Source organism: Bos javanicus, chromosome 7 (genome assembly GCF_032452875.1).
Source record: "Bos javanicus breed banteng chromosome 7, ARS-OSU_banteng_1.0, whole genome shotgun sequence".
Taxonomy (NCBI): Eukaryota; Metazoa; Chordata; class Mammalia; order Artiodactyla; family Bovidae; genus Bos; species Bos javanicus.
The window spans coordinates 27,130,485-27,418,842 of NC_083874.1; the positions used below are offsets into that span (position 1 = coordinate 27,130,485).

The 288,358-nt window shown below is 38.9% G+C and overlaps 1 long non-coding RNA gene and 1 pseudogene across 2 annotated transcripts; one reads left to right on the top strand and one right to left on the bottom strand.

Annotated features, from left to right (window-relative positions):
* Positions 1-10,768: 10,768 nt before the first annotated feature.
* On the bottom strand, positions 10,769-11,158 carry LOC133251989 (large ribosomal subunit protein eL27-like; annotated as a pseudogene).
* Positions 11,159-52,131: 40,973 nt separating this feature from the next.
* LOC133250997 (uncharacterized) lies at positions 52,132-199,240 on the top strand. 2 transcript variants are annotated; one of them, XR_009737473.1, is made up of 5 exons: positions 52,132-52,314; positions 66,720-66,808; positions 69,146-69,198; positions 196,059-196,133; positions 198,912-199,240. It is a non-coding gene; the product is annotated as an uncharacterized LOC133250997 (long non-coding RNA). The 2 variants fall into 2 exon arrangements; XR_009737474.1 differs by lacking the exon at positions 52,132-52,314 and adding an exon at positions 57,836-58,216.
* Positions 199,241-288,358: the final 89,118 nt, after the last annotated feature.

The window sequence follows — 288,358 nt, forward strand, 5'->3', positions numbered from 1 at the left end:
AATATGACTGATTAGTTTCTAAATGGATGGCAGTTGACAGCTGTGCATTAATCTACACCTGCAGACACTCAGCTGCTGCCGTTTGACCCCTTTGGCTGTGTTTAGATGTGGCCTATACTCAAGGCACTTTTAGCCATTGCCACAACTTTCATTTTTATGTGGAAAAATGGAAATAAAGACCAGGTGACAGAGACACTGGCAAAAAAAAAAAAAAGTATGATCTATGATAACAACCAGAATACAATGAAAATAAAGATAGCAGAGACCTTTCATATCTTTCCATGGAAAGGGAGATTAATAAATAAAACTAAACAAGACAAAAACTGCCAACTAGAAGGCAGTTTTAAGTAAGACCACCGAGGACGGAAATACCTCATTTTTCTGATGCTTTCCAGTAAGCCACAGTGCTGTATTTTTATAAACAGAGATTATAAAAGGCAAAGTGGTTGACTGAGGAGGCTTTACGAATAGCTGAGGAAAGGCGAGAAGTGAAAAGCAAGAGAGAAAGGGAAAGAGGTACCCAACTGAATGCAGAGTTCAGAGAATAGGAAAGAGAGATAAGTCCTTCTTCAATGAACAATGCAAAGAAGTAAAAGAAAATAATAGGATGGGAAAGACTGGAGATCTCTTCAATAAAATTGGAGATATCAAGGGAACATTTCATGCAAAGATGGGTGCAATAAAGGACAGAAATGGTAAGGACATAACCAGAGGCAGAAAAGATTAAGAAGAGGTGGTAAGAATACACAGAATTGTACAAAAAAGGTCTTAATGACCCAGGTAACAATAATGGTGTGATCATTCAACTAAAGTCAGACATCATGGAGTGTGAAGTCAAGGGGGTCCTTAGGAAGCATTACTACAAACAAAGCTAGTGGAGATGATTGAATTCCAGCTCAGCTATTTCAAATCCTAAAAGATAATGCTGCACTCAATATGTCAGCAAATTTAGAAAACTCAGCAGTGGCCACAGAACTGGAAAAAGTCAGTTTTTTTCCCCAAAGAATGTTCTAACTACCAGACAATTGTGCTCATTTAGCGTGCTAGGAAGGTTATGCTAAAAATCCTTCAAGCTAGGCTTCAGCAGTATGTGAGCCAAGAACCTGCAGATGTAGAAGCTGGGTTTAGGAAAGGTAGAGGAATCAGAGATCAAATTACCAGTATTCATTGGATCATTGAGAAAGCAAGGGAATTCTAGAAAAACATCTTCTTCTGCTTCATGGACTACATGAAAGTCTGACTGTGTAGTTCACAACAAACTGAGAAAAATTCTTAAAAGGATGCGAGTATCAGACCACCTTACCTGTCTCCTGAGAAACCTGAATGTGGGTTAGAACAATGCAACTGAATGCAACAGAATGTTACATGGAACAACAGACTGGCTCAAAATTGGGAAAGGAGTATGTCAAGACTGTATATTGTCACCCTGTTTATTTAACTTATATGCAGAGTACATCATGTGAAATGCTGGACTGGATGAATTGCAAGTTGGAGTCAAGATTTCTGGGAGAAATAGCAACAACTTCATATATGCAGATGACACCACTCTAGTGGCAGAAAGTGAAGAGGAACTAAAGAATCTCTAGATGAGGGTGTAAGAGGAGAGTGAAAAAGCTGGCTTAAAACTCAACATTCAAAAAATAAAATTATGGCATCCAGTCCCATCAAATTCATGCCAAATAGAAGGGGAAAAGGTAGACACAGTGACAGATTTTATTTTCTTGGGCTCCAAAATCACTGCAGATGGTGACTGCAGCCATGAAATTAAGAGGCGCTTGCTCCTTGTGAGGAAAACTATGACAAATCTAGACAGCATATTAAAAAGCAAAGATCACTTTGATGACAAAGGTTCATATAGTCAAAGCTATGGTTTTTCCAGTTCAGTTCAGTTCATTTGCTTAGTTGTGTCCAACTCTTTGTGACCCCATGGACTGCAGCATGCCAGGCTTCCCTGTCCATCACCAACGCATGGAGCTTACTCAAACTCATGTCCATTGAGTTGATGCCATCCAACCATCTCATCCTCTGTCATCCCCTTCTCCTCCCGCCTTTTTTCCAGTAGTCATGTACAGATGTGAGAGCTGGACCATAAAGAAGGCTGAGTGCTGAAGAATTGATGCTTTCTAATTGTGGTGCTGGAAAAGACTCTTGAGAATCCCTTAGACATGAAGGAGATCAAACCAGTCAATCTTAAAGGAAATTAATCCTGAGTATTCCCTGGAAGGTCTGATGCTGAAACTGAAGCTCCAATATTTTGATCACCTGATATGAAGAGCCAACTCACTGGAAAAGCTTCTGATTGCTAAGAAAGATTAAAGGACAAGGAGAAGAGGGTGGGAGAGGATAAGATGGTTAGATGCATCACTGACTCAATGGACATGAATTTGAGCAAACTCTGGGAGAGTGAAGGACAGGCAAGCCTGGTGTGCTACAGTCCATGGGGTTGCGAAGAGTTGGACATGACTTAGTGATTGAACAACAATAACAACAATCATCTGATAAATTGTGTAGGAGTTACAGTATATTCTGTTTTGTTTGATTTTATACAAATTGGCAATATTAATAATTTCCAGAGAAATATTTATGAACAGTATATGATTTTTAATGTCCTCATAATGGATTTTTTGGGTATTATTATTTTATTTTATTTTTTATTTATTTATTTTTTTTAAATTTTATTTTATTTTTAAACTTTAAATAATTGTATTAGTTTTGCCAAATATCAAAATGAATCTGCCACAGGTATACATGTGTTCCCCATCCTGAACCCTCCTCCCTCCTCCCTCCCCATACCATCCCTCTGGGTCGGCCATACCACCCTGAACGCGCCCGATCTTGTCTGGGTATTATTTTTATTGTGGTTAAATAATGTGGTTCATAATATTTTACCATAAGGTTTATAAGACAAAATACATAAAATATAAAGAAAGTTTAAAAATCACCTATAATCCTCAGTTCCCAGGAATAATCTTAGTGAATATTTTAGCATTATCAAAATTATGTTTTTCTCTAGTTAAGTTCAGTCATTCAGTCGTGTCCGACTCTTTGCAACCCATTAACTGCAGCATGCCAGGCCTCCCTGTCCATCACCAATTCCTGGAGTCTACCCAAACTCATGTCCATTGAGTCAGTGATGCTATCCAGCCATCTCATCCTCTGTCATCCCCTTCTTCTCCTGCCCTCAAAATTTCCCAGCATCAGGGTCTTTTCAAATAAGTCAGCCCTTCACATCAGGTGGCCAGTGTATTGGAGTTTCAGCTTCAACATCAATCCTTCTAATGAACACCCAGGACTGATCTCCTTTAGGATGAACTGGTTGGATCTCCTTGCAGTCCAAGGGACTCTCAAGAGTCTTCAACACCACAGTTCAGAAGCATCAATTCTTCTGTGCTCAGCTTTCTTTATAGTCCAACTCTCACATCCATACATGACTACTGGAAAAACCATAGCCTTGACTAGACGGACCTTTGTTGACAAAGTAATGTCTCTGCTTTTGAATATGCTGTCTAGGTTGGTCATAACTTTCCTTCCAATGAGTAAGCATCTTTTAATTTCATGGCTGCAATCACCATCTGCAATGATTTTGGAGCCCCCCAAAATAAAGTTTGCCACTGTTTTCACTGTTTCCCCATCTACTTGCCATGTTTTACTCTAAAGGACTGTCAAATTGTTAATCCTGGAAAAATATTCAACATTTACTAAACAGATTTTTATTGTTTGTAAGGGGCCTTGCATTCAAAGTGAGGAATAAACAGATATATCTTTTCAGTCGTGCCCCCCCCCGCCCCCCCCAAATGGAGCATCTGGGGCCAGAGAAGTTGATGTAAAGCCAGAAAAGACATGTTTGGAGAATTTCATGAGACAGATTTGAGCAAGATTTGTTTGGGAGTAAGCACAACACTGGCCAAGATGTTTCTAGTCTAGGGACTAGATGGTAGATAATGAGATTTTAAAACAAAAAGGGACCTAAAGATATTTCACATTATAGATGTATCCAGAAGGGTTAGATGACTCACCCAAGATCATGTGAATAATTATATAGTAACAGAGGTGGGGCTGCCTCCTGGACTCTCTCTTCATTCCTGGTCTGGTAACCTGGCTCCTGTTCACACCATGAGGGTCTGCAGGATTCCTCCTCTTGTCACTCACAGGAGAATAACATATCAGGGAGCAGCAGCAGCTCACCTGTATTTGCTGTTGTCTTTATACATTTCACTTCTCACTGCTATTGTGTGAAGCAGCAGTTTTTCTTTTAGATATTAACTTTTTTAGGCTTTGTCATTAATCATAATGTTTAAAATTTTCTCCAGCTTTCTGAATTTCAGGGATTTTTCTCCCTATATTTTGCTATTGGATTCTAGGGCCAGTACACATTTTATTTAAAAACATCGACTCTAAAATTTAAAAAAAAAAAGAACTTAAAAAAAAAAAGAAATAATTTCTCCTATAACATTTATCTCAACAAAAGAGCTTTCCAATATGTGAGGCTTTTGAATAAACATTTAATGTAACAGTGAAAAAAAAATAAAAATAAAAACACTGACTCTCTGTGCTTGAATTCTTATGATGCAACTTATTAGCTTTAGTTTTCTAATCTGTGCAATGACTAGTAATAGTACTTACCTAATAGGTTTCTTAAAAGGACTTCCCTGGTGGCTCAGATGGTAAAGCGTCTGTCTACAATGCAGGAGACCTGGGTTCAATCCCTGGGTTGGGAAGATTCCCTGGAGAAGGAAATGGCAACCCACTCCAGTACTCTTGCCTAGAAAATCCAATGGACAGAGGAGCCTGGTGTCCATGGGGTCGCAAAGAGTCGGACACGACTGAGTGACTTCACGTTCACGTTCAGGTTTCTTGGGAAAGCAAATTAGTTAATACTTGCAAAAACTTTGAATATTGTCTGGCACATAAAGAGCACTCAGTAAGTTGCTATAATTATTACCAACTTTTATAATTATTTTTATCAACATTTATAAAAGTGGGAAAAGGCAACCCACTCCAACATTCTTGCCTGGAAAATTTATAATAAAATTATAGGGCCTTATGTACAGTAACTAACTGTTTTTCAAGGTTTTCAGAACAGCCTAATATATTATTTATATAACATAAACTCCACCTCTTTAAAGTGTATAACTTAGTGGTTTTTAGTTTATTTACAAAGTTACACAACCTCCACCATCGTCTAATTTTAGAACATTTTCCTCACTCCAAAAAGAAACCTTGTACCCTATGAGCAGTTACTCTGGATCCCCTCACAACCACCTTTCTCTGTCCTTAGCAACTGCTAATCTACTAATGTAACTGCCCTATATAAGAGAAAGTAAGTACATTATCTGAGTATTTTATATAAATGAGATCATACGTAAATGAAATCATACTATATGTGATCTTTTTTGACTGGCTTCTTTTACTTAGCATGTTCCACTGCCTTCTTTCACTTAACATGTGATTTCATCCACATTGTACCATGTATCAGCAATTTATTCCATTTTGTGAGCAAATAATATTCAACTCTGTGGATACTGGAGAGGGAAATGGCAACCCACTATAGTATTCTTGCCTGGAAAATTCCATAGACAGAGGAGATTGGTGGGCTACAGTCCATGGGATTGCAAAGAGTTGGACATGACTTAGCGACTAAACAACAACTACGGATATACCACATTTTATTTATCCATTCTTCAGGTGATGGGTATTTGAATTGTTTCCACTTTTTGGCTTTATGAATAATGCTGCTATGGAAATTTGAGTACAGGTTTTGTGTGGTCATATATTTTCAATTATCTTAGTTGTATACCTTAGAGTAAAACTGCTATGTTTAACTTTTTAATTCAGTCGCTCAGTGGTGTCCGACTTTTTGCAACCCCATGAATTGCAGAATGCCAGGCCACTCTGTCCATCACCAACTCCCGGAGTTCACTCAGACTCACGCCCATCGAGTCAGTGATGCCATCCAGCCATCTCATCCTCTGTCGTCCCCTTCTCCTCCTGCCCCCAATCCCTCCCAGCATCAGAGTCTTTTCCAATGAGTCAACTCTTCACATGAGGTGGGCAAAGCACTGGAGTTTCAGCTTTAGCATCATTCCTTCCAAAGAAATCCCAGGGCTGATCTCCTTCAGAATGGACTGGTTGGATCTCCTTGCAGTCCAAGGGACTCTCAAGAGTCTTCTACAACACCACAGTTCAAAAGCATCAGTTCTTTGGTGCTCAGCTTTCTTCACAGTCCATCTCTCACATCCATACATGACTACTGGAAAAACCATAGCCTTGACTAGACGGACCTTTGTTGGCAACGTAATGTCTCTGCTTTTCAATATGCTATCTAGGTTGGTCATAACTTATCTTCCAAGGAGTAAGCGTCTTTTAATTTCATGGCTGCAGTCACCATCTGCAGTGATTTTGGAGCCCAAGAGATAAACTCTGACACTGTTTCCACTGTTTCCCCATCTATTTCCCATGAAGTGACAGGACCAGATGCCATGATCTTCGTTTTCTGAATGTTGAGCTTTAAGCCAATTTTTTGACTCTCCTCTTTCACTTTCATCAAGAGGCTTTTTAGTTTCTCTTCACTTTCTGACATAAGGGGGGTGTCATCTGCATATCTGAGGTTATTGATATTTCTCCTAGCAATCTTGATTCCAGCTTGTGCTTCTTCCAGCCCAGCGTTTCTCATGATGTACTCTGCATAGAAGTTAAATAAGCAGTGTGACAATATACAGCCTTGACGTACTCCTTTTCCTATTTGGAACCAGTCTGTTGTTCCATGTCCAGTTCTAACTGTTGCTTCCTGACCTGCATATAGGTTTCTCAAGAGGCAGGTGTGGTGGTCTGGTATTCCCATCTCTTGAAGAATTTTCCACAGTTTATTGTGCTCCACACAGTCAAAGGCTTTGGCATAGTCAATAAAGCAGAAATAGATGTTTTTCTGGAACTCTCTTGCTTTTTCGATGATCCAGCAGATGTTGGCAATTTGATCTCTGGTTCCTTTGCCTTTTCTAAAACCAGCTTGAACACCTGGAAGTTCACGGTTCACATATTGCTGAAGCTTGGCCTGGAGAATTTTGAGCATTACTTTACTAGCGTGTGAGATGAGTGCAATTGTGCGGTAGTTTGAGCATTCTTTGGCATTACCTTTCTTTGGGATTGGAATGAAAACTGCCCTTTTCTAGTCCTGTGGCCACTGCTGAGTTTTCCAAATTTGCTGGCATATTGAGTGCAGCACTTTCATAGCATCATCTTTCAGGATTTGAAATAGCTGCACTGGAATTCCATCACCTCCACTAGGTTTGTTCATAGTGATGCTTTCTAAGGCCCACTTGACTTCACATTCCAGGATGTCTGGCTCTAGGTGAGTGATCACACCATTGTGATTATCTTGGTCATGAAGATCTCTCTCTTTTTTTTTTTTAATTTTATTTTATTTTTAAACTTTACATAATTGTATTAGTTTTGCCAAATATCAAAATGAATCCGCCACAGGTATACATGTGTTCCCCATTCTGAACCCTCCTCCCTCCTCCCTCCCCATAAGATCTCTTTTGTATAGTTCTTCTGTGTATTCTTGCCATCTCTTCTTAATATCTTCTGCTTCTTTTAGGTCCATACCATTTCTGTCCTTTATCGAGCCCATCTTTGCATGTAATGTTTCCTTGGTATCTCTAATTTTCTTGAAGAGATCTCTAATCTTTCCCATTCTGTTGTTTTCCTCTATTTCTTTGCATTAATCGGTGAGGAAGGCTTTCTTATCTCTTGCTATTCTTTGGAACTCTGCATTCAGAGGCTTATGTCTTTCCTTTTCTCCTTTGTTGTCACTTCTCTTCTTTTCACAGCTATTTGTAAGGCCTCCTCAGACAGCCATTTTGCTTTTTTGCATTTCTTTTCCATGGGGATGGTCTTGATCCCTGTCTCCTGTACAATGTCACGAACCTCCATCCATAGTTCATCAGGCACTTTATCTATCAGATCTAGGCCCTTAAATCTATTTCTCACTTCCACTGTATAATCATAAGGGATTTGATTTAGGTCATACCTGAATGATTTAGTGGTTTTCCCTACTTTCTTCAATTTAAGTCTGAATTTTGCAATAAGGAGTTCATGATCTGAGCCACAGTCAACTCCCAGTCTTGTTTTTGCTGACTGTATAGAGCTTCTCCATCTTTGGCTGCAAAGAATATAATCAATCTGATTTCGGTGTTGACCATCTGGTGATGTCTATGTGTAGAGTCTTCTCTTCTGTTGTTGGAAGAGGGTGTTTGCTATGACCAGTGCATTTTCTTGGCAAAACTCTATTAGTCTTTGCCCTGCTTAATTCCGTATTCCAAGGCCAAATTTGCCTGTTACTCCAGGTGTTTCTTGACTTCCTACTTTTGCATTCCAGTCCCCTATAATGAAAAGGACATCTTTTTTTGGTGTTAGTTCTAAAAAGTCTTGTAGGTCTTCATAGAACCTTTCAACTTCAGCTTCTTCAGCATTACTCGTTGGGGCATAGACTTGGATTACTGTGAAATTGAATGGTTTGCCTTGAAAACGAACAGAGATCATTCTGTCGTTTTTGAGATTGCATCCAAGTACTGCATTTTGGACTCTTTTGTTGACCATGATGGCTACTCCATTTCTTCTAAAGGATTCCTGCCCACAGTAGTAGATATAATGGTCATCTGAGTTAAATTCACCCATTCCAGTCCATTTGAGTTCACTGATTCCTAGAATGTCGACGTTCACTCTTGCCATATCCTGTTTGACCACTTCCAATTTGCTTTGATTCATGGACCTGACATTCCAGGTTCCTATGCAATATTGCTCTTTACAGCATTGGACCTTGCCTCTAATCACCAGTCACATCCACAACTGGGTATTGTTTTTGCTTTGGCTCCATCCCTTCATTCTTTCTGGAGTTATTTCTCCACTGATCTCCAGTAGCATATTAGGCACCTACTGACCTGGGGAGTTTCTCTTTCAGTATCCTATCTTTTTGCCTTTTCATACTGTTCATGGGGTTTCAAGGCAAGAATACTGAAGTGGTTTGCCATTCCCTTCTCCAGTGTACCACATTCTGTCAGACCTCTCCACCATGAGGTCTGGCCCCACGGGCATGGCTTAGTTTCATTGAGTTAGACAAGTATGTGGTCCTAGTGTGATTAGATTGACTAGTTTTCTGTGAGTATGGTTTCAGTGTGTCTGCCCTCTGGTGCCCTCTTGCAACACCTACTGTCTTACTTGGGTTTCTCTTACCTTGGTGGTGGGGTATCTCTTCACGGCTGCTCCAGCAAAGTGCAGCCACTGCTCCTTTCCTTGGACGAGGGGTGTCTCCTGACCTTGAACGTAAGCATCAAATTGCTTTCCAAAATGGCTTCACCATTTTATATTTCAACCAGCAATGGATGAAGGTTCCAATACCTCCATATGCCTGCCAATATTTATTATTTTTTTCTTTTTGATTGTAGACATTCTAGTGGATTTGAAATGGTATCTCATTATGGTTTTTATTTACATGTTCCTAATGACAAATGATGTTGAGCATTTTTCTGTGCTTATTGGCTATTATAGCTCTTATTTGGAGAGAAATCTGTTTAATCCTTTGCCCATTTTCAAATAGGGCTCTCTTTTTTATTATTGAGCTGTATCCTTCACATATTCTGGAAATAGGTACCTTTTCCAAGATGTGATTTGCAATACTTTCTCCCATTCTATAGGTTTCTCTTCACTTTCTTGATGGTGACCTTTGAAGCACAAAAGTTTTAATTTTGGTAACATCCGATTGATCAATTCTCTCTTTTATCACTTGTGCTTTTGGTGTTATACGTAAGAAATAATTGCCTAACCGAAGCTCATGAAAATTTACTCCTATGTTTCTTCTAAGAGTTTTATAATTTTAGCATTTACATTAGTGTAAGGTCTCTGATCCACTTTGAGTTGATTCTTAAAGGTATTATTTGTTAGGGGTCCAACTTCATTCTTTTGCATGTTGTCCCAGCACTTAACTCTTTGGCCAGTTTTCCTGACATTGTTGTTGAAAATTAATTGACCGTAAATGTTAGGTTTTATTTCTGGCTAACTATTTTAACAATATAATCAGAAATTTATTAACAATTGATTAATTTTATCAACACTGTTTCTTTTGAAGATGTGTGTTTTTATCTTTTTCATAAGATCTGGTCTACATAAGTCCAGGACCAGCATTTTTGGTATTTTCCCTTTATCCTTCTTGGTAATCCTAAAATCGTGTTTTTTAGGTGGTTGTTTATTTCACCTGTTTGTAACAGTGATATAACAAAGAACATTAATAGTAATGATTCTCTACAAAATCGTCAAGCATTTAGAAGGGAATGAACTAAGAGACCAGTCTTAAAGACCGGCAAAGAGAAAGAGATTCACTTACTAATATGTTTCTATTTACTGTTGATTACTTTTCTTCAATTTAGCATTCATCTTGTAACATTAAAAAAAAACAGTAACGAATGGTGAGGCTGGGCTGAATTTACAACAACTGACTGTGATGGCACTGTCTGTGACAGTTTAGTCTTAAAAAGTTATTTTATGGTATCTTTAAGATGTGAGTCAGAATAGAAGTGTGAAATTTATGGAAGAAGAAATATACATGGATAATAAATAAGTGAAAAATATTCTCTACTAATTATAAAAAATGCAGATGATGACCTAATGGGTAACAAATTAGCAGAGTTTTTTTAAAGATCACCAAATTTGTGGTGATGGTAGTAGGCTGTTTTTTTTTTTTTTTTGTATTTTAAATGACTGAAACAAGACAAACCTAAAACTGCAGCTTCTGGAAGAGCCATTTGTCCTTGTGGGTCTTATATTGCTCTTTGAATGTGACCTTGGTGTCTTGTTGAGAGTAGGATCTCTGAAGACGTTCTTATTGACAATGATTTTGTCCAAGGGAATATCCACAGAGTACCTTGTGGGGCATAAGGTGATTATAATTATAAACTTTCATGAAAGACTTGATCTTTGACCTCTTAACAATTTTCATCTTGTTAATGGTGGCTGTCCGTTTGTGGTCAATTCTAGCCCCAAGAGCATGGTTGTACGGTTGGCCTGAGGTGCTATTACCAATGTTCTTCATGATGACCACTTTGTGTCTAGAGTAGCATCTGGCCAAGATCAGATTCATAATATTGGATTTCATGAACTTGCCCATTTCAGCAGCACCACTTGAGACTACAGCTAGTGGTAGGCTTCTTAACATGTATGTGTTCAATGCTGGAAATATCCCATAAAGGAGTTCTCATCCTCATTTTGTGGAGGAGGAAGCTGAGGCTTGTGAGTTTCATGAACTCATCCCACATCTCACAGCTTGTGTGTGACCGAGCTGAGACTCAAACCTAGGTATAGATGCTGATCCCTTCCATAGCCACAGGGAGAGTTTAGCCCAGACTGGTCAGAGGTCATCGTGAGATTTCTGGTTAAACCAGAGTTTGAATTCTGCCCTATGTTTCTGTGCAAACTCTATAGAGTAAGGTGGGGTTTGGTGGTTGCCTGGACCATCGTGGGGCTGAGGAGAGAGACTATTTCTCTGAGAAACTGTGTTCCAGTGTTACTTGTTAGGTTTTCAGGGAGGGAAGATAAAGAGTAGAAGTGGATTTATTTGTTGTGTAATTTCTGTATTCCTGGCACTTTACATGTAGAAACTTATTTAACCTTCCTGTAATGCTAGGAAGCGGGTATATTTCTCATCATTTCAGAGATAAGGGAACCAAACTCAAGAAAAACAGCTTCTTTTGCTAGTTCACACATTCAGTTAAACAGCAGCAGAGCTGAAATTTAAATGCAGGCCTATAGAATCCAAAGTCTTTCCGCTATTATACAGTTTTTCTGAAAGGAAAATAAAACACATGGTTCCTGTTCCTGATTTCTTCAACATACTTATTATATCACATTTTATGTTCCCATGATGCCTCATGCAGTGTATGCCTTCACAGTATCTGTGTGTACCTATTGTGATGCCTTCAAATGTCATTCTGAGGCCTTCTATTAATTGCCCTGGGTCTAGGGGAGACTGATCACCTTCCCAGAAGAGAATCTTTTGCAGATAGGATTCTTTGAGGGATATTTAAGCAGTTGCATTCATAGTTGGACCTGTAGAGGAATTAAAATAAAATCCAACACCTTACCACATACATGGTGCCCTGCTAGTAGTTTTACAAACTTTGAACTAATAAACACAGTAAAAGTCAAAAAACCAAAAGCTTAATCTACAGTGTCTGCTTATAAGGAAGTCAAAGAATCTAACCTAAAACCTAATCTGTCTTTCTAAATTAAAAGGAACTTAAACCCAAAACTTGCAGAGTTGCACAGGAAGTTGCATGAGTAGCAGTGCAAGTATGTAATCATCCTCTTTCCCTTGTGTAGAACATAATGAGTTCTCCTGGACAAACTGTGTCCCAGATTGCAACCATACTTCCAAGTCCTTCCTAGAATTGTTCATGGTCTCCCTCTGCTTGAGTTCGCCCTCTTCAGCTTGAATGACATGAAGAACTTTAAACTCTGCCAGGTCTCCTTTGCAATCAACCTATAAGCAAAAGGCATTTGTATCAGAGATTCCTGAGCACCAGGGACCACCCTTGTTTGTGCTCAAATCCTTGATGATTAAACATAGAAACTTCCCCTGATAGGATCTCCTTCCTGTGGAGACTTTCTGTCCTAGAGATACCCAAAAGACCCTTAATGCAGCAAAGAGGCAACATTCTACACTTAACTACTTTTTCCAGGTCTGAGACCTGTCACAGTTTCAGGTCAGGATCCTTTGGCTTCGCTGCTTTCCCCTGGAGCCTACTCTTCCAGGGCATGAGCTGTGCTTGGAATGTCTGCTGGATGTTCCTCTTTGCTGCCACAGCCTGTTGTATTTTCCACACCTTCTAGAAGCTAACTAATCTTCAAGAAACTCTGAAGAGTGTCAGGAAGGAACTTTGAGTTTACTCCTGACGTGGCCAATAACAGGCCTTTCAGCCAAGTGGCCTGTTCTTCCCTCACAAATAGTATATAAAAGAGTTTCTCTTTCAGGGTCTGGTTAGAGGGACAGATCAGCCACATCTGAAACCCACATGTGAGAGTCAGCAATTGGCCACAGAGACTTTCTATGTGACTCCTAGGATAATGTTATCCTGTCACCTCAGGAGCTTCATCTTTTCTTGAGGCTGGTGTGGGGTTACTTTCATTGACCCCTTGTTCATGATGATCTTTGTCTTACACAAAATTTGATGTCTTTCCTCACTTTAGAAAACAGTAAGTGCCTGCTACCTCAGAGGTTCTACCCTAATTCTTCTTAAATGGTCTTCAGTTTACTCCCTGAAGTTCATGACGGTATATTATTTAAATTAAACATGCCCAGCATAACTTTCATATTTATTTCAATTAAACATAACAAATTTGATATTATCAAAATATTGATAAAACATCAATATTTTATCACTCATGTCTCATCTGTGCTTTCTATAATCAGAATATACCTTTTTTTTTTTTTGAAGAACATGTTTTATACTGTATTCATCATGGTTCTTTCCTTACTGTGGAGGCTCAGTAAAAACTTACTGGTGATAAACCTGCTATACTTAAGGCAAGATTTACTGGGAAATTGATCTTTTTTATTCTTCCTTCTTTTTAGCTGTTCTACCATGACACTAATACAGACACTTAAGTTGCTCATTAACTAGAAAAATAATAAAATGACATTAAAGTTCCTTTTTTGCTCTGTTTCAGACAAAAGTCTAATTGACTGAACTCAAATGTAAATATTTTAGAATATCTAATTCATTTTAATCTAAGACCATTGTACAACAAAATGTATGTGGGGAGATGATTTATTTGTATAGGAAATACTAAGGTGAAGGTTTACATAGAGCAGAAAGAGTACAATTTGCTTGAGTTCAAAACTAGATAATAGAACTAGAGACTTCCATGCATAAGATTGTAAAATGTACACATAAAATTATTCTCTATCATTTCTTTCCTACTCTTGCATGCAAAATTTGCCTTTCCATCCTGTGTTAGATTGAAGGCATTAATGATCTCAGTTAAATTAATGGCTTCTCTCTGTCCATACTATTTGTCTGATAACCTTGGAGTCCCTGATCCTCTAACTTGGGCTGTCTTTGTGACTTGCTTTGGCCATATAACATAGCAGGAATGATGTGGTGACAGGTCTGAGTCAAGAAGCCAAGTGTATTTCTGCTTCCTTTCTGCCTCTTCTGTGGGCACCATGGCAACATGCCTGAATTAGGGGCATGTTCCAGGTGAGACCCAGTGGAGCACGGATGAGTCATTCCAGCTTTCACAGACCACTCAGCTCCTGGTTGACCCGCTATTTGACACGTGACCAAGTCCAGCCAGAATCTAATTGGTCTAGATCAGTAGAACCACCTGCTAACATGTGGATTATAAACAATAAGTAGCTATTTTAAACCCATATGTCTTGAGATGGTTTGTTATACAGCAGTAGCCAACTTCTTCAGATTCTACATTCTTATCACTAATGGAGTAAGATGATAATAGCTCCTTTTAGGGGCACGTATATTTTACCTGTTGTGAACTGCTTGAGTTACATGAAAGTAACTTTGAGAGTGTCTTCAGTTTCACTAAGTGGACAGAGGGAACTTGGAGACTGTAGTGGAATCTTCCTGGGGGAATAGCTGAATATACTTCAGAAGACTTTTCTCATCAGAAATAAGGAAAGGTAGCTTTAAGGTAAGGTAGGGTAGAGGACATCTTTTAAAGACAAAGACCAGCACACTGTTGGGCTTCCCTGGTGGCTCAGATGGTAAAGAATCCACCTGCAATGTAGAAGACCTGGGTTTAACCCCTGGGTTGGGAAGATTCCCTGGAGAAGGGAATGGGTACCCACTCCAGTATTCTGTCCTGGAGAGTTCCATGGACTGTATAGTTCATGGGGTCGCAAAGAGTCAGACATGACTAAGCAACTTTCACTTTCAGCATGCTGTTACCACCACATCCCCCTCTTCCCCAGCCTCCCCTTCAGCCCTCCTACTCCCCATGAAAATCCTACAGCAGCACCTGCCGTTTACTCTTGTCAGGTCTGTTCTGGAAGTCCTTCTTCTTACCCCTGTCTTGACCATGTTCTATGTCTTTGCACTGAAGCTCTTGTGACTTCTTTGGTGTAAGACAAATTAGGCTTCCAATCCAGCTCATGTCTGATATGTGATGGGCCCTCAGGCATGCCAAGGTGTTTTTTTTTTTTTTTTAGTATTTATTTATTTATTTATTTTTGGCTGCACTGGGTCTTCGTTCTCTTTGCACGCGCTTTCTCTCATTGTGGCGAGTGGGAGCTACTCTTTGTTGCAGATCACAGGCTCTAGGCATGTGTGGACTTCAGTAGTTGAGGACACAGGCTCAGTAGTTGCGGCTGGAGGACTTTAGAGTGTGGGCTCAATAGTTATGTCCCACAGGCTTAGCTGCTCCGAGGCATGTGTGGTCTTCCTAGACCTGGGATGGAAACTGTGTTCTCTGCATTGGCAGGTGGGTTCTTAACCACTGTGCCACCAGGGAAGTCCACGCCAAGGGTTTGATGTCCTTGTGCTCCAGTCTTCTCTGCAAAATGTTGGTGAGAAAGTGCGCTCTGTGATGCACTATTCTTTTTCTCCATGGTGTAATCTTACAGTTAGGGAAAAATATTAGCTATTGCTTTAAAAAAGTTAGTTGAATGTTCTTTTGATCACTGGTAAAAGATACTTTCTACTGATTTAGAAACTTTGTGTTATGGGTCAAAGCTTTAGCAAATAGTAACTTAAATATTAATATATATCTTTTCTGGATTCTTTTTTACTATAGGTTATGAGATATTGACTATAGTGCCCTATGCTATACAGTAGGTCCTTGTTGTAAGAAATCTGTTGAACTTTAATAACTCAGGCTTGACAGAGATCCTGGACACTTGTGAACACCTTACAAAAACCTCATTTTGAAGATGTGGAGACAGATGATTCTTAAGATTTCCTTCAGTTGTAAAGACATCTGAGCTAATGGAAATATTTTAATTCTATTGGAATGTACTGCAGAATCCACTTTTACCAAGGAATGAAATAGGGGAAAAAAGTAATGTCTTGTTGATAGTCTACTCTGTCTGACATTTAGATATTTCATGTATTCATTTATTCCTTGCAATAACCATATAGAGTATTATTATTCTCACCTTAACTACATCATATTAGAAATAACCACTACAGTCTTATTGAGAGAGTATCAAGCACCAGTGTTCTTGCCTGGAGAATCCCAGGGACGGGGGAGCCTGGTGGGCTGCCATCTATGGGGTCGCACAGAGTCGGACACGACTGAAGTGACTTAGCAGCAGCAGCAGCAGCAGCAGCAGCAGGGCTTAAATTCTATTTACATGCTGATGACCATCAAATCTTATAATCTCCCCCTAACTTTTCCCATATTAAATAAACATCTCAAACTTACTCTTACCACACCAAAATGTTGAGGCCATAGCTCTCCTCCAAATATTTCCACTCAGAAAGGAAGATGCTAAGGGAAAAACAAGCCCTAAAACAGCCTTCCTTAAGCCCCACTCAGAGAAAGACTAAGACAACTGAAATAAGTTCAAGGAGAAAGATGCTGAGTTGTTTTGGTGTGTTATGCTCCTTTTCTAAAAGGTGGAGAGACCTGGAGGAGAGAGATAAAAGGGAAAATGAATATACTGTTTACTCAAAGGGAAATGTACATGAAAATTCCATCTTCAGAATCCTGGCACCATCTAGTGGTTAACACATCCTGTTTCAGAGACCAGTCATTTTTGTGGATGGTATTAACAGTTCTCAGACTTTCCTGGCCGGAGAAGGCAATGGCACCCCACTCCAGTACTCTTGCCTGGAAAATCCCACGGACAGAGGAGCCTGGTAGGCTGCAGTCCATGAGGTCGCGAAGAGTCGGACACGACGGAGCGACTTCACTTTCATTTTTCACTTTCATGCATTGGAGAAGGAAATGGCAACCCACTCCAGTGTTCTTGCCTGGAGAATCCCAGGGACAGGGGAGCCTGGTGGGCTGCGGTCTGTGGGATGGCACAGAGTCGGACACGACTGAAGCGACTTAGCAGCAGTAGCAGCAGTAGACTTTCCTGGTATGTCTCAGAATCCTGTGTGTTCAGTCCCTTCAATTGTGTCCGACTTTTTGGGACATCATGGACTATAGTCTGCCTGGCTTCACTTTTCATGGAATTTTCCAGGCAAGAATACTGGAGTGGGTTGCCATGCCCTCCTCCAGAGGATCTTCCCCACCCAGGGATTGAACTGGATCTTCTTTATTGCAGGCAGATTATTTATGGCTGAGCTACCAGGGGTGGGTTTGACATAGGGCTTAGGCATGAGAGTTTTGAAAAAACAAGTTACACAGGTGATTCTGCTTATAGCCTCTCATTTGTATGACTTTCCCTCTCCTTTCCTTCACCTCTTGTAAGAAGTATTTATAGAGGATATTTTATACAATAGGATCAAATTGAATTTTGAGAAATGCTATTTTGAAATTCTGAGGATTTTGTGACACATTCAAATCAAAACAGAGTTGAGAAGTTGTATGTGTATGAGGAGTGGTGTAGGGTGGCCCCAAACCAGTGTGGCCAATCATTGCTCTGGTCAGCCAATAGCCAATTAAATAGGACACAAGACATTTGTCATCTATTTTCAAGGTTCCTCTTAAATTTTCCATCGTCTTCTATCCTATTGATTTTAATACTTAAAACTTTTCACCCTTTTATTTTGAATGTTTAAGTCATCTCAAATTTACAAAATATTTCAAACATACCAAGAATTTTCATAACCTTTCATCCAGTTTCCTTAAGTGATAATACATTGCGAAACCACACCACAATTATCAAAATCAGCAAATTAGCATTGATACTATTATCTTACACATAGACTGTTTGTAAATTTTCTAATTTTTCCCCTAGTGCTCTTTTCTTGGTCTGCAATTCACTCCAGATTCTCATATTTTGTTTAATTAATGTCTCCTTAGCCTCCAGTCTGTGACACCCCTTAGTTTTTGCCTTTCAATAAACTTGATTTGACCCTTTAAAAGTACTGAACAATTAGTTTTGGAATATAATTAAATTTGTGTTTTTTAAAAATTTTATCTTATAAAGAATAGTTGATTCACAATATTATATATTAGTTCCAGGTGTACAACATAGTGATTCAAAATTTTTATAGATTATACTCCATGTTTCAGTTCAGTTCAGTTGCTCAGTTGTGTCCGACTCTTTGCGACCCCATGAATCACAGCATGCCAGGCCTCCCTGTCCACCACCATCTCTCAGAGTTCACTCAGACTCACGTCCATTGAGTCAGTGACGCCATCCAGCCATCTCATCCTCTGTCGTCCCCTTTTCCTCCTGCCCCCAATCCCTCCCAGTGTCAGAGTCTTTTCCAATGAGTCAACTCTTTGCATGAAACGGCCAAAGTAACTGGAGTTTCAGCTTTAGCATCATTCCCTCCAAAGAACACCCAGGGCTGATCTCCTTTAGAACGGATTGGTTGGATCTTCTTGTAGTCCAAAGGACTCTCAAGAGTCTTCTCCAACACCACAGTTCAAAAGCATCAATTCTTTGGCGCTCAGCTTTCTTCACAGTCCAACTCTCACATCCATACATGACCACTGGAAAAACCATAGCCTTGACTAGACGGACCTTTGTTGGCAATGTAATGTCTCTGCTTTTCAATATGCTATCTAGGTTGGTCATAACTTTTCTTCCAAGGAGTAAGTGTCTTTTAATTTCATGGCTGCAGTCACCATCTGCAGTGATTTTGGAGCCCCCCAAAATAAGTCTGACACTGTTTCCACTGTTCCCTATCTATATCCCATGAAGTGATGGGACCAGATGCCATGATCTTTGTTTTCTGAATATTGAGCTTTAAGCCAACTTTTTCACTCTCCTTTTTCATTTTCATCAAGAGGCTTTTGAGTTCCTCTTCACTTGCTGCCAAAAGGGTGGTGTCATCTGCATATCTGAGGTTATTGATATTTCTCCCAGCAATCTTGATTCCAGCTTGTGCTTTTCCAGCCCAGCGTTTCTCATGATGTACTCTGCATATAAGTTAAATAAGTAGGGTGACAATATACAGCCTTGACGTACTCCTTTTCCTATTTGGAACCAGTCTGTTGTTCCATGTCCAGTTCTAACTGTTGCTTCCTGACCTGCATACAGCTTTCTCAAGAGGCAGGTGTGGTGGTCTGGTATTCCCATCTCTTTCAGAATTTTCCACAGTTTATTGTGATCCACACAGTCAAAGGCTTTGGCATAGTCAATAAAGCAGAAATAGATGTTTTTCTGGAACTCTCTTGCTTTTTCCATGGCCCAGCGGATGTTGGCAATTTGATCTCTGGTTCCTTTGCCTTTTCTAAATCCAGCTTGATCATCTGGAAGTTCATGGTTCACGTATTGCTGAAGCCGGGCTTGGAGAATTTTGAGCATTACTTTACTAGCCTGTGAGATGAGTGCAATTGTGCAGTAGTTTGAGCATTCTTTGGCATTGCCTTCCTTTGGGATTGGAATGAAAACTGACCTTTTCCAGTCCTGTGGCCACTGCTGAGTTTTCCAAATTTGCTGACATATTGAGTGCAGCACTTTCACAGCATCATCTTTCAGGATTTGAAATAGCTCAACTGGAATGCCATCACCTCCACAGCTTTGTTCGTAGTGATGCTTTCTAAGGCCCACTTGACTTCACATCCAAGGATGTCTGGCTCTAGGTGAGTGATCATACCTTCGTGATTATCTTGGTCGTGAAGATCTTTTTTGTACAGTTCTTCTGTGTATTCTTGCCTACTCTTCTTCTTCCGCTTCTGTTATGTCTATACCATTTCTGTCCTTTATCGAGCCCATCTTTGCATGAAATGTTCCCTTGGTATCTCTAATTTTCTTGAAGAGATCTCTAGTCTTTCCCATTCTGTTGTTTTCCTCTATTTCTTTGCATTGATCGCTGAGGAAGGCTTTCTTATCTCTTCTTGCTATTCTTTGGAACTCTGCATTCAGATGCTTATATCTTTCCTTTTCACATTTGCTTTTCGCTTCTCTTCTTTTCACAGCTATTTGTAAGGCCTCCTCAGACAGCCATTTTGCTTTTTTGCATTTCTCCATGTTTAGTTATTATGAAATATTGGCTATATTCCCTGTGCTGTACAATATATCCTTATAGCTTATTTTATATATAGCTTGTGCCTCTTAATCTCCTGTCCATATATCTTGAAGATATACCACATCTTCTTTATCCATTTGTCTGCTGATGGACATTTAGGATGCATCTGTATTGTTGCAAATATAAATAATGCTGCTACGAACATTGGAGTGCAGCTCTTTGAGTAAGTGTTTTTGTTTTCTTCAAATATACACCCAGGAGTGAAATTGCTTGATCACATGGTAGTTCTATTTTTAGTTTTCTGAGGAAACTCCACATTGTTTTCCACAGAGGCTGCACCAATTTACATTCCCACCAACAGTGTAGGAAGGTTCCCTTTTCTACACATATTCTCTAACATTTGCTATTTATAATCTCTTTGATGATAGTCATTCTGATAAGTATGAGGCAGTTTTTCATACTGGTTTTGATTTGCATTTCTCTGATGATGAACAATGTTGAGCATATTTTCATGTAGCTGTTGGTCATCATCTGTATATCTTTTTCAGAAAAATGTCTATTCAGATATTCTACCTATTTTTAAATTGGGTTGTTTATTAATATTGAATTGTATCAGCTGCTTATATATTTTGAATATTAACCCCTTATTGATCATGTTACTTGCAAGTATTTTCTCCATTCAGAAGGCTGTCTTTTCATTTTGTCAGTAGTTTCCTTTGCTATGCGAAAGTTTTTAAGGTTAATTAGGTCCTGTTTATTTTTGCTTTTGCTGCCTCTTGGGTAAGTTCAGCATATCCATTTTTGCAAGAAGTGATGTTTGAGTTCTTCTCTGTACTGGATCAAGGAATGCATGATATCAGTTATCCCATTACTGACTCATGGGAACCCATGGTTTGTACAACCACCTTGGGAGCTCCTGGACTTTTCCAGGAGAACTTTGATATAAGGATCTTCAAGGAAACGGATCTTCAGATATGACCTTAGACATGGAACAGCAGCAACAATGGCTAGTTGATTCACATTTTGTTGGCTGCCCTGTGATTTCACTTGTGGTTATACTGGGCAGGTCCATGCAGGTTTCCACTAACTTGAAGGTGACATAGTCTCCTGTTAAGTCTTCACCTAATGCCCCAGTGTTTCCTTTGGTGTTACAGAGGTTGTGAGGAACTTTCTAGGCCATGGTATGTGCCTACCTTTGGGAGCAACCCTAGTTGGTGGATGCAGGTAGACCTGGGTTCAATCCCTGTGCCAGGAATATACTCTGGAGAAGGAAATGGTAACCCACTCCAGTACCTTTGCTGGGAAAATCCCATGGATGGAGAAGCCTGGTAGGGTACAGTCCATGGGGTCGCAAAGATTCGGACACAACTGAGCGACTTCACTTTCCCTTTCCCTAGTTGGTGGAATAAATGTTTTGAAAGGGAGGCTCAGAATTTTATCCCATAGACAGAAATGTTTAAATGGAAGAATAATAGCAGGGAGAATTTTAATTATGATCCTAGATAATTTGGTGGTGACTTGAAGATTAGACTGGTATAGGAAGTAAATGGGAGCAGGCACAAATGTCAGGACAACTAGAATTGTCCTGATTAGAAATACATTGGGCCTAAATTTGGCAGCAAAGTGCTGTAGAAATTTAAAGTTGGAGGTATGATAGTAAAATTCCAAATACATCAGCCAGTTTTCCTTACTCAGTTGTTATGTTACATAATAAAATGGGCTCTGGGTGTCTGTCCAAGGTATCTCTTGCTGTGAAATGAAACTTCGTCAAATTTGGTGGCTTACAGCAATCAGAGAAGAAAAAGAAATAGAAGGAATCCAGATTGGAAAAGAAGTAAAACTCTCACTGTTGGCAGATGACATGACCCTCTACATAGAAAACCCTAAAGACACCATCAGAAAATAACTAGAGCTAATCAATGAATATAGTAAATTTGCAGGATATAAAATCAATACATGGAAATCCCTTGCATTCCTATACACTAACAATAAGAAAACAGAAAGAGAAATTAAGGAAACAATCCCATTCACCATTGCAATGAAAAGAATAAAATACTTAGGAATAAATTTACCTAAAGAAACAAAAGACCTATATGTAGAAAACTATAAAACACTGATGAAAGAAATCAAACATGACACAAATAGATGAAAAAATATACCATGTTCTTGGATCAGAAGAATCAATATAGGGAAAATGAATATACTACCCAAATCAATCTATAGATTCAATGCAATCCCTGCTGCTGCTGCTGCCGCTAAGTCGCTTCAGTTGTGTCCGATTCTGTGTGACCCCTTAGATGGCAGCCCACCAGGCTCCCCCGTCCCTGGGATTCTCCAGGCAAGAACACTGGAGTGGGTTGCCATTTCCTTTTCCAATGCATGAAACTGAAAAGTGAAAGTGAAGTCGCTCAGTCGTGTCCGACTCTTCGCGACCCCATGGACTGCAGCCTACCAGGCTCCTCCACCCATGGGATTTTCCAGGCAAGAGTACTGGAGTGGGGTGCCATTGCCTTCTCCAGTGCATAAAAGTGAAAAGTACAAGTGAAGTCGCTGAGTCATGTCCAACTCCTAGCAACCCCATGGACTGCAGCCTACCAGGCTCCTCCACCCATGGGATTTTCCAGGCAAACATACTGGAATGGGTTGCCATTTCCTACTCCTGGGATCTTCCCAGCCCAGGGATTGAATCTGTGTCTCTTGTATCTCCTGCATTGGCAGGGGATTCTTTACCATTGTGCCGCCTGGGAAGCCCACATATAAGCATAGTAGAGCAGATTTATTATAGGAATTGTCTTACACTGTTATGGAGGCTGAGAAGTCCCACAATTTGCCATCTGTAGGCTGAAGAACCAGGCAAGCCTAAAGGGTGAGAATATGGAGCTCTGAGGACTGAGGACAGGAGAAGGTGGATGTCCCAGTTTAAAAACAGAAAGAATTCACCCTTTCTTTGCCTGTGTGTTCCAACGGATTGGATGATGCCCACCTGCATTGGTTAGCTCCGATTCTCTTAACTCAGTCTATTGAATCAAATGCTAATCTCTTCCAGAACTGCCCTTACAGATGCACTCAAAATAATGTTTTACCAGCTTTCTGAGCATCTCTTAGGCCAGGTGAGTTGACACATCTATTAATTATTGTTACCAAACGAGGTTTGTTTTGCCTGACACACAGCACACCAAAATGCTAAGACAGATTTGCAGCAAAAAGTGGGTTTATTCAAAGGCAGTCAACTAAGGAGACCAAACAAATCTTAAATATGCCTCCCCAGGTGAAGGGGCTGGGATATTCAGGGGTAAAGAAGTGGTATATTCATGGGCTGGATCTGAGGCATGGAGGGTGTGGGACTGTGGGGAAAGGTGATGGGGAAAAAGTGTGATCATGTTCTGCACAGGCATAATTCAGCTCCAGTCCTCTACTTGTGCAAATGGCACTGAGATGACTCTGAGCATGCTGAGTTGGAGGGTCAGAGGTTCTGTCCTGTCTTAACCAACTCAGCTGAAATAGACACAGCTGATTCCACTTTCTTGGACAATAACTTGAGCAAACAACTTTTTGCTTAGGTTATGTGTTACTTGAAGGACATGCAAATGTTTTTTTAAATTTGTTTTTTAGTTGTAGGAAAATTGCTTTACAGTGTATTTGTTTCTGCTGTACAACACCATGAATCAGCCATAATTATACCTATATTCCCTCCCTCTTGAGTCTCTCTCCCCTCCCCCCTCATCCCACCCCTCTAGGTTATTACAGAGCACTAACTAGGCTGGGTTCCCTGTGTTATATAGCAACTTCCCACTGGCTATCTATTTTACGCATGATAGTGTATAAATGTCAATGCTACTTTCTCCGTTCATCCCACCCTCTCCTTTCCCCGCTGACGGACATCTTAAAATGACCTTGATTAGTGAAGGCAGGAGAAATGGATTTCACTCGTCACCCATGGTTTCCCCATCACAGTCAAGGACTTCAGCTGAGAGGACTTGTCTTTACTCCACATGACATCCTCCTTCACAAGCTTTCTCTTGTGAAAGCAGCAAGTCCAGGAGGTGAGAGCAAAGTTTCAAGGCCTTTTTAAGGTCTGAGCTCAGAGTCACACGGTGTCACTTCTGCCTATGGGTCAGATCAGTCACAAGTTGACTCAGTCTGTCATTGTGAGGAAAGAGATTCTATCTTTTGAAGGAAGGAGCTAGATTCATTTATGACCATTTTTAATTTACTCTAGTATATTTTAGTAGCCAATGAAATGAATTTTGGGTGCTGTGTCCTCTTACTTGTGGATTTTGTTTTAAAGCAAGAATTCATATTACTCATGTGCTGACAATCATTTCTACTCTCTTCTACTAATACCCAGGTAAATATTTCAGTGTGTCTATTCTCATTCCTGATAACTATTTAAAGCCAGAACCCTTGAAATATGTGACAGGTTTAGGTAAACTTGTGTAAGGAGAAAGATGCAGGGGAAAGCTTAGATTCTCAGAATAAATATTTCCTGGACCACTGGAATCAATTACTATCTTCTTAAAATGATAGCAAATGAAATATTTCGAATGAATTATTTTTTAAATTAGCAAAAGGTTTTTATGTGTGAATTTTTTTAGGGAAGAAGAAAGGGATATTTTGTTTTCATAATATGGCATCAATATTTATGGGAACATTTTGATAATCACTCTAATAAACATCTTCATAGTAGAATAAAAATGTTTTAAATGAAGATAGTTTAAAGAAGCACTAGTAAAAATTTAATTATCTTAAATATCAGAATTAGCTGGCAATAATGCTTTAGTAATTTATAAGCTTTTATAAAGCAGTAGTTCGCCATAATGGTAATATCTAAGACTTACAAAGAAGTTTTTGATAACTTGTGTTTAAAAGAGGCAGAAATAGAATGCAGATGTCTTTTTATGCAAGGAATTGTTTGGTCAAATATTATACAATGTGTGGAAAAGATGTAGTAATCTGGTCCTTTATGGAGATCCTGCCTTCCCAACCACTGGGCTTTGGAGGCAGAACTCCACCGACAGAGAAAGATTTTGCTGAAGACATGAGGCAGAGACAACCTAAACCAAACCTTTCCAGAAGTCCACATTTTATTTTACTTTGAACCAAGATCCCTGGCTCAGTTCTGGGCATTTCTTCCCAAGCTTGCTCTTCTGGCTTATCTCACAGACTGCTTTTTACTATTCCACTTCTTTCTTCAGACAGCTGCTTCTTGACAATTGACTTGAAGCTGCTTCTAAAGGTCATCTCAGTCACTGTTTCCTCTTTTGACTGCAGCTTTTATATTTTAACACTGGGATCCCTGTGATTTCCTCAGAACACTTGTTTGTTTAGATGCTTCTGAAACAATAATGAAAAGGGGGTTATTCTATACAGCAGTGACAATGAACACACTGTTTCCATACGCAGAAACAAAGACGGATCTCACCAGGATGACTTGGAGTGAAAGAAACCAGACACAAAAGAATGGGCACTGTATGAATCCATTTATGTAAAATTCGAAAACAGGCTAAGTTCATCTGTAATTCGACCAGAAGAGGGGTTACATAGTGGGTTTTTGTGGTGCCGCACTAGGTACTGGTTATATTGATGGGCTTGGCTTGTGGAAATTTATTGAGTTGTGCACTTAAGATTTTTGCACTTTGCTGTTTCTTTGTTACAGTTTTTTAAAAAATAGAACAATAAAGGAAAAATGGTTCTCACTGACTCTCAAGGGAAACCTGAGATTGAGTATCATTAAGTTGGTACCATGTATTTATTTTTTCAGACCCGCTTTATTGCAATGCTGATTTTGATTTTATTGGGTTTTGGTTTCCATGTAAACCACACTTAAGAGGGCAAACATCCAATAAATCAGTGGCAATCAGAAGCAATGAAAACAATATAAAGCAAACAAACAAACAAACAAAAACATGTTTAGTATTGCAGTGCTGTAGGACTCTTATTTTACTGAAAAAAAAAATCACCATGCTCCACTAAATCTAGAATCTAAGAAGAAACTGAGAACTGAACACTGATATCACTGAAGCCAACGTTATCTAGACAGCTTCTCTCCTCGCCGCCACCCACCCCGAAAACACAATCTAAGACTAAAACTATGGCATTTGATATTTCTTGGTTGATTCTGTTCTGAGAGCTGTATATTCTTTCTTGGAAAGGAAAGGAAAAAGGAAGTCATGTATAATGATAAAACTAATAAAATACCTCACATTTGCCAAAACTCACATCTAAATGTTATTTAGACGCTGTTGTCAGGCTTGTGTTGTTTCCTAGAACAGTACTGACTTCTCCCACAGCGGGTGCCTCTTCCAGGATGTTTGTGGGTAGTAATAGAATGTTGGACATAGTGCCTGAACTCACCATTCCCTCCTACCAGTCGGAAGGGTTGAAATAATATCAATGACACTATCCTTAGGACTATTCCCTGCATATCTGAGGTGTTACCTTCGAGTTGAAACTGGAGAATGAAAAAGAGGTTAGCAGTTTCAATTGCTGTTGTATCACGGATACAACTGTGATGGGTGGAAATACAATTCCCCCTTGGGATTCAGAGGAGATTGAATATGTTGACTTAAAACTTAACATTCAGAAAACTAAGATCATGGCATCTTAGTCCCATCACTTCATGGCAAATAGATGGAGAAACAGTGGAAACAATGGCTGACTTTATTTTTCTGCCACAAGAGTGGTGTCATCTGGATATCTGAGGTTATTGATATTTCTCCTGGCAATCTTGATTCCAGCTTGTGCTTCATCCAGCCCAGAATTTCACAGGATGTACTCTGCATATAAGTTAAATAAGCAGGGTGACAATATACAGCCTTGACGTACTCCTTTCCCAATTTGGAACCAGTCTGTTGTTCCATGTCCAGTTCTAACTGTTACTTCCTGACCTGCATACAGATTTCTCAAGAGGCAGGTCAGGTGGTCTGGTATTCCCATCTCTTTCAGAATTTTCCACAGTTTATTGTGATCCACATAGTCAAAGGCTTTGGCATAGTCAATAAAGCAGAAATAGATGTTTTTCTGGAACTCTCTTGCCTTTTCCATGGTCCAGTGGATGTTGGCAATTTGATCTCTGGTTCCTCTGCCTTTTCTGAAACTAGTTTGAACATCTGGAAGTTCATGGTTCACGTATTGCTGAAGCCTGGCTTGGAGAATTTTGAGCATTACTTTACTAGCGTGTGAGATGAGTGCAATTGTGTGGTAGTTTGAGCATTCTTTGGCATTGCCTTCCTTTGAGATTGGAATGAAAACTGCCCTTTTCCAGTCCTGTGGCCACTGCTGAGTTTTCCAAATTTGCTGGCATATTGAGTGCAGCACTTTCACAGCATCATCTTTCAGGATTTGAAATAGCTCAACTGGAATTCCATCACCTCCACTAGCTTTGTTTGTAGTGATGCTTCCTAAGGCCCACTTGACTTCAGATTCCAGGATGTCTGGCTCTAGGTGAGGTGACATGGAGGCTATAAAGGAGGATCTTAAGAGGAGTGGGAATTTACCAGGTAGAAAAAGTGGGGAAGGACATTCTAGGTAGCAGGAAAAGCACAGAAGCTTGGATTTCCATGAAGTGATCAGGAAATGATGTTTGTTATGTTAGGGGCTGTGAGAAATGGGAGGCTGGGAATGGAGCAGGAAACCTAGGCTAGAGCCAGGTTTGAGAAGAGCTTGTATGCCCTGGAAGGAGTTTCGAGCAGTAGAGCAAAGAGCAGTAGAAGGATTATAAAAAGGGGAGAAGCATGGTCTTTCCTGTATTTTAGGAAGATAAGATCAGCAATTATAAGGATAGTGAGTTAAAGAGGGGAGAACAACTTCTTGGAAGGCAGAATTCATCCTTGATTTAAATGTTATTGCATACAGATGGTGAAATACTAGAAAAGTATGGCAACAACAGTGTTGATCTAGCTTAATGATATAGAAAGATGTCCGAAAGATATTGTTGAATAAAAAAGTTTTAAAAATGTAGTCAGTAAGATTCTGAACCTATCTATCCTTCTACATAGAAAAATTAGTGAGGGACTTCCCTAGTGGCCCAGTGGTTAAGAGTCTGCACTTCCACTGCAGGAGGTGGGTGTTCAAGCCCTGATTGAGAAAGTTCCACATGCCGAAAGGCACAGTCAAAAAGAAAAGAAAAACGAGTGAAAGAGTACACTAAGATGTTAACAATACTGTTTACTTGCTAGTAGGCGTCAAGTAATTTGGGAAAAAGCAACTCAGAGGCCCAGTTAAGAATTTAGTATGTAGAAGCTCAGAAAAATGTTGTTTTTTGTTGAAATCTAGTAGATGGTTTGACATTTCAAGATGAGAGAGGGATATGCAAAACCAAGAAGAGTATAAAGAAGGGTCAAAAGATAACAAATAGAAATAAAAAATAGAAATCATGAGGACAGAATATAGAAATGGAAACTGAGAAGAGAAGGCAGGGGAACAATTTTATTTAAAATGTGTGTTAAAGTTTCTCTGGATGCGTTTTAAACTGTTTCTTACTGTCAGGAGTGTAGGATGTTGCTCTTTGAAGATGGTGTTGGTGGTTTAGAATGGTCTCTTAAGGACCCTCTAGCTCTATAATCCTCATATCATCTGATTCCACTGTACCAGTGTATGGAGGGAACACATAGTTTAAAATGATCTCTTGTATTCTTGTAAATATTCTTTCCAGACATTTTCCATGAGACAGAATTGGCCACAGATGCAAGACTGAATTGATGCTTTTGGATAATATAAGTGAAAGTGAAGTCGCTCAGTTGTGTCCGACTCTTTGCGACCCCATGGACGGTAGCCTACCAGGCTCCACGATCCATGGGATTTTCCAGGCAAGAATACTGGAATGTGCTGCCATTTCCTTCTCCAGGGGATCTTCCCAACCCAGGGATCAAACCTGGGTCTCCTGCATTGCAGACAGATGCTTTACTGTCTGAACCACTAGGGAAGCCCATATTATATAATGTACATGCAATTGTGTGGGACCAAACTGGTTTTACTAGTTCAGAATAAAACCTCATGGAAGGGTTGGGATTTGAAGAGGTAGCCCAGGAAAGGAGAAGTTTAGAACTGAAAGAGAAGAAAAGGAAAAGAATCACTTAGGTTAATTTGTAGGAAGGTAAATGTATTTATGATGAAGGAGGTCAACAGTCATGGTACTGTTTGCTATTTCACCTATTTTAAGAAAATGAGGTTCAAAGGAAGAGGACCAATGTTAAGTCAATCAGCTAAGTCCCTCTTGGGTTTGTACTATGCCCTTATGAGGATCACCTCTTGAAAGTGCTCATCTTCCTGGGTCCTAGCACCATCCAAGCTCACCTTCTTTTCTTCTTTAAACCCCAAGCATTGATTGCTTGCTTTACATACTGATTTCTACCACTCATTCTTTCACCCATGCTTCTCTCTAGTTATTTAACTTCTTTTTGCTTCTTTTCCTTCTTCTTCTTCTTTTTTCTTTTACTGTGCCACTTGGCATGTGGGATCTTCCCCCGACCAGGACCAGGACTCAAACCTGCGCCCCCTACAGTGGGAGCTCAGAGTCTTAACCATTGGAATGCCACAGAAGTCCTCCTTCATTTTTAAAGGAATATAATTATCTTAGATTGTTGAAAATATTTAAAAACCATGAATGTCTTTGAGCAGATGCACTTGGAGCTTTTCTGGCTGAACTTGGGGTTGAAAGGCAGAGTCCCATCTGGCTCTTCTTACTCCCCCAGAACTCTCTAAAGAGGCATCACAGAGTCTGGTTTGAAAACCACTCGACCTAAATCTGTACTTCCCAGAGTCAGTAGAGATTACTCAGGCCTGGAATGTGCTGAAGACAATAAAGATTCTTGTTGAGATGGTAATTTACTTTTCCATGTAACATTTTCAACTGGGTTTCTTGAAAAGAGCTATTTGTATTACTGTGGTAATCTAACGGTTAGGCCTCCGGGATCAATATTTGTGTTAAGAGAAAATGAAATGTAGTTATCAGAATCGGGAAGATGTTTCCTTATCTGCCACTGTCTTGCTGAATGGCCTTTTGAAAATTGCTCGGGATTACCCTTCATGTCCCCCTCACTTTTCCATAAAGGTGCTGTGAAGACCTCTGACTGAGATGTGTTCACTAAGGTTCAGGGAGAAAAGAGGGAGCTGGTATAAGTCTTCCAAAGAAGTGCTGCCTTTGTACCTGATTGAGTGCAGGAGATTTGAACTCTTCTGGACCTTGATGTCTCAGAGTATTTCCTTGTCTGGTAGAAAACTCTTAGCCACTTCCCTTCTAAGGGCTTGAGTAAAGGGAATTGTTATTGCATCTTTTGTTGAAAGCATTTTCTGCTGCCATTTTGGTCTTCCCCTCTGAACATATTGAATGAAAGGAGTGTAGAAGCATCCTCCTTTGCAGGAAAAAAAAAAAAATCATCTCATTGTTCGGTTGCTGTCTCAGAGGTGAAAGTCATTTCCAACAGATGGCCCTTCCTTGACCCCCCAAGGCTGCTGGTTAGCACAGACTGCAGAGAGCTTGGAGGAACACTTTGAGGGATTGATTCAAGGCAGCAGAAACCTCTTATGTCTACAACCTAGCTGACCTTTCTTGGGATTCATGCTGTATCTGGGACTTCTATTTTATAGCTTTTGAAGTCATATATCTTCATTAGGACTTAGAAGTAAATATATATTTTTAAAGTTCTAAGAAGGAAGCAATTTGTCTTGAACACAGTGGGTTTGATCTTTAGAGAGAGGTGAACAGCTAAATTTTTTTCAACAGAAGCTAAGGATGATGAATGAATTGTGCAGTGCTAAGAAGACCTCTTCACAGCAGAGAGGGTTATCTTTGGAAGGATTTTAAATCAACACACATGTAGTTACCTGACTAAAGAGCCCTTGCTTGTCTCTGAGCAGTGACTTTCATAGGAGGTTTCAGAAGATGAAAACCTCAACATTGTGTCTTGCAAACCAGAAAGAGTTGGTATCCAGATTTTCAACGTAATATACCTTGCAAATGATAATTCCTTAGGGTCTTTGTCAAAAGGATAAGCCTTCCTTACCTGTCTGGTATACTCTATATAAAATACGTGAGTATTTTTCCCCCCTCTGGAGAGTACTGTTAAATGAAGGCACGTACAACTATAGTCTTTTCCTTCATATGGGTCTTTTAATATTTTATATCCTGGTATATATGGGCATTGCCATCTACTGAAAGTGAGTGTTGGTGACAAGATTTCTTATATGGAGTTTTACTTACCTCCAGAACTAGAGGTTTTGTTGGTGTATTTATATGGAACTTCAGTCACATTACTATTTTGATTAATTACAAAGGTTTACATCTTTGTAGTTAATTTTTGTTTCAGTGGAATTTTTCTGGCCTAGCCATTAGTCGTTTGATGCCAATCTTTGTACAAATGAACAAATAAACACAATCTCTTGCACCCAACCCAAGAAAGCTATACAGGTGTGTAGCACTTCTGTAAAATAATGTGAGAAAACATGATTCCCTTTAGAATGGCTTGATTTATAACTTGGTTTCATGGAAATGTTAAAAATGGTCTATATTTGTGTCTGCATACTTTTCTGTGTGTGATATACATTGCATCATTAAATCCTCTAAACAACTCTGTGTGATAGGTATTATTATTACTTTATTCTTCAGAAGAGGAAACGAAGTTAGGGAGAACACTAAGATTGTCTGTTAATCATGGCAGAGCTGGTGTTGAAACCCAGTCCTTGGAGGTCACAGCCCACACTCTGGACAGTGTACGCAGCCTCTGCCTTGTCGTTTAGTCGCTAAGTCGTGTCCCACTCTTTGTGACCCCATGGACTTCAGCATGCCAGACTTCCCTGTCCTTTACTATCTCCTGGAGTTTGCTCAAACTCATGTCCATTGAGTCAGTGATGCCATCCAATCATTTCATCCTTTTTCACCCTTTGCTCCTGCCCTCAATCTTTCCCAGCATCAGTGTCTTTTGCAATGAGATGGCTCTTTGCATCAGGTGGCCAAAGTATTGGAGCTTCAGCTTCAGCATCAGTCCTTCCAATGAGTATTCAGGGTTGACTTGCTTTAGGATGGGTTGGTTTGATCTCCTTGCAGTCCAAGGGACTCTCAAGAGTCTTTTCCAGCACCACAATTTGAAGGTATCAATTCTTCGGCACTCAACCTTCTTTATGGTATAACTCTCATATCCATATGTGACTACTGGAAAAACCATAGCCTTGACTAGACAGATCTTTAGTTGCAAGGGAATCATAGCAAGGCCCACAGTTATTGGACACCTACTGCAGTGTAGATTGACAGGGGAACAGAGGCACAAAAATGTCCTGCGAAGATCCTAGTGTTAGCCTTGAGATAATACATCATTTGGGAAGATGGCATACATACCAATGTGACTTAAAGCCAGATAAAGTACATGCTAAGTCTAAATTAATTTTACACCAGAGTGTATAATTTAGAACCATTCAAGCATAAAAAATATTGGAAGATTTCAGAGAGTTGAATAAAGATGAGTTGAAACTAACTTTTGGTACAAAAAGATCTAGGAAAAATACTTGGGTGAAGAAAACAATAGAAATGGGAATTCCCTGGTTGGTCCAGTGGGTAGGACTCTGCAGCAAGGCCCAAGGGCCCAAGTTCAGTCCCTGGAGGGGGAAGTGAGATCCCACAAGTGGTGTGGCCAAAGACAAAGCAAAACATGATAGATAACTAGTTGGCCTAGAGGAGCTATCCCACGTTGAAGGTCAGGAAGGGCGGCGGTGAGGAGATAACCCTCGTCCAAGGAAATGAGCAATGGCTGTGCTTTGCTGGAGCAGCCGTGAAGAGATACCCCACGCCCAAGGTAAGAGAAACCCAAGTAAGACGGTAGGTGTTGCAAGAGGGCATCAGAGGGCAAACACACTGAAACCATACTCACAGAAAACTAGTCAATCTAATCACACTAGGACCACAGCCTTGTCTAACTCAATGAAACTAAGCCATGCCCGTGGGGCAACCCAAGATGGGTGAGTCATAGTGGAGAGATCTGATAGAATGTGGTCCACTGGAGAAGGGATTGGCAAACCACTTCAGTATTCTTGCCTTGAGAACCCCATGAACAGTATGAAAAGGCAAAAAGATAGGATACTGAAAGAGGAACTCCCCAGGTCAGTAGGTGCCCAATATGCTACTGGAGATCAGTGGAGAAATAACTCCAGAAAGAATGCAGGGATGGAGCCAAAGCGAAAAAAAAAAAAAAATACCCAGCTGTGGATATGACTGGTGATAGAAGCAAGGTCCGATGCTGTAAAGAGCAATATTGCATAGGAACCTGCAATGTCAGGTCCATGAATCAAGGCAAATTGGAAGTGGTCAAACAGGAAATGGCAAGAGTGAACATAGACATTCTAGGAATCAGTGAACTGAAATGGACTGGAATGGGTGAATTTAACTCAGATGACCATTATATCTACTACTGCGGGCAGGAATCCCTCAGAAGAAATGGAGTGGCCATCAGGTCAACAAAAGAGTCCGAAATGCAGTACTTGGATGCAATCTCAAAAATGACAGAATGATCTCTGTTCATTTCCAAGGCAAACCATTCAATATCACAGTAATCCAAGTCTATGCCCCAACCAGTAACGCTGAAGAAGCTGAAGTTGAAAGGTTCTATGAAGACCTACAAGACCTTTTAGAACTAACACCCAAAAAGGATGTCCTTTTCATTATAGGGGACTGGAATGCAAAAGTAAAGAGTCAAGAAATACCTGGAGTAACAGGCAAATTTGGCCTTGGAATATGGAATGAAGCAGGGAAAAAACTAATAGAGTTTTGCCAAGAAAATGCACTGGTCATAACAAACACCCTCATCCAACAACACAAGAGAAGACTCTATACATGGACATCACCAGATGGTCAACACTGAAATCAGATTGATTATATTCTTTGCAGCCAAAGATGGAGAAGCTCTATAGAGTCAGCAAAAACAAGACCAGGAGCTGACTGTGGCTCAGATCATGAACTCCTTATTGCCAAATTCAGACTGAAAATGAAGAAAGTAGGGAAAACCACTAGACCATTCAGGTATGACCTAAATCAAATCCCTTATGATTACACAGTGAAAGTGAGAAATAGATTTAAGGGCCTAGATCTGATAGATAGAGTGCCTGATGAACTATGGAATGAGGTTCGTGACACTGTACAGGAGACAGGGATCAAGACTATCCCCATGGAAAAGAAATGCAAAAAAGCAAAATGGCTGTCTGGGGAGGCCTTACAAATAGCTGTGAAAAGAAGAGAAGTAAAAAGCAAAGGAGAAAAGGAAAGATATAAACATCTGAATGCAGAGTTCCAAAGAATAGCAAGAAGAGATAAGAAAGCCTTCTTCAGTGACCAATGCAAAGAAACAGAGGAAAACAACAGAATGGGAAAGACTAGAGGTCTCTTCAAGAAAACTACAGACCAAGGGAACATTTCATGCAAAGATGGGCTCGATAAAGGACAGAAATGGTATGGACCTAAAAGAAGCAGAAGATATTAAGAAGAGATGGCAAGAATACACAGAACTGTACAAAAAAGATCTTCAGGACCCAGATAATCACGATGGTGTGATCACTGACCTAGAGCCAGACATCCTGGAATGTGAAGTCAAGTGGGCCTTAGAAAGCATCACTACGAACAAAGCTAGTGAATGGAATTCCAGTGCAGCTATTCCAAATCATGAAAGATGATGCTGTGAAAGTGCTGCACTCAATATGCCAGCAAATTTGGAAAACTCAGCAGTGGCCACAGGACTGGAAAAGGGCAGTTTTCATTCCAATCCCAATGAAAGGCAATGCCAAAGAATGCTCAAACTATCACACAATTGCACTCATCTCACACACTAGTAAAGTAATGCTCAAAATTCTCCAAGCCAGGCTTCAGCAATATGTGAACCATGAACTTCCTGATGTTCAAGCTGGTTTTAGAAAAGGCAGAGGAACCAGAGATCAAATTGCCAACATCCGCTGGATCATGGAAAAAGCAAGAGAGTTCCAGAAAAGCATCTCTTTCTGCTTTATTGACTATGCCAAAGCCTTTGACTGTGTGGATCACAATAAATTGTGGAAAATTCTGAAAGAGATGGGAATACCAGACCACCTGACCTGCCTCTTGAGAAATTTGTATGCAGGTCAGGAAGCAACAGTTAGAACTGGACATGGAACAACAGACTGGTTCCAAATAGGAAAAGGAGTATGTCAAGGCTGTATATTGTCACCCTGCTTATTTAACTTATATGCAGAGTACATCATGAGAAACGCTGGACTGGAAGAAACACAAGCTGGAATCAAGATTTCTGGGAGAAATATCAATAACCTCAGATATGCAGATGACACCACCCTTATGGCAGAAAGTGAAGAGGAACTAAAAAGCCTCTTGATGAAAGTGAAAGGGAGAGTGAAAAAGTTGGCTTAAAGCTCAATATTCAGAAAACAAAGACCATGGCATCCGGTCCCATCACTTCATGGGAAATAGATGGGGAAACAGTGGAAACAGTGTCAGACTTTATTTTTCTGGGCTCCAAAATCACTGCAGATGATGACTGCAGCCATGAAATGAAAAGACGCTTACTCCTTGGAAGGAAAGTTATGACCAACCTAGATAGCATATTCAAAAGCAGAGACATTACTTTGCCAACAAAGGTTCGTCTAGTCAAGGCTATGGTTTTTCCTGTGGTCACGTATGGATGTGAGAGTTGGACTGTGAAGAAGGCTGAGCGCCGAAGAATTGATGCCTTTGATCTGTGGTGTTGTAGAAGACTCTTGAGAGTCCCTTGGACTGCAAGGAGATCCAACCAGTCCATTCTGAAGGAGATCAGCCCTGGGATTTCTTTGAAAGGTATGATGCTAAAGCTGAAACTCCAGTACTTTGGCCACCTCATGTGAAGAGTTGACTCATTGGAAAAGACTCTGATGCTGGGAGGGATTGGGGCCAGGAGGAGAAGGGGATGACAGAGGATGAGATGGTTGGATGGCATCACTGACTTGATGGACGTGAGTCTGAGTGAACTCCGGGAGTTGGTGATGGACAGGGAGGCCTGGTGTGCTGTGATTCATGGTGTCGCAAAGAGTTGGACACGACTGAGCGACTGATCTGTTGTGATCTGTGGAATCTATGGAATGGTTTTTTTTTTTTTTTCTGTCTAGGGTAGAGAGTCCCTCCCTCATGGAATTCATCAGACTTGGATAGACCAATTGATGTTTAGTCTGAGGGAACAATCACTGACACAAGGTCAGTGAACTTCTGCAAAGTTTGACTCACTTTCTTCGCCTTTAGGGGGTGGGTATCCTCTCAGCCCTGGGGCAGCTGGATGCAGCCTGGGGGATTCCTTCGTGATTGATGATACAAGAACCTCTCAAGGCCTGGCTTTCTTTTTTTTTTTTTTAAAGAGAAGATTTAAACAAAATTATTTATTTATTTTTAGTTTTGGCTGCAGTGAGTCTTAGGGCTTCCCTGATAGTTCAGTTGGTAAAGAATCCACTTGCAATGCAGGAGACCTTGATTCAATTCCTGGGTTGGGAAGATTAGCTGAATAAGGGATAGGCTACCCGCTCCAGTATTCTTGGGCTTCTCTGGTGGCTCAGCTGGTAAAGAATCTGCCTGCAATGTGTGAGACCTGGGTTTGATCCCTGGGTTGGGAAGATCCCCTGGAGAAGGGAAAGGCTACCCACTGCAATATTCTGGCCTGGAGAATTCCATGGACTGAATAGTCCATGGGGTCACAAAGAGTCGGTCACGACTGAGCGATGGGTCTTCATTGCTGTTGTGCAGGTTTTCTCTAATTGTGGCTAGCGGGGCTGCTCTTCATTGCAGTGTGCGGGCTTCTCACTGTGGTGGCTTCTCTTGAGCTCGGGCTCTAGGTGCTTGGGCTTCAGAAGCTGTGGGACACAGGCTCAGTAGTTGTACATGCGCTTAGTTGCTCTGTGCATGTGGTATCTTCCCAGACCAGGGATCAAACCATTTCTCCTGCATTGGCAGGTAGATTCTTACCCATTGTGCCACCAGGGAAGTCCCGAGGCCTTGGCTTTATATAAACTCCCCCAAACTTAGATACAACTAATTAAAAGGAAAGAATTCTAAATTAATAAGAACTGAATTTTTACCATTTTCACAAAATGGGAGCTCAAAATCAAATTACTATACCTATGACACTAAATTTTTGGTTCTAGCTAATGTTGTCACAAGGGGTAGTCTCTAAGTCAAGGAAATGAGGAATTTGTGTGTGTGTGTTTTTTTTTTAAAGAGTGTTATTGATGGGTTTGTGGATGGCTTCTGCAGAAATCCATGCTTTGGAGATTGAGTCTTAGAGCCCATTGTGAAAGGCAGACAAGACTAGAGACATGGATTATAGGATAAAAATCAATTGCGATTCACAAATCTAAAGGACCTATTCTGGGAATTTAATAAGTGTCTGAGTTAAAAGTGCTCAGACTTACAAAGGAACGGGTTCAAATGTTCTTATATGAAACAAAGCCCCTTTTTAAAAAATATCATTGACAGAGAAACTGGAACTTGCTATTAATCTTATTTATCAGGGAGAGTGTTGCATTCTCACTTCTACATATGGCAGTTTTCTCTGGACTTGGGCAGGGAATTGCATACAAAAATAAAAATTTTCTTTTCCCCAGGCTAAGAATTTGGGAGCCACTTTAAAGAAATTATTGATTTTTAATTGGAGGATAATTGCTTTACAGTATTGTGTTGGTTTTTGCCATATATCAACATGAATCAACCATAAATTTTCATATGTCACCTCCCCCTTGACCCTCCTTCCCACCTCCCACCCCATCTCACCCCTCTAGGTTGTTACAGAGCTCTCGTTTGAGTTCCTTCAGTCACACAGCAACTTCCCACTGGTTATCTATTTTTCATATGGTAATGTATATATTTCCATGCTATTCTTTCAATTCGTCCCACCCTGTCCTTTGGAAGCCACTTTTTATAAAGCTCTAGAAACTTGAATTTATTTCCTTATTCAGTCAGTTCAGTTCAGTCGCTCAGTTGTGTCTGACTCTTTGCGACCCCATGAATTGCAGCATGCCAGGCCTCCCTGTCCATCACCAACTCCTGGAGTTCACTCAGACTCATGTCCATCGAGTCAGTGATGCCATCCAGCCATCTCATCCTCTGTCGTCCCCTTCTCCTCCGGCCCCTGATCCCTCCCAGCATCAGAGTCTTTTCCAATGAGTCAACTCTTCACATGAGGTGGCCAAAGCATTGGAGTTTCAGCTTTAGCATCATTCCCTACAAAGAAATCCCAGGGCTGATCTCCTTCAGAATGGACTGGTTGGATTTCCTTGCAGTCCAAGGGACTGTCAAGAGTCTTCTGCAACACCACAGTTCAAAAGCATCAATTCTTCAGCGCTCAGCTTTCTTCACAGTCCAACTCTCCCATTCATACATGACCACAGGAAAAACCATAGCCTTGACTAGATGGACCTTTGTTGGCAAAGTAATTTCCTTATTAGCTTTATATAAAGAGAGTTTGTATATCAAGAATCACTTCAGGAGAAGGGAAAAAATAAGGGCATGGGTAGATGTCAACAGCACTGCACCTCTCTACCTGCAGCATCTCTGGTTCTTGACATGACCCATGCCTCTTGGGATTTCTCCTTCTTGGCCTGTACCTTGAAATCTTGCTGTGTTGGAGTAGAGTTTGCCTTGGTTTCAATCTCCATATTGATGCTTATGCTTGACAGGGGCCTGCCTCTCTTACTTTCCAAATTTCGTGTCTGTTTGGGCCTCTGACCTTAATAAGCAAGGATCCTCAGACTGTATTTATGTCTGGAACACACTTGTTAACTTTTTTTAGTATAAAACAATATTTATCTTTAGAAAAATACAGGTAAGAAGAAATAAGACTCAAAAGAAAAAAGGGACAACATAGAAAACCAACCATAATTCTATCATTTGGAGGCATCAATCATACATTCACCATTTTGTGTATATCATTTCAGGATATGTTTTCAAAATAGAATCATATAGCATAGACTGTTTTAGAATCTGCTTTTCCTACTTATTAATATAGCAAACCTATTTCAGTATTATCACTAACCTTTATCTAGTCAGTACAAAAGGCTGAATATTATTTTGTGTAATGGATGTACCATAGTTGGTTTAACATTTTCAACATTGTCCAACAGTTTATTTCTAATGACTACCCTTTGGGTACCATCACCTGCACAGTCACAATTATTTCCTTAGGATAAATTTCTAGAAGTAGGATTGCCAGGTCAAGGCATGTGCAGAATTTGAAGTCTCTTTGTAGGTTTCCAAACTGCCCAATTTATTCACCCACCAAAAAACTCTGAGAGTTTAGACCTTTGTCCTGGCTTTCTGACTTGCTTTCCTGAATGTGGTTTTATGTGTGGCTCTCAGTTACACTACAGCTCTCCCACAGGCTTTGTGTGGAAAAAATAGAACAATACAAAATAAAATGACAAGCAGATGACAAACAAATCCGCTAGCAACTGGGATTTAGGTTAAGGAGACAGATCTGTGTATGTGTATTGTCCTGTGTGTACAGCACAGCTCTCACAGGCCACAGAGGTTGAAAGTGCCATGGGTTCTGACACTGGGGCCAAGGGTATGTCCTCCATCCCTCAATCCTCAGAAAATATGTACTGTCTGCATTAGGGCATGTCAACTTTTTTTTGGTGCAGAGAGAGTTCATAACTTCCTTAAGGTTTTCTAAGGGGCTTGTAGGACTAGCATGAAATGAATGATTCAATGTGTTAGTTTCTTGCCTTGTAATATGAAAAGAGTAAAAGAAGAAGAGAGATATGGTTTTCCCTTTCTAGTTAAAATATTTCTCACTTGTATCAGGGTCCTTTTAGAGTTGACTATTATTTTTGACCTATGATTTCTGGAATCGGGGATAAAAACGGCTATTCTATAATTGCCAGGAATTTGCTTCTGTGCCTCCTCTAAGAACGGAGATGGGGCAGATTGATCTTTTGTTTTGGGAGGGGTCACTTTGGGAGTGAGCCCTCAGGGTCAAAGAGCCTAAGGCAACACCTGCTTCTGACATTGGCTCTGTTCCTCCCAGCAAAGGATTCCCAAGTTCAAATGTGAGACTTTAGCCAGATGTAATTGTACATGGAGAGGGACAGGAAGCATAAAAGGTATGCAAAAATTTTTTTTTTCTTTTTAAGAATTGAGGACATTTCAATAGAGGGAAACAATGGAAAATTAGAACACTTTCTGGATATTCGATGATATTAAGGAATTATTATTGTTAAGTAGAAAATGGCATAATGTATATCCATCTTTCTATTTACATGTGTGTGCTCAGTCGCTTCAGTTGTGTCTGACTCTCTGACACACTATGGACTGTAGCCCACCAGGCTCCTCTGTGCATGGGATTCTCCAGGCAAGAATACTGGAGTGGGATGCCATTCCCTCCTCAGGGGATCTTCCCCACCCAGAGAACGAACCTGTATCTCTTGTATCTCCTGCATTGGCAGGCAGATTCTTTTACCACTGAGTCATTTAGGAAATCCTTTTATTTACAAACCCATACACAATTTTTTTTTATTGTGGTAAAAATAAACGTTTTGTTTGAATTTAAGGCCGTTTCCAGTGGCAGACTGAAAACAAAGTGGAGGTTGTGTGGATGAAGGCAGGGAGGATGAGAGAGTCTCTGATTCTCAGTCATTGGGGAGCAGGTTTTAAGCATTATAGTTGATATCTGACTAAGGCTTCATTTCCAGAATACATGGAAGTGCAATTCTTGGATTTTAAAAGAGGTTCTTTGCTTATTATCTAGGCTATCTCCTAGACTGTATAGTACTGGGATTCAAGAACATGAATCTTAACCATCCAGACTTTCCCTTCCAAGATGCAACATTTATCAGTCCCAGACATCTATAAAACAAATAGATTAACAATAGGCATTGCTTAAAACAAATTCATTAAAAAAATTATCCTTTATGTGATTTTATACCATTTAACACCAAAGATGTTGGTAACTGAACCTTCCAAAAATCGAAGGCCTATTTCAGGTTAAAGGCTAAGTCACCATAATAATAAATTTCAAATAACAGTAATAACTTATTAAAACATAAATTCTAAATAAATTATCAGCTAAGAAGAGATCTAGAAGGCTGGAAGACTGATTTAAACGTGCCAAGACAAATGTTATCAATGTACCTCAATTGCAAGGTCTGAGTGTCTTTAATGATATAATGCTGCCACCTGGTGTTTATGTTCCTTTACTGCAGTAAGATTTGTGGAGTTGACACGTGAAGTACTGCTTCAGGGAAAGGTTAAATTTTTGAGAAGGTAATTATTTGAGCTTTTGTCAGAGAATGAGTTGACTGTATTTCCCGTAAAACACAAATTTAATGAATCAAATAAGAGTTGAATTCCCTTAATAGCATCACAAATGATAAATGAGAGATGGAGCATCTGCTGGTTATCATTGAGATATTACAACTTTATCCTCTATTCTGGTTATTAGAAACAAAGTTACCTTCACAATCAGAGCAGTGTCATGGCTTGATCTAACAATTGGTATTTTAACTTAAATTCTGTTTGAAACCTAGAAGAGAGGAATTTGGAAATTAACATTTAAACAGAGAACAATATGGGATTGTGGAGAAGAAATTCTGAAGTATGTGTGTGTATGGGGGCCAGGGGTCATGTGCTGGGATAGAGTTTGAGGGTTCCAGGTTTTTAGCTATGTCGCATCTTTCCCATGGATGAGATTTGTTTAGCTCACAGAAATTTTTCTTAAAAACAGTTTTAGACTCCAACAGTAAAGGATTTCTGGGGTCTTTTTGGAAACCAGAATCTCCAGATGATGGGCTAACATTCCCTGTTGCAAGACTCGCTGGGACATATGTTGTTCAATTTGCTCCAGATCTCATCACGCAAGTTTTACTCACTTACCAGCCTGAACCATGTCTTATAGCTTCTAGATTCTAGTGAGAGGAAAAGAGAAACTAAGCCTTTTAGTGTTGGAAAAGGAACCTGAACCCATCTAGTCTATGCCCTTTCCTTTCAAGAAAGAGAAAGCTGGCCTGCCCAGGGTCACATGCCTAGGGAAACCAAGAGAAAGAGAACTCAGAACTTCCTGCAGCTTTGTGTATTTATCTGGGATGGTTTTGGTTTTGGGTGACCTGATGCAAGTTGTTTAGCCACAAGATGCCTTTCTTGTCATATTTATACAGTAGGTTCCCAGAAAAACATTTAATTTGGCTTTTAATATTCCACATTCATGGTGCACGGGCACGTGACAGGACATAAAAGCCACATCCATTCAAAATAAACAGAACAAGAAATTTCTTGAAGATTATGTATCTATTCTGTACTGTCTAGTATGCTACCATACTACCCACATTTGGTTATTTAGATTTGTATTTAAATTAATTGAAATTAAATACAATTAATTTTCTCCATCTTACTAGTTATATGTTAAGTGGTCAATAGCCATATATGGCCAGTGGCTTGCATATTGGACAATCCGGATATACATTTCCATCATCACAGAAAATTCTCTTGGACAGCGTTGATGTGGTTGAAACGCCTTTTTTTTTGAGACCTTTCTTATAGCTCTATCTTGCTTTTCTTCATGATAAACAGAATTAATCAGAATTACTTCATGAGCAAGAGTGGAGAATGAAAGCCAGGCATAATGAAAGTTAGATACTGAAGTGAGAAATTTCTAAAAGGAATAAAATTCACCGAATGGGGGTGTTGGAGCAGAATGTGTTTTGCCATGAAATGAAAAGCAGTTTGACGGACTTGTGCTTTTAAGGGCTGACCCTGATAATGTTGTTTCTTTGAGTTTCACGCCATTGCTGTGTGTTAAATGTGTCATGAACAAATGTGTCCATTTACAGTTGTGGTGGATGGCCACTTGCGATGCCTGCCTGGCCTCCAGCACTGGGAACCTTCCTGTCTCACACTCCATGCAGTCTTCATGGGAATCTCAACCTGAGCAGAAGGGCTCAAGATAAAAAATATGATTCATCCTTCTGGCAGTTCTGAAGAGGCCGAACATTGTTTCCCGGCGTTACTCTGGGGTTTATCTGTCCTGAGATCTGGTTGCTCATTTCACCCTTCCATTTGATGTACTACCTATCTAATTTCCTTCCAAAAAGTGAAAAAATTTTTTTCTTTATTAAAGTTAGCCAAAACCTGCTTTGTTACATTCAGCCAGATAATCCAAGCCAATATGATGATATGATGCTGTTACTTGAATGTCATGGTGTATGGAAATGAGTCTGGCCCCTCTGTAAGTTTATGTATGTGTATGTTAATTACTCAGTTGTGTCCAACTCTCTGTAACCCCATGGACAGTAGCCTGCCAGGTTTCTCTGTCCATGGAATTCTCCAGGCCAGAACACTGGAGTGGGTAGCCATTCTTTTCTCCAGGGGATTTTCCAAACCTAGGGTTTGAACCCAGGTCTCCTGCCTTGCAGCCACCAGGGAAGCCCCAAGCCTACCTATATACGTGGTCAACCTATCAATCTCCCAGCATGTGGTTATAATTTTGAACCAAGTCCTCTTCTGTGTACTCTGGAAAACTCAGTGTTTATACTATAATGTGGAGCATTAGCCTCTGTCCATGGGATTTCCCAGGCAAGAATATTGGAGTGGGTTACCATTTCCTCCTCCAGCAGATCTTCCTGACCCAGGGATTGAACCTGTGTCTCTTGTGAGTCCTGCATTGGCAGGAGGATTCTTAACCATTGTGCAACCTGGGAAGCCCCATTAAGTGAAGCAGACAGTAAGAAAGTAGACCATGGTTTTAGAATTGAGGTAGATGAAAAGGGTGGCATCTGGGCCTGCAGATATAGAACTTAGGAAGCTCTGAACGAAGGCTCTGGATCTACTCATGGCCACTCCCACTTCTCGACTGGGAGTGTTTCATTTATCCTCCTGAAAGTCTTCATTGTCTCTTCCTGATTCCTTTAGCTCTCCGAGTTTTGCTGTGCTTCTGTTTACTGCCAGCATATTTTCTAATGAGGACAGAGGAGATCTGCAGCAGCCTTGGCTGTACATTTCCAGTAAGCAGTTGGTGGATAGAGCAGATGTTTCTGCATTTACACCAAGTGCAATTGAGTTTTGTATTAGGAGCACATAGAGAGGGGAAACCTTCCAATTCATATCACACCAGGGCCAGAGACGGACATTTATAGCATTTCAAGTAAATGCTATACACTCAAACTGCAGTGAGTTTTAGGGGGTGCTGAACAGTATGAATGCATTCATAAGTAATTTTTGTGGGTTAAAAATGTTGGGTTGTATACTGGAGTCTCATGTTTAGTGACCCTCCAATTTTTAATTAGTAGCCTTTTCCCCTCCATCAAGTACTAGCCAAAAAAAAAAAAAAAATTGGGACAGCATAAACCAAACAAAATTCCTGCAGATAAAGAGCCTCACCATTTGAACACCAATTTAAACAAACCATATTGCTATGCTTTTGTTGCCATATTCCTTTTAAATTGTTACTCTTTACTAATTTTTAGGTCTAAATCAATTCAATTCAGTTCAGTCACTCAGTCGTGTCCGAATTTTTGTGCAGCATGCCAGGCCTCCCTGTCCATCACCAACTCCCAGAGTTTACCCAAACTCATGTCCATTGGGAGAAGGCAATGGCACCCCACTCCAGTACTCTTGCCTGGAAAACCCCATGGATGGAGGAGCCTGATGGGCTGCAGTCCATAGGATCGCTAAAGAGTCAGACACGACTGAACAACTTCACTTTCACTTTTCACTTTCATGCATTGGAGAAGGAAATGGCAACCCACTCCAGTGTTTTGCCTGGAGAATCCCAGGGGCAGGGGAGCCTGGTGGGCTGCCGTCTATGGGGTCGCACAGAGTTGGACACGACTGAAGCGACTTAGCAGCAGCAGCAGCAGCATGTCCATTGAGTCAGTGATGCCATCCAACCATCTCATCCTCTGTCGTCCCCTTCTCCCATCCTCAATCTTTCCCAGCATCAGGGTCTTTTCAAATGTCAGCTCTTTACATCAGGTGGCCAAAGTATTGGAGTTTCAGCTTCAGCATCAGTCCTTCCAATGAACACCCAGGGCTGATCTCCTTTAGGATAGACTGGTTGGATCTCCTTGTAGTTCAAGGGATTCTCAAGAGTCTTCTCCAACACCACAGTTCAAAAGCATCAATTCTTCAGTGCTCAGCTTTTTTTTTTTCTTTTCTTTTTTTAATTTTTTTAAAATTTTATTTTTAAACTTTACAATATTGTATTAGTTTTGCCAAATATCGAAATGAATCTGCCACAGGTATACCCACGTTCCCCATCGTGAACCCTCCTCCCACCTCCCTCCCCATACCCTCCCTCTGGGTCGTCCCAGTGCACCAGCCCCAAGCATCCAGTACCGTGCATCGAACCTGGACTGGCGACTTGTTTCATACATGATATTATACATGTTTCAATGCTATTCTCCCAAATCTCCCCACCCTCTCCCTCTCCCACAGAATCCATAAGACTGATCTATACATCGGTGTCTCTTTTGCTGTCTCGTACACAGGGTTATTGTTACCATCTTTCTAAATTCCATATATATGCGTTAGTATACTGTATTGGTGTTTTTCTTTCTGGCTTACTTCACTCTGTATAATAGATTCCAGTTTCATCCATCTCATTAGAACTGATTCAAATGTATTCTTTTTAATGGCTGAGTAATACTCCATTGTGTATATGTACCATAGCTTTCTTATCCATTCATCTGCTGATGGGCATCTAGGCAGCTTTCTTTATAGTCTGACTCTCACATCCATTCATGACCACTGGAAAAACCATAGCCTTGACTAGACAGACCTTTGTTGACAAAGTAATGTCTCTGCTTTTTAATATGCTGTCTAGGTTGATCATAATTTTCCTTCCAAGGAGTAAGTGTCTTTTAATTTCATGGCTGCAATCACCATCTGCAGTGATTTTGGAGCCCCCCAAAATAAAGTCAGCCACTGTTTCCACTGTTTCCCTGTCTATTTGCCATGAAGTGATGGGACCGGATGCCATGATCTTAGTTTTCTGAATGTTGAGCTTTAAGCCCACTTTTTCACTCTCCACTTTCACTTTCATCAAGAGGCTCTTTAGTTCCTCTTCACTTTCTGCCATAAGGGTGGTGTCATCTGCATATCTGAGGTTATTGATATTTCTCCCAGCAAGCTTGATTCCAGCTTGTGCTTCATCCAGCCCTGTGTTTCTCATGATGTACTCTGCATATAAATTAAATAAGCAGGGTGACAATATACAGCCTTTATGTACTCCTTTTCCTATTTGGAACCAGTCTGTTTCATGTCCAGTTCTAACTGTTGCTTCCTGACCTGCATACAGGTTTCTCAAGAGGCAGGTCAGGTGGTCTGGTATTCCCATCTCTTTCAGAATTTTCCACAGTTTATTGTGATCCACACAGTCAAAGGTCTAAATCAGTCAAGTGTATTTTAATTTATGCCTTTTAAATTAACATCCAAACTCAAATCAAGGTCATGAACATCAGTAAATACATAAGCCAATAGAAATGGAAGGATTTATTTATGCAGGACCACTTTACAAGGAGGAAGAATTTCTCATCATTATTTGAGATTTCCAAAATGAGAGACTGCCCCCAAATAATCAACATGGTAATATATTATTTTGAAAGCTCAATATCAATATGCATGGTTCGGTTGTAATCACTACTTGAATAAAAGAGGAAACAAAAATGATAATCGTAATTTAGGGCAGAAGCCCTGATTCCATGCTAGAACCCTACCCCTTAAGACAGTATTGTTCATGACATCAGAAGGTGGCCATGGGCTTCCAATGCCCAAACCTTCACTTCTGGTAGGCAGTATTTCTTAGATGTCAAATCTGTGCCTGGAAGACAGCTGATCACAGACTGTAGTTATATGAATTCTTGGTGCTGAGATCATCTAATGGCATTGCACAAGGACAGCTGCAATATAATGTGATGTTGCTGTCCTCCATTTCATGCTGTACCTAATTTTTTTTTCTCTCCCTGTAACATTGATTGATTCGGTAGCGGAGAATGTTTGCTTTCCAGCTGGCAGATCTAATTGTAAATAAACAGCTGCTAGCTGCATTTAGACAGTGGATGATGTTGGCAGGTACAAGAGCAGGGTGTGCAGGATGATTTAAGGCCTGTGCAGTGGAGTGTGTGGAAGGCCGTGGGACCAGATGCAGGCAGGAGGCTTTCAGGTACAAAGTCCTCTGTGGCTCAGAGTAACCTCAAGGCAAAGTTTTTACATTTTAATATACAATAAGGGCTGGTGCATGGATGTGAGGGCCTGTGAAGGCCAAGGTTATGGACTAAATATGAGTAAAATATAGAAACTCTGTTTCCTAGGAGTCCTTTTTGTTTTTGAAGAGCGAAGTCATATATTAGATTAATTATCGAGAATAATTTCCCTGGACAAGGTAGATTTAAAATTCTGGAATGAAAACAGCAAGAAGATGAGTATGTGGAGGAGAATTCTTCCTGGTCTATGAGATGTTGTGAACAGTAACAGCAGCAATAACAAAAATGCCAGGATCTCAGTAGAGGTCATCACTGTAGTTATAGCCATGTCTTTGCCTAGATCAACCCCAGCATCTTCATGTATGGGACACTTAGCACAGGAAAGTCGAATTTTCCCCCAGACACTGAGTGTTTTAGACTATAAACAGCAATGCTTGTAAAGCTTAGGAAGGAACTTTTGCAGGTATCAGTCATTATCCTAGGTGTCAGCCAAAATTGTGGCATCACTGGTCACCTGAGCCTAAAATCTATAGTGATTATCCTCTTGTTTTCTCCAATGTGAGGACCTCACTTGGCCAGTGCCTTCCTCTCACTATTGTCATAAATCTGTGTTCCTTCCTTCTAGACTGGAGATGGCCCCTTCCATGGCTCAGAAGATCTTAAGCAGGCCTTGTTTTACCTACCCTTATACCTGGAGCCAGCGTAGGGTCCTGGACAGGTAAAAGATGGATGTTGGTGTGAAGGAAAATTCTCCAGAGCTAGCCTAGGAGGGACGAAGGAGAGACTGAATGGAGCCAGATCGAGGTATCCCTCTGACCCAGAACAGTGGCGGGCCACTCCACTCTTCCACATTACAGAACTAAGGATATAAAATGTGCTTCAAACAAGGAGAATCTCAACTGTGTGACTGGACCAGCAGCAAGAATGAGTGGAGAGGTGGGTAGGCGCAAATTATCTGGTGGCATCTGAAAGGTTACAGCATCTCCCAGTACTGACCCTCAGCTGCTCCCTAGCCCTGTGGAGTGAAGACAGGCTCTGGGCAGAACAACGGCACAGTCGTGGATAATGTGGAACTGTGACCTGGAGACTGGGAGGTGACCTAGTAGTGTTCCTATTTTCTTTATGGTTTCTCCTTGGTTTTTGTCGTAAGCTCTCCTTCTTTCTTGTACTTTGCGCCAGAATGTTCTGGATGTTTCATGTTCTTTTTTCTTGCCCCCTTCCCTCTACTGCATTTTCTATCTGTTTATTTTTTATTACAAGCAATGTTTAGGTCTTCACAACCTTTCTTCTAGTCTTTTTGTTTTTACGCCTCTCAACAGAGGTTGTTTCCTCCCTCAAGTCCAATTTCCTGTTCATTATCTGCTCTCAGGCATTCACAAAGCATTTTGGCATGTTAAAAATCAGTTGACAATTCTCCCTGGAGGGAAACTGTTTTCTTTCCTGAAACGCTTTATATGTGGGAAGGGAGGGTGAGGTAGCCCACTGGTGATCTCACCTCCCAGTCTCCAGGTCACAGTTCCACATTCATCAAAACCCCTCGTGGGGGCACTTACCTTTACCTGCATTTAATAGCAGGACTGTCTAGGCTGGGAGAGACTTAGTAACTTGCCAGAGGCTACAGAGCAAATCATGGAACAATCTGGATTGATTTTCATCTGTTGGGCTCCAAAGGCCACATTCACTCCACTATGCATGGGGGTGAGGTTTGGACACTCCAAGGGCAGAATGTCTTGTCACTTCCAGCCCTCTCAGGGTCCAGAGAAGTAGTATTCATCGGCATGGAGGAGGAAGACTTTAAGCTATACACCGTGCATCATAATCTAGTTTATGAAAGCCTGTTGGCCTGGCCTCAATTTATTCTCCTTCTGAAACAGCCTGATGATCTGTAATGATGAGAATTTGAATCCATAATCTGAATTTACTTAACAAGATAATTAAATATTTAAAGTCAGTTCATTTGGAGGCTAGAAGGGATTATAGATAGCACACACATAGATTTCCGTCCCTCTGTTAGTATGCACAGCAGCACATTCTTAATTTTGGTTATAGCTGTTTTGCAGTTCTCATATCTCTGCATTTTCCATGGCAATTAGGACTGGAGGGAGCTTGTGGTGTGCTTGGAACTGAGAGAGAAGTGAAGTTATGACACCAAATAATACAAAATGGGCCTAGTCCTCATTGCAGTAGAAACCACTCAGAAAAGTTAATTAAACTCAGGAAACAAGCTGCAAGATAATTAAGTTTTGGCCTAATTTTACACTGCAGGCATTCTATATTGTTTTTGCAAGGGTCCAAAGGAACACGGGATAGAAAATCGCCAGGTTGTGGGTTTGATTCATAAAGGATCATTATCTGTAGTTAAATGGAAAGATAAAATGGTAATGTGTGGGCAGCAAATTGTATTTTGTAAGGTTAAAGTGATCATTGTGCTACACATAGAAAATGTTTATAATTTCTTTTAATTATCAGTAGAAGTAAGACTTGTCAGTGTGTCTAGTGTAGGAAATGATAAATGTGTAAACCACAAATCCAAGAAACGTGACATTGTGTTTTCTAAAATAATGGTAAATAATCAACTTATTGTATTTTGTGAGCTTGAGTATATTTTAAACCCAAGGGCTGGAGGCAGCCTTGATCACTATCTTATTACCTCATGTATAAGAGAATAAAAAAAAGCCTGTCCCAAGTCAAGAGCCAGCTCCTTAGCCTGTCCTGTGGGAGGAGGGAGGAGGGGAGGAGGGGACGTTTGCTTTCTGACTGGACTTGCTTTTCACTTGCTTTTCTGCTGGGGGTTACTTAGTACCCTGTGGCCTTTGAGGGCATTGCCAGTTGATTACATTTTAAACTGTCTAGTATTTATCCTAGCTTTTTTTTTTTTTCCTTTTTAATGCCTGTTGTAAGCTCAGTGCTCCTTTTGGACAAAGTAGAACATTTATTTAAAAATTGACCTGGGATTTACCTTGTTCCTTCCCTATATATTTTTTTCTTTGCTTTAAAAAAAAAATTATCTTGTAAGACAGGAAGAAAATAAACCAAAATCTATCTGTTGGCTGCCAAAATAAATCAAGTCAACTTTATTTCTTATTTACTCTTTCTGGGAAGTTCTGAGTCAAGACAACTAGTCTTTGGTGAAATTTGATCAGTGGCCATTCTTAATGTTCAATGCTATGTTATTTCCCCTGCTGGCTGATTCCAAAAAGGATTCTCCAGGGTTCTTTCTTTCATTGTACAGTTTTACTGACATTTTGCAAGTGACTTGGGATTTCGGAATACATTGGAAGGTAAAGAAGTACGCAGTCTAGATGTACCATGGTGATCACTTTGTAATGTATAGAAATATCAAATCACTATGTTGTGTGTCTGGAACTAACATAGTGTTGTAGGTCAAGTATATTTCAATTAAAAAATATGTAGACATTGGGAGGAAGTGTATAAAAATGCTAATGATGGTTATCTCTAGAGGGTAAGGATTATGGATGTTTCTTATTTTTTACTTTATGCTTTTATGTATTTCTAGTTTCTATATTGAAGATATATTGCTTGTAAAATTATAAAGAAAATAAGAAATGTCATTAAAAAAAAGAAATCACCAGGGCAAAACAGATACAAATGTAACAGGATGTCAAATGAGATTTCTCCTACTATTTCATAGTTTTGATCTAAGAGCCCAAAGCTGAAGGCAGTTGGCCCTGATGTAGTCCAATGTTCCGCAGAGGGTGACAGAATGGCCAGAGTTCCACCACTATAATGAAGATCAGAATTGCATCTATTTGCATCATTTACATCATGAGCTATCCTATCCATCCAAACTGCTGATCTGGATGGGGCAAAGAGAGAGTCAGAGCAATGGCCAGATTTCTCCATGCTTAGAAAACCATCTCAAATGGAATTAGAGAAGTCATTAAGGAAGAGATCCATGGCTGTTGTAGCACACCTGGTTTATTGGGGTATATTAACGCTCCCTAAACCGACATACCTGCTGTCTACTTAAATAGGATCCACAAGATGGGGACCATATAATCTAATGCAAGAGACTTCATGGCCTTGGCTCCTTAGAATGTCGGTGTGATTTGGAACGCTGGTCTCATGGAATGGCTGCTGGACTTTTAAGAACCAAAATTAATATGATGGTAGCTGATTGTACTTAATGAATTTATTAGGTAGTTACTTTGTGCCAGGCACTGTTCCAAGCACTTTACATGTACAAACTTATTTAGTGCTCAGAAAGAATTCCGGATTTAAGTATTTTCCCCGCATTAACTGAGAAAATGATGACTCCACCAAGATTACACAACTGGCAGGCAGTTGAGTTTCTCACCTGGATGCCATTCTACCTCTTGTGTGAAGAGCATTCTGAGTGCCTCAACCGTACACTCTGCATCAGAGCGATGACCCAGTCCCTGGGTGCTGGACGCCACCTGACAAAAGGCCTACTGCCTCCTGTCATTGAGGAGCAATGACTTCAAGGTCACAGCTGTCTCTCCAGGGCCCCTGAGGTGGGGGAAGGGAATGAGAGTGCCTAAACTTCATAACTGAGAACAGGAGACCTGGCCCTTGCCCATCTTTGCTGGGATACTGGACTTCATAACCTTGCTTGCATCCACTGCTCATGGGACCATGTAGCATGCTCTCCTTTGGAAAATTACTAAACATAGGATTAGCAGCACCTGGAAATGTCAGGAAGGCCCGACAAAGTCTGAAGCAAATAAAAAATATTTTTATTTGCAGGTTCTCGGGTAAGGTGACAAGCCTAGGAAAATAGGTACTTTTAATTCCCCAAGTGGGAAAAACAGAGCCAGTTTTCTTGACATAATTACCTTTTCATCTGTTCAAGGTATGGAGAATGCCAACTACTGTCCCAGAATGGACCCGAGTAATTTAAACCAGTTGTGAGTGGAAATTCTAGAAGGGTAATACTAGAACTTACACGGCTTACCATTATTTAGGTGGTTGTCTGAAGAGTTCATGCAAAATAATATAGAGTGCTGGAGGTAATTGGAGAGACCCCTAATATCATTAAAGGTCTGAAAGATGCCAGGTAGGCAACTATTTTGCTTTTCAAATTTTCCTTGTGGTCATTTTAAATGATTTTGAGAGACTAACTACAAATTGCTGCTGATGTAATAAAACTGTTCCTGCCATTGTTAATACAGGACTTGAGATTGTTTCAATTCTGGAAAAGCTATCCAATATGCCCTGTAATATTAGCAACAGATTTGGCCAGTGCATTTATTTCTACATCTGTACATAAAAAAATCACCACTAGCAATTTGCATCTACCTGCGCAGGACAGTAATATATTTTCACTGTCTTGTCTCAAGGGTGTGTAAATTTTCTTGCTCTCTGTCACACTGTTGAAAGAAGGGATTTTAAATCACATGGAAACTTGAAAGCTTTTCTTTCACCTATTACAGAGATGATGTATTAATTAGGGGAAATAGGAGAGCTGTTTTCTGTATTTTCTCCTCCTTTATTGAGTTTATGACCTTCAGGGGATGGCTGAGTAAATACAAGAAGGCTCATGAGCCCTTGCCCGTAGTCCCCTCTGTGGGTATTCTACTCTTTCAAGCCTGGAGAGAAGCACCCATTTAGACTAAAACCAAACTCCTCTGGCTTAAACCTCCCTCTTATGATTATAAATTATTTTACAAGACTTTTATTGTTAGAGCTGGGCTTGGAAAGGGGCACACAGTAGGATTTTCCTGTTTCCTTATTAGGAATAGGTTTTATCCCCAGCCATTTCTGCAGCAAAGTGATTTGAATACTGTATAGCATTACCTCTTTATTGATTTGTAGCTGTTTCTGCTTGTTTTATATTCTGTTGATAGTGCCTGAAAATGTCTGTTATTGTGTTAGGGGTGCTGGAGTGGGATCAAGAAAGAGGTGTCAGTTCCCGAGCTCCCAGCAGTGACTGTCAGCAAGGGACAGAAGGTGAACGCAGTTTGTTAGGTGTATGGCAACAGCAAAGAAGCGGGCTTCCATGTAACCTGTTAGGGATGGGTAAGAAATGAATCTTGTGGTCTTAAATACATAGAAATATGACTGTTGGAAAAGGAAAGAGTTGAGGAGGCTAGACCATGTGATGACTTGGGTTAGGCACATAAACTATCTGACTTGGTTTTACATAAAGAGCTGATCCCCAAATGCTGGAGGAGTTGTGATCATACAGTTGACTTGGGTCACATAAAGGGTTTAGAGTTTGAAAGGAAACTTAGATATTTTCTTGTTCATTTTCTATACATAGAAATGAAGGCCAGGAGAATTTAAAGCGATGGCTGAGTCAGGCTGGAATCGACTCCTGATGGCCAGTCCAGCGCATTTCTGTTGACTCCTTTTGAATATCATCTGTAAAGTCTCTGAAGTAATGTCCCTGAAAAAATCAATTTTATGTTGATAATTATTGACTGTTATAAAGAGTGAAAAGTTACAACTGTGTCTTCTACCAAAATGTTGCTATAATCACCCTTTAGTGGTGAGAGGCAGCGTAACACCTGACCCAGACCTTCTGGGAGAATATTCCAGCCCCGCCTCTGATTACAGAGAAGTCTCAGCCTTCACGGGTCACAGTGTCCTCCTCTGAAAGCGAACTTTTCCCCTGCCCAGACAGTGTGTTTTCGAACTCTAGGATATTTGCTGATCTGATAAGTGAAAAGAGTTATCTCAGTGTAGTTTCGACATACATTTATTTATCATGAGTGAGATTGAACATTTAAAAAAATGTGAATTATATAAAATAATATGTAAAACAGTAGAGTGTCAAGCACAAGTGACTGTTGTTAGTCAAGACCATTCTTTACTATTTTATTTTAATGAACAATACATTAACATAGATCAAAGATCCAAAGGTGTAAAAGTATAGAGTGCGAAGTCGGCTTCCTCATTCTGTCAGCAATGCAGTCTGCTCCCTGGTAGCAGTTATTTTCATATAGCTCCTTCTAGTAATTTTATGTGTACATAAGTAGATATGTAAAGAGGTTTTTATTCACTTCAATAAGCTGTATCATACTATGTAGAATGGATTTACCATAATTCATTTTACTTGACATTTGTTAACATAAATTTAGGTTAATACCGATCTTTTGCTATTATTAATTATACTGTGACAGATTACCTTGGACATATTAAAAATGGGCAGAAGAACTGGATAGATATTTTTCTAAAGAGGAAATGAAGATGGCCAACAGGCATATGAAAAGAAGCTCAACTTCACTAATCATGAGAGAAATACAAATCAAAACCACAATAGGTGTCACCTCACATCTCCCAGCAGGGCTGTTATCAAAAAGAACACAAATAATAAATTTTGGTGAAGGTGTGGAGAAAAGAGAACCTTCCTGCACTGTTGATGAAACTGTAAATTGGTGTAGCCATTGTGGAAAATAGCATGGAGTTTCCTCAAAAAACTAAAAATAGAACTAGTGTATGATCTACCAATACCACTCCTGTTTATATATCTGAAGAAAACAAAAACATTAGTTTGAAAAGATACACCCCAATGTTCATAGCAGTATTATTCACAATAGCCGAGATATGGAAGCAACCTAAGTATCCATCAACATGCAAGGTGATAAAGAAGATGTGGTATATATAGAGAGAATGGACTACTACACAGTCAAAAAAGAGAATGAAAATTTGCCATTTGCATAACATGGATGGGCCCAGAGGGTATTATGCTTAATGAAATAAGTCAGAGAAATGAAAATACTATACAATATCACTTATATGTGGAATATAAAAAATACAACAAACTAGTGAATTTAACAAAAAGAAGCAGACTCATAGAGAAAGAATTAGTGGTTACCAGGGGAACGGAGAGGCTTCCCTAGTAGCTCAGCCTGCAGTGCAGGAGATTCCGGTTCAATTCCTGGGTAAGGAAGATCCCTTGGAGAAGGGATAGACTACCCACTCCAGTATTCTTGGGCTTCCCTGGTGGCCCAGATGGTAAAGAATCTGGTAAAGAACAGACTTTTGGAATATGTGGGAGAAGGCAAGGGTTGGACGATATGAGCGAATGGCATTGAAACATGTGTATTACCATATGTAAAATAGATGACCAGTGCAAATTTGATGCATGAAGCAGGGCACCCAAAGCTGGTTCTCTGGGACAACCCAGAGGGATGGGTTGGGAAGGGAGGTGGGAGGAGGGTTCAGGATGGTGGGACACATGTACACCCAAGGCTGATTCATGTTGATGTATGGCGAAAACCACCACAATATTGTAAAGTAACTAGCCTCCAATTGAAAGGAAGAAAGGAAGAAAGAAAGAAAGAGAAAGAGAGAAAGACAGAAAGAAAGAGAAATAGAGAAAAAGAAAGAGAAAGAAAGAGAAAGAAAGACTGCTACTCTCCAGTTGCACATGCGGGCTTCTCGTTTTGGTGGCTTTTCTCGTTGCGGAGCATGGGCTCTAGGGTACTCTGGCTTCAGTTGTTGCAGCTTGTGGGCTTAGTGGTTGCTGCTCTCGGGCTCTAGAGCACAGGCTCAATAATTGTGGTGCATGGGCTTACTTGCTTTGTGGCATGTTGGATCAGGGATTGAACCTCTGTCTCCTGCTTTGGCAGGCAGATTCTTTACTACAGAATGACCCAGGAAGCCCCCATGTGTAACTTTTGATTTCCTTCAAACTGAACTACTAATAGCCTACTGATGACCACAATCCTTACCAATAATATAAAAAAATTAACACATAATTATATGTTATATGTACTATGTACTGTATTCTTACAATAAATAAGCTAGAGAGAAGAAAATGTTATTAAGAAAATTGTAAGCAAGAGAAAATATATTTACAATACTATACTGTATTTATCAATACCATATGTTTACCTCGTCTGTTTATAAGATGGATCACCTGTCAGCACCTGTATCAATATTGTCTTATATGATACAAAACACTGTAGGTGTTATGTGTATTACTAATACTAGGCATCAAAAATGAAAAAGTAGTGTGAAAAAGAGACTCATATTTATATACAAGTAAAATGATTTGTACGTTGGTAATGAAGCTGCAGTGTGATTGCTTTATGGTAACTCAGTGTAATCAACAGGATTGCTTCATGATAGCCTAGCCTATTAAAGTAGTTTTCTGTATACGTTAACTTTTTACCAAATAGGTTACTAAATTTATTTATTTATTTAATTTATGGCTTCTGTAATTGTGACATGTTTGGAAAGGCCTTCTCCATTCCAGTACTATATTAAACCCCTGGATTTGTCTGGTACTTCTATTTTTTGTAAAATATGTAAATGTGTAATCCATTTGGAATTAGCTTAGAGTAAATAGTGAGGTCCGTGTCTAAGTTATCGGAGAAGGCAATGGCACCCCACTCCGGTACTCTTGCCTGGAAAATCCCATGGATGGAGGAGCCTAGTAGGCTGCAGTCCATGGGGTCACTGGGGGTCGGACACGACTGAGCAACTTCACTTTGACTTTCAAGCATTGGAGAAGGAAATGGCAACCCACTCCGGTGTTCTTGCCTGGAGAATCCCAGGGACGGGGGAGCCTGGTGGGCTGCCATCTATGGGGTCGCACAGAGTTGGACACGACTGAAGTGACTTAGCAGCAGCAGCATGTCTAAGTTATAATTTTCTTTTATCTTTTAAATGTTTAATATGTTGTCCTAATACTTTTTCTGGTCTAGCATTTTTTAATGAAAATGTCTCCTTCATTAGATGGTAAATGAATAATAATATTTCTATTGACTGAAAATTAGACACCATGAATAAAGTAAAATATTTGCTGGGCTTCTGAAAATGTAGAACAATATTTGAGCTAATAAAAGAAAAAGGGCCCTTTTCCCTTCCTTCCTTCCTCCTTTCCTCCTTCCCTGTGTTCCCCCTTCCTTCCTTTCCCAGGTGAAGTAGGATTTGGAATTAGGTAAATCATGAAAAAGTATACAGCTTTAAAAATGAAGAATTGAAGAATTATATTTAAGTTATGAATGTAATTATTTTCCTTTCAATATTTCTTTAAAGTGTGTTATTTCATTACAGGTGTTGTACATTATAGTGTACAGCAAGCTCTCTTTAAGTCCCTACTTGAACATTTGAGGTTGGTTACAACTCTTTCCTCTAATATGGATAAAATTCTAAAATGAAGAGGGTGCATTTACTATTTTTTTTGGGAGAAATCTTCATTTCTATACTTAATCAATGTGTGTTAAAAATGTCAAATGGGTCAGTATTCTGACACATGGTCAATGAAAACAATGAAAGAATGTGGTTTGATCTTTGTAAGTGGTTTCTATTATACTTGAGGAGTCCCTCAAATGATATATATGTGCATATGTTCACAAACCAAGACTTTTCCTCCTGTTTTCTTTATTTTCTTAAAAACATATAACTTTTCAAGGGGAAATAGACTAGATTCTAAGATGTATTTACAGTCCTCATAATATCTATTCAGAAAACTAATATTGAATCCTCTTTATATATTATGAATGACAGGAGAACTAATAAAAATAAAACAATACCTTTTTTTCTTTGTTCTGTTATTTTGTTCTATGATTTTAGGTAACTATATTCACCCTAGGAAATCTTTTTAATACTTTTACAATCTGAGATATATAATAAACCATTTATATCTTTCCGTGTTTCAGAACCCTGAAGCCTATATTTGAAATTTGAAGTAAACAATTTCCGCAACAGCAATGTTTCATTTTTTTTTCTTTTTTTCTGGACTAGTTATATTGAAAGCTGGCTTTTCTCTTTCCTCAGGAGTATTGCTACTAAACTTTATGAATTAAATTTAATACTACAAGCCAAAATATCTGTGTTTTTCCATTTTCTGCAACCATAAAAATATTACTGGTAGAATTACTTTGTGAGTCAAGCCTTAGGCTCTGAATGTCACTGGATTTCTCCTCTCTGGAGATTTTTCATTTTCAATTAGACTGAAGCACAGATTCAATCCAGGTGGAAGAACTTTTTCAAAAGTAAGAAATGTAAGTACAACCTTTTTCTTCAAGGTAGAAAACTGCTGAGCTCTTCTGTTAACAATGCTTTATATGAGAATTTGGGAAAAGGTCTTCATTTTTTCTGTTTTTCTTTGAAAAAAATTAGTTTACATTAAAATATGTCCTGTGTACTCAATGAGGCATTGATATCTCTGTGTACTGTTAGAGTGTCCCAACATATGAAGACAGTGTGCAGAAGCCTTGAGCTCCCTTTTGCTGTTTGTCTTATTGCCACTGGACATGTGATGTAGAAGTGGAAATTCATTTTACTCCTCCTACAGTCGAATCTGTTTTTTAAAATGAGAAGATTCATCCCAGGAAGCATTTCTCACCAAGAATGAACTTTGAATTCTTCTTACATATGATGATGCATGTGTAGGAATAGCAATTATCATTTCCTACATTTCATCATCAGGTAGTCTAGCCTTGAAATTAAGAATTTTAGTAAGTATGTGTGTGTGTGTGTGTGTGCGCACGCTCAGTTGTGCACTCTTTGTGACCCCACAGACTGTATCTGGCCAGGCTCCTCTCTCCATGGGATTTCCCAGGCAGGAATATTGCAGTCGGTTCCCATTCCCTTCTCCAGGGTATCTTCCCGATCCAAGGATTGAACCCACATCTTCTGTCCTGGCAGGTGGATTCTTTACCACTAGCACCTCCTGGGAAGCTTAGTAAGTTTAATAAGAAAGTAAGTTTAGTAAGAAGGCTGGGATGGAAGGACAGAGGTCAAGGTAGACTAAACAGTGGTTTTACATTTTAAGTCAGAGGACAGTAATGCTCATTGAGCCTTGAAGGCAATGGCACCCCACTCCAGTACTCTTCTTGCCTGGAGAATCCCATGGACGGAGGAGCCTGGTAGGCTGCAGTCCATGGGGTCGCTAGGAGTCGGACATGAGTGAGTGACTTCACTTTCACATTTCACTTTGATGCACTGGAGAAGGAAATGGCAACCCACTCCAGTGTTCTTGCCTGGAGAATCCCAGGGACGGGGAGCCTGGTGGCCTGCCGTCTATGGGGTTGCACAGAGTCGGACACGACTGAAGTGACTTAGCATAGCATAGCATAGCATAGTTAATTGAGAAAGTTTAGACTGTATCAAGTTAAGTTTTTTTCTTTTCTGGGGTTGTAACCTGATACCTACTGTCAGTCTGATTGTCATGCTTGGATAGACAATGCCTTTTCTTTTTGGAAGTTTTTAAGAATCTCTTTATTTTTGTTTTATGAACAATATATCTCAGCATGGATTTTTAAATAAATTTTTCATGTCTGGTACTCAATGGGCTTTTTAACCTGAGGTTTCATGTCCTTCTTTAGTTTTGTATAATTCTCTGCAATTATCTCATTGAACATAGCTTTTCCATTAGTTGCTTCTTACAGCATTCTTACCTGCGTGTTGGGACTTCTATATCTATCTTCTAAATGTCCATATCTTACCTCCTTATGTTGTGCTTTGGGAGATTTCCTCAATTCAATTTTCCATTTGGCAGTTTTCTCTTTGGCTGTGCCCAATATACTATATGCTTCCCAGATGACACAGTGGTAAAGAATCCGCCTGCCAGTGCAGGAGATGCGGGTTCGATCCCTGGGTTGGGAAGTTCCTCTGGAGAAGGAAATGACAACCCACTTCAGTATTCTTGTCTGGAAGATTCCATAGACAGAGGAGCCTGGCAGGCTACAGTCCATGGGATGGCAAAGAGTTGGACATGACTGAGCAACTGAACATACACTCACACACACACACAATATGCTATGTAGTCTACTTGTTGAATGTTTAAATTTCAATGATTACACTGTTCTTTTCTAGGTTTCCCTTGCTTCGTGACTCTTGCTTTTATTTTATGAACCATAATACTGATTTTATATCTTTAAAGTTCTTAAACACTTACAGTTCTTCTCAGCACATCACTAACTTTTATTGGGAGATCTTTGGTCAATTTTTTTTTTTTTCAGATGGGGAACGCATGTACACCAGTGGTGGATTCATGTCAATGTGTGGCAAAACCAATACAATATTGTAAAGTAATTAGCCTCCAATTAAAATAAATAAATTCATATTAAAATTTTTTTTCAAAGTGTTGAAGTCTATTAACCCTTCCTATTCAAATACAGTAGATGTAACAATTTGGTTGGTGTTAATTGCACTAAGATTTATATATACTTTTATCAGAAATAAAAATTTAAAATATTTCAACAGAATAAATGTGTAGTAACTTAGGAATTTCCAGTCAGAAATCTCTCTCTTGAAAAGCAGCTCTAGCTTGTTATTTAATTTTGATGCTAGAGGACAGAGAGAGTCGTGCTCCCTGAACATGCTTCACATGAGGTCATGGGTAACACTGAATTGTCACCTTTAATTGGAGAACCTGCTTTGAGTCACCCACATTGTGTGGAGTACACTTAAAAAAATATTTATTTATCTATTTAGGGCTGCATGGGTCTCTGTTGCTCTAGAGCATAGGCTGTATATTTGTGCCCCACAAGCCTAGTTACCCCATGGCACACGGAATCTTCCCAGACCTGGGGATTGAACCCATGTCCTCTGAATCATCAGGAAGACTCCCAACCATTGGACCACCAGGGAAGTCCCTAGGGTACATTTAAAAGCAATCCCATGAGACCATAGAGGCCTTAGTCTCAGTATTCCAAACTAGATCCAAGTTCTTTTGAGCTATGAGGCTTAAGCATCTGTTACTGAGTTCCCTTTTCTAACCCGCAGAGATTTTATTTTCTTGTCTTCAACTACAGATATATATGTTTAAATATCTCTCTATATATCCATTGTATTCAATATATTATTTTAAGTCTTAGCTGCTGGACTGGGGAGATTTTAACATGCTCTCAGCAAGCCATTTTCATCTGGATACTCGCTTTTAATACTGGCAAAATGAGTTCCATCTTTCTGTAGTGCAGTTTACTTGTTAGATTTTTTAAAAAGATGTTTCCTGGTACAAGGGAACTTCTTAGGAGAAATAGAATTTAAAATTTAGATAATAAATCCATTTTTATCTGGAGTGAGTCCTGTACCACATATTCTTTTAGTGTTAAAATTTTATTAGCTCTAACAGCTGACTTTCAGTAAATATTAGTGGCTGTTTTGGGATTTGGAGAAGGGAATGGCTACTCACTCCAGTGTTCTTGCCTGGAGAATTCCATGGACAGAGCAGCCATGGGGTCACAGAGAGTCAGACACGACTGAGCGGCTAGCACTTCTGAGAAACTATAGTGGTCTCCAAGCTTCCTGATGTGCGTGCGTATCACACAATGCTCAATCGAAAGGGATGAGCACTAGGACAGAATATATTTTTCATTACAGAGAATTCACTGGAAGTGGGACCAATTTACATTTTACCCAGTATGTAAACATAGAGTTTCATGTGGAAACAAGTTAATTGGCACCATATTTCTGATGTCTTCAGCAGAGTTTGAGGGTCCTTTATAGGTGGGGGTCCCAAGCAGCTGCCCTGTGACCTATCTTTTAAATCTGCCTCAAGTTACTTCTTCTGGTTTTAAGTCATTTTGCAAGGAAGTCTACATTAATTTCCTTTAATGAAAGGAAAATCACATCAGTAACTTTTGCCAAAATGGATGTGAAGTGTCTTTGAACTGCTGGACTGTCCTTGTCATGTTTTTTCCTGGGTAGCAGTTGGTGTGGTGCAATCTTTTCATTCTATTAATAATATGTTATGCATGGTCACATCCCTGGTTAATTAGACTTACAGTTTTCAATTAACAGCATTTTTGATGATACATTATTATCCTTATTAGTTAGGTCATAGACTATATTATAATAAAGGCTGAAGACTCTATTGTCAGCATAATCTTGAAAGAACCATTTAACTTTATGAAATGTATCTGGTGAAGAAACTTCATACTTTATTTGATGTCTAATTTGACCCCCATAAAGAACCAAATGATTCCCTTTTCCCTCCTCTTCTTTGAATAAAGTGTCCAGCACTTCAGATGGTATGAATATTTCTCTCAGTTAAGATGAATAACATTGTCAGAAAATGAAATCTAAATTTTAAAAAATTGAGTAGATGAGCAGTCAGATATTTTTTAAAGCAATTTATCATGTCTTTGGATGAAATTTATAGTTCTATGTGAAGCTGATTAACTCCATTAGATTTTAATTATTGTTCCAAAATCAATACTCTTACGAGCCTCCAGCAATTTCATTCACTCATCCAAATGAAGAGGGTGGATTTGGGGTGGACATATTCTTTTAGTTGACACTGAAACACTCTATTTGGTTTAGATTGTTGTAGCTCACTTTTTTCCTACTGTTCAAATACAAAGGGATCAGAGGAGATTTGTAATAGGTCTTTATCTAAACTTCCCAGCAGCTATGGAATGATTGATTTTGTCTCCTTTTGTCTTTTCAACTCAGGAGCCTATAGTGTAACCTGATGAGAGATTTGGCAGTGGCCTCTGTGATGTGCCGTGGAGGACTGAGTTGGGTGTGGGTACTTCTCTCCAGCCCTGCTCGCTTCATTCTCACTTTTAAATGAGACTGTCAAGTTTAGAGAGAGGGATCATTTGCACCATTGCTTTTCCAAGTTACTGTGCTGTGCTGTACTTAGTCGCTCAGTCATGTCCGACTCTTTGCGACCCCATGGACTGTAGCCTGCCAGGCTCCTCTGTCCATGGGGATTCTCTAGGCAAGAATATGGGAGTGGGTTGCCATGCCCTCTTTCAGGGGCTCTTCCTAACCCAGGGACTGAACCCATGTGCCCCTCATTGCAAGTGGATTCTTTACCATCTGAACCACCAGGGAAGCCCAAGAATACTGGAGTGGGTAGCCTATCCCTTCTCCAGGGGAACTTGCTGACCCAGGAATCAAACTGAGGTTTACTGCATTGCAGGCAGATTCTTTAACAGCTGAGCTACCAGGGAAACCCTTCCAAGTTATTTTGTTTCCCCAAACGTAAACAACATTCTGGCATCTATCACTGTTTCTCTCTGACTTATGTTAATTTTGTTTGTGTTTGAGCTTTATATAAAGTTACATAAATTGAATCATAACACGCATTCTTTTGTGTCTGGCTTTTACCCACCAGCATGATGTGTGTCAAGTTTGCCTTGCTATAATGATAAAGTAGTAGTAGTATTTCATTCTTTCTCATTGCTCTCATTCACTGCAGAGATTGACAAACTTCTGTATAGATCTAGACGTAGTAAGCATTTTTAGCCTCGTAGGCCATATGGTCTATGTTGCAACTCCTCAACTTGGTGAATGTGGTGCAAATACAGCTGTAGATCTGTAAATGAGCATAGCTGGGTTTGACCCACAGGCTATAGTTTGCTGACCCCTGCTGTATTATTGAAACACCATGCCACAATTTATTCGTTCTGTAGGTGTTTAGGTTATTTTTGTTTTGGGGAAATTATGCCTAAGGCTGTTATGAACATCCTTATGTATGTCTTTTGTGCTTATCTTAATGCTTTTCATGTGGTGGAATTGTTGGATTAAAAAGGATACATATGTTCAACTATGGCAGATATTGACAGCATGTTTTCTGAAGTGGTTTTACTGGCTCATACTCCTACTGATAATCTTCCAGATGATTTAAATTTGTACTAACACTAGATATTGTCATTAAAATTGGCCAATTTGGATTTTTATAGTATATTCAGGATTTTTTGTCCAATTTTTGAAAATTGGTTTCTCTGCTTTTTTCTTATGGATTTGTTATATTTCTTTATATATTATGGAAATGATCTATTTATTGGAAATATATATTGCAAATATTTTTTTCCTATTTGCTGACTTGCCTCTTTCACTTTTTTTTAAAAAATATTTTTTTATATTAATTTTATTTTTTCACTCCCATAGTGATATATTTTCACATAATAGACTTTCTCAAGTGTAATGAAATATGATTTATCAACATTTTTCTTTATGGTTAGCTCTTTCTGTGCCCTGTATAAGGAGAAGAAAATGGCAACCCACTCCAGTATTCTTGCCTGGAGAATCCCAGGGACGGAGGAGCCTGGTGGGCTACAGTTCACAGAGTCGCAAAGAAATTTATTTAAACTAAGGTCACAAATACAGTTTCTTATATTAACTTCTAGAAGCATAATTATTTGTCTTTCGTATTGATGTCTATCATCTAACTGAAACTGATTTTTTTGTGTGTGTATGTATGGTATAAGGTAGGGGTCAACAGGACCTTTTCCCTTATGGCTACCCAAATGATCCAACATCAGTTATCAATGATTTTTTTTGCTTGTTTAATTTTAGAATTTTACTGAATTCATCTATGGAATTCTTAAATTCAGTTATCAATCAATAAATCAATTAATTGATCATCTTCAGTGGGACTGGCAGTTCCCTTACTTTCAGTGTGGCTCTTTTTGTGTGTGTGTACCGTGAGTTAGAAAATGGTATGAGGACAAAAGTGGAGGCTGATGTCCAGACTACTTCCAGTGCACATGTGCATTTCGTTTTCTGTCTGGGATTTATTCCTTCAAGTTCTGCTGTTTGATTATTTGATCTTTTCTGACTCCAAATACCTGTTTCAAGTGTTTTATCCATCTTTTATAGTTGTTTTCCATTGAAGGTTAGTCTGATACAAATTACTCTGACATATAAACCATACAGCTTTAAAACAAAGTTTTTATTTCAACTTGTTATTGGATTTGGCCAATTCAACTGGTGGAATATAAACCAAATCCATGGATTGGAAGAATCAATATAGTGAAAATGAGTATACTACCCAAAGCAATTTATAGATTCAATGCAATCCCTATCAAGCTACCAACAGTATTCTTCACAGAGCTAGAACAAATAATTTCACAATTTGTATGGAAATACAAAAAACCTCAAAGAGCCAAAGCGATCTTGAGAAAGAAGAATGGAACTGGAGGAATCAACCTACCTGACTTCAGGCTCTACTACAAAGCCACAGTTATCAAGACAGTATGGTACTGGCACAAAGACAGAAATATACATCAATGGAACAAAATAGAAAGCCCAGAGATAAATCCACGCACATATGGACACCTTATCTTTGACAAAGGAGGCAAGAATATACAATGGATTAAAGACAATCTCTTTAACAAGTGGTGCTGGGAAATCTGGTCAACCACTTGTAAAAGAATGAAACTAGAACACTTTCTAACACCATACACAAAAATAAACTCAAAATGGATTAAAGATCTAAACATAAGACCAGAAACTATAAAACTCCTAGAGGAGAACATAGGCAAAACACTCTCTGACATACATCACAGCAGGATCCTCTATGACCCACCTCCCAGAATATTGGAAATAAAAGCAAAAATAAACAAATGGGACCTAATTAACCTTAAAAGCTTCTGCACATCAAAGGAAACTATCAGCAAGGTGAAAAGACAGCCTTCAGAATGGGAGAAAATAATAGCAAATGAAGCAACTGACAAACAACTAATCTCAAAAATATACAAGCAACTCCTACAGCTCAACTCCAGAAAAATAAATGACCCAATCAAAAAATGGGCCCAAGAACTAAATAGACATTTCTCCAAAGAAGACATACAGATGGCTAACAAACACATGAAAAGATGCTCAACATCACTCATTATCAGAGAAATGCAAATCAAGACCACTATGAGGTACCATTTCACACCAGTCAGAATGGCTGCGACCCAAAAGTCTACAAATAATAAATGTTGGAGAGGGTGTGGAGAAAAGGGAACCCTCTTACACTGTTGGTGGGAATGCAAACTAGTACAGCCACTATGGAGAACAGTGTGGAGATTCCTTAAAAAACTGGAAATAGAACTGCCTTATGATCCAGCAATCCCACTGCTGGGCATATACACTGAGGAAACCAGAAGGGAAAGAGACACGTGTACCCCAATGTTCATCGCAGCACTGTTTATAATAGCCAGGACATGGAAGCAACCTAGATGTCCATCAGCAGATGAATGGATAAGAAAGCTGTGGTACATATACACAATGGAGTATTACTCAGCCATTAAAAAGAATTCATTTGAATCAGTTCTAATGAGGTGGATGAAACTGGAGCCTATTATACAGAGTGAAGTAAGCCAGAAGGAAAAACACCAATACAGTATACTAACACATATATATGGAATTTAGAAAGATGATAACAATAACCCTGTGTACGAGACAGCAAAAGAGACACTGATGTATGGAACAGTCTTATGGACTCTGTGGGAGAGGGAGAGGGTGGGAAGATTTGGGAGAATGGCATTGAAACATGTAAAATATCATGTATGAAATGAGATGCCAGTCCAGGTTCAATGCACGATACTGGATGCTTGGGGCTAGTGCACTGGGACGACCCAGAGGGATGGTATGGGGAGGGAGGAGGGAGGAGGGTTCAGGATGGGGAGCACATGTATACCTGTGGCGAATTCATTTTGATATTTGGCAAAGCTAATACAATTATGTAAAGTTTAAAAATAAAATAAAATTAAAAAAAATAAACCAAATCCAATTTACCATATGTAAAAGAAATTTTCTTCTTTTTCCTTTCTGTTGTAGACATATACTAGGGGAAGACTTTCAGGTGGATAACATATTTTCCAGGTTTTGGCCTTGGCTTTCCTGATTGAGAAGATGCCTGTTTACAGGTGTGCAGCTTTCTCTTTTTATTTTCTACCCATTTTATGGATTCAAGTTCATACTTGGGGGTGACAATAACCACTATCATGCAGTGCTTATCATTTACAAACCACATTGTTACTCATTATATCATTAGTCCTCCCAACAAGACTATCCTGTGAAGGAAGTGTTGTTATTACCCCTCTGTAGCCATTAAGCAAACTCAGACTCAGACAGGTTATGGGATTTCCTCTCAATCATATTGTCAGTAGCTGGCATATTAACGGTGAAATCCCTGCCTTCCATAGCACCCTTTTCTCATTCTGATTTTACCCTAAGAATAACCTGGCAATTGGCTGGAAAATCTACAAATATAATTAAAGTAGTGTTTACTCTCAAGGACTTCCCAGTTTAGTGCATTATATTACACTGTTTCTTAGGAAGTAACATTGTTATTTTTCAAAAATGCCAAAGTTAAAATGTCCTCAAGCTTTAGCACAATCTGGAAAATAAAGATATGAGTAGACTAGAAAAGAATATTAAATTTGGAAAGTTTGGGGAAGGTAGAGCAAGGGCTTTTCTCTACTTACATTTTTATAGAATAATGATGCCTAGTTTGGGTTCAGGGGAAATAGGACTAGTATTTCACATGAGAATCTTCTTATGCACAACTCTTAGAAATTTTGGGAAACCTCTGTCACCTTAACATTTTTCAAATTCTTTAACGCTTATATGTCTTTTCCTTTAATTCATGTGCTTTGGGAAAAAATGTATTCAAGTGAGAATGAGTCTCTCAGTGCTTTCATCAGATGAGGTGCACCCCAGAAACAGACAAGGTTAGAAACAGACCCAGCCTTTGACCACAAGAAACTTCCTCATGTGCACCTGTAGAGTGACACAGGCTTGTCTGAGTCTCCTTGTCTCCCAGGGTATGCTTGGAAGCACGTGTGCCTGCTTTCAGTTGTCACAGAGACTGGATGGAGCTACTACTGACATTTAGTTCCTTGGGGCCTTGAAGTGGAGGGACTTAAATGCCATATTAAAGTGAAGTGAAGGCCGCTCAGTCATGTCCGACTCTTTGCGACCCCATGGACTGTACAGTCCATGGATTCTCCAGGCCAGAATACTGGAGTGGGTAGCCTTTCCCTTCTGCAGGGGAATCTTCCCGACCCAGGGATCGAACCCAGGTCTCCCGCATTGCGAGTGGATTCTTTACCAGTTGAGCCACAAGGGAAGCCCATTAAAGAAGCCATATTAAAAAAAAAAAAAAAAAAAAAAGAAGCCATATTAAAGAGTTTTGTATTTTACTGTGCCATCCACGGTGAGTAATTGGAAGCTGAAATTATTCTTGGAAAGATTAACCAGGTGGTGATTTAGGGTGATTTTCAGAGACAGAGGCTGGAGGCCAGGCACCAGGTTAAGACTTTGTAAAAATTGACACAAGCAGAAACTAGGAGTTACATTCGAATATGAGAATGAGGACGGAGGGTTTGTTACATCTTCAAATCCATCTTACAATAGTCATGAGAGAAAAGGGATGTACTCCATATTTTGGAGGTATGAAAGGGGAGAGGAGTGGGGCACTCAGACAGAAGAGAACTTAGGTTAACAGCAGCGTAGTGAAAAGGGAGGAAGGCTATACTCTAACCCGCACCTGGTTTGTCTGATGCTAATTAGGCTCTTGCTTTGTACATGAAAACGTTCTATTTAATCTGTGCCTAAAATTGATCCAAATATTATTTATATGCCTCCCTCCCTCAGGCCAAAGTAAGTCAAAAGTTGATCCTCAATGAAAGAGTGAAACTTATTAGTCACTTCTCTGTAGGCACAAGTGTAACAGAGCTACTCAGAGAAAACAAAAGGATGGTTCAGAATGCCTCGGGAACTAATTTGGAGTTCAGATATTTCAGGTTGAAATATAGAAACATTACTTTTGTTTTGGTTACACATATGACTCCTGTGTGAATTCTGGCAATTCAGTGAACAGTAGATGAGATGATTTCTTATTTCTTCTCTCAGAGATTTAGATTGATTAGTGAATAATTTTGCTTAGTTGTAAGAACAAGTCTAACAATATTTTCTAGATAGTCTGTTCTCTAGGTAGCAATTTCCTTTGCTCTGCTCTAAAAACACACACACAAAAACTGATACACTTTGCATATGAAACTTTAATACTCTAATCAACCAAAAGAAAAAGTCCAAAATGTACAAATGAAAAATTCAAACAATTGGCACAGGTTTAATATTAGCTACTCGTATATATAACTGTGTAAATTCAAAAGAGCTAACCTATGTGTATGTATAACAATTGTTTACATGTGTGCCTGTCCATAAGGATCAATTCATGCATTTCTTCGAAACCCTAGGTGCTGCCTCTGTGAAGACACTGGTACTCCATTCACATATCTTACCAGAAAAGGTAATCCTGTTTCCATGATTGAGGACACTGTGCATCCTGTATTTAGACAATGTAGTTTTCACCTTATTGGTTAAAATCCTTCATGATGATGATACGGGTATAGGCCATACTTGTACCTGTCAGGGGACACCTGTAGGTGTCCCCTGACTAACAGCTTCACACAGAGGGCTCCAAAAATAAGTTTGTAAACCACCTTGACATGAGAAAGCAGACTCCTTGCCAGGGTGCTAGCACAGGTCTAGGCTTAGGAGAGCCTGTGGGGTCTGCTCACTGTCAGTATTCCAACTCATTGATACTGATGATTTTGGTGGGCATAGAGGGCAGGGGCTGTGTAGCACATGTGTCAATCATTCTGTATTCTCTAGTGTCTATCCTTGTGCTTTTCTTGTAGTAGGTGCTCTATAAACATTTATTGATTGAATTGATGATACTTGGAAAAAATATCCAGAAGCAGTTATGGCATATAATATTTGCTATTTATGAGCTAATATGTTTCTCATTCAGCCACACAAAGACGTCTTCAGTTCAGTTCAGTTCAGTTGCTCGGTCGTGTCTGACTCTTTGTGACCCCATGAATCGCAGCACGCCAGACCTCCCTGTCCATCACCAACTCCCAGAGTTCACTCAGACTCATGTCCCTCGAGTCAGTGATGCCATCCAGCCATCTCATCCTCTGTCGTCCCCTTCTCCTCCTGCCCCCAATCCCTCCCAGCATCAGAATCTTTTCCAATGAGTCAACTCTTTGCATGAGGTGGCCAAAGTACTGGAGTTTCAGCTTTAGCATCATTCCTTCCAAAAAACACCCAGGACTGATCTCCTTCAGAATGGACTGGTTGGATCTCCTTGCAGTCCAAGGGACTCTCAAGAGTCTTCTCCAACACCACAGTTCAAAAGCATCAATTCTTCAGCACTCAGCTTTCTTCACAGTCCAACTCTCACATCCATACATGACCACTGGAAAAACCATAGCCTTGACTAGATGGACCTTTGTTGGCAAAGTAATGTCTCTGCTTTTGAATGTGCTATCTAGGTTGGCCATAACTTTCCTTCCAAGGAGTAAGCGTCTTTTAATTTCATGGCTGCGATCACCATCTGCAGTGATTTGGGAGCCCCCCAAAATAAAGTCTGACACTGTTTCCCCATCTATTTGCCATGAAGTGATGGGACCAGATGCCATGATCTTCGTTTTCTGAATGTTGAGCTTTAAGCCAACTTTTTCACTCTCCTCTTTCACTTTCATCAAGAGGCTTTTTAGTTCCTCTTCACTTTTTGCCATAAGGGTGGTATCATCTGCATATCTGAGGTTATTGATATTTCTCCCGGCAATCTTGATTCCAGCTTGTGCTTCTTCCAGCCCAGCATTTCTCATGATGTACTCTGCATGTAAGTTAAATAAGCAGGGTGACAGTATACAGCCTTGACGTACTCCTTTCCCAGTTTGGAACCAGTCTGTTGTTCCATGTCCAGTTCTAACTGTTGCTTCCTGACCTGCATACAGGTTTCTCAAGAGGCAGGTCAGGTGGTCTGGTATTCTCATCTCTTTCAGAATTTTCCATGGTTTATTGTGATCCACACAGTCAAAGGCTTTGGTGTAGTCAATAAAGCAGAAATAGATGTTTTTCTGGAACTCTCCTGCTTTTTCAATGATCCAGCAGATGTTGGCAATTTGATCTCTGGTTCCTCTGCCTTTTCTAAAACCAGCTTGAACATCTGGAAGTTCATGGTTCACGTATTGCTGAAGCCTGGCTTGGAGAATTTTGAACAAAAGAGTCCAAAATGCAGTACTTGGATGCAGTCTCAAAAATGACAAAATGATCTCTGTTGGTTTCCAAGGCAAACCATTCAATATCACAGTAATCCAATCACTGGTCTATGCCCCAACCAGTAATGCTGAAGAAGCTGAAGTTGAATGGTTCTATGAAGACCTACAAGACCTTTTAGAATTAACACCCAAAAAAGATGTCCTTTTCATTATAGGGGATGCAAAAGTAGGAAGTCAAGAAACACCTGGAGTAACAGGCAAATTTGGCCTTGGAATATGGAACGAAGCAGGGCAAAGGCTAATAGAGTTTTGCCAAGAGAATGCACTGGTCATAGCAAACACCCTCTTCCAACAACACAAGAGAAGAGTTTACACATGGACATCACCAGATGGTCAACACCGAAATCAGATTGATTATATTCTTTGCAGCCAAAGATGGAGAAGCTCTATACAGTTAGCAAAAACAAGACCAGGAGCTGACTGTGGCTCAGACCATGAACTCCTTATTGCCAAATTCAGACTTAAATTGAAGAAAGTAGGGAAAACCACTAGACCCATTCAGGTATGACCTAAATCAAATCCTTATGATTATACAGTGGAAGTGAGAAATAGATTTAAGGGACTAGATCTGATAGATAGAGTGCATGTTGAACTATGGACAGAGGTTTGTGACATTGTACAGGAGACAGGGATCAAGACCGTCCCCATGGAAAAGAAATGCAAAAAAGCAAAATGGCTGTCTGAGGAGGCCTTACAAATAGCTGTGAAAAGAAGAGAAGCGAAAAGGAAAGATATAAGCATCTGAATGCAGAATTACAAAGAATAGCAAGAAGAGATAAGAAAGCCTTCCTCAGCGATCAATGCAAAGAAATAGAGGAAAACAACAGAATGGGAAAGACTAGTGATCTCTTCAAGAAAATTAGAGATACCAAGAGAACATTTCATGCAAAGATGGGCTCGATAAAGGACGGAAATGGTATGGACCTAACAGAAGCAGAAGATATTAAGAAGAGGTGGCAAGAATACACAGAAGAACTGTACAAAAAAGAAATTCACGACCAAGATAATCACGATCACTGACCTAGAGCCAGACATCCTGGAATGTGAAGTCAAGTGAGCCTTAGAAAGCATCACTACGAACAAAGCTAGTGAAGGTGATGGAATTCCAGTTGAGCTATTTCAAATCCTGAAAGATGATGCTATGAAAGTGCTGCACTCAATATGCCAGCAAATTTGGAAAACTCAGCAGTGGCCACAGGACTGGAAAAGTCAGTTTTCATTCCAATCCCAAAGATCTCTTAGTTACATAAAATAATCTTTTATTTTAAGCTGGATTTTTTTGTTGTTTTAACTATGCTTTTAAAAAATCTGTTGCTTCAATAGGTGTGTTGGGGTGCCATTGCCTTCTCCAAGGTGTGTTTTAGCAGGGCACATTTTCTAGCAGTTTATATTACTACCATGTTCAGTATTTGTGTTAATGGAAATCTCAACATTCTGATGAAGGCTGAGACTCATAGTATTTGAGTTTTAAAATCTTTCTTAGAGAAATAGAATATATACAAATGCCTTGTGTATGTTCCAGTAGAGTGTGGGCAGAACTAGGATCATAGTCATGTGCAACAGAAGCCCTCTATTTGCATATTAATTGATTTCTAATAGTGAAGCTCTCTATTAGCTTAGTATACATAGGTGTATCTGGGTATACGGTAAGACATGTTTGTGTTTGTACAGGTAGTCAACATGGCTTAACAATAATTTTGGGGAATTTTTTAGTTCTATTAATATTATTAGCTTACAATATTTTCATCAATTCTTAATTGTGTTTTCAGTGACTACAATAGAAATTTAAAACACAAACTGAGTTTCAGTGCATTACAAAAAGCACAATTTTGGCTTTCTGTCAATTTTCCTTCCTTCTGGTTTACAGTTAAGATCTGGAGCAGAAAGTGCCTAGGCTGTAAAGAATCAGGATGCAGTGGTGAGGGTTGGGGGTGGGAACTCAGGTCCTATTCTGGGCTTAGTGTCATTGAGAGGTCAATGCACTTTGATGACACCTCTGAATGATTTTTGTTCCACAGAGGTGGATTTGCTTCTTAAGTTTCAACAGAGCTAATAAAAGCAGAGTTCTGCTTTAGCTTTGCATGGGTCTGCATAATTTTAGAGCATTGATTATTCAGCTCCTGGGACATGCATAGAGCATAGACTTTTAGAATTTAAGTCTTGACTCCACCAGTGAGGAGTCTGTGATACTGAGCTAGGTAAATAACCTCTTCAAGCCTTCATTTTTCTTACCTGTAAACATGGGGTTAACAATAGTAGATGCCAGAAGGTCCGATGATAGATTAAATGATTGGGCAAGTCTTACCTTAGCATCTGGCAGTTAGTAATTGCTCAATAAATGCTAGCTATTATTATTTCTAGTGAGTCTACTATCTCTTAGGTCATTTATCTCCATTGGCAGAGATGTCAGATACTTTCATAGATAGCATTTTCAAGAGATAAATTACACAGGGTTTGCTCAACTTTAGAAATGTTATATGAGACTTGAGTGATCTTCTTTATAAGCCAAGAATGAGTGCAAACAAAGCAGGTGACAGAGGAACACACAGGGTGTGTGAAGCTGCATTTCTCAATTAGAGTTTGAGGCCATTCTAAAGTGAGCAGCAGAGATAACCTGTGTGTGGATGAAGTGACATAGATTCAGCACAGGTCCGTGAACAGCTACTAAATGTAATCAGATCTTATGCAAATTGAACCTCTGTTGTTGCATTCTAATGACAACTCTCCTGTAAGTAACACTTATTTCAGGATTTTACTTATTCTCATTAAATAAGCCCAAGGTTGTTTGCATTCCTCAGAAAGGAAAACTCTCAGTAAGAAGTCTGAGTCATGATTCATACAACAGCTACACCTGTTTCTTTGATTTGATTGAATATATATATTTAAGGAACCTAAGAGATTTTGACTTTCAAATACTTGAGTTAATGGCTCAGGAAACTCAAAGAGGGGCTCTGTGTCAACCTCGAGGGGTGAGATGGGGAGGGAGATGGGAGGGAACTTCAGAAGGGAGGGCATATATGTATACCTATGATTTCATGTTGAGGTTTGACAGAAAATAGCAAAATTCTGTAAAGCAATTATCCTTCAATAAAAAATAAATCAATTAAAAAAATCACATTGGAATCATAGTTCAAACACATGCGTAGAGAGAGCTTTAGAAAAGGTCAAGGTGTTAGTGCTGATTTCTGTAGAGAACTTAAGATTTTCACTTGTGAATTTCTGTTTACAGCCTAAAGGAAAAAATATGCAACAGAATTGAAATCAAAAGTCCTTTGGCTTTGCTTTGAATATGTGGTGATGTAATAGTTTTCTTATGATTCTTGGAGAACTTTTAAAAAAGAAACCAACACAATATTGTAAAGCAATTATCCTCCAATTAAAATAAATAAATGTTATTTTTTCCTTCTTTTAAAAAAATTTATTTTTAATTAGGGGAAATTGCTTTACAATGTTGTGTTGATTTCTGCTGTACAACAGTGCAAATCAGCCATAATTATACATATATCCCCTGCCTCTTGAGCCTCCCTCCCCTTTTCCCAGCCTACTCCTCTAGGTCATCACAGAGCACTAGGCTGGACTCCCTATGTTATACAGCAACTTCTCACCAGCTCTCTGTTTTACACACTGTAATGTATATATGTCGATGATGCTTTTCCTGTTTGTCCCAGTCTCTCCTTCCACCACTGTGTCCACAAGTCCGTTCTCTGTATCTGAGTCTTCATTCCTTCCCTGCAAATAGGTTCATCAATACAATTTTTTCTTGATTTCATATATATGCATTAAAATATATTTGTAAAACATGTTTTTTTTAAATTATTTATTGAAGTATAGTTGATTTACAATACCATGTAAGTTTCAGGTGTACAGCACAGCCATTCAGTTATACATATATATATATATATATATATATTTATGCTGCTAAGTCGCGTCAGTCGTGTCCGACTCTGTGCGACCCCATAGACGGCAGTCCACCAGGCTCCGCCGTCCCTAGGATTCTCCAGGCAAGAACACTGGAGTGGGTTGCCATTTCCTTCTCCAATGCATGAAAGTGAAAAGTGAAAGTGAAGTCGCTCAGTCATGTCTGACTCTTAGTGACCCCATGGACTGCAGCCCACCAGGCTCCTCCATCCATGGGATTTTCCAGGCAAGAGTACTGGAGTGGGGTGCCACTGCCTTCTCTGATATATATATATTCTTTTTTGGATTCTTTCCCCTTATTATATAATATTGAGTATAGTTCCCTGTGCTGTACAGTAGGTCCTTGTTGGTTATCTATTTTATACATAGTAGTGTATATATGTTAATCCCAGACTCCTAATTTATCCCTCCTCCCATAAAACTTACAAGTTCTGATCTCTTTGTCTTATTTAGTGATGAGAGATTAGAATATATGGATGTAAATGTCTACACTTGAGGCAGAAAGCTTGAGAAGTTATTTACATTTTGTCTGTTTTAACTCAAGAAGATTACCACTTGCATTCTAAAGGAGATCAGTCCTGGGTGTTCTTTGGAAGGACTGATGCTAAAGCTGAAATTCCAAGACTTTGGCCACCTCATGCGAAGAGTTGACTCATTGGAAAAGACTCTGGTCCTGGGAGGGACTGGGGGCAGGAGGAGAAGGGGACAACAGAGGATGAGATGGCTGGATGGCAACACCGACTTGATGGACATGAATTTGAGTGAACTCCGGGAGTTGGTGATGGACAGGTAGGCCTGGCATGCTGCAATTCATGGGGTCGCAAAGAGTTGGACATGACCGAGCAACTGAACTGAACTGAAAAATGGAAATTTGAGTTGAACTTTATCTGAAGAGATATCAAGTACTGACTGTCTGGAGAGTCTCCTTGTGTAAACATACTCTTCCCTAGCTTGGAAAATCTGTATTATCGTTGGCCACTTGAAATAAAGCTAGTTATTTTGATCCAGAATTCTTAGATCTAAAGATTTATGCCTTGAGCACCCTTTATGATATTCTCTTTAATGAACTTAAAAATACTTCGTAAAATGCGGATTTTTCAGTGGGAGAAGATGAGTATTCTGATTCAGAAATCGTCATGCCCACTGCAGAAATAATGTATTTTAGTGAGAGAAAAATGAGTGACACTTTCCATTTCTTGTGTGAGATTAACCAAGGGTATGTGAACAATTGTTCTGAGAAGTATTTTCATGGGAGGCAGAACAACTTAGTTTCTGAATATTCAAGGTGATATGCTGCAAAGAAAAAAAAATCTACCATTTCAGAGGAAATGTGTGTGAGGTCATTCTTTTACCCTTGATGAACTCCAGCATATCAGGGGCAATGTAATAATTAAAAACTCATTTCACAGCAGCTGATTAAGCTTTGATTCACAATTACACTGTCTTTCAAAAGTCTTCTCTATCTGAGCATTTTGAAAATATGATGGCTTCATTATTTGTTATATTTCCAAAGTTAGGGCTTCAAAGGAGCTGCAAAAACTTTCTCAATCATCTAGAAAGACATGAATAAAACATGCATACCCAGAATTTTAAATTAATTAGGCCACATTAGAATCTTAAAAAAAAGATTTAACATCCATGTCAATGTAGAGAAAGATGCCCTTCATTAAATTATATCTTCATGTCCAACAATTTAAGCTCCTACTTTTAGTGTAACATTAGAAAAAATAATTACTTTGATTGAGATAATTTTAAAAAGTAAATGTTAGAAAATTCAGACCACAACAGTTTCAGAGTATCATTCCAATAGAAGTTTTTTTCCTATAGATTATTTTAAATTAGTAAAGCAATATTCTAAAATGTATACCAACTTTCTGGACCCAAAATAATGAGTGTAAGCAAGAGTCTGATACTTAACTGAAGACTGAATGGTTTTCCCATAGGCAGCAAGTAAGTATGGACTTCAAACTAGCACTTGTTAGATTGTGAGATAAAAATAATTAAGGATAGAGTGTTGAAACAGTATAGCTGTAAATAAGGTAGGAAGCTAAATTTGAGACCTCACGGTGCTCCTTCAAGAAACCTCCAAATTTAGGGAAAATGCTAGCAAACCAAGAAAGATCAAATTGGGTTCAGTGAAGGAAAATGGAGATAGGTAGAGAGGAAATTGTGCCATAAACATCACAGTCATGTTTCTATTTTAATTAAGCATCTTCCAGATATGTAGTCACTATATTAAATATTTCTTGCCCAGACTCTCTTCTTGGATCATTTCCCCATGGACAAGAGCCTAAATATGAGTCACCACCCAGGGCTTAGCAGTCCACGTGTAAAATGGAGATAGTAACATGGGTTGCTCTGACGATCAAATAACAACGTACGGAGAACTAACAGTTCCTGGAACAGTTCCCACTTAATGAAGGGCATTTTTAAAATTCCGTATAACAGACAGCTGAAGCAATGTAAAGCATATCTCATGACTTTATATAATAGAGTCAAATAAGAGACCTAGGAAACCTTACCAATATGGGAGGTTTAAGGATAAAAGAGGTGATATCCCTTTGAGAAGGCTATGGATGATGTATTATTTGGGAGGTATCTTCAAAGATGAGTAGAATCATGACAGGCAAAGAATGGAGGAAAGTGTTTCAGTTATAGAGGACAATAAGACACGATAGAGGCTGGGGAGCATGAACAGCGTCCAGGACTGTAGAAATCAGGTGGTTTGGCTGGAACACATGATCAAAGTGGGAAGTTTAATATCAAGCTGAAGGATTTCTGAATTTAGTACACAACTGAGAATTGTTTTTTGTTGTTGTTGTTTTGGTTTTCACTTTTAGCAGTAAAAGAATACAATAAGGGGGAAAAAAAAACACAGAAGGAATAACTCTGAAAGAATTTATAGGCATTTTCCTTCAAGTTAATACTGATTCCAAGAATAGGTGCCAAATGTTTTCCAAGTGATTTTCAAAGTAGAAAGAAATGCCCTTGAGAAGCTGTGTTATTAAATATGTGCTTACAAATATGGGAATCAAGGACACTCTATTCTTCTCTCTTTAGTAATCACTGGAAGGTCTTATGCTCCTAAAATAGCTATCAACTTGTGAGATGTCAGTCAATCATTTGAATGGTATTCATGCAATTTCAGCTATGTGCCCAGGAGCACATCATTCAGTGAAGACAGAAAACAATGCATAAAAGGCACATTTCTTGCCCACAAATAATCTAGTCCCGTTGGGGAGGAAAAATTGACCCACATGTACAAATTATCACGTGGATCCCAGCAGACCAGTGTGTGACCAATCAAGTGATTCACTTTCAGATCTTACAAAACCAGGTAAATTCTAGTACTAAGACCTATAATTACTCTGCTTTCTTCATTCCTCTGCCTCAGTTGTATACCTAGCATTTGACTAAGCACATATAATGGAATGCAAATTGCTCACAGAGTAAATACATCAGGATGCCTTTATTTTTGATTACAAATACATAAATCACAAGATACCTCTTAAAGTTCATCTTGAGGAACAATATAACACAGTCTGTGAGTAATTCAGAGTGATTCACAATCATCCTCTCATTTAAAGGCAGATCTACTCTAAGAGAGTAAAAAATAGCTTTTTGGGGGCAGGGGAATTGAAATGAGCTATTTGCTTTTTTAAAAATAACTAACTCAGGTGGTTAATTTGTAGTGTTGAAAGCTCGCTTCTTGCCAATCAACTTAAAAACGTTAAACAGGGATATAAAATTCAGTTTACTTAAAACTAATCTAAGAAAAGAGGGAATACACTTTTCATACTACTTTTTGAAATAATTTAATTCAGAGAAAGTTTTTAGAGCTTTTAAAAGCATTTAAAACCGAAATCTTTAGGAAAACATTTCTAATAGTTTCTAATAATTAGGAAAGTGAAGTCTGTGCAAAGTGCTTCAAGTCAATTATTGATAAATTTCATAGAGTCAGCCGAAGTATATGAATATGTATCTGCCCTCAAGAAGTTTTCAATAAAGTTGTGATGACTTATATGTATAAAAATTGAATATTAGGCAGCCTCTAGATAGTGCTCAATATTTGGGAAAGAAGTTAAAGGTGTTAAGAAAGCTTGTTAGTGTATGTCTTAATATTGAATTCAAATGGTACCTTAGATCTAACATACACGAGTCATAAGTTATCAAATTTCCATTTTTGGTAGAGTTAATGAAGACTAGCAGAGAAAGAAATCCTTTCATGGGTATAATGAATGTTAGGTATTTTTATTGAAAGAACTTGGATACATTTCAATTAGGAAAATGTTTCACTCCAAACAGAACTAAACTCTACTAGAGCCACATGAACAAAGAAAGATTGTGTGTGTGTGTGTGTGTGTGTGTGTGCATAAAAAGAGATCCAAAGACCAGTCCATGGTATCTACAATATTACCAATTACTCAAGCATCTTTATTGCCATTTTTTCTCATTTTTCGTGGTTAAAAATGGCTAGTGGATTCCCAGTCATCATATTCGAATACAAGAAAGCAGAAAGGAGAAGGGTGAAGGGCCAAGTGATGAAAAGGCCTGCCAGTTTGCCTCTTTTAAGAAGCTTTCTCCAAAGCCCCATCCAGTAGCATTTGCTTACATATCATTGGCGAGAACTGGGTCAGGGAGCAAGAGAAGGTGTTCTCCCTTTCCAACTGTTAAGCTGAGAAAGGGGCTGTGAATGGCTTTAGCCCTGTAACATTTTAATGTTAAGTTTGAGAGAACATATTCTTGTTGGCCTGAAACACGGTTTATCCGTAACATCCTTGTATTCCATCTAATTTAATATTTATACTGTTTTTATTTCCTAATTTAAAAGAGGAAACATTATTTTTTTATTGTTAGCCAGTCAGCTCAATCTCTCGGTCATGTCCGACTCTTTGTGACCCCATGGACTGCAGCACGCCAGGCTTCCCAGTCCATTACCAACTCCTGGAACCTACTCAAACTCATGTCCATCGAGTCAGTGATGCCATCCAACCATCTCATCCTCCGTCATCCCCCTCTCCTTCCGCCTTCATTCTTTCCCAGCATCAGAGTCTTTTCAAATGAGTCAGTTCTTTGCATGCATCAGGTGGCTAAAGTATTGGAGTTTCAGCTGCAGAATCAGTCCTTCCAATGAATACTCAGGACTGATATCCTTTAGGATGGACTGGTTGGATCTCCTTGCAGTCCAAGGGACTCTCAAGAGTTTTTTCTAATACCACAGTTCAAAAGCATCCATTATTCAGTGCTGAGCTTTCTTTATAGTCCAACTTTCACATCCATACGTGACTACTGGAAAAACCATAGCTTTGACTAGATGGACCTTTGTTGGCAAAGTAATGTCTCTGTCTTTAATATGTTGTCTAGGTTGGTCATAACTTTTCTTCCGAAGAGGAAGCGTCTTATAATTTCATGGCTGCAGTCATCATCGGCAGTGATTTTGGAGCCCCCAAAATAAAGTCTGTCACTGTTTCCATTGTTTCCCCACCTATTTGCCATGAACTGATGGGACCAGATGCCACGATCTTTGTTTTCTGAATGTTGAGTTTTAAGCCAACTTTTTCACTCTCTTTTTTCTCTTTCATCAAGAGGCTCTTTAGTTCTTCGCTTTCTACCATAAGTGTGGTGTCATCTGCATATCTGAGATTATTGATATTTCTCCCCTTAAAATAAGCTGGGAAGTGTTAAGCAGACCTCCATTTTGTGTTTCTAGATTCTTCTGTGGTCTTGTCTGGACATGTATGAGACCTATGATCAGTGTGCTGGCAACGTAACCAATGTCTCCTTTTTAAGGCCAATATGCAGGGTTCTCAGTGATAAAAATAGTGTCCTTGGTCACTGGTGATTAGGGACGGCTAGCTCCTTCCAGTCTTGAATAGTGACAGGAGAAATATTTTGGTGCTGTTGCCTCTCAGGTCTCTTGGTATACTAGCCAGTTACGTGTGGCCATTGCTTCCACCTGAAACACAGGAAGCGGCTAGTCTGCTCTCGATGGAATCAGTGGGATATTACAGGTTAGATCTTCCTGAAATGGGTATCAGAAATAGATGTGTACAGAGACAGTAGTCTGAATGTTCTTGAATAGTAATTTTATCATTCATTTTATGGTATAAATCTACAGATGTCTTAGTTTTGTTTTTTCTCAGAGGCGGAGTAGTTGTCCAACAAAGATGAGAGTAAATGTACTTTATTTGTGAGATGCAAGTAATATCTAGAGGGTAGTGGGGAAGGAAATCAGAGCAGTAAGGAGGCCAATAGAAGTGCAAAATTCTGTAAAGCAATTATCCTTCAATTAAAAAATAAAGAAAGGACAGCAAGATCTAAACAAACAAACAAACAGTGCAAAATTAAGCCATTTACTGCCACACATGACTGGAGCTTAATCCTGTGGAGACACTCTGGGAAATGGTATGAAACAAACAGTTCAGAATTATTTCACTGAAGGAGCACAATGTTAGGGTGTATTTCTGCATCTACTTTGGAGGGTTGTCAAGAATTTCTCTTGGGAGGTTATTGATTACTCAGAATTTCTGGATTTCTGTATAAAAAAGTAGCACAGCAGTCCCCAGTTCTGAGGGTGGGCTAGACGAAAGGAGCCCTTTGTCACAGAGATGCAGATACTCATGGGAATTTGGCTAGAAGACATGGAGAGGTTGGAGGGATATTCACAGGGTATTGACAATGTCTGCTGTAATAACTTTTATTAATTTGATAATACTTTAAGAAAAATTTCAGCAAACCTTTTAGTCAGTAATGAGCCAAGAGAATTGGAAGTACTTGCATAATAAAAATTAAGTACTAAAATTTTTCCTAAGAGGTTTGATAATAGATGAGTAACATTTACCATCCACCATGGGGGCTGTGATAGTACCACTGATCACATGAAAACCAAGAGGAAGAAACACTAAAACAACCATGAGATACCTCTAGAGCTTCGCAGGTGGCGCTAGTGGCAAAGAACCTGCCTGCCAATATAGGAGACTTAAGATAGGCAGGTTCGATCCCTGGATTGGGAAGATTCCCTGGAGGAGGGTATGGCAACCCACTCCATTATTCTTGCCTGGAGAATCCCACCGACACAGAAAGCTGGAGGGCTCCAGTCTATAGGGTCACAAAGAGTCAGACATGATTGAAGTGAGTTAGCACTCATGCGCATGTAGGATACCACTATACACTTTTAGAATGGCCAAAATCTAGAACATTGACAATACCAAATGCTGGAGTGAATTTGGAGCAACAGGAACTCTCATCCACTGCTAATAGGAATGCAGAATGCAATGACTTTGGAAGACAGTTTTTCAGTTTCTCATAAAACTAACCTAAACTTACTATACGATCCAACAGTCATACTCCTTAGTAATTACCCAAAGGAGATGAAAATGTATGTCCCCACAAAAAGCTACACATGGATAATTACAACAACTTTATTCACAATTTCCCAAACTCAGAAGCAACCAAGATATCTTTCAGTAAGTGAGTGGGTAAATAAATTGAGGTACATATAGACAATGAAATATTATTCAGCACAAGAAAGAAATGACTATTAAGTCATGAGAAGACATGGAGAAAATTTGAATGCATATTACTGAGCGAAAGAAGCCAATCTGAAAAGGCTACATACTATATGATTCCACTATATGACATTCTGGAAAACGTGTAACTATGAACACAGTAAAAGGGTCAGTGGTTGTCAGGGATGAATGCATGTGGCACAGAGAATTTGGGGGACACAGAGGATTTTTAAGGCAGTGAAACTACTCTGCATGAAACTGTAATAGTGGATATGTCATAACACATTTTTCAAAACCCATAGAATGGGTAACACCAAGAGTAAGCCCTAATGTCAACTATGGTCTTTGAATGACAATGATGTGTCCGTGGAGGTTCATTGTAACAAATATAATGTTAAGAAAAAAGTTAATGTGACATAAATAGATACGGCCTAAAAATTGAACAAAATGAATAATACTAAATGCTTAAATGTACCAACCCATACTTCACTTTCACAAATTTATTAACTTTTCTGCCTTTTTTCTTACCCCTATCTATGGTACATTTCTTTTCTTCTTGCTTTCCTACTAGAGATGAAATATTTAGTGGTTCTTTTCTCTCCTTGGAGGAGTTTGATACTCTTTGGGTTTTGGTTATATTAGTTTTATCCAAAAGTCCTAGCTCTTTGATGGACTCAAAACTTATTATTTGTATATTATTGTACTTACTATTTGTTCTCACTGTTTGCATGACAGTAACTTTCACTTGTGACTCTCTACATTGCTGCTGCTGCTGCTAAGTCGCTTCAGTCGTGTCCGACTCTGTGCGACCCCACAGACGGCAGCCCACCAGGCTCCCCCGTCCCTGGGATTCTCCAGGCAAGAACACTGGAGTGGGTTGCCATTTCCTTCTCCAATGCATGAAAGTGAAAAGTGAAAGTGAAGTCGCTCAGTCGTGTCTGACTCTTCGAGACCCCATGGACTGCAGCCCACCAGGCTCCTCCGTCCATGGGGTTTTCCCGGCAGGAGTACTGGAGTGGGGTGCCATCGCCTTCTCCGGACTCTCTACATTAGGTGTTGACAAACTGTGATTCAAGGTCCACTCCCTGCCCATCACCTGTTTCTGTGAATACAGTTTTACTGAAACATAGCCATGCCTATGTGGCTTATATAATTTCTGCAGCTACCCGCTGAGTTGTGACAGAGACCATATGTCTCATAAAGCATATGTCCCATATTTACTGTCTAGCCTTTTACAGAAAAAGTTTGTTAACCCTCATTCAACATATTAAAAAGAAACAGAAGTACCTTTGATGCTATTTAAATTTTGTTGTATCCTGGAATGAAACTCCAAACTTGAAGGAGACTTACTGTATTTCTTAGTTAGAAGTGAGAATGACTATTCTTTGTATTCCGCATTGCTAATTCTTTACCAGTTTACATGTTTTGTGTTGGATTAACCGTACTTTCAGATATGGATACTTGTTTGGCAAATGTTATGTTTTGCTTTTTAAAAATGCTATGTTTGTTTATGAAGATGATACTCTGAACTGAATTTTGAGTTGTTTTTCTAATGTTGTTTTGCATTAATCCTTTTATCTTTGTCCTCCTAGATCCCAAGGCCTTTATTATAAGCCCTCTGGTAGAGGTTATTGGATTATTGAAAAAGGTATGAAAAGGAAAAAAATTTACATGCAGTTAATAGATTACATGACTCTGCTATTTCTGTGGCTTTTTTAAAACTGGTTGTATTAGTCTGGTCCGTTAATAAATGTGAATTTGTAACTGTTTAGGTATCACTGCCAGGGAGATAAGAAATATAGGAGTCAATATATTCTCGAGTTTTAGTTTTTCTAATTATAAGCTCATTTGGAAATTAATCTGTAGGGGGAAGTACAAAAATAAGTTAATCTTGGCCATGTTTTAACACACTCATTTTATTTTCATCTAGTCCTTTTAAAATATAATTAATTGAATTCTGTAAAAAATGTTTTTGTATGCATTGAGATGATCATATGTTTTCATCTTTTGTTTTGTTAATGTGATATATCACATTGACTGATTTGCAGATGTTGAACCATCCCTGTATCCATGGAATAAATCCCACTCAATCATGGTGTTGTTGCTGATGTTGTTCAGTAGCTCAGTCATGTCCAACTCTTTGAGACCCTATGGACTGCAGGCCTCTAGGCTCTTCTGTCCATGGAATTTTCCAGGCAAGAATATGGGAGCAGGTTGCCATTTCCTGCTTCAGAAGATCTTCTCAACCCAGGGATCGAACCTGCGTCTCTCTTGCATCTTCTGCGTTGGCAGGTGGATTCTTTACCACTGAACCACCTGGGAAGCCCCATTGTCAGGGATATTGATCTGTAATTTTCTTTTCTTGTGGTGTCCTTGTCAGGTTTTGGTATCAGTGTAATGCTGGCCTTGTCAAATGAATTTGAAAACATTCCCTCCTCTTTGATTTTTTTGTAAGAGTTGAGAAGACTGACATTAATTCTGTTTTGAGTTTTTGGTGGGTTTCACCAGAGAAGCTATGTAGTCCTGGACTTTGTTGAGAGGTTTTTGGTTGCTGATTCAGTCTCCTTGTTAGTAATCAGTCTGTTCAGATTTTCCATGTCTTCATGATTCATTCTTGATAGGTTGTACATTTCTAGAAATGTATTCATTTTCCTCAGGTTGTTCAATCTATTGGTGTATAATTGTTCATAGTGTTCTCTTGCTGCTGCTGCTGCTGCTGCTAAGTCGTTTCAGTCGTGTCCGACTCTGTGCAACCCCATAGATGGCAGCCCACCAGGCTCCCCCATCCCTGGGATTCTCGAAGGCAAGAACACTGGAACGGGTTGCCATTTCCTTCTCCAATGCATGAAAGTGAAAAGTGAAAGTGAAGTCGCTCAGTCGTGCCCGACTCTTAGTGACCCCATGGACTGCAGCCTACCAGGCTCCTCCGTCCGTGGGATTTTCCAGGCAAAGAAGCCATTGCCTTCTCCAAGTGTTCTCTTATGATCCTTCATATTTTAGTGGTATCAGTTGTAATTTTTCCTCTTTCATTTCTGGTTTTATTTATTTGACTCCTCTCTCCTTTTTTCTTGGTTTGTCAATTTTGTTTATCTTTTCAAAGACTCAGCCTTTAGTTTCATTGATCTTTCCCAGTGTCTTTTTAGTCTCTATTTCATTTATTTCTCCTCTGATCTTTGTTGTTTCCTTCCGTCTACTAATTTTGGGCTTTGTTTATTCTTCTTTTTCTAGTTCTAGGTGAAAAGTAATGTGGTTTATTTGAAATCTTTCTTGATGTAGGCATCTGTCACTATGAACTTCTGACAATTATTCTTAAATTCAATGAATATGTGAACATAGAGGCTTTATGAAAATGTGGGTGTGCCTTTTGGTTTGTATGTGGGATGCCCTGCGTTGAGGGAATTTCCAGGAGCTAACTTTTTGCTTGGCAACCTTGGGGTTATAAGCAACTTCTGTTCCTATCTCAGCATTAGCTGGAAAGCCTAACATTTTTGCTAGCATCCCCACTCTCATCCCCACCCCCAACTCAGTCAGAGGGTTTGCGGCTGGGAAATTAGATGTTCGTTTGATGTCTTTGATGACAAAGAAACCATGATTTTGTTCTGTGAACTGTCCCTCCCTCCTTTCAAGTGTAAGATCATATTTTCAAGCAATTGGTTTTACATTCAACCTAGAAACTTGCCCAATTCTCTGTGAAGTTCCACTGCCAGCAGCTTGCATGAGGCAGAATGCTGATTTAGCTCATAGGATGCATTGAGCCACATTTCCATGGTAACCAGCAGACAAACCTGAGAGAAGCAAGAATGCAGAGGAACTGTAGCCATTGCCAAACAACAAATCAAAGGGAATTGTCTCAGGAGAGATTTCTAATTATCACTCATTTGTCCTTGCAGCCAAACCAGAGTAAGGGAAATGGCTCCATTGGCACTGGCATCTTTAGGTCACAAAATCACAGAAACTTTCCTGTGCTCCTCTAAGAATTCTTTAGAGCCTCCTGCTGCCTTAAAGTATATTGAAATAGATTCTTAGACTGACCTTTTCCTTAGTGTTATCACCAAGTCCTTAGCAGTGATAACTATAATGCTCTGTAGCTTAAGATATTTTAGAGGCAGCAAGGTAATTTAAAAAGTCTGAGCCTGATAGCTAATAACATCTGAGATTGTTCTCTGACATCTTGAAAAGATTGCCTCATTTCTTTCTTATTTCTTTTTTTCCCCCCTGCATCCTCTTTAATATAAGCAAACTTAATTTCAGTAAGCCTTAATGCAAATAGAGTACAAACCTATATGTTTATAAGCAAATATATGCAAATCATGTTACAGTAAGACAATCAGTGTTCCTAGAGTAACAATTGGTTTCATCTATGTTTGCTCATGTAAAAATTCCTCAAGGTTACAAAGCTATCACTAAAGATTTATAATTTGCTGGTGAAATAGTTGCAGAGATACTTTTCCTACTTTTAAATATGCTAAGATTGAGGCTATCCAATGCTTGAGACAGAGGAGAGGTGATAAATGAAGACACAGCATCATATGAATAAAATCGAGTTGCCCTTGTTAAAAGAGCGACTTCAGTGTTCATGCATTTTGCCAATCCGCAGAGGTGTCTGTGTTAGTAGCAGTCTTTAATGTCTCTGTTCTGCATTAATTCACATTTCTGACTGGCATATGCTGGAGGCTGGCCTGAATCACCTTTGTTTTATTAAAGGTGCATTTAAGGTCAACTACCACTAACTGCATTGTTAAATATTGATTTAGCCATTTGAATTAATGTAATTTTCAGTCCTTTCCCTACTTAATGTACACCAGCACCCCTGCGACCCAGTCGGACAGAAGATCAATATGTGGGCATTCGGCTTGTAGTGAAGCTGGACTGACTGCCTTCTGTGCTCACTTGTTTTCCTCTGGAAGCCAAAGTGTTCAGGGTAATGGGCTATTTGCTTATCTGCTGATCACCTGCAAAACTTATGAACACTTTCATTTCTTGCAAAATATCTCTGACCTACTTAATAGTCCATTCCTCAGGGTTCTGAGGGATAGGTTTCCCTTGTCCAGGAAAAAACAGTATCCAGAAAGCAAAAAAAAAAAAATCTGCAAAATTGTAACAGCAAGGTCAGCACTACATGGATTCATGACATTTCAGAACCCAAGACAAGCCTTAAAATTACTTTACTCAGCCACTGAGGTCATAGAATCCTAGACTTTCAAATTTTCTTCTTCATCAAATGACCTGTGTGTGTGTGTGTGTGTGCACGCGTGCTCAGTTGTGTCTGACTCTTTGTGATACCATGGACTGTAACCCTCCAGGGTCCTCTGTCCATGGAATTTTCCAGGCAAGAATCCTGGAGTAGGTTGCTATTTCCTACTCCTGGGGATCTTTCTGACCCAGGGATCAAACCCACATCCCTTTCATCTCCTGCATTGGCAGGCAGATTCTTTTACTACTGTTCCACCTGCAAAGCCCTAAAGCCCTCTAGACCATGTAATTTGTCTTTAAGCAAAATGCGGAAAAGTAAATGAATTTTGTGATCATATTGAGTCAGGTCAAAGAAAGCTTGGTATTCAAATAAAATATCTTGGCGCAGACCAAATGAAGACACTGTCCCTAAAGAGGCATGTGATAACATTGCCTCCTTTGCAAATTTTCAGCTTGGCTCTCGAGCAGCTGGACAGTACCAACTGGCTTCCCTTATTCTAGTTTAACATAAAACTAGAAGGAAAACTTTGATATTGATATCAAAATATGTAGTTGATGTATGTTCTTTTCCTGCCTAGACTCCATTTCAGTTTTGAGGTTCTAAGGGGCCATGTTTGCCTCCATATGTATAGTCATCGCCTAAGAATATAGCAAACATTTGAGGAAGCAGAACCAAGAAATAGAGAGAGAGCAAGCCCTGGTGATGTGGTGTCTGGATCCAGCCATGCCTGAAGATACTGATACCTCTGAAAATGTATATAAATCACTAAATTTGCTTAAATTGTGTTTTTTTTTTTTTTTGCTGACCACAACCAAGTGTCTCAACTTACTGACAAATATCTAAGCTGAGTTGGGTGTTTGAGAAATACCTGAACCTTGATAAGTGAAGTGGCCAAACTTCTAAGTCATTAAGATAGTTTCAAAGTAATTTCTTATAGCGTTTCTATGTGTGTTTTAAAATAAAAGGCTAGGGGACAAGTGTCTAGTAGACATTTATATCCAAGATCTCTCTCTCTCTCTCTTCAGTTTGGATCTAGATAAACACATTATCTGTAGTGTAAGCATTGTAAATTGACATTTTATTTTCAAAGTTCTAAATAATGCCACTCCTTTCTAGTGTTTAATAACATCTTAATAACTGCAGAGTATCTCTTTCATGTAAAAGCCATAATTAAAAAAGTTGTGTTTTTGGCTCAAACTTTTAGAAAGGCTAAAACTGAAATTGATTCTCTGTTAAGAAAGGAAAGCACTGAGATTGAAATTATAGACTTTTAGATCTAGAAAAATAACCTCGGAGATGGGTGCAGGACTCCCAATTTACAGGCAGCACCATGAGACAGAGGGTTTAGGTGATGTGGCCTCAGCTGCACAGCTCATTTAGCCGTGGAGCTGACACTGGTGCTTACGTTTCCAGCCATGCACTTCACCCTGCTCTGACTTTCACAGCCCAGTGGATTTACTAGTTCTCCCTTCTCTTACTTGACAGCATTCTGGGAGGTACTTTCTATTGCAGGGCTGTCTGGGGTCAAAAGCTTCCAAAGATTAGATGCTGTAGGACAGAGGCAGTATTTAAGGACAGCCATGGATGGATGTAATTTTGTAGTTTATGTCCACATTCTCTCAGTGCAAAGGTGCAGTAGTACTCCAGTCTCTGTGGAGATGAGGAATGTAATTAGAAAATAGAAGTTTAAAGGCAAGAAGAATTAAATTAACTGGAACAAACACAGTAAAGAGAATCAAATCTTTTGTCTCAGCACCTGGTTACACAATGAAGCACAGGGATTAATGATAAAGCCCACACAGATTTTTGGTGGCATCTCTACCTGGCTCAGTGGTTAAGAATCCACCTGCCAACGCAGGAGACACAGGAGACAAGGGTTCCATCGCTGGGTTGGGAAGATCCCCTGAAGAAGGAAATGGCAAACTGCTCCAGTACTCTTGCTGGGATAATCCCATGGACAGTAGAGCCTGGTGGGCTACGGTCCATGAGGTCTCAGAGTCACACATGGCTGAGCCACTGAGCATCTATGCACTACCTGCGGAAGGTGGCATTGGTAGCAGGTTTGATCATTTCATTTCTTTGGGTGATTTTTATTCTCATCACATAGACCTCCTCGCAAACACTCTGCAGTTATGTACAATTAAATGAACTCACTCATTGACGTAAAGGAGGTTTGAAATATAAAAAAATATTAGATATTGATGACTTTGCCTCTTTTTATGTGTTGGCTGTAGAGTACACAGTGTGAAAGTCTATAAGCACTAAAGCATCAAAATTATAAAACGTCTGGATGTGAAGTTCATAAAGCTGAAACTACTTTTTTCTTAAACAAAGGCAGATGCTTTGTGTAGATAGATATCTCTTTTCTGTGTTCTAGGCATTTACTTTCATTTTTGAAAGCCTTTTAAGTGCTTCATGAGGCACCTGGCCCTGGAGTGAAAAGAGATTAAAAACACCTTAGGGAATCTTAATTCCCTCTAAATCACTTTTTTGCCCCTTAAAAAAAAAAAGAGTTGGTCTCAAATGAAAGAAATATGGATCCTTACCTACCTTATGAATAATCTCTCTTTTCTCCTCTCCTCTTGCTCCTGAGTTCCAGGGCTTGCTGATAGATACGTGGTGATTAACAATTCTCATTGTGCCCGTGTGCCTTGTGCCCTCTCTTTGTTGTTCTGCAGTTGGGTATCAAAGCTGTGCTATCTATGTTCTTTGAAGACTAAGCAGGTTGGACGTGCGATTCAGATGAAAAACAATTACTCTGTGTTAGCTTGCTTTTGGCAAGAGTGTATTAAACCTCATCTCACTGATGGGAAACAAAAGCTGCACTTCATCTTCATGAATTTCAAATGAGAGGGAGACAAAAATAAGGAAGCAGTGAGTTTTCTGGCAGGAGCTTTTCTGCATAACCTTTCCCTGATGAGTTGGTTCCTTTCCTTTCTTGAGAGAATACCCTTAGCATTGGCTTGGATAATAATACATTTCTCTCCCATGCACAGATGGTGCAAATGATCATGCAGTTCTACTGGTGGGGAGGTTTTGAAACACAAAGAGAGAACTAAACAGCTGAAGTACATGCTGTGGCATTTTTGGGGAACTTATGAAAGGAAGAGAATTAATGGACACAGTGCACTGATACCTTTTTTTTATAAATGTGTTTGGTTTTGAGAAAATGCATACAAAGGACATACTTGTGAACCAGCTACGTTTTGAATTAGATTGGGCCTTAAGAACACCGTGTTGTCTTGAGGGGCTCAGTTTAAAACCCCTAGTTTGGAGAATTTCACTGGATCATCAACATCTGAGTAATGTGTCATTGCTTGGGATGTCAGAATAAAGTCTTGGCCTTGGTCACTGAAGGAGAGCCTATGGACCCAAATGGCCTGTTGCTGAGTGAGGAACTAACTAGTTCTTAGGGAACCCATAAGATATTTGATACTTTTCACAGTATCACTCAGTTCAAAAACACTAAAGAAACATCAAAGGCAGTATTGAAAGGGAATGAAATTACCTAAGCCTAGCAGACATCATGTGTGCTTAGATGGCTCCACGATTGACTTCATTCTCTGCTGTCACTCTCAAAATTTTTAGTCACTTTTGAATAAATTTTTAGTCACCCTTGCATTTTTACTTTGCGCTGGACCCCGCATATTTTAAAGCTGGTCTTGAGGAAATTTTATCAAGGAGGATTGAGAACGGAGAGCTGTTTCTGGCTCCCTGCTGTCTGAATTTTCCAGCTGGGATACAGCTTTCCTAGTGTAACCAGTGGAGCCAATTGCTCCTGACGGGCAGGAACAGGAATAGTCTTCTTTTGGAGAAGTCTCTGAATGAAAGGTAGTTGGCTTCAGGTAACTTCTTTGTCTTTCATATACTCACCTCAGCTTGTCACATTCCTAAGAGTCAAAAACTGTACTGTATCAGCACTAATGTTGCTTGAGTGGCTTCAAAGTAATGTGTGTTTTGTTGACTCATGGCTAACATGTGGAAAAAATTTTTTTTTCTAGAAAAGCAAGATTTAGGTTTCAGTTTTGGCTACGAACACATTTTTTATGTTTGTATGAAGTTTATGTTTAAAATTAAATTGCAGATTTTCCTTTTAGGCTGTTGTCAACCTCTAGTCCCTAACCTGGCTAATGTTGAAGGTTTGGTAAAATTCTGCTGATCTCTCAAGTTTAAACTTATCATATAGGTGAGAAAGTGGCTAGGGACTTGATGAGACATACTTCAGGGCAGCAGTCCCTAATCTTTTTTGGCACCAGGGATTGGTTTTGTGGAAGACAGTTTTTTCCACAGACTGGGGTGTATGGAGGGAAATGATTTCCAGATGATTACATTTACTATATACTTTATTTTTGTTATTATTATATCAGCTCCATCTCATATTGTCAGGCATTAAATCTTGGAGTTGGGGACCCCTGCCTTACGGGATTTTGAGACATGGTAGCGCCTAGAGCAAAGGCTTTGCACAGAGAGAACTGGGTCTGAGTTCCGGTTCTGCCATTAAGCTCTTAAGGAGCTGCTTTGCTTCTATGAAAGTCATTTCATTGTACTAAGACTCAGTGTCTTCAACGGTGAAATGGGGATAAGAGTGTTACCTTGCAGAAATATGTCAGTATTAAGTGAAATAATAAGTATAAAGTGGTTGAACAGTCCATAATACTTGGAGTTTTTTTTTTTTAATTAATAACTCTATACATTTAATTATTTAGAGTAACTGGCTGTAATTCTCTCTTCCTAATCTTAACCCTTTTATATGGACTAAGTTCACTATTTAAAACCCATGTTCAAATGAGATTTTCTGCATGCATTTAGGAAAGAAAAGAAAATAATCAAGAAAACCTGAACCAACTTTACTTAATTATATAGGATGTTTCTTAATAAAATATTTATAATTTTCCTATAGAATTTAGATGACTTCCTACCCAAAAGGCTTAGAGTTAGATCTATATAGAGTGAAGATCTAAGTGTTTCTTACTCTGAATCTGAATGTTTCCATTTATATTATAAAATTTCCCAAATGTCCAAACAGGTAGTATCCGTCCCTCACACAAATTACAAGAATATGTTATTACTTTAAAAGGTAATCTTAAAAAAAGGTCATCTAAAACCCATGACAACATAATACTATAAAATCGTTTCTTCTCATTAAGCAGTTTGTTGTTGTGTTTCATTAGTCGCTCAGTCGTGTCCGACTCTTTGTGATCCCATGGACTGGGGCCCGCCAGGCTTCTCCGTCCATGGGATTTTCCAGGCAAGAATACAGGAGTGCATTGCCATTTCCTTCTCCATATTAAGCACTTAGTTAAATCCTAAAAAGTAAGCCTGTCAGTTGTACTTCTCTGCCACGTGTCTCCCTTGAAGAAAACCCTGCTGCTGCTGCTGCTGCGTCGCTTCAGTCGTGTCCGACTCTGTGCGACCCCATAGACAGCAGCCCACCAGGCTCCCCCGTCCCTGGGATTCTCCAGGCAAGAACACTGGAGTGGGTTGCCATTTCCTTCTCCAATGCATGAAAGTGAAAAGGGAAAGTGAAGTCGCTCAGTCGTATCCTACTCTTAGCGACCCCGTGGACTGCAGCCTACCAGGCTCCTCCGTCCATGGGATTTTCCAGGCAAGAGTACTGGAGTGGGGTGCCATCGCCTTCTCCGAAGAAGGCCCTACTACATGGTCAAAATCACAGTTGTGAAATTGAAGCCTCTGGTTTCCATCCTACGGGTGAAATCCTCTGAGATGTTTGGTGGGGGTTCTACACATACAGGATGTTTATAAATTCCTTATGTTATTTTAAAGTTTGATACATTGTCCATCATAGAAGCAAACTGTAAACATCTCATGTAAACAGAACCCCATTCAAATATCTAGACTTCAGCACAAGCACCATCTTTAGGAATGCATTGTTCTTAAAAAAAAAATATTTATCTGGCTATACTGGGTCTTAATTGTGGCAAGTGGAGTCTTTTAGTTGCGGTGGGCAGGATCTTTAGTCACAGGATGCTAACTCTTTAGAATGTGAACTCTTAGTTGTGGTATGTGGGGTCTAGTTCCCCAACCAAGGGTTGAACCTGGCCCTGCCTGCATTGGGAGTACGGAGTCACAGCCACTGGACTACCAGGGAAGTCTTTGCATTGTTCATTTTGATTTGCCAAGCCTTTGAAAACATTCTCCATTTGGTGAGTCATTTCATGGATTACTTCTATGAGCACAATCCTTAAGATGAGGAGGCAGCTTATATAAATTCTGGGGAAAATACTCTGAAAGGAACAGGTAATAGAAGGTAGCTTTGAAATTCATCCAGGTCAGCTGATACGTTTTCTTAAAAGGACATTGTGGATGAACCATTGACTGTTTGAAATAAAATCATACAGGAAGAAAAGACAATGAAAAATAATGAAATTATCATAATTAGGTGAAAATTTTGTAACATATCAAAGTAATACCACATAAACCATGTATATATTTTATAAAATAAGGTCAATAACTCATACTTTCCTGAAAGCAGAATACTAAAAACTTTACAACATTAAAATTTTAAATCATATGTTTTATAATGATTTATTTTATTACCTTACGAGTACATCTACATACCCTCATCTCGCATGATTCACATTTCTGCATATATCTACTAAATGCATTTTTTTGTCTTCCAAGTCATTGTTGTTCAGTCACTAAGTCATATTTGACTCTTTGCTACCCCAAGGACTACAGCACACCAGGCTTCCCTGTCCTTTACTATCTCCTGGAGTTTGCTCAAAATCATGTCCATTGAGTGGGTATGCCATCCAACCATCTCATCCTCTGTCACCCACTTCTCCTCTTCCCTCAATCTTTCCCAGCATCAGGGTCTTTTCCAATGAGTCAATTCTTCACATTGGATGGCCAAAGTATTGGAGCTTCAGCTTCAGCATTAGTCCTTCCAATGAATATTCAGGGTTGATTTCCAGGCATATTCATTTTTAAATGAATAAATCATTTGTGATTCAAGTGATCGGTATGCTGACTGTATTAATAGAGGAGAACTTTCAACACTTTTAGGAAACATATAGCATCTCTTTCATACAGTTTACCTCTCTGTGGAAATTCCTGATTATGCTATGAGAAAGCAATCCAAAACAAATGAAAATTTTACTGAAATAGTTGTATTTTTAATATGATACTCGATGGGAAAGTAATTAGGATAATATTTTGCTTCTTGTTCCATAGTTCTTTGAAGTTGTTTGTTTTAATGACCATATTATTTTTACAAGGAATTTTAAGTTAGCTGTAATGTAATTTCATCACACCCTTTTGTGGCTTTTGAAAGTGAAGATGTAAGCTATATTGCTGCTGCTGCTGCTAAGTTGCTTCAGTCGTGTCCGACTCTGTCCGACCCCATAGACGGCAGCCCACCAGGCTTCCCCGTCCCTAGGATTCTCCAGGCAAGAACACTGGAATGGTTTGCCATTTCCTTCTCCAATGCATAAGAGTGGAAAGTGAAAAGTGAAAGTGAAGTTGCTCAGTTGTGTCTGACTCTTTGCGACCCCATGGACTGCAGCCTACCAGGCTCCTCCGTCCATGGGATTTTCCAGGCAAGAGTACTGGAGTGGGTTGCCATTGCCTTCTCCAAGCTATATTGAGTGACTTGCATTAGGATGGCTGCTGTTGATGAACTTTTGGAAGTAATATGATTTAGAAGGGAGAGATCAGATTCATGGCCAGAGAGATCTGGTTTTGGGGACTGTGAACATTCCTCAGCATCATGTGGTTCTGGGGAAAGTGTTTAAAATTCTTTGCCATAGTTTTATAATCTGAAAATTTGTCAAGATTAGAAGCGATATACAGAGTACCCAATATACTAGGTGGAATGACTCAGTAGATGGTAACTAATAATACTAATTACAGATAGGTTTGTGTTGAACTGACCAGACTTTATGAACACAGTTTGCATAAAGCCAGAGTACCCCAAAACTTACAAATTGCACTTAACTCCTCTCTACAAAGTCTACAATGTCTAAAAGTCTCTTGACCTTTCTTTGGTTTTTCTTATAACAGAAAATAATGTATTTTTCCCAGCTTTGGATTATAGCTTGATGCTAAAATTAGTAGTCTTCTTTACCAATATTTAGTGATGTGGCTAGTCTTTTAAAAAGAAGACTATACTATTGTCCTCTGAATTTCTTATGTTATATGTATGTAAAATGAGGTTATTTTTTATTACTTGAAAGTCAGACTTTGTTTAGCTTAAGGGATTGAACAGAACATGCAACACTGCTGTTCTTAAATATTAGGGTTCCTTTTTTCTTTTCTATTTTTTGACTGTGCTGCCCAGCTTGCAGGATCTTGGTTCCCTGACCAGGGATTGAACCCTGGTCCCTGGCAGTGAGAGTGCTGCAAAGTCCTAACCACTGGGCCTCCAGGGAAATCCCTATGGTTTCTTTTTGGTAGAGAATTTATAGAATTTTAAAAATATGTATAAATTAGAATTTAGTATGGTACTTTCCCCCTTGAAAGCTGTTCAGATATCTATTTCTGTTTTAGATTATCCCAAATTTCTACTTAAGAACTATGAATTGTAATAGAGATAAGACTTTTCCATATGTATCATTTTGTTGGCTATAATTGAACAAAACCCCTGAGTAAAACAAAATGCCTAGAGTTTTCCAGCTGAATATATGTTACAATAGATTGAAGAATAAAAAATTGTTGTCCAATGAAACAATACCAGTAAGTGACATCTGCATTTGCTCAGAACTTCATATGGTTCTGGCATGTATTATACATATTTTCTATAAATTTTGAGCATCAAAGAGACTGAAAATTCTTTTTGTATTGATTTTTTCCTGGTTGATTTTGTTTATAAAACTAATGTGCATTGTTGAGAATGAACATAAAAAGGGGCATTGGAAACATGTGGCATTTGTCTAATTTCCAGAACAATAGGCTAATACCTCTGAAAAGAAAATTGATACCGAATATGACATGGAACATATGCTAGGGTAAATCTTAAAGACTGAATTCATCTTGAGCATGAAATGTTAGAACCTCTTAGAGTATTCACTGGAAATCCAGAAACAGTGTCTGGTCCTGACACATTTCTTCTTTCAATAAAAACCAGATCCGGGCTGGTGCTAGTGTTAAGCCCCAGGGTAGCAACAATGAAGCCGACATCAGGTGAAATTCCACTATTTATCATAGCAGCTACGTGGGTAACTTAAATACTCCACCCCCAACATTCTGACACAATGCAATTATTTTGCTTTTGACAGACAGACGGCATTTGTTTGTTTGAAAAGGTTATTGCTTAAAGTACCATCTTCAGATAAATGTGCTCAGATTTGTATTTTAGATCTATTTCACAGCTGCACTTTTATAAATAGGTTGGAAAATAGCTAGACACCGATTTATGCTTGACAGCTAGTTTTACTGGTGTTCAGAATTTCTGCAAGGATACTTTGACTTGTTCCCTTGAGTCTTCACAGCTCATGAAAACTCCAAACAGCGTTAAAGACAAGAGGAAGAAAATTCTTTAATACAGTATGTTCAAACCTCAGTGGATTAGCTTGCTCCAGATTTTCCAAACAGTTTCAGTTTGGAACAGTTTTTTCCAATTGTTTTATTTGAACAATTATTGCAGTTGTTTCAATTTTTCAGTGTATAATAAAAGGCTTGCTCAGTGGTTAATTTAGACAAGAAAGTGCTCAGGTTGAAGCAGATAAACTTGTTTTATAAATGTGAATTTGTATGTATCTGTTTTTACTGTTGGGTAAGAACATGGATTCTGGAGTCAAACTGCTTGTCTTCCAAATAGGTTCTGCAGGAGATGTTGCACAATAACTAAATTTCTTTTGTTTCAATTTCCTTGTCTGTGTAAACACGGACGCTAATGTGAACTAAAGTTACGAGGATTAAATAAATTAGTGTGTTTAAAGAATTTAGAAATGCTTGGTTTATAGGGGATGGCTGATAAATATTAGCCTGTATTATAGGTGTATGTGTGTGTATATGTATGTTTATAGACTATGTACAAGAAATGGCAATCTGCTCCAATATTCTTGGCTGGGAAATCCCATGGACAGAGGAGCCTGGTGGGCTACCATCCATGGGGTCGTCAAAGAGTCAGACACGACTTAGTGACTAAACAATAACAACATATGTACACATGTATGTACATGTATGTGTATATGTATTCATTTGTGAATAAATAATACACTGTAGAAATAATATTGATAAAGCTAAAATATATTCAGTGTTCCTTCTTATGTCGTATCCCTGTTCCATCATTGGTTATATGAATGTTGCTGTATTACCAAATATGTTTTGAGTATTTTATAAAATACTATCAAACATAATGAAAAATATACTGAAAATGTATAATATAAAATATAATGACTATACATGTATCCAAATTCTTTAAAAATTGATTGTCTTTTTTGTCTCATTTCCCCTCAAATATCTTCAAATATGCTGTAAGTGTAAAGAGGATTTAAGTTGCTGGAATGACCCATCTAGAACCTTCCAGATGTGTTGATATAATTGATTGTGTGTGAACATTCTCATGTGCCAATTACACGTGGACATCAGGATGAGCCAAAGACATAATAAATGACATAGTTGTTTCTTTCGTTTATGGGGAAACTGTTGTTTTTTTAATACCTTATAACTTTAAAAAAATTTATTTATTTATTTTGTCTGCCCTGAGTGAGAATCATGCTTTCCAAATATATGATGGTGAAGGAAAAGAAGTGAATATAGTGGTAGCTGCAGAGGACTATATGCTTAAGAGAATAGACTATTACTATGATGGTTGTTGCTATTAGAATAAAGGCATGTGTTCTATTAGTGGGAAAGAACTGGAGGGAAGGGGCACCTAATTAAACAGCTAGGATAATAATCAGTGGAACAAGTCATTTAAGAACTGCTAGTTTAGCAAGATGGGTCTGGCAGTGGAATGCAGACTGGACTGAAGTTTGAAAGTGACCAGAGGGCAGGAGACCATATGGGGAGTTGTTGCAGCAGCAGGAAGATTGTCAGGGAACTGCAGATTGCACGGAAATGAAATAAAGAGGTAAAGATAGTTATCAGTGGGACCTCAGGAAAAGAAAGAACAAGATGTAATACTGAATTAAACACTGAGAAGTAAATAACATCCAAGGTATCCTCAAGTTTGGCTTGGGTGATCTATTGCACTTAACATACTGGGGCCATTTCTGCCTCACTCCCCAAGGCAGTTCAGGCTCACTATGACTTTGCTTGTCCAGGGTCTCTGACAGTGACACTAAAGAAACATCAGACCTTCAGTTTTTTTTTTCCTCTAAATTGTGTTCCTTTGTTATTAGGATCAGTGTTACGTGATCTTCCAAAACTAATAGCTCTGATTACTGTGCATGTCCTATGTCTTCTTTTGTCCCATGAATCTGCAGTTACTGAAAATAAGCTGAATCATTAGAAGAGACACAAAGGACATATCCACAGGGGCTAAATGATCTGTCAGGATGAGTCCTGAGCCACTGCGCAATGTACCTGTTTATATCATCATTTTGTTGTCAAAACTGCTTTTTTTGCTTTCTTTTTCTTGCTCCTGCTTCAAGCTTATTTTTGGAGCGTTTTTGTGACCTTGAATGGGAAATGAAATGGTGATGCCACTTCTAAAGGGAAATATGTTTAAGATGTGCTGGTTCATGAAAGAGAATCATCAGTCAGAGTTCCCCTCGGGCTTAACCTTCATCTGCTTTTCAAAGAGAAAATCTGCTTCCTTCCGCTCATGCAGAGAGCTTTGTCCACTTCCTTTCCCTGTCTTCTTCCTAGCTGTCCTGTATCAGTAGATTTTTAATCTTTGGAGTCTTGTTGAGGATGCACCATCTGTAGTTCAAAACTGTGACAACTTTCTCTTTCTTTTGTTTCAATTTTCTCTCTGTATCTCCCTGCCACTTCACTAATTTCTATTACTGTATTGTACTAATGATGGGCAAAGTATTAACATTGTGGACACAAAATGTGAATCCAACCGTTGCTTGTGAGTTTGCTGCATGTTTGGGAAATCTTCAGTTCTGTTCAGTTGCTCAGTCATGTCCGACTTTTTGCAACCCCCATAGACTTCAGCACCTCATGCTAAGAGTTGACTCATTAGAGAAGACCCTGATGCTGGGAGGGATTGGGGGCAGGAGGAGAAGGGGACGACAGAGGATGAGATGACTGGATGGCATCTCTGACTCTATGGACATGAGTTTGCGTAAACTCCGGGACTTGGTGATGGACAAGGAGGCCTGGGGTGCTGCGATTCATGGGGTCGCAGAGTTGGACACGACTGAGCGACTGAACTGAACTAAACTGAGACTTAAGCATGCCTGGCTTACCAGTCCATCACCAAATCTCAGAGCCTACTAAACCTCGTGTCCATCACATTGGTGATGCCATCCAACCATCTCATCCACTGTATCCCCTTCTCCTTCCATCTTCAATCTTTCCCAGCATCAGGGTCTTTTCAAATGTCAGTTCTTCGCATCAGGTGGCCAAAGTATTGGAGTTTCAGCTTAGCATCAGTCCTTCCAATGAATATTCAGGACTGATTTCACTTAGGATGGACTGGTTGGATCTCCTTGCAGTCCAACGGACTCTAAAGAGTCTTCTCCAACACAACAGTTCAAAAGCATCAATTCTTCAGCGCTCAGCTTTCTTTATAGTCCAACTGTCATATCCATACATGGCTACTGGAAAAACCGAAGCTTTGACTAGATGGACCTTTGTTGGTAAAGTAATGTCTGTGCTTTTTAATATGCTATCTAGATTGGTCATAGTTTTTCTTCCAGGGAGCAGGTATCTTTTAATTTCATGGTTGCAGTCACCATCTGCAGTCATTTTGGAGCTCCCAAAAATAAAGTCTGTCACTGTTTCCATTGTTTCCCCATCAATTTACCATGAAGTGATGGGACCAGATGTCATGATCTTGGTTTTCTGAATGTTGAGTTTCAAGTCAACTTTTTCACTCTCCTCTTTCACTTTCATCAAGAGGCTCTTTAGTTCTTCTTTGCTTTCTGCCATAAGGAAGGTGTCATCTGCATATCTGAGGTTATTGATATTTCTCCCAGCAATCTTGATTCCAGCTTGTGCTTCATCCAGCCCGGAATTTCCCAGGATGTACTCTGCATATAAGTTAAATAAGTAGGGTGACAATATACAGCCTTGACATACTCCTTTCCCTATTTGGAACCAGTCTGTTATTCTATGTCCAGTTCTAACTGTTGCTTCAACCTGTGTACAGATTTCTCAGGAGGCAAGTCTGGTGGCCTGGTAGTCCCATCTCTTTCAGAATTTTCCACAGTTTGTTGTGATCCACACAGTCAAAGGCTTTGGCATAGTCAATAAAGCAAAAGTAGATTTTTTTTCCTGGAACTCCCTTGCTTTTTTGATGAGCCAGTGGATGTTGGCAATTTGATCTTTGGTTCCTCTGCCTTTTCTAAAACTAGTTTGAACAACTATAAGTTCACGGTTCACATACTATTGAAGCCTGGCTTAGAGAATTTGGAGTGTTACTTTGGTAGCGTGTGAGATGAGTGCAATTGTGCGGTAGTTTGAGCATTCTTTGGCATTGCCTTATACCATTCAGGTCTTTCATTCAGGTCTTTTTTTGTATAGGTCTTCTGTGTATTCTTGCCACCTCTTCTTAATATCTTCTGCTTCTGTTATGTCCATACCATTTCTGTCCTTTATTGTGCCCATCTTCATAAGAAATGTCCCCTTGGTATCTCTAATTTTCTTGAAGCAATCTCTAGTCTTTCCCATTCTGTTGTTTTCCTCTATTTCTTTGCATTGGTCACTAAGGAAGGCTTTCTTATCTCTCCTTGCTATTCTTTGGAGCTCTGCATTTAAATGGGTATATCTTTCCTTTTCTTCTTTGCCTTTCGCTTCTCTTCTATTCACAGCTATTTGTAAGGCCTCCTCAGACAACCATTTTGCCTTTTTGCATTTCTTTTTCTTGGGGATGATCTTGATCAGTGCCTCCTGTCCATAGTTCATCAGGCACTCTGTCTATCAGATCTAGTCCCTTGAATCTACTTGTCACGTCCACTGTATAATCGTAAGGGATTTGATTTAGACCATACCTGAATGGTCTAGTGGTTTTCCATACTTTCTTAAGTGTGAATTTGGCAATAAGGAGTTCATGATCTGAGCCACAGTCATCTCCTGGTCTTGTTTTTGCCAACTATATAAAGCTTCTCCATCTTTGGCTGCAAAGAATATAATCAATCTGATTTTGGTGTTGACCATCTGGTGATGTCCATGTGTAGAGTCTTCTCTTGTGTTGTTGGAAGAGAGTGTTTGTTATGACCAGTGTGTTCTCTTGGCAAAACTCTATTAGTCTTTGCCCTGGTTCATTCTGTACTCCAAGGCCAAATTCGCCTGTTATTCCAGGTGTTTCTTGACTTCCTACTTTTGCATTCCAGTCCCCTATAATGAAAAGGACATCTTTTTTGGGTGTTATTTCTAGAAGATCTTGAAGGACTTAATAGAACCATTCAACTTCAGCTTCTTCAGCATTACTGGTTGGGGCATAGGCTTGGATTACTGTGATATTGAACGGTTTGCCTTGGAAAAGAACAGAGATCATTCTGTCGTTTTTGAGATTGCATCCAAGTACTGCATATCCAACTCTTGTTGACGATGATGGCTACTCAATTTCTTCTAAGGGATTACTGCCCACAGTAGTAGATATAATGGTCATCTGAGTTAAATTCACCCATTCCAGTCCATTTTAGCTCACTGATTCCTAGAATGTCTGTTCACTCTTGGCATCTCCTGTTTGACCACTTCCAATTTGCCTTGATTCATGGACCTGACATTCCAGGTTCCTATGCAATATTGCTCTTTACAGCATCAGACCTTGCTTCTATCACCAGTCACATCCACAACTGGGTATTATTTTTGTTTTGTCTCCATCCCTTCATTCTTTCTGGAGTTATTTCTCCACTGATCTCCAGTAACATATTGGGCACCTACTGACCCGGGGAGTTCCTCTTTCAGTATCCTATCATTTTGCCTTTTCATACTGTTCATGGGGTTCTCAAGGCAAGAATACTGAAGTGGTTTGCCATTCCCTTCTCCAGTGGACCACATTCTGTCAGCCCTCTCCACCATCACCCACCCATCTTGGGTGACTCCACACGGAATGGCTTAGTTTCATTGAGTTAGACAAGGCTGTGGTCCATGTGATCAGATTGGCTAGTTTTCTGTGATTATGGTTTCAGTGTGTCTGCCCTCTGATGCCCTCTCGCAACACCTACCATCTTACTTGGGTTTCTCTTACCTTGGATGTTGGGTATCTCTTTACGGCTGCTCCATCAACGTGCAGCTGCTGCTCCTTACCTTGGATGAGGGGTATCTCCTCATGGCCGCCCCTCCTGACCTTGAACGTGGAGTAGCTCCTCTCGGCCCTCCGGCGCCCATGCAGTGTCTGCTCCTCGGGTGTGGGTTAGCTCCTCTCAGCTGCCACTCCTCTCCTTGGACATGGGGTAACTCATCTCAGCCGCCGCCCCTGACCTTGGGCGTGGGTTAGCTCTTCTTGGCCGCTCCTGTACTGAGGAAAGATATACCGAGGAAAGATATACTGAGGAAAGAGTTCCAAAGAATAACAAGGAGATAAGAAAGCCTTCCTCAGCGATCAATGCAAAGAAATAGAGGAAAATAACAGAATAGGAAAGACTAGAGATCTCTTCAAGAAAATTAGAGATACCAAGGGAACATTTCATGCAAAGATGGGTCGATAAAGGACAGAAATGGTATGGACCTAACAGAAGCAGAAGATATTAAGAAGAGGTGGCAAGAATACACAGAAGAACTGTACAAAAAAGATCTTCATGACCCAGATAATCATGATGGTGTGATCACTCACCTAGAGCCAAACAGCCTGGAATGTGAAGTCAAGTGGGCCTTAGAAAGCATCACTACGAACAAAGCTAGTGGCGGTGATGGAATTCCAGTTGAGCTATTTCAAATCCTGAAAGATGATGCTGTGAAAGTGCTGCACTCAATATGCCAGCAAATTTGGAAAACTCAGCAGTGGCCACAGGACTGGAAAAGGGCAGTTTTCATTCCAATCCCAAAGAAAGGCAATGCCAAAGAGTACTCAAACTACTGCACATTTGCACTCATCTCACATGCTAGTAAAGTAATGCTCAAAATTCTCCATGCCAGGCTTCAGCAATATGTGAACCGTGAACTTCCTGATGTTCAAGCTGGTTTTAGAAAAGGAAGAAGAACCAGAGATCAAATTGCCAACATCCACTGGCTCATCAAAAAAGCAAGGGAGTTCCAGAAAAAAACATCTATTTCTGCTTTATTGACTATGCCAAAGCTTTTGACTGTGTGGATCACAGTAAACTGTGGAAAATTCTGAAAGAGATGGGAATACCAGACCACCTGACCGGCCTCTTGAGAAACCTATATGCAGGTCAGGAAGCAACAGTTAGAACTGGACATGGAACAACAGACTGGTTCCAAATAGGAAAAGAAGTACGTCAAAGCTGTATATTGTCACCTTGCTTATTTAACTTATATGTAGAGTACATCATGAGAAACGCTGGGCTGGAAGAAGCACAAACTCGAATCAAGATTGCTGGGAGAAATATCCATGACCTCAGATATGCAGATGACACCACCCTTATGGCAGAAAGTGAAGAGGAACTAAAAAGCCTCTTGATGGAAGTAAAAGTGGAGAGTGAAAAAGTTGGCTTAAGGTTCAGCATTCAGAAAATGAAGATCATGGCATCTGGTTCCATCACTTCATGGGAAATAGATGGGTAAACAGTGGAAACAGTGTCAGACTTTATATTTTTGGGCTCCAAAATCACTGCAGATGGTGACTGCAGCCATGAAATTAAAAGATGCTTACTCCTTGGAAGGAAAGTTATGACCAACCTAGATAGTATATTGAAAAGCAGAGATATTAGTTTGCCAACAAAGGTCCGTCTAGTCAAGGCTATGGTTTTTCCAGTGGTCACACATGGATGTGAGAGTCGGGCTGTGAAGAAAGCTGAGCGCCGAAGAATTGATGCTTTTGAACTGTGATGTTGGAGAAGACTCTTGAGAGTCCCTTGGACTGCAAGGAGATCCAACCAGTCCATCCTAAAGGAGATCAGTCCTTGGTGTTCATTGGAAGGACTGATGCTAAAGGTGAAACTCCAATGGTTTGGCCACCTCATGCGAAGAGTTGACTCTTTGGAAAAGACTCTGATGCTGGGAGGGACTGAGAACAGGAGGAGAAGGGGACGACAGAGGATGAGATGGCTGGATGGCATCACCGACTCGATGGACATGAGTTTGAGTGAACTCCAGGAGTTGGTGATGGACAGGGAGGCCTGGCTTGCTGTGATTCATGAGGTCGCATATAGTCGGACATGACTGAGCGACTGAACTGAACTGAACTGAAACTATGGTAAGAGTCGGGCATGACTGAGCGACTTCATTTTCACTTTTTACTTTCATGCATTGGAGAAAGAAATGGCTACCCACTCCATTATTCTTGCCTGGAGAATCCCAGGGAGAGAGGAGCCTAGTGGTCTGCCATCTATGGGTAGCACAGAGTTGGACATGACTGAATCGATTTAGCAGCAGCAGCAGCAAACTATGGTGGAGGTAATGAAGATAATGGCTACCTCCTTCAAAAGGTTCCATGCAGGCAATGCTGCACTCACTGCCTCCAACCCATTTATATATATATATATATATATATATATATATATATGTATATAAATAATCTCATAAGAATATATATGATAAAAATAACAAAGTATTCAAACAACACAACCTAAAGGAACACTAGCAAAATGTGTTAATTTATGTTGCCAGCATGATGGTAATGGAGTTGCTATGATTGTCAGTTATTGTGATATCTGTACATTTATTACCTGTGGAATGTTTCCTGTTGTTGTTCAGTCACTAAGTTGTGTCCGACTCTTTGTGACCCCATGGACTGAAGCACACCAGCCTTCACTGTCCTTTTTTATCTCCCGGAGTTTGCTCAAACTCATGCCCATTGAGTTTGTGATACCATCCAACCATCTCATTCTCTGTCACCACCTTCTCCTCCTGCCTTCAATCTTTCCCAGCATCAGGGTCTTTTCAAATGAGTTGGCTCTTCGGATCAGGTGGCTGAATTATTGGAGCTTCAGCATCAGTCCTTCCAGTGAATATCAGTGTTGTTTCCCTTTAGCATTGACTGGCTTGATCTCCTTGCAGTCCAAGGGACTGTCAAGAGTCTTCTCCAGCACTACCATTTGAAAGCATCAATTTTTCGGCACTCAGTCTTCTTTATGGTCCAACTCTCACATCCATACCTGACTACTGGAAAAACCATAGCTTTGACTGTATGGATCTTTTAGCTAGATTTAGTATGAACTGTCCTGTATAGTCCAGAGAAGGCAATGGCACCCCTCTCCAGTACTCTTGCCTGGAAAATCCCATGGATGGAGGAGCCTGGTAGGCTGCAGTCCATGGGGTCACTAAGAGTCGGACACGACTGAGCGACTTCACTTTCACTTTTCACTTTCATGCACTGGAGAAGGAAATGGCAACCCACTCCTGGGTTCTTGCCTGGAGAATCCTAGGGATGGGAGAGCCTTGGTGGGCTTCCGTTTATGGGGCCGCACAGAGTCGGACACGACTGAAATGACTTAGCAGCAGCAGCAGCAGTCCTGTATAGTCAGATTATCAAGGCCGTAGTTGGTGGGCTTAATCAATGGCCTCAACATTTCCTCTGCTAAAGTGATATAAATGTAAGGGATGATGTTACACTTATAGTTCCTTGAATAAAGTAAGTTCAAATTCCACAACTGCAAGGAAAGGCAATTTAAGGCCAACTGTCTAGGATAGAAGTGCAGGAAGTATTCAGAGGCTTGAGGAATTAGGGACTGTGCAGGAAGGCAGATAGTCATTATGGAAACATTTGCTTCTATCAGCAATGGATCTCATAGTTCTTGTGTATTTCTCTGGGATGTTGATGTTTTATTGCCTTATTTCTAATCAACTTGAAATCTTAGAGTCTTAAAGTATTAAAAGGATTGTATTCACTACACAAATCTAGTAGTGTATTGTTGTCTATGTTAGTCACTCAGTCATGTCCTTCTCTTTGTGAACCAATGGAAGCCCTTCAGCTTCTCTGTCCATGGAATTCGCCAGGCAAGAATCCTGGAGTGGGTAGCCATTTTATTCCCCAGGGATCTTCCTGATGCAGGGATTGAATCTGGGTCTCCTACATTGCAGGCAGATTCTTTAGCATCTGAGCCACCCGGGAGGCGCAATAGTGTATTGTTAGTCCTACATGTATTACAAATTAAAATGATTTTTTGTTGACATATACACACTGCTATGTATAAAACAGACAAATAACAAGGACTTACTGTATAGCTCGGGAAACTATATTCAGTATCTTGTAATAACCTATAGTGAAAACCTCTCTATATATAACTGAACCACTTTGCTGTACACAGGAGACGAACACAACATTGTAAATTAGTAAAACTTCAATAAAAAAATGGTCAAAAGTTATTTTATTGTAATCTTGAGGTGGCATGATGGAAAGGAATAAACTTTGGGCTTGGAGTCAGATGATATAATTTCCAGACCCAACATTGCCACTGTAGACTCTCTGGAGTGGGGCAAATCATCTAGCCTCTGTATGCCTTGTGGTGCTAATGGTAAAGAACCCACCTGCCAAAGCAGGAGACGTAAGAGATGCAAGTTCGATTTCTGGGTCAGGAAGAGTCCCTGGAGAAGGGCATGGCAACTCGCTCCAGTATTCTTGCCTGGAGAATCCCATGGACAGAGAAGCCTGGTGGGCTACAGTCCATAGAGTCACAAAGAGTCAGACACAATGAAGTGATTTAGCATGCACGCAAATGGCAAATACCTTCTCCAGGGGAGGCTATGAGAATCAAAGAATTGCTGTACTTGAGAGAGTTTTGTAACAGTAACAATGATAAACAAAAGGACAATTTCTCTCCTCCCATTTTCTGGCATTATTTTGTTTCTGGTCCTTTCACCCTTTTTTAAAAATAATTTTGATGATTGATTCTGATGATGTGTCATTTGATGAAGATGTGTCATTGATCTAAGCTGTCTTAAGTCCTTTTTGGAAGTATAAATAATACTTTTTAAAATGAACTACTATTATTATCTGCCTCTTAGAAGTTCTACAGTTATTATTTTAGCTCCTAGAAATGTTTGCAAGAAAATATTTCTTTACTTGGTGATTTCATAACATTAGGGCTGTTCAGTTTACATATTAATAGCTTATATTTTGCTCCTAAACTTTAAAAGTGTGGCTTCCCTCGTGGCTCAGTGGTAAAGAATCCACCTGCCAATGTAGGAGATACAGGTTTGATCCCTGGGTCAGGAAGATCCTTTGGAGAAGGAAATGGCAACTCACTCCAGCATTTTTGCCTGGGAGATTCTATGGACAGAGGACCCTGGTGGGCTACAGTCCATGGGATCACAAAGTAGTTGGATATGATTTAGCATCTAAACAATAACAAATTTTAAAAATATTTAATTTATATACCCTATATATACTATTATGAGGATAAGAAAAAAATGGTGTCATTGGTGGTTCGCTCAGGAATGGTGAACATATACATTTTGCTATTGTTTCCTTCTCCTCTGTACTACTCTGGTGGCTGAAGCACTAAGAATTTGACCTGGAGCATGTTAAGGTAACATAATTTTAAAACTTTGTCTAGTACTTTTGTTAGTAGGAATGGAAATTCAGGATAAACAGCTGAGCTATTTAGAAAAACATGACAGTAGCTTTTTTAGGTTATGAAACTGACCCTTGACCATCATCACTTTCCCAACCTCAGGAAGAGGCTTGATAGCAAAGGATGAAACTGCTATGTCACATTTTAGTGTTCTTCTTTTGGCATATGTGACCCCAGAACATGTGGGTATCCCCACATGAACTGGTAAGGTATGTGGGGTCCCTGGGAGATGAGAGAAACAGAGATGGGATAGAGGTCACCAGTGAAGGTAGCAAGGAGGGGCCAGGAACAGAGCACGTAGATGAGATCTCTAGAGCAAAGAAGCCAGGGAGAGAGAGTCCCCTGAATGCAGAGAGCCCAGTAAACTTTAAGAATGGTAAGATGTTATTTTATGCTGTGTTGTCATTTCCTCTTTATCCCCAAAGCCTTGGGAGGGAATCTGTTAAATCTACAGCCTTCTGTTTGTGGTGTTTTAGGGAGTGAAGAATGGGGAATTGTTAATTGTATCTGAACATATACATTTAAGTTAAGTGTTCCTATGGTTTACCGGTCAGGTCTTGGATATTAAATTGGATATTACAGAATAAAGTAAACCCAAAGGAGTGGACTAGGGGACACCCAGATTATACTAATTTTAGGGCAAAAATTTTTTTAAAAGATTGTAGGTTTTTATTTCAAAGACTGAGTTCATAACAAAATCTAGTTCTATTCTCAAGGCATATGTAGAACTATCTGTTTTGTAGGCAGATTCAAATGCAATTACTCCAACCTTTTCCATACTAAAAAAATACTGTGAGCTTTCATTGAACATTTGCAATGAAAGCTGAGAGGACAGCTATTTACTTCTTTTGGAAGATCCTGTGTTTTGTCAGCAAAGTTAATTATGTATGTCCTGTACAATATCTGTACTTTATGATGAAGCAGTGTAATGAGCCATTAAACTCAACATAGTATGTCTGGGTATCATGTCAGATCCTGAAAACCATGACTTCAAGGGGAATTTGCATGTGCCAGTGATTTAGAAGAACCAGGTAAGGGGAAGAAGTGGGTTGTTAGAGCACTTGGTGATTACCTATAATTCAGTGAGGGAGATACCCTCAGCCCAACTTGGCTGATAAAAATCCTGTGAAATATTTATAAATGGGCACAAAGATTCCTGGATGATGTAGAAGTTTGATGTTTGTGGTAAAGTGAACGGTCCCTGTTCAGTGTGATGCGAATAAATTTTGTCAGGTGGGTGGCAATGTAATTGATACCCCTCAAAGATGACTCCAAAAACTATGTTTTGTTGCCGTTGAATATTGATCATTTTTGCATCTATTAGCAAATTCATATCAGCAATGCTCATGTATCATGAGTCCTCTGAATACTCATTTGAATTTTGTTGATATCTTACTGATTCTCTTATTAATGAATGAGTTATAAATAAAATCTTGACATGTATTCAGTTTGTTTTTGTATGAGAAGCATACATTTACTTTTAAAAAGTTTTTTTGATACATATTGCCACATTGCTGATATGATCACACTGATCCTTCAAGTGACTAAATTACTTCAAGTACTAAATTTTTTTTTAGTACCTCATTTCTCTGCTTGTAGGAGACATTGAATGATTTCTACCTGTAGCCCTCAACTTGTGAATTAATGCTCACTGAATATATCCTCACTCTCTTGACCTCAGACAGAAAGGCTAAAGGAATAAAGATTAGCCTCCCATAGCTCTGCTCTGAGAGGTGGTGTGCTGAGAAAAAGATTAGTGCAACCAAGTGTAGGACTAAACACAGATTTCCACTCACTTACTCTATTTTAGGAAGTTATTGTATGTGGGCAATGATATAGGCTGAATTATTAAAATTATAAATGAATTATACTATACAGTAACTATTATGATCATAACTGATATAAATTTCAATCAGTAATAAAGTTAAGTGGTTAAAAGAATAGAGGTTTCAGGAAGATAGCATGAAATTGACAAGTTTGTGGAACCGTGGAGATTTCTCTTGCATTCACAAAGAATTTCCTATCAGAAATATTGTCTTTTCCTACTTTCAACTGTTTGATTTTATGCTAAGTTATCCAGAGTCAGAGGAATTTGGAACATGTAATTTCCTTCCAGAGGGAGGTGAGAGGTCAGATTCTATGATTGTTGTTTCACAGGAATGTTAATTTCTTGTTCAGATGAATGGACTCTTGTCTTTACATGGCTAGTATAATAATACTTCCTGTCCTCCATTTGTGAATTATAAAGAAATTGATTTATAAAATGCTTTTCAGAAAATGCTGGATTCCCCAGTACATATGTTTAACAATTTCAAATATAACCATAAGACTTTTCTAGTATGACTTTTATGAATCCATACCTATTTCCCAGTCTTAATTTTCATCCAGACCTTTTCAATTTTTCTTTCTATTAATTTCACTATTAAGATATGTCTGTTCCATGATTTCCATCTCAGATAATATAGACTCTGGCTTGTTATTTTTATAACTGGAGTAACTTTGTTTTTTTTAATCATCAAAACAATATGTCAAAAGCAATATAATTCCTGTGACAAATAGCAACTATAGGTAACAAAGAATTAATTCTCCCTCCTGACTCCATCTGTCAAAAATAAAGACTATTAATGCCTCTAAAGTACCTTTCAGATATTTTTCTATAGATAAATGTGGGTATAATATATTTTATGCACATATACATCTTTAAAAATATATAATCTTGCTGTTTAAAAATCTTTTTTTCACCAAAAGTAATGAAATGAAATTCTCCTATGTTCATAATACATTTTCTAGAACCTATGTTCTAAATCATGAACTCTGGAGTTGGACTGGTTCAGATCCTGGTTGTGTGACCTTGAGAAGTTACTTAACCTTACTAAGCCTCAGTTATTCTATCTGTAAAATGAATTTAATATTAACTACCTCCCTGGTGGCTCAGATGGTCAAGAATCTGTGGAAATGCAGGAGACATGGGTTCAATCCCTGGGTTGGGAAGATCCTCTGGAGAAGAGAATGGCAACCCACTTCAGTATTCTCGCATGGAGAATTCCAAGGACAGAGGAGTCTGGTGGGCTACAGTCCATGGGTTCATAAAGAGTCAGACACAACTGAGCGACTAATGCTTTTACTTTTCACCTACATTATAGCTATGCTGCCATGTTTAAACAAAATAATACTTGTAAAGTATCCAACACATAAAAGCATTATATGTGTGTTAGATATTATAATTTCCCTGACAATAAATATGACTGTTTTAAATTCAATCTGTAATCTTAAAAACTGAACTGAGGTTGAGGTAGCGGGGGTTGGGGAGAGATTTATTGTTTTTCTTTCATTGCCTTTAGAGATAATCAATGCATTTGATAATCTGATGTTATAACCAAAAAATTGTGAGGAGTTTTCTTGATGCTGTTTCCTTCCTCAGTGAGCTCTGTAGGGTTAAGAGTTGCCCTCTCTGAGTAATTGTTTATAGCTGAAGGTGAATTACATTGTTCATTATTGAATCAGACTCTGGCTATAGCATTCTGGAGACAACTGAACTTTTGTGGTTGGCAGCTGTGGAAATTTAATTTTTGTGGAATGGGGCCATTAATAACTAACAAAAGAACTATATGCTTGAGTTCATCTTAACAACTAAGCTCCTGTTGGGTTTCTGGAGATGCAAAGTGAAAGTAAAAATTGCTCAGTCATTTCCAACTCTTTGTGACTGCATAGACTATATAGTCCAAAGAATTCTCTAGGCCAGAAGACTGGAGTGGGTAGCCTTTCCCTTCTCCACAGGATTTTCCCAACCCAGAGATCGAACCCAGGTCTCCCGCATTGCAGGCAGATTCTTTATCAGCTGAGTCACTACGGAAGCCCAAGAATACTGGAGTGGGTAGCCTACCCCTTCTCCAGCAGATCTTTCTGACTCAGGAATTGAACCAGGGTCTCCTGCATTGCAGGTGGATTCTTTACCAACTGAGCTATCAGGGAAGCCTGGAGATGCAAAAGTCATGACAAATTGCATCACCCCATAGTTCTTTAGGCACTCTATCAGATCTAATCCCTTGAATCTATTTGTCACTTCCACTGCATAATCACAAGGGATTTGATTTAGGTCATACCTGAATGGTCTAGTGGTTTTCCCTACTTTCCTCAATTTAAGTCTGAATTTGGCAATAAGAAGTTCATGATCTGAGCCACAGTCAGCTCCTGGTCTTGTTTTTGCTGACTGTATAGAGCTTCTCGATCTTTGGCTACAAAGAATATAATCAATCTGATTTCGGTGTTGACCATCTGGTGACGTCCATGTGTAGAGTCTCCTCTTGTGTTGTTGGAAGAGAGTGTTTGTTATGACCAGTGCGTTCTCTTGGCAAAACTCTGTTAGCCTTTGCCCTGCTTCATTCTGTACTCCAAGGCCAAATTCGCCTGTTACTCCAGGTGTTTCTTGACTTCCTACTTTTGCATTCCAGTCCCCTATAATGAAAAGGACATCTTTTTTGGGTGTTAGTTCTAAAAGGTCTTGTAGGTCTTCATAGAACTGTTCAACTTTAGCTTCTTCAGCATTACTGGTCAGGGCATAGACTTGGATTACTGTGATATTGAATGGTTTGCCTTGGAAACAAGCAGAGATCATTCTGTCATTTTTGAGATTGCATCGAAGTACTGAATTTTGGACTCTTTTGTTGACCGTAATGGCTACTCCATTTCTTCTAAGGGATTCCTGCCCACAGTAGTAGATATAATGGTCATCTGAGTTAAATTCACCCATTCCAGTCCATTTTAGTTCACTGATTCCTAGAATGTCAACGTTCACTCTTGCCATCTCCTGTTTGACCATTTCCAATTTGCCTTGATTCATGCACCTAACATTCCAGGTTCTCATGCAATATTGCTCTTTACAGCATCGGACTTTGCTTCTATCACCAGTCACATCCACAACTGGGTGTTGTTTTTGCTTTGGCTCTGTCTCTTCATTCTTTCTGGAGTTATTTCTCCACTGATCTCCAGTAGCATACTGGGCACCTATTGACCCGGGGAGTTCATCTTTCAGTGTCCTATCTTTTTTCTTTTTCATACTGTTCATGGAGTTCTCAAGGCAAGAATCACTTCATGTCAAATATATGGGGAAACAATGGAAACAGTGACAGACTTTATTTTTTAGGGCTCCAAAATCTTTGCAGATGGTGACTACAGCCATGAAATTAAAAGATGCTTCCTCTTCAGAAGAAAATCTATGACAAACCCAGAGAGCATATTAAAAAGCAGAGACATTACTTTACCAACAAAGGTCCATCTAGTCAAAGCTATGGTTTTTCCAGTAGTCATGTATGGATGTGAGAGTTGGACTACAAAGAAAGCTGAGCGCTGAAGAATTGATGCTTTTGAACTGTGGTGTTGGAGAAGACTCTTGAGAGTCCCTTGGACTGCAAGGAGATCCAACCAGTCCATCCTAAGTGGAAGGACTGATGCTAAGCTGAAACTCCAATACTTTGGCCAACTGATGGGAAGAACTGACTCCTTGGAAAAGACCCTGATGCTGGGAAAGATTGAAGGCAGGAGGAGAAGGGGACGACAGTGGATGAGATGGTTGGATGGCATCACCAACTCGATGGACATGAGTTTGAGCCAGCTTCAGGAACTGATGAAGGACAGGGAAGCCTGGCATGCTACAGTCCATGGGGTCACAAAGAGTCAAACATGACAGAGTGAGTGAACTGATAATGAAACAGACATTGAGTGAGTGAGGTAGTCAAATTCACATTCAACACAATAATGGTTTTTAGAAGTTGGTAGATGGAGATATCATGTTGGGACTTTTATATAGAGAACAGGAATTTTTTAACTGTTAACTCATTTACATATTGCTTCATAGCATTGTGGGAAGTTAGTAGGAGCTAATTACAGTTACAGCTAGTATTTATTATGTCCTGGGTACTGTGATGGATACTCTAAATCTCTAAGTGCTTGCCTAACTTGGGAGTTGGAGGTGGCAGGTGGGATGTTTAGCCTTGTTCTCTCTCTCATTCATGGGACCTCATATTCAGACTTCTGATATTATCTCTAAATTAGGTAATACTTGCAAGCACAGTGACACAGTGAGAAATGCTAAGAATGTACTCATTGTACAATTTTAAATGTTTGGCCCATTAACAGTCCATGCTGTCTGTAGTGGTATTTGAAGGAATTTAAAAAATACATACTAAAATTTCACATGAATAATACAATTATATAAATGTATTATGCATGTTCATATGTATCCAAATATATACATATGACAATATATACAAATGCATATACATATTTTGTAGGTGTCTATCAAACACCTCATTACTATTGAAATTGCTTTTTCACATTTCCCTCTTTTTAGTGTACTTAGAGCCTCAGAAACTAGCAGTGATCTGAGCTTTTCTTGATCTTAGAGGGACTCTCCAAACCACAAGTCTTTAAGGTGCCATATTCCAGGGACAAATGAGGGGGAATTTCTCACCAGATCAGCTCAGAGTCTGCTTCAGTGGGCCTGGGCAGACGGATTTTTAATACCCTGTCAGATGATCATGATGCAAGTGAAAGTTTGGGAACCATTGGCCAAGGAGAATTAACAGAGAGCTTGAGGGCTCCACAGTAAAGAGTTTTGGGTGTCCCCCACTGTCTAATTTCAGAGTCATTCCCTCTGAGAAACAGTGATGCACGCAGCTGTGTCCTCCCTACAAAGGTTTCACATATGGAAAATATCAGAACAGTGGAAGTCTGTTGACTGGGTTAGCAAGGCAGAGAGCTAGTGATGTTCAGATAGCAACTTTAAAATGTAGTTTCCAGTGCTGTGTCTCCTGCCTGAGCAAACAACTGTGTAGCTCATGCTCATTTAGCACAAAAAGGGACTGTTCTTTCATTTTTCTAAAAGAAAAAATGTATGCAAAATGATCAAAGGAACTGAAGATACTAGACAACATCTGAATTAAAGCAGCAATAATGTCCCTCATAATAGGGCAGTTGAAACCGAAAAGAGAATGAAAGGTCCTTGCTCAGGCAACGCAGGTCATCTTAGCAAGGCAAGTGACATGAGATGCTGGGCTGCCAGCTGTTGTCATTGTTTCAATATGGTGACCCTTCAACAGTAATTGTGGAATCTTGATTGTCCTGGAAATCAAGAAGACTCAGGAAAATTCTTAGAGCAATGTCATTGACCCTATTAATAGTCAGTATAACAAGAAAGTTGGGCACAACAGAAGCTGCGCTGTACTTAGCGACTCAGTCGTGTCCAACTCTTTGTGATCCCATAGACTGTAGCCCACCAGGGTCCTCTGTCCATGGGATTCTCCAGGCAAGAATATTGGAGTAGGTTACCATTTCCTTCTCCAGGGGATGTTCTCACCCCAGGGATTAAACCTGGGTCTCCTGCATTGTAGGTGAATTCTTTACTGCTGAGCCATCAGGGAAGGTACAGAAGCTAATCTTTTTTTAAGTCTGACAGCTTTAAGTACACACAAAAAATAGTCTAATAGAAATTAAAATTTTCTTTCCTTTAAAATAAATTTTGTTACATGTTTTTAGGAATGTTCTAGGTTTATGTTAGACATAGTTAACATTTGCTATGATTTCACAGAGCAGTCATAATGAAGAGTGAGTTTTTTAGCAAATATTTACTTGGGGATTGTAGTGATTTGTTAACTGTGGGCTCTTCTTTGTTCCCCTTTCCTTGCTTTCCACCTTTACCCATTCATCATTATTCAACTCTTTGCACTTTTCTTTCCCACTGAGATGCTTTACTAAAAATTCTAGTGTGTGGGAGTTAAAAAAAATTATTTATGTAATGATAAGGATAATCTTTCCTTGGAAATACTTTTCCATTTTTTACCCCACAGAGTCTTGTAGCTGTAATTTTAGTCTTTGTTTTACATTTATCTATTTTCCTTTTCTTGCTTTCCATCTTTAGAGAGTACTGATCCCATTTTTTCCTTTTAATACAGATAACATTAAAAAATTACATGTTCACTGTAGAAAGATTAAATTTATAGAAAATTTATATAAGCTAAAAGAAGGAGGATAAAATGTATAATTTATATCACCTGATAAGTGCTATTACATATTTGGTGTATCTTATAGAATATTAATAAATAACTGTATATACCACATATGCAAAATGGATTATATTGAACTCCTCTACCTCTGTTTTTATACAACTTTTCATGTTAAGAAATACACCTCCAATATCAGTTTTAGTGCCTGAAGCACATTTCATTGTATGGGTAGGCTGTAATTTACTCAACTAGTCCCTTACTTTCAGGTACCTAGTTTGTTTCCAGATTAAAAAAAATAATAATACTAAAACACCCCTACAGCTAACTTTTGCCATAAACCAGCCTCAGTTTTTGGATCCTTCATAAACATCTACTGCTTTTATAGTACTCATTTTATTTTATTTTATTCATTTATTTTTTAAATTTTATTTTATTTTTAAACTTTACAATATTGTACTAGTTTTGCCAAATATCGAAATGAATCCACCACAGGTATACATGTGTTCCCCATCCTGAACACTCCTCCCTCCTCCCTCCCCATACCATCCCTCTGGGTCGTCCCAGTGCACCAGCCCCGAGCATCCAGTATCGTGCATCGAACCTGGGCTGGTGACTCGTTTCATACATGATATTATACATGTTTCAATGCCATTCTCCCAAATCTTCCCACCCTCTCCCTCTCCCACAGAGTCCATAAGACTGTTCTATACATCAGTGTCTCTTTTGCTGTCTTGTACACAGGGTTATTGTTACCATCTTTCTAATTTTAAATTTGTTGATGTTTTCAAGTAGTTCATAAATTTTGAGATTCAACATATATTTGTACCATAAGCAAGTGTTTTAGCTTTCCTTGCAAAGAGAACACTCAGGGCATACTTAGTCTTGATTAAACCCCCTGGGTATCCTGGACCTGAGTAGTAATGCTTTATATATAAAAGAAGATATTCAGACACCTGTGTTCTTTATTGCTTGAACCCACCAGTTCTAACTAATGGCCCTCTATAATGGTATAGGAGGTTTCAGCACAACTCATGACACATTTTACCTGTATCTACTGCAGGTAAAGGAAAATGAGAGAGAAAGCGGGACTAGTTAGTAGTGGGCTCCGCTGCTTCCAGCTTGAGAGATCTGAGCCTCTCATAGGTGGTCAGTTCAGTTCAGTTGCTCAGTTGTGTCTGACTGTCTGTGATCCCGTGGACTGCTGTACACCAGGCTTCCCTGTCCATCACCAACTCCTGAAGCTGGCTTGAACTCATGTCCATTGAGTCAGTGAGCCATTCAACCATTTCATCCTCTGTCATCCCCTTCTCTTCCTGCCTTCAATCTTTCTCAGCATCAGAGTCTTTCCCAAGGAGTCAGTTCTTCGCGTCAGGTGGCCAAAGTATTAGAGTTTCAGCTTAGCATCAGCCCTCTCAATGAATATTCAGGACTGAGTTCCTTTAGGATGAACTGGTTTGATCTCCTTGCAGTCCAAGGGACTTTCAAGAGTCTTCTCGAACACCACAGTTCAAAAGCATCAATTCTTCGGTGCTCAGTTTTCCTTATAGTCCAACTCTCACATCCATACATGACTATTGGAAAAACCATAGCTTTGACTAGATGGATCTTTTTAATAATGTTGTGTAGGTTGGTCCCATCTTTTCTTGCAAGGAGCAAGCATCTTTTAATTTCATGGCTGCAGTCACAATCTGCAGTGATTTTGGAGCCCCGAAAATAAAGTCTGTCACTGTTTCCATTGTTTCCCCACCTATTTGCCAGGAAGTGATGGGACCAGTGCCATGATCTTAGTTTTCTGAATGTTGAATTTTAAGCCAACTTTTTCACTCTCCTCTTTCACTTTCATCCACGGGTGGTAGCTCTCCAGTAATGGTCAAGGCTCCTGTGACTCCCTCCAAGTGTCTGCCCTTATCTGTTATGATAAAGAAGCTTCTCTTATGACAGCACAGGGCTTTGGCTAATAATTAGGAAAGATGTTCTTGGTGTTTTTTTTTTTTTTTTAATTTAATGCATGTATATGGAAATGGCAGCCCACTCCAGTATTCTTTCCTGGGAAATCCCAGCAATCCCATGACAGAGGAACCTGGTGGGCTACAGTCCAAAGGGTTGCAAAGAGTTGGACATGACTGAGCAACTAAGCACACAAGCACATATTCAATGTATACAATACCAAGCCCTCAAAACTTTAAATTTTCCTAGCCTGTGTCAGGGAGGAAAAACTTTCTTCTATCCCTTTAGGTGCTGTGTATAAGCCTGCGAATTAAACTCACAGAAGACAGACTAATGGGAGAAAAGCAGACATGAATGCAAAAGTCCTCTTAAGGAGAATGAAGACCCGAAGAAACAAGTAGGCCCAAGAGCTTACATATTTGGTTTCTGAAATAAAGAACTGATAAATGTGTGAGAAAATGACAAGGCAGAGGGATGGGATAGTAAGCTGTGTAAGCTAGTTAAGCTAAAGGAAAATAAGGGTTAGTTTAGTAGGTTGTTTGAATGGATTCATTTTGGCATCAACTCTCAGTTTCAGGTTATAAGAATGTTCTTCTCCTCCTGGTACCAGGAGGGCCCCTTCTCCAGGGAAATTTAATGAGATGCTTTTAAGAAGAAAAGGGGGAGGCTAGAGAGCCCTTTCTGAATCTGCTGTTTCTTAAGTGCTTTTAGCTCAAAATAATCAGAACTATGGATGGAGGTTCATGACATTGTACAGGAGGCAGGGATCAAGACCATTCCCAAGATAAAGAAATGCAAAAAGGCCAAATGGTTGTCTGAGGATGCCTTACAAATAGCTATGAATACAATGCAATCCCTATCAAGCTACCGATGGTATTTTTCAGAGAACTAAAACAAATAATTTCACAATTTGTATGGAAATACAAAAAACCTCGAATAGCTAAAGCAATCCTGAGAAAGAAGAATGGAACTTGGAGGAATCAACCTGCTTGACTTCAGACTATGCTACAAAGCTACAGTCATCAAGACAGTATGGTACTGGCACAAAGAAATATAGATCAATGGAACAAAATAGAAAGCCCAGAGATAAATCCATGCACCTATGGACACCTTATCTTTGACAAAGGAGGCAAGAATATACAATGGATTAAAGACAATCTCTTTAACAAGTGCTGCTGGGAAAATTGGTCAACCACTTGTAAAAGAATGAAACTAGAACACTTTCTAATACCATACACAAAAATAAACTCAAAATGGATTAAAGATCTAAACGTAAGACCAGAAACTATAAGACTCCTAGAGATGCCTTATGATCCAGCAATCCCACTGCTGGGCATACACACTGAGGAAACCAGAAGGGAAAGAGACACGTGTACCCCAATGTTCATTGCAGCACTGTTTATAATAGCCAGGACATGGAAGCAACCTAGATGTCCATCAGCAGATGAATGGATAAGAAAGCTGTGGTACATATACACAATGGAGTATTACTCAGCCATTAAAAACTCAGTTTTTATGACTCAGTTCTAATGAGGTGGATGAAACTGGAGCCTATTATACAGAGTGAAGTAAGCCAGAAGGAAAAACACCAATACAGTATACTAACGCATATATATGGAATTTAGAGAGATGTTAACGATAACCCTGTATACGAGACAGCAAAAGAGACACTGATGTATAGAACAGTCTTATGGACTCTGTGGGAGAGGGAGAGGGTGGGAAGATTTGGGAGAACGGCATTGAAACATGTGAAACATCATGTATGAAACGAGATGCCAGTCCAGGTTCAATGCACGATGCTGGATGCTTGGGGCTGGTGCACTGGGACGACCCAGAGGGATGGTGTGGAGAGGGAGGAGGGAGGAGGGTTCAGGATGGGGAACACATGTATACTAATTAAATAATTTTCTATTAAAGAAAAAAAAAAGAAAATATTAAAAAAAAGAAAATATAAAAAAAAATAAATAAATAAAATAAAATTGACCTCAGAACAACAACAACAAAAACCCCATCTATTTTTGTGTGTGTGGCATTTGGAAAAATACTGACAGAGTAAATTGAACTTCATGATCACCTGGGCCTCTCCCCTATGTCCAGGAGAATTTGGTTTGAAATGAACACATAGAATAACCCTGAATTAGAAATGTGAAAGGTGGAAGTATGTGAAAAAAGGAGAAACAGTATAAGGAGAGACCTTTAGCTTAGCCTATAGCAAGGGGAGAAATGAGAACTCTACATTTGAAGGTTATTACCAAGTTTCACAGATATCTGAACAAGGGTTATAGCTGTACTGTGGTTTTGAGGAATATAGTCAACTCACTTACCTAAAAAAAAAAAAAAAGACTCCTAGAGAAAAACATAGGCAGAACACTCTCTGACATAAATCATAGCAGGATCCTCTATGACCCACCTCCCAGAGAAATGGAAATAAAAGCAAAAATAAACAAATGGGACCTAATTAAACTTAAAATCTTTTGCACAATGAAGGGAACTATAAGCAAGGTGAAAAGACAGCCTTCAGAATGGGAGAAAATAATAGCAAACGAAGCAACTGACAAAGAATTAATCCTCCAAATATACAAGTAGCTCCTGCAGCTCAATTCCAGAAAAATAAACGACCCAATAAAAAAATGGGCCAAAGACCTAAACAGACATTACTCCAAAGAAGACATACAAATGGGTAACAAACACATGAAAAGATGCTCAATATCACTCATTATCAGAGAAATGCAAATCAAAACCACAATGAGGTACCATCTCACACCGGTCAGAATGGCTGCTATCAAAAAGTCTACAAACATTAAATGCTGAAGAGGATGCGGAGAAAAGGAAAGACTCTTACACTGTTGGTGGGAATGCAAACTCGTATAGCCACTATGGAGAACAGTGTGGAGATTCCTTTAAAAACTGGAAATAGAACTGCCATACGACCAAGCAATTCCACACACTGAGGAAACCAGAATTGAAAGAGACACGTGTACCCCAGTGACCATCGCATCACTGTTTACAATAGCTAGGACATAGAAGCAACCTAGATGTCCATTTGCAGACGAATGGATAAGAAAGCTGTGGTACATATACACAATGAAATATTACTCACCTATTAAAAAGAATGCATTTGAATCAGTTCTAATGAGGTGGATGAAACTGGACCCTATTATACAGAGAGAAGTAAGTCAGAAAGAAAAACACCAATACAACATATTAATGCATATATATGGAATTTAGAAAGATGGTAATGATGACCCTATATGTGAGACAGCAAAAGAGACACAGATGTAAAGAACAGACTTTTGGACTCTGTGGGAGAAGGCGAGGGTGGGATGATTTGAGAGAATAGCATTGAAACATGTATATTACGATATGTGAAATAAATCGCCAGTTAAGGTTCAATGCATGAGACAAGGTGCTCAGGGCCAGTGCACTGGGATGACCCTGAGGGATGGGATGGGGAGGGATGTGGAGGGGGGTTCAGGATGGGGAACACATATACATCCATGGCTGATTCATGTCAATGTATGGCAAAAACCACTACGGTATTGTACAGTAATTAACCTCCAATTAAAATAAATAAATCAATTCAAAACAAAACAAATAGCTGTGAATAGAAGAGAAGCGAAAGGCAAAGGAGAAAAGAAAATATATACCCATTTGAATGCAGAGTTCCAACGAATAGCAGGGAGAGATAAGAAAGCTTTCCTCAGTGATCAATGCAAAGAAATAGAGGAAAACAATAGAATGTGAAAGTCTAGAGATCTCTTCAAGAAAATTAGAGATATCAAGAGAACATTTCATGAAAAAATGGGTACAATAAAGGACAGAAATGGTATGGACCTAACAGAAGCAGAAGATATTAAGAAGAGGTGGCAAGAATACACAGAAGAACTGTACAAAAAAGGTCTTCACGACCCAGATAATCACGATGGTCTGATCACTGACCTAGAGCCAGACATCCTGGAATGTGAAGTCAAGTGGGCCTTAGGAAGCATCACTATGAACAAAGCTAGTGGAGGTGATGGAATTCCAGTGGAGCTATTTCAAATCCTGAAAGATGATGCTGTGAAAGTGCTGCACTCCATATGCCAGCAAATTTGGAAAACTCAGCAGTGGCCATAGGACTGGAAAAGGTCAGTTTTCATTCTAATCCCAAAGAAAGGCAATGCCAAATAATGCTCAAACCAGTGCACAATTGCACTCATCTCAAATGCTAGTAAAGTAATGCTCAAAATTCTCTAAACCAGGCTTCAACTGTACGTAAACTATGATCTTCCAGGTGTTCAAGCTGATGTTAGAAAAGGCAAAGGAACCAGAGATCAAATTGCCAACATCTGCTGGATCATCAAAAAAGCAAGAGAGTTCCAGAAAAACATCTACTTCTGCTTTATTGACTATGCCAAAGCCTTTGACTGTGTGGATCACAATAAACTGTGGAAAATTCTGAAAGAGATGGGAATACCAGACCACCTGACCTACCTCTTGAGAAATTTGTATGCAAGTCAGGAAGCAACAGTTAGAACTGTACGTGGAAGAACAGACTAGTTCAAAATTGGGAAATGAGTATATCAAGGGTGTATTTCTCACCCTGCTTATTTAACTTATATGCACAGTACATCCTGCGAAATTACAGGGTGGATGAAGCACAAGCTGCTTGGGAGATTGCTGGGAGAAATATCAATAACCTCAGATACGCAGATGACACCACCGTTATGGCAGAAAGCAAAGAAGAACTAAAGAGCCTCTTGATGAAAGTGAAAGAGGAAAGTGAAAAAGTTGGCTTAAAACTCAATATTCAGAAAACTAAGGTCATGGCATCTGGTCCAATAACTTCATGGTAAATAGATGGGGAAACAGTGGAAATAGTGACAGACTTTATTTTCTTGGGCTCCAAATGACTGCAGATGGTGACTGCAGCCATGAAATTAAAAGACGCTTGCTCCTTGGAAGAAAAGCTGTGACCAACCTAGACAGCATATTAAAAAGCAGAGACATTACTTTGTCAACAATGGTCCATCTAGTCAAAGCTATGGTTTTTCCAGTGGTCATGTATGGATGTGAGAGTTGAGCTATAAGGAAAGCTGGGCACTGAAGAATTGATGCTTTTGAACTGTTGTGTTGGAGAAGACTCTTGAGAGTCCTTTGGACTACAAGGAGATCCAACCAGTGAATCCTAAGCGAAATCAGTCCTGAATATTCATTAGAAGGACTGATGCTAAGCTGAAACTCCAGTACTTTAGCCACCTGATGTGAAGAACTGACTCATTTGAAAAGACCTTGATGATGGGAAAGATTGAAGGCAGGAGGAAAAGGGGACGACAGAGGCTGAGATGGTTGGATGGCATCAACGACTCAATGAACATGAGTTTGAGCCAGCTTTGGGAGTTGGTGATGGACAGGGAGGCCTGGTATGCTGCAGTCCATGGGGTTGCAAAGAGTCAGACATGACTGAGTGACTGAACTGAATCAGTAGGCCAAAATGGCACATTTTGGGGTGGCATATCCTGAATCCCGTTTGCTTGTTTGCAGTATGAACTTTTTCCTTGCCTTCAAAAATCATATGCTATTAGAAGCCACTGAAATAAATGACCTAAAAATTCAGTTTTGGTCAACTGACAGTTTAATTCCCCACCCCTAGCCCCAAGTTTGTTTATAATTTAGAACCCTAAAAAACACTTCTTAAAACTAATCACTTAGAGAATCCTTTTGGTCAGTAAAGTATGGTCCTTTTAGGGAGTTTCCAGTATAAGCTGGTGTTTCAAAGCAGTGTACTTAAGTTTTTCAAGTGGGTAAGGCACTTATTCTTAAAGATCTCATGATAAGAGGAAGGTTATCTTTGGAGCATAAATAATTATACTACCAAGCAAATACAAAGGCTTAAGAGAGGTCAAGAGAGAGAAAATTTGATTCATTTCGGAAATCAGAAAAACTTCCTTGGGGAGACATTTGTACTGTACTTGACAACAGCAATAAAATTTCACTAGACTGGAGTGAATAAGAAGAATGTACGTATGGGTTTGTGTGAGACCAAAAGCACAGAAATAGGGTACTACCAGATGTGTTTAAATCACTCAGTTCTTCAGAGGGCAATGGCATCATGTCCTTGAGGGTAAAGCTGAAGCTTATGCATTTGATATTTGAGGCAATGGGAAGGAGGATTGATGTTGTTGGCCTATGTTTGAAGAAGACAGTGGTACCTAGAATGGACTAGAGTGAGGAGGCAGGTCACAGTGGTCCAGGAGTTAGTCTTAAGAAGAGCCTGAATGCAAACTTTGGCAGTAGGACTCTTTCCTGAAGAGAATCAATGGCATTGATTAGATGAATGCCTGGGAGTGACAGCTTTCAAACCTGGGGACCAGGAGAATGACAGGGATAGTGAGGTCAGAAGGAGAGGCTGGACTAGGAAGGAAGGTAATCATCATGAAGAAAAGCAAAAAAGGGAGATAGGACGGAGAAGGGGAGAGCAAAAGTTGAGGAAGTGAGAGTTGGAAGAAAACAAGGGAAAACATATTTATCAAATAATCCCAGTTATTTAAATGTAAACCCTGGACAAGTGCTGTGAAGGAGAAGTACATGTGGCTGTGATAGAGTGTGACAAGAGAACTCATCTAGTCTCAGTCATGATGTCAAAGGCATCGGTGAAGAAATGAGCTGAGATCTGAAATGAAAATAAGTGAGGGCTGCTGGGAGAAGGCCGGAGGGAAGCACAGAACAGTGTCAAGAGCCCTGAGGGAGGGGTTGGCAGGAAGCGGGGCATGGATGAACACACACCAGCTGTTGCAGGAGCCAAAAAGATTCCACGGTAGAGGGGAGGTGTTCCTTTTTTCTATCCTGGGGTAGGTTAAAAAGACAGGTTGTGGGTGTCAATGGTAGGGAGCAGCTGGTGCATGCGAAAGAAAATTGAAGATTTCAGAAATTGTCTTGCTTTATGCCAGGTTAATAGTATAAGCTAGTGATTATTAACTCTAAAGACTGTTTTTTTCTTTCCTATTTTTTTAAACCGAAGAGTCTGAAATATATATTTCCTGGGGACTAATATTCAGACCTGCAGTTTTCAGTAGGTCTGCCTTGTTTTAGGGAGCAAATGTATTTCTGAAGAATTGTGGCTAATTTACATTTTGGTAAATTGACTAATTTTAAACACAGCAGGGAGTATGCTTTTTAAAGGAAACCTATGGTGCATCCTTTCATAAAGTACAGAATCTTTTTGGAAAACAAATGTGTTTTGTAAATCTCTGCTTTAGTAGATGGGGTGAGGGTACAACTATGCTAAGAAACACTTATGTTTATATATTCTGAGGATTTGACAATAAGCAAATAAGGTCTTTTGAAAACAAGGGCAACTTCTCTTCAAATTCTTTGGCCTGTAAATATTTTAGTAGGAAGGCCCACCTTCTCTGTCATTGGTTTTATTTTTTGAAAATTTGTTGCTATAAACAATCTCTGGTTTATTAAAAAATTTTTTATTGAAGTATAGTTGAATTACAATGTTGTGTTGATTACTGCTGTACAGCAAAGTGACTCAGTTACACATACACACATGCACACACACATACACACACATACATATATTCCTTTTTGGTTTCATTTTAATTGGGCATCACAACTTCTTGACAATTCTAGGGAAGTATTTTCAGAAGAATGGTGCAGGTGTCTATATTTTTCAAGATACATACTTTTCTTTCTTCATGTTCTTCTTGAGTCACTGCTCAGAAAAAGAAATGCTGTGTCTGTGGAAAGAGCCAGCACTGATCTCCTTGATCACTTATTCTCGGAGAGTTGATGTAACAGTGTTACCACAGTGTGTTTCTGATGTTGTGGGGTTGTGTTGTTGGAGATTCCAGGGTGACACTTTGCAGACATTACCCTGGGGATTGATTATGCTGTTATTTTCTTCCTTTAGTGTTGGCCTCTAGGTTTACTTGATATAGAATTAAAGAAGAGAAAATGTCTCCAATTGCTTGCCATCCTCTTGAGAATCACAGATTTCTAAGATCGTATGTCTAGTCTAGGGTTTGGTATGACAGATATTTATGTTTGATACAGAATAAAATACAAAATACACTTAACCTTTATTCAGTCGGCATTATAAATATATTTTACATGCTTTCACCCACAGTAAATTATACTAATAACCTGTTATTGTAAAAATGTGGAGTGTTTTCTGTCTCTTTGAATGATTATTTATTTGCTAAACATATAGGATTTATTTTAACACTCTTGACAGAAGAAGAAAAATACCTTTTAGTGAAGTGTTACTTTTCAAGCAATTTTTTTTATATCCGTCCAAAAAATAGCTATAGAGATTACACAGGAAAAATGTCTAAATAGTATAAATGATCTGGAATTGCCCCTACCCCTGTTTGATTGTAGAAAGAATATGTATACTGTAATATTTACTTATAGTTGCACTAATACATTGATTTCATTGTCTGTAAGCAGGTTTTTCATTAAAGAACAAATGAAATGTTCTATGCATTTCTGGAAAGAAAAATACCCCCTTAATTTCTTCTCCATCCAGACCCATATTAGAATACATTTTCCCTGAAAACAATATAGTAAAACACTAGCTTAGAGCTTCTGGGACATTCTAATTGATTCTTGACCTGGATGTGAAAGCTCTGAAGAATTAACATGAGAAGTTGCATTTATATTTCGGTTTAACATGCTGGCAAACTTGTACGAGCCTCTGCTCATCATCCAGTGTTCTAGATATAAGTATTTAGAATAATCTTTGGTTTTTTTCTTATAGGAGGTTGAATATTGTACAGGTATTTAATTTTAATATTAAAAAATCACACCATTTATTCCTAATATTAGGAAGCCAGGATCTGAATGACTACATCTCTCTGAATCTACTTTTTTTAAAAAAATTATTTTTAATTGGAGGATAATTGCTTTACAAGGTTGTGTTGGTTTCTGCCATACATCAACGTGAATCAGCCATAGGTGTACACATGTCCCTAATGTTGAAGCTGAAGCCCCAGTACAGATGGTTAGATAGCATCACTGACTCAATGGACGTGAATTTGAGCAAACTCCAGGAGACAGTGTAGGACAGGGAAGCCCAACGTGCTACAGTCCATGGGGTTGCAAAAAGTCGGACAGGGCTTAGTGGCTGAACAGCAACATACACATGTCACCTCCCTCAGTAACTGCCCTCTCACCTCCCACGCTATCCCACCCCAGTGTGTTGTCACAGAGCACTAGGCTGAGTTCCCTGCACTATACTGGAACTTCCCACTAGCTGTTTTACACATGGTAATGTATATGTTTCTGGAGAAGGAAAAGGCAGCCCACTCCAGTGTTCTTGGCTGGAGAATCCCAGGGACAAGGGAGCCTGGTGGGCTGCCATCTATGGGGTCGCACAGAGTCAGACACCACTGAAGCGACTTAGCAGCAGCAGCAGCAGCAATGTATATATTTCAGTGCTGCTCTCTGAGTCTACTTTTTAATTTAAACCCATTCCTTTCCAGCCTTCCCTGTTTAGTGTTGCCAGATTCCTATTTCTAAACAGCAATTTGTTCATTCTTTTCTCAAGAACTCACATTTGGTGTCCATTGGCTATGGACTGTGGAGTACTCATTTCAATCCTGCTTTCATAGTTTCTGTGACCTCACTTTTTTTAAAAGTTTGTTTATTTAGATATTTGGTTTCACTGGGCCTTTTCGTTGTGGCATTCAGGGTCTAGTTCCCTGACCAGGGATTGAACCTGGGCCCCCCTGCATTGGGAGCACGGTAGCCATTGGCCTTCCGGGGAACTCCTGATCTCACTTTGTTTTGGTATTCCAAGTGATCTCCATTTATTCAAGAAAGAATCCCTCGACCAGTTGGGAAGTTGTTGGCCCACTAGTGCCCTCTGCCCATATGCCTTTCATGCATTTCTGAGTTCCTATCTTTGCCTCTTCTGTCCTTTTACTTTTCCTGTAATGCTGACCACTTGTGTCCATCTACCTTCTCCTCCCAGTGGTCACACACCTCCCACTGGCTGTGCTTGAATGACTCTCCCCACGATGAGATCGTGGTGTTGGTTTCTTAGCTATGTTACATCAAATGCTGTTGGATTGTATCAGAGTATATTTAAAAATCAGAACAGTTATCCTCAAATCCAAATAGAAAAATGATTGAAAGGGAAACCAAATATAAGAGCTTAAATAAAACTGAAGAAAGACAAGTAGTTTTTAGAGAGGTGGTTTCTTTAGAAAGGAGGGGATGGAAGCCACCTTTTCCCATATGTTAGGGCTGATTAAGGTCTATGGTTCCCTGTTATGAAGGAGTCCCAGGAAAAGCTCACCTGAGGGTGGCAACGGAGAGGTGTAAGACATCTGTGAGTATTCATATTGGTCTTCAGTGATTCACCTTCCCTTAGTATAATGTCAGGGGCCCAGTCTACTTGCTGCATTAGAGAGAACTGAAATATGCAGATGTATCTAGAGCTGCTGGCTGGATTATATAAGGGGAAGTAGAGGGAGGCAGTGTGTTGGGGGTGGGGACGGTCATTGCATCTAAGCTTTGATTCCAAGTTTTTGCATCCAGAAGCTTCATCCAACAAAATATCCAGAGCAGACAGTTTTCCATCTACCAACTCACACTATCCAAACCTGCAAGAGACAGATGTGCAAATCACGGCATCAGCTTGTTCATCGACAGTGATGGGTATTCCTTTCCAGGGAATCTGAAGGAGGGACTGGGGATTGCCTCATGAGCATGCTATCAGGACAAAGGGCAGTAGGTCATTTAAGGAATACTCCCCTTTGTCTAGAGAAAAGTCTGTGAACTCTCCTACTCTATGAAAGAGAAGTGAATAATATTAACATGAAGAGATGAACTGAAACATGTGCTCCCTCCCCTACAAGAATCAATGAAAAGCAGTCTGGCTTATAGAAGGCTGAATGATGAAATTTAGTGAATTGGTCAATTTCAGTTCAGTTCAGTTTAATTGCTCAGTTGTGTCCGACTCTTTGTCACCGTAGGGACTGCAGCAGGCCAGGCTACCCTGTCCATCACCAATTCCCCGAGCTTGCTCAAACTCATGTCCATTGAGTTGGTGATGCCATCCAACCATCTCATCCTCTGTCGTCCCCTTCTCCTCCTGCCTTCAATCTTTCCCAGCATCAGGGTCTTTTCCAAGGAGTCAGTTCTTCACATCAGGTGGCCAAAGTATTGGAGTTTCAGCTTCAGCATCAGTCCTTCCAGTGAATATTCAGGACTGATTTCCTTTAGGATTGACTGGTTGTATCTCCTTATAGTCCAAGGAACTCTCAAGAGTCTTTTCCAACACCACAGTTCAAAAGCATCAATTCTTCAGTGCTCAGCTTTCTTTATTGTTCAACTCTCACATACATGTATGATTACTGGAAAAACCATAGCTTTGACTGGACAGGCTTTTGTCAGTAAAGTAATGCCTCTGCTTTTCAATACACTGTTTAGGTTGGTCATAGCTTTTCTTCCAAGAAACAAGCATCTTTTAATTTCATGGCTGCAGTCACCATCTGCAGTGATTTTGGAGCCCCAGAAAATAAAGTCTGTCATCAATTCCATTGTTTCCCAATCTGTTTGCCATGAAGTTATGGTACCAGATGCCGTGATCTTCATTTTTTGAATGTTGAGTTTTAAGCCAACTTTTTCACTCTCCTCTTTCACTTTCATCAAGAAGTTCTTTAGTTCTTCTTCGCTTTCTGCCATAAGGGTGGTGTCATGTCCATATATGAGGTTATTGATATTTCTCCTGGCAATCTTGATTCCAGCTTATGCTTCATCCAGCCCAGAATTTTGCATGATGTACTCTGCATATAAGTTAAATAAGCAGGGTGACAATTTACGGCCTTGATGTACTCCTTTCCCACTTTCCCAAAGTGGTCAAGGTAATAATAAAGCCCTAAAGTATTAATTCCAAAGAATGAAGTACAGCTTATGATGTAGAAGTAACTGGAATTTCCAGTGGAAACATGTTTTTTTTCTAGTGGAAATTATGTTTTTAAAAATCATTGTTTTGTGGTGTTAAAAAGGTGTTGATTTTAGATCCTCTGGGAGAAGCAGCTGCAGTTTCCCCTTTCAGAGGAGACCAAGCTAGATATTCCCTACTTTCTGTTGAGTTTAGCTAACTCAACAAGGCAACAAAAGCTGCTGACATTCAAAACCTGAAGAAGGCAGAGGAGGACACTCACCCAAAGAGCAGTGGTGGGTCCCGAGGGAAGGAGGGTGGGGTGAACACTTCTGGTGATAGCATTGGGAGAGACAGGTGAGAGGCTGTGGGATGTAAAGGAGTAAGAGGAGGGGTAGAGGATGAGGAAGGCACAAGTACAATGTCTTTGAATGATTCAGAGAGCATCTGTGTGGGATGGAGAAGCTGAGTCCTGGAGGTCTGCCCTGATTGGTAATAAGATGAAGAGAGTTGCTAATGCTTCCCTGCTGGCTCAGATGCTAAGGAGTCTGCCTGCAATGCGGGAGACCCGGGTTCATTCCCTGGATTGGAAAAGATCCCCTGGAGAAGAAAATGGCAACCCACTTCAGTATTCTGGCTTGGAAAATCCCATTGACAAAGGAGTCTGACAGGCTACAGTCCATGGTGTTGCAAAGAGTTGGACATGAGTGAGCGACTTCACTTTTTCACTTTCCCCCTTTCTCCCTACAACTGTAGCCATCCCTCCTTCAACCCAGAGACCTTCATATGACTTTAGAGTGGTCACTGAAATTCTTTCCTATAGGAAACTTTTAATCTTTCATCCAAGTCTAGACCATGTTTGCTATAGTGAAAATTTGATAAGACTGTACCTAAACAGAAGATCTTTCTCAGCTAGAAGCTTCTATTCAAAATGACTTAAATAAAAAGGGAGTGTATTGACTTATATAATATAAATATCCACTGGCATCAAGTGTGACCTTGTTGCTGCTGCTGCTGCTCCTAAGTCGCTTTAGTCGTGTCCGACTCTGACCCCAAAGATGGCAGCACACCAGGCTCCCTCATCCCTGGAATTCTCCAGGCAAGAACACTGGCATGGGTTGTCATGCCCTTCTTCAGAGGATCTTCCTGACCCAGAGATCAAATGCACACCTGCCTCCATTTCCTGCACTGTGGCAGATTCTTTACCCACTGAGCCACCTCGGAAGCCCCACCTGGTCACCATGCTTACCCCTAAATAATCACACATTAGGCTTTTGAATTGGACTTGCTTCACTGGTAACAAGTGGGCTGAGTGTGGGCTTCCCCAAGCAAAGATCAGATAAGGAGTGGATGCAGGATAGGAAGAAACATCAGGCCCACTGCACTGCTCGCCAGAGACATGGACGCTTAGTAGCCTCAGCCTCAGTGTGGATTACATGCCACAAAGCTCTTGTAGCTGCAGAATAGCCAGAACTGGAGTCAGTGAAGTCTAGCTCCCCAACTTCCTCCACCCCACAGGTATATGGAAACAAATTCTTTGGGGCGGGAAAAAGTTTATGTAGAGACTTTAACTATAGTTGAGCAACTACTTTGTGTCAGGTACTATATTAGTGTTTTATATTATCTAACTTAATTCTTCTAATAATATTATGTTTTAGTACTCAGTTTAGAGATAAGAAAATTAAAGATGAAACTAAAATGATCTAAGGTAATCAGACTGATAATATTCTTTGCAGCCAAAGCTGGAGACGCTCTATACAGTCAGCAAAAACAAGACCAGGGGCTGACTGTGGCTCAGATCATGAACTCTCCTTATTGCCAAATTCAGACTTAAATTGAAGAAAGTAGGGAAAACCACTAGACCATTCAGGTATGACCTAAAGCAAATCCCTTATGATTATACAGTGGAAGTGACAAATAGATTCAAAGGATTAGAGCTGATAGAGTGCCTGAAGAACTATGGATGGAGGTTTGTGACATTGTACAGGAGGCAGTGATAAAGACCATTCCCAAGAAAAAGAAAGGCAAAAAGGCAAAATGGTTGTCCGAAGAGGCCTTACAAATAGCTGAGAAAAGAAAAGATGCGAAAGGCAAAGGAAAAAAGGAAAGATACTCATTTGAATGCAAAATTCTAAAGAATAGCAAGGAGAGATAAGAAAGATTTCCTCAGTAATCAATGCAAAGAAATAGAGGAAAACAATACAATGGGAAAGACTAGAGATCTCTTCAGGAAAATTAGAGATACCAAGGGAACATTTCATGCAAAGATGGGTTCAATAAAGGACAGAAATGGTATGGACCTAACAGAAGCAGAGGATATTAAGAAGAGGTGGCAATAATACATGGAAGATGTATACAAAAAAAGATCTCCATGACCATGATCTTCATGATAACCATGACGGTGTGATCACTCACCTACCCCAGACATTCTGGGATGCGAAGTCAACTGGGCCTTAGGAAGCATCATGATGAACAAAGCTAGTGGAGGTGATGGAATTCCAGTTGAGCTCTTTCAAATACTAAAAGATGATGCTGTGAAAGTGCTGCACTCAATATGCCAGCAAATTTGGAAAACTCAGCAGTGGCCACAGGACTGGAAAAGGTCAGTTTTCATTCTAATCCCAAAGAAAGGCAATGCCAAAGAATGCTCAAACTACCACACAATTGCACTCATCTCACACGCTAGCAAAGTAATGCTCAAGATTCTCCAAGCCAGACTTTAATAGTATGTGAACCGTGAACTTCCAGATGTTCAAGCTAGTTTTAGAAAAGGCAGAGGAACCAAGGATCAAATTGTCAGCATCCGTTGGATCATTGAAAAAGCAAGAGAGTTCCAGAAAAACATCTACTTCTGCTTTATTGACTATGCCAAAGCCTCTGTGTGGGTCACAATGAACTGTGGAAAATTCTTAAAGAGATAGGAATACCAGACCACCTGACCTGCCTCTTGAGAAACCTGTATGCAGGTCAGGAAGCAACAGTTAGAACTGCACATGGAATAACAGACTGGTTCCAAATAGGAAAAGGAGTACATCAAGGCTATATATTGTCATATATGTATATAAATATACTGCTTATTTAAGCTAAATGTAGAGTACATCATGAGATATGCTGAGCTGGTTGAAGCACAAGCTGGAATCAAGATTGCTGGGAGAAATATCAATAATTTCAGATATGCAAATGACACCACACTTATGGCAGAAAGCAAAGAAGAACTAAAGAGCCTCTTGATGAAAGTGAAAGAGGAAAGTGAAAAAGTTGGCTTAAAACTCAACATTTAGAAAACTAAGATCATAACATCTGGTCCCATCACTTCATGGTAAATAGATGGGGAAACAGTGGAAACAGTGACAGACTTTATTTTTGGGGGCTCCAAAATGACCACAGATGGTGACTGTAGCCATGAAGTTAAAAGACGTTTGCTTCTTGGAAGAAAAATTATGACCAACCTGGAAAGCATATTAAAAAGCAGAGACATTACTTTACTGACAAACGTTCTTATAGTCAAAGTTATGGTTTTTCCAGTAGTCATGAATGGATGTGAAAGTTGGACTAGGAAAGCTGAGTGCTGAAGAATTGATGCTTTTGAACTGTAGTGTTGGAGATGACTCTTGAGAGTCCCTAGGACTGCATGAAGATCCAACCAGTCCATCCTAAAGGAAATCAGTCCTGAATATTCATTGGAAGGAGTGATGCTTAAGCTGAAACTCCAATACTTTGGCCACCTGATATGAAGAACTGACTCATTAGAAAAGACTCTGATGCTGGGAAATATTGAAGGCAGGAAGGGAAGGGGATGACAGAGGATAAGATGGTTGAATGGCATCACCGACTCGATGAACATTAGTTTGAATAAGCCCCTGGTGTTGCTGATGGACAGGGAAGCCTGGCATGCTGCAGTCCATGGGGTGGCAAAGAGTTGGACATGACTGAGTGACTGAACGGAATACAACTGGGAAATGTCTTTATTTTTCTGCAGCACACTATACAGTAATCTGTATTTATTTACTTGTGTGCTGTCTGTGTCTTTCACTAGATGTATGCTCCACGAAGGGAAGGATCTTGTCTATCTTCTTTACCACTGAGTTCCTAGTGCCGCAAGCAGTGGCTAGAAAATAATAGGTGCTTAATAAATGCTTCTATAGTGGCTTCTATCCAAAAACCTCAGAAAATAAGTGAAAACCAAATACATTAGACCTTTGTAGTTTTTATTGCTTATTTCCCAGTTTCAAAACATCCTTGAGCTTTACATTTTCTCTGAGTCTTATCCCAACTCTACTCAGCAGCCTATAGTGCAGGCTCTCTGCTCAAGCCAAGCAAACTTGCACTCCTGTTGCTAAACATACATATGTCTCTCTGCCTGTCCATGACTGGCCTGGAAATGTCTATCCTCAATGATCTGACTGTACCCTGATAAAGAAGCACACTTTGATAAGTCTCTTAATATTAAAATAAGATTCTGTTTCTTTACAAACATCCTTGAGGGTGTCCAAGATGGGCTGCCTTTTGAAATGCTCAGAAAAGTTTTCTCTATGCTGGTAACAGCAAAACTTTGAAGTATTCTTAACCAGTCTTTTTAGAGTTTTGATGGAGCAGATAACTGCAATTAGATGTTTAAAGAGCTGAAAGGAAGGCAAGGGATTAGATACTTGTGTGACTTCAAAGGGCAGAATCAAAAACTATTGGGAAGCAATATTCAAAACAACTTTCAAACAATTAGAACTTTGTAAATGGAACAGATTATGAGTAGAGTGAATTCATCATCAATGGAGGCATTTGAGCATGACGCGGAGAGGATTCAATCATCCAGTGAAGGACTGAGCCAAATGATCACATACTCATAATCTGTGAGTTTATAGTTCCTCTCTGTAACTGGTCATTCCTGGATTGTGGAGACTTTGGAAAGGGTTAAAAATTGATATCGTATGTGTTTATTTTATGTAATATTAAAGTTGAGAAACTATAGTTAAGAGCAAATATGTGCATGAGAAAGCTTATAAAAGCCAGAGTGAGAAAAGGAGCATGGGAGGGGGAACCGAAGGAGGGTGGAGAGAGATGGAGATGCAGGCTGTCTGTAAGAAGCAGAGGAACATGCACTTCAGCATCCAGCTTTTGATTCTCATTCATAAAAGATGTACATTCTTTGTATCCACTTTGGCACCATTTTCACAGCTATTGTGGGAAGATATTATTTTCCCTAAGTATGGGAAGTAAAACCTAATTTCTAGAGTTTTTCTTTGCAGTCAGTAACACCTGGGAGAGTGACATGATTTGTGATAAGAGCAGTTCAGAGCCCATGTCAGCTGTGTAGGCCAGATTCTAGCTTGTGTTGCATCTTGTAATATTTAATACTCAGCTCCAGAGCACTTTGTAATCATTACCAGATCTTTGTGGCATCCCTGACAGGTAAGTGGTACCATTCCCAATCTGAAGATGAAACAATGGAAATGATTTAAAACCCTAGGAGTGAGTTTCAGGGTTACCAACAGAAGCTTAAATGCTTTGACTGTCAGTTTTACGCTTAAGTTCCTGTGATTGATACTTTTCAGCCAGCGATTCTTGAACTGGCATTGATACACAGATGTGCTTTCTGCCAGCCTGGGCAGTCTGGCATTGCATTGAAACTGCTGATACCATCCTGGCAGCTGGAGTACTCCCCAACATCTTGTGACCAAGGTCACAAGAGCTGCCATCTCTTGCTCTGTTCAAACGTCAGTTGCTCATTAAGAATGTTTAATCTTGTAGTTTCTGGTCCTTGATTCTTTTCCTTAGAATTCTTCTCTAAGCCTGAGTATGTCTGTGGGTGTATGTGTCTGTATATGTGTCTGTATGTCAGTGTATTTGAGTATGTGTGTGTATATGTGCCTGTATCTGTGTGTATGTATATGTCTGTTTGACTGTGTGTATATGTGTGTGCATATGTGCTTTATGTGTGTGTGTATGTATATGTGTCTTTATGTGTGTTTGACCATGTGGTGTGTGTATGTGGCTCTATGTACATGTGTATATTATACTATCCTTACTTTACCTCTCCTTGTGCTTCATTGCTTTGCTACTTTCAAAAACAGACTGAACTTTTTTCATTATATCATTCTGCTATCAGCCTTCTGAATACTAATAAGAGAAATTATTTTTCCTGGGAAAAATATTGCTGTGCATCCTGACATTTTTGGCAAGTCGTTTTCTCCTCATAATGGGAAGTTTTGATAAAGTGAATTATCTTTTGTGCAGAGTTGTTTTCCTTTGTCTTTCTCTGTGCCTACCATTCGCTCAGTTTTCTATTAAATTATTATTTTCTCTGTATTACTCTACAAGTTGTAATTGCTTTGTTATCAGAGAGAGGTGGGTTGATTTTTATCCTTTTATCACCTCGTGTCTTGCTGAATGAATTGTAGCACTCCTCATTACCATAGCTTTGTTCTGCTCAGTTTTTAATGATAATTGCCCTTGTCATTTCTTGTAATGTAAGCTATAGAAATCTTCTAGTTAAAGAAGAGAGAGATTAACAAGTCAGGATATATTTTTGAAATGAATTGATAAATTTTGTGTTTCATTTAAAAGCATTAATTAAATGACATGGAGCTTATGAAGTGAAATAAACAGAAGATGGACAAATTACACTGTCATAGAAAGCCCGGGAAAGAAGCATATAAGCGTGTGGTTAATTGAGATGGAACACTATCTTTGTGGATCTGGTTGTTCGTTCTACCACCCCTCAATTTGTAATCCTTTTGAATTTTTTTTTAACTTTATTTTTTTATTCAGGTACCCCCCAGATTTCTCTCCTTTAAATGCCAAATTTCTTACTGATTTTTTTTACTTTTTGATGAGAAAACACAAATTTATTTGTTTACATTCAGAGTTGTCACTCAGCCTTAACAAGGGCTGAACTTGTACTGGCCAAAAGCTCCACACTGCCCTCTTCTGTCGAGTAGGGATATTGCCTGCCAAAAAAAAAAAAAAGTTGCTCAGTCCAACTCTTTGCAACCTTACACATTATAACCCGCCAGGCTCCTTAGTCCGCGTAATTCTCCAGGCAAGAATACTGGAGTGGGTAGCCTTTCCCTTCTCCAGTGGATTTTCTCGACCCAGCTATTGGATCCAATGGTCGAACCTAGGTTTCCTGCATTACAGGCAGATTCTTTACCATCTGAGCCACCAGGGAAGCCCCATTTGCTGCCAAAGTGAAAGTGAAAATCCCTCAATGTTGTCCTGCTCTTTGCGACCCATGGACTACACAGTCCATGGAATTCTCCAGGCCGGAATACTAGAGTGGGTAGCCATTCGCTTCTCCAGCGGATCTTCCCAACCCAGGGACTGAAACCAGGTCTCCTGCATTGCAGGCAGATTCTTTACTATAGCTGAACCACTAGGGAAGTCCAAGAATACTGGAGTGAATAGTCCCTTTTCCAGTGGATCTTCCTGACCCAGGAATCGAACTGGGTTTTCCTCATTGCTGGTGGACTCTTTATCTGTTGAGCTACCAGGGAATCCCTTTTCTGCCAAACCAATAATCAAATAAGGTGAAATCTACGGAAGTACTTCATAAAGTATGTGACAATTATGTATTAATAACTGTGTGGTAGAATTGCCCAGTAGAATGGATAAAGAGATCAATGAGCAGTAGAGAAAGGATTTTCTTGCTCAAGATAATCATAGGGTAAATTTCAAAGAAAACTGTGTACTTTGAAAGCAGTTCTACTTTATTCCTCTTTGATTTAAATCATCTGTCTACTTAAGCTTTGCCACTCTAACCAGATTCTGAGCTAATCCAATTACAGGAAAGAAGTAGAAACCGTCATTCCATGTTCTGCCTACTTGCAGATGAGACCTGGCAATCCTGCTTCTAGCCTGAATAGATCTATATTTTAATTACTTCCATATTCTAAATCCTATCTAGGGTCTCTTGCCAGGACCCTAGATCTTTTCATAAAGGAAAGTTTTGTTAAAGTTAATTCTCTTTTGTACATTTGTTTTCTTTTGTGTTTCTCTGGGCGCACCACTCTTGTGCATGCTCAGCCACTCAGTTGTGTCTAACTCTTTGCGACTCTATGGACTGTGGCCTGCCAGGATCCTCTGTCCATGGGATTGGCAAGAATATTGGAGTGGGTTGCCATTTCCTTCTCCAGGGGTTCTTCCCGACGCAGGGATTGAACCTGTGTCTCCTGTGGTTCGTGCATAGGCAGGTGGATTCTTTTACCACTGAACCACCTAGGAAGCCCACCACTCTCTCAGTTTTGTATTATTACTTTCTGTATATTACTTTACATTTTGCAATTGCTTTGTTCATAATTGCTTTCTACTAGAAATTGCTTCTTTCTTTTCTCCCAAGGTGTGGGTAAATACATCAGCTGCTTCTGAGTCAGAAAGATATTTTCACGTTGACTCCTAAAGATTCTTCTCCTGAGCCCTAGCTCGTTACATGTAAAGAGCTCTTGCTAAGTAACTCAGTATTTTACAAATAACTTACCAGGTAAGTTACTTCAACAGTCTGAAGGCATTTCTTTTCTATTTCTCCTTTCTTTGGGGAGTGGTTATGGGAGCAGAATTCATTTGCAAAATACTGAGTTACTTAGACTACTTAATTTGTAGAACATCATTTTCATTGGGCTGTGCAAGGCTCATTTAATTACTTTTGTTTCAGAAACCCACCCCCAGTTCCTGCCTGTCCAGTCAGCTCTGACTTGAATGTGTTTGCTAGATGTTTTCACATATGCATCCTTGTAAATGATATACAGTTGTTCTGTGTGACTTTGGGTTTGGTCATGTGGCTGTTTTTAACCAATAAAATGGAGGAGTGACAGTGTACCAGATTCAAGACTAGGATTTGGAGGAGGATGCGAATGGTTCCATTTGCTTTCTTGTGCCGTTGCTGTCACCAAGAGAAAAGTATCCTGGTGGTCTCAGTAAGAGGTGATTACTGTTTTCAGATGGTTGAGTATAAAACTCTTCTCTTATTTATGAAGATATTTTGCTTGTTGCCATGATGTTAGACATAAATAAACAAAAAATGGTGTGGAAGCAGGGATTCTGTGCAAATACCATCATGAGAATCATTTAGGGAATCTACTAAAAGTGCAGATCCTTTGAATTGTCCAGAGATTCTCAATCAGAAATTCTGTGATGGGGCAGAGGAATATGTATTTTAAAATACGTAGCTAGTGATTGAGATGTGGGTGCTTCTTGGATAATATTTTGAGAAATGTTCTGTTCTCTGTAATATAATGTGATAAATATATAGGGATGTGAAGTTTATCATCTTCATTTATCATTTTTCATTAACTATCTATATATCATGCATATATGTCTCAAGCACATTAACTTTTAAACATTTAATGAATATGTTTTAGAGAGCAGGAATATACAGCCTCATGGAGACTTAAAAATGAGACTTGAACTGACACTTCATAAGAGATGGCTTGCTTAAAGATGTCAGTTCACCAATGATCTCAAGCATTCTCTCTACACATTGGGGTTTTGTCTGCTTCAGATTTTTCTCTATCAAGAAGATGGCTCATCTCTGACCTTTCATTATGAGCTCTGAAGTCACTAAACAATGTCCACGTTTTCTGATTAGCCCTCTCAAATGGACGTTGCTGGTCTATATGCAGGTAAAATAGAAAGCTGACTAAATGATGTGATTCCACAGATGCTTAAGACCCTTTTACCCTGAACTACTTGTCTTATCTCCTCAGTCATGGGACCCAGAATTCCCACTAGCTCACAGCATTGAAGGTTTCTGATAAAATGCATTTATTATTTGGGAAGAGCTAACTCAACTCTCTCTTTTGGAAGTATATTTATCAAACTCTTCACAGCTGTGGGCAGAATGGAGCGATTATTGGAGAATAATGGGGAAGGGATTTTTCTACCTTACATCTTTATTATTTTAACATTTTGCTCCAGTACTTTTTGGGCTTCTCTGGTGGCTCAGACAGTAAAGAATCTGCCTGCAATGCAGGAGAGCTGATTTGATCTCTGGGTCGGGAAGATTCCCTGGAAAAGGGAATGGCTACCCACTCCAGTATTCTTGCCCAGAAAATTCCATGGACAGAGGAGCCTGGAGGGCTACAGTCCATGGGTTCCTAAGGAGTCAGACACTGAGTGACTAACACACACACACACAGTACTTATATGGAAACATTTTATTTTTGTTGCTTTAATTTAATTTTATTTTGGAGTGTAGTTGATTCACAACATTGTAACACACTCTCCTTTAGTGGTCTTTGATACCTTTGGTTGAAATAGTATTGCAGATTTTTAGCCAGTCACCTAATTAAGACTTAGGTAACCGGCAGTTTCGATCACAAAATAGGGGAAAAGAAATAGCAGGAATATGGATCATTTTGTAGGACAGACCTAGCAGTATGCGTATTTGGACAAACTGGCCAAAGGCACAATTGACGGAAAAGGAACAGGATGATCCTTTAAAATACTTCTGCTTTGCTTTTTTTTTTTCCCTAAGAAAATAAGTTTTTGTTTATAATGATTTTCCTATTTCTTGTAATGAATGCTTGTGTTCAGCGAAATAGTGCTTTACAGTTTTTAAATGCTGGCAGTTTTGGGGTTAAGGAATAGTTTTTAGATGCTGTTGCTGCTGCTGCTAAGTCACTTCAGTTGTGTCTGACTCTGTGCGACCCCATAGACGGCAGCCCACCAGGCTCCCCTGTCCCTGGGATTCTCCAGGCAAGAACACTGGAGTGGGTTGCCATTTCCTTCTCCAATGCATGAAAGTGAAAAGTGAAAGAAATGGAGTGGGGTGCCATTATTTTAATGCTAAAATTAAATAACCAATAATGTTGCAGGGAAGCATGCTTCATTTGCATGTTTATTAATAAGTGTCTGTGAAGATTGAAGCAAGGGTTGAACAAATAAACTTTGCATATAGATTGTATATATATTTTCTGGTTAGAATTGGGAAATATCCTTTGCCTGGGAAGGATGTGGAGTGGCTAAAGGAAGAATGGCTCACTTATAAAGATCTTAGTGAATATCAAAAAGCCTTCTGTAGCTGTGCTTGTGTGCGTGCTGGTGTGTAACCCAGCTGTGAATTTACTGGGTAGGTGCATGAGTTTTCTTTTTCTCTATAAAGTTGAAAAAACAAAACACCCTTTCCCCAGAACTGTCTTTTATTGTTGTACAACATTCATTTTTGTTAGATTTAAATTCTTGGTACACATGCCAGGGGTTATTATTGTCAATCTACTTCAATCTTGGCTATACTGTGGTTTGTAAGATATGGTTTTTTTTCCCCCTTTCACCTGGGTGTTGGATTTATAATCATGTCATATCTAGTAAAAATTGCCCAAGTCAGTCCCAAGGATTTCTTTGTGTGGTTGGAAGATATCCTTTGTTATTCTTCTTTTTTTTTTTCTTTTGGTCATGTATCAAATGCTTTTCCTTGTCACTTATGATTTTTCATCCTTTTTAGCCATACTACCAGTACTATTTACAGTTTTATTTATCCTATTTTGCTCACAGCCATCACAAATATCATTAGGATTTTGATGTGGAAGCTGATTTGATTTTTGAATCTTGCTTTTTATCCACACTGCCAATTCATCGAAAAAAAAAAATCTTAGGAGGGTGTTCAGTTAGGCCTCAGGAGCATGAAGTTGCTTAATAAATATGATTCGATAGTGATTAAGGTGACATTTTTCAGCAAGCCATCAATGTCCTTGCCAAGTGTTAATCTTTATGTTTATATGATGTCGCCTGTTTGAAGCACACAAAATGCTTTAAGGGCCCTCTCCAAAAGCAGTGTGTCAGTGTCAACTGCTATTGAGAGTTTGTTCCTTGGCATTGTTTTCAAAATGCAACAAAAGAGTATATAGTTAAGCCATTGGAGATTTATTTTTGATGGAGAAATAGGAGATCAAATATGTTAGCTATCTATAATAAAATTGGCCCTTACCAGGGATCGCTGATTTGATCATTATGTTCATCTTATTATTGTCTGTATAATGAGCAGGAAAGAGGAATAGAATGGATATGTTCTAGCTCTTATTTAACTAGATCTTATTCAAAAGGCATTTGAACATCAGGAATTATATACAGCAGTAATTTATTTTGGCCATCTCATGCGAAGAGTTGACTCATTGGAAAAGACTCTGATGCTGGGAGGGATTGGGGGCAGGAGGAGAAGGGGACAACAGAGGATGAGATGGCTGGATGGCATCACTGACTCGATGGACTTGAGTCTGGGTGAACTCCAGGAGTTGGTGATGGACAGGGAGGCCTGGTGTGCTGCGATTCATGGGGTTGCAAAGAGTCGGACACGACTGAGCGACTGACCTGATCTGATCTGATATGAATTTATAGATTAATATTTGATATTAGAATATTAGTACAAGTAATTTAAGTTATGGAGTATGTACTGCCTTTTTAATACTTGGAAAATGTCTTAATGTGCTTGATCCTTTAGTTCAGGAGTGGGCAAACTACAGCCCATGGGCCAAAGAGTGCTCACATCTTGTTTTGTAAATAAGTTTTATTGGAACACAGACATTCCTGTTCATTTGTGTGTTTTTATTGTTAGCATTCTTGCTGCAACGGCAGAGTTGAGCACTATCTGCAAACCTGTACTATGTAGCTCGTTAAGAGAAAGTCTGCCAATCCAAGCTTTGGTTGAATAAAGTGTTCTGGTGGTGCATCCTTGTTGGGGTATTTGGTTATTTTGATAATGTGATTTGAGAAATCTGATAAAAGGATGTTTACCATTTGTTCCACATTATGTTTCTTTGAACATACAGTTTATTTCTAGAATGAATCTATTTTAATACAAGGATTTATTATTTGATTACAGGAAAAAGGAGTCATTACTTTATCTGTGTTGTGTGTCAGTATTTGCAGAGGAACAGTCATATGTGCAAATTCTGTGGGATGTATGTATGTCTGTGTATGTGTGAGAAAAATGCAAGATCTTTCTTTTGTTTGGTTTCCTGTATGTTTCTTATGTGTTACTTATCGAGGATGTTTTGCTCTTCAGTCCATTTCTTAATAGGTTAAAATCTTCTTTCCACACCTGGCTGTAGCCTTGACTTCCATCAGCATTTAGAAAATGAAGTTGGCATTAATATTTAACTTTTGGTGAACTTATTCTTCTTTGTTTATGCCCAAGTAATACATGACCAAGGTAATAAACCAGGAATACAAAGAGTGCATGGTAAGAAATGAAACACTTCAGCCCTACCCCTCACTCACCCAGGCTCATTTCCACCAGCATCTCTTTTCATCATTACAAAAATATTTCTGGTATTTATCTGAATAAAATTTGTCATCCACTGTTTCTTGATTTAATGATCTTGGACAATTTCTACTTACTAAGTACTGTAAAAGATGAGGATTTGGCCCACTCACTGCCCACCCCCATCTCCTCCTAAACTTTGATAATTACATCATTATTTTTAGTTTTACTTTTAGTTCTTTTCATAACCTTAGAAAACATATCAGTAATTCTTTTTCTGGTTCCTTTCCTTTAGTCAACTGACTTGATTTTGATCTAAGATGAAAATATTGGTGCTTTTTTTTTTAAACCCTTTTCTCTGCCTCTTCTTTCTGTTTTTCTTTTCTCACCTTCCTCATTTTAATTTTGCTTTTATATTGTCAAGACTGATAACATTTACATTCTGCTCCGCAATTGCAACCATACTTTCTGTGCTTTCTGCCTATGTTTGTTGCCTTTGAGGCTAAAAATAATCAATCTTTTATATTACTCTAAGTACATGGTTATTTTTTTTACTGCTGAGACATGCAGTATGCTGTGACTCCTTTTCTTCTGGATTCTATTACTTGCCTGCAGGCCACTCATCAGGGTAAAATGGAATCTTTTCTTTTGTGCCTCTATTTTCCTTTTATAGGATTTCTATTAAATCAGATGATGGCCAAGCTGGACTGATTTTATATGCCTCTTACCTTTTTGTTCATATTTTCAGCTTCTTTGTCCTTTCTACTCTATTATCAGAAAGCTGTCTCAGCTTTATTTTCTGTCCATTTTATTGCATTTAAAATTTTTGGCAATTCATTCTCCTGATCCTTTAACTTGCTCTTCCTGGAGAATTCCATGAACTTTCTGCCTCAGCCCTCTCTTCTGATCGTGGGCTGAGTAATGGCTTGCTCTGCTTTCATGTATACATAGTACTGTCTTATTCCCTACTCTGTCACCCAGAAATCTGCAAAAATATCTGGTCCATTCATGTCCCATATGTTCTCACCACATTTTGAATATATATACTTCCTTGTGTCTTTAAACTGCTGTTTTAATGAGTTTCAGAGGAGAAGAGGCAAAGGAATTTGCAATCTACCATCTTGAATTTTATTACTTTAAATTCATATCTCTGTGGTTTTTCTTTTTTTTTTTTTAAGAAGCCAGACTCTTTCACAGTTTATAATAAATAACCAACACATGTGTCTAGTATATTTAAATTCAAGTCAACAAATTTTTGTCAAAAATTCGGTTATAACTCAGGCTGTTATAAATATAATAAATGCACATTTTTATTTTCCCTTCGTATACTTTCTCTTTTTTCAAGTCAGTTTTACTTTATATTTTTCAAACTCAAAGTTTTAAAGTTTAAGATTCTACCTGACATGATTTTTAACATGGCATTTATATTAAAATCTATTTCCCACCATAAATCCACCATAGACTTTATATGCATTCAATTATTTATGTAATTTTTTATGAACACGATAGGCTCAAGGTCACTTTTTTGGTTCCCTGTTTTCCTCATCGTGATTTGCTTTTCTAATGAATCTCCCACCCTCCACACTGATGCATTTTTATGCTTACATGTAATAATTTATATATCTGAATTCTTTCCTCAGATAATCATTGAGTACAAAGTTATATACTTTTTTCTCGTCTTTAAGATATTTTGTGTGTGGGTAGAGATTGTTTTATATTTTTTCTTATTAGACACCTTCCCAAATACTGTGTGCTCCCAGAATCCTTATGCTGAAGCCCCAACCCTCAGTGTGATTGTATTTGGAGATAGGGCCTTCAGTTCAGTTCAGTTCAGTTGTTCACTTGTGTCCGACTCTTTGCGACTCCATGAATCGCAGCACACCAGGCCTCTCTGTCCATCACCATCTCCTGGAGTTCACTCAAACTCATGTCCATCGCATCGGTGATGCCATCCAGGCATCTCATCCTCTGTCTTCCCCTCTTCCTCCTGCCTCCAATCCCTCCCAGCATCAGAGTCTTTTCCAATGAGTCAACTCTTCCCATGAGGTGGCCAAAGTACTAGAGTTTCAGCTTTAGCATCATTCCTTCCAAAGAACACCCAGGACTGATCTCCTTTAGCATGGACTGGTTGGATCTCCTTGCAGTCCAAGGGACTCTCAAGAGTCTTCTCCAACACCACAGTTCAAAAGCATCAATTAGAATTGTAATTAAGTTTAGATGAGGTCATAACTCTTGGGCCCTTGATCCAATGGGATTAGTGCCCATATAAGAAGGGATACCTTTCCACCATGTGAGCACACAGTAAGAAGGTGGCCATTTGCAAGCCAGGAAATGAGTCTTCACCAGTAACTGAATTGGCTGGCACCTTGATCGTGGAATTCCTAGTGTCTAGAAATGTGAGTAATAAATTTCCGTTGTTTAGGCCATCCAGTCTATGGTATTTTATTATGGCAGCACAAACTGAGCGACACAATACCTACAAAGATTTTGAATTTTTTTCCACTTCCACTGTATACTCTTCTGTCACAAAGATGCTGACCTGTTGGCCCTCTGTATCTGTGGGTTCTGCATCTGTGGATTCAACCAACTGTAGATGGAAAATATTTGAAAAAAAGAAATTCCAGAAAGTTCCATAAAGCAAAAGTTGAATTTGCTGTGCCCCAGGAACTGTTTACATAGCATTTACATTGCATTAGGTTGTAAGTAATCCAGAGATGACTTAAAGTATATGAGAGGATCAGTTCAGTTCAGTTGCTCAGTCATGTCTGACTCTTTGCAAACCCATGGTCTGCAGCATGCCAGGCTTCCCTGTCCATCAGCAACTATCAGAGCTGGCTCAAACTCATGTCCATCTAGCCGGTGATGCCACCCAACCATCTCATCCTCTGCCATACCCTTCTCTTCCTGCCTTCAATCTTCCCCGCATCAGGGTCTTTTCCAAGGAGTCAGTTCTTCGCATCAGGTGGCCAAAGTACTGGAGTTTCAGCTTCAACATCAGTCCTTCCAATGAATATTCAGGACTAATTTCCTTTAGGATTGACTAGTTGGATCCCCTTGCAGTCCAAGGGACTCTCAATTTTCTCCAACACCACAGTTCAAAAGCATCAATTATTTGGTGCTCAGCTTTCTTTATGGGCCAACTCTCACATCCATACATGACTACTGGAAAAGCCGTAGCTTTGACTATAAGAACCTTTGTTGATAAAGTAATGTCTACTTTTTAATATGCTATCTAGTTTGGTCATAACTTTTTTTTCCAAGGAGCAAGCATCTTTTAATTTCATGGCTGCAGTCACCATCTGCAGTGATTTTGGAGCCCCCCAAAATAAAGTCTCTCACTGTTTCCATTGTTTCCCCATCTATTTGCCATGAAGTGATCAGACCAGATGCCATGATCTTAGTTTTCTGAATGTTGAGCTTTAAGCCAACTTTTTCACTCTCCTCTTTCACTTTCATCAAGAGGCTCTTCAGTTCCTCTTCACTTTCTGCCATTAGGGCGGTATCATCTGGATATCTGAGGTTATTGATATTCCAGCAATCTTGATTCCAGCCTGTGCTTCATTCAGCCTGGCGTTTTGCATGATGTACTCTGCATATAATTTGAATAAACAGGGTCACAATATATTGCCTTGACATACTCCTTTCCAATTTGGAACCAGTTTGTTGTTCCGTATCTAGTTCTAACTGTTGCTTCTTGACCTGCATGCAGATTTCTCAGGAAGCAGCTAAGGTGGTCTGGTATTTCCATCACTTGAAGAATTTTCCACAGTTTGTTGTGATCCACACAGTCAAATGCTTTAGCATAGTCAAAGAAGCAGAAGTAGATGTTTTTCTGGAATTCTCTGAAATATATGGGAGGATATGTATAGGTTATATGTAAATACTATGCCATTTTATATAAAGGACCTGAGCATCTGTGGATTTTGGTATTTGTGGTGGTGGTGAGAGGTTTTGGATCCAATCTGTATTGGACACAGAGAGACAAGATAATTAGTTTACTGAATGCGCTAAACTGGTTCAATCAGAAAGGGCTCTCTTTCACTCTTATATTGTTTTAGAGCAAGTTCTGCTTTACTCTTTCTGGACTCTATATGTATATGTTTCTTTTTAAGCTATAAATTAGTCTAAAAATAAAGTTGTTTTAAAAAACTAACGTAATTCAATGTCAAACCTCAAATTTTCATCCAGTTAAAGATTCAGATGACCTTTCTTGCTCAGTCTGTAGCTACCACAACAAAACCCAGAACAGGAAGTTGATTTGGTCTCTTTGTATTCCTTGCTTTCCAAGCCGCTCCTATTTGTTTTGCTCTTGGCTCCCTCAGAGTGAGTGATGTAGGGAGGGTGGATTTAGAGCAAGGACATAGACTGATGAGAGCAGTGCTCCTACGACTTGGCTGTTGATGTCCACTGTTATAACCAGGGTACAGACAGTAGCTCCCTCTCCACTCTCCCTCCCTCTACTCTTCCCTCTTACAGGGTAATGAACACTGAGATCCTTCCATATATATCCTTGACCCCCACCATGAATCCATAGATCTCCCATTTGACTGGGAGCATGTTCCTATAGTCAGTTTCCTTAGCTGAGGTCCTTTCAGGTTCATGCCTTGTCCATTTCCAAAGTATCCCTTGACTATAGAAACTTCAAATGTATTTCCACTGCATCTAAGCAAATGCTGTGCTCCCCTCTTGCCACGTGATTATTGTTTCTGTCCTTGTTGTTTGCCTTAGATGACTTCCTATTTTTATGTTTGTATAGGTATGAGGTTGCTTCTAATCTTTGCTTCCTGAATCCTCCCCTTCCCAATTCTAGGAATTTGTGTTAACTTCTCCCCCAAATTTTCTTGCAGCACCAGCATGCAACTCGCCTCTGATACACTCATCAATGTACTCTGTACTAATGAGAAATCATTTCCCTTCCTACAGAAACTCCCAATACTTCTGATTGATTCTCTTGAGAAACTTCCTTGCTTGACTTGCAGGTGGAGCACCTTCGGGAGGCAGAGGCCAGTGCTCTGCCATCACCTTTCTGCTTCTGTAAATTCCCTTTAAATGAGCTCCCTAATCTCTAGCCTTCTCTTATGTGGACTGGAGGTAGGAGATGGTCACTGATAGGCTAGGATTCTAATAAGGATACCCTAACATTTCTATGCAGAATACATCATGAGAAATGCAGGGCTGGAAGAAGCACAAGCTGAAATGAAGATTGCTGGGAGAAATATCAATAACCTCAGATATGCAGATGACACCACTCTTATGGCAGAAAGTGAAGAGGAACTAAAAAGCCTCCTAATGAAAGTGAAAGAGGAGAGTGAAAAAGTTGGCTTAAAGCTCAACATTCAGAAAGCTAAGATCATGGCATCTGGTCCCATCACTTCATGGGAAATAGATTGGGAAGCAGTGGAAACAGTGTCAGACTATTTTTGGGGGCTCCAAAATCACTGTGGATGGTGATTGCAGCCATGAAATTAAAAGACGCTTACTCCTTGGAAGGAAAGTTATGACCAACCTAGATAGCATATTCAAAAGCAGAGATATTACTTTGCCAACAAAGGTCCATCTAGTCAAGGCTGTGGTTTTTCCAGTGGTCCTGTATGGATTTGAGAGTCGGACTGTGAAGAAGGCTGAGCGCCGAAGAATTGACGCTTTTGAACTGTGGTATTGGAGAAGACTCTTGAGAGTCCCTTGGACTGCAAGGAGATCCAACCAGTCCATCCTGAAGGAGATCAGTCCTGGGTGTTCTTTGGAAGGACTGATGTTAAAGCTGAAACTCCAATACTTTGGCCACCTCATGCGAAGAGTTGACTTGTTGGAAAAGACCATAATGCTGGGAGGGATTGGGAGCAGGAGGAGAAGGGGACGATAGAGGATGAGATGGCTGGATGGCATCACTGACTCGATGGAGGTGAGTCTGAGTGAACTCCGGGAATTGGTGATGGACAGGGAGGCCTGGCGTGCTGCGATTCATGGTGTCACAAAGAGTCGGACACGACTGAGCGACTGAACTGAACTGAACATTTCTTCTCAGAAAGAGCTATGTCTCCTCATCTGTTGTTCTCAGTGCCACAATTGTAGGAAAAGTCCTGTTTAACATCTTGTTACAGATATTATTTGGTAATTAATATTTATTTTCATCAATCCTTGTCCTTCTTTCTCAGTCAAACACAAGTATTGAATTGAAGGGGGAAAAGAGAGTTTCCTTTCTGTAGAAATTCTAACTCAAGCTGAGTTAATTCATTTATGTAGGGAGAAAATGAACACTCGCCTCGTGTGCTTGGTGCTCTCCTCTGAACATAGCTCTTGCCCTCAGCAGTCTGTTCCTGTGTGTTTCTTCCCTCCTAGCCAGTGACGACGCTTGACTCACATCCATGTTCCCAGCACATAGCAAAGCATAAAAACTAGAACTGGAACTCTATAAATGTTGATTGAATGATTAACTGTGAGCTGATTGGTTCATTGTGAAAAGGAAATGGATATGAAATGGTCATTCAAATCACAATGACTGGAATTGAAGATGAAGTTGTAGAAAGAACAAAGTTGTATTGAATTCAGGTACTGTGAAGAGAAAGGTTATGTCTGAAGGGGCAGAGAGGAATTTAAAAAGATAATCCATCATCTCCTGCCTCAGATAGCTTCCCCAAATATTCTAAATTTAGAATAATCCTAAAGTCACTTGAACAATTGTGCTAATCCTGAAAGAAACAGTTTACGAGTAGTGAGGGTCAGAAAAAAATCTTTACTTCCCTACCAATACTTTGGAGAATCACTTAACCTATTAAAGACAAAAGTCATTGGTATTACATGCTTAAAGATCTGAAATCGTGTTCTTTAGGTGGGAAAACTTTTCCATTTAAGGGCTATGTGCATTCTGCTGATGCAGAAACGACAAGGTTGGCAGTCTCTTTTGATGAATGTATAGCGGAATATTATTTTCCATAGTAACAGATTTTTTCCTAGCACCAGTATGGGGTTGACTCTGCTGTGGGTTCAAGCAGAAGTACATGTTGACTCTCAGGAAATAAGTTGTTACCTAAATTCAACTATTTGGACCAGATACAAACCCAGCAGAGAAAATTGCCTTCTGTATTGGGCATTGATGTATTTCAATTTGCTCCAGCTGAAAAAGTCTCGATGTAGAAAAACCAAATTCCAACAATCTGATGGGAAAAAGGATCAAAGAAAGAATAAGTGGCAGCGGGAGGATAGTCAGAGGGTCTCTGCCAGCAGGGCTTGTGGGGAGGGCGCTGGACTGAAAAGCCTCTGCTTCATAATGTTGAAGAAAACTGACGTTATTTGGTGATTCCACCCCTTCCCTCACCATCTCAAAAGGACAGCAGCATAGCAATCTGCTGTTTACATAGATGAAAAAGTGTCAGTCGAGGAAAGTCGTGTACTCAGCACACTCTGAAAACATCTGTTCTAGTAAAACTCTTGAAAATAATCACACGCCAACAGGAGAAAAACAGCTGTGCCTCAGTCGATAGGCTCCACCGTACGCAGGCCTGGACTAGATGGACAATAAAATCTTCAGGAATGGGTCCCTGGGATATTTGGGTCAGTGGACAGACTATTGATTATGTGTAATTTCACTGTGAATGGTTGTTATTTAGCTGTGTGGAAGATTCTGGGCCTGGAGTCCAAGGGAAATCTTCTACTCAGGGACCTGTTTGTTAAAGCCTTCTACACCAACTCTTTCAAAGAAGTATATAAGCAAACCCTCCAGGGGAGTTTTTGAAGCATTGAGAGGTGACATGTACGTAACTAAGCAGAGTCGTGGAGGGTGAGGTTCCCTTTGCATGAAATTGTAGCCCAAGGTTTGATCCTATTCTTCATCTCTTTCTGTTATCAACTCCCTCCAATAGGATCAGATTTTCTTATTTGTTGAGATAGAGTGGTTACCTGGGTTCCAAAGATATAGCTCATGTGCATCTTAGCACTACTCTTTGCTCATCCTGTCCTGGGAAGACCGTTGGAGTAAAGCGTGTACAAATGTTTCTTTCCCCAGGCTGTAGGAAATGTGATGTAAAGAAAGGATAAACTCTACCTGTTCTTTCCTCACTGTATATTTAAAATTTTTGTTTCTGGAAATGCTTACTATGCAAATGAATTTGTTTCCAAGTTAGTAACTCATTGTTTAAATGCATAATTACAGTCAAAACCTCAGAAGTCATTTGAAGTTAAAATGTATGTGGGTCAACTTTCATCCTCCAGATGTTGGTGATTCCTAAAACAGTCTGGGAAATGCTTTCTAGTTTTTCTCTCTTTGTGGCCAGTGGTGGCAAGCATTAGTTTCTAGGGTTCTCTCATAAGGTACAAAGCACTACAGTACAGTCTTCCATTTTGATGCTATTTTTCTTGTGTTGAAGGAGCATTTGAAAGTTTATCAGCCTTTACTGGATCCAATCAGTCAGCCACGCTGAGCTGCTCAAGGCAGAGTTGTGCCTTTCACCACTGACGTGTGGAAGAGCAATCAGATGCTAAATTACATGGCTGGCTTTCTTTGTCTTCATCTGTTTAGAGTTCTCACCAAGCCCAGTGAAATACAAGTGCTGTGTGTAAAACCCCTCGGAAAATCTCATTCATCGTCAAATTTGTAGGGAAACCTGAACAAATAGCTGAAGGGCTGACTTCACAAAAGGCCAGAACAGACAATGTTTTGATGTTTTCAGAGATCATGCTGTGAACATGATTTTGCCTCTCCCTGCCCTATTCCCATCTTCCCAATCTTAAACATCTGGACCATTAGACTTCAGTCCAAAGACAGAGCGTGACCTACTGAAAGTTGCTTAGTGTGGCAGCTATTAAAATAATAGTGATTCCAGACCTGATTATTTACTTTGAGAGCTCCAGATATATTATTAAAAGCAATTTATGCATCTCTATGTGTCAAGGACTATGCTAGCAGCAAGGCCAACGGAAATCATCTAGGTCAAGACGGAAGGGACGGATGCACTGGACCTTCCCGAGGATGGATCACATGTTGGCTTAGAGCTGATCTCTCCTGAGGGGGATGAACTGATCTGTAGGTTATTGTTAGTGGTGTAAACTTTAAGTTTGGCTTTCTCTGGAACATAGCATGATTCTAGCTTACACCCAAGTCTCCTCATTCAGTGTTTGGGCTTAGGGCTTGTAAAGAAATGTTAATGTTTGCTAAAGCCAAATAGGATTAATACTTTAGTTTGGTTTCAGAAAGGTAATGCATTGTAAAATCAAGGATGTATCATTTTCAGATTATTTATAGTTTGGATAATCCATACAATGGATCCTCTACAGTGTGGATAATTTGGAGTCATTTTAAAGTGAAATGAACTGTCCGTTCAGCTTTGTTTTGGGAGAGAGGTCATTAAAATGGATTTTCTTAGGTAGACACGACTAAATACCTCTACTTAGGGAAGGGATAGAATTTCTAGAGGGTCTGAGGATGAAATATGTGGCCATCCATACATATGCTCCCTGTTTTGGTTTTGCAAGCCACTTGATTTGGAATATGTGTGTATGAGTGTGTGGACGTGTGCATGCGTGTGTGCACACTGAGCACACTTTGGTGGGTGGGTGGAGCACTTTCGTGAAGTCTGCATTTCTGGATGGTGGTAAATTTTATTTCAACTTGGGTCTTAACAAAAAAATGGAGCTACTTGTCAGTGCTTGATTAGCATGAAAGACTTTCCATTTTTATATCATCTGGAAAATGAAAAATATAAAATTATAGGGTATAGATGAGTTAGAGCACAGAATGCCCAGGTTAGTGAAGCCATTCTAGTGAAGGTAGATAGTGTATCAGTGTTAGGCTTTTTGCAGTGTGTTGGAGGGAGGCAAATCTCTTGAAGAATACTGTGGAATAACAGCATACTACAAAGTATTTCAGCACTTAGTGGGTTTAAAGAAGGACTGTTTATTTAAAAAAATGATGAGTCTGATATATGAGGGCCACATGAAGCCAAGATAGCATGGGACAAAAATGCTTTCACATACGGATGAACATCAGCAACGCTGAGACAATTCAAGAAGAAAAATATTTCAAATTGATTCAAAAGACAGACTAAGCTATATACTGTCGCAACCCATTAAAAAAAAAGTCAGAAGCGGACACATCTGAACACAATGCAACAAACTATTTGCTATTCATGGTTGTGTTGAAGTTACTTGTATATGTGAATAGTTCTCATTCTATACCATGAGTTCAATTCTTTTCAACAAATCCTTTTGTTTTCTTCATACAGTTCAAGGTTGAAAATATCCTAACTATATCTATGTGTGAACTGGGCTCCATTAAAATTCTAAGGTCCTCGGCTGTAATCCTAGCTAAGCAGAACCTCTCAGAAGGATGCAGCTTTAATTAAGTGTATTTTCCCCAAGGAGCATCATAACATAAGCTTACTCTCCATATCATCATCCGGGCCTCTGAATCCTTGACCTTTTCCTGAATTTCTCATCATGATCTGTTTCTAAACATTAACAAATTATCAGATCACCGAATACAAATAGTTCAAATAGAATCCTAAAATAATCTTTCCTAGAACAAAACAAAAAACAAAAGCAATCTGTGACAAAAGTAACACCCTAGACATTCGACACTGCCAGCGTTGTGTGATGGAAAAGACATTGAACTGAAAGTCATTCTAGTCCTTAGTTTGCTCCATTAGATGGTTGCCTCTTGGTATATATATTCTGGCTGATTTAGGCAGAAAAGGAATTTAATAAAATATTGGCTAGGTCACAGAATCAATAGGAGGGCTTAAAAACCAGTTTAGGGGTCTGCAGCTGGAACAAAATGCCTGGGGTGGTGTCACGGAACAGACCTGGTGAGAAAACCTGCCGCTGCCACCTCTGAAGTAGACCTGCAGCTTGTTCTGCTGCCACTGCTGGCTAGGAGCTGGGCCCTCAGCCCTCAGCCCCTCTGCCAGTGAAGGTCCCCTAGAGCTCCTTCGTCTTGAAAGGCTGGGGTCAGGGCATGTACTCACACCCTAGCTACTGGAGAAATCCCAGCAGTGAGTATCTGGAAATTTTCGCATCTATCTGAAATTCAGTCCTGTCTCCTGCTGGGACTTATTATGTGGGAAATTCCCCAAAATGTAAACGAGCCTTCTGAAAAATGACTAGCTTCCACTATATCATCTTTACCCAGTTTAGCAGAAAAATATTCTGTTCTGTGATGGAGAATTTCTTTATTGCAATGCTTGACATCAGCCTATCTCAGATTAAAGCTCACTCAGTGGTCTGTGTGACTCTTAATACTGCCTTCTTCCTTTCAAGGTGATTAAAGCCATTTTTCTTTGCTCACCTCCAATTTCTAAACAATATTTCTCTCTTTTTTTTCTTCCTTCTCTGTCCATCTTTTCCTCTATGTCTTTCTTTTCTTTTTCTTGTTATTCTTTGGAATTAACAGGATGAGAATGTTGTTTCTTTTTGGGTATTAATTGCCTTATAACATTTAAGCTTAATTATTAAAATGCTGTTTATACAGTATATGCATAAAAAAGTACTCAGGCATCTGCAGTGGTTTAGAAAATTTGTTATTGCTTCTTATAGTACAAAGACAACTTGGATACGATTTGGAGGTAGAAATGAAATGTGTAGACAAGGGGATATTTGAAAAATTGCCCAGATGTATACTGGGTAATGTTGGGACATGTGATTGATCATGGGGACTAGGAGGTACGTTCGGGTAACCCCTTGAGAGGAAGCTCTTTCAAAAAGAAGGCAGATTCAGTTCTGATTCCTAAGGCTCTGAGATTTTTGCTGTAACACTTCAGGGTGATGTTGGGTCCTATAATGCATGAATCCATGAGAAATTGTTGTTATACTTTGTGTGAAATCTTAGAGTACTTATACAAAAAAAAATGCAGGGTTTTGGCTCAATTTGAAAAACACTATGTGGTTGGATGGCATCACTGACTCGATAGACATGAGTTTGAAGAAGCTCCGGGAGCTGGTGATGGATAGGGAAGCCTGGTGTGCTGCACTCCATGGGGTTGCAAAGAGTTGGACACGCCTGAGCAACTGAACTGAACTGACCCGAACTGATGAAGATATAATAAAACAAAATATAAACCACCCACTATAAGACTGAAGAACAGTAATAAGTGAAAGTGACTGTTACTAGCATACTGTCAGTGATATAATGTTGCTGCCCTTTTGATGTCAAAACTGGACCTTTTCTGAATTTATTGTAACACTCAGAGGGAAATGCATGTTCATTACTAGCGCTTAGAGCATCTGGTAAGGTAACCTCTAATTCTGCTTAAATGGAAATCGACAAAGCAGATACATGTTATCCTGGTTTTTGAGAATTAGTCCCCCAGGATGACTCTTCTGATTCAGCATTCCTGAATTATGTGCCATCCTCAGAATAAAGGATGAACCTTAAATGATATTCAATGGCTCAATCTGTATAAATAAATCTAAGCCATATGAATCTGACACAAATTGCTTCATTCGATGAATTGAGTGATTGCAAAGGACTGCTATGGTGTGAACACTGCTTTTTATATTGACTTTATAGATCTAAATCCCGTGCCTATATGCAAGGAGCTAAAACTTAGTAAAAGTTCATAGTTATCAGAGGTCTAGATTACATTTTGAATAGGTAATATCATCTGATTGGATTACAAACCTTGACAGAATATGAAAGCTTAAACAGGAAAGAATTCCTTTCTTTAAATCAATAGTTACTACACAGGCACACAGTCCTGTGCCTTAGTATCTTGGGGAAGAGGGGTTATTTTGTAAGGAATATTTCATATGTACAACAGCTAGACTCTTATGAAAATTATTTTCTCTTTCCATCAGCCAAGGTATCAGGGAAACGTCATAAAAATAAGCTAAATTATTTTATTTCTTTGCATCCTATTTCCTTCATCTATGGTAATTTCTGTATAATACTGAAGGAATAACCTTAAGGTGGACCCAGTGTTGTTAAAACTTGTTCAGATTGCTGATAGCAAGTCAGCTGTGTTCAGGAGCTGAACTTTAAAAGGATTTAGATGGAAGCAAGTCCCAGAATAGTTCCACCTTTGTTGAGTCCCAGGTTCATTTGAAGCTCTCAATTTATCACTGTGTAAGCTCTGAAGGAATATCTCAGTTGCTAATGATGAAAGTTAACGGGTCGACTGGGAGGAGATGAAGTGGAAAGAGGGAACGAATGAAAATTGTTTTATGCCAATAACATGATAATGAAACAAAGGATAAATGAACAAAAGGCAAGTAGCAGTGGGTAAGTGGAATTACTGAGGGTTCAAATGCAATGTCACAAGCAATCCCACATCCGATCAGTAGAGAGAAGTTAGGAATTTTAGAATCTATATGGGAAAGGAAGTAGAGGTGTGACGGGGAGAGGTTGAGATTAGTCCGTTCTTCCTGGTGGGGACTTTTAGACCATGGGAGGGGAGCGGATTTCAGATGCTGGCTTGATATGCTTCTGCTATTACTATTGCTATTGCTATCATCAGCTCTTATTTGTGGAGCATTTAATCTTGTCAGGTATCATGCTAAAGCACTGGTATGTATTATCTCATTTACCAGTTCCAAAGGTTTCTTCAAAATATAGGTGGATGGTAAAAGTTGCATAACCTAGAGACCAGGAGACCTTTTTCCTACTTTAATACTATGATCAGCCATCTACCAGAAGCAATTCATATAACTTTCTAACTGTATGATGACAATAACAAGACTCCATTCATGGATTTGCTGTTAAGAAAGAAACGAAATAACTCCAATACAGTGATGCTCCTCATGTCTAGCACACTGTCACGTCGTTACTTTTTTTCCCTTTCTAGTTAAACTAGTTTTTATACCCATGATAATTAAATTCTAAAAAGTTTCTTTCAGCCAGAATATTTAATATAGATTTTGCACTTACTTGAATTATATGTTTAGAATTCTTCAACAGAAGTTGTTTGATTTATTACCGTAGTGTTATTATTTATAGTGTCTAATGTAATACCTTGCACATAGTGAATGCTCAGAACTTTTATTGGATTAATGATGGAATTTATTTACTTTATATACATTTCCTCATTGGAAATGAATGTTTCAGATTGGAAAATTTTCAATGAGACAAAATATTACAGGCAACAAAACCAGTACAAATGAAATATTTCAAAGCCATAGCTTCTCAGGGGAAAAAATTGGCCCAGGAAATATATAGCTAAAGGCAGTTTTATTACCAGGAGTGTTCTCAAGTCTGATAATAAGTTTCTTTTTTGGAGCAGAGAGGATAAGTTTGGCTTTTTCTCAGAACATCACAAAGATCTCAGTGATAGTCTATGGGCAATACTTAATCCAAAAGAATTCAACTTACCTAACTTATCCAGAGCAAATACATGCTCAACCTGTGTATTACTTCTCTAAGATGGACTGAAACACGCATGGATCGAAATGAGCGATCTCTTTTTCTTTCTTCTCAAAGTAATACTTTCTTAGAAATAATGTTTTCAAATAATTCACAGCACAATTTTTCTGTTGCACCTTTTATATCTGGGTTCAGTAGGCATGTAAGATTTCCAAGGAATAAGATGAAATCTGAGTGGACCAAGAGGTAAAGAAGATAGAGTTTTGTCTTTTTGTCTTTAATATTTTTCACACTTTTGAGAGGAGGTCTGAAATTGATGTTCCATTCTAGTATATACTGCTGGTAATTGAAAGCTAAGCTGGAGGTGGATAATTTGGAATACCACAGCCCACTTCATCAAAGTTGTCAGTTATTATAAAAATTGGCTACCATCTAGAGCTAGTAATCACTAGCTCTAGATTACATTTGTACAAGTAGATGAGGAAGGAAAAAAATAAAGAAACAACAAAAAATAAATAGTACCACTCTGGAGCTAGACCCCTTAAATGTGGATCTGGTTTCTGTATTTACTACATATGATCCTATGTAAATTATTTCATCTTTGTCTCTTTATCAGTAAAATAGGGAAAATAGTAGGAACTATCTTATTGGACTTTGTGAAGATTAAATGAATAAATATACGTAAAGCACCTGGAAGAGGGTCAGGACAATAAGTCAATAAGTGACATAGTATTAGTGGTATTATTTCTCCATGTTAATATTAAGTTTTAGTTTCTAGTCCTGTAACTTTCTTCTTCATTATATAAGGACATGGGTCCAGAAATTGGGGAATTTATGAGTGCATGTGCATGCATGTATAATTTTTTTCTAGGACTGAGCAGGTTTTTTTTTTTTTTTTTTTTTTCAGAAAGTTAAAGTCACTAAATAACATGTGCTGCTTTCCTGAAGATCTGGCTTTGGTTCATGACTCTGTCACTTACTATTGATAGGGCCACGGGCAAGTTAGTTCGAGCTTGCTAAATTCCAATTTTGTTATTTGTTAAGTGGTGAGATCAAAAAAGCAAAGTGTGTGGAAGAATGCAATATTAAAAGGGATGGATGTTTGGGAAGCAGGAGGCATTCAACAAATGTTAGCCACTATTATTATAGGTCTGACCACTCCCCAAGAGACCTTCAGTATTTCTCTCATTTCTACCTATTTTACATTTCAAAGCCTACAAAAATAAATTAAGCTCATCAAAAAGAGGAAGTAAGAATATCACTGAATAATCTTTAAAAGCTTTTCTAGCTAATTTACAATGTTGTGTGTTTCTGGTGTATAGCAAAATAATTCACAAATGTATAATCATATATATATGTGCATATATATATATACTCTTTTTAATTTTCTCTACCATTATTGTTTATTATAGTATATTGAATATAGTTTCCTGTTGGCTCAGACAGTTAAGAATCTGCCTGCAATGCAGGGGACCTGGGTTCAATTCCTAGGTTGGGAAGATCCCGTGGAGGAGGGCATGGCAACCCATTCTGGTATTCTTGCCTGGAGAATCCCCAAGGACAGAGGAGCCTGATGGGCTGCAGTCCATGTGGTTGCAAAGATTTGGACACGACTGAGTGACTAAGTACAGCACAGTGTTACATGGTAGGATGTTGTCATTTATCTGTTTTGTATATAGTAGTTTGTATCTGCTAATCAAACTCCTGACTTATTTCTTCCCCACCCTCTTTCCCCTTTGGTAACCATAAGTTTTTTTTTTCTATGTTTGTAAGTCTGTTTCTGTTTCTTAGATAAGTAATTTTGTCATAGTTTGGATTCCACATATAAGTGAAATCATATAGTACTTGTCTTTCTCTTTCTGACTTACTTAACTAGTATGATAATCTTTAGGTCATCCATGTTGCTATAAATGCCATTATTTCATTCTTTTTTATGGCTGAGTAATATTCTGTTGTGTCTGTATACCACATCTTTATCCATTCATCTATCAGTGAGTATTTAAGTTGCTTCCAGACCTGTGTGGCTCAGAAGGTATAAGGAATCCACCTACCAATGCAGGAGACACAGGTTTGTTCTATCCTTGGAGAAGGGAATGGCAACCACTCCAGTATTCTTGCCTGGGAAATCCCATAAACAGAGGAAGCTGGCAGGCTATAGTCCAGGGCATCACAGAGTCGGACACAACTGAAAGACTAACACTTTCACTATCATATCTGGCTATTGTATATTGTTATCAGTCAGATCAGATCAGATCAGATCAGTTGCTCAGTCATGTCCGACTCTTTGCAACCCCATGAATTGCAGCACGCCAGGCCTCCCTGTCCATCACCAACTCCCGGAGTTCACTCAGACTCACGTCCATTGAGTCAGTGATGCCATCCAGGCATCTCATCCTCTGTCGTCCCCTTCCCCTCCTCCCCCCAATCCCTCCCAGCATCAGAGTCTTTTCCAATGAGTCAACTCTTCGCATGAGGTGGCCAAAGTACTGGAGTTTCAGCTTTAGCATCATTCCTTCCAAAGAAATCCCAGGGCTGATCTCCTTCAGAATGGACTGATTGGATCTTCTTGCAGTCTGATCTGTATCACTATAAGGAACTGTGAGAGTGTGAAAAAGAGAAAGGATAAATTTATTTTTGAGATTTCCATACTCCTATCCCTCTGTATATTCTTGAATAGTTTTGACTATGATATTTGCCTAAAAGGTAAACAAATTGTAAAAAGGAGTACTCACTCGTTGGTACTTAGAAAGATGGATAGTTAGCAGCAGGTATTTATTTATCCTCGCATATATTCATATATTCATCAGTTTCTTAATAACTATGCATTAAAAAAAAACATTTTAATTTGCTATAGATGTTTCATGAAAATCATTATTAGAATAAAGACAAAATGTATTTGGAAGCAATTGTACAAAGGTTTAATTTTTATTTCTAAGGGAAAGTGTGTGCAGGCAGTAAAAGTAATAAAGGAAAGCTGAATTTCTCTTGAGGTATCTGATGCTGAGTAAAATCTGCTACATTATCCTTCAATCAGTCACTTAAAAATTTTAATTGTGTAGACTCTTAATCACAAGGAAACTAACCTTTTCCTGAGCTCTCCTTTGTAGAAGGGAGTGGGGGAGGGCCACCATTCTTTTTCAGCTCCTTTGGAAAAATCCTCTCTTTTTTCAGCATTTCTGTACAGCTCCTGTGCTCCTCTAGGCTCTACCATTGACTTTCTGGCTCATTATGCTGTACAACTTAGGAAAAAGATCACAGTAATGAACAGGCTGTAAAGAAGCAGGTACTTAGTTACTGTAAAATGCCTCCAAGCTAGACCCACTCCAAATCCCTGTGGTGTGTACAGCCCAGTCCCAGAATACTTCCTGTTCAACAGCCCCTGACTCAGCAGACCTAACCCTGTGCAACTCCCTCTGTGTGGCTCATTCTCTTAAGTGTCAGTGATACAGCATATGCCATTTTGGAAATGCAGGGCAAATTGATATGAGATAAAGATCTGTTTTACTTTTTACACATTAGATGATAATCAAGGGAGCTGTATAGTGTGATAACAATAGATAGATTTTATGATTCTTAAATTTTGACTTTTTACATATCTCATAAAGTAACATAATTAAGATTCATATGGTTTTCTAGCTTTGGGATTAACTAGGAACCAAGATGATCATGAGAAACAATGAAGTCAAGCAAGGGACAAAGCAAATTACCCAGATAAAGCATCTTTTGGAACACTTTTCTTTAGCATCAATACTATTGCTCTATGCCATTAGGCTTTTATAGCTCTGTGGTTTCCCAGGTAGCTCAGTGGTAAAGAATCCACCTGCCAATGCAAGAGACACAGGTTCAGTCTCTGGGTTGGGAAGATCCCTTGGAGAAGGACATGGCAACCCACTCCAGTATTCTTGTGTGGGAGACCCCATGGACAGAGGAGCCTGGCGGGCTACAGTCCACTGGGTCACAGAGAGTTGGACAGCACTTAAGCAACTAAATAAACCTCGCTCTGCAGGGTGAAGTTTGATACTGAAGTGTCATGTATTTAGTGTTCCTGTCAATATGTGTTGGAAAGTCCCCAGGCACCAGCCACTTCAGAACAGGTTTATGTCTTCTGTCTGATATCCTCCAAAGACAAAGGGAAATAGAAAGAGCATGGTGTAGGGATCTGCCTGCCAATGCAGGAGATGCAGGTTTGATCCCTGGGTCGGGAAGATCCCCTGGAGAAGGAGATGGCAACCTACTCCAATATTCTTGCCTAGAAAAATCCCATGAACAGAGGAGCCTGGTGAACTACAGTCCATGGGACTGCAAAGAGTTGGACATGACTGGGTGACTGAGCACACGTAGAATAGGAAACATTTCGTGCCAATTTTTTCTTATTTTTAAGAAACAGCTTTTTGAGGTAAAATAGGCATAAAGTAAACCATTTGCATTATAGTGCACAATTTGATGATTGATATATGAATATACCTATGAAACTCCCACCATAATAAAGATAATGAACACACTGGTCCTTTTCAAAACTTTCTTTATGCCCTTTGTAATCCTCTCATTCACAAGCAATACCTCATTTACTTTTGGTCAGTATACATTAGTCAGGATTTCCCAGAATTTTATATAAATGGAATTACCCAGTATATACCTTTTTCTTGATTGGCTTCGTCTATGCAGTATATGGCACCCGCTCCCATCATTTCATGCCATATAGATGAGGAAACAATGGAAACAGTGAGAGACTTTATTTTCTTGGGCTCCAAAATCACTGTAGACAGTGACTGCAGCCATTAAATCAAAAGACACTTGCTCCTTAGAAGAAAAGCTGTGACCAACCTAGACAGCATATTAAAAAGCAGAGACATTACTTTGTTGACAAAGGTCCATGTAGTCAAAGCTATAGTTTTTCCAGTAGTCATGTATGGATGTGACAGTTGGACCATTAAGAAGACTGAGCACCAAAGAATTAATGGTTTTGAACTATGGTGTTGGAGAAAACTCTTGAGAGTCCCTTGGATGGCAAGAAGATCAAACCAGTCAATCCTAAAGGAAATCAACCCTGAATTTTCTTTGGAATGACTGATGCTGAAGCTGAAGCTCCAATACTTTGGCCACCTGATGCGAAGAGCTGACTCATTAGAAAAGACCCTGATGCTGGGAAAGATGAAAGGCAGGAGGAGAATGGGATGACAGAGGATGAGATAGTGGGATGACAGAGGATGAGATAGTGGGATGACAGAGGATGAGATAGTTGGATGGCATCACCGACTCAATGGACATGAATTTGAGCAAGCTTCCGGAGTTGGTGATGGACAGGGAAGCCTTGCATGCAGCAGTCCATGGGGTCCGACAAAGAGTTGGTCACAGCCTAGCAACTGAACAAGAAGTGTGATTACTAGGCATAGCAAACCACTTTCTGTGGTATCTTGAAGAAACTTACTGCTTTTCTGTTTATGATCAATTTGAACTCTATCCTGGTCAAATGAATTGAGTAAAATCGAGGGTGTAAATCCCCTGCTATCCTACTTCTTTTCCTTTTTCCCTCCCATTTTGTCTTCTTGCTTCCTGCAGAACAATAACAGGTGCACACTTCCAATGTCTGTCTCCTCCTTACCTGTTTCATGTTTTTGTAAAATGTGGTAAATAATTGTACCTATTTTACAACACTACTGTGAGGACTGAGATAATGCATAATAAAGTGCTTAGTAAAGTGCCTGACTTAATAAATGTCAGGTTTTAAAACATTACTATCATTATTGTTACTGTTTACTTGTAACATTTACCTAGATTTTCCTTCATTTGTGTTTGGCTTCTACACACTCAGCACCAAGTAGAACTTCTAAGAGCAGGTTAACACTCTGAGGCTGAAATATGTGACTTACAGGTGTCATTAAAATTTGTGAACACACTGGAAGTGATCTTACGTTGAATCTGGGCAAGGATTATTGGCAAAATAATCCCTGAAGTCTGAATTTAGCAATTCATTTCATCAGCCATGAGAAATGTTAGAATTATTTGGTCCTTGGTATCAACAAAAGATGAAGCAATTGTTAATAAATTGAGAGAGCACACACCAACGTCTTTGCTAAGAAATGCCCAGCTGTGTGTTGATAGGAGCCTTAGCAAGAGGGAGAGTGATGGTTTGGGATGGCATACCTTTCCTTGATAGCGTTTCCACAGCTGGCAGTCAGTCCTATTGTAAGCTTTGGTGACAGGCAGTAATCTAATCTGGTATCCTGTTGGTTCTTCCCTTCTCAATATAGTACCAGCTTCCTTTTGGTTCAGCATTTTGACATTTGTAATTAGTACATCACATTCCATCTTGCTGACCTTTTTGGCCTTGTAATAAATAAGGTTGTGAATCTTCACAATGAGTTTGTGGCGTATTTGTCTATCTACTCATAATCTCAGTCAGCAAGTGTTTAGTGTCCTCCTACACCCACCTCTCAGAGTCCCTTGAAGGTAATAGTTTCTTCTGTATATGTCAGGGAAACTGATTCTTTGGTTGGTTTCCCAGTATTTATGACAGCATTCACAAGTTCTAAGGGATTATTGGGAATAGAATGTGCCAAACTTCCCAGTGTTTTCTTGATGTCTAGTCTTTAAGTAATGAGAAAGAGAGATTATTCTAAACAAATAACCAGTGGGGTCTTTTCATAAAAAAATCTCCTTCTGACACACTGTTTAGTCTGTCTTTCCCCACCCTAGAGGATAAGCTCCATGGAGGCAAAAACTCTAGCCCTTTCATTTACTACTGCAGCTCAGTGCTTGGAGCACTTTCTTCTAAGACCTTAGTAAACCCTTGTTGAATGAATAAATGAAATCACTCAGTAGATTCTTTGAGTATTGGCTAAGAAATAACATTGTGCTTTGACTTAGAAATATTAATTAACTTCAAAGACATTGTTTTACTGGATCACATATACCAGTTAGGGGATGAGACACAGTAAAACAAAATAATTACAGATTGGGATTATAGATGACGATTCCTAGGTGTCTCAGTATTTAAGAATCCACCTGCCAAGCAGGAGATGGGGGTTCGATCCCTGGGTGAGGAAGATCCCTGGAGGTGAAGAAATGGCAATCCACTCCAGTATTCTTGCCTGGGAAATCCTATGGACAGAGGAGCCTGGTGAGCTGCAGTTCATGGGGTTGCAGAGTTGGACACAACTTAGCACCTAACAGCAGCACACAGTTAAATGATGAAAGATTGGAGAGAACGGGAAAAGCCAGTCTGAGGAGATCTAAATGATGAGAATAAGCTAACCACATGAAAATCTTGAGGTGGATCAGTCCACAAAGTGCAAAATTACAGCTATGGAGAAAGAGCTTGGTATATCAGAAGACCAGAGGAGTGGACAATATGGCTGAAAGGGAGCAAGGAAGGAGTGAGAGGAAGTTGGGAAGGTAAAGATGAACTGCTTCATGAGACCTGGTTGACCTGGTTAAGATGAAGTATTATGGTAAACTATTGGAGAGTTTTGAGTAGGAAAGTGACATCTGATTTCAGGTTTTAAAAGTTACATGAAAATTATATCATGAAGGATTAAGTGGAAGCAGGGGAATCAGAATTTCAGGATACAGTGATTTGACTAAAGTGGCAGCATTGGAGGTGGAGAGAAATTGACTTATTTGAAATACGCTGGAAGGAAGTACTAACTCAGTGTGATGATGAATTTAATGCATGGGAAAGGGTGGATAAAAGCTGAATGACATTTTGAGGGTTCTGCAAGTATGTAGGTATATTTTCTAACTGGCACAGTTGTTCAGTGGCTAAGTGGTGGTACATTGACTGAACTGGTGATGACTTGAGGTGAGTTCTTCAGAGAAGCAGATAGCTATATATCTTTATATCTATCAATCTAGACAGAGATGCACAGAGAGACAGATATAAGGCTCATTTAACTATGGAGGCTGGGTAGTGTTTTGCAGTTAGCAAGCTGGAGACCCAGGAGAATCACCAGTGGTATATGTTGCATCCAAGTCCAAGAACTGAGAACCAGGAGAACTGATAGTATAAATTCTAGTCTGAGGACAGGAGAAGACTGATGTCCCAGCTCAAACATCAGGTAGCCAGAAATCCTTCTCACTCAGAAGGATCTCAGAGATCCTTCCTTTTTGTTCTACTGAGATCTTTAATTGATTGGACAGGACCCACCCACACTAGGGAGGACAGTCTGCTTAATTTAGTCTACCAATTCAAATTTAAATCTACAAATACTTTCACAGACACACCCAGAATAATGTTTGACCAGATGTCTGGATACCCTGTTAACTATCATGGGGGAACAGATTGAATGTAAGATAACTGGTTTTGTTTTGCGCATATTCAGTTTGAGATGTCTATAGTCTACAAATATGGAGAATTTAAGTAACACGTTTGATATATGACTCAAGAGATCAGAGGAGAGGTCTGAGCTGGAGACATTCATTTGAGAGTATAGCAGAGGTGACTGGTTTTCCTACCTAATGCCAATCTTCCTTTCAATCTTACAGATATGATTCTTACTTGCTTTGTTAGTGGAAGTAGGTCCAAATTATAAAAATAATATTTCCCAGCTTCCCTTAAGCATAGGATGGTCACATGATATAGCTCTTGCCAATAAAATGAATGTAGCATTTTGTATGAAGTACTTCATATGTACTTTGTGGAAAACTAAAAGAGTGGTGGTTTGATGGTTTAACTACCCAGACTGTAGCCTGCCAGGTGCCTCTGTCCATGGGATTTCCCAGGCAAGAATACTGGAGTGGATTGCCATTTCCTTCTCCAGGGGAACTCTCAGACCCAAGGATCAAACCCAGTGTCCTGTATTGCAGGCAGTCTTCTGCATTGCAGGTGGATGCTTTACTGACTGAGCCACTAGGGAATCCTATCTAAAAGGGTGGCATTGACCTTTTGTTATTTGCCTTTTCTTTCCTTCCTTTCTGTTTCTGAAAATAAGGTGACAAGTGTATGTTGAAGAAGTCTGAACAAAATGATAGAAGAAATCTGTGTCTATCTGGGACTATCCATTTCCAGATGCCATATTTCATGAGAAAAGTGAATTCTCTAATGTATTTAAGTCACTGTCATTGAGGTTTCTGTTCCTTGCAGCTGACTGCAATTCCGAACTGATACTAGTTGTCATTAGTATAGAGATATATTTTATTAGCCAGGGTGTTTTGGCTATAAGATACGAATCTGACTTAAACAATGATGTCTTTAATCTTGCATAACTGGAAATCCAGAGGAAGTACAGACTCCAGGATTTGTTATTCTGGGGCTCACCAAGGATATTGGTACTGATGTACTTTCCCTATTTCTACTCTATCATCCTCTGTGTTGATTTCATCTTATTGACTCTCTATTCAAGTTTCCACCAGAAATTTAACGTAAATTCTAATTTTCACTTTGATGGAGACAGTATCATATAAATCCTTGCCTTCATTTTGATGGAGACAATTTAGATCACCTCCTCATCCCTATACCAAGGGAAAGACAATTTAGGTCACCTACTTATACCAGGGGCTTCCCTGGTAGCTCAGCTGGTAAAGAATCCGCCTGTAATGCAGGAGACCTGGGTTTGATGCCTGGGTTGGGATGATCCCTCCAGTATTCTGGCCTGGAGAATTCCATGGACTGTATAGTCCATGGGGTCTCAAAGAGACGGACATGACTGAGTGACTTTCACTTTCACTTATCCCTATATGAGTCATTGGTGTAAGAGGAATTTGCTGATTGATTTGACCCTGGATTTTGAACTAATCACCAGCAAGGGAGAAGAGATTATACTCATTGGCTTGACAATTCAGGAAGTATTCTTGAAAAAGTATTCAAACTCTATTGCTATTACAAAATGGGGAAAGTTTGGGGTAGATGTTGAGGATTTATCCAGCTGTTAAATATAGTCTTCCCTTTAACTGCTCAACATCCAAACTTAGCTCTTTCACAAATAAATATGCACCCTTAAAATGCTCTCATCGGCATTTACTCTTCCACAAATGGGACAGCTCAGTATCTCTACTGTCTTGATTCCAAGTCTCTGGTTGAGTTACTTTTCCTCCCATCACATCTAAATGTAGCTTTTCATTGTATCAACTCTGAAACACTATTATTATTTACTTCCAACATACTTTAACCTCATGGAGAAAAGAACAAGATAAGCACAATGAAAATTTCATTTGGAAAAGTACAGTGCACACTTGGCTCCCTGGTACGTAGCATACAGCATAGTCCGGTGGCTGGAAATAGAACTCTCTCACCTAGTCGTGTAGTGACTTTTGTGTTACATATGGTGGTGGTTTAGTCGCTAAGTCGTGTCCAACCCTTGTGACCCCCATGGACTGTAGCCCGCAGGCTCCTCTGTCCATGGGATTTTCTAGGCAAGAATACTGGAGTGGGTTGCCATTTTCTTCTCCAGTTTCTTGTGTTACGTATTGGCAGGATCTAATTCTGCTCTCTGGGATAAATTCACTTGTCGGTCCTTCTCTTTCACCCTGTATCCTCCAGCCTGGGAAGGTCACTTTTCTCCATTTTTTTTCAAAGGAGATGGGCATTGGGTATGATGTCCTTTCTGGAGCTCCATAGCTTTAGTGTCTCACTTCCTGGGGAGTGTGTCAAAGAGATTTAAGATTTAAGTCATAGCTCTTTATGATCAAGCCCAGTCCATATGTACTTATAATTTTCACTGTGTGATACAATGTCAAGAGATTTTAATGTAGTCATGTCTTTTGAGTTTAAGACTTTGGTCTCCTAGAAACAAGACTCTGTTTCCTAGAATCTTAGATTAATGGCCTTGATCTATTTTTGGCCTATCCTTGGAAAAGATTTGAAACAATAGCTATGGGTTGGTGAACATCAACATGTCTGCCTTTTTCAGGTAGAGAATCATTAATAGGACTTGACTGAGTCTCATGTTTTTCTTGTACCTCAGTCTTATATTCTTCCAAATTAGCTACCTCCCAATCTGGTCCAGCGTCAGTATTTGTTCAGGCAGACCATTCAATTTTTCTAACTACAAAATCCTGTCTTTTTGGATTATAGAAATGACCTTCTTAACGAGGCTTTCTACTTTCCTCTGTGTTTACAGTGCACCATCAAGTCCCCAAACACTATAGCCTCAGTGGCACATTGACTGAGTTTTAGCATAAAAGAAATGTATCTTGAAAATAAATTATAAGATTTCCAGAAAGAAATATAGAGGAAATTATAAGGTCCTCTCTGTTCTGTATCCTTTATCTTCTATAAAACCAGTATTTTTTTTTTTTTCTGTTGTGCCTGATTTCCTGGTATCAAAACCTGTATTAGTTAAAATGTACTCATATGAAAATAACAGAAAATTTGCAGTGGGAGAGAAATTCACAATTCAGTCAGAGTTGAGTGTGGGCCTCAGGCTGCAATGATTCAGGGCTGTATATGTCAGCCAAAATAGTCCAGTCAGAGATCATCCTGGGAGATTATGATCATGGAGCTGTCAGGGGCCATAATGTGAAGCCAGAGAAAGAAGCCAACTCTGTGGAAAAGAGCCAAGAGCTGGACAGAAACCAAGTGCTGATGATATCATTGAATCTCTGAATCCAATCATGTATGGAGCCAGGATTATTTCTGGCCTTCTCAATTAAGTGAATCAATAATTTTCTTTTTCTTCTTAAGGTCATTTGAATGAAATTTCTATCCAATTCTACAGTTTAGGCTACTGGGTTTATCTTAACAACTGGACTTAGAGAAGTCACTCAATTTCATCTAGTTATATAATTTTAGAAATGAAAGGAACATTTAAGATAATTTAATCCAGTTGCTTCATTTTTATGATACGAACTCACATGTTCTGGTCATATCTAGCTGCAGATGGAGCACAACCCGCATTTCAGTCTGGTTGTATTTTGGGGGTTCCAACCTGGTGCCATGCTGAGATCTCAGGACACAAAATGAGACAAACAAGAAGCCAATAGCTGTCGCTGGGATAGAAAAGATCAATAACCAGTGGATCTGGATTTAGAAAGGAAAAGACAGTGTGAAATTTTAGCTTCCTTGCTTGACCAGGTTACAAACAGTGATCTGAGAAGGCTGACTTTGGTAAGAATCCTCACTCTTCACCAGTTTCTGCCTGTTTTTCCAGGATCCCCTCCGTAGGGTCCTGAACAAGTAGGGTTTAGAGTGGAGAGTGTAGTTCCAGTATCTACCAGAAGTTCCTTAATGAAAAGAATTTGCTTTTCATAAGTTTAATTTTAGTTTCCCCTTGATTGTTTATGGGAGTAACTGGTGGTAGTTTATTGGGGAATCCTCCAGAGTCTCATCAACCCTGGGAGGGGCTCTATGAGGGTCCCTTTTATGGTAGGTATGGGGGTGTCTCTGAGATCACTAGCCGTAGACTTCTGTTTATGGTCTTGTAACTCTTCAGAGTGAAAAGACAATTTAGGTAGAGAATTGGTACACTGTGCAGACTCAGGGAAAGTTAGAGGAGGGGGTAGGAGTCACATCAGTCTTTGGTTTTAGGTATATCTTGTGTGTTTAATTTTTTGTTCCCTGATAGCTCAGTTGGTAAAGAATCTGCCTGCAGTGCAGGAGACCTGGGTTTGATCCCTGGGTTGGGAAGATCCCTTGGAGAAGGGAATGGCTACCCACTCCAGTATTCTGGCCTGGAGAATTCCATGGACTATATAGTCCATGGGTCTCAAAGAGATGGACACCACTGAGTGACTTTCACTTCCACTTTACGCAATGAATCTTTCAATGAGGCTATTTTGGAATCTTAAAGTCTTTTGGAATCTTCTGCACACCAATTAAAATAGGTGTGCTATTCTGTTTATTTGATTTAGGAACCCTCACTTTCAGGTGAGAGGCTTCCCAGGTGGCTCAGTGGTAGAGAATCCACCTGCCAATGCAGGAGATGTGGGTTTGATACATGGGTTGGGAAGATCCCCTGGAGAAGGAAATGGCAACCCATTTCAGAATTCTTGCCTGGGAAATCCCATGGACAGAGGAGCCTGGTGGGGTTGCAAAAGAGTCGGACAAGACTTAGTGACTAAACAACAACTTTCAAGTGAACTTTAAAGGATGAATGATCTTGTATTTTAGAACATTTCACATATAGCCACTGTAATTCTAGGTTGTCTTAGAAAGGTTTTGTAATTTTGTGGCTATCTATAGATTCCAAAACCACAGTTCTTGGACATAAAATAAGATGTTCTTGGAGGTGGCATGGTCAGTTCTTTGAAACTTGAGGATCTTTTTACTCTAGCTAAGCTTTGGGTCTCTCAGAGGGAAGAGGAAAGTGGTGCTGGTGGCTCAGATGATAAAGAATCTGCCTGCAATGTGGGAGACCAGGTTTGATCCCTGGGTCTGGATCTCCTGGAGAAGGGCATGGCAACCCAGTCTAGTATTCTAGAGAATTCTAGAGAATTCCATAGACAGAGCAGCCTGGTGGGCTATAGTTCATGGGGTCACAAAGATTCAGACACAACTGAGCGACTAACACTTTCACTTTCACAGTGTACCTCGTTGCACAGAGAATTTCTTGAGGTTGACTGGTGACCTAGTGTCAATCTAACTTGTTCCATGACCAATTTATTCTAGCACAGGAGTCTTAGCGTTAAGTGGTGAGCACTCAAACAACTCTTAAGTGCTCAATTCATGCCCACCAATTTTGAAGCTTTGGTTTATGAAATTTTCATAATCAATAAACCTGTTATTCTTTTCACAAGAAGTTTTCTTTACAGTGGATGGTTCTCTCATGGCTTTTAATAGTTTCAAGTAGATTTTGATGTGCCACTGGTCAAAAGAACCCACATTTCTTGTCTTAATTTATTTCCCTAAGTCCCCAAAGCAGTTTGTTCTGTGGACTTAGCTCAAGGCTTTGTGAGTCTCCTAATGGTTGCTATCCATCTTGCTTCTTAGATTGAGGAGTACCCATTATTTTTCCTTGTTGAAAGAGTCTTCCCTAATTCAATCAGACTTATTGTTTCTGGTTGCCAGAGCATAGCTCCTGAGACCTGTTGGGACCTCCTGAAGGGGGTTACCTTGAGATGAGGTAAAACAAGCGCAAATACAGTGACCCTCTAAGTCTCATTCAGAAAAATGTGAAGTCTTTCAGGCCTTGATTCTCCACCTGGACGGATTAGGCAGAAAAACGTGAAGAACTCAGAATGCAAAATAAGTAGAATTTGATCAGAGAGAAGCTTCTTAGACATCCCAGGGAGCAGCTGAAGAGGCAGCCAAACAAACTGGCTCTGTGGTTACCTTCTCTTGGTCTCAGAGCCATCCCAGGGATCTTCAGGAGCTGTTTTAATGTCCTATCTGGCTCGCCAGAAGTGTCAAATGACAAAACTAAAACAATTTAGTGGTGATTTTGATCTCCTTTATTCAAGGGAAAACAGTCCATGGATTGGTAGAGTACAGTGCCTCACAAGCAGTGGTGAGCTCTTCCTGAGGGATTTTAGGCAAGAGTGAGTTTTAGGGAATGTTAGGAGAGGAAACATAAACGGCCAGAAGGATGGGAGCTTTCTGACAGGGCTGGCAGGTTCTGTTTTCTACGGTAAGGTAAGATACTTAAAGCTGAGATATGTGAAAGTTTAGGACAACTGCACTGGCGGCCCTCAACAAGAGTCTGTTATCACTGAAGCTCAGAAACATTAAGTAAGAGGTAACAGCTGTCAGTGCCCTGTGTGGACGTGCAAGGAGTCAGATCTCCAGGGTCAACAGACATAGCAGGAGATAATATTCCAAATGTTACAAGCCCTTTTGTCAACCCTTGACCAGGAAAGAATGTTTTAGAAGTAAAACAAGTCCTCTTTTCCTTCTGGCTGATAGGAACAAATGTTGAAGTCACTCAATCTCAGTCAATATCAAATCAATCCCTATTAATAGAAAAATCCAACTCAGCACTGCAGTTTCATTGGCTTGAAAAAATGATGTCCAGAACAATCTGGCTAAAATTTGAGTTCTGCTTCTTTGCTGTCTCTAAGTTGAACAACTGTTAGTCTTGTGGTGTCAAGCAATTTTATAAATAAAGCACTAAAATGGTTAATCTACACCTAAAAAAAAAAAAAAAAGCTGAGATAAGGATTGTTATTGGTTTATGTTAGATTTCCTTCTCAGTTATTTTTCATAAGCCCAGGCTGATTTAGGTTTGATTTGTGAGATGGGCTGGGCCACTGGGGAAGCATCCATTTTGTGGGTCTGGATATATGAATTAACTTTATCACTTCTACTTTTCTGTTTTCCTCTTAGTTATTTCTCTTTGCCGTTTTGCTTACATTCAGGAAGGAGGTTTCATATGTGTATCGCCTTTTGTTTTCATAAATTCTTTTTTTGTTAAAGAGTTTTTTTTTTTTTTTTCTGATGTGGACCATTTTCAAAGGCTTTATTGAATTTGTTACTTTTTGTTTGTTTGTTTGCTTCTGTTTTATGTTTTTTTTTTTTTTTTTTGCCACAAGACATGTGGAATCTTAGCTTCCTGACCAAGAATTGAACCTGCATCCCCTTCATTGGAAGGCAAAGTCCCAGCCACTAAACTGCCAGGGAAGTGCCTTTCACGAATTCTAAATCTTGAGAGACTAAAATTCCCATGGGTTGGTTGGGTGTGCTTCACTGCAGGGTGGTGGTATGGCCAGCCAGGATGCTAAAATGTATTTTTTGTAGTTCTTTCTCCAATAGGATAAACTTTCTCCAGATGAAAATCCTTCAATATCCAATCTTCTCATTAGGCTTTTTATCTGCTTCTGTAAAACAATATTTTACCAAAAGACACACTAAATTTTTGGTCAGGTGCTATACAAATCCCAGAGTCAGAGAGGCCCCAGATGACTGAAGGGCTTTATAAAAATTATTTTTAATGTAAAATTCTTTTGAATATGTCTTAAGAAATAAAAATCCTTTAATAAATATTCAGAATTAGGGCCTTTAGAGATTTGAAAAGCCAAATACTACTTCCAAAAGGATAAAACTCCAATACAATAAGGATACTAGTAACTTCATCAAGTAAGAAATAGTGAAATTGGGAAAATACTCTCATGTCATATTATTAATAGCAAATTTGAAAGAAACTTACTATTTTATATATAAACATAAGGGAAGGAAAATAATGTGAAACCAACATAAAATGTTAACTAAACCTTAAGGGGGGTTATATTAGTCTGTCTAATTGCTTTTAAATGATTCCTATAAAATAGGAGGTTAGTAATCCTTGGTAGGGACTTGGTGGTGGAGGTGTTTGGGTTGTTTTTTTTTTTTTTTGCACTACTCAGAAAAGCCCTAAACTGATGTATAGTGTTAAATCAGTTGACTGTGTGTTTTCTCTATAGTTGCCCGGGTCAGGCTCAGTACAGCATTAAATAATGCTACAACTCTTCTATCATAACCTCTCTTTCTGTTTTTATAATCTGTTATTGGATGGAAAATTAAAAGTGTAGCCATCACCTGCATTATCCAAGTAAGCAAGGTACAGACTAGTAAATAAAGGATTATTCTTACTATTTTTACTGATGTTTTAATGCCCCTTGAATACTGAACCAAGCTATTATTTCCTTGGTATATATCCTTGGTATATATAAGGTAAGGTGTCAGTAAATGTTCCATTTGTTTCCTTCATTAGTTTAGCTGTTTGTTTCTCTGTGAACTGCTGTGGTGAATTGGGGAAAATAAGAGCTTGTGCAGGAAGACAATTGCCTTTACTTAGCATACAAATGTTTATGGTACTTTGGATTAGTTGTGAATTTCTTTGAATTTCAGTGATTTGAAAGAGCTTGGAATTCAGTTCTCACAAATTCAATGAAACTGTAAATAAATAATTTAGACATATGTAAAAATTTTTTCTTAATTAATACACTTCATGATTACACGTATTATCTAGAATTCCAAATTGATTATACATATTCCAGAAGTGAAAGCTTGAGTATTGGATTGACAACTTTCTGTAAAAGTTGGGGACTGGAATATGTAAGTGCAATAAATCAATTGTTACATGATAGCAGGTTGGAAAACACCATGAAAAATTTTCATAAGGTAAAGCAGAAATCAAGAGAATCCAGTTGGCTGCTTATTTCACCTACTATGAGCCCATACATGAAGTAATTGCTCAACTTGAAAAGTGTTTCTGCTTTCACAAGCCTCCAACTTAAAAATCCCTGAGGATTGTTATGTGTCTCCTTAATCTGAAATTGTCTAAAAGTAACATTTAATTTAAAAAATCTAAATATTAATTTAAAATTTTACATTGGGGTTTTATTTATTGATTTAATTAATTTTATTTTATTTTTAAACTTTACATAATTGTATTAGTTTTGCCAAATATCAAAATGAATCCGCCAAGGTATAAACCCACCTCTAGGTATGCAATAAGTGCTGTTGAAATAATAAGCATTAAGAAATCAACCAAACAAGAAGCAGAACCATTCAAGTCTTGAGAGTGTTGCAGCAGGAATTAAGCTATGGTTCTTTCTATTTTTTATTTTTTTTTTTAATTTTTTTCCTAATTTTATTTTATTTTTAAACTTTACATAATTGTATTAGTTTTGCCAAATATCAAAATGAATCCGCCACAGGTATACATGTGCTCCCCATCCTGAACCCTCCTCCCTCCTCCCTCCCCATACCATCCCTCTGGGTCGTCCCAGTGCACTAGCCCCAAGCATCCAGTATCGTGCATCGAACCTGGACTGGCATCTCATTTCATACATGATATTTTACATGTTTCAATGCCATTCTCCCAAATCTTCCCACCCTCTCCCTCTCCTACAGAGTCCAAAAGACTGTTCCATACATCAGTGTCTCTTTTGCTGTCTCGTACACAGGGTTATTGTTATCATCTTTCTAAATTCCATATATATGTGTTAGTATACTGTATTGGTGTTTTTCCTTCTGGCTTACTTCACTCTGTATAATAGGCTCCAGTTTCATCCACCTCATTAGAACTAATTCAAATGAGTTCTTTTTAATGGCTGAGTAATACTCCATTGTGTAAATGTACCACAGCTTTCTTATCCATTCATCTGCTGATGGACATCTAGGTTGCTTCCATGTCCTGGCTATTATAAACAGTGCTGCAGTGAACATTGGGGTACACGTATCTCTTTCAATTCTGGTTTCCTCAGTGTGTATGCCCAGCAGTGGGATTGCTGGATCATAAGGCAGTTCTATTTCCAGTTTTTTAAGGAATCTCCACACTGTTTTCCATAGTGGCTGTACTAGTTTGCATTCCCACCAACAGTGTAAGAGGGTTCCCTTTTCTCCACACCCTCTCCAGCATTTATTGCTTGTAGACTTTTGGATCGCAGCCATTCTGACTGGTGTGAAATGGTACCTCATAGTGGTTTTGATTTGCATTTCTCTGATAATGAGTGATGTTGAGCATCTTTTCATGTGTTTGTTAGCCATCTGTATGTCTTCCTTGGAGAAATGTCTATTTAGTTCTTGGGCCCATTTTTTGATTGGGTCATTTATTTTTCTGGAGTTGAGCTGTAGGAGTTGCTTGTATATTTTTGAGATTAGTTGTTTGTCAGTTGCTTCATTTGCTATTATTTTCTCCCATTCTGAAGGCTGTCTTTTCACCTTGCTGATAGTTTCCTTTGATGTGGAGAAGCATTTAAGGTTAATTAGGTCCCATTTGTTTATTTTTGCTTTGATTTCCAATATTCTGGGAGGTGGGTCATAGAGGATCCTGCTGTGATGTATGTCAGAGAGCGTTTTGCCTATGTTTTCCTCTAGGAGTTTTATAGTTTCTGGTCTTACGTTGAGATCTTTAATCCATTTTGAGTTTATTTTTGTGTATGGTGTTAGAAAGTGTTCTAGTTTCATTCTTTTACAAGTGGTTGACCAGATTTCCCAGCACCACTTGTTAAAGAGATTGTCTTTAATCCATTGTATATTCTTGCTTCCTTTGTCAAAGATTAGGTGTCCATATGTGCGTGGATTTATCTCTGGGCTTTCTATTTTGTTCCATTGATCTATATTTCTGTCTTTGTGCCAGTACCATACTGTCTTGATAACTGTGGCTTTGTAGTAGAGCCTGAAGTTAGGTAGGTTGATTCCTCCAGTTCCATTCTTCTTTCTCAAGATCGCTTTGGCTCTTTGAGGTTTTTTGTATTTCCATACAAATTGTGAAATTATTTGTTCTAGCTCTGTGAAGAATACTGTTGGTAGCTTGATAGGGATTGCATTGAATCTATAAATTGCTTTGGGTAGTATACTCATTTTCACTATATATAAGCTATGGTTCTTGTTTCTTGTCCATTTTCTGGCCATGAGCAATGATAAAAAAGAAGCAGCTGACTGTGAAGAACACAGTGGCTCTACAAGCTCATAAAATTAGTATCTCACACAGATAACAATAAGTTCTTTTCCCCACGCTGCCCCACCCCAAAATCATATCACCTAAGGTAAAGGAGCTCTGGATCATATCACCATCTAAGGAGCGGTGGCTGTGCAGGCACAGGAGGGCTGAAAGGATCTACTCCACGATCAAGATTAGGAGGGGCAGTGGTGAGGAAATACCCTTCATCCATGGTAAGGAGCAGCGGCTGTGCTTTGCTGGAGCAGCTGTGAAGAGATACCCAAGTTAAGAGAAACCCAAGAAAGACGGTAGGTGTTGTGAGAGGGCATCAAAGGGCAGACACACTGAAACCATAATCACAGAAAACTAGTCAATCTAATCACACAGACCACAGCCTTGTCTAACTCAATGAAACTAAGTCATGTGTGTGGGGCTACCCAAGACGGGCAGGTCATGGTGGAGAGGTCTGACAGAATGTGGTCCACTGGAGAAGGGAATGGCAAACCACTTCAGTATTCTTGCCTTGAGAACCCCATGAACAGTATGAAAAGGCAAAATGACAGGATACTGAAAGAGAAACTCCCCAGGTCAGTAGGTGCCCAATATGCTACTGGAGATCAGTGGAGAAATAACTCCAGAAAGAATGAAGGAATGGAGCCAAAGCAAAAACAATACCCAGTTGTGGATGTGACTGGTGATACAAGCAAGGTCCGATGCTGTAAAGAGCAATATTGCATAGGAACCTGGAATGTCAGGTCCATGAAACAAGGCAAATTGGAAGTGGTCAAACAGGAAATGGCAAGAGTGAACATCGACATTCTAGGAATCAGCGAACTTAAATGGACTGGAATGGGTGAATTTAACTCAGATGACCATTATATCTACTACTGTGGGCAGGAATCCCTTAGAAGAAATGGAGTAGCCATCATGGTCAACAAAAGAGTCCGAAATGCAGTACTTGGATGCAATCTCAAAAACGACAGAATGATCTCTGTTCGTTTCCAAGGCAAACCATTCAATATCACGGTAATCCAAGCCTATGCCCCAACCAATAATGCTGAAGAAGCTGAAGTTGAACGGTTTTATGAAGACCTACAAGACCTTTTAGAACTAACACCCCAAAAAGATGTCCTTTTCATTATAGGGGACTGGAATGCAAATGTAGGAAGTCAAGAAAACCTGGAATAACAGGCAAATTTGGCCTTGGAATACGGAATGAAGCAGGGCAAAGGCTAATAGAGTTTTGCCAAGAGAACACACTGGTCATAACAAACACTCTCTTCCAACAACACAAGAGGAGACTCTACACATGGACATCACCAGATGGTCAACACTGAAATCAGATTGATTATATTCTTTGCAGCCAAAGATGGAGAAGCTCTATACAGTCAGCAAAAACAAGACTGGGAGCTGACTGTGGCTCAGATCATGAACTCCTTATTGCCAAATTCAGATTTAAATTGAAGAAAGTGGTGAAAACCACTAGACCATTCAGGTATGACCTAAATCAAATCCCTTATGATTATACAGTGGAAGTGAGAAATAGATTTAAGGGACTAGATCTGATAGATCATAGTGCCTGATGAACTAGGTATGGAGGTTTGTGACATTGTACAGGAGACAGGGATCAAGACCATCCCCATGGAAAAGAAATGCAAAAAAGAAAAATGGCTGTCTGAGGAGGCCTTACAAATAGAAGAGAAGTGAAAAGCAAAGGAGAAAAGGAAAGATATAAGCATCTGAATGCAGAGTTCCAAAGAATAGCAAGGAGGGATAAGAAAGCCTTCCTCAGCGATCAATGCAAAGAAATAGAGGAAAACAACAGAATGGGAAAGACTAGAGATCTCTTCAAGAAAATTAGAGACACCAAGGGAACATTTCATGCAAAGATGGGCTCGATAAGGACAGAAATGGTATGGACCTAACAGAAGCAGAAGATATTAAGAAGAGGTGGCAAGAATACACAGAAGAACTGTACAAAAAAGATGTTAATGACCAAGATAATCAGGATGGTGTGATTACTCACCGAAAGGCAGACATCCTGGAATGTGAAGTCAGGTGGACCTTAGAAAGCATCACTATGAACAAAGCTAGTGGAGGTGATGGAATTCCAGTTGAGCTATTTCAAATCCTGAAAGATGATGCTGTGAAAGTGCTGCACTACATATGCCAGCAAATTTGGAAAACTCAGCAGTGGCCACAGGACTGGAAAAGGTCAGTTTTCATTCCAATCCCAAAGAAAGGCAATGCCAAAGAATGCTCAAACTATTGCACAATTGCACTCATCTCACACGCTAGTAAAGTAATGCTCAAAATTCTCCAAGCCAGGCTTCAACAGTACATGAACCATGAACTTCCAGATGTTCAAGCTGGTTTTAGAAAAGGCAGAGGAACCAGAGATCAAATTGCCAACATCCGCTGGATCATTGAAAAAGCAAGAGAGTTCCAGAAAAACATCTACTTCTGCCTTATTGACTATGCCAAAGCCTTTGACTGTGTGGATCACAATAAACTGTGGAAAATTCTGAAAGAGATGGGAATACCAGACCATCTGACCTGCCTCTTGAGAAACCTATATGCAGGTCAGGAAGCAACAGTTAGAACTGGACATGGAACAACAGACTGTTTCCAAATAGGAAAAGGAGTATGTCAAGGCTGTATATTGTCACCCTGTTTATTTAACTTATATGCAGAGTACATCATGAGAAATGCTGGCCTGGAAGAAGCACAAGCTGGAATCAAGATTGCCAGGAGAAATATCCATGACCTCAGATATGCAGATGACAGCACTCTTATGGCAGAAAGTGAAGAGGAACTCAAAAGCCTCTTGATGAAAGTGAAAGAGGAGAGTGAAAAAGTTGGCTTAAAGCTCAACATTCAGAAAACTAAGATCATGGCATCCAGTCCCATCCCTTCATGGGAAATAAATGGGGAAACAGTGGAAACAGTGTCAGACTTTATTTTTCTGGGCTCCAAATTCACTGCAGATGGTGACTGCAGCCATGAAATTAAAAGACGCTTACTCCTTGGAAGGAAAGTTATGACCAACCTAGATAGCATATTCAAAAGCATAGACATTACTTTGCCAACAAAGGTCTGTCTAGTCAAGCCTATGGTTTTTCCAGCAGTCATGTATGGATGTGAGAGTTGGACTGTGAAGAAAGCTGAGCGCCAAAGAATTGATGCTTTTGAACTGTGGTGTTGGAGAAGACTCTTGAGAGTCCCTTGGACTGGAAGGAGATCCAACCAGTCCATTCTGAAGGCGATCAGCCCTGGGATTTCTTTGGAAGGAATGATGCTAAAGCTGAAACTCCAGTACTTTGGCCGCCTCATGTGAAGAGTTGACTCATTGGAAAAGACTCTGATGCTGGGAGGGATTGGGGGCAGGAGGAGAAGGGGACAACAGAGGATGAGATGGCTGGATGGCATCACCAACACGATGGATGTGAGTTTGAGTGAACTCCGGGAGTTGGTGATGGACAGGGAGGCCTGGCGTGCTGCAATTCATGGGGTTGCAAAGAGTCGGACACGACTGAGTGACTGAACTGAACTGAACTGAAAGGAGCTAGGTCCATCTTTCCTCTAGTTTCTTCAGGCTGATGTGAAGTACATTTTAATCTGTTTGATAAATAGTATCCTTAGTGAGAGTGGAGACAGAGATTACCATTTGCCCTAGATTTTCCATGTTTCCTATATCAATTGTTTTTGATATGTTGTTGATGGAGCCCCTAAATTGAAAGCAGTGGGAGTTCTGGTAAAAATATAATTTTTTTTTTAATAGCACCTCTCTAAATTACTGAAATGAAACTCCTTGGACTGATTCCTGAAAAGTATTAGTCTCTCAGTTGTATCTCTTTGTGACCCCATGGGCTATAGTTTGCCAGGCTCCTCTGTCAATGGAATTCTCCAGCAAGAATACTGGAGTGGGTTGCCATTTCCTTCTCAAGAGGATCTTCCTGACCCAGGGATAAAACCTGAGTTTCCTGCATTGCAGGCACATTCTTTATAGTCTGAACCACCAGGGTTGGCCCCTGCTGCTGCTGCTGCTGTGTCGCTTCAGTCGTGTCGGACTCTGTGCAACCCCACAGACGGCAGCCCACCAGGCTTCCCCGTCCCTGGGATTCTCCAGGCAAGAACACTGGAGTGGGTTGCTATTTCCTTCTCCAATGCATGAAAGCGAAAAGTGAAAGTGAAGTCGCTCAGTCGTGTCCGACTCTAGCGACCCCATGGTCTGCAGCCTACCAGGCTCCTCCGTCCATGGGATTTTCTAGGCAAAAGTACTGGAGTGGGGTGCCATTGCCTTCTCCGAGGGTTGGCCCCTAGATAGCTTCATTTTAAACAAGTTTCTCAGGTGATTGTGATGTACCCTTGAGTGAGAATCACTGTCCTATGTGTGACCACTGCTTTTAGGTATTTATTAACTTATCTCATGTACACAACTTATGGCCCTTTTCTACAATAAATTTATGATGTAGTAGAAACAATAACAAATAGGGAAAAAGTAATATGTTAGTGGTAAGAGGAAGGGATGTAGCGAAATGGAAAAGCTGAGCCTTGCAGTCACTCATTCATTCATTCGTTTGCTCATTCTGCAACTTATGTCCCAGAAACTGTTAGGTGTTTCATAAGTATTTGGCAAATACTTAGTTCTACTATTCCTTCATCTATAGACCCTAACTACCTTATTTATGTCTAATATGTTTCAGAAGGTTCTTGCTTTTATATTTAGTTTCATTTTTCTTCCTTGTCTTACTCTCCTTAGTAGAACTGAATATCCCTAAATAATACAGCAAACACATATGGCAATATTGGAGGCATTCCTAAATACCATTAACAGAAAAAAGGTGAGCAATCAATAATCTCATTATGATTAGATTAGGATAGTACTCTTGATGGTCAAATAAGAGGTTCTTAAAGTGGGATCTGAATAATCTTAGGATCATATGAGCCTATAACCTTTGAAACTAAATACAAAATTGTTTGCATGGGTGCCTTTCTGGAGATCTATGGCTTTTATTAGAGTTTCTGGAAAAACTTTTAAACTGATAGTCTGGATGCCATAAACCCAGTACTTACAACAGCCAGGCATGTAGAATAAATGAGACAGTACTCAGGGTAAGAAGCCATGCTGGTAAGTAGAAGGTAGATGCCTCATCTAAAGGAAGCATTTCCCTCTGCCTCAAGACTATTGTTGCTCTGTAAGAACTCAGACCTGATGGCCAAGTATTCTCGTTTTTCAAGTGAAACCAAATATATGATTTTAATTTTTATTTTGGTAAAACTCTCAGTATATTTTTACTGGATGTAGGATTCTGGGTTGATAGTTTTTTTTTTTTTTTAATTTCACCCCTTGAAAAATGTTGGCTACTTCTTTCTAGCTTTTATTGTTTCTGCTTAGAAATACTTCAGTATTCAAATTGTTCCTTCCTTACAGTTAATATATTACTGTTCTTTGGCTGCTTTCGAATTTTTTAATCTATTTTTTTGGGTTGTTTTTAGAACTTGATTAGGATATTCATTAGAATCATATATTAGGATATATTCTGATATCAGGATATGTATTTATTTGTATTTATCCTGTTTATGCTTGTTCCTCTTTTTTTCCTGTAGATTTATGTCCTCTGTCAAATTGGGGAATATTTCAGCCACTGATTCTTCAAGTATTGTTTTAGCCCCAACCTCTTTCTCATTCCCTTCTGGGGACTTCGGTGACACAAATGGTAGATCTTTTGCCCTACATTGCTGAGGATCTTTGGCTATTTTCAAATCTATTTTTTATTTGCTGTCCAGATTGGGTAGTTTCTATTGATCTTTATGTTCCCTGTTATCTCCATTCTGCACTGAGTCCATCCAGGGAGTTTTTTGATTTCATTTATTTTATTTTTAGTTTTAAAATTTTTATTTGATTTTTTTTTTTTTTAGTTTCTTCTATTTCTTGGACTTTCTATATTTCCATTTATTTCAAGAGTGTAATTTCTTGTTGGAACATTTTTTATGATAACTGCTTTAAAATTCTAGTCAGAGAATTCTAACATTTGGATAAACTCAGTGTTGCCACTGTTGCTTATCTTTCCTCATTTGAATTGAGAATTTACTGGTTCTTGTATGACACATATTTTGGATTGCATTTTTTTTTTTTTTTAAGTATTTGGTTATGAGACTCTGGTTGCTGTGTAAATCTGTTTCAGTGAGCAATAGACCTGTTTAGGTTCAGAAAACCTGACCTAGTTCCCTTTTGCAGGCTTTAGTTCCAATGTTGATTTAGTTTTCAAACTTTTGCAGCATTATTCTACATTATTCTACTCTGCTTATTAATACTGAAGTAAGTTTGAAACCTGAGTGGTATTCTGTGCAATAGTTCAGTTTTTAAAGTTTTTGCTTTATTGATTCTAGTCAGTTTCACATGGAGTGCTTGGGTGTGCTTGTGATTTTATTCTCAGATATAAAGAATCCCTTTTTTCAGGTCCCTACTCTCCTTAGTCTAAGCTCACAATGCCCACCATTTAGTTGGGAGAGGGTGGAGTGCTCCTCTTTGCAGATATTCCCTTAGTGCAGGGCAGGTGTTGTAGGCAGGGCTTCTTTTACAGTCTTCACAGTGCCTGATGGGGAAGAAGGAGGGATGCTGCCTCTGTTTATGTTCACGTAGAGCATGATGGGCTTCTGGATGGGGTGAGGAAAGAGGCTCTGCCTCTGTAGCTATTGCAGAGTGGGACTGGTTGACAGGACACTACCCAGTTGCTCACGTTTACTCGCTGAGCCGTGTCGGACGCTTTGCAGCCCCATGGACTGCAGCACACCAGGCTTCCCTGTCCTTCGCTATTTCCCAAAGTCTGCTTGGACTCATATCCATTGATTTGGTGATGCCATCTAATCATCTCATCCTCTGTCTTCCCCTTCTCCTCTTGCCTTCAATCTTTCCCAGCATCAGGGTCTTTCCTAATGAGTCAGCTCTTTGCATCAGGTGGCCAAACTATTGGAGCTTCAGCTTCAGCATCAATCCTTCCAATGGAATATTCAGGGTTGATTTCCTTTAGGATGGACTGGGTGGGTCTCCTTGCAGTCCAAGGGACTCTCAAGAATCTTCTCTAGCACCAGAGTTCAAAAGCATCAATTCTTTGGCACTCAGCTTTCTTTATGGTTCAATTCTCACATCCATATGTGACTACTGGCAAAACCATAGCTTTGACTTGACGGACCGTTGTTGGCAAAGTGATATTTCTGCTTTTTATTATGCTGCCTAGGTTTGTCATAGCTTTTCTTCCAAGGAGCAAATGAAAACCCAGTAGTATCATAGTATCGGCAGCACCCAGGGAAGAGGGAGCGTGGGAGACTCTGGAGGCTTTGCTTGCTTGGTGCAGTGTGTGAATGTTTGACTTGGCTCTTTTCCACAGTTGCTGTGATACGTAATGTGAAGGGAAAGAGGCAGGTTTTTTTCTTTTCTCTTTTTTGTGTGTGGTGTTGGCCTGGAGAAGGAGAGATGTTGTCAAAGGGTTCTGTCCCCCACGACCGTCTTCCTCACTGTGCTTTGGATAGCAAAAGCAGTCTTTTGTTGTTTATATCTCTTACCCCTTTGTGGTGCAGGGTTATAGCCTGCTGTAGTGTGAAGGCCAAGACAGATAAGGGATAAAAATCAAACCAAACCAAAGAACTCATCACCACATTGTTCCCTGAGTTCATGGATCCTTAGCCAGCCTTTTTCTCTGCCATTCATAATCTTCTGACATATAGTTGTTCTATATATTTTGTTTGGGCTTCCCTAGTGGCTCAGACGGTAAATAATCTGTCTGCACTGAGAGAGATCAGGGTTTGATCCCTGGCTAGAGAAGATCCCCTTGGAGAAGGTAGTGACTACCCATTCCAGTATTCTTGCCTGGAGAATTCCAAGGACAGAGGAGCCTGGCAGGCTACAGTCCATGGGATTGCAGAGTCGGACATGACTGAGTGACATTCATTTTCACTTTCATATATTTTGTTTAGTGAGATGAATACTGTGGGATGTGCTTACTCCATCTTTCCTAGCAGCCTTGGTTCCTTTCTGGTGGCATTGTAATATCAAAGAACGAGTAGGACGTGAGGTTCTAACCTAACCATCTTTATTTTTTTTGTTGAATTTTAGATTAATCACCATAAGTGGAAATGACCTATCATGTCAAACACTTAGTAAAAATAAATTCATTGTAAATATAATGTTACATGTGCTGTTAAATAATCGCAGTCTACTGAGTTTGTTGCTCAAAATTTTAATGCAATATTTTAGACACGTGGAGAGATATAGAAAGAGCAACATTTTCCCCCTTCTCTTCCCTTCCCTTTCTTTTCATTTCCTTGAATTACGAGGTATCTAGCATGCCTCGCCTTTCATAAGTAAGGAGTAGGCATAGGATCAAAGCTTGGCCAATTGTGTGCTGTCCCAGGATTCAATTCATGAGCAAAGGAACAAAAATGACTGAATGGATTTGAAATTCATTCACTCTGGCAGCTATGGGGCCCTGTAGGAGAAGGCAGTGGCAACCCACTCCAGTACTCTTGCCTGGCAAATCCCATGGATGGAGGAGCCTGGTGGGCTGCAGTCCATGGGGTCACTAGGAGCTGGACGTGACTGAGCGACTTCACTTTCACTTTTCACTTTCATGCATTGGAGAAGGAAATGGCAACCTACTCCAGTGTTCTTGCCTGGAGAATCCAGGGACGGAGGATCCTGGTGGGCTGCCATCTATGGGGTCGCACAGAGTTGGACTGAAATGACTTAGCAGCAGGTAACTTTTACTTTAGTTGCCATTCCCTAAAAGAGTAGCGCCTAGTACAGGGCTTATGGGCAGGTCATGTGTTTTGAGAAGTAGTTCCAAGCAGCAGTTGTAGAGGACAGGGAGGATGAAACAGGTAAGAGGGAGAGCCCAGTCAGAGCTGCACTATTCAAGGCAAGCTGATCACTACTCTTGGCAAGTGAGGCTTAATCATGCTGGGGACTATATGTGGAAACACGTAGAAAGCAGTGCAAAATTATCCAGGTGGGGATGGAGGAGGGTAACGTTTTCCAGGAGCACATGCCCCGTTGCTTGCCACATGAATTGCTCCCTCCTTCACATCTCTATATTTTGTTTTTGTGCCAGAATAGCTAAGTGGGCTGTTACAAGCAACCTATGTGGCAGAGAAATCCCTATACAGACGCGACTGTCACACTGTACCCGTGTAACTGCTTTCTGCAGCAACGATCGGAAGAAAAAGTTCACCTAAGAGGATGTGAAGTGGGGCCAAGCAGAATCCCACACATATTTATGTTAGTTTTTAGAATTCCACAGATGCCTTATTGTCCTTCCTCAGCTTAATACAGTGAGCAATTCCCCAATCAGTTTGTAACAAATTCTTTTTTTTTTTTTCACATATGTTAGCTAGAATGAGTTTCTATTGACTGTAACCAAAGAACCCTAACTGACACTTTCATTAATCTGTTCTCTTTCGCTGGGAGACAGTTTCATCTGTGGTGAAAGTCTATCTCCTTAGTTGAATCTTGGCATGTCCATCAAAATGCTTAAGCTGTGCTTCAGGGACCATATGGGTGTTAGAATCTTCTGGCCCCAGAAGCTGAAGTATCCCAGTTAGCTTCTGATCCTTCACAATCAGGCCTAACTTATTTACATAGTATTTAATGACATGAGATGCTTCAGTTTTGAATAGATGTAAAGAGGCAGCAAATTGAAAAGGCAAGCTAAAGAGATACAGGTGGATGTTATCACATAAATAGTATTTGGTTTTCTGAAATTACAATTATGACACTCCTGAATGATCTCTGATCCCTCTGTATTACAATGTGACAGATGTTATATTGCTGTGATTTCTCTAGTGATGCTTGCTGTTGCTTCCTTGTCATCTTCAATAACAAAGCAACTGGACAGATTAAATTGAAATGATTTATTCTCTGTGAATGCCATAGTCAAAGCATGCTGTCATAGTAACAGGTTAAAGCTTTTCCACTAGGAGTTTATTATGCACAATGTGGTGGTACAGCTAGCAACTTCCCCACATTCCATTGTATCGATGACACAGTATATGCACTTCTAGGTAGAAATTGATAGAGAGGGCTTTCGTGATTATCAGGAACAAAAATGTTAAATGCAAATTATGTTGAAGTACCACATATTAAAATAAAAGTCCATATCATTAGTGTACTTTAAATTTCCCAAAGTAAACATAATAGCTCAGTGGGACCCAGATCAAGACATAGAATGTTATCAGTACTACAGAGGCTGCCTCATATCTGTCAAGTCACAGTTCCATGTCTTGTATAACCAGTCTTGCGTTTTGCCACTTTAGATTAATTTTGCCTGACTTATTCATTTTTTGTGTATTCTATTTAAAATTTTATTGATGTATGTCTACATGTAGTGAAATAAGCCTTAAATGGTTCAGTTCAATGAATTTTGAGAAATGTGTGCGTATAACCAATAGCTCTATCAAAATATAGAACATTCTCCTCACCCCAGATTGCCTTGTGCCCTTCCTCAGCCAATTTGCCATCTGTGGAAAGCAACCACTTTCCTGAAATCTTTTGCTATAATTAGTTTAGCTTGTTCCTGAAATTCACATAAATAGAATGATAGAATATATACTCTTATATCAGGCTTTACTTTGCTCATTTAAAGTTTTTGAGATTCTAGAAGTGTTGCATGTGTAATTAATTTGACTTTTCTATTTATGAGTAGTATTCCATAGTATAGACTACAGTTTGTTCATTCAGTCCTTTGATGTGGGATAATGGACTAGTTTCCAGTTCTTGCCTTAGTGAATGTGCTTCTACAAACCTTCTTGGACAAATCTTTTTGTAAAAATAGGATTTTACTTGTCTTTGATGGAATTTTTGGATCATAGGTAGGTGTATGTTTAACTATGTAAGAACTTTTCAAACCATTTTCCAAAAGGGTGTATAATTTTGTACTGTCAAAAACAATGTGTGAAAGTTTTTGTTACTTGAAAATTTTGTCATTATTTGGTGGTCATGTTTTTTTTTTTTTAATTTTTGCCATTCCTGTCAGTGTGTTTGGTATCCCATTGGTGGTTTTCATTTATAATTACTAATGATTTCTCATCATTGATGAACATCGATTTATCAATATTTTCTTTGAAGGTTAGTGTTTTTTGTGTTCTAAAGGATCTTTACTTATCCTAGGGTCATAAAGACATTCTCCTTTGCTTTAGAATATGTGGCTGTTAGGGTTGGCCTTTAATCCATATTACACTAACTTTTGTGTATGATTTCAGGAGTGGTATGTAAGAATTTCCAGTTGTTTCAGCTCTTTATGTTGAAAAGACTCTCCCTTTTCATCTGTTGATTTATTTGTTCATTGTTAAGTCAGCACCACTATTTCTTGATTACTGTAGCTTTAGAATAAATCTTGAAATCAGAAATAATGAGTTGTCCAAATTTTTCCCCCTTTTGTAGGACTATTTTGGCTATTCTAGATCTTTTTTTTATTTCAATAGTTATTTTTAGAATCAGTGTATCAAATTTTATGGTGAAAAGTCTGCTGAGATTCTGGTTGAGATTGCATGGGAAAGAATGGACAATTTAATAACCTTAAATCTTTAGTTGCATAACATGATATATCTTTAGGTATATACTTAGGCATTTAAAAAATATCTCTCAGTAGTATTTTATAGTTCGCAATTGAGAAGTCTCCATACATCCTTTGTTAAATTTACGACTAAGTATTTAATGTTTTTTGAGGCTGTTGTATGATAATAATCTTTAGAAATTTTATTCTCAAGTTTTTCATTGGTGGTATATAGATATATAAGTATATATTGACTTTAACTCTCATGGCCTTGATATCTACAATATATGCTTCTACCAGGTTTTCATAGGTTCATAGGATTTTCTGCATTCTTAATTGTGCTGCATTTGAATAAAGTATAGTTTTGCTTCTTCTTTTCTAATCTTTGTAACTTTCATTTAAGTTTCTTTCATTAATTATTGGCTAGGACCTCCAGTACAATGCTGCATAGACATCTTAAAAGTCAACATCTTGGACTTATCCATGATAGAAGGAGAGAGAACTTACTCTTTCAGCATTGTGTGATGACAGCTGTAGATATTTTTAAAGAAATAGGTGCTCTTTTCAGATTATGGCAGTTCCCTTCTATTCCTAGTTTGATAAAAAACTTTTTTTGCCAAAAGCTTTCCTTCATATATTGAACTGCACATGTCATTTCCCTTCATAGTTAATATGGTAAATGATATTGATTCATACAAATGGTTAATTTTGCATCCCTAAGATAAATCCCAGTTGATCATATTACTTTGTGTTTTAATATATTTCCAGATATAATTTGCTAGCATTTCATTGAGAATTTTTGCATTTATGTTCATGAGAGACATTGGCCTGGGATTATAGTTTGTAATATCTTTGTCAGGTTTGGTGTCAGCATTATGGTAAACTCAGACAAAAGTTAGGAATATCTTCTTATATTTTTAAAAAGTGTGCATAATAATGCACTGAGGAAACCAGAATTGAAAGAGACACGTGTACCCCAATGTTCATTGCAGCACTGTTTATAATAGCCAGGACGTGGAAGCAACCTAGATGTCCATCAGCAGATGAATGGATAAGAAAGCTGTGGTACATATACACAATGGAGTATTACTCAGCCATTAAAAAGAATACATTTGAATCAGTTCTAATGAGGTGGATGAAACTGGAGCCTATTATACAGAGTGAAGTAAGCCAGAAAGAAAAACACCAATACAGTATACTAACGCATATATATGGAATTTAGAAAGATGGTAACAATAACCCTGACAGCAAAAGAGACAGCAAAAGAGACACTGATGTATAGAACAGTCTTTTGGACTCTGTGGGAGAGGGAGAGAGTGGAATGATTTGGGAGAATGGCATTGAAACATGTATAATATCATATATGATATTATATATATATGATGATATGATAATATCATATATGATATGATATATATAATATCATATATGAAACAAGTTGCCAGTCCAGGTTTGATGCACGATACTGGATGCTTGGGGCCGGTACACTGGGACGACCCAGAGGGATGGTACGGGGAGGGAGGAGGGAGGAGGGTTCAGGATGGGGAACACATGTATACCTGTGGTGGATTCATTTTGATATACGGCAAAACCAATACAATATTGTAAAGTTAAAAAAAAAAAAAATAAATAAGATGCTTGAGGAACCAAGAGAAGGTCAATGAAACAAAGATACTAGTGTTTGCCTTAAAAAGTGTGCATAATAATGAATTATTTTTCTCAAATGTTTGACAGAATTCACTAGAGAAACTAAATTATTTCCTTCTCCTTTAATATTTAAAAGAATTCACAAATAAAATTGTCTTGACCTGGGAAAGTTTTGAGTAAAACTCAATTTTTAAGATACATGGCTATTTAAAATTTCTTTTTCTACTTGAATTAGTTTGGTAGTTGTGTATTTTGAGGATTTGTCCATTTTATCTTGGTTATCAGTTTTATTGATATAGAGGTACTTTTTAACATTTTTAGAAGATATGGAAATTTCCCCTCCTTTATTCTTGATATTGTCAATTTGAAGTTTTATCTTTTTTCTTTCTCAATCTTGCTTGATATTATTTTATTAAATTTTTTTTCAAAGAACCAATATTTGGCTTTATTAAGTTTTTCTATAGTATCTTTTTTGATCAAGCTTTTCATTTGTTATCTTTGTTATTTACTTCCTTCTACTTATTTTAAGTTTAATTTACTCTTGTTTTTCTATCAAAATTAAAAGTTGATTAAAAAGTGATTAATAAAGATTTAACATCCCTAGAGAGATTAATCAAGGAAAAACATTTTAAAAAGGACACCACACAAATTACCACCATCAGGAACTACAAAGGGGACATCAACAGATACACATACTATAGATTTAAAAATAAAAACAATAAGAATTTATGAACAATTGTATACTTTAGCCACCTGATGCAAAGAGCCAATTCATTAGAAAAGACCCTGTGGTGGGAAAGATTGAAGGCAGGAGAAGGGGACGACAGAAGACAAGATGGTTGAATGGCATCACTGACTCAATGGATATGAGTTTGAGCAAGCTCTGGGAGATGGTGAAGGACAGGGAAGCCTGGAGTGCTGTAGTCCATGGGGTTGCAAACATCAGACTCGACCAAGTGACTGAACAACAATATACCAATAAATTCTGCAGTTTGGATGAATGGGCAAATTCCTTGAAAGACATTAACCATAATTAACACAGAAATAAATAGAACATGTATACAGTGCCATATTTACTGAAGAAGTTGAATTCTTGATGATTGATTATATTCTCTCCCCCAGTTCAGTTTAGTTCAGTCGCTCAGTCGTGTCCGACTCTTTGCGACCCCATGAATGCCTCTAATTTTAATGTTTTTACCCCAGGTTTCTACTAAGTATTTTAAAGAGATAAAGTTGCAATTCTGTACAGACTTTCAGAAAAGCATGATAAAGGGAAAGTTTCACAACTCTTTTTATTGTTTTGTTTTTTGAAACAATAAAATATATCTTTCAAAGATAAAATAAGAGTAAAATTTCAGGCCAATATGCTTTATGAATATAGACATACAATTTTCTAAAAAATTTAGCAAATCAAATCTAGTAACATGTAAACAGTATAATACAACATGGGCAATGAGTTTATCCCAGGAATGTGAGGTTAATTTTCCATTTGAATATCAATTAAGATAATTCATCTCATCAACAGAATAAAATATAAAATCCATATAGTCTTCCTATTAGTTGTATAAAAGCATGCAACAAAATTTGATGCCCCTCATGATATTACCTCTTATCAAATAAGAATAGAATGGAAATACCTAAATCTGATAAAAGGAATCTATAAGAAATCTACGGTAATTAATGTTGAAAGCTATGTAAGACCTCTACACCTCTATATGGAAAATTACAAAACAGCTGAGAGGAATTATAGAAATCTTAAATAAATGTATGATATCATATCATGGACTGAAAAAATCGTATTGTTCAGTTTTCCATCCTACCTAAACTCATCTATAGATCCAATTCCTACCAAAATCTCAGCAGGCTATTTTGAAGAAATACACAGCTGATTCAAAAATGTGTATGAAAATGCAATCAAGCTAGATCAGCCCAAACAATTTCAAAAAAGAACAAAGAGGACGTATAAAACTTGGTTTCAAGACTTACTATAAGTCTGCAGAAGATAAAACAATGTGTCATTACTATCTGTGCCAAATAATAGATTAACAAAAGAGATTAGAGAGCGTATGGGGAATTCTCCATAGTGTTTTCCCTTGGGCCATAGAAAGGGACCCAAAGGTCACACTGACAATGTGTAGGGCTGTGCATTGGTTATAGTTTCATTGCGGGGTTTTCTTATTGTATAAAATAGGGCATAGAGTCTTAGAGTAGAACTCTTATATCTGGTAATTAAGCAAGGTGACCAAAAAAGAGGCTTGATCAGTGTTTCCTGAGTACCTGCTATGTGTCTGGTCCTGTGTTGGAAGTTGGGAGTATCACTATAGGCAAAATGGTCTAGTGCAGATTATAATCAATCGATGACATAAACAATGTGATTTCAAAGTATAAGAAGTACTATGAAGGGAAGTCAAAGGAGCTCACCTCTGAAGTAAGCAAACACTGCTCTGAGCAGTTTTAGTTATCTCTAAAGATAATTTGGTACTAATTCTTTCATTTGTCCTTTCTCTCTCCCTTTTTCCTCTCTTTTCTTGCTTTCTTTCCTTGTTCCTTCCTTCCCTCCCTCCTTCTCTCTCTCTTACTTTCTTTTTCCCCAGTTGTGTTCTAGACACTGTGCTAGCAGCTGGAAAAAAATGTAATAAAAATATTCTTGGTGTCTTCATGGAATTTATGATCTAGCTTTTTAAGTGATTAAATGTTTTAAAGTAAAGAAATGAAATTAAAATATTTTCACTTCTCTTGCAAAGTCACAAATAAGGGGAAAAAAGAAAGCCAGACAGATTACCTGCATCAAATTAAACCACACAGGTATTATTAGTGAAGTAAATTATGCACTGACCTTTGTGACAACACATGAATAAACTTTCTGTTTATTGTCAGTGTTTGAGGGAGAAAAAAGAGATTCCATTGACATTATTAAATAATGACCTTGATTATTGAAAACTAAGATGCAGAGAAGAACATCAACAGAATCTCCTGATTGCATTACAATTTTCTAGCAAGCAGGAGACTGTTTCTGGCTAGAAGACTTATCCTTTGTCTTCCGTTTCTAAAATTAATTCTATTTGCTTAAATACTCACAAAACATATAATTCTTACTTTGTCTGTAGTAAATAGAAATTATTGATAGATTTTAAAATGAGATCTCAAATTTAATAATATAGTTTTATAAGTGATTATTTAAAATTCCTTTTATTAAGGCCTAATTACTGTCTCTTCTATATAATGAGTCAATTGCATACCTAGTAAATGCTTCTAATAATCACATGAAATTTTAATGAATATACAATAATGGTCTTATTAATTTTAAATTAAATGTACTTGTTCACTTTTGAAAATAAATTGAAAATGCCACTATAAATAACTAAGGAAAGTGAATTCATTTTTACACAAGAGGAACTATTACTTTGGATATTTATAACTGTAAATATTCTTGTTCTTTTCAAAAAAAGAACTGATAGAATGTGACTGTTTTTCTGTGTACCATGAACATATAGGGATGATTTGATGTACTTTACATGGATTGTTTAATTTTTATGCAATAGTAAGGCAGGCCTTGTATTATGTTCAGTTTAAAGTGAAAGTGAAGTCGCTCAGTGGTGTCCGACTCTGCGACCCCATGGACTGTAGCCTACCAGGGTCCTTCATCCATGGGATTTTCCAGGCAAGAATACTGGAGTGGGTTGCCATTTCCTTCTCCAGGAGATCTTCCCAAGCCAGGGATTGAACCCAGGTCTCCCGCATTGTAGGCAGACGCTTTACCGTCTGAGCCACCAGGGAAAAGGTCAACTGAAGATGTTCAGTTTAGAGATATGGAAAAGGTTATAGAGCTTAAGAGTCAAGCTCAAAATCATGTCTCCTAAGAGTTGATAACAGGATTTAAATCTGAACATCTAAAACCCCAGGGAATTAAGCATTGTTTTTAGTGGAGTAATATCATTGACTTCATTTCTGATTTCCAGTTAGATTATAGTTAATTAGGTGCTTCATCAGAGTTGGCCATTTTCTTGGCAAATATATCATTTAAAAAACTTGGACTTTGTCAGTAACAATAGGCAAGTTGATAGCAATGAAAGCTGAATACTTTGGTCTGAAAAGGAGGAAAGTGTGGTGTGCTGCAGTGGCTCCCATTGACCCACCGAAAGTGAAAAGTGAAAGTGAAAGTGTTAGTCCCTCAGCTGTGTCTGACTTTGCAAACCCATGGACTGTAGCTGGCCAGGTTCCCCTGTCCATGGGATTTCCCAGGCAAGATTACTAGAGTGGGTAGCCATTCTCTTCTCTAGGGAATCTTCCTCACCTAAGGATCGAATCCCAGTCTCCCACATTGCAGGCCAGTTATTAAACATTAACTAGCACACCACCAAGTATAACTGTAAGCAACAAAGTCAAACATTCAAATACATGTTAAGGAAATAGGTCCCTAATGTCCTGTTCTATCTGCTTCAAGTAATCATAATAGTTTTTGATTGTTCACATATTAATAAAATTAATGAAAATTTAACCTTTGAGAGACATTTACAAGCTCTTTGTACTTCTATGTTCAGTGTAATGGAAACCCATAGGCAAATGCCCTATCAACTTCCCCCCTACTGCATTTCTACAATTATTTTATGTTTATATACACATATATTCCCTTTTCTTTTATACCTTATGCCATAAAGTATACTCTAGCAGAGTATCATCTAAGCCAGTTAATGCTGGTATAAACCAACATATTTCATGTTTTATTTTACATTCACTTATTCCTTCTTCAAGTTTCCTCCTCACTTTATGTATATCTGAGTTTCTGACCTATGTTATTTTCCTCCTCTCTTAAGAACCTGTTTTTTTTTTTTTTTTTTTTTTTTAGCATTTCTTGTAAGACAGCTCTACTAGCAACACATTCTCTCAGTTTTGTTTGACTCTAGTCTTTATTTCTCCTTCATTTTTGAAGGATAATTTTTCAGGGTGCAGAATTCTAGCTTAGTGGTTTCTCTCTCTCAACACTAAATGTCTCATGTCACTCTTTTGCTTGCATATCTTCTGTTGTTCTTCAGTCACTAAGTTGTGTCCATCTATTTGTGACCCCATGGACTGCAGCACACCAGGGTTCCCTGTCCTTCACCATCTCCAGGAGTTTGCTCACACTTATTTCTATTGAGTCCATGATGCCATCCGACCATCTCATCCTCTGTCACCCCTTTCTCCTCCTGCCTTCAGTCTTTCCCAGCATCAGAGTCTTTCCCAATGAGGGTCATGTTTTCTGCTGCTGCTGCTGCTAAGTCACGTCAGTCGTGTCCGACTGTGCGACACCATAGACGGCCGCCCAACCCGTTCCTCCATCCATGGGATTCTCCAGGCAACAGTACTGGAGTGGGCATGTTTTCTGAGGAGGAGTTACATGTAATTCTTACCTTTGTTCCTCTGTAGGTAAGGTGCTTTTCCCCCTCTGGCTTCTGTCAAGATTTTTTTTCTTTATTGTTAATTTTCTATAGTTTTGCACAGGTTTTAAAAAGTTGTCAGAAAAGATATTTATATATGCTGCTGCTGCTAAGTCACTTCAGTTGTGTCCGACTCTGTGCGACCCCATAGACGGCAGTCCGCCAGGTTCCCTGTCCCTGGGATTCTCCAGGCAAGAACACTGGAGTGAGTGGGTTGCCATTTCCTTCTCCAATGCATGAAAGTGAAAAGTGAAAGTGAAGTCGCTCAGTCGTGTCCGACTCCTAGGGACCCCATGGACTGCAGCCTACCAGGCTCCTCCGTCCATAGGATTTTCCAGGCAAGAGTACTGGAGTGGGGTGCCATTGCCTTCTCCGATATTTATATATACCTGTATATATATATCACTTAAATCAATTCTAAAATTCTCATCTCAAATTCAGCAGCAGGACAGATAACTTCTTTGGGATATTATTATTTTTGCTTCTTCTTCTTCTTCACTTCTTTTCCTCCTCCTATTTTTTCCTGTCATCTGCCTCCTTTTTGTTTTTTTTCAGAGTCTGTGAGGCCAGAGCAAAACTTCACTGTTCTGTGTGGTGGACTGTCCTGGGTTTTACTAATTTGTTAAACCTGTAAGTACAAAAGTATTTTCAAATGAATAAATGGCACTATTTACATGAATTTATTTAGAAAGAGTGTGGTTGAGGAGGAAAAGTCAGATGCATAGTTTCTATAGGAAAAACAATTCTCCACATGCTTAAGTTGTTTTGATTAAAAAACACAACTCTGGAGGGCAGAGTTTTATTATGTAAAACTGTGTCTTCTTAGATGATTTGTTCATTGCTTGATTAAAGCCATATCTAAGAATTGTCATTTGAAAAGATTCTTTTCTGAAATTTGTACGATTGAAAACTCAGAAACATTGATTGTATTAATGTTGCTATTATGTGGAACACTAGCCAAAAGTGACCATTCAAAATGCATTGTCAGGATGAGGACTATTTTATAAACAGACAGCTTTTCAACTAACAAATACAACTCTGAACCTTGGTCTAGTAAAGCTGAATATCATGAGAGTTCATCTCTTCAAAGAAATGTAAAGTTTTGGGCAGGTGTTTAGAATCACAGAGTCTGTGAGTGCTTGGTGCTTAATTCTTAGAGCAAATTGCCTTTTCCTTTGTAAACTCATTTTGTCTCTACAGCATCTTAAATTTCACGGTTAGTCTCCTATGGCTTTGGGGCAGGGGCATCACAGAGAATCTCCTAGTACTGAGTTTGCTTTTTAAAACTCGTGTTACTTAATTTCATAATAATAATTGATGGTCAATGCTATTTAAAATAATTAAAGAGGCTTTTCTACCCTCTTGAAAACCTGTTCCACTGTTTGGAATCATTACTGCTGTGAAATGTTCCTTTGTCCACCAAAACAACAACAACAACAAAATCCCTTCTTTTTCCTTAAATATTATCTTGGTATTTCCTTTCATCTTTTTTTTTTTTCCCTATGAAGATGGGAAATTGGCTACTGACTTACACATCGTGAGAACTTGCATAATTATAGACAATTGAATTGCATATTAACTCCTCTCTTCTAGACTTATATAAATCTAATTTTATAAGACTAATTGTCTTAGTTGGTTTACAGATTGGCATATTTTCCTCCTCTATGTTGGTTATTTTAGTCCTCATTGAGGCTCAACTTTCAAAATGCTTTGATATATTCTGCTGTTTCATTTTACACAAGAGTGGAAAGTCAGTGAAGAAGTTCCTTAAAGTTCTCTGTTTCACATTTATGGAAATGAAATCCTCATCCTCAAAGTGACAGAGGTGGTGAAACTCAAACTAGATTTTCTAAACTACCTGAGTGTTATTTCCTCATTCCTTTAGATTTCCTTCTATTGTACGTGTTTTGAGACAGAAAGTGTTCTTTTATGTTCAGTATGTCTAGTCAAAACTGTAGCCAATTTCAGCATACATTTGTTTGGTACTGAATAAGCAGTAGATATGTATTTCCAGGTGGTGCAGAGGTAAAGAATCTGCCTGCCAATGCAGGAGATGCAAGAGATGCAGGTTTGATCTCTGGGTTGGGACGATCCCCTGGAAGAAGAAATGTCAACTCACTCCAGTATTCTTGCCTAGGAAATAGCGTGGACAGAGAAGCCTGGTGGGCTACAGTCTATGGGGTCGCAAAGAGTCGGATACGACTGAGCGCACGCACTAGATACTGACCAGATGCTGAGTTCTGAGCATAAATAAACCCTTGAGATGCTTATTAGGGAACATCTTAAGATCTGTAGCACAGTCTCAGTTCTTGAAGGAGTGAATAAAGTAATGCTTTGTCACAGAATTTATTCAGTTCTCCAAGTGGCAGACACAGGAAATTTTGTAAAGGTCGACTATCTAGATGTTTCCTATTTATTTTTTTGAGCACATTCTTATTCTCATTTCCTGTTCTTCCAAGTTTTTTTTCCCTGCTTTTTTTTCCCTTAAAGTTTCCATTTCTATACTCTGTTACATTTCCCACAATCTTTGTGATTAATTTAGAGTCTTTCAAATTGAATTCTTGGTGACAAATTATTCTGAAATCAACTTTAAATTGACACATTCCGAGCTCACTTTTTTAAGGGAAGGATGTTGCTACCCTTTGACTCTCATTGCCATTGTTACCTCCTGTCAGCTTTACTCATTCTACCTTCTCCAACATGCTTTGTATGTTACAATCAATCCAGTGCTGTTCCTTGTTCACGGCTCATCTTCCTTACACCTACATTCGTCCTTCACTGTTGAAATAGTTCTTATTCTTCAAGGACTTGTTCAAATAATACCCCCTTCATTTGACTTTGCTCCACAATAGTTTATTTGAAATCACATTATATTTTGGCTCAGAAAAATAAGTAGGACCACTCCTCCTCTTTCTAACATCTTCAACTAAGAGTCCCAGAGAAAAATGCTTTCCTTCCTGATAGCAGTGTATCACAGTTTGGTTGATGTTTGGGAGCTGATATATTAAGATTAACCCAGAAAACTGTCTCTACTTTAGAGTAATACTTGTGAAAATGAGTAGGCATTAGGCTTTCTTTGGTATTGAACAGCACATGCTCTTAAAACTATGTTCTTCAAGAACCTATTTTAGTTAAGAAGAAAAAAATCTGTTTAAATCTGGATCTACTAATAATCACTGTATTAAAAACATAACTAGACAATCTTGCATTTTATTTCTCTGGGGCTCAGGCTTTACTTGTGGTTAGTCATGTGCAAAGCAGAATGAAAACTTCCACTGTCAATTTATGTTGATTCCCATCTGCCGTGAATGGTAACCCATGATCTCTTTTCCATTGGGTATTTTTGTTGTGTTCTTGTTTCTATTTTACAAAGAATCTGCAATCACTTATTCTGTGTGCCTCCCTCAGCTCTTGAAGAGAGACAACACTTGAAAACATAATGGCCAGATGATCTCAGGATGCAAGAATCCTTCAGATGTTTGCTGAGAACTATTGAAAGATGCTTCAGTCTGACAAAAGCAGGAAATGTTAATTTTCAGTTCTTTTATAAATAGAGGGATGATCTGTAAAGGGAAACTGTTGTCACAGCAAATATACACTTGAGTGATTCAAACCTAATTAGTGGTTTTATGATTCACTTTGAATATATTTACTGTAATAACTGATAAACTGCTTTTCAAATTCAGCTGTTGAATAGATTCTATTTTTTAAAAAAATAAAACAGCTCTGAAAATTCATTTTCCTTTTTTTATTATCAAATATACACCTTTGTCCTCCATATATGTGCTATATCTAACCAATAATTAGCTGCTTCCCTCTCCTTTCTCTTCCCATTTTACCTCTCTTTGCAAAATTCCCAAAATATTTACTAGAAGAAAATATATTAGTGTTATCTGCTTATTTTTAGCAGCAGAAGTATGTGTTAAAAATGTATAGAAGTAGAGGATTATGAAAAATAAAGTCATATTCCTTAAAAGACTCTCTTGAACAAGACATTTGAAACAATTGATGTATGCTACCTTTTTGCTATGTGTTCTCATTTTGTTAAATACTTGACTAGGTACAACCAAGAAAAGATAAATTCAAGCAGAGTGGTGATTTAGTGACTCTAACTAGAAGTAGTCTGCAATAAAATTAAAAGAAATCTTTCTATAAAGCAGACATAATTTATATTTTGCATATGCCACAAATTTATTTTGAAGGAATCATTTTGAAAACCAAATACTCTAAAATTCAAATAATGTATGCTTTAAACCAGCTGTAATAGGAAGGAAATCCTTCCACTCTAATTCATATACTTTCAAAACATTTGATTATAAAAATAGCAAGTCTGTGGTAGATATTTTAAAAATGTAGAAGCATATAAGGGAAAAGAAGAAAAAGAAACATAATTCCATTACTTACAATGTTTAGAAGTATTTTATTTCTCAACTGTTTCACTGTCTCTGCATGTGGGATTAAAAAGAAATAAGGAGTCATATTATCTTCACACTTTAGTAACTTCTTTGAGAAAAGTTCTTTTCCAAATGCCTACTTGGATTTTCATATGCCTCACTGGGTTCTTTGAAAACCTGATTCCTCATTCCAGAGATAGACATGGATCCACAGGGAATGCAACTGTATCATAGATATGTCAACATGCATTTTCCTAGAATTGCAAGATGCCTCTTGAAAATAGTAGCTTTGGCCAATTGATTTATGAAGGTTTGAATAGTATTAAAAGTAAACACAAAATTTAATGCATATTTTAGGAGAGGTAGTTGAGGGAAGGAAAGTTTCTAGATGTTTCTGCCTTTATTAGATAGGGAGGGCAGAGTCCTTGAGAGATGGCTTAATGCCACAGTTATCGAGGTAGTGAGGAGGACCAAATTAGATGACTGGAAGGATTTCACTTCATCTCTGTGGAGAAGAACAGAACTGTTACTTTAGCAGGTGATCATGCTTAGGAACTACGAGAGTTTGTTGACTCTCTCAGCTGGGTTTAAGTATAGTGTGAATGGGGCTTCTCAGGTGGTTCACTGGTAAAGAATCTGCCTGCAATGCAGGAGACGGAGATTTAATCCCTAGACCAGTAAGGTCCGCTGGAGGAGGGCATGGCAGCCCACTCCAGTATCTTGCCTGGAGAATCCCATGGACAGAGGAGTCTGGCAGGCTACAGTCAATGGGGTCACAAAGAGTTGGACATGATTGAAGCTACTTAGCATGCACACACAGTGTGAACAGGGTAAGCTCTTGATTTTTGGTATCCATTTGGGTCAGTTAGCTTTATACAGAAAAACAAATGAGACAAAACGAGACCCCTATGCTTCGGCTGCAAATAAGTCTACCCTGATGAGGTCAGTCACATCACTTAATTTTCTTTTGTAAGTGTAGTTAAAGAAATGAAAAAAGGATCACACTGACAACAAAAAAAAATTGCTTTACATAGTGGGTGGATAATGTGCTGTGAGGTCAGATTCTTAACTACTGTGGTTGGAATCATTTTCTCAAAAAAACTTTTTTGTAGGGCTGAATGATTTTATTACCACTAATAACCTTTGTGGCTCTGAATGCTGCAATAATCTGGATAATCAAAATTTATGCTTTAGGATGAAAAGTGCTTATCTGCAGATGAGTGGAAGGAAATTCCTTTCTCCAACCCTCTCTGCCAACTGCACTGTGAGTGAATAATCGCATGGAGGTTTTGACTAACATTCTGTGGAGGAAGTGGGGAGTCCCTTTCAAAGGGACATTTCACATTTTGGTGGCTGGAGACTGAATGAGGCAAGTGACTGAATAATCCCAAACTCTTCACTCAGGAAAATAGACTTCATGGAGATACCACAAAGAAAGGGAAGGTTGATCTCAAAATGTTTGCTTCCCTCATGAGGAGTCTGTTCTTCAAGCTGTTGAATTTAATTTTTTAATAAATTTATTTTAAACTAAAAAAATTGTTTATGATGAACATTGTATTTATTCCACTGTACAAGGGTCCTACCATTTTTAGGAGTCCCCCTTCCCCATGTTCAGCAGTATGGCTGGTTTGGGGTATTTTAAATGGGGAGTTGGGAAGAATAGAATTAAAAATTTGCTGGGTTTAATCAGATTTATGAAAGGACTTTTTATTATCATGCAGATATGTTGCTGCTGCTGCAGATATGAATAGATTCTATTTGTGGATTTCTGATAAATGGTTAAAGGAAAATTATTCAGAACAGAGATAACTGATGAAAGTATGTGAATTTCCTCCATAACTTTTGGTGGAAGAAACACAGGTTATTTATTTTGTTTTTCTAAATCTCTTAATCACCCTACACAAGAATGTGGCGAGAAACCTAAACTCATTCGATTACTACTCATCCTTCCCAAAATGGACTTGCCTTTCTATGGTCTTACACAGCTTAAGAAAAATAACCTCTAAAAAATTTGTACATATAGTATTCTATTAATATATTTATTATAAAACATATATAAAAAACAAAAAGAGGTAAATAATTATTCTAAAAGTATTTTAATTTTAACATTAGTAGAATACATCTTAGTCATTATTATTGTTTATTAGTGAATAAAACTTGAGTGTGCATTACAGTTTTGAAAATCTTCATTGTATCAGTGGTTCAAATGCTTGATCATGAGTCTATATATTTTCACATTTGGTTTTAATGAAAACTAAGCAGAAAAGGAACCTAATAAAGATAAGTAGATTCAGAGGGATGAAGTGCAAACTTGACTCCATTGGTGGAATTATAACCTTTTTTTCATATCCAATAATAGAAAGGTTTTGTTGAAATTAATCTGGAACATTTCCATTTTCCATGATGTCAGTGAATTAATGGTCTTAACATTAACACAAAGATGTTCTTTATTACATCTTTACTAAAGGGTTCAAATCTCATGAAACTCTGTAGATGATTTTAAAACAGCCTAGAAAATTATCTTTCTGAGTTTTTAAAGTATAAAGTATGAAGTGGTTTTTTAAATAGATAATATGCTTGTTTAATTTTGGCAGCAAAGTCACATGTTTCCATTTCCAAACATCTGTTTTCAAAATGGTCTCTCTATTGCTCGAAATTCTTTCAGAATGTGGTAATTTTTTTCACCACTTTTAAGATGTCGCCTTTACCTTGAAGAAGCAAGAAAGAATTTTGTGTGTGTGTGTGTGTGTGTCTTCTAGCTTAGTACTGTCATTCACTTATCACAGGGAAGGTAAACAAATCTGAAACACATGTCTTTTTGTAGGAAAAAGTAATCATTTAATAAGGACCATCTTTCAATTTGATGGTTCTGTTCAATACTTTGCATTTAGATAACTTTAAGTGAAAGATGGTCACACCCCTTCTCACTCCACTACACTGAAAGCTTCTTTACTGGAGAGCATATAATCCCATAAACTGAGGTATGGAAATTGCAGTACCTAGCAATACACAGGAAGCTGGTGAGAGCCTGCGCAAGTGCAAGTGTCATGTGGCCTCTGGGTCTTAGACATGCCACTTTGTGCTCACGTTAGCTAATACTCTTCCCCAGGTAAGAGGGGCTGACAGATCGACTGTGTTTAAGTACTTACTTTTCAAAAAATAATAAAGTTGCACCTAAAAATACAAATTTAACCCTTAGTTATAGCTATAAATTTGTATCTCAGAAATGACTGGTATACACTCTTTAGAGGCATATCCTCTGACCTTTGACCCACACTGACATCAAGGAGCACTGTTCAGCCCTTGAGGCTGTCCTGCTTCTGTGCCTGTCTAGAAGCTGGGAAGATTTCCTGAGGCTGGATCTTGGCCACCCAGTGTCCAGCCTCCATACAGGCAGCTACTCATGTTTGAGGTCCAGCTATCTCAGTGCTGTTCTACAAGGAAATGGGGTAATTGTTTACTGGACCCATGAAACGTTCCACCAGGGAGTTGTCTGTGTTTGCCACCAACTTGAAGCTCTTACTGCAATTTCAGGCAATTCACCATGCGGTTCTAGAGCCTTGACTTACTACTGATGAGGACTTTTTGATGTCTTGCATATGTTCATTAAATCTACGTTCGTTGTGGGGGAGGGATGTGAAGAGGGGGCAAGTTTGTGCAGTAGATTTAAAGATCCAAGGAAGGCTCACCTGTCTCACAACCATCTCCACCAGGAAGCCTGCTGTTTAGTTAGTCAGATTTGTGTTTGAATCGTAGATCTATTGCTTACTAGATGAATGACCTTAACAGAAAGATTAATCTGCTTGAAACTCAGTTTCCTCTTCCATAAATAGGCGTAAAAGTCTTACCTTTTAGAGCTGGTGTGAGGATTAAAGATAATTTATGTAAAGTGCTTAGCACGCTACCAAGATGTTCAAGAGAGTAGTTTTTAACTAATTTTTCTCCTACTATTCCTCTTTTTCTGTGTGGATTGAATCTACGTATTTGGAAAGGATAAGGAGAGTATTTTTATTTTTTGATACTTGAGCATTTTTATTAGGAGGAGAGGTCAGTGAGGGGAAGGTTGAAGATGCTGCAAAAAGGGGAACGATGGATAGGTTAGATCTGGAGGAGCCATGGTGGGACCGGTGTCTTTTGAGACTGGAGAATTATTAGAGTCACTTCTTCTTCCCTTAGAATCCTCCCTACTCTTCTTCCTCATGCAGGACCCAGAGCAACAGGTTACAGAAAGCTCATCTGAGCCTTCACATGTGTGCTGTTTTCTGCCTGAGGCTAATACCTGGCCAGCCTGGGCCAGCAGAGATGAATGGTGGGAGTGCAAAAGCCCACACCCACCTCTCAGCTTCTAGTTGGAATTGAGTAGACTAAAGAAATAACTCTTTGTGCTGGTTTAGATCTCAATTTGTTTCTTCAGTTCTGAAATCTCCCATTTCACTCAATTCTGTTTACTATTTCATCTCAACTATGGGGGTCTCATTTTGTGGATTCCTTCTTTATTAAGTACTTTTATAAGTCAACATGTTTGTGAAGGCTATCATTCTACATTTCAGGTGATGCTTTCTTTCAGAATATATACTTTTCTGCAAGGAGAATATTATAGACTATATGTTTGTATCCTTGAAATTCATGTAATGAAGCATCAATATCCCCAGTATTGAGAGGTGAGACCTTTAGGTGGTGATTACAGTTAGTTTAGGTCATGAAGATGGGGCCGTCATGATGGTATCAATGCCTTTTATAAAAAGAGGGAGAGACACGGAATCTCTCTCCTCTACCCACATTTCCTCTTCTCTGTCTCATTATCAGAAGTGTGATGTTATTACTCAAGGGATTTTATACCATGTGCAAAAGATACTCTTCCTGGTCTTGAGGATTTTATGACCAGAAACAGGTATTTCTTAGCTTAAGGGATGATGCTTAAAGCAATAAGGATGTCATCCTGAGGTGTGCTGTCTGTACTTACTGGCAAAATACGCGTGTGTTTCTGAATTTTTTTTTTTTTTTAATCACTACCTCCTGTGTCAGTGTGCTTCTATAGCTTACTTGCATTCAGCATACTTTTTCCAACATAAAATCTTCCTTGTATACATCCGGTCCCTCACTTCATGGTAAATAGATGGGGAAATAGTGGCTGACTTTATTTTGGGGGGCTCTAAAATCACTGCACATGGTGATTGCAGCCATGAAATTAAAAGACGCTTACTCCTTGGAAGGAAAGTTATGACCAACCTAGACAGCATATTAAAAAGCAGAGACATTATTTTGCCAACAAAGGTCCATCTGGTCAAGGCTATGGTTTTTCCAGTGGTCATGTATGGATGAGCGAGTTGGACTATAAAGAAAGCTGAGTGCCGAAGAATTGATGCTTTTGAACTGTGGTGTTGGAGAAGACTCGTGAGAGTCCCTTGGACTGCAAGGAGATCCAACCAGTCCATCCTAAAAGAGATCAGTCCTGGGTGTTCATGGAAGGACTGATGTTGAAGCTGAAACTCCAATACTTTGGCCACCTTATTTGAAGGGACCCTGATGCTGGGAAAGATTGAGGGCAGGAGGAGAAGGGGATGACAGAGGATGAGATGGTTGGATGGCATCATCAACTCAGTGGACATAGGTTTGGGTGATGGACAGGGAAGCCTGGCATGCTGTGGTTCATGGGGTCACAAAGAGTCAGACATGACTGAGTGGCTGAACTGAACTGATAGTTGTTTTACAATGTTGTGTTAGTGCTTTTTTTTTTCATTTGACAGTCTTAAGTTTGCTATTAGCAGGATGTCAAATAATCTGGAAATGGAATTTATTCTTGAGATTATCATATATTACTTATTTCATCAAATAAAAATGAAAAATTCAAATGCCAAGATAAACAGTTATTTTAGGGTTTGTCCCCACAAAGTTCTTTTCAATCCTCATGTTTTCAAAATAACAAATGAATAGAAAAAGAGAGAAAGGAAAACACATTGGATGTTTTCTTACTTAAAATTCTAGATCTTGGTTACAAAATACAGTAATTAGGTACATTCTTGACATAGTGATATTTTCTGCTAATGATTGCAAAATAAATCAGTGCTGAATTTATAATTCAAACATTTTAATATAGCTCTTTTATGTGTACATTTTCTTAAAGTGAGAATGCTTATTCAACTTATTCTGTCTAAGGGTATTTAATCCCTTATAAATGTTCTCCCTAGGAACAGACTGAATCCAGTCAACTTAAATTTCAGATTCATGAAATTTATGAAAGTGTTATGTTAGCAATTACAAGATGTATTCCTCGTGGGTCCCAGGCCTTTATCACACAAAACACAAAATGCATAATTTGAAAAGACCTTCTCCTTTCTTTTTTTAGTTTTGTTGCAGCAGGGAGGAATAAAAAGTCTAGGATTCTATTGAGAATGGCAAAGAGACTGGATTATTTTACATAGTATTATACCTATTGTTTCTGCATTGGGTAACATATTTCCTCCTAAAAAAATCCAAGCTTTAAAATTACATTTATCTCTTAATATTAAAGAGAAAAAATGCTTATAGTTGTAGTAAAAGAAAATATCTTTAAGATTCTAAAAAATTCCTAAACTGAAAGAAATGTATCCATTGAGAGGCAGACATTATGCTATTACCCAAGGGATCTTTCAGAAACAGAAAAGACATTGTTCTTGTTCTCAAGGAATTTATGACCTAAAGAGAAATTAAGACAAGGTGTGGCTGTCACTGGAGCGTTAAACTGCACTTTCCTATAGTGTTTCCTCTTTTCTGGAAAGAAGGGTATTACGTGTGAGTAATAATTATTTTTAAAGTTCATCTCTGAGGGAGAATTAACATTAATGAAAATACCAAAATATTGCTTCAGAGATGAGCAGTGACGTACAGGACAAGGAAGAGTTCTGACCATGCCTATTTTTAGGAAAAGGGGAAAGAGTAGGTAACTGAAAATATACAGGAGGGTAGGTTCACTCTATGCAGCATAGAGGGTTAATATTTGTTTCAAAATCAAGTCTCTTTGTACACTTCTCCTGAGTCAGAATCATTATTATCACCGCAGGATTGAGTCCTTTTTTTTTTTAAAAGACTTTTTTTTTTTTTTGATATGGACCATTTTTAAAGGCTTTATTGAGTTTGTTACAATATTACTTCAGTTTTATGTTTTGGTTTTATGGTCACAGGGCATGTGGGATCTTAGCTCCCCAACCAGGGATCGAACCCATACCCCCCTCTGCGCTACAAGGTGAAGTCTTAACCATTGGACCACCAACGAACTACCCAGGATTGAATCTTGATTATCCAGTGCCAATATTCCTCCCAAAGTGACCAGTTCCTTCATCTCCAGGGGTGTTGTTTAACAAACATTCCTTAACAGGGCAAACTGTAAATATTTAACAGCTAGTAAATTTTATATGTGTTTATCAGTAAGCTAGTGGAGGTGATGGAGTTCCAGTTGAGCTATTGCAAATCCTGAAAGATGATGCTTTGAAAGTGCTGCACTCAATATGCCAGCAAATTTGGAAAACTCAGCAGTGGCCACAGGACTGGAAAAGGTCAGTTTTCATTCCAATCCCAAAGAAAGGCAATGCCAAAGAATGCTCAAACTACCGTACAGTTGCACTCATCTCACATGCTAGTAAAGTAATGCTCAAAATTCTCCAATCAGGCTTCAGCAATATGTGAACCGTGAAATTCCAGATGTTCAGGCTGGTTTTAGAAAAGGCAGAGGAACCAGAGATCAAATTGCCAACATCTGCTGGATCATCGAAAAAGCAAGAGAGTTCCAGAAAAACATCTATTTCTGCTTTATTGACTATGCCAAAGTCTTTGACTGTGTGGATCACAATAAACTGTGGAAATTCTGAAAGAGTTGGGAATACCAGACCACCTGACCTGCCTCTTGAGAAATCTATATGCAGGAAGGAACAGTTATAACTAGACATGGAACAACAGACAGGTTCCAAATAGGAAAAGGAGTACATCAAGGCTGTATACTGTCACCCTGCTTATTTAACTTATATGCAGAGTACATCATGAGAAATGCTGGGCTGGAAGAAGCACAAGCTGGAATCAAGATTGCCGGGAGAAATATCAATAACCTCAGATATGCAGATGACACCACGCTTATGGTAGAAAGTGAAGAGGAACTAAAAAGCCTCTTGATGAAGGTGAAAGACGAGAGTGAAAAAGTTGGCTTAAAGCTCAACATTCAGAAAATGAAGATCATGGCATCTGGTCCCGTCACTTCATGGGAAATAGATGGGAAACAGGGGAAACAGTGTCAGACTTTATTTTTCTGGGCTCCAAAATCACTGCATATGGTGATTGCAGCCATAAAATTAAAAGATGCTTACTCCTTGGAAGGAAAGTTATGACCAACCTAGATAGCCTATTGAAAAGCAGAGACATTACTTTACCAACAAAGGTCCGTCTAGTCAAGGCTATGGTTTTTCCAGTGGTCATGTATGGATGTGAAAGTTGGACTGTGAAGAAAGCTGAATGCCAAAGAATTGATGCTTTTGAACTGTAGTGTTGGAGAAGACTCTTGAGAGTCCCTTGAACTGCAAGGAGATCCAACCAATCCATTCTGAAGGAGATCAGCCCTGGGATTTCTTTGGAAGGAATGATGCTAAAGCTGAAACTCCAGTACTTTGGCCACCTCATGCGAACAGTTGACTCCTTGGAAAAGACTCTGATGCTGGGAGGGATTGGGGGCAGGAGGAGAAGGGGACGACAGAGGATGAGATGGCTGGATGGCATCACTGACTCGATGGACGTGAGTCTGAGTGAACTCTGGGAGTTGGTGATGGACAGGGAGGCCTGGCGTGCTGCGATTCATGGGGTTGCAAAGAGTCAGACACGACTGAGTGACTGAACTGAAGTGAACTGAACTGATCAGTAAGTTTGTCTAGATATTGCCTCATTCATGTATAAACTAAAATTGCAAAAAAACAGAGCTGAGAAGTAAAGCAGAATCTGTTATATTAATCTTTTTCTCATCTTGTTTTGAAATGATCCATGAAAAAATTGAAAGATTGGGTGAAAGTAAAAGTTTTGAAAGCATATTTAGAAGTTAAAAAGTTGAACGACATAATAGAAGAGAAGAGTGGAAAATAAGAAATAACATTTTCTCTCTTTCAAACACTATTCTCCAACACTTCACTAAGGAGTATAAAATTCCTTGAGAAATATTTTAGAATCTTCTTTTTCCTATGTGACCTTATTATGTAATCAGTGTAAATACAAATAAGATCCTTTAAATTGTTTACCAACATATATAGTTTTATATTTTAACTAAGATCTCAATAACATTGATGTTGAAATGAATTTCAGTAAGGCTGGAATGGTATAAAAAGGGAGTGTTTTGGAAATCCTAGAATCACTGAATGTTAGGATTAATTGTTATTCTACCTTCTATTTAATGATGGATTCCAGAAAAGAAAATGGCACAGGGATGCTCTTTTTTCCCCCCTTATATCTTTAAGAAGATATAATTGACATATAACATTGTATAAGCTTAAGGTATACCTACACTTAGATATTACAGTATGATTACCACTGTAGCATTAGATAACACCTTCATCATATCACATATCACCATTTCTTTTTTATAGTGAGAACATTTAATATTTTTTATTTTAACAATTTTCAAGTATACAATAAATACTGTTAATTATAGTCACAGTACTATGCATTAAACCCTCAAAACTTATTCATTTTCTAACTGCAAGTTTGTATCCTTTGATCAGTATCTACCTAAACCCTCCTTTTCCCCACCCCATGATGCCCCCCTGGTAACTACAATTCTTCTCTTTATTCCTATGAGTTTACCATTTTAGACTGCATATGTGAGTGATATTACATAGTATTTGTCTTTCTCTGACTTATTTCACTTGGCATCATGTCCTCAAGGTTCATTCATGTTGTCACAAATGGCAGGATTCCCTTTCTTTTTCGTGGCTCAATAATATTCTACTATATATGTATATATCTTATATCTTTTTTATCCATTTTTACATTGATGGGCATTTAGGTTTTTTTCTCTATTTTGGCTATTGTGAATAGTGCTACAATGGACATGGGAGTGCATCTGTTTCCTTTGTATATATACTTAGAAGTGGCATTGTATATATACTCAGAATTATTGGATCATATGATAGTTCTGTTTTTAATATTTTGAGGAACCTCCATACTGTTTTCCATAGAGCCTATACTAATTTACATTTTCACTAATAGCGCACAAAGTTTGGCAAAAGATATTCTTATCAGATAACCTCTTCTTCAATCTGAACTAACAGAAATTTGTCTCATTTCCTGCTCTTGGCAGGACAGTTGTAATGAAAATCTTAGATCTTCTTTGCCTCTACGTTATGGAAATCTGAAACCTAGAATATTGCTTAAGTGGCCAGTTTGCTCCTTCTGGACTGGTCTCTCTAGCTCTCCACTGTCAAAAGTAGCATTCTAGTGTTTGTGTGTCTGTGAAGCGCTGGTATTGGAAAGGGGGTGGTTGACATGCCAGTAAGGAGACAGTAAGAGGGTCAGTAAGAGAATATAAAACAAGAAATACAGATTTTCAGAGTCCAAAGTCTAACTGCACCGTGCCCCGACCATAGCTCCATTGTACTTCATCATGCAGTGTTTTTTATGGTCTGAAAAACTGTTCAAGTTTTTAGTGGAACGTCCCCTTATAATGTGATTCTGAGGCATGGACTAAGTATGTCTAGACTGATTACTGTTACTGGGCTTTTGTAGTTTTGATGTTACAACAGGAAGAATTATCATCTTCTATTTACCCATATTTTTATTTCCATTCTATATAATGATGCCAGGATAATAGCAATTATGATGAACTTCCCAAGGGATGTTTTAATAATTAAAGTGAAAAAATTCAAAGAAATAATATAGATACAAAGCAAAATGAGTAAAGTAAGATGTATTTAATGAATAATTTAATACAGCAGATTCCATTGTCTTTGCAACACAAAATTAATAAGATGCAATGAACTTCAATTTTTTTTTAATTTGTTTCTCTTGAAAGTCACCAGAGTATTATTGTCAACAAAATACATTAAAGTTAGGTAGCATTCTCTGTCCCTAGTGTATGATTCTCCCTTTTGCTTTAGGACTCACAAAATTATATTTCACTATGGTATTCAAATGATAGACTAATTTTTTTTTAAATGATGTTACTGAATAAGGAAGTTGTGATGCCATTTTGTGGGCAGAATATTTTTCCTGAGACCATTTCCTATTAAAAAAAATTCCAATTGTGAAGTAGGCATTTTTTTTCTGTTAAGAGTGGATGTTATTTTATGTGTGCATAAGCACGTATGTACACATGTGGCACATGCATGTGTGTAAAATGTAGGCGTGTTCTGCCCATGTATTCTCCACACCTCTAGTATGCTGAAAAACTTTGTCCTTGGAACCTAAGTAATCCTGATTCCAACTCTCATCTAAATGGTGGAAGACCCAGCACCTGTAGGCATTTGGAGTGCAGACTCGTCTCTGGTTGTGAGTCTTGCTTTTACTGATGCAAGAGCTGCACTACCTGATTTGCCTCTGTGCAGAGCCCTGCCGGCCATCTTTTCAATTGTTTCCCTCTATACTGTGTCACCAACTCAAGCATATAGTATAGCCAGACTTTATTGAAGATTTTCGGGTATTTTAGTCAGAATATAGGTTTGGGAATGTGTAAGAGAGACCCACATTAACAGCGTCCTAAATGTCATAAAAGTTCATTTCTCTTGCTTTGTAACAATCTGGAGGCTGATGTTCTGAGTCTGGCATGTTGGCTCCACTTCAAAAAATCATCCAGGGAACCCAACTTCCTTCTATTAATTTAATGTGACTTCATCATCTGTAATGTGTTAGCTTTGTTGTTGTAGTCCAAGATAAGTTATTGTATCCACATTCTGGGCATCAGGATAGAAAGTAGGAGGATAAAATACCTTCCTTCCCTTTCAAATTATACCCAGAAGTTACACATTTTACTTCCTTTCAAATTCTACTGGCTCAAACGTAGGCCCATGGCCATATGTAGCTGCAAGAAAGACTGGGAAATATTTCTTCTGGGTGGCTATGTATTAAGTTTAAAACTAAGAATTCCGTTTCCTCTAAGAGTAGCAGAATACATATTTATCTCAAGCACAAATAGAACATTCTCCAGGATAGACTATATGTTAAGCAATAAAACAAGGGTTAACACATTTAAAAAGGTGGAAATCACAGCAATTTTCCAACCACAATGGTATGAATCTAGAGTTCAACAACAGAAGACAAACTGAAAAATTCACAAATATGCACACATTATACAACATACTTATGAAGAACTAAAGAATTGAAAAAGTCTAAAGGAAAATTAAAATACCTTTAAACAAATGAGAATGGAAATACAACCTACCAGAACTTATATAATACAGCAAAAGCAATTGAAATAAAGAAGTTTTTAGTGATAAATGCCTACATTTAAAAAAAGATCTTAAACAGACAACCTAAGTTTACCCCTCAAGGAATGATAAAAAGAACAAATGAAGACCAAAGTTAGCAGAAAGAAAGTGATAACAAAGATCTAGTTGAAATAAATGAAACAGAAAATAAAAATAATAGAAAAGATCAACAAAGCTAAGAGTTGGTTTTTGAACAGATAAATAAAGTTGACAAATTTTTAGTTAGACTTACTGAGGAAAAAGAAAAGTGGACCTGAATACATAAAATTATAAATGAAAGAAGAGATGCTGCAACTAATACCACAGAAATACAAAGGATTATGAGAGTACTGCGAGCAATTATACACCAGCAAATGGGACAACTTAGAAAAAAAGTGGATAAATTTCTAGACACCCTAACTGACCAAGATGGAATCATGAAGAAATAGAAAATTACCCACTCCGGTATTCTTGCTTGGAGAATTCCATGGACAGAGGAGCTTGGTGGGCTATGGTTCACGGGGTTGCAAAGAGTCAGACACGAGTGAGTGACTAACAAACAGACCAAAAAGGAGTAAGTATGGAATCGAGGTGGCGCTAGTGGTAAAGAACCCGCCTGCCAATGCAGGAGACACATGGCAGTATTCTTGCCTGGAGAATCCCATGGACAGAGGAGCCTGGTGGGTTATGGTCCATAGCGTCACAGAGAGCCAGACACGACTGAAGCAACTAGCATGCACACATTGAATCGATGATCAGATTCCTCCCAGATAAGGAAAAACAGGACCAGATGGCTTCCCAGATGAATTCTGTTAAACATTTAAAGAATTAACAGCAATCCTTCTCAGACTCTTTAAAGAAATTGAAGAGAGGGGAACATTCCCAAACTCATTGTAAGAAGCCAATGTTACTCTGATATTAAAGCCAGATAAAAGTTTCATAGTCCCATAGTACAAAGGTGCTCACTCTTACCATTCTTATTCAACATACTACTGGAAGTCATAGCCAGAGCAGTTAGGCAAGAAAAAAAGAAAAACACTAAATAAAAGGCATCCAAATAGAAAAATAAGAAGCAAAATTGTCTCTATTTTCAGATGACATGATATTATACATAGTAAACTCCTAAGGACTATCCCCCACCCACAAAAAAACAAAGACAAAAAAACTGATGGTACTAAGAACTGAATTTCTTAGTTTCAGGATACAAAATCAATATACAAAAATCAGTTGTGTTTCTATACACTAATAATTAAGTATCAGAAAGAGAAATTAAGGAAATAATTCTATTCACAGCAGCATCAAATCAATAAAATGCTTAAAAATTAAGAAAATTAAGACATTGATGAATTATCAGACATTGATGAAAGAAATGGAAGGAGTCATAAGTAAATGGAAAGATATCCTGTGATCTTGGATTGTAAGAGTTAATGTTGTTTAAGTGTTCATACTACTGAAAGTCTGTGTAATCCCTATCAAAATTTCAGTGCTATTTTTCACATAAATATGACAATCTACATTCATATGGAACCACAAGAGACCTTGAATAGCCAAAGCAATCTTGATAATAAGCAAGACATCATACTTACCAATTTCAAACTATTTTACAAAGCTATAATAATCAAGACAATGTGGTATTGACCTAAAAACAGATATGTAAAGCAATGAAACAGAAAAGAGAGCCCAGGAAAAAAGCCTTCGTATGTATGGTCAACTAATACTTGACAAGGGAGCCAAGAATACTCAACAAGTAGAGGACTGTTTCTTCAGTAAGTGATGTGAAAACTAGATATTCAGATGCAGAAAAATGAAATTGAACCGTGCTATCTTACCCCACTAATAAAAATTAACTAAAGATAGATTAAGGGCTTAAGCATAAGACCTGGAGTCATAAAACTCTTAGAGGAAAACATATGGGAAAAAACTCCTTGTTATTGGTCTTGGCAATGATTTTTTGCACATGATACCAGAAGTATAAGCAACAAAAACAAAAATCAACTTCCTCCAACTAAAAATTTATGCATAGCAAAAGTACAACAGGAATAGGCAACTTATGAAAAGGGAGACAGTATTTATAAACCATATCACTGATAAAGGACTAATATCCAAAATATATAGTGAACTCATGATACTCAATAGAAGAAAACATGATGACAAGATGGGTAAAAGGACCTGAACAAACATCTTTCCAAAGAAGACATATAAGTGACCAACAGATACATGAAAAAGTGCTCAACATCACTAATCACCAGGGAAATGCAAATTAAAACCAGGAAGAGATATCACCTCACACCTATTAGAAAAGCTGTGCTACAAATATCAAAAGATAACAGGTGTTATTGAGAATGTGGAGAAAAGAGAACCCTTTGTGCACTGTTGGTGGGAATGTAAGTTGGTGCAACCAGTATGGAAAGCAGTGTGGAGGTTCCTAAAAAGTTTGAAAAAGAACTACCATTTGATACAGCAATACCTTTTCTGGGTGTGTGTCCTAAGGAAATGAAAGTTATGTTGCCTTCCTTTAAGTGTTAGCAAGTAACCCATATTTTTTCTAAACAATGCGACAGCAGACGATGTACTTCTGCTGGCTGCTGTGGGCAAGTTTTTCACGAAACTGGCTTTAGAACACCCACGAATTGCCTGTGGGGAGTCAGCCTCAAAACTTTTCAGTTTGGACATTCTATTAATGGAGGTTGTCATCCTCTTCCCAGAGATATGGTAATGGCCTGATTCTGCAAAATAATTGATACTAATAGTTTCCTAAGAGTTTTGCACATATTTGCTTATTAACCTTTAGTAGGAACTCCTGATATTCGGCAGACTTAACATTATCTTTAAAATGAGGAAACTGAGGTTCAGAAGGTTTTAATTCCTATAATCAATATTACAATAAAAATGAGGTGAAGATAAATCAAGGATCCCTATCTTCTGATACCTTGCTCAGAGCACTTCCTATTTACTTCAGGCTTTTGAGAACTGAATAGTTTAAATATATAATACATTGTGAAATCTCAGCACTCAGGCTTCAAGAAGTACTTGAAATCATTAAAAACTCATTTCGGTTTCCTGAGAAGTAAACATTATTGTGCTGTTTTATAAAAAGAAGAAAGAGATTCAGGCTCAATCATCATGGGAATGTTGTCAGTTCTAAATTATATTTTTCTTGTCTTTGTATTTCCCAGTTTGATACTCCACTGACTAGGATTTTGTAAGTTCATTGTTATTCTCTTCTGTGATTCTAGATGTAGCATCTTTCTTAACATGAGAAATCATTTTAAACACACAGTGAGTGCCTAGTGCATAGTAACAATTATCAATGAACCGGAGAAGAGAAATTAAAACTCTTCACTTGTGATAAGTATGAAACGAATGCATGATCTATAACAAATAATGTGAATATTCATAAGAATTTTAAAATAAAATTAATGCATGCATATGGTAAGAAGTAAACAAATAAAAGAAAGGGATGTAGAAGAGATATCTTAGTCTGTGTATACCTTGTCAGTTGATTCTGAGAAAAGGGCCTCTGGGAAGGTAGTTTATTTGAGAGGTGATTGTGCAGAGAGAGTGGGAAAAATTAAAAAGGAAAGACAAATTACTGTAAAGGAGTGTTATTGAGTTGGTCCCCACGGGGGCAACTGCAGCTCAGTTACACAAAGATTTTTAAAGTGTGTAGAATGTTTCTCAGGATTATCTGCCCAAGAATGGCTTGGAGAAGCATTTGACCATTGAATTCCAAACTCTATAGGCTGTACACTGATGCATGGGAGGGCTTCCCACTGACATGCTGCTCTTCGTCCACATCAAAGATTCACTAGAATATAAAGAAAAAGCCATTAGAGGCAGTAGGTGGCTCAGACGGTCAAGAATCTGCGTTCAATGCGGGAGAGGGGAGACCTGGGTTCGATCCCTGGGTTGGGAAGATCCCCTGAAGGAGGACATGGCAACCCACTCCAGTATTGTTGCCTGGAGAATCCCATGGACGGAGGAGCCTGGAAGGCTACAGTCCTTGGGTTACAAAGAGTCAGACACGACTGAGCGACTAAGCACAGCACACAGCACTTACTTAAGGGGCAATCAGAGTGTTATGAACTGAGACCTGTACAAAATAATTACCGTGGGCATGACTGGAAATAAAGTAAGGCTAAGAATCTGTTAGGCTGTGTACAAGAGGGATCTGATGCAGTAGCTTGAAAATAAGAGCAATAATACCCCATTTGGCTATTTGGTCTTTAGTCTTAAGGTGGTGGAATATTGTATGCATGTGTGCTCAGTTGTATCCTAATTTTTGTGACCTCCATGGGCTGTAGCCCACCAGATTCCTCTGTCTATGGAATTTTCCAGGCAAGAATACTGGATCAGGTTGCCATTTCCTGCTCCAGGGAATCTTCCCCACCCAAGGATTCAACCCAAGTTGCTTGTGTCTCCTGCTTTGGCAGGTGGGGTCTTTACCACTGTGCCACCTGGGAAGCTGGTAGAATATCATATAACTCTAAATAATAAAAATATTTCACTTTTTCTTAGTTTGTTAATTTTATGCACTATTTCCAGTCCTTACTCTAAGTTATTATTTTCACTTTATTGATTATGCTGTAGTTTTAAATAATATACTCAAAGAACGATTTATTGTTTTATTAAATTTCAAGTTTGACTTCTTAGTAAGTTGGGATTTTTTCCCCTCTACTATTGTCTTCACCTATCTCATCCAATTTCCTTCTAGCAGTTGACAGCTGTAGTTTTTTCTTTTTATGGTATGAGGGATAATAGCCTTTACATTCTGTTTTCTATCCTTAATTGTGTGTGCTTTCTCTATAGTTTGATTCTAAGAGTTGATAATAAATGGCATTTAACTATTTTCCTGTGTAAATGTTATTCTGCGCAAAGCTGAATGATAGGCTGCTGCTGCTAAGTCACTTCAGTTGTGTCCGACTCTGTGCGACCCCAGAGATGGCAGCCCACCAGGCTCCCCCGTCCCTGGGATTCTCCAGGCAAGAACATTGGAGTGGGTTGCCATTTCCTTCTCCAATGAAGGAAAGTGAAAAGTGAAAGGGAAGTCGCTCAGTCGTGTCTGACTCTTTGTGACTCCATGGACTGCAGCCCACCAGGCTCCTTCGTCCATGGGATTTTCCAGGCAAGAGTACTGGAGTGGGGTGCCATCGCCTTCTCTGGAATGATAGGCTAGGATTATATTTTTCTCATTGATCCAAAATTATGACCCTTGTACAACCTGGAAAACAATGTTTCTAGCATTATGGTGCAAACGAGGTGTCTTTTTACACACCATCAGAACCTGAGAATCATGCCACATATATTTTACTCTGTGTGTGTGTCTGCGCATGCTTGCATGTGAGCTTCCCTGGAGTTTCTAATTGTCTTTCATTTCTTCTTGTTGAAGGAAAAATAATGCCTATTCACCATATCACTTCCAGTCTCTTAATCATTCTATTGTCAGAATGGTATTTATACCATGAGTTTTCTTTTTGAAGATTTTTTTTTTTTTGGTGCTATTTTCTTGGTATTCTTGACTATTGTGTTTTGTATTTTTATTCCACTTTGAAGACTGGGAGATTATGATTATATTCATTGCAGTTCTACATAAGTTCTAGCATTTTTTGGATCTCACATATTCCCTTTCTTGATTTTGACTGAGTTTGCTTGTTTCAATATGTTCTCAAGTAACTCAGAAGCAGTCTTGGCAAGAATACTTATAAGCCTTCAGGCGTGTGACAATGCCTTTGCTCTCAGATTTGATTGATAGTATAACTGGTCTGAAAACCTGGTTCAAAATAATTTTCCTTGGATCTTTGAAAGTACTGCCCCATTGTCTTTTGCATAAAGTTTTCTGGATAAGGAATCTAATACCACCCTAAGTATTGGTTTGGTTGGTTGTTTGTTTTGTATACAATCTCTTCTCCCAAATTCTACCTTGGAAACTTTTAAGATCTCTTATTTCTTTACCTTTGAATTTTGACTTTTAAAACAAAACATCTAATTCATTGCCTAAGATTGTTTATAATTGGATAATTGTCATGAAACTATTTTTTTTTTTATCTTTGCTTGAAAACTTACTTTTATATGAGCTAGAATTCATTATGGCCAGGATCCTATGTGCTCTGGATTTAAATTCCATCTTACAAACGACAGAGCTAAGGGAATTTCTGGACTTGGTGCTGTGAACTCAGCGTAGTCCTTGTCAGGCTATTGAAATGGCTTTGTCAGTTGAAGACTGGATAATTTTTATCCTTAAATTAGTTCTTTTTTGGGTACTTTCACACAACATATGGATATTACAGTGCAACATCAGAGAAGGCAAGCATGGCATTGTGCTGTCAATGTGCAGAATGAACCTTCAATTTGACTCAGGCTGCAAGAGCCAGAATCAGTGGCTATCCATAATTAGGTGTATAGTCAGGCCTCAAATGTATCATAATTTTATTTATTCTTCTCAAACTTGGAATAAATTTTAGTTTTCAATCATCTAGAAGTAAAAGGTATGTGTCTGTCTTCGCTGAATCTGCTTGGTACTCAGAAGGCCCCTTTTGTCTAAAGATTTATGCTATGCAAGGGTTCTGGAACATTTTCTTCTTTTTCATAAAAATATGATGCAGAATCAACACTCAAACTCAAAGTCTTAATTTTTCTAGTCAATTTATTCAAGCTGTTTAAAGAAGATTTCTCTGATATATTTGCTTGGATTGCAAATTACCACCATGGGTTGCTGTCACTCTGCACATGGTGGGAAAAGGAAAATGGTGTGGGTTTTTCCTTTTTAGCCCACATATTTTAATATCTGCTTCTCACTCCCCCTTCTGAGCTTGGGGACCCTAGAGAAAAGAAAGGAGACTAAATCCTACTCTTATTGCAGCCTCCACCTAGACATATTCCTAACTTTATTATCTTTTCAGCAGTTAACATCCTTTTCTTCAATTTCTATTTTCCAGAAATCTGTTGAACTCTCCAGAATATTATGGCTTCTCCTCCAAGGTAATCTCCTCTTGCTTTGGTTTGAGTCCTTTGAGGTTATTTTTATGGCCTCTTCTAAGAAAGCTTAAATGATATATAATTTTATTTTTGTTTAAATTTCTTAATATAAAGTGAATGCCATTTTTCCCTGCACTTAATTTTATCCTGGAAAACACTGATTTCATATGAGTTTTCACTGTAGTCTTGATAATGGAGATATTGGTATTCACTCCTGAGAGAGATATAGATGCTATGCTTATGAAAATAACCAGTACCTAATTGCTTCTTTTTTATGCAATTAGTAACAAAATACTTATACCTCCTTCAAAAGTTTTGATATCCTTTTAATGCATAGGAATATTTTAAATTTATGAGCTCGGCATAAAAGGAGAGAAAAATGTAAAATTGTAATGTTTTACAAAAGTTATTGTTATATGCTAAGCCTGTTTTTCTGTTGGTTGGGAGTACTGTGTAGATAATAAATCCCCATCAGTGATTTAGCATGTATAAAGCACATCAATCTTTTTTATTATAATTTTTTGAACCTTGACATTTATGATAATTTCCTTATATCTACTTAAACCTCTTTCTCTTATGATTGCATTATAAAGTGGATTTTTTGCCCTTGTTGGCTTATCTCATTAGCATATGTTTATCATATATTTTGAAGGTAATCATCATTTTGGAATTTGCATGCCACATTGAATGGATTCCCTAGTCTTAAAAGGTGTGAAGATAAAGGCAACAGTGTCATCCCTCCCCAGTCTAATCTTTAACACCTTGAAAGGCTACAAAAGACATTTTGTCACTTGGGTCAATTGTCAAGGATAACATGCCCCCCTCACGTGTCCACAGTTAGTCCAGGAAGGGAGAAGAAATGACGGGAACAGATTTTTAGAGGCCCCTCATTTTCAGTGCCTCTGTTTGTTGTCCATCCATCTGTGTCCTGACTTCTAGACTTAAGAAAGCGTAGTATCCTAATTGATATTTATAACTGGAAAATCTAGTGTTTTACCATTCTCTCTTAGAATGACAGCTTGATGTGAAAAAATAATTTAAAAGGAATCATTTTTGAGATTCTAATTATTAAGTAAATTGATAAGGGAGACTCATGTTTGGTTAGTGTCCAAGTAATTAAAGTGGCTGCCTCCTTCTTCATTCATAAACTTATACATATGAAGCAGGAGCTAATACTCTTGCTATCATTAAAGATGAATGTGAATCTCCAGAAGATGTTGACACGACTTCTGCATTCTCAAAAAATTGCTAATGAACAGGTACCATTTATTTGTGTTGTAGAGTACTACACTATTTGCTGTCCTTTGTCAATTTTCAGTATGCTCAGAATTTATTAGTTTACAGAATGTAACAAATCGGAAGTAAATTGTAATGCATTTTATTTGTTTCTTCTACACAGTGTTTTTGCTGTTAGTGGTTTTTGTTGTTCCATTGGAAATCTTGGATTAGTTTATTAAGGAACACAATATAGAAAATAATTTTGACACATTACATATATTTGAACTATAATCCTATTAAAGTATTTGAAGAATAGGATGTAAAAAAAATAATGATCCATATGCTGCATAAGGATGAGAATAACTCCAATTTAAGATATTAGCCATACTGGTTTGATAATGTTTAATAATTATTTTCATCATGATATTTCTAATTCTTGTAAAAGTCGCAGCATATGTAAAACTTTCTAATTTGCTAGTCTTAAAAGCAAGACAGGAAGAGTGAGAGAGTCAGACAAAGTGGTCATTGAACACATTTCTACTGAAGGCTATTCTGTTCTAGGCACTCTGTTAGGTACTGGAAATATAATGGCAAAAACTGTATCTTGCTTCCAAAAACTTACAGTTCAGTGGAGCCGGCAGATGAAATAAAAGCAGGAAAAGAAATAAGAATAATCACAAAACTGTAAATGAAATAAAGAAACCAACAATGGTTAATGGTTACCAAAGTAGTGATGGTTCAAACTGATTTTAAATAGACTCTTTGGGGAAAGACTGTCTAAAGAAATTACATTAATGCTGAGACACGAAGACTGAGAAGGAGTTAACCATGCCAGTGGCATGTGTAGAGACTGGGAGGTAGGGCTGAGTTTGAAATGTCAGTGGACTTATCAGAAGCTGTTTTGGCCAATATCCATGAGCAAAGGAAGAGAGGAGGACATAGAACCATAGCAGAGGGCAGGGAATTCATGAAAAGGCTGAATATTCAATGGCCAGATCATAAATAAAAATAAACTTTGACCTCAAAACCTGCAGCAATCTACCCAGAAAACCAACCCCTTATCTATAATAAACAACCCAGGAAGCCAGCCTGGTATAAATCAGACTTGTAGGAAGCCAGATTGCTATCTCCAGTGACAGTCCAGGAAGCTAAATGACGGCTCCTGTAATAATAGGCTCCAAATGGCCAGGACTTGATTAATAACTTAATAACTGATAGGTTTCTTTCTAATCCCCCCTTCCAATTAAGCACCAAGCAGAGAAAGCCAAATATGCATCCATAACCAATTGCATGGGATGCTTCTCTTTTAGTAAGACTGCCTGTAGCTTTCCCATTCTCACAGCCTTCATCAAAGACTTCCCTTTTTTCATTATAAAACCTTTCCACTATCCTTCCTGTTTGAGTCTCTGCCCAAATGCAAGTGATGGCAGCTGACTTACTTGCTATAGCATGTTCAGAATAAATAGCCTTATTTGTCTCATAAGAGATGACATTATTTAAGGTAACTCTGTCTGGAGTAAGATGCTAGAGAGAAATTATGTAAGGTGGGTAGGGAAGACCTAGCTAAGAAGGTGAATATAGTTGTATCCACAACACAGAATAACTCAGCTACTGAAAATATGTTTATAGGACACTAAAAGAAGTTAACATCATTACTCTTCAGTGAAATGCAAATCAAAAATAGAATGAGATACCATTTCACATCCAAAAGAATGGATAATGGATAAAACAAAAAATTCTGAAAATGATGGTGAGGACCTGAGAATAATTGGAACTAACCCACTCTGTTGGTGAGGATGTAAGATGCTATAACCACTTTGAAAAACTGGTGATTTCTATAAAGGTAAATGTGTTTACACTCAGTGACTCAGTAATGAAAACGTATGTCCACAATATGGCTTGTACAAGAGTGTTCATATAGCATCCTTAAAAGCTGGAAACTACTGCATGTTCATCAATAGGAGAAAGTGCAAATTAGCTATAGTATATTCTCTTTGCAATGCCATGGACTGTAGTCTACCAGGCCCATCTGTCCATGGAATTCTCCAGGCAACAATACTGGAGTGGGTAGCCATTCCCTTCTCCAGAGGATCTTTCCAACCCAGGGATTTAATACAGGTCTCCCACACTGCAGGCAAATTCTTTACTGTCTGAGCCACCAGGGAAGCCCCATACAATAGAATACTACTCATTAATGAAAAGGAACAAACTACCATATCCAACACCATGATCAAATCTTAAAAATGTTAGATTGAACTAAAGAAGCCAGACTCAAAAGAATCCGTGTGGTATAATAAATATTCCATTTATATGAAATTCAAGTCCAGCCAAAAGCATTCTACAGTAATAAAAATCAGCAAGTTGATACCTCTGAAGTGGTGGTGGTTATAATTGTCTAGAGAGAAGGATGAGAGAAATTTCTAGGGATGCTGATGGTTATGTTTTATATTTTGATTTAAGCTTTTGGTATGTGGATGTATAAACATGGCAAGTCATTGAGCTGTGCATTTTTATTGTATATGAGATAGACTTATACTAATAGGACACTATAAACTAAAAGTTAATTTGGAAAAGAAAAACAATGATTTTTATAGGGGGAAATGTTTGCTATAAACTTGTCAGTAAATGAGAGAGCTACAAACTTGGATGTACAGTATGAACTAATCTTTTACTGTGCTGTGCTTAGTTGCTCAGTCGTGTTGGACTCTTTGCGACCCTGTGGGCTGCAGCCTGCCAAGCTCCTTTGTCCATAGGGTTCTCTAGGCAAGAATACTGGAGTGGGTTGCCATGCTCTCCTCCAGGGGATCTTCCCAACCCAGGGATCAAACCCAAGTCTCCTGCATTGCATTCAGATTCTTTACCGTCTGAGCCACCAGGGAAGCCTAAGAATACTGAAGTGGGTAGCCCATCCCTTTTCCAGGGGATTTTCCCAACCCAGGAATCTAACTGGGATCTCCTGCATTGCAGGCAGATTCTTATCAGTTTAGCTACCAGGGAAGCCCCATGACCTAATCCTAATCCATGTGGAATGAATGGAAAGAACAGGATTTGAGGAAATGTGCTGTGATGCTAATTGTAATTAACATTGTTGCTGGTAGGATTATTGGTGATTTTTATTAAACACGATTATTTTAGGTAGCTGATCAACTATTAATAATTTAAAGGAGAGAATCAAAGAAAAAATACATGTACTAAATATTACATTTTATTTAAACTTTCAACCTATAAATATTTATTTATTTCCTAGATTTTTCTTGAAAGGTACAGCTTTTTTTTTTTTTTTTAAAGTTCTGCTAATAGGAGGGTTTTTTTTTTTTTTTCTTGTCATAAAAACTATTTTGCTTTGGCTTCTTTAGTAAGGATTTAAAGAGGTTTGGAAACAATCAGTACAGATTATTATGATTAAAAAAGTGATTATACCCACACTTAACTCAATAGCAAATTTTAATTACTTGTCTTTATCAAGTCTTTCCAAAGAATTCAAATTATTTTTATAGACTCAATAGCTCTCCTTTCATACTCATATTTTCTTGGTTTATGTGACATGTAATTATACTCCATAAACACATTAATAGGTACAACTGGCATAAATGAGTTTGTGAATAAATAACCTTATTCTGGTGAGCATACAAATCAACCAGTGAGAGGAGACATTGCAAATATGTCAGAGAAAGGTTTGCCAGCCACGAGCAAGCTCAGTATCCTCTGGCTTTAGTCAGTATGCTTTACAGAGGAAATGAAGAGTGCTGATTAATCCAGCAAGTCTGTTAAGGGTATCAGTTAAGAAAACTTCTATTTCCAGCAATGATCATAATTTTCTAATCAGGAAAAGCAGGCATTTACATTATTTAAAGCTTACATTATTAGTGTCAAAGTTATTAATACAAGCAAAAACCATTTAAAAATGATTATTTGAATCAACTCTGTAAATTCTGAAACTTTGTGACACTACTGCATGTTCTTAGGACCCATTTGACATATGTTTACCTCTGAATTTTGGGGAAGGGGGACACATAAAGGACATTGGTAAATTCTTTAGATCATGAGTTGAAATTCTTCAAGGACAGAATGTTGAGGATCTACACTGAAGAAAGCTTTGGGATGATGGCTTTTAGGAAATATGACAATATATCCTTAGCCCAGGGATAGTGTGTGAACTTATGCCTGGCTTGGACCGTAGCAGAAGGATGTGTTGGAAGTGAGGAATAATTCATGCTAAAAAGTGTATGGCTTTGGGACCAGCCAGGTGGGGCTTGCACTCCTAGGTTTTCCAGTTTGCTTTGTCATGCACTTTGGGAACTTCACTTTATGAGCCTAAATCCTGACCTGTAAAATTTCAAGTATAATTATCCAAATTAGAGTTGCTAGTGTAAGGCTAAAATGAGATAATTTATCTAAAAGTTAAGAGAAGTGTTCAGTGCACTGAAAATGCTTAAAAAATCATTCTCATCCCCCCAACCCTACTCCATCCTAAATGTCCTTCAAAAGTGTTGAGGCAAATGAGTGGCCTTATACCTTTTTTGTGAGGTTTTATTTGTACCTCTTAAGTGGTCAGTGCAAAGAAATAGAGGAAAACAATAGAATGGGAAAGAATAGAGATCTCTTCAAGAAAATGAGATACCAAGAGAACATTTCATGCAAAGATGGGCTAAATAAAGGACAGATATGGTATGGACGGAACAGAAGCAGAAGATATTAAGAGGTGGCAAGAATACATAGGACAACTGTACAAAAAAGATCTTCACGACCCAGATAATCATGATGGTGTGATCACTCTCCTAGAGCCAGACATCCTGGAATGTGAAGTCAAGTGGGCCTCAGGAAGCATCACTATGAACAAAGCTAGAGGAGGTGATGGAATTCCAGTTGAGCTATTCCAAATCCTGAAAGATGATGCTGTGAAAGTGCTGCACTCAATCTGCCAGCAAATTTGGAAAACTCAGCAGTGGCCACAGGACTGGAAAAGGTCAGTTTCATTCCAATCCCTAAGAAAGGCAATGCCAAAGAATGCTCAAACCAGTGTACAATTTCACTCATCTCAAATGCTAATAAAGTAATGCTCAATATTCTCCAAGACAGACTTCAACAATATGTGAAACATGAACTTCCAGATGTTCGAGCTGCTTTTAGAAAAGACAGAGAAACCAGAGATCAAATTGCCAACATCACTGGATCATCAAAAAAGCAAGAGAGTTCCAGAAAAACATCTATTTCTGCTTTATTGACTATGCCAAAGCCTTTGACTGTGTGGATCACAATAAACTGTGGAACATTCTTAAAGGGATAGGAATACCAGACCACCTGACCTGCCTCTTGAGAAATCTGTATGCAGGTCAAGAAGCAACAGTTAGAACTGGACACAGAACAACAGACTGGTTCCAAATAGGAAACGGAGTACATCAAGGCTGTATATTGTCACCCTCTTATTTAACTTATATGCAGAGTACATCATGAGAAACGCTGGGCCGGATGAAGCACAAGCTGGAATCAAAATTGCTGGGAGAAATATCAGTAACCTCAGATATGCAGATGACACCACCCTTATGGCAGAAAGTGAAGAGGAACAAAAGCCTCTTGATGAAAGTGAAAGTGGAGAGTGAAAAAGTTGGCTTAAAGCTCAACATTCAGAAAACTAAGATCATGGCATCCAGTCCCATCAATTCATGGCAAATAGAGAAACAGTGGAAACAGTGACAGACTATTTTTTTGGGCTCCAAAATCACTGCAGATGGTGACTTCAGTCATGAAATTAAAAGATGCTTACTCCTTGGAAGGAAACTTATGACCGACCTAGAAAGCATATTAAAAAGCAGAGACATTACTTTACCAACAAAGGTCCATCTAGTCAAGGCTATGGTTTTCCCAATAGTCATGTATGGCTATGAGAGTTGGACTATAAAGACAGTTGAGAGCTGAAGAATTGATGCTTTTGAACTGTGGTATTGGAGAAGACTCTTGAGCGTCCCTTGGACTGCAAGGAGATCCAACCAGTCCATCCTAAAGGAAATCAGTTCTGAATATTTATTGAAAGGAATGATGTTGAAGCTGAAACTCCAATACTTTGGCCACCTGATGCGAAGAACTGACTCATCTGAAAAGACCCTGATGCTGGGAAAGATTGAGGGTGGGAAGAGAAGGGGATGACAGAGGATGAGATGGTTGGATGGCATTACCGACTCAACGGACATGAGTTTGGGTACGCTCTGGGAGTTCATGATAGACAGGGATGCCTGGCGTGCTGCAGTCCATGGGGTAGCAAAGAATCAGACATGACTGAGCAACTGAACTGAACTGATGTGAGGCTATCCTCCATGTGTTCCTGAGAAATACAGGTAAATTTTCTCATTGGTTTAACTTATGAAACAAAGATTTTTCAGGGTGAGAGAAACCAGACAGTATGCACACCTGTTTGTTTTCTCTCCTTCTGTTTACTGATCAACTCAGGGTACTGCTGAGCTTTGTGCCTCCCCCATGCCCTAGAACCCTTCACCCAAGTAGCATTTATTGGTTTCCTATGAATAACTCCTGTGGACACTTTTAGTGCTTATTTTCCTCTAAGGATATTTGAGACTTTATCTTCTTGACACTTCCTGTTGTTTGGCTTCCATAACAAGTCTTCTGCTTTACTTCCTGCCCTCTTGTGGTTAAATTTTAATCTCTGTTTATTGACAATGCTTTCTTGACTCATTTCATTATTACTGTTATTTGCCAAGCTACTTTTCCAATTCTGACATGTCATTTTCCTGAATGATCTTACAGATTCCCATAGGTTGTACCCAAAACTTGGTGTGAACTAGAGATTATTTAGAATTTAAGATCCTTATATTTCCCTGCCTACTGAAATCAACAACATCAGATCAGATCAGTCGCTCAGTCGTGTCCGACTCTTTGCGACCCCATGAATCGCAGCACGCCAGGCCTCCCTGTCCATCACCAACTCCCAGAGTTCACTCAGACTCACATCCATCGAGTCAGTGATGCCATCCAGCCATCTCATCCTCTGTCGTCCCCTTCTCCTCCTGCCCCCAATCCCTCCCAGCATCAGAGTCTTTTCCAAGGAGTCAACTCTTCGCATGAGGTGGCCAAAGTACTGGAGTTTCAGCTTTAGCATCATTCCTTCCAAAGAAATCCCAGGGCTGATCTCCTTCAGAATGGACTGGTTGGATCTCCTTGCAGTCCAAGGGACTCTCAAGAGTCTTCTCCAACACCACAGTTCAAAAGCATCAATTCTTCAGCGCTCAGCCTTCTTCACAGTCCAACTCTCACATCCATACATGACCACAGGAAAAACCATAGCCTTGACTAGACGGACCTTTGTTGGCAAAGTAATGTCTCTGCTTTTGAATACGCTATCTAGGTTGGTCATAACTTTCCTTCCAAGGAGTAAGCGTCTTTTAATTTCATGGCTGCAGTCACCATCTGCAGTGATTTTGGAGCCCAGAAAAATAAAGTCTGACACTGTTTCCACTGTTTCCCCATCTATTTCCCATGAAGTGATGGGACCGGATGCCATGATCTTTGTTTTCTGAATGTTGAGCTTTAAGCCAACTTTTTCACTCTTCTCTTTCACCTTCATCAAGAGGCTTTTGAGTTCCTCTTCACTTTCTGCCATAAGGGTGGTGTCATCTGCATATCTGAGGTTATTGATATTTCTCCCAGCAATCTTGATTCCAGCTTGTGTTTCTTACAGCCCAGCGTTTCTCATGATGTACTCTGCATATAAGTTAAATAAACAGGGTGACAATATACAGCCTTGACGTACTCCTTTTCCTATTTGGAACTAGTCTATTTTTCTATGTGCAGTTCTAACTATTGCTTCCTGACCTGCATACAATTTTCTCAAGAGGCAGATCAGGAGGTCTGGTATTCCCATCTCTTTCAGAATTTTCCACAGTTTGTTGTGATCCACGCAGTCAATAAACTGAAACACATTCTTGTTTCTCAGCTCTGTCTTTATTTACCCATTTTAGGAAAATAGTACTTCCTGTATTTCCTATTTTGTTGAATGATAAATCAACAAATTGTTAGGGGAAGCACACTGACTGAAACCGCGCACCTTGGCCAGGCATCATAGTAACCATTTGCATGAATTGTTTTGTAACTGGAGGTCCTGGTAAGGAACACAGAACTAATAAGCCACCACCAGCCGGAAGAGTTCAAGAAAGATCGAAAGAAGACACCACATGTTCGACCACCTCCCAGAATCCTCACTGGCATCCATCTTGGCTGAACAAGGCATGAACCACTGGGAAGGACTCTGGGTCAGGTAAACTAATTCCATCACCATAAAACCTGAGGGTGCCAGCCACATGGCAGAGCAGTTCTCCTGGATTCCATTACCCTACTGCTCTCAGCCTAGGGACCCTTTCCCAATAAAATCTCTTGCTTTTTCAGCACATATGTCTCCTTGAACAATTTATTTCTGAATATTAGACAAGAGCCCAGTTTTGGGCCCTGGAAGGGGTCCATCTTCCTGCAACAAATGGTAACTCTGGCAGGGAGTCTTCTTTGCTGCGACTGACATCCTGACCACTCGGGGTACTCAGGGACCAGCTTGCCCACCAACGGACCAGACCCAGCAGCCACACCTGTGACCCTTTCGTCCCTGGTCTCCTCCTGATGTGGGCAACTGCCAGAGTACCCTGACTCTGTAAGGAACAAGAGACTCTATTGACCTCTCTCCCCTTCCTTCTCTTTTCCCTCTCCTTAACCCTTCCTATCCTTCCCCTTTTTTCTAGTCCCCTGGTCCCAGATGCAGGAATCTGGTCGAAGGGCCTTATCCTGAGCTGAGGATTGGAGACTGGTCATCTCCTCTTGGCAGAGAAACTGAATTCTTGTTCTGTTTTGGTCTGGTTTCTGGTGGGGCCAAGTTCCAGTCCTCCCTTCTCTGGAGGCCCAGGGTAAAGTCTCATAATGCCTGGGTATCTGCAGGTGGCAGGAGATGTCAGTAAGCCCACCCTTTTTGCCCTCTTCTCCTGCCTCCTCCCCCCTCTTCTTTCAACCTGGCTTCCTTTTCTCACTTTGAAATCTTTGAAGACTTAAGGTATTTTCATTTACTCTGTTAGATATGAAGTTCTGTGTCTCTAGGAGGTTTTCTGAGAGACTGTAATCTTGTATTTAAGGGAGGGTCTGATTAGGACTGCCAAGTCTATGTGTGTGTTTTATACTCTGTGTTCCTTCTTGCGATTTGTGGTGGCCATTTTGCTTTGTCCGGCCACTGTTTGGTTTAGACCTGCCGCCGTTTTCTTAGAACTTGATTTTCTTTCCCTGTGCCTTGAGACCAGGGCTCTCAGGAACACTTATCTAGACCATCTCTAACTCCTGAGACTGAGGAAAAATGGGAAAAAGCCTTTAAAAAATTTATTTATTCAACTGCTATTTATAAACTAGTAACTTTTGTATTGTAATATCTAATTCATGACTAAGCTCAGAAAATGAAGCTAGATCTTGCTTGTGTCTGTCTGAATATGTCTCAGTATGTCTTTGTCTCTGGATAATATTTTTGAGTTAATTTGTAAATGAGCTCTATTTAATTGGCTTAAAGAAAAGTAAGCACTTGCAAATCAAATAATTCTAAATTAAACAATGAATTCCAGGTTCATGTGAACTGGGAAATATTCAGTATTAAATACCTACTATTAATAATGTTTGTTTGTTGATCTAACTAATATAGACATGTCTTAGAGTAATTAACATTAAGTAGAATTTTTTCATTGTACCTAAGTTTAATATAAGTTAAATATTATTATATCTGTTATAAATTTGTCAACAAGGAAATTACCTCGAGTGAAGAAACTTCTAAAAAATGTAAATGCGATATGAGCTTTTAGATAAACTCTACTAAGAATAATTATGCTTTAGAAATGTCTGTCTAAAATAGTCTCTCTGGATTGGGGTAACTTGAATTTCTAAGGGTTGTGCTAAACTAAGTTTTGGAAGTCTATTGAATAGCTAGGTCATTTCCAAATAAAATAAGATTTTGAAACATTTACTACTAAATACTAATTTTCTTTTACAGAGAGACTAAAGAGATTTGGGACTATAAATGAATAATGTTTGGTGCCATTCAAAAATGTTCTAAGAAAGCAGAGGTTTTAGAAATTATTACTGGTATTTATGCTCACCAATCTATAAACTGGTAATATAAAAATCAGTTCTTGTTTGCTTAAGGAAAGGAGGAAGTGTGTTTTCAGTAAAAGAAGTTATAAAAAATACTAAAAAGAGTTATACATGATCAGGATTTTCTAAAATTGGATTACAATTAGTTAGATAAATGGTTTTTGTTAGGAATGACACTGCCATAGGAAAACTGGTTAGAGCCAACTAGGTCCAAGATGGCAGAGTTGACTTTCACTAGACCTTCAGCCTCTATATATATGCCCATTGTGACATATCAACAAGCTAAAGAGAGAACAAGATCGTGAAGGAGCAGGTGGATGTGGAGTACATCTCTCTCCACGGATAGATCAGGAATACACCTTCAGACCCAGAAGTGCATACAGAACACCAGCTGAGAGCAGACAGGAGTACCTGACCAGAGGAAAAGGATTTATAGAACCACACAAAACTCGGTAGGATGAAGGAACTAGGGGGAAAAACAGGAGTGTTAGTAGGACTGGAACTGCCCTCGGTGGATGGGGGAACTGAAGCAGGGGTCCGATCCCCACATCAGGGCAATTGTCTGAGTCAGAGGAGAAACATTTAAGGCTGAGAGTGAAACAGCTGATCTGTGGCAGCCTAAATAGAATGAGAATCAGACAGTCCTTGCCACAGTAATACATACCCCGGACAGGAACGCTGGTCCCCTGGAAGGTGCAGCAGCTGGGAGCTAGAGTTTAGGGATTGTGGAGCAATCCCAGGGTGAGGGCTGCTATTGATTGTAGAAAGACAGATTGAGGGGATGTGAGGGAGGAGATTATAGGGGGAAATGCCTGTGAAGGAAAGCCAGGCAGCCATGGAAGCAAGGTGATACTGCTGAGTCATGTGGGGGTGGAGCCATCACAATGGCCTCTCTCCCCTCCACAGGCCAGCATCTGCAGCTGAACAGAGAGGCTGGCCCATCAAATGCCTGAACTACAGAGTAGGACCCCACCCAGGGTGCCCCTTTAAGTGCCTGACAAGTCCATTTATAGACTAGGACCCCAGCCGGGGGGGGTGTCCCTCTATGTGCCTGATGTGAGGAACAACAGAGAAGGACCCCAGGCTAGGGAGCCCTCTTAAGTGCCTGCATGGGCAAAGCTATGGAGAAAGACTGGCCAAAGAGGCCTTCTGATCACCAGCTACAAGAGGCTTGGAAAAAGACTCCAATAGGGCCATTAACTCCTGCAGCAGAGAATGTCCCTCCACACTTCAATCTCCTTGCAGTCCAAGGGACTCTCAAGTCTTCTCCAACACCACAGTTCAAAAGCATCAATTCTTTGGCACTCAGCTTTCTTTATAGTCCAACTCTCACATCCATGTCTCATAACATGACTACTAGAAAAACCATAGCTTTGACTGGATGGACCTTTGTCAGCAAAGTAATGTCTCTGCTTTTTAATATGCTGTCTAGGTTGATCGTAGCTTTTCTTCCAAGGAGCAAGCGTCTTTTAATTTCATGGCTGCAGTCATCATCTGCAGTGATTTTGGAGCTCAGAAAATAAAGTCTTTCATGGTTTCCATTGTTTCCCCATCTGTTTGCCGTGAAGTGATGGGACCAGATGCCATGATCTTCGTTCTTTCAATGTTGAGTTTTAAGCCAGCTTTTTCATTCTCCTCCTTCACTTTCATCAAGAGGCTCTTCAGTTCTTCTTCACTTTCCGCCATAAGGGTGGTGTCATCTGCATATCTGAGGTTATTGATGTTTCTCCCTGCAATCTTGATTCCAGCTTGTCCTTCATCCAGCCTGGCATTTCACACGATGTACTCTGCATATAAGTTAAATAAGCAGGGTGACAATACACAGCTTTAATGTATTCCTTTCCCAATTTGGAACCAGTCTGTTGTTCCATGTTTTGTTTTAACTGTTTCTTCTTGGCCTGCATACAGATTTTTATATGGTACTAAATATGCTCTGAGGAAGGCTTTCTTATCTCTTCTTGCTATTCTTTGGAAGTCTGCATTCAGATGCTTATAGCTTTCCTTTTCTCCTTTGCTTTTCACGTCTCTTCTTTTCACAGCTATTTGTAAGGCCTCCCCAGACAGCCATTTTGCTTTTTCACATTTCTTTTCCATGGAGATGGTCTTGATTCCCATCTCCTGTACAATGTCATGAACCTCAGTCCATAGTTCATCAGGCACTCTATCTATCAATCTAGGCCCTTATCTATTTCTCACTTCCACTATATAATCATAAGGGATTTGATTTAGGTCATACCTGAATGGTCTAGTGGTTTTCCCTATTTTCTTCAATCTAAGTCTGAATTTGGTAATAAGGAGTTCATGATCTGAGCCACAGTCAGCTCCTGGTCTTGTTTTTGCTGACTGTATAGAGCTTCTCCATCTTTGGCTGCAAAGAATATAATCAATCTGATTTCAGTGTTGACCATCTGGTGATGTCCATGTGTAGAGTCTTCTCTTGTGTTGTTGGAAGAGGGTGTTTGCTATGACCAGTGCATTTTCTTGGCAAAACTCTATTAGTCTTTGCCCTGCTTCATTCTGTATTCCAAGGCCAAATTTTCCTGTTACTCCAGGTGTTTCTTGACTTCCTACTTTTGCATTCCAGTCCCCTATAATGAAAAGGACATCTTTTTTGGGTGTTAGTTCTAAAAGGTCTTGTAGGTCTTCATAGAACCATTCAACTTCAGCTTCTTCAGTCTTACTGGTTGGGGCATAGACTTGGATTACTGTGATATTGAATGGTTTGCCTTGGAAACGAACAGAGATCATTCTGTCTTTTTTGAGACTGCATTTCAGACTCTTTTGTTTACCATGATAGCTACTCCATTTCTTTTGAGGGATTCCTGCCCACAGTAGTAGCTATAAGGGTCATCTGAGTTAAATTCACCCATTCCAGTCCATTTTAGTTCACTGATTCCTAGAATGTTGACGTTCACTCTTGCCATTTCCTGTTTGACCACTTCCAATTTGCCTTGATTCATGGACCTGACATTCCAGATTCCTATGCGATATTGCTCTTTATAGCATCGGACCTTGCTTCTATTACCAGTCACATCCACAACTGGGTATTCTTTTTGCTTTGGCTCCATCCCTTCATTCTTTCTGGAGTTATTTCTCCACTGATCTCCAGTAGCATATTGGGCACCTACTGACCTGGGGAGTTCCTCTTTCAGTATCCTATCATTTTGCCTTTCCATACTGTTTATGGGGTTCTCAAGGCAAGAATACTGAAGTGGTTTGCCATTCCCTTCTCCAGTGGACCACATTCTGTCAGATCTCTCCACCATGACCTGCCCGTCTTGGTTTGCCCCACAGGCATGACTTAGTTTCATTGAGTTAGACAAGGCTGTGGTCCTAGTGTGATTAGATTGGCTAGTTTTCTGTGATTATGGTTTTAGTGTGTCTGCCCTTTGATGCCCTCTCACAACACCTACTTGGTCTTACTTGGGTTTCTCTTACCTTGGGCGTGGGTATCTCTTCACAGTTGCTCCAGCAAAGCACAGCCGCTGCTCCTTACCTTGGACGAGGGGTATCTCCTCACTGCCGCCCTTCTGATCTTCAACGTGGGATAGCTCCTCTAGGCCCTCCTGCGCCTCTGCAGCCACCGTTCCTTGGACGTGGGGTTGCTCCTCTGGAAACAGTGTCAGATTTTATTTTTTTGGGCTCCAAAATCACTGCAGATGGTGACTGCAGCCATGAAATTAAAAGATGCTTACTTCTTGGAAGGAAAGTTATGACCAACCTAGACAGCATATTCAAAAGCAGAGACATTACTTTGCCAACAAAGGTTCGTCTAGTCAAGGCTATGGTTTTTCCTGTGCTCATGTATGGATGTGAGAGTTGGACTGTGAAGAAGGCTGAGCGCCAAAGAATTGATGCTTTTGAACTGTGGTGTTGGAGAAGACTCTTGAGAGTCCCTTGGACTGCAAGGAGATCCAACCAGTCCATTCTGAAGGAGATCAGCCCTGGGATTTCTTTGGAAGGAATGATGCTAAAGCTGAAACTCCAGTACTTTGGCCACCTCATGCGAAGAGTTGACTCATTGGAAAAGACTCTGATGCTGAGAGGGATTGCGGGCAGGAGAAGAAGGGGATGACAGAGGATGAGATGGCTGGATGGCATTACTGACTCGATGGATGTGAGTCTGAGTGAACTCCGGGAGTTGGTGATGGACAGGGAGGCCTGGCGTGCTGCGATTCATGGGGTCACAAAGAGTTGGACACGACTGAGAGACTGAACTGCCTGCCTGCCTGAAATATGCTCTGAACCACTGAAAAACATGTATCCTGCATCCCATTTACTGAATACATAGATCTATGGCTACTATGTGCTGAATTTTGTCTCCCCTGAATTCATATATTGATGTTCTAAAAGCCAGTACCTCAGAATATAATTGTATTTGGAGATAGAGCCTTTAAAGAAGTAATTAAGGTAAAAATAAGATCATATGGGAGGGTCTTAATCCAAGTGACTGGTTTCCTTATAAGAAGAGATTAGGATATAGATACACAAGGAGAGAAGGCTGAATGAAGATGGCCTTCTACAAGCCAAGGAGAGAAACTTCAGAAGGAATCATCCAAGCTGTCACTTTGATATTGGAGCTCCAGTATGAGAAAATTAATTTAAAGTCACCCAGTCTAATTTGCTGTGGCAGATGCATCTCTCAATTGCATTTAATGACTCACAAAAATCTCCATGAATCTTGACTTTGCTGGGGAAGAGGAACAGAATTTCCAACCCAAAGATATGTCTCCTAGGCAAAAGATCATTTTAGGCTGACCAGTTTTAAGGAATGGTACAGGAGGAACCCTGAAATCTGAGTACAAGGAACACTTTGTAAGAGACACTTGCATGTATAATGAAAATCTTCATTTATAAAGGAAGAGCTTCTCTCTCACAATGGCAGAAAGAGGAGGATATTCAAATCCCTAGAAACTCATCAATAGAGAAGGCTAGGACTTAAACCTACATAACAACTTTGCCCTTGTTCACTGTGCTTTTCCTGGTAGCCTCTCATAAATGACTCTCCACCTCCCACATCTTCATTTGTCTTTAGCTGAAGATAGTATTTAAAGTGATGACTTCTGCCATTTCAGAGAGTAATTCAGTTTTCCTGTGTACCTCCCATGCATACAAGAGGTATACATGTTATTCAACTTTTAGGTTTTTTCCTCCTCTTAATCTGTCTTATATCAACTTAATTACTACACCCACCAAAGAACCTAGAAGAGAAGGAGGAAAAAAATTTTCCTCCCCACACTGGTTAATAAGCCTCAGTACCCAAAGGGTACTGAGGAGTCAGAAGTCATGGGGTCATCTGGCAGAATGGTTAGGGGAGGGCAAAAGTCAAAGAAATCTGAGACACATAACATTTTTTAAAGAGACAAAAATGACCAAAGAAACTTGTTAAATTATTATATTTAAGGTTAATAACAGATACAACATTGTTATGTATTTTCCTGCTCATAAGCAGGAGAAGGTTGATGGGGGAAGATTGATAACAAATACACAAAATAGAAATTTATATTATCTCTGCATATGTAACTTGTTGTTGGAGTCACATTTTGCAATCCTTACTACAACAGTGTTGTGAGGGAATAAAATTTGCCACCCCAAAATGTGCCTCTTTGGCATGCAGATTATTTCAAGCTAAAAATAATCAAAGCCTAGAAGACTAAAGAAAGCCTGTGTGTGCTAAGTCACTTTAGTCGTGTCCGACTCTTAGTGAGCCCATGGACTGTAGCCCTCCAGGCTCCTCTTTCCATAGGATTCTCCAGGCAACAATACTGGAGTGGGTTGCTGTGCCCTCCTCCAGGGGATCTTCCCAACCCAGGGATTGAACCGGTGTCTCTTATGTTCAACCTGCATTGGCAGGCATGTTCTTTACCACTAGTGCCATGTGGGAAGCTATGACAAACCTAGACAGCATATTAAAAGGCAGAGACATTACTTAGCTGACAAAGATCCATATAGTCAAAGCTATGGTTTTTCTAGTAGTCATGTACGGATGTGAGAGTTAACTATAAAGAAGACTGATTGTCGACGAACTGATGCTTTCAAACTGTGGTGCTGGAGAAGACACTTGAGAGTCCCTTAGACAGCAAAGAGATCAAACCAACCCATCCTAAAGCAAGTCAACCCTGAATTGGAAGGACTGATGCTGAAGCTGAAGCTCCAATACTTTGGCCACCTGATGCGAAGAGCCAACTCATTGTAAAAGACTCTGATGCTGGGAAGGACTGAGGGCAGGAGGAGAAGGGGGAGACAGAGGATGAGATAGTTGGATGGCATCATCAACTCAATGGAAATGAGTTTGAGCAAATTCCGGGAGACAGTGAAGGACAGGGAAGCCTGGTGTGCTGCCATTCATGGGGTTGCAAAAAGTCTGACATGACTGAGTGACTGAATGACAGTAATGGGTATTTTATAACTAATTTGATCAACTGTATATTATTCAAGCTTTGGATCATTTCCAAATTTTTAAAACTATAAATCATATTATCTTTAAGTTCTAATACATGATTTTTAAAAAATATTTCTGGTTATTGACTTAGGCTAAATTCTAGAAGTGGGTTTCTAGGTTAAAAGACTTGAACAATCTTATGGCTTTTGGTATTTATGATATTTCTACAAAAATAGTGTACTAATGTGTGCTTCCACCCGGAACATAGAATATGTCCATTTATTTAAATCCTATCAAATAGTGGATTTTAATAATTTGATGGAAGGCTATATTATTTCAGTTTGTATTATGCTTATTCCATAGGTAAACACTTGAAATGTTTACGTTAACCACTGAAATCTCTTTGATGATCTCAAGCACTAGAGTTTAACTGAACTGGTCCAAGTCTAGCTTCAATAACAAAGTCAACAGAGAGCTGCATAGTAATGATGAATATCATCCATTTTAAATAATTGAGCATGTTACGTGGGTGAAATGTGCCACATAATTAGCATACTAATATGTGTGGAGTAAGGATAGGTTACCTGACAGTGAACAAAACAACAACATTGAAGTGTCAGCTTGATACTTGAGGATAATTACACTTTTTTTTAAACAGCTAAGCCTGACATCTTTTTTAAAATGGAAAATTAGATGTGATATTCTTTGTTGAGATATTTTTAATATTAGTTAAAACAATCTTCAAAACAATATCACTTTTGTCATATGAAAAGCAAGTGAGTAACTTGAGGAGAAAATTATGTTTTAATTTAATTTTCAGGAAAAAAGTTTATTTTTTTTTTCTTGTTTTTCTAAAGCTCTCTTTAAAAACTGAATGGCTAACAATGAGATGCAGATAGACTGCTTCCCACGTCAAAAGCACTTAAATTCAAAGACAAATATTCTTTTCATATTTCCCTCTTTTGTCTGTAATATAAGCTTCATTTCAATAGTTTAAATACTTTCCCATCTCTGATTCAGTCCTTGGTCACACCTTTCAAGTCTCCAGAACTTTTAGTTAGCTTGAATTGTCTTTGGATATCACAGAGCTAGTTGCCAGGCTCTTATTCTAAAGCAGAAAACTTCACACATATTCATAGTCTTTGATATAGCTGTGTTTGTTTTGCAAATTAGTTCTTGTTCTAATCAAATAAAGTATTATTCAGGACAAGTAGGCTCTAAACTACCAAAGTAACATGTATATTAATTAATACTCTGCAGGCAAGCTCATCATACTGTAACTATCAGAATTCACAAAACTTTCATCACAATTAGAAATTATTTTACTGATTGATTGAGGACCTTTAAGAACATTGCTGGGTTTAGCTACACAATTATAAGATTTATGAACTTGAAATGTAGACAGGACAGAGTTTAGAGATCAACTATATTACTAAAAATCCTAATAAGCTCTCATAGAGAAAATTACAATGTAAATAGCTCAAATAACAAGAATAAGAATAAAAAAAAAAAAAAAAAACAATACTAAGTTCTTTTAAAAAAATCTTGTTAATTTGACTACAGGAAAAAAAATGTCAATGTCTTCAACAGAAAGGCTTACATACTTTGAATGCACCTGCTCAAACAGGAAATTAAAATGAAGTTGTATAGATTTGGGAATGAGGAGATGATTGGCTTATGCCAATCAGAATATACTCCTCAGTTACACTGAGGTGATACCTGAAAGAGTGAACTAATGTAGCTGTAAAAGTAAATCAACTTTACCCTTTGATCATTTGTATCAGTTCAGTTCAGTCCCTCAGTCGTGTCCAACTGACTCTTTGCAACCCCATGAATCGCAGCATGCCAGGCCTCCCTGTCCATCACCATCTCCCGGAGTTCACTCAAACTCATGTCCATCGAGTTGGTGATGCCATCCAGCCATCTCATCCTCTGTCATCCCCTTTTCCTCCTGCCCCCAATCCCTCCCAGCATCAGAGTCTTTTCCAATGAGTCAACTCTTCGCATGAGGTGGCCAAAGTATTGGAGTTTCAGCTTTAGCATCATTCCTTCCAAAGAACACCCAGGGCTGATCTCCTTTAGAATGGACTGGTTGGATCTCCTTGCAGTCCATAGGAGTCTCTAATTTTTGTCTTGGACAGTCATTTTGTTGTAGAAAGGAACCCCTTCCAGGGCCTGAAACTGAATTGTCCAAGGAGACATATGTGCTGGCAAAGCAAGAGATTTTTTTAGGAAAGGGCCCTTGGGCTGAGAGCAGTAGGGTAATGGAACCCAGGAGAACTGCTCCTCCATGTGGCTGGCACTCTCAGGTTTTATGGTGATGGGATTAGATTACCTGACCTAGAGTCCTTCCTGGTGGTTCATGCCTTGTTCAGCCAAGATGGATGCTAGTGAGGATTCTCAGAGGTCATCAGACATGTGGTGTATTCTTTTGATCTTTCTCGAACTCTTCTGGCTGGTGGTGGTTTATTAGTTCTGTGTTCCTTACTAGGACCTACTGTCATAAAACAACTCATGCAAATGGTTACTATGATGCCTGGCCAGGGTGGGCGGTTTCAGTCAGTGTGCTTCCCCTAACAACTCTCCTCCAAGAGACTTCAAACTCAAGATACTTCATGGGAATTGGGGTGGGGGTCTCTTTCTTCTGTAACTTCTTGCTGTGCATGGGTATAGGCCTACCTAGCAGAGCAGAAGTCTCTCTCTACCTGATCTAAGTTGAGGTATTTCTTGCCTGAAACCAGCATTCACCCTTGTAATAACAGCAATTTAGCTGAAACTTTTGGCTCCTCTCAGAGATGGAATAGACAGGAACCAAACAGGAGACCTATTTCTTAGGGATGGTCTTGATCACTGCCTCCTGTACAATGTCACAAATCTCCCTCCATAGTTCTTCAGGCACTCTATCAGATCTAATCCCTTGAATCTACTTGTCACTTCCACTATATAATTGTAAGGGATTTGATTTAGGTCATACCTGAATGGTCTAGTGGTTTTGCCTATTTTCTTCAATTTAAGTCTGAATTTGGCAATAAGGAGTTCGTGGTCAGAGCCACAGTCAGATCCCAGTCTTATTTTTGCTGGCTGTATAGAGCTTCTCCATCTTTGGCTGCAAAGAACATAATCAATCTGATTTTGGTACTGACCATCTGGTGATGCCCACGTGTAGAGTCCTCTCTTGTGTTGTTGGAAAATGGTGTTTGCTATGAACAGTGCTTTCTCTTGGCAGAACTCTGTTAGCCTTTGATCTGCCTCATTTTGTACTCCAAGGACAAATTTGCATCTTACTCCAGGTATCAAGAAAAAGAAAGGCAAAAAGGCAAAATGGTTGTCTGAGGAGGCCTTACAAATAGCTGAGAAAAGAAGATAAACTAATGGCAAAGGAGAAAAGGAAAGATATACCCATTTGAATGCAGAGTTCCAAAGAATAACAAGGAGAGATACAAAAGCCTTCCTCAATGATCAATGCAAAGAAATAGAGGAAAACAATAGAATGGGAAAGACTAGAGATCTCTTCAATAAAATTAGAAATACCAAGGGAACATTTCATGCAAAGATGGGCACAATAAAGGACAGAAATGGTATGAACCTAACAGAAGCAGAAGATATTAAGAAGAGGTGGCAAGAATACACAGAAAAACTATACAAAATAGATCTTCATGAACCAGATACCCACAATGGTTTGATCATTCACCTGGGCCAGATATCCTGGAATGCAAAGTCAAGTGGGCCTTAGGAAACATCACTATGAACAAAGCTAGTGGAGGTAATGGAATTCCAGTTGAGCTATTTTAAATCCTAAAAGATGATGCTGTGAAAGTGTAGTACTCAATATGCCAGCAAATTTGGAAAACTCAGCAGAGGCCACTGGAAAAGGTCAGTTTTCATTCCAATCCCTAAGAAAGACAAGGCCAAAGAATGTTCAAACTACCGCACAATTGCACTCATCTCACATGTGAGCAAAGTAATGCTCAAAATTTTCCAAGCCAGGCTTCAACAGTATGGGAACCATGAACTTCCAGATGTTCAAGCTGGATTTAGAAAAGGCAGAGGAACCAGAGATCAAATTGCCAACATCCACTGGATCATCGAAAAAGCAAGAGAGTTCCAGGAAAACATCTACTTCTGCTTTATTGACGACACCAAAGTCTTTGACTGTGTGGATCACAACGAACTGTGGAAAATTCTGAAAGAGATGGGAATACCAGACCACCTGACCTGCCTCTTGAGAAACCTATATGCAGGTCAGGAAGCAACAGTTAGAACTGGACATGGAACAACAGACTGATTCCAAACAAGGAAAGGAGTACATCAAGGCTGTATACTGTCACCCTGCTTATTTAACTTATATGCAGAATATGTCATGCTTTTGAACTGTGGTGTTGGATAAGACTCTTGAGAGTCCCTTGGACTGAAAGGAGATCCAACCAGTTCATCCTAAAGCAAATCAGTTCTGAATATTCATTGCAAGAACTGATGCTGAAGCTGAAACTCCAATACTCTGGCTATCTGATGTGACGATCTGACTCATTTGAAAAGACCGTGATGCTGGGAAAGATTGTAGGTGGGAGGAGAAGGGGACAACAGAGGATGAGATGGTTGGATGGCATCACCAACTCAATGGTCATAAGTCTGAGTAATCCCCAGGTGTTGGTGATGGACAGGGAGGCCTGGCATGCTGCAGTCCATGGGGTCGCAAAGAGTAAGACATGACTGAATGACTGAACTGAACTGAACTGATAGAGGCCAACTTATATCTGCCTGTTCATTGGGAGCATATTCTTTAGTGAGGATGTTGTGGTGAGTGATCAATACCTAAGAATCAATTTTCTCACACTCCAAACCCTTTCACATCCTTCTCCAAATATCCTTCCATCTGTTTTCTATCTTTTTTTTTTTTAAAGACTCTGGCTATAATTATTTCCTGAATTTAGAACCTAAGTGTTAATACAAGGTATATAGAGTACTTGCTGCCTCCTTTCCAAGTCCAAGGATTGTGATGCCATTACTATAGTGGAACAATGTAATACCCTATGAGAAATGAGATGACTGAAATTTTTGAAAATTGAATTATGACATACAGTCAGAGAATTGATCAGTCTTGACACAAGATTATAATCACATACCATTGTCCCTGTATGTATTTTCTCTTCTGGTTCTAGATCAATAGCTGTATACCATATTCTAGGGCTTGTGCTCATTTCTCCCCATAAAGAGGCCTCATCTTTTGTTTTTAATATTTATTTTTATTTATTTTGACCGTGCAGGGTCTAGGTTGCGGCACTCAGGATTTGTGATCTTCATTGCATGTCTTTGCTGTAGCGTGCAGGATCTTTGTGTTGGGGCATGTGGGATCTAGTTCCTGAGCAGGGATCAGACCTGTGCTCCCTGCACTGGGAGCACAGAGTCTCAGCTACTGGACCACCAGAGAAGTCCCAAGGCCTCATTTTGATTTTTAGCAGATAGAGTTTACACGATGATCCACCATAATTTTCTACATTTTTTTTCACAGTGGCCATGTATTGGTTTAACACTTGGGCTTTCCTGTGCATCTGTCCTGAGGCCAATATGAGAGGCTACTCTTGAGATTCAGGAGGCTGGTGGGTAACTAGAGTGGCCATTGTACCAATGACAACATTGTACCAATGACCAGTGTATGTTCTGTATCTCTATATCCAGAACACATAGAAACATGATCCAAGTGGCATGAGTGTAAGCAGTAGCCTTCATGGATAAGTGAAACTTGAACTTTAATGAGTGAGTGAAGTCAGATTTGAAGCAGATGAGCAGAATGAAAATGAAAGGGGTTGGGGAGATGCTGATAAGTTTAAATGATGTACTGGGACCAACGTATCTTTAGACATGTTGGAGCAGAGGATTGAAAAATAAAAATGGAAAAGCAAATTGGGTCTGTGTTACTGAGGCTCTGAAAACAGATTAAAAAGTACATACATAATTTCTAATTCTTGGCAACACTATAGTGTTCTAAACAGAGCAAGGGTAAGATGGAAAGTTATTTCAGTAAGATTCATTGACTGGTGTGTTGTTGGACTTGGTGAAGATGGGGTAGGGAGTTCTCTCTTGCAAGAGTGCTCCAGTAGATCAGGTATGGCTGGAGAAGGCTGTGAGTTTCGGAAATAAGTTGGAAAAGAAAAGAGTTGTTTTCCAAATAAAGAACTGGAAGGTCTTGCTCACTGCTCCTTATTTTGGAGGAAAAGTAGTTCCTGGAGTCATTGATGCCTCAGAATTTTGAGTCTCCTTGGCTGTGGGAGAGAGAAGACTGGAAAGAAGCCAGTTTTAAGGAGAATATTAGGAGCTCAGCTTCAGTTTGAAGTGGGCATACATTATCTGAAGAAGCAACATCAAGAAATAAATTGAGGGTGTAGTGCTGGAGATGCGTAGGATATGTGAAAACAATAACTCCGTCATTAGTCAGGTGAAATGAGAATAGTTATTCTAAACAAAAGGCTGGACTAGAAGGAGAGTGGGCAACTCTCTTGATAAGTTCTTGCGACCAGGGACAGGAACTTGAAAGATAATGATGCCTATGCATAGCAGGGAAGAAGGAAATTACATTTAAACATAAAAGAGGCAGGATCTTGAAGGCAATTAGTGTGGAGAAAGAAGGTAGCAAGCTGATGCTGTCCATCATTTCTTTTCAAGCCTCCTCACTTGCACTTGAATGATAATGGAATCTTAACTTAGGAGTAGTGCTCTGCCTGAGATACTGATCAGGGAAGAGCAGTGGAAGAAAAGCCGTCTTCCCAGCCTCATTCACTCCGGCTTTGGCAAGTGCTTGGCTAAGAAACTTTGAATAAAGCATAAATATCATCCACTCACACCACTTCCTCCCCTTGACACATATATCTTAAACTTGGAACAGCTTATGCTACAGAGAAATGTTGTAGAAGCAGTTCTTGATCATCCCAGTCCACAATTGATAGGAGAAACATTTATGGTAAAGTCTACAATCACTTTATTCTTGGTTCTTATACAAAAAGAACTAAAAAATCAAACTTCACGGTAGAAATTACACTTTGATAATAAATAGCCATCCAAGTCCCACATATCTGATAGATGTACAATACTATGTTTTGACCCTTCCATCTTGAGGATTTTGGAGGAAGAATTGTAGACTTTTAGGTTTCACCCACATCATCACAATTTATTAGTGTCATAAGGGGGTAATAGACATATAATCTGCCATATTCAAAAGGCCAATTTATATAATTATTTATTTATTTTCATTCCTCCTGTTGAACTGTAGCTTTGGTTTGGCCTCACTGAGAAGAGGGAATTCAGCAAACCCATTCCTGAAGTTCATTCTTTTAGTTCCTTGTTAAATCTGCTAGAATCTTCAGAGACATTCACAATGCCTAGCATGCAACCAAAGAATAAGCTACAGGGTCTGCAGAAAGGAATTCGGGATCATAGAGGATCCATGAGATGCACATTTCTCTACCTTACTTCTCTCTCTATAAGTACTCTCTACCTGGGTGTTTTCTCTCCTCCCCCAAGCATCCTCCATGCAGTGTGTTATATGTAGGCTTCATGTGTCCTCCTTCTCACCTGCTCTCAAGGATAGAATTTTATCACCCTGTTTATATGGTTGAAAATGACTGGTAAGGCTAAACTGATATTTATTTTAAAATTTACATGCCATCAGTAAATAAACTGGAGAAGGAAATGGCAACCCACTCCAGTGTTCTTGCCTGGAGAATCCCAGGGACGGGGGAGCCTGGTGGGCTGCCATCTATGGGGTCGCACAGAGTCGGACATGACTGACCTGACTTAGCAGCAGCAGTAAATAAACATTTGACAAAGCAGTTAATTACTGATTGTGGCATTTCAGGAATTAGTCAGCTGGCTGGAGGAATTTTGGAGGGGATGTGCTAAGCACTTTCCCTATGTCCCTGAAACCACAACACTATTAGGACTCTTTTGCTCATAAGAACAGATCAGAGGAAAATGCGTACTGCTCTGAATATTAATTTAAGAAATGGATGGAAACTTAGTGGGTCAGGAAGTAATTTAGGCATAGGTCAGGATTCTGATTATACGCAATAGCAAGAGTAATTTTAATGTTTCTCTCTCTCCACATACATATTTAGTCTTTTGTGTTTTTACTTTGTTTTCTCTGAAAAGCAGCTCTAAAGAGTATGTGTAATGTCTGGGTACTTGCCAACACCATAAGCAGTAAGTGAGTATATAGAACTTACCTTTCAGGTTCTCGTTTTCTGTAACTCTCTACAGGAATGAAACGGCACACCCACTAGTCTGTCAGATACCTCTCACCTTTCAGCAGCACTGCAAGGCCACCCTCCAAATCCTGTCATTGCACTGGAATAACCAAAATGTGGCCATGCCAGCTTTCTGCACCTGGGCCAGCTTGGAGCGATGAGTTGAAATATCTGAGAAAAACATGTCCCCATTTGGACAAAGGTTTGGGCTTCACACAGAACAAGCAAACATTTATCCTAGATCACTAACAGTTCCGTTAACAGTTTTGCAAATGTGTACGCAGCACAACACCCTGCTTCCTGGACCACTTTCACCAGGAAGTGTGTCCCACATCCTATGAAATGAATTTAGTGGGTGTGTTAGGAGCACGCCATCCACCTGGTGGTAGTCAGGAGTGTGGTGTGCTAGGATCCTGTGGCCCCATGCAGGTACCATTCATTGTTTCATCTGTCACTATGCTGCTGGGATTACAGCACATTTCATAAGCACTGTAACACTTATACTGCAGACCCAGATGATGACTTTTTATTGTCCCTATTACTTCAAGTCTAAATTTATGCCTTTGCTACTTTATGAAATACACTGTTTGCTTCATCTGGCATGTGCCTCCCTTCACATTCAAGGCGATATATTATGAACAATCACCGTGAGTCATAAATTATCTGACATTCTGGTAAAAAAGGCTTTTTTATCTACTTGTTTTCTGGAGCCAGTCTGTGGAAGGGTTTGCGTTGGGAATGAGGCGAAGAGAAAGATTCTGTCAAGGATTTAATTAGTCAGTGCCTTAATATAATGGTTTTGGTCAAAAATGTGTTCCTTTTTATTTTCTAGTTTCATGATTAGTTGCACTGTGCACTAATGAGTAAGTGAAATTCTTATGTTTATTTGATTTGACTATGAAATGAAAAAATGCAAAAAATTGTCACTTAAAATGATGTTATTGAAATACCAATATGGATCTTGTTCAAAGAAACTTGCTATTGTTTTCTGCTTTCTTTTTTCGTCTAAGTGAAGTGAAGTGAAATGAAGTGAAAGTCGCTCAGTCATGTCTGACTTTTTGTGACCCCATGGACTATACAGTCCATGGAATTCTTCAGGCCGGAATACTGGAGTGGGTAGCTTTTCCCTTCTCCAGGGTATCTTCCCAACCCAGGGATCAAACCCAGGTCTCCCGCATTGTGGGAGGATTCTATCCCACTCCAGTATTCTGGCCTGGAGAATTCCATGGACTGTATAATCCATGGGGTCACAAAAAGTCAGACATGACTGAGCAACTTTTTCATCTAAACGGACTAATTATTTGAAATAGAAACACATTTTAAATGGAAAAAATTCACTAATGTTTAATTTAGTTCAGGTGTACAACTAGCCTTTAAAATGTTGGTGGCCATAACATTAAAATCTAATGCAAAGAGAATTCTGAAGTATCTTTCCTAATAATCGTTAGGGCCTTCTAAGTCTGAGCACTGTTGGTTCTATAAATCCCTAAAAATGTTGATGAATGAATGTGGTTTGTGACTGACAACTTTCTTAGTTCACTTAACAGCAAATTTAATTGTTTAGCATTTGGTGGAAAATATGTAAAAGAAAATGTGTCACTTTGATTTAATAGTTTTTTTGGGAACTGCTATTTATATCTTTTATAATTACTCTTATAAGTGTTTCATATAATCTAAACAGGGTGGTGGGAGGCACCAAGAAATTGAGGGAAAAGGATAAAGTGCTTATAAATTGAGCTTCCCCAGTGGATCAGTTGGAGAAGGCAATGGCACCCCACTCCAGTACTCTTGCCTGGGAAATCCCATGGACGGAGGAGCCTGGTGGGCTGCAGTCCATGGGATCGCTAGGAGTCGGACACAACTAAGCGACTTCACTTTCACTTTTCACTTTCATGCACTGGAGAAGGAAATGGCAACCCACTCCAGTGTTCTTGCCTGGAGAATCCCAGGGATAGGGGAGCCTGGTGGGCTGCCATCTCTGGGATCGCACAGAGTCGGACACGACTGAAGCGACTTAGCAGCAGCAGCAGCAGCAGTAGATCAGTGGTAAAGAATCTGCCTGCAGTGCAGGAACTACAGGAGATGTGGGTTCGATCCCTGGGTGGGGAAGATCCCCTGGAGGAGGGCATGGCAATGCTCTCCCATATTCTTGCCTGGAGAATCCCATGGACAGAGGAGCCTGACAGGGTACAGTTCATGGGGTTGCAAAGAGTTGGACATGAATGAAGCAATTTAGCACACATGCACACCTGTGAATTGGTGCATATCTGTGAATTGGTTATCCTTCATAGCATCTTGTTGTTTTGTAGGAAGATGCATTCTAAAGATTCATTTGTTTAGCTATTTCTGATTTATGAGCATAAGATTTATTTTGTTCTATGCTGGTCCTGTATAATACCAAACAACCAATTTAATTAATTTAAGAAAACTAACAGATTGAGCTAACTTTTTGGCCTACAAATTAACTGATTTAATTGGCAAACCAGAGATTTTTTAGGATTGAATGGTAACTGGGCAGTGCAGCAAGGATTGGGCATTTTTCCAATACTTGAGGAATTGTAAACTTTATAAGGTATTCAAAAGAAGATAGGCATCAAAACATTAAAGGACACACTGCTGCTGCTGCTGCTAAGTCGCTTCAGTCGTGTCCGACTCTGTGCGATCCCAGAGACGGCAGCCCACCAGGCTCCCCCATCCTTGGGATTCTCCAGTCAAGAACACTGGAGTGGGTTGCCATTTCCTTCTCCAATGCATGAAAGTGAAAAGGGAAAGTGAAGTCGCTCAGTCGTATCCGACTCTTCGCGACCCCATGGATTGCAGCCTACCAGGCTCCTCCATCCATGGGATTTTCCAGGCAAGAGTACTGGAGTGGGGTGCCACTGCCTTCTCCAAAGGACACACTAGAGTGTTTTTATTTGGCAAGCAGTGTGACTGAGTTGAATTTGGGCCAACTAACTGTCCCTTAAAGATTCCTGAGAGAAACAAGTGTGCCATAAATCAAAGTGAGGAAGTCAGAGTTTAGTACAGGACGAAGGTTGGATGGAAGTTGCTGTGTAATTTATACTTTCTTAAATTTACATTGAGCCTTGTTTTTAAAGAAGGGGAAGACATTATTGTTTTCCTTTTTTTGTTTTAAAAGTTTGTATGGTTTTGTTAGTGAAGTTTAAATAGAATTTAGTGAGTTTTATCCAGAAGAACAGAGTATGGAGTCAGATCTTCAGAGAAAATACTGAATTTTCAGATCAATAGAATGACAATTCACTAAGAAACACTTCTTTGCTTATGATAGGATTATGTCTTAGAATCTCAGTGATAAGAATGAAGATAGAACATTGAATCACAAGATTTCTATCATAAGTACTATAGTTCCTACAAACTAGAATAGATATTCTTTGCCTCTTCCTCTCTTAATCATTGTCTTTTGTTTTTTTCCACTTGGTTATTTATTTTGAGTAATTTTAGGTTATTTTTTCCACACTATAAAGTCTGAATTCTCTCTTCACTATCATTTTGACACTTTGAATCAGGCTTTCTCCTAATGTCTAATCATTTTGCTCTCATTTTTTTTCTCTGTGCTTTATCTTCCTAGATGGTTGTTTCCATTAGGGTACCTCTCTTAAACTGTTTTGCTTTGATGTTGAAGACACAATTCACGAACCTTGGATTCTAGAGCTTTCTCTGCAACTCATTGACTTTGTAGTTTCCAGCACATGGCCTGACCTTTACAGAAGTTGTTTTGTTATCAGAAAATTGGGTATAAAAAAAGCCAATTATCTATTACTCATAACAGCTGTGGGATTGAAAAATGAGTATATATATATAAATATGACTTGCAAATAGGGACAAATTTTTAGTTCATTATAGTTGAGAAACTGTGGGCTTGGGGAATTTAAGAGATGTGTGCAAAATCCCAGAGTAGTCAGTAAATGAGATAATGACTAACCTCATATCTTTTTAAAAATCTCAAATCCAATATTTTTATTTAATTTGAAAAAATTAATTGCCTCATTCATCTATTTTAAAGTCAAAATTTTTAGGTGAACATTTTATTGAAGCATTATACCTATAAAGTGTTCATATTTTAATGTATTTGTACATTTTACCTTTTATACATATATTTATTTTTACCTTCAATCAAAGTATAACATATATATAGATAAATGCCAAAATTATAACTGTGTAGTTTGATGAAACTTCAAAGTTAAACAAATCTCAGAAACAGAATGTCACCAGCATCACAGAAGCCTGCTTCCCTCCAGGCAGAGTCCCCTCCATCTGCAACCCAAGGATAATCACTATCCTGATTTCTAATACCATAGATCAGCTTGACCTGTTCTGACATCATATGCTGCAGAGAGGGAAACAGAGCTGGGGTGTAGACTTGCCAGCCTCAGGCTCCTCCTCCATGAGCTCTGAACCTAACATGGCTGTTGAGCATTACCCAACACTGGGCCCAAATTGCCAGGCATTTATTTATATCTTCACCTCCATCAGTTATTGAATGTGGGTAAGGCAGTTCTCTGCAACTGAGGTGCTTCCTGAAGGGTCTGACAGCTGAAAACTGTCTTCTCACCACAGCATAATCTCCACTGGGGTATCTGGGTGGTGCAGCTCTATGTCTACACTGTTATAAAAGAGAGACTATGCAGTATTTACTCTTTGTTGTTTGATCTCTTTTGATCAACATTGTGTTTGTGATATCTGTCTGTGTCTGTGTGTAGCTGTGGTTTGCTCGTCCTTATTGCCGTGTAGCATTTCATTCTGTGACTATACTACCAATTATTATTCTCTTAAATTGATTCTGAATACTAAGAAATGTTCCCAGTTTTTGGCTATTAAAAATAGTGCTTTTATGAAAATTATACTTGTCTCTTGTAGTGAGTATTTGCATGCATTTTTTTGGTAACTGAATATTGGAGTGAAGCATAGATATCTGGGGGGAAGAATTGATGGGTAACTGGTAAAGAATCCACCTGCTAATGCAGGAGTTACAAAAGACATGGGTTTGATCCTTGGGTTGGGAAGATCCCTGGAGTAGGAAGTAGCAACCCACTCCAGTGCTGTTGCCTGGAAAATTACATGGGCAGAGGAGCCTGGCAGGCTATAGTTCATGGGGTTGCAAAGAGTCGGATAGGACTGAGCCACTGAGCACACACACACACACTGTATTCCTGTGTTCCATTTCGGTGGATGCAGCCAAACAGTTTTCCAAACGGTATGTTAGTTCCAGGGCTCGATAAAGGACAGAAATGGTATGGACCTAACAGAAGCAGAATATTAAGAAGAGATGGCAAGAATACACAGAAGAACTGTACAAAAAAGATCTTTAAGACCCAGATAATCACGATGGTGTGATGACTGACCTAGAGCCAGATATCCTGGAATGTGAAGTCAAGTGGGCCTTAGAAAGCATCACTACGAACAAAGCTAGTGGAGGTGATAGAATTCCAGTTGAGCTATTTCAAATCCTGAAAGATGATGCTGTGAAAGTGCTGCACTCAATATGCCAGCAAATTTGGAAAACTCAGCAGTGGCCACAGGACTGGAAAAGGTCAGTTTTCATTCCAATCCCAAAGAAAGGCAATGCCAAAGAATGCTCAAACTACTGCACAATTGCACTCATCTCACACTCTAGTAAAGTAATGCTCAAAATTCTCCAAGCCAGGCTTCAGCAATATGTGAACCGTGAACTTTCAGATGTTCAAGCTGGTTTTAGAAAAGGCAGAGGAACCAGAGATCAAATTGCCAACATCTGCTGGATCATGGAAAAAGCAAGAGAGTTCCAGAAAAACATCTATTTCTGCTTTATTAACTATGCCAAAGTCTTTGACTGTGTGGATCACAATAAACTGTGGAAAATTCTGAAAGAGATGGGAATTCCAGACCACCTGATCTGCCTCTTGAGAAATTTGTATGCAGGTCAGGAAGCAACAGTTAGAACTGGACATGGAACAACAGACTGGTTCCAAATAGGAAAAGGAGTACATCAAGGCTGTATATTGTCACCCTGTTTATTTAACTTATATGCAGAGTACATCATGAGAAACGCTGGACTGGAAGAAACACAAGATTGCTGGGAGAAATATCAATAACCTCAGATATGCAGATGACACCACCCTTACGGCAGAAAGTGAAGAGGAACTCAAAAGCCTCTTGATGAAAGTGAGAGTGGAGAGTGAAAAAATTGGCTTAAAGCTCAACATTCAGAAAACGAAGATCATGGCATCCGGTCCCATCACTTCATGGGAAATAGATGGGGAAACAGTGGAAACAGTGTCAGACTTTATTTTTCTCGGCTCCAAAATCACTGCACATGGTGACTGCAGCCATGAAATGAAAAGACGCTTACTCCTTGGAAGGAAAGTTATGACCAACCTAGATAGCATATTCAAAAGCAGAGACATTACTTTGCCAACAAAGGTTCGTCTAGTCAACGCTATGGTTTTTCCTGTGGTCATGTATGGATGTGAAAGTTGGACTGTGAAGAAGGCTGAGCGCCAAAGAATTGATGCTTTTGAACTGTGGTGTTGGAGAAGACCCTTGAGAGTCCCTTGGACTGCAAGGAGATCCAACCAGTCCATTCTGAAGGAGATCAGCCCTGGGATTTCTTTGGAAGGAATGATGCTAAAGCTGAAACTCTAGTGCTTTGGCCACCTCATGTGAAGAGTTGACTCATTGGAAAAGACTCTGACGCTGGGAGGGATTGGGGGCAGGAGGAGAAGGGGACGACAGAGGATGAGATGGCTGGATGGCATTACTGACTCGATGGACGTGAGTATGAGTCAACTCCAGGAGTTGGTGATGGACAGGGAGGCCTGGTGTGCTGCGATTCATGGGGTCGCAAAGAGTCAGACACGACTGAGCGACTGATCTGATCTGATCTGATCCAATTGTTCCACACACTTCCTTACCAACACTTGGCATTGGCTATCTTTTCCATTTTAGTCATTTTGGTATGTATGTAGACATACTTCATTAAAGTTTTAATTTGCATTTCCCAAATGACTAATGTGCTGAACTTTTTTCTTATGTTTATTAGCCATTTGAATATCCTCTTATGTGTAGTGTCTTTTAAAGGAGCCTAAAACACTGAAAGAGAAATTCATATGAAAGTAATTCTGAAAACAAATGTAAGTGTCATTACTCGGTGCTATTCAACATATATCTCGAATTGGTCAAGTTTGTTAATTGTGGTTGATGTTAATTCACATATCCTTATGAATTATTTTTTGTTTGCCTATTCTATCAGCTATTACAAGAAGTAAGTTAATGTTCACTCAAGTGTGAATGTATTTATTGCTTCTCATAATATTCTGTCAGTTTTTTCTTTATATATTTTTACAGTGTTTTGTTGTGAACATATTGATATCTTACTGTTGTACTTGCCACTTTTTCATGATGAAATATTTGTTTCTGTAGTTATTCTTTTTGCTGAAGTCTACTCTGTCTGATTAGTATGGCTGACCCAAAGCTTAACATCTAGAGTTTTCCTCTTGCACAAAACTTTAGCCCTCTGATTCATATTTCTTCACTGACTGTCTGAAGGATCTTTTAACAGATCTATAGATATAGATCTATAGATATAGCCAGCTTTATTAATTGTTTTTGTGGAGTGCTTTTCTACTGGAAACTACTCCATCTTCTCTCAGACTTTTCACGTAGACCAAAATAATATCTCCAGATTATATTTATTTGAATATCAAAGAAGTACATGATTACTATAGTAAAATTTAAGAATATAAGACAACAAAGAAAAGACTCTTTAACTCTACCTTTTTAGTCGATAGCCATGTAACAAATTACCTCAAATCTCAGAGGTTTAAAAACGCCATTTTAATTTTTACTCACAATTTTTTGGGTCTGATAATGTTTGGTTGGGGAGTTTGTCTCTGATTTATCAGGTGTCATTTCCAGAGGATCCATTTTCAAAATGACTTCCTCAGTCACATACCTGATGTTTAAGGTGATGTCTGGTAATTTCTCTGTGCAATTGTTGTTGTTGTTCAGTCACTCAGTCATGTCCGACTCTCTGCAACCTCATGGACTGCAGCATCCAGGCTTCCCTGTCCATCACCATCTCCTGGAGCTTGTTCAAACTCATGTCCATCGAGTCAGTGATGCCATCCAACCATCTTTTACTCTGTTGTCCCCTTCTCCTCCTGCCTTCACTCTTTCCCAGCATCAGGGTCTTTCCAGATGAGGCAGTTCTTCACATCAGGTGGCTGAAGTATTGGAGTTTCAGTTTCAGCATAGTCCTTCCAATGAATATTCAGGACTGATTTGCTTTAGGTTGGACTGGTTTGATCTCCTTGCAGTCCAAGGGATTCTCAAGAGTCTTTCCAAAACCACAGTTCAGAAGCATCAATTCTTTGTTGCTCAGCCTTCTTTGTGGTCCAACTCTCACATCCATACATAACTACTGGAAAAACCATAGCCTTGACTATATGGACCTTTGTCAGCAAAGTAATGTCTCTGCTTTTTAATATGCTGTCTAGGTTTGTCATAGCTTTTCTCCTAAGGAACAGGCGTCTTTTAATTTCATAGCTGCAGTCACCATCTGCAGTGACTTTGGAGCCCCAGAAAATAAAGTCTGTCACTGTTTCCACTGTTTCCCCATCTATTTGCTGTGAAGTGATGTGACCAGATGCCACGATCTTCATTTTTTGAATGTTGAGTTTTAAGCCAGCTTTTTCACTCTCTCTTAAATTGTGTTGCTCAGTGCAATACAATTAATTGAGCTATAGTTTTTTACTGGAGTTTTACTGCTTTTCACATATGTTCATTTTTTACATGTCTTTGTATATAATTCTATGATATTTATCATATATGGATTCATATGACTGCTATGAGAATCATGATACAGAACTCTTCTTTCATCACCAAGGTACTTCCTTGTGCTGCCTCTCCATAGTCATAGAAACTCTTTTCTCACCACACAGTGTCTCCTCTAGTACTTCTCCAGGTAGCCTAGGTTTCTGACAGTTCAGTAGCTTAAGGGCATCTGTCCTTACTGAGTGACTCAGGGCTCCATGAGACTGCAAAAGAGGCTGCCAGTTCCCTTAAAGTTTGGCCTCAGAACCAGTAGGATATCATTTATATCACATACATATTTTTAAAATTTCCATATTTTATTGACCAAGGTAGCTATGGGCTAGGCCAGATTCAATAACAGGGAAAATACACACTATCTCTCAATGGGAAGAGTGTCCATTTGCAACTTTTAACCTTTATCTGCCATATGCATTCAGAGAATCATTATCATTATCTTGGCAAAGTAGTATAATAACAGCTAACTTGCCTTGAGCATTCCCTACATCATGTATATTCATTATTATACGCTGAGATAGGACCTAAGTATATATAAAATATTTTCTTTAAATTTTTAAACATATGCTTATTTAATAACAGAAATAAACACAAATATATTTATTAGAGAAAAAAGCTAAAATGATACAGGAATATATGGAATAAAAATGAAGTTTCTTCTAAGACCCCTTCTTCGGTTTCTCTATTTTCCAAGATAACTGTGTTTAGCAGGATAGTGAGTGTTCTTCTAGGATTTTCATATGAATTTTCATGCCTGTGTATTTGCTACCCTATCATATTTGATCCTGATAATATTTTGTGCTATGTATATGCACTCATAATCAATCTGATTTTGGTATTGACCATCTGGTGATGTCCATGTGTAGAGTCTTCTCTTGTGTTGTTGGAAGAGGGTGTTTGCTATGACCAGTGGTTTCTCTTGGCAAAACTCTATTAGCCTTTGCCCTGCTTCATTCCGTACTCCAAGGCCAAATTCTCCTGTTACTCCAGGTGTTTCTTGACTTCCTACTTTTGCATTCCAGTCCCCTATAATGAAAAGGACATCTTTTTTGGGTGTTAGTTCTCAAAGGTCTTGTAGGTCTTCATAGAACCGTTCAACTTCAACTTCTTCAGCATTACTGGTTGGGGCATAGGCTTGGATTACTGTGATATTGAATGGTTTGCCTTGGAAATGAACAGAGATCATTCTGTCATTTTTGAGATGGCATCCAAGTACTGCATTTTGGACTCTTTTGTTGACCATGATGGCTACTCCGTTTCTTCTAAGGGATTCCTGCCCACAGTAGTAGATATAATGGTCATGTGAGTTAAATTCAGCCATTCCAGTCCATTTTAGTTCGCTGATTCCTAGAATGTTCATGTTTACTCTTGCCATCTCTTGTTTGACCACTTCCAATTTGCCTTGATTCATGGACCTAACATCCCAGGTTCCTATGCAATATTGCTCTTTACAGCATCGGACCTTGCTTCTATTACCAGTCACATCCACAACTGGGTATTCTTTTTGCTTTGGCTCCATCCCTTCATTCTTTCTGGAGTTATTTCTCCACTGATCTCCAGTAGCATATTGGGCACCTACCGACCCGGGAGTTCCCCTTTCAGTATCTCATCATTTTGCCTTTTCATGATGTTCATGGAGTTCTCAAGGCAAGAAAACTGAAGTGGTTTGCCATTCCCTTCTCCAGTGGACCACATTCTGTCAGACCTCTCCACCATGCCACCTATCTTGGGTAGCCCCACATGGCATGGCTTAGTTTCATTGAGTTAGACAAGGCTGTGGTCCATGTGATCAGATTTGCTAGTTTTCTGTGATTATAGTTTCAGTGTGTCTGCCCTCTGATGCCCCCTCGCAACACCTACCGTCTTACTTGGGTTTCTCTTACCTTGGATGTGGGGTATCTCTTTATGGCTGCTCCAGCAAAGTGCAGCTGCTGCTTCTTACTTTAGATGAGGGGTATCTCCTCATGGCCACCCCTCCTGAGGCCTCCTGACCTACACATGGACATTACCAGATGGTCAACACTGAAATCAGATTGATTATATTTTTTGCAGCCAAAGATGGAGAAGCTCTATACAGTCAGCAAAAACAAGACTGGGAGCTGACTGTGGCTCAGATCATGAACTCTTTATTGCCAAATTCAGACTTAAATTGAAGAAAGTGGGGAAAACCACTAGACCATTCAGGTATGACCTAAATCAAATCCCCTTATGATTATACAGTGGAAGTGAGAAATAGATTTAAGGGACTAGATCTGATAGAGTACCTGATGAACTATGGACAGAGGTTCATGACATTGTACAGGAGACAGGGATCAAGACCATCCCCATGGAAAAGAAATGAAAAAAGCAAAATGGCTGTCTGAGGAGGGCTTACATGGAGCTGTGAAAAGAAGAGAGCAAAAAGCAAAGGGGAAAAGGAAAGATATAAGCATCTGAATGCAGAGTTCCAAAGAATAGCAAGGAGAGATAAGAAAGCCTTCCTCAGCGATCAATGCAAAGAAATAGAGGAAAACAACAGAATGGGAAAGAGTAGAGATCTTTTCAAGAAAATTAGAGATACCAAGGAAACATTTCATGCAAAGATGGGCTTGATAAAGGACAGAAATGGTATGGGCCTAACAGAAGCAGAAGATATTAAGAAGAGGTGGCAAGAATATACAGAAGAACTGTACAAAATAGATCTTCATGACACAGATAATCACGATGGTGTGATCACTGACCTAGAGCCAGACATCCTGGAATGTGAAGTCAAGTGGGCCTTAGAAAGCATCACTACGAACAAAGCTAGTGGTGCTGATGGAATTCGAGTTGAGCTATTTCAAAACCTGAAAGATGATGCTGTGAAAGTGCTGCACTCAATATGCCAGCAAATATGGAAAACTCAGCAGTGGCCACAGGACTGGAAAAGGTCAGTTTTCATTCCAATCCCAAAGAAAGAAATGCCAAAGAATGCTCAAACTATTGCACAATTGCACTCATCTCACACACTAGTAAAGTAATGCTCAAAATTCTCCAAGCCAGGCTTTAGCAATACATGAACTGTGAACTTCCAGATGTTCAAGCTGGTTTTAGAAAAGGCAGAGGAACCAGAGGTCAAATTGCCAACATCCGCTGGATCATGGAAAAAGCAAGAGAGTTCCAGAAAAACATCTATTTCTGCTTTATTGACTATGCCAAAGTCTTTGACTGTGTGGATCACAATAAACTGTAGAAAATTCTGAAAGAGATGGAAATACCAGACCACCTGACCTGCCTCTTGAGAAACCTATATGCAGGTCAGGAAGCAACAGTTAGAACTGGACATGGAACAACAGACTGGTTCCAAATAGGAAAAGGAGTACGTCAAGGCTGTATATTGTCACCCTGCTTATTTAACTTATATGCAGAGTACATCATGAGAAACACTTTGCTAGAGAAAGCACAAGCTGAAATCAAGATTGCCGAGAGAAATATCAATAACCTCGGATATGCAGATGACACCACCCTTATGGCAGAAAGTGAAGAGGAACTAAAAAGCCTCTTGATGAAAGTGAAAGAGGAGAGTGGAAAGGTTGGCTTAAAGCTCAACATTCAGAAAACTAAGATCATGCCACTGGTCCCATCACTTCATGGGAAATAGACGGGGAAACAGTGGAAACAGTGTCAGATTTTTTCGGGGGGGGCTTCAAAATCACTGCAGATGGTGACTGCGGCCATGAAATTAAAAGACACTTACTCCTTGGAAGGAAAGTTACGACCAACCTAGATAGAATATTGAAAAGTAGAGATATTACTTTGTCAACAAAGGTCCGTCTAGTTAAGGCTATGGTTTTTCTAGTGGTCATGTATGGATATGAGAGTTGGACTGTGAAGAAGGCTGAATGCCAAAGAATTGATGCTTTTGAACTGTGGTGTTGGAGAAGACTCTTGTGAGTCCCTTGGACTGCAAGGAGATCCAACCTGTCCATCCTAAAGGAGATCAGTCCTGGGTGTTCATTGGATTGATCCTGAAGCTGAAACTCCAATACTTTGGCTACTTTATGCGAAGAGTTGACTCACTGAAAAGACCCTGATTCTGGGAGGGGTTGGGGGCAGGAGGAGAAGGGGACGACAGAGGATGAGATGGCTGGATGGCATCACTGAGTCTATGGACGTGAGTCTGAGTGAACTCAGGGAGCTGGTGATGGATAGGGAGGCCTGGCGTGCTGTGAGTCATGGGGCACGAAGAGTCCGACACAACTGAGCGACTGAACTGAACTGATATGCACTCATGCAGAAAATATGGTTCAAGGCTATGATCCAAACAAATAAAAATAAGAAAGCCTTACTCTCTGTTATTCAAGTTTCTTTTCTTTATTCTTGTCAATAAAATATTGTTAGCTATTTTCAAGAACTTTGATAACTTTCAAACTCTTCAAGTAAAGGCTTCCATTCCCTGAAGATTATTTTGTTTTATCACCAGACGTAGGTCTATAATGCATGTCAGAAATGTATGTGACCAATGTATTTCAAATAAGGCTAATATCAACAAACTTGGCATCACATGTAAGGGCGGTTTATCATCATTTAATTATAGAGCAAGTCTTAGTGTTAAATGTCTCCTTTAGAAAAGACTGATTCTTAGCTTTAAAAGAATTTAGTACATAAGCTATTAAATATTTATTTTTAATGTGACACATACAAAATATGTTTTGCTATAAAATTCTTATGTACATACAATTTTAAAAACTTCAGACTAACAAAGTGTGTATAAGAAAGTAAAATTATCCATAGCATTTAGTTTTAGGATTATAAGTCAGTACTTGTTCAACAAGCCTGTGTCATTATGAACCATGGGGAATTGCCTGTAAGCCTTCAGGCACAGCAGCATTACAATGGTCAGTTTCAGTTTTGATTCATTATATCTAGGCTTGTATTATTTTGTAAAATACGTTATAATTCATAAAACCTAATAGCAGTCATTCATATTATGATGCTTTTCAAATTTAAAATATTTGTCTCTGATTTGGCCACATTTAGTTATATTCTAGAAGGCTGATGTTTCTATATGAACAGTTGATCCCATCTCCTTTTTTAAGCATCTCCCTGTCATTTATTTTCTCCTGTTCTTGAAGGTTCAAACACTTCCCCTCCTTACAGGACTCCTCATTTTTAAGTAATACTTAAAAATGTATTCCTTTGTCCTATGACAAGTTGAATCTCTTTGCTTTATCTCTTCTTAGTCTGTTGTGTGGCCTTTTCTTTCTCCTGTCTGTTAGTTTTCTTGGAAGAGTTCACTTGCTGCTTCCATTTCCTCTTGCCCCTGTACTTCTAGTTCAGCGGTCATTTTCAACACCAGGCTACCCCATTCCTTCCTTTTTAGCAGTGGATGCTATTGATCACCACATGTGTGTGTGTGTGTGTGTGTGTGAAAACCTATTTCCTTTGACTTTCATATTCATACTCTCCTTAGATGTTCTTCTGTGACATTTTTGCTAGCCATGTATATTGACTTCCTAGGAGTTTATTCTCAGAACTCTTCTTATATAAATTCTTCTCTCTGGGGCTAGACTCATCTGATCTTAGTGTTCCCACTTAAAAACTAAACATTAAAAAAGTTTTTATTTTGAAAAAAAGTATGAACTCATGAGAAGTTGCAAAACTAGACAGTCTCCATGTACCCATCATCCAGCTTTCCCAATATGTCATGTATTACATGCAATTAGGGGGGAGTATCTTAATGTTGACACAGTTGGCATTTTGGGCTAAAAAGTTCTTTGTTGTAGAGGTTTCCCTGGGTTTATAGGATGTTTAGCAAAATTCCTGGATTCTACACATTAGGTGCTGGTAGAAACCTATTATCCCCAATTGTGATCACCTACAAAATTTTTCTCCTCAAGTCATGGTAACTAAAGTTTCACCAGAGGTTGGCAAATATCCCTGGGAAGCAAAATTTCTGCCTTGCACCTCTCCTCCCCACTTTTAAGAACTACTGAATTAGAGAGTCAGTAAGCATTTATCAGTATATGTGAGGCTCTAAGCTATTGCTTGTGAAGTCTTGTTTTTTTCTGTTTTTCTCCACCTGGTGCTTTTTCAGCGCCTGAAGGAACAAGGTAAAGTGGCTTTTTTTTCTGATAGTTTTCTATCCATGAGAAAAAAAGAATTGTATCCTTTGATAGAAATAGCCACTCTCCTAGATATTTGGTCCTCTATTGAATAGCTATTTAATTTTTTTAAATAATAAAATTTTCTAAGGAAACTCACCACCATATTGCTGAAAATAATTTTACTTTACAGCATATATCAAATTTGTGTGCCCATCTCTGAGAAGAATAAATCTAGTTGTCATCTTTTTGGAGATTTAAAATATAGTTCTTGCAATCTGAAGCTTGAAACACTTCTCTAAATATTACGTAAATAATTTATTTCCACATCTTCATCTAAGTATAGAACATGCATTCTTGTCTTGCTTTGGAAACATACATTCCAAGACTCTGATAGGGTTGTGCCTTGGAATCTAAATTAAGTCTTAGAATATATAGATTTCAGTTCTCCAAGGTAAGTTATTAATTTGGAAGGGTACATCTTTTTGTTAAATTTGGAAGAAATGTAATTGTTAACTTTTCCACTTATGATTTATTGCTACACATAGTATCCTATATTTCTAAAGCAATAAATGGTTTTCTAGATAGCTTCATATATATCATTTGAGATGATTTTAGGAAGTATTAATTACCTGGGCTACCTTATTTAAATCAACAAGGAAAGCAACCTAAATTTTTCTACTTTAAGGGAAATAAATTCTCAGTTGCAAACTTATCTTTATTTTTGTGTCATTAGTTATTATTTTCAACTCATTTCATGTTTATCACAAATTTTAGTAAACATTTTGCCAGTCTTCATTTCATTGGAAACACCGGCAGTCAACTGTCAACTCCCTTTCACACCAGAAAACCTGAAGAGAGAAGGCATTATCCTATGTACTGAGTTCAAATGGACTAATGGCAAGTTTATAAGAAGAAACAGGAAAACATTCAGTCCTCTGCACCATAGGATTTATATCCTTCAAAATAACTTAATTCTGCTTTCATTTGATTTGATATAGGTCCAAGAATACAGGATCATACCATCTGCTTTAGTTTTGATAGTCTTTGTTGTGTTTGCCTTTTAGCCTCTTAAAAAAATACAACTGAAGTGATGGTTTATAAACAACATGACATAGATCCAACCCTGATTTTTCAAGAAGGCATATTGTCACCAATTGTTTTGAGCCAAGTGAAATAGGAGGATCTTATTTCCCTTTGGTTCAAACAAGACAGAACTTGTCTAGCCTGAGTTCTGCATTTTACCTGTACACCCATTATTTCCAGGCAGACAAATGAAGACCCTCAAATGTTTTAAGTACAGTAGCAACATGAAACAGCAGTGAACAGAGAGTGCTAGATGAACTCGGCTTTAAGATGATGTATGTACTAGGGATATTATTTTTCACTGGCTGCTTTTACTTTTACTAGAAGACTTCTTGAAAGATACTATTTTTGTTGTAAATGGTGAATTTTTAAAAAATAATATTAGATAGGTTAGAATGATTAATCTGAGATACTAATAAAAATTAGGTATTAGTTCAAATTTAGACTTCAGAATCAGTTTTTTCCTGTTTAATAAACAACAAAATTCAGCCTTGTACATATAAGTCATTCATTATGACATCTAGAGATTTCTAAGGCTTGAATTTGAGTTGATAGTGATCTAGAGGAAATATTTTATCCCCAAAGGAAATTTGCCACCCCTAAAGCTATACTGTACATGCTTTTCAAAATAAATGCCAACCAGTTCCAGTTAGAGATACATTTCATGTGAAAGTCACTGTTTGAACTAGAACACTGGTTTTACATTTCAAATTAAAAATAAAATGAGCCCCCAAAGGTGCTGATTTGTTTCATCCTTTGTAAACTGGAAGTCTTATTAAAAAAGATTTATTTGATAACATGCTCCATTAAGCTGCATTTTCAAATGTGTGGTTAATTCTCATGACTGTTAGATCAATGGTATCATTTTTTTTTTCTTTAAAAAAAATACTTGAGGCATCCCAAAATGCCTTCTGAAGTGATTGGCAGAGCAGCATCTGTGAAAGCAAATAGACCTGCCTTTATGTTCTTAGCAATACCCAGAGGCAGCCTCATCCATTAGTGTTAGTTTTATTAAAGGGAGATGTATTGGCTAAGACATCAGCTTGTTTCTCTTTTGAAAAGACATTACAGAATCTTTATCATCAACCTTGACCATTTCTAGAGAGCAGATCCTCGGTTTTCCCAATACCACCTGCAAAAACTGGACTTGTTAAATCTCTAGGAGATTAGATGTCCTTTTTCATCAGTTACCAGCTTTTTTTAAGCTTTGTTAATGAAGGAAATTCTCCTTGTTTTGAATACCCTCATTACATACAAATTAGAATTAAAACAGTGGCTTCTCAACCCCAGGAATGTAAGAGCTAATGAACAGAAAAAGGGTCGCCAATGAAAAATAGCTCAGGCAAGCTACAGCTCCGCAACACTGTTTGCAGCACTTGGGAAAAGGTTCTAATATTAATGCTTCTTGTCAGAAAACCCTTACAACCTCTATTAAATCATCTTCTCTATCGAAAGTGCTGTAGTTATAAATAGGCTCACAATGAATTCTGAATTCTCTGCATGTAAATCATGCCACATACCATTATCTGATATCCTTGAATTAGGTATGCGTGGCCTTGGGGGCAGTAAAGGATAGGTCGATTCAGCCAGCTGTCTCTTTTCGTAATAACGGCTGCATGTTAAAGACTAACAGCCAGACAATAAATAACATTTTCAAATCTGCATCTAGACTTGGAGTGGGAGAGAAATGAATAATGATTTCCTTGTGTTAGATTGGACTTAAGAAAAAGGTCAAAGCTTTCAGTAAAAGGAACAACAGCCGTACAATCCAGTTAATCATAGACAATAGACAAAAGTGTGTGTGTGTAAACCTGTAAGCAGGATAATTAACGGGTCTTCTTACTTTTAGTGTATACCGTCATGCCATTTTATTCTTGCAAACTCCATTTTCTTTCATGTCTATTGCTCATTCTGTCTGTCTTTAAAGAAAGGTGAGAGGTTAACAGATTAAATCTAGTTAAGAACAAGAAGCTGGGAGTAATTGATATTATATTTGAGCATTGGATTTAAATAAATCGAGTGCTTCCTTTCCATACTGATAAAGTCTTTATGTATGGATTACACTGAGTTAGAATTACGTATTTTCTGAAAAAAGTGAAGTCTTTCAGCCCTATCCGACTCCCTGCAACCTCATGGACTATAACCCACCAGACTCCTCTGTCCGTGGGATTTCCCAGGCAAGAATACTGGAGTGGGTAGCCATTCTCTTCTCCAGGGGCTCTTCCTGACCCAGGGATTTAACTTGGGTCTCTTGCATTGCAGGCAGATTTTACTGTCTGAGCCAACAAGGATCAGAGCCTATTTGCATATCTTCTGTGAGAATATAAATAGTTCTGATATTGACTGAGTTTAATAGATAAGCAATATGCAAGAAGAAGCAATGATCTTAAATTTAAACAATAACAACAAAACCAGGGATAAATTACTTCTGTGAAAAACCTGCTGTGAGATTTTAATTTTCTTCCTCCATATTGTTTTAGAAATATCACCTACGTCAAAAGATTGAAGTCATATTAATGTTTCTTTTATAAGAGGAAAGATCTGATGGACTGGTTTATTTGGAAATAATTTTTATTTTATTATTTTGTTTCCATGATTGTGTGTGTATGTGTGTGTGTGTGTGTCCAAATTGTGCTTTAATTAGTCATGGCACAGAAGCTCAGCTACTAAAATGTATTCTGTTTAACTGCAAATAATGAACTTCAGACTCTTAACTGTTTACTTCCTTAACCTCTTCTATTTCTGTGTTTCTGCATGAAGAGCACAAGAAAACTCCTGCTACACCTCCTTTTCAGGAGGCAGTTTTTCAGTAGTGATACAAATATTGTTGTTTTTGCTGGCAAGTAATTCACCAGTGGCTCATTTCCATCAGCTTTTATTTCACAGCAATTGTAAAATAAACCATTCGTAGCACTTGCTGTTAATATCTGGTCCCTGGGGTGTAACTGATGTACATAGTATGGGTCATGTGCTAGCTAAAGTGTGCATTAAACAGGGAGAAATTAATAGTACTACCACTGATTCAAGCTAAGTGATATTCAATGGGCAATGTCATCCCTTTAATGGTGTCATAGTATGTCATTTTGTTGGTTTCTTTTAGAGTCTGATTTTAATGGAAAAATAAGCAAGAAAAAAATCAGAACGTACTAATGTTATGAATTCTTCAGAGGCACACTAGAAACATTCTGAAGTTTCATTTATACATTTTACTTTTGACCTTCATTTTATATTTGATGAGACAATGAAACTAGTGGTGCAATCACTCGATTCTCTGTTTCTGCATAACTTGATACAAATAACGATACTCTTGTGTGCTTGACTATTTGTGTATTCCAGTTATATATTCTAAAAGTAAAAAAGGTAAGCCCTTTCCCTTTAATTATATGTTCTTAGAGATATAAGCCATATAACTGATTTTGAAGATGGAATTTGTGTAATGTGTTATGTGCTAATTTTCATTGAACATTATTTTATTGTTTTATTTGGCAATAATTAACAAGTTCATCCTTAACACTTTCTAGATATTTTCACTTTTATGTTGACAACATTCCCTCAAGATTGATAGATGGGATGCTGTTCATTTTCCAAAGAGAGATGTTGTCATACTGAGGAGGTTATTTGAGCACACAAAATCATGTTTTAACTGCTTGTCAGTATCCAGTCTTGGCCTAGTTACTTTCCTGTTCATACAGAACTGATGCTATTCAAGCATCACACCACCATGAGATACAGTCCTTGGAAGCAACAGCATAATTTCAACTGCATCTTCTTCCCTCTTCTAAATTTATACCCCTGCTTCTATTCAAACACATATAAAGTTCCTCTCAAAAGATCCTTGTATGCAGCTGACTTTATTAGATACAATCTCTTCTTATTTGCAATAGTGATTTTGTAGGCAAGGCTTCCCTGAAGACTCAGATGGTAAAGAATCTGCCTGCAAGGCAGGAGACCCAAGTTCAATACCTGGGTCAGGAAGATCCCCTGGAGAAGGGAATGGCAACCCACTCCCGTATTCTTGCGGGGAGAATTCCAAGGACAGAGGAGCCTGGTGGACTACAGTCCATGGAGTCGCAAAGAGTTGGAAATGACTGAGCAACTAATACACACACACCTGTTGTAGACTGTCACTGTGAGCAATGAGTTAGCAAATACTGAACGATTGCTTCTAGTGGAAAGATAGGATAAAGTTCTGGCAAACCTTTTAGTCACATTTTCATCAACTGATTGATACATAACATGATGTGTGTTTGCGTTTAAAGGCATATTTTTTCATATATGTTTTGATTCAGTAACACTGAACTCGTAGTCAACAGCCATGCCTAAAGAAAGCTTTCTTTCTCTCTAAGTCATATCACACCTTTCCTGTGCTAAGGGACACCAGACAGCTTCAGACTATGCCTAGGGGCTAAAAATTTCACCACATTCACAGGCAGAAGGACCTTAATATGTTGAAATGGCAACCTTTTGAGAAGAAGAGATTCTGGAACAATGAGCTCCTATATGGAGATGAGACTTCAAACTTTTTTTTTCCTGTCTACACATGCTCTCCCCTCAAACAGATGTCCCCAGATTCTGCTCTATCATAGAATAAGTGGGCTGCACTGTCCTTCCCCGCCCAAACCCATGTAGAACAGACACCACTGCTTCCCCAAAGGTGAAAGGACGTTGGGGCCATTTAAACAGTGGATTTACCAGTGAAAACACAAAAATGAGAAAACAGTATGTTAAATAGATCAGTACGTTAAAGAGATGACCAAAAGGACATTTGTTTACAAAGTGAGAGCCTAAACAAGAAGGCAGAAAATCGTCTTATTCAGTCGAGCTGGGAATGAGTACTTTGTTCAACTCAAATTTCTCACTCTTCTGCATGTCTGCAAGTGACTGTGAAAATGACTCTATGAATGATTTTGCAGTTACAAATATATTTTAGCAAGTTAAGTGACTGACAAATGTGGAAATTTCAGAGAACAAAAATCAGCTGTATTCAGTGATGTGGAAGCTAGTATGATCAAAGCAATGAAAATCGTTTAAAATTAGATTTACCCATTCCTATGTCTTTACATATAACATATTAGTTTTAGGTGAATAACATGTTGATTTGATATGTGTATATATTGTGAAATAATCGCCACAGTAAATTTAGTTAGCCTCTATCACCACATACCTATATTATAGGTATTTTTTCTTGTGATGAGAACTTTTAGAAGTTACCCTCTTTCTTGTTGTTTCCTTTGTTGTTCAGTCACTAAGTCCTGTCTGACTCTTTGCAACCCCATGGACTGCAGCACACTAGCTCCTCTGTCCTCCTCTATTACCCGAGTTTGCTCAAATTCATGTCCATGAGTCAGTGATGCTATTGAACCATCTGATCCTCTGCTGCCCCCTTCTCCTTTTGCTTCAATCTCTCCCAGAATCAGGGTCTTTTCCATTGAGTCCATTCTTCGCATCAGGTGGCCGAAGTATTGGAGCTTCAGCTTCAGCAATAGTTCTTCCAATGAATATTCAGGGTTGCTTTCCTTTAGAATTGACTGGTTTGATCTCTTTGTACTCCAAGGGACTCCAAGAGTCTTCTCCAGCACCACAGTTTGAAAGCATCAATTCTTTGGCGCTCAGTTTTCTTTATGGTCCAACTCTCACATCCATACATGCCTACTGGAAAAACCATAGATTTGACTTTGTGGGCCTTTGTTAGCAAAGCGGCATCTCTGCTTTTTAATATGCTGTTTAGGTTTGTCATAGCTTTCCTTTCAAGAAGCAAGCGTCTTTTAATTTCATGGCTGCAGTCCCAGTCTGCAGTGATTTTGGAGCCCAAGAAAATAAAATCTGTCATTGCTTCCACTTTTTTACCCTTCTGTTTGCCATGAAGTGATGGGACTGGATACCAAGATTTAAATTTTTTTTAATGTTGAGTTTCAAACATTCAAATATACATGTACTGTATTATTAACTATAGTCACCATTCTGTACCTTTCCTCCTCAGGACTTATAACTGGAAGTTTGTATCTTTTGATCCCCTTCAACTATATAAGTTCCTATTTTTTAAAAAAGTTGTATTTGCTATCTCATTACTTGCTGAGTCATTCCTCTTCCCTTTCCAAATTTTCTGCTCTAACTTTCCTTCCTAGACCTCGCTTATTTCCCTTGCATCCATTCCATATTCTCTTTCCACATTTTATTGGACAATTGAAATTCTTCAATAGTTCTTTTCAGGTCCTTCTGACTGTTACCTCTCTTGGATTCTAGGCTTCTAGTTTATATCCTGCTATGCTTCCCTTGTGGCTCAGCTGGTAAAGAATCCGCCTGCAGTGCGGGAGACTTGGGTTTGATCTCTGGGTTGGGAAGATGCTCTGGAGAAGGGAAAGGCTACCCACTCCAGTATTCTAGCCTGGAGAATTCCATGGACTATACAGTCCATGGGATCGCAAAGAGTTGGACACAACTGAGCGACTTTCACTTCACGTGCAGAATGATGGTTACTGTTGCCATTCTTCACTGGAAAGTATGGTTGTGGATGCTATGGGAGTTTTTGCCAGTATCTTCCAGTGCCTTTCAATTGTCTATACTCGCACTTCACTGAAACATGAGAATCTAGCTCTCAGTCCAGGCAGCTAGAACATTCACCCACACTGTCTTTGGCATTTCAAAAGTGCTGAATCAATCAATCAAACTTCAACTTTGAATTTTAAAACCGATTTTTGGTGCACTGGTGGAAGCAAGACCTTTGGGGAAAAAGGTAATTCATTTGTTTTTTGATTCCTAGGAGACCAGTTTTGGGGAAGATTCCATATTTTGAGGTCTGTAGCAACATTATGAGTGTCAGTTTCCAAACTGGATATAACCCTAATTGTGTTATATTTGTTTACTAGACTCCTATCCAGCATGGAAAATAATCAAATTACATGTAAAAATATGGATAAAACTCATAATCATACTAGAGAGTGGGAGAAGCCAGATACAGAAGCTTGCATACTGATGATTTTCTTCATATAATTTTAAAATTAATTTTTATTGGAGTATAGTTGCTTTACAATGATGTGTTAGTTTCTGCTGTATAGGAAAGTGAATCAACTGTATATTTACCAACATCCTTTCAGGTTTCCCTGGTGGGTCAGTGGTAAAGAATCTGCCTGCACTGTAGGAGACCTGGTTTCGATGCCTGAGTCAGGAAAATCTCCTGGAGAAGGGAATGGTAACCCACTGCAGTATTCTTGCCTGGAGAACTCCATGGTCAGAGGAGCCTTGAGGACTACATCCATGGGGTTGCAAAGAGCTAGACATCACTGAGTGACTAACACACACCTCTTTTTTGGATTTCCTTCCCATTTAGGTCACTGCAGGGCATTGAGTAGACTTCCCTGTGCTATACAGTAGATCCTTATTATCTCTTTTATACATAATAGTGTATATACATCGATTATCTAATCTCCCAACTCATCCCACTTCCCCTCTTCTCCACCTTGGTATACATACATTTGTTCTCTACATCTGTATATAATTGTTTAAAAAGACAAAATCATGATGTTGAATTCAGGATAGTAACACTGGGCAGAGGAGAGTAGTGACTATGAGGGGTTGAGGAGCTTCTAGGTACTGCCAGCTTTCTTTTTCTTGTTTGTTTTGGTGGAATTTAGGTGTGTTCATTGTGAGAAAACACATTAAGCTACAGACATTTGTAATGGGAGCTCTTTTCTGAATATATAGTCAATAACATAGTTCTAAATTCACCATGAATGGTGTGAACCTATGTATATAAAATGTATGATATGGTACATGAATAGATTAAAAAATGGATTTAGATCTATATCTGTGATTTGTAAGGATATCCAAATTACGTTAAATGAAGGAAGGAAGTTTCAAAATATGTATATACTTATTCTTCTAGTAAAACAAACAAATGAATAAATTACATACATATGTGTGTATTTTACACATGGATGAGCCAGGGGAAAGGGTGAATGATACACACCAGATGTTGATGTTGGGTACCCCAAAGGGAGTGAGATTAGTGATTTGGAGTTTGTGCAGGGGGTAATGTGCATTGCCTTCTTACATCTTTTGTTGTATTATTTGACTTGTTACAAGAAGCACATATTAATCTTACAATTTCAAAGACATCAAGAAATGGAAATATTTTATAAAGAAAAAAAATGAGTTACGGTCTGAGCTAAACAAAATGTACATAAGAATACATAGATCCATCAGAGGGAAATATTCCCACCTACCAAAAATACATGAAAATCTCAAGAAGAAATAAAAGTCAGAAAGGAAGCAAGAAAGTGAGATTCTAAGGCATGAAGAAGTAGAGAGATGTGTAGTTCAACATTATTAGTCATGTCACAATGTACCCCAATTTCATCAGTTCTCACCAGCCTTGTACATAAAACCAAGCCACATGGACATAAATAACTCTTGTTCTTATAACTTATCATTAATGCAACTTTTATGTTCCTTGCAAATACACCCTACTGTTTCTGGGGATCCCACCATTGAGTAATAGAGACTGACAAACCTGTTGGCACCACTCAGTTTCCACAAAACACTCTCATGGAAAAAGCTCCTTCAGCCCTGCCCCTGCGTTTTTTTCTCTACCAACTACAACACAGGTGAAGGCCCACAGTGCCCTTCCTCTCTGTGCGTCCTTTCCATGGTCCTCATGTCAGGCCTCATGCCTCTGGAATGAAAGTCAAAGTGTTAGTTGCTCAGTCATGTCTGCCTCTTTGCGACCCCATGGACTGCAGCCTACCAGGCTCCTCCATCCACGGGATTTTCCAGGCAAGAGTACTGGAGTGGGGTGCCATTGCCTTCTCCGCTTGCAGGCCACAGTGGCAGGCTAATTTAGAGCTCCCCTGCCTATCGTCTCACCACATCATGAAGCGTGTGCATCTCCCAGGCTTTCTTTCATGGGTTCTTTAGAATGTGTGTCCTTAGCCTAAGCTCTAGGCAGTGCTGCTGCTTCATTTTTCTTATTCCCAGGATCTCATATTTTTATTTGTTTACTAATTTATTTGTTTCTGAGGTAAAGCTGTTCAAATGTTCCATTAGTTCTTTTATTTTTGCTTTTCTTTTTGGGCTAGCATTGTCTGGACACAGAGCCAAATAAAAGGTTCTTTTTTAACTCATCTCAATCATTGCATCGACTTACAGTTAGCCCAGGAGAGATAAGGAAGGGAAGACAAACTCGATGCCCGCCTCTGGCCTGTACAACCCTTATGCTGTATGAGAACATTAGAAGTGAGCTAGTGCAGAGCTTTTGCTATTGCCCATCAGCTCAGATTCACCCCCTTTGAATGATGAGCTCTCTGAAGGCAGGGTTTGGTTGGATCTGTGAACCTACAGTACCCAGAGCACTGTGTGAAATAGTGGGCACACTAGGTATAAATTTAACTCATTAAGTATATGTCTGAAACATTGTGCTGCATTTTGAGGAAGTAAAGATGAATAGACTAGAATAAGTAATCTCAAGATGGTCACAGTCTAGAAATAAGATAAGCAAACAGTTGTAACGGAGTGGGAAAAGTCTATAATACAGATGCACACAATTGCTAGGGGAGCAAATATGAGGGGATGATTAGCCAGACACACTTTTAAATGTTTATAATCCTGAATATTCACTATAACACTGAATCCTTATCTCTTATCTATAGGCTAACCCTGCTGCAAAGCTGTCAGTCACTCTTTGGAAGAGGGTTGTGTTTTGTCTGTAGACAAATCTGTAGAACTGATTGCCTGGCACAAACCTTACTGTTAAATAAATCAGTGTCTGTATGTGCCTCTACTCAGTTTCTAGTTTGGTATATAGGCCTTGAATTATTCACTCAATTCATACTATAACTTGATTCATTTTGTTCTGCATATGCTTTCCAGAGGAAGACAAATGACATGGGGATCAGTGTGCACTTAGGAATGGTCCCGTTTTCACATCTGATCTCATTCAAACTCATTCTTTCTGTCCTTTTTTTAGCTAAAATTATCTAGAAGAACATCTCTTTAAAGTTTTGCCATTCCAACTATTTAGGTTAAAAACAAAGGACAGAAACCACAGCTTGAGCCTCACAGAATATTCTATTAATGGATTATAAAGCTCTGTTACCTCTTAGAAGAATTTAGCTATCCCATAACATGTGCAAAGAGTAACCACTAAGCTTACATGTATTAGAAAGTGATATCACTTGAAAGGATGGTAAATGTTCATAATCCTTTTACTCTCTAAGATAGGAGGAGATATCTTTTCCATTCCCAATCATGCCAGGTCCTGAAGTGTAAGGGGGAAAAAACCACAAAAAATTGCCAACTTAATCAATTATTAAGGCAGATTAATCCTGCATCACACAATGTTGTCAAAAAACCCAGATGTGTCATATTTGAGTTGCATTTTCATTATGTGCACATACTTGGCCTTAAGCAGAATTGTATGAGTTGGATTAATTTTTTACATGGCCCTCCAGCAGTTCTATGCAAAGCCATATGGGAGACGTTTGGTTTTCATCAGCTCCCTTTTACCCTTCCTTCCACTCCACTGCTTTAAACAGAACTTTCATTCTCTTTAACTATCTGCAGGTTTTATTCTGTTCAGAGAGAAGAGTCACAAAATATTATGACCTCTAAGTGATGGGCTGTGAGACAGGGTCTCTCTCCAAAGCCAGCCCACAGCTGTGCATTGATCGCACGTGTCCATGGCCTGCTGTAGGCTGTGTGTGGGGCTGATTATGCTCTGTTCTCTTTCATCTCACTGGGAGAATAACTTACAGCTTGGTTTGCTTTTCTCTTGTGGTCTATAAGGAAGTGGAAGGATTCAGTTTTCAGCCCTGTTATTATGGTGATTTTTTGCTAAGCTTGAAATTCACTTTTCAAAGAGGGTGGATGTTTTATACAGGGAATGGTTGTTAGGAGATTTTCTGAGATTTACTTCAACGATAACCCTTTATAGTAATATCAAGGCTTCCCTGAAAAGATCTCAGACACATTGGTGTGATTATTTGCTAACCACTCTGCAAGGAAGGGACGTGGCAAGTATCAATGACTTTCTAAAATGAAGGAGTTCAAGACTGGCAAGGTGGTAGAGTGCCAACCAGCATTTGAACTTGTTTTTATTCCTATCCAGAATCTTTCTCCCTTCATTGTCTGGTCCATCTGGTTTCCTTCATTTCTCTGGCCAGAGAAAAGACTGAAAGAAATAATACAAAAACTGTCCTTCTCTGCACATTGTAGGTAAATGCATTGTGATGGAAACCTGCATCCATAGCATTTCTGAGGTCAATTATCAGTTAACAAAAGATTTTGAAATAACTTGGCATCAGTGATGTTTTATACTAGATAGAAGCAGAGTTTGTGTTAAGTGAATGGAATTTTAATTCCAGTCAACATTCATTTTTTTGAAAAATGGTATTATGAATAAGCGCATTCTTAAAAGATAGTTGCCACTTCAAGTGTCTTATGGGATGTAGGTAAATTCTATCAAAAGATAGCTTCCCTCATAATGAAGTAAAAGTACTGTGATGTTAACTGTCACTTAGTATTTTTATTTCAAATCCATATTCGGCATATTAAGTGGCAGATACTTCATACAATACATTTAATTTCTTGATGGAATTTGAGGACAGGCTAGAAAATTCTTTTCAGTTTTTTTGATAAGTCCATATCTTGCTCAGGTTTAACGTTTATTCATGATGGCACCTCATCCGTTGCCTTCTTATTTAAATGCCAGAGGTTAACATTTCTTATGGAAATTCTACTTAACAGAAAGCTTTATTTTGCATAATTACAATCTGGCTCAACCTCAATTCATCCAATATTTATTATAACATTTAAAGGTCTAGAAATACCTCTGAGATATTTTTTCCTCTTTTTTTAAACAAATGGATTGCTTTTCATAAGTAGTATTGGCCAAGTTTGTTCCCACCTCCCCCTTTGCTTTCTCTCTCTTTTCCTGTTTCTATAATGGCAGTGGGCAATTCTCCTCTGTTTAGCTAGATTCTCACTCATCATTTCCCTTCATACCTGACCTGACCTAAGCCTCTTTCAAACTTACTGCCGTCAGTCCAGCACTTTGCTCAGAACCCTTGGGCTGAAACTTGCATATATTTCATGATCTACAAAGTAGTAATTTGTTAGTAGTAATTCTATTACTTGTCCCTATCCATTACACAGCATGATGTCTAGCCATACAATTCAGTTAAATGAAAATTTGAACATTTATATAGTCACAACTTATAGTAAAGATAATATAACTGACAAGTTTTGAATTATGGTTCTGGATGATTATGTATTTTCTGTAAAGTAGTTGCTCACTGACCAGAGTAATCTCAGAAACTGGAAATAGGAGAATGCCAATTAAAACTGAAAAAATAAAGAGCCAAGTGATTCTTTTTTCTTTTTTTCCTCATATCATGGTATTCAGGATAAATAATTTGATTAAATATAAATAAGTTGTTTGAACTTAAGAATTATCTTGAAAGTTGCTACATCACTGAGATATGTCTGGCACAAATAATTAACTGTTGGTAGGGACTGTGACTTCCTTTATTAGAACATTTTATTTCCATTCCAACTTCTCTAAGAAAAATATACTGCTCTCAGGAATTAAAAAAAAAAATCATTGCTATCCCATCAGTAACACAATTGGTGCCTAAGAACATCAAATGGTAAATCCAAGCATATTAATTACATCATTAAAGTAGCATTTGGTGCACTGCTGAGATACATTACAATAACAATAACCTTTCTGTTAATAGGATTCACTACCAGCATGTAATGCAGAAGTTGCATACAATGAAGATATCCCATTCCACCACCTCATGGCATAAATCAATATAGTCAGAGCAACAAAGAGTGAGTATTTCCACAAAAATGACATTAAACCATTTGTGTGTGTGTGCATGCGTGTGTGCGTGTGTGTCTTTATGGAATGCCACAATTTGAAAGCCAGATAAACTGCTCAAGAGAAAGCAGAGTTGCTTGGTTACATCTGCTGAAAACAATCTGTGCTGTGTGTGAGAGCTCATGTCAGCCCCGTAATTACCACAACTGAGATAAAGCCTGGGCTAAATGTCACCTGCCGCTGACACGCACAGGATGCCAAGCACCGCTAAATGAGTCAGTTACTCTGAGAGTGCTTTGCTCTGCTTGTGAGCTAAATGCATTTGTCGTGCATATAAAAGGAGATAGATATATGTTAAAAGAAAAAAATCAGAGACACACGTAATGAAAACCTCACCCTAAATCCTCACTGCCCACTCAGAAGTACATTCAGTAAGAAGGTTAACAGATGTAATCAGGTTGAAGGAGAAAGATTAAAGCGTTAATGAGCATTTCTATGAGACAGGCAAAGTCTTCCACTTTCTACCACAAACTGGTCATTAGTCAGTGCAATGCAATTTCCCACGTCTACAATGAGCCCCCAAAGACAGCTGAGGTTCGTGTTGACAACAGCCATCCAGTAACATATTGGAACAGTTTGCCTGTATCTGTGTATAAAGCCTGTGGACACAATGTGTATTTTTAAAGACCTTAAGGAGCAGGGGGTTTGCTGGTATTTAATAAATATTTATGACGAAAGCAGAATTAATAGCATTGGTAGGAAGTAAACATCTTCTATCTCCTCTATTTAATTTTGTCACTTCTTTAAAATATCAACCTCTCCAGTCATAGTATTACTTTGTCTGCTTTGTAATGTGATGTGATTACTAAAAGACTTTCCTTACCTGACCACCTAACACTTAAATGGAAACCTCAGTATCTAGGCAGAGGAACAGGAATGTGGTCAGCACCAACACCCAGGGGAATAGTACTGCTGGAACAGCTATTTAGCACCCACGTGGATTCAATGATATCAGGATGATGACGTGAACTTTGGAGGGGGTCTTTGTGATCATCTCTCATTACCCTGGTGAATTTATCAAGGTTCAGGATCTAACAGTCTTCAGCCTCAAAAATCTTATTTTTAGCATACTACAAGTGGATTCAAATTCTGGCATACACTCTCATGAACTCAGTTCCCATGATCGGCTGCAAAAATGAATATTTGCAATAACATATTAGTACTATAGAGCCTGAGATGATCTGAAAATAGATTACGTGAGTGGTTAAATTTTGTTGGAAGTTGTTTCCTGATAGTATAGAACCAGAATCAGGGGAGTTAGATGAATTGAATGTTTAATTGCAGCCTTCTCCCTACTGGGGTGGTCTTGCCAACAGGATGAAATTATTAGAAATCTTACTATAGCTACCAGAGTCTTTTTTCACGTTAAGGATGAACTTGCCCATGCAACCAGAGATCTGGAGCCTATTATTAATTTATCATTTATTGAACTCTTAGTCTGTACCAGGCATCAGTCCTAAATGATTTTGACGCTCTGCCTTATTTATTCATCAAAAAGTCCTGTGGGGGGAAATACTGTAAATATCCTAATTTTACAAAAAAACTTACCTAAGGTCAGACAGTTCAAGCAGCATTTATTTTCATGTTTTACTAACCAGTTCTTAATTGGCCCACCCAGTAATCACTAATTTTAGCCAAATTGAAAAATTTTATCATAATGTAATAAATGGAATTAAATCATAGTTTAAATATTAGTAATCATGTTCTATAATTTAGAATAACAGTGAGCAAACTATGGCCCAAGGCCAAATAAAACCTTTTGCCTGATTTTGTAGGACCTGTGAGCATAGAATGTCTTTTACATTTTTAAATAGTTGCAAAAGAAATAAAAAGAATACTACTTCATGATACATGAAAATTATTGGAAATTCAAATTTCCATGTCTGTGAATAAAATTTTCTTGAAACACAGCCACGTATTTGCTGCTTTTGTACTATGATAACAGAATTGAGTAGATGTGACAGAAACCATATGCACCATAAAACCTCAGCCAACTATCCGTTTTTATTTCTATACCTTTATAATTATTTTTAGCATCTGTAGTGTGAGTCCCTTGCCACTATTTTATCTTTCAAAATGGTCCAGACTGCCTGTGCTCGCACACTCCCTTGATACAATTATAAAGTCAGCTTACTAAAGTCAATGAAAAGAACTGAAAATTTTATTGTGATTTACTTGAATTTAATGATAAAATTTATTGAGTTTAAGTATTTTTATACCACTGATTTTCCCTTCTAAGAAAATAGTGTATCTTATTTATTCAGACTGTATTTTGTGTTATTCAGTAAAATTTTGCAGTTTTCCTCATAAAAAACCTGTCATTTTATTCAAACATATTTTAGCTTTTAATTGTGTACAGAATAAGACATTTTATACTATATTTTGTTTCTGCTTATTGCTAGTGTTAATACAAATTTGATTTTTCATGTTAAATCCAAATACCTTTGTGTTTAAGGGATGATTAGTTTCAGCTTTAGCAGGAGACACAGACACAGGCTTGTCTAATTGAGTGTTTTTACCCAGGACTTTGATTCTTAAGGAAATGATCTAAACATTTAGGGGAAGTCCAGGAGTTTGTAAAAGAAGCATCAAGTTCAAGCAACTATGGTGCTGTGTGTCAAGCGCTGACTCTGCCAAAAGCCTTGGTGTGATTATTTTGTATGTTACCTTGTCTATGCTTTCCCATCTAACCTAGCCTGCCATTTAAGCCTGTTGTTTTCAAGCATCTCGCTGATCCCATGACCTACTTATTACCCTTGCTGCTGCTAAGTCGCTTCAGTTGTGTCCGATTCTGTGCAGCCCCATAGACAGCAGCCCACCAGGCTCCCCCGTCCCTGGGATTCTCCAGGCAAGAACACTGGAGTGGGTTGCCATTTCCTTCTCCAATGCATGAAAGTGAAACGTGAAAGTGAAGTCGCTCAGTCATGTCCAACTCTGTGCAACCCCATAGACAGCAGCCCACCAGGCTCCTCCGTCCATGGGATTTTCCAGGCAAGAGTACTGGAGTGAGTTGCCATTACCCTTAAATCCTTTTTTATTCAAATTTTCCATAGTTTTTTCTCTTTCTTACAATCAATAATAATGCATGGATAGATTTTGGCACAAAGGAATGGGTTTTCAGTGAAAGACTCTCAGGAAAATGAGGCTTTAGAGGATGTGGGATTGGTCTTCTGTTCTGGGTTGGGTAAGAGTCATGAGAACTCCATTAACATCCTGTGATGATACTGTGGAGTCCCTTCTTAGCTGTAGCCAAGAAGTTAATTAAATTATCATCCACAGCCACCTTGAGTGAAGTGCTTATTGAGGTTAAGATTTGGAGTAACCATATTGCTGTTTCTAGCTAGTGGAGGTGATGGAATTCCAGTTGAGCTATTTCAAATCCTGAAAGATGATGGTGTGAAAGTGCTGCACTCAATATGCCAACAAATTTGGAAAACTCAGCAGTGGCCACAGGACTGGAAAGGGTCAGTTTTCATTCTAATCCCAAAGAAAGGCAATGCCAAAGAATACTCCAACTACCGCACAATTGCACTCATCTCACACGCTAGTAAAGTAATGCTCAAAATTCTCCAAGCCAGGCTTTAGCAATACGTGAACTGTGAACTTCCAGATGTTCAAGCTGGTTTTAGAAAAGGCAGAGGAACCAGAGATCAAATTGCCAACATCTGCTGGATCATGGAAAAAGCAAGAGAGTTCCAGAAGAAACATCTACTGCTGCTTTATTGACTATGCCAAAGCCTTTGACTGTGTGGATCACAATAAACTGTGAAAATTCTGAAAGAGATGGGAATACCGGACCACCTGACCTGCCTCTTGAGAAACCTATATGCAGGTCAGGAAGCAACAGTTAGAACTGGACATGGAACAACAGACTGGTTCCAAATAGGAAAAGGAGTACATCAAGGCTGTATATTGTCACCATGCTTATTTAACATATATGCAGAGTATATCATGAGAAATGCTGGGCTGGAAGAAGCACAAGCTGGAATCAGGATTGCCGGGGGAAATATCAATAACCTCAGATATGCAGATGACACCACCCTTGTGGCAGAAAGTGAAGAAGAACTAAAAAGCTTTTTTGATGAAAGTGAAATAGGAGAGTGAAAAAGTTGGCTTAAAGCTCAACATTCAGAAAATGAAGATCAGGGCATCCGGTCCCATCACTTCATGGGAAATAGATGGGGAAATAGTGGAAACGGTGTCAGACTTTATTTTCTGGGGCTCCAAAATCACTGCAGATGGTTTTTGCAGCCATGAAATAAAAAGACATACTCCTTGGAAGGAAAGTTATGACTGAGCTAGATAGCATATTGAAAAGCAGAGATATTACTTTGCCAAGAAAGGTCTGTTTAGTCAAGGCTATGGTTTTTACAGTGGTCATGTATGGATGAAAGAGTTGGACTGTGAAGAAAGCTGAGTGCCGAAGAATTGATGCTTTTGAACTGTGGTGTTGGAGAAGACTCTTGAGAGTTTCTTGGACTGCAAGGAGATCCAACCAGTCCATCCTAAAGGAGATCAGTCCTGGGTGTTCATTTGAAGGATTGATGCTGTAGCTGAAACACCAATACTTTGGCCACCTCATGGTTCCAAGAGTTGACTCATTGGAAAAGATCCAGATGCTGGGAGGGATTGGGGGCAGGAGGAGAAGGGGATGACAGAGGATGAGATGGCTGGATGGCATCATCGACTCGATGGACATGAGTTTGAGTGCACTCTGGGAGTTGGTGATGGACAGGGAGGTTTGGCGTGCTGTGATTTTTGGGGTTGTAAAGAGCTGGACACGACTAAGCGACCGAACTGAACGGATATAGTGCTATAAACCATATTAGCTCATTCTAACAATGCTGCACAGCTTAAATGAGAATAACAAAACTCAAATCCATAAATTCTTGTCAGAGGGATGCACTGAAAAATGAGACTTTCCATGACTCTGTCAATAGGAACTTCCTATCTTTTAGGTACAGGGCTAAGGTGACTAAATTAAATCAAACTAAAAATATGATGCAGAATATTGCTGAAATACATTATTATTTGAATTACAGGCTCACCAGGTCCTTTCTATGAATGCGAGGGTATTGATTAGGTAAGAATAGTCTTCCACAATTTAAATGAGAATGAATTAGGGTAATTGAAGGACTCTCATACCCCACTGGGCCTTTACTGATTGTTTAAGCACATTTCCCCTATTTTATTAGGATATCTTCCCTCTTGAAGATATTAAATCTCCATCCTCTATGAGAGTTATGTTATCAAAACAAGTACAATTTCCTGTATGCCTATTTCCCTCTAAACAGTCAGTCATAACAGTGGAGTCAGATCCCAATAGGACCCAGGGGGCCAACTGTAAAGTCAAATCTAGGGAGAAGTGAGAAACAGAAGAATTTCACTACTTAGGTAATTTATAGGAACAAAAATCTAAGGAATATATGTGGCAACAATTCTTCAAATTTCACACCCAGGAAGAGAGAAACATTTTAGGTCAGGCAGAATTTAACTATGTGTATACACATACCAGAGTACTGATTCAAGGACCTTCTGCTTTGCTGACTGATGACTAGACACTGGACTCAACGGTGTCCCACTCTAAAAGAAATGATCAGAAATTAGTTTTTATAAAACAAAATATTTAAAACCTTGGATCATTATTATTTAGCCATGGTGAAAATTCTAATTGAAGTCTATCACTATACATTTCAAGGATACTGAATGAAAAACATTTAGTGAGGTTATTGACATGAGTACTTTTGGCAAAGGAAAAACCATTCGTTTTGGAGAAATTTAGAGATTATTTACCAACCATTCATTAGAAATTTTAAGTTAAATTCACACATTATTTTTCTTGTCATCATGAAATTGAATTTCTATACTAAAAGTAGGTAAATAATTTTTCAATGATGTTTGGAAGTTAATTTAATGTTTACCTTCCAAGGACTACTAGCTTATTAATTTATAAAAACTTTATTTCTTATAAAAACTGTATATCACAAAATTTATGTTGTAAAGAATTATATTTTCAGAATAGGTAAAATTTGCTCATGGCCTTTGTAAAAATTAATCCACTAGGTATGACCTCCCTGACTTATAATAATTAATTCAACTAGTGTATGCTAATAATGCCTTCTTTATGCATTCTTCCGAGGTGGAACTAGTGGTAAAGAACTCACCTGCCAATGCAGGAGACATAAGAGATGCGCGTTTGATCCCTGGGTCGGGAAGATCCCCTGGAAAGGTCATGGGAACCCACTCCAGTATTCTTGCCTGGAGAATCCTATAGATAGAGGAGCCCCTTTGGCAGGCTACAGTTCATAGGATTGCAAAGAGTCAGACGCAACTGAAGAGATTTAACACACACACATATAGATTTTTAAAAATAAAGTTGACACATGGTTAAGTTTATAAAACCATGTAAAATTTTGTTCTACTTTGACATGTTTTGGAAGAGAGAATTACTGGGGTGGGTTTATCATGTACCACCTGTGCACTGCCGAGTAGATTTTGCAAACTTTCCTCTTATTGAAGCCTATCTTGGTAAGTACAGAGATGATGACAACAAAGAGCTGTGTTGACTCTTCTCTGTGCTGTGGGAATGCTGATGGGAAAACCGCAATTAAATGGGCTCCATGATTTTCATGGGAAGGAAATACCCAGGGGATGGCAAAGGCTGAGAAGCAGTTTAGTTAATAGCTAAGTTAATTAGAAGCAAAGAGGACCAGCTACCATAATAGACAGCAAAACCAGCCTGGTAAATTGAGTAATCTAAACCACATGAATCTTTAGTAGTATTTAATTGTTTATGGGAAACCTAGATGAAAACAAGTAAGCAATAAAATAGCTGATTACCATGGCCTAGTAGTCAGACTTTCACATTATATGAGGCATATTTTTGGCCTGAGTCTACCTGTAGTCTATCCAGCTGGACCCCATATCCATCTTGTGAGTATTTCTATAGTTTCTGAATATAGAGTTGAAATCATTTCTGATGCTTTTGGTGCCTTATATAACTTTCTCTTGGTCCATCTCCTATTTCTTGAATTTTTTTTTTCTTCTTTCTGTCTTTTCTCTTCCTAGGAGAACGGGTGAGATCTATTGTGATGGGTCAGTGGCTGAGATATAGTGGTAATAGAAGGAGCTGTCCTTTGCTAGAGCTTTTACAGTTAAAAAGAGAAATAGGAGGGTATTTGAACCCAAATGCAGGGGGCACAATGATGTGTTGGAGGGTCTTGTGGAAATTCACTTTTGATTGCTTCCCTTCTTTCATTGAAATAGGAAGCAAGTTGATGAGCAGAGAGAGGATGAGGGAGGAGAATTTAAAATTTTGAGTATAGGGGAAACTACAGGGAATCATCCAGGTAAGTGGGAGAGTGAATGGTCTAGGGAAATAGAGTAAAACTGACAGGTAGCATTATGGGTGCATTTAAAGTGATCACAAATTAAAGTAAGTAAAATCAACACGGTTACTTATAATAGTTGATGTGGGAATGTGTGCGTGCCTCTGAGTATACATGTACATCTATTTTCAACCTCATTCAACTACCTGGGTGCAAGTGTGAAGTCGGCAGAAAATTTAAACTTTCTTAAGATTTTGGTTTAGCCAAGGGACTAAGATTAGAGAAACTATAGAACTGAAGGTTTATGCAATGGGAAGATTTTAATAATTGGTTAGGATAAACTGCTTGTATTAAGAAATGAGGACACATAGGAGTAAAGGAAAAGGGAGAGGTCATAGAAGCAGTGTAAGTAAGGATGGGGAGAAAGGATTGTTGGGGTTGGGTAATAATGTGTGTGATTTAAAAAGATAGAAGAGATCAGAGAGTGGGAAGACTGAAATTTAGATTTTGGAAGAGGGGGTTTAGTGTTTGATTTAGGGTAGAGTCATGGGGATGAATAATCTAGGTAGGCTATAGGGCAATATTACTGGATAAGAAGGAATGAGAGATTAGGAGATCAGAGATCTAAAGGATCATTTGTTAGCCTCTTGTACATATCACTAATTATGACCAAGGTGACTAAATAATTTATTGACCAAATGGGAACACTTTTGAAAGTAAAATGTGTATATATTCAAAACTATCACAGATCAAGTGACATAGAAACCACAGTTATATAAGGAGTAGTGCCTGTGAACACTAGATAAAATCTTCAGGTAATAAGAGTGATCTTGTGGTTATCAGAAGAGTGAAGGACAGTGGATAGTCTGATGGAATGGGTTTTAAATTGGTGGGGTTTTGTTACTGGCATAAACAGTGATAAAGTATTTGATGAGTATAATGATGAAAAGGATTTGGCATTGAGCTGTGGAAGGAGTTTGGTAGGAACCTGTTTCCTTTTTGACTTTTGATCATGAAAGTGTAGAATCTGAGATGTGGTACACAGTCTCTATCATCTTGCCCTGTCAAGGGTAGCCTCTGAGCAACAACCATTATCATCTTTTCCTGGACTAGATACTTCAAAGACTCACTGGAAACATATCAAACATAAGGAGAAAGAGATAGGAAGATAATAATCTACATAGAGATCTCATAAAAAGGAAATGAGAGTTATCTTTCTTGGGTCAAGGACCTGTCCTGAGGTTCTAACCTGTTATGGCTTAAGGATTTTTAAAAAAATTTCTGTGTAATTCAGATGTATTTCAAAAAAGATGAAAAGATATTCATGTAATTGCCTGAGTGGATGTTCAGGCAGTAATTAGAGAAAATATTGGAAAATTCATTGAAAATGTGATTTGTTAATAGTTCATCTTCAAGACTGAAATGAAGACATGAAAAGAAAATGAAAATGGGCAAAAAAAAAAAAAATAGACCAAACATATATCTCACCAAGTTGATTTCATATCAGATCAGATCAGATCAGTCGCTCAGTTGTGTCTGACTCTTTGCGACTCCATGAATTGCAGCACGTCAGGCCTCCCTGTCCATCGCCATCTCCCGGAGTTCACTGAGACTCATGTCCATTGAGTCAGTGATGCCATCCAGCCATCTCATCCTCTGTCGTCCCCTTTTCCTCCTGCCCCCAATCCCTCCCAGCATCAGAGTTTTTTCCAATGAGTCAACTCTTCGCATGAGGTGGCCAAAGTATTGGAGTTTCAGCTTTAGTATCATTCCTTCCAAAGAACACCCAGGGCTGATCTCCTTTAGAATGGCCTGGTTGGATCTCCTTGCAGTCCAAGGGACTCACAAGAGTCTTCTCCAACACCACAGTTCGAAAGCATCAATTCTTCAGTGCTCAGCTTTCTTTACAGTCCAACTCTCACATCCATACATGACCACTGGAAAAACCATAGCCTTGACTAGATGGACCTTTGTTGGCAAAGTAATGTCTCTGCTTTTCAATATGCTATCTAGGTTGGTCATAACTTTTATTCCATATAACTTGTTTTAATAGCTTTCAGGAACAGAGGTATGTGCATACTCAGTCATGTCTGACTCTTTGTGACCCCATGGACTGTAGCCTGCCAGGCTCCTCTGTCCATAGAGATTCTCCAGGCAATAATACTGGAGTGGGTTGCCATTCCTCCTCCAGGGTATCTTCCCCACCCAGGGATTGAACCTGTCTCCTGCATCGGCAGGTGGATTCTTTACCACTGAACCACCTGGGAATCCCTTCAGGAACAGACGATAGCACAATAACAGGCTTCCTTTGTCTCTTCCATCATGAATGAAGTACTGGGACAGGTAAAATTTCCAGCTGTCCTGTGGGAAATGCCTTTCTGTCTTGAATGCCAGCTTGGCTGATTTTATTCTTTGACTCAGAAGGAGACCTCATTCTTTTGAGAGAGAGAGAAAAAAGAGCTTAGTGCTGATAATGTACCAGAAATCCTGAAGCAAAATTCTTTTCACCATGTAAATAAGTGAAATCATTTGCTCTTGGATGCTCTGTTTCTCTCTTTAATTTCACTCCATGAGGTTCTAGACATACATTTAGCTACAGAAATAACTTGAACTACAAATAAATGTACTTGAAAAAAAAAAAAAAAGCTCTGCATCTGTGAAAAACAGCTCTGGAGAGAATATTAATACATTTATTTAAATTTAAAATCTATTTCAGGTTTTGAAAAGCCTCCAGTTTAGTTATTTTTTTATCTTTGACATTGTCTTCATGTTCCAGTCAAACGAAAGAATTGTTCTCTTTGGTCTCTTTGTTTTGAAGAGTAAAACAGGTAAAGAAATGGGGTTTGGGAAATGATGTGTAAGGCATTTTGGGGAACATATTTAACTATTTAGTAAGTGGTGTGATAAATACACATCAAAGGTCATTTTGAAATACCACTGTCCCTTCTGCCTGGATGAGTCCTAATTGTTCTTCAAATCTCAGGTCATTTTCATTTCTTCCGGAAGTCCTCTCAAAGTCCCAGGAAGAGATGTGTTTCCTGTCACGGCGCTTCATGTTTTCCTCTCTCACCACTCTCTTCATCACATTATATGAATGTTAAAGATTTTTTTACATTTAATGATGTCAATTATATGTGGCCCATGTGGAATGCTTGATAAATGTTAGTTTAATTAAAATGTAGGGAAAGATCCTTTCACTATTTTTCCTATTGTCTATACATAAGTCCTCTGCTTTATAGAAGCAGGTATATATTATAATGGCATTTTTGTGGCCGAAAATCTCAACGAATCCTCCAGACGTGTTCTGCTTACAATTGGAAGGCAGTTTAAAGAAAACAAAAAAGTCCACAATGTGCTTATGCTAATATCAAAGGCAGAGTTTTTTATTTTTTAATTTATTTTTGACTGTGCTAGTTCTTGTGGGCAGGCTTTCGCTAGTTGTAGAGAGTGTAGAGAGTGTGGGCTACTCTCTAGTTATGGTGCATGGGCTTCTCATGGTGGTGGCTTTTCTTGTTGCAGAACAGGGGCTCTAGTGTTCATGGGCTTCAGTAGTTGGGGCGCATGGGCTTAGTTGCTTCATGGCATGTGGAATCTTCCTGGATCAGGGATTGAACCTGTGTCCCCTTCATTGGCAGGGGGATTCTTAACCACTGACCACCAAAAGTTGAGGAAAGTCCAAAAGTTGAGAATCTTAAAAACCCTTTCAGTCAGAATCCTCTCCAACAGTGCTTCCTTGTCCATTCTAACGAGCCATTTTGTCCAAGTTGCTCCCTAGCTTCTTAGAAAGCTTGTCCTTCTAGATTGCCCTTTTCTTCCTCCTCCATCAAACCTTATTTCTACTGACCGGGTATTTGGAAAAGATATAATAGAGAAGTCTGTCTGAACTGTCACTCCCTGATCAGGTATGTGGCTCATTTATGTTTTCATTAAGGCTTTTGATAAAACTCTAACCCTGGATGAACCAAGCAATTGTCTTTTTTGTGTGTTTGTACTTGAACCAGAAAGTGTGACTTAGGAATCACCAAAATAAAGCAGATGGTTTTCTATTCCACATTCATCACCCTCAGGCTCAAATGACTCTCCAAACTGCCTGGTGAGTTTATTCAGGTTCTCCACAGCACAGAGCTTGAGGCAAGGATAAATATGCTCTTCCTGATGGGAATGATGAAGAAGGTATGGAAAATGCATATAAAGGCACAAACAAATGTGACATAACACCATGTGATGAATTATCTGTGACCTCTCTACTTCTTGTAGGCTATGAAGTGATCCAGAGGGTCACTCAGTAGGCATATTTCTCAGCAGGCAGAGAGAGTTTCTACAATTGAACTCTAAGGATAATGTGTATTTCACAGTAGCCTATGAAAGTATGAAAAGAGGGGAGTACAACATCTACTTCCTTCTTGTCTCCCATTTATCATGTGATTTTAGGGTACATTTTCTTACCATTTGGAGAATGTTCAGGAAGCCTATGTTGTAGCATTTTATTCAAGGCCAGAGTTGAAGGGTGGCTTGCTATGGATAGGCTCAGTGTGTGGGATGAAAAGCCATATACGCATAGCACTTCAACTCAGAATCCACCCTGAGAAGCTTGCCAAAGGCAACCATGGTGGCTTTGCCATGATACAGGAGGGAGGTGGTCCTATCTAGAAAATGTAATCAAGGGAATTTACAGAGGGGATGGGGGCATTGTAATGTGTTAACATGGCTGGGCTGAATATATTTCCTGGATTTCTTCTTCCTGTAAACTTCCTTTCAGGTGGCCACAAAGGACATTTTCACATGAGATATAAAAGACAAAAGTGAAGCACCAGTAATTTTATTTTTGACCTTCGGAAGTTTGAGGCAGGAGCTTTTATAAGTTCAGTAAGTTTAGTTGCTCAGTCATGTCTCTTTGCAATCCTATGGTCTGCAGCACTCCAGGCTTCCTTGTTCATCACCAATTCCCAGAGTTTGCTCAAACTCATGTCCATCGAGTCGGTGATGCCACCCAACCATCTCATCCTCTGTTGTCCCCTTCTCCTCCTGCCTTAAATCTTTCCCAGCATCAGGGTCTTTTCTAAGGAGTCAGGTTTTTGCATCAGGTGGCTAAAGTATTGAGTTTCAGCTTCAGCATCAGTCCTTGCAATGAATATTCAGGACTGATTTCCTTTAGGATTGACTGGTTGGATCTCCTTGCAGTCCAAGGGACTCTCAAGTGTCTTCTCCAACACCACAATTCAAAAACATCAATTCTTCAGCACTCAGCTTTCTTTATGGTCCAATTCTCACATCCATACATGACTGCTGGAAAAACCATAGCTTTGGTTTTTGGAGCTTTTATAACTCACACCTATTGTTACTCACATGCTGGGTCAACTCATTGCATGAATATGTCCCCCTCCTTCCTATGGATTTTCCTTCACTTTCACTCCTGGGCCCAGTGTGTGTTTAGTTCTATAATGAAAGGTACCCACTTTTCCTCAAGGATACATACTCCATCAAGGTTGGGTTTTAGTTTGTCCTCATGGATTTCAGCTTCTTATTGTTCTCCCTATTTTGTATCCATCTTCCTTTTTTATTGCCTGCCCTCAAGTTGCAACATCAGACAGAAAACACCAGTGAGTTTCACCAGTATCCACAATTATATAAGGTCAAATACTACCTAGGAGTTATTTCTTTGTGAAACCCTGACCAGTGCAGAGGGAAATGATGTTTTTATACACTACAGTCTACCACTTATAACTCCATGAGACTCTTATATCTCCATTATATCCAAATCCCTTATAATTTTTGTGTGTGAGATACCCTTACTAGCTATCCTTACTCTTTCCCTTAAGCATGTGTGAGATACCCTTACTAGAGATACACTTACTCTTCTCCTTGAGTCCAATCAGCTATAGAGACCCTTTCAAATAAGTGTATAGTCTTTACTGCTGGAGGACTAAACAAAGAGAGTTAGTGCAATAAAGCTGTAGTCTTCACAATTGGCAAGAAGGGATGGTGGTTCCAAGCTTTGAAAGAACATGCCTCAACCTGTGAGGCACCTACTTTGGCTTAGTTTATTATTTAGTTTCCAGGGCAAGAGTTACTCTTTTTAGAAAAGATAGTTTAGACTATTGGGTTCACACACCAAAATATTCCCATCCAGGTCTCAGTGTCCCATGCTTTCTTTCTTATTGCTTTGATTATAGCACAGACATCTGAGAGATGCATATTTAGTCTCCATTGCAGTTCTGCCACCCAAATAATCAGATCCTGAGCTTGATTTCTAGTATTCTGCTGCAGATACTTTAAACTTATCTCAGATAATTTGGCTTTTAAAACATGCTCTTTTATTGGATGGGCATGATTGCACTGTCCTGTCTTCTTGCACAGTCTCTGGAGTTGTTTTAAGAAGCCATCCTAATGCACATTTTATATTAACATGTTCTTTTTTTTTTTAATCAGAGATTTTATTTTATTTATTTATTTTTAAAATTTATTTATTTTAATTGGAGGCTAATTAATTTATAATATTGTAGTGGTTTTGCCATACATTGACACGAATCAGCCATGGATGTACATGTATTCCCCATCTTGAACCCCCCTCCCACCTCCCTCCCCATCCCATCCCTCAAGGTCATCCAAGTGCACCAGCCCTGAGCACCCTGTCTCATGCATCAAACCTGGACTGGCGATCTGTTTCACATATGATAATATATGTGTTTCAATAATATTCTCTCAAATCATCCCACCCTTGTCTTCTCCCACAGAGTCCAAAAGACTGTTCTATACACCTGTGTCTTTTTTGCTGTGTCGCATATAGGGTCATTGTTACCATCTTTCTAAATTCCATATATATGTGTTAGTATACTATATTGGTATTTTTCTTTCTGACTTACTTCACTCTGTACTTCATCCACCTCATTAGAACTGACTCAAATATATACTTTTTAATGGCTGAGTAATATTCCATTGTGTAT